Source organism: Solanum dulcamara, chromosome 8, assembly GCF_947179165.1.
Source record: "Solanum dulcamara chromosome 8, daSolDulc1.2, whole genome shotgun sequence".
Taxonomy (NCBI): Eukaryota; Viridiplantae; Streptophyta; class Magnoliopsida; order Solanales; family Solanaceae; genus Solanum; species Solanum dulcamara.
The window spans coordinates 71,499,236-71,750,067 of record NC_077244.1 but is presented as its reverse complement, the minus strand read 5'-3'; the positions used below and the strand labels follow the sequence as shown (position 1 = coordinate 71,750,067).

Below are 250,832 nucleotides of genomic sequence, written 5' to 3'. Positions count from 1 at the left end.
TTCTTACTTTTTAGAAGATGTATCAAATTAAATATGAATAAGTAAACGTTGAGAGAGTGATTATATGATATGTGAATCAATATATGTATTTGTTTTAGGACTACTAGGGTGAAAATCCCCCTCAATTTTGATTTAAAAACCAAACTCCACGTGAACTATTGAATAATAGACACACACATTTTTTTCTACGGTCGCTTGTTGGGCCCCGATCAGATGGATAATTATACTTAATGATATAGCATATAAGGCCATTGACTTCTAATTATACTAATTCGCTAGTCATTTAATAAAATATCGATTGATTGGATAAGGAATTAATATTTATCGTATGATTATTAGGCAGTGTATCGACTAAATTATTTTCTCTATGTTAAATGATTTGTGCTAAGTGTTTTTTATTGCAACTTACAGAAAAGAGGACTTCATTGTCATTTTTTGATAATCTCTGATTTTTGAACATATATGAATGAATTTTTCAATTGCAGCATGTCCAAAAGTACTGTAATTAATATAGTAGTTATTATTGAAGTTATTCAGTTGAAATATAGCAATGATTAATTTACATGGCTTATAAAATGGATCTCTTACTCTTTAAAATGTAAATGAAGGCCCTATATATTTAACTTGAAGGATTATGTTATCAGATCTCTTTAGGGTTAAATCATAATATAATATGTACCTTTTTTGAAATTATAATAGTAATCTTTTGATTTTAATTTTTTAAAATGATATATTTAATATCACAAAATTAAAGAATATTATATTTAGCATACTTTTAATTTAAGATCATAAAATTTAAAAAAAATTTAAATCAAATCAAAATAGAATAAATAAATTATGACGGTGAAAGTACATGTTATCCACAACCGCAACCCAAAAGCAATAACTTTCCTAGTGGATATCTACTCTGCATGATGTAGGCTGTTGTGTCTTGCAATAACACCATGACAAGAACTGCTGACTCCAACATAATAAAGTGTGCGCGAGCAAAAGCTTCAGTAACATAGAGTACCACATTAATTACCAACTTGAGTTGTGCTATGGTGGTGTAACTGCTTCATCTTTAATTAGAGTTCTCAAAGTTGCATTTTGAGGATGAAAAAAATCCTGTTAGAAATGTCCTCCGCCTCTCAAATGAATCCTGCATTGCGCGATCTGAATTTTATCGGAACTTCACTGATTTCGAATACTGAATAGGAAGCCGGAAAAGAAAAGCACCACGTTAATTAATGAACTACACACAGTTCATCCATTGGGATGAAACTGTTGAGAAATAGATTTGTGATTTTCTCTCAGGGGAAGGGGGAACTGGGAACGTTGTTACGATTTAGCCAAATTTAATAACTTTTATTATTATTTTAAATATACTTTGTATCTCATTGATTTCTTTTCTTGGTAGAGTTTAATCCACATGTAAATTTAAAATCAGGTTAAATACATGTGTAAAGTGTATTGACATTTCTCGCTACGAATTTATAAGAACACCAAAGGGGTTGATAAAAAATTTTAATTATCCAATACAAGTTATCTTAAATATTTTTTAAAATTAGTTTAGTGTACATGTTTTGCCTGTGTACACTACATACAAGAATAAATTACTATGTGTATATTATATTATTAGTACAAAATCTTAAAAAATAACGTAAGTTTTTTACGATAAAAAATGCACTTCAATAGAAATATTATAATTCACCACCATATCAATAATCAAGGAGTAAAATTAGATGTAGGAAAATATTTTCTATAAAAAATTTTGATCTCGAAATTCAAATCTAGATACAACCTCTACGATCGATTGGGATCCAACTTCGACACCCAACCTGAGACATGACTTCTGACTCCTTCACTCAGGACCCGACATTCAAATCTAGATTCGACATTTGAACCAGGACCCAATCTCAATACCCGATGTGGGACCCAACTTTCAAAGCGAGATCCGACCCAGACTTTTGACTCCCAACTCAAGGCCCGACTCTCGATCCAGGACCCAACTTCCAAATCGGACATGACCTGACTCCCAATCCAGGAGTCGACTTTCGAATCGGGACATGACCTCGACACTTGACACTAAAGACTGATTTGGGATCTAACCTCGGGATCCGACTTTCGAATTGAGATCCAACTCCGACACCCAATTCGAGACCCAACTTTTAAAGTAGAATCCAACCCCGACACCTGATGGGGACCCGACCCTAACTACCAATCCATGACTTGATTTTTGAATCGAGATCCGACCTCGATATTCGACCCCGACGATCGACTCGGGATCTAAATCTAATAGTTGACCTATGATCCAATCTCGATTTTTTATTCGAAACCCGATTTAAAACACCATTCTGACACCTGACTCAAGTCACGACCCCAACTCAGGATTCGACCTTGAATTTTACTTAGTTGGGTCTCAAATCGAGGTCGAGAGTCACCGGATTCGTACAGTTCCCCCTGTGATACTCCAATATTATACTGTTTGCGGATATTGTTCCAGTCCCGAATTGAGAATCAGGAATCGAATTTCGAATTAGTATCGAGAGAAAAAATTATTAATTTGTGCTGGCCAGCAACTTGCTGCATTTGTGCTTTAGCATTGTACATATTCTCATTCTTTTAAACTTCTAGTTTCATTCTTAACGGTCTCTTCCTTTTTTCTCCAGGTAGCAACATACTATGACTGGAAGCATGGAAGAAGGTTTGTTAGATGGGAGTAGTCTCAGAAAAGCAAGTTGGCGATTCCATGTTACTGCAAATATTGTTTTGAGCTCCTTAGTTGCTGCATGTGGTTACTTTGCCTATGGATTTGCTGTAAGTATTACTTGTCAAGTCACGACCCCAACACCCAACTCAGGATTCGACCTTGAAGCTTATTTAGGACCCTACATCGAAATCAAGATTCGATCTCTAGCCGATGTGGGACCTTAAGTTGGGTTTCAAATCGAGATCGAGAGTCAGTCTCGAATTGAAAATCAAGAGTCGAATTTTGAATTAGTATCAGGAGAAAAAATTATTAATTTACAGTGAAAGTTTTCTTATAAAGGACATCGACGGAAAGAAAAAAAGTGGACTCTTACAAAAATAAAAAGGGTAAGAAACTAAAAATGGTAAAGCCAAACACACGTTTAATATATACAAATTATTTTATTTTAAATTTCTAATGTAGAAAATTTAACATTAAAATTCCTAATAAACCTAGAAAACATAATACATAAACAATATGTTTAGGTTATAAAATAAAACTTAATGAAAAAAGTATTAATTCTAAAATATGATCATAATGAGTTAAAAGGGGTCCATGATACAAACATATTTAGTTCTAAACCTCTTCTTTTATAATTATAATTCATGAAATTTTTCATTATTTTAGGATAACTTAATAAACAAAATCATCTACCAAATATTTTGGAGTTGACCAATTATTTTAGGATAAATTATTTTAGGAGCTAATTAAATAATTAGTAAATAATTTAATTAAATAATATATTTATGATAGTGTCTTATTCTTTTGTAAGCAAATTATTTATGTTAATATTTAATTTTCTTACCAAGTCACGTAAGGCATGAAAAATTTACCCAAATAACAATTATGATTGATTTTCGTATTCAAAGTTTTTATCATAAACATGATACACTTACAATTTGGTTTGTTAGAGTTTGAGTTGGAAAATTCTTTTGGACCATAACTGTAATTAGAGTTCTTAAATAACTTGTTCTTCTTTTACCTTTTTTTGTCAAATCAAATTTATCTTTACTAAAAATAAATAGTTAAGTCATCCTAATTATTTTAGGATTCCTTTTTTTTGGATTTATTATGGCTATATTTTCTTGAAGGTTTTTTTGGACCTTTTTTGACTATATTTTTGGATCTTTTTTGCCTTATTTTTGGACATTTTTTTTAAAAAAATTGCCTATTATTTTGGAATTTTTTGACTATATATATATATTTTTTGGATCAACTCTATTTTAGTTGGAAATAAATTATCCATGTAGGAATCTAGCCATATAAGAAAAAAAAAATTATTTATTTTTATTATGTTTATTATAGTCAATATTAAATATCATTAAAATAATAATAAAATAATAATAAAAAGACGATTTTGTCTAAAACAAAATCTTTTAATAAAGAGCAAAAAATTTAAACAACATTTTAAAGGTCTTCATATTTTTAATATAGTATAAATGTTCAAATTATTTCACACACAATAAATAAATAATACCAATAAAGACAAATTCTATTGCTAAGCTAACAGGTCAAGGAAAGGGGGCCAACGATCAAAACTTCAGTGAACATCGATTGAAATTTTTGGTCGGATAAATTTCAATTCGCATAAAAGATGTATCGATCATGTCCCCAAGAAAAGCTTGGGAAACTGCTGGAGTATTTTTATTCTATAAGTAAAATTAGAACTACAAGGTGAGAAGAAAATATAAAAATTGACTTGGCTTTGAAGAAATAAAAAATAGAACTTTCAAGAAATGTTTTTTTTTGTTGAATTTTGACAGTTCTATTAGGAACTAGGAAGGTCCCTTCGCCTCTATTTTCTCTTGACTTTCTATGCATCTTTTTGGCTATATACTCCCTAACAAAAAAAAATAAAATTAAGACGATGAATTCCACTTGCATTTTTTTTTATTTGATATTTAGCATTAGGTTTGGAATTTGAATTTATGTAAAAAAAATCTCTATCTTAGGATGAAACGCTTTTTACACAATTCAATTCTCAAAATTTGAACACAAATTGTTTCATTAAAATGGACGAGTACTTACCATTTCCGTATAATTGTTATTGTTAATTTTTTATCCATTTGCCCTGCCTACTATCCAACGATCCTATTCTAGATACCTTCTCTTACTATTCTCTTTACCAATTTTAATGAAAGATATATCAAAAACACTTTCAAATTTAATGCAAATTATTGGTTTCGTCTTTAAATTATTAACGGGTTTAAAAATATCCCTCAACTTGACGAGCTAAGCTTAAATACATCTCTCCCATGCCACATGGCATATCAAGTGCTTACAATTTATTTAAGCACATGAAAGGGTTAAAAAAAAAGGCCACATCAATCCTTTTTAAAAAAAAAAAAAATTTCTTCAATTTTTAATTACCAAAGCTACTACCCTTCTTCTTCCTATTTAACTACTCCTTTTTTAACACAAACCTCCAAACAAGATTCATTTTTTTTCATTCTCTTTTTATTTGCTTAATTTCATAGCTATAATATTCTTTCTCCTCCTATTGTGTTCACGACTGTTTTTTTGTCAATGTGGACTTCTGAAAACATTCAGAATTTTATAGTCGGATGATAATTTCGGAAGAAAATTTTGGGGTTGTAAAAACATATACTTACCACTACTTGAACCAAGATTTTCTAGGTTAAAACCCTTTGATGGAAATCAAAGGATTATGTTGTGACATTGGAGAAAAGCTTTGGTAGAGAAGAGAGGTGGAAACTAAAAGATTGGTTGCTGAACTTTAGAATAACAAAATCCTTTCTTTTATTTCTTTATGTTAATTTATCTTTTTAATTAAAAAAATAACAAAATTTCTTTATGTTTTTTAATAATATATATACGCAACATCAGTTAAAAAAATCCTTGTGTAGCGCTTGAATAACACATTTTTGTGTATGAAATAGGAGGGGTGTATTTAAGCTTAGGTATCGTTTGATCCTAAATTCTCAAATATTCTTGGCAAATTATTTTTGAAAAATTTTTTGGTAAAATTTCACCATGCGTTTAACCCCAACTGGAATGATATATAAAATGTGGGGCACGGCTAAATCCTAATTATACATTAATTAAGTCTTGATGTTTTTTGAATTATAGTCTAACAGAATAATACTAACGACTTCCCCACCAGAAATTTATTTATTTATATAAAGGGGATTATTGCTAGATAGTGTATTTGTTTAATTGTTATTGTTAATTTTAGGTATCATTAGAAAACAAAAATTCATTCTCTTTTTCCGAGCAAAATGTTTTTATCAAAAATTTTAACTTTTACATTGTGAAAATTTTGAAATCTTATTTGTTTTCTGCTTTAAACATATGACCCTCAAACTGTTGAAAGTGGTACAAAAATATCCTCATTCATCTATCCACTTTTAAGTTCAAAAATAACATTTTCTTTAACAGAAAAGAGCATGAGGTACATTTTTATACTATTTTCAATAGTTCAAGTGCATTTTAAGCCCTGTTCTGCAATTAAAATTTTGTTAAATAATTTTAAATAATTAAATTGTAATCAATAGTTGGCCGTCACATGTTTTAAAAAAATATTCAAATTATTTAATTAAAATTCTGTTAAATAAATTCTAATTTATAATTAATTTTAAATAATTAAATTGTAACCAATAGATGACATCCACATGTTTAAAAAAATTATTTAAATTATTTAATTAAAATTATATTTAAAAAATATTATTTTTGAACCTAAAAGTGAATGGCAAGGACATTAATTTTGAACGTAAAGGTGGATTTTTGAGATTGGTGAAGTGGAGAACCCAATAGACCAATTTCAAGTTTTCCAAGCCAATGATTCTAAAAGAGAGAGAGATAAAAGAAAACAATATGAAAACTTATTCTTTCCCAATGTTTACATCAAATTATGCTACTTTATCACGGTTAAGTAATTAATTAAAATAAAAATGTGTATTACTTAATCATAATTAGCAATAAGAAAGTAAGTTAGGTTATTTGTCATTTATTTATAGATTATTATAAATATAAATATCAGATGCGAGTAAATTTTTGTCGAGAAATAGTTTTGGGGAAAAATGACTGCAAAGAAACTTTTTGGGGTTGGATTGTTTAATAATGTGGTAGTTGTAAGCACAGCTGTCTTTCTTGTCTGATTACTTCTCGTAAAGCCCATAAAATGCTGTTAAAAAAGGGTCAAGGAATTAAAATGATTTAACTGTTTGGAAGCATCTTTCACTTTCACCTAAGCCAAAAATAAGTAATTGCTTGCTTATCGTTATGTGATAGAAAATTACAAGTTTTGGGATTATATCCAACTAATTAACAAACGGGAATAACAATTATTAGTAGTGCAATGAGATTTAATAAAAAAGCAGAGTAGGTAATCTTTAAAAATTAGGATTGCTTTTTCTATTAGTTTAATTCTCACTAGATGAAATCAGACCGCTCAATTGTTACTTAATTATCTATGTCAGTTGCGTTAAGCTTTCAGTTAAGCATAAAGTGCAAGTGGCCGCCGCCCTTTTGAAAGCTTAGTAGTTGCGAATAAAATTTAAGATAAAGAATAACTAATCGTTTTAATTAAAAACCTAACCTATCAAATAACATAGCTTTATCTAACCATCTTATTTATAATAATTTTTTGTAGTTGTCAAAAAAAAAAACATTATTCCACAAAACTTATGTGTTACAATACCGATTCCTTTTAAATTTTTCAATCCAATTACCAGTAGATTGCAGAAATTAAAAGTGGAAAACAAGTTGGTTTAGACTGTGGTGGAGCTAAGTGTAGACTGTGGTGGAGCACAACTGAATTCTTGTAGCCTAAAGTGTACCTTTTGACATAAATTAATAATTAAATGAATATATTATGTGAACTGAAACATGTGTCATGTTGTGCTTTTTTGGGGGGCGGGGGAAGGGGGATAATTATTGTTACATCCAAAAAAATACTTCATTACTTTTATATTCTTTGTTTTTAATTATTTCGCGTATTTAATACCATAAAAGTATATTTTTGACGGCATCAAAGAGGAACAAGAAAAAGGGCACTAGCATAAATACACGTTTGATACCATGAGAGTATATATACTTTTATGGTATCAAGAAGGAAGAGACATTGCTTCAGCGAAATTGATTGATACAATCAGAGTATAATATACGAGCAATGATGCAGACGTTAGCATGACGTCATGCACGAAATTAAAAAGAGAGAAAATGGGGCAAGAGGGTAAATAATTTTGGTCATGAGTTTATTAAGGATAAATAATTTGGGTTGATCCAATTTAAGTAAATAGTTTCACAATTAATCTACTTTGTATAGTTTTTTCTTCTTTTTTTTTCCTAATTAGATGTCTAATATCCATTTTTGAATTTTACTAAATTTAGATTTACTTCGTATAAGGTGAGACTAAGGTGAGAATTTATTTTTTCTCTTTCCCAACTCTCATAAATAGGTTCGACTTTTATAAATATTGACTTTCAGTGACTATGACTACCATAACAAATTAACCCAAATTAAATGGCGCACTTCAATTAACAAATTCCTTGTTTAATTCATATGCAATTATAGACTTTTGACTTCTTTTCCTTGTCCACATTATTTTTACTCCTTTATATGATGACAGCTTCGAACGTGTCAAAATCTATAATCAAATTGCATACACACATTTATCGTAAAAATAATTTAGCTTAGTAGCGTAAAAAAATATCATTCTTATGAGTGGCAATACATGATTTAGATTTTATGAGTTTATTTTATTTTAATCATTAAATTCATTGTAACATATTGTATCGTTATAAATAGTAGATTAAGATGAACCTAATATTTAAAAGTGAAAAGCTATATTCACCTGATTAGTACACAAAAAATTTACCGTATCGCATTTCTTCTATCGGAGAATCACCAACTAAAATTGCCACTTAATAACTTTTTAATTTTTTTTTTAACCTAGATACACATTTTATTTTATCATAATTTCTAAAATTTTCTATCATTATTTTTTTTAAAAAAATCCCCTCTCGCTGATACATCTCTATCTCCTTCATAGATATATTTCTCCCCTCTCAGGCACATCCTTTCTCTTGGATACATCAATCCCCTATGTATTCGGATGTCATATCCCTTTCTGATACATCTCTATTTCCTATATGATACATTCCTTCCACTCAGATACATCCCTTCCATATGTATTTAGATGTCTATTGATGTATTCGAAAGTTGAGTGATATATCTGAAATTCATAAATTTTAAGGGACTATTTATAATTTGAAAATAAATAAAATAATAATATAATTAATTTTTAACGCTATAAGTTACACTTTTCTTTTCTAACAATCAAGGGGTGGAAAGGATGAGATAATTTTTTTCATCCTTAATTAAATATATCCATGTGAAAATGATTCTCTCCTATTTGCATTTCAGTAGTGTTTTTCAAGAAGATATGAATTGATTATTACACATTAAAAAGTTTCTTAACCAATATGTGAGTTATAGAAGAACAATTAACAATTTTAGCTATCAATAAAGTTAAATGGTAAATCGTTTACCAAAACAAGTCTTAACATGTAGAAATACCTCTTATTCAGTATTTTATATTTGAAACTACACTTAATTTTAACAGTCTTATAAATTTCTATTATTTACTTTGAAATTTATGTTCATCTTCTGCTTCTGGAAGTAATTAATTACTTGAAATGGTGACTTTCATTTTAGTTCTTTAACTAAGTGTATCATCCACTTTTGCTAGTTTCTACTAACATTGAAAATTAAATGATAATTTATTAGCTTCTAATATGTTGCCTTATTTAAGAACAAACATACAACTTCCCGACCATATTAGTTGTAAACACCGATATAAAATAAGCTAAGTACAATTGTAAGTAAAGTACAATTTATTAACTCATGCGTTGCCAAATTGGTAAATATACTATTTTAATAAAATTCAATATAATACACCTCTATTTAAATAAAATTCAATATATACAGAACAACTTGCACTCAAGAGTGTGAATCAATGATACGAAATGTGTTGAGAAATATAAAATCTCAAATTTAATTTAATAAAAATAAAAATATTAAGTAATTTTTTATTTATCCAAATTTTAATTGTCAGTGTCTTTCGATCCTTGCTGATGAAAGGTATGAAATACTTGATAAAATTCACCTGTCCAAATATCACAGTAATAAAATTTAACCATTATTTAGTTTATAGCTGAAAGAAAACAAGATATACTAGTCTATTTGATCAATCTTTGGAGGCCAAAAATAATTTTTTTTCTTTTCAAAAAATACTTTTTTTCCTAAAAAAAAAAGAGATATGTTTTATCAAATTTTTAGGAGAAAAATAAGTGCTTTCAAAAAGTAACAAAAATCTATTTTTCGGAATATAAAAAAAGTATCTTTTTCTCCATTTTTTTAGAACACTTTTGAGATAATACACTTGAACACTTATTAACTACTGTTCAAAAGTACTTTTCAAAAAACATAATTGTGTCAATCAACCAAATATATTCATTAAAATTAGCCAAACACAATCTACTTCAAAAAAATAATTTCAAATATAAAAATTTAGTTTCAACTAAGTTTTTTTTTAATTTTTTATTTGATATCCGATATTTATATTTGAATTTGATTAAATTTGAATTCACATCAAAACCACAATAAAACCCAACTAAATCTAAATTCACATTAAAAAATTAAATATTTTCTAATAAAAACAATTTCATATTTTAAAAGAATTGAAACTTAAAATCTGGAATTAAAAATAAAGAAGTAATTAGCATCCATCAACCTCACAGGTCACCACAACCCTGTTTGTCAATAAGTTTTCACTTTGACATAAGGAAATAAAAAACAAAAAGTGGAACACATTCCATCAAGATTCTTCCATCAACTTTTTGAAGTGTAAAGCTTTTCCCTATTCAAATTGAAAAAGATACCCACATTTCTCTCTTGTTCCGGGAAGTCCATCGACCCTGAACCTCCTTCATCTCTCTCTATATCTATACATTTTCTCTTCTATATGTATCTCTCTCTCTCTCTTAACTTGTTTGTGATCATGTTTTGATGACCTAACTCTCTCTATCTTTTCTTCTAACTATACTTTGCCCTTCTTTCATACAAAGTTTTTGTTTTTGTATAAAATTGTCGGTTTGGAATTTTTAGAGAAACCCCATTTTCTTTTTCTTTTTTCTCAGTATATTGTGTCTTTTGCATTTCTTCACGATCACTAGAAATTGAAAGAGCGTTTAAGCTCACAAGAGAAGAATTTTTTTTAAATTTATTATTTTTTAATATGAAAAGAGCAAAATTTGACTTGTTCATGTCACTGAGTAGGCAAAGATCGGTGCAAGTTTTGATTTTGTTAGGTCTTTTGTATGTATTTTTGGTGGGTCTTGAAGTTCCTTTTGTTTTCAGAAATGGGTTTAGTTTAGTTTCTCAAGACGGTTTTGGTACAGGGCAGTTTTCTTCTAAGTCTTTTGTGCTTGATAGTGAAGAGGAGTTAGAAGAAAAAGAAGCTCCAAATCGCCCTATTGACGTTTCACTTCTGGTTCCAAATCAATCAAAGTATGAAAGAAAGATTAGAGAAATCAAGAGTCCTTTGTCAAGTTTGTTTTTTGATGGTAATTATGTGAATATGACTAGTAATGATGGGTTTTCTGGGATTTTGAAATCAGCAAAAGAGGCCTTTGAGGTAGGTAAAAAGTTCTGGAAAGAGCTTGAATTGCATAAAAAAGAAGTGGGTATTGTAGAAAGTAACAAGACAGAAGAATGTCCTCATTCCATTTCAATGTCAGGGTCTGAGTTTTTGGGGAAAGGGAGAATGATGGTGTTGCCATGTGGGCTTACTCTTGGTTCACATATAACTGTTGTGGGGAGGCCAAAAAGGGCCCATCAGGAGAATGATCCAAAGATATCATTGCTGAGGGAAGGTCAATTCTTGATGGTTTCACAGTTTATGATGGAGTTACAAGGGCTGAAGACTGTTGATGGAGAGGACCCACCTAGGATTCTTCACTTCAATCCACGGTTGAATGGCGATTGGAGCGGGAAGCCGGTGATTGAGCAGAACACTTGTTATAGGATGCAGTGGGGGACGGCTCAAAGGTGTGATGGATGGAGGTCCAGGGATGATGAGGAGACTGGTGAGAATATAAATTTTGTTTCTTTATTTATTTAGTACTCTATAAGAAGTTATTCTGTTTTTTTAATGAACTAGTTTAATCAGTCAACTATGCGTATTGCCAAACTAGTTGGACTTTCCTATATGATCCTTTATATTCAAATGCTTAGAAGATTCATGTAGCTGTTAACATACTGCAATCCTCATCCTTTATCCAGACTTGTGTTAATGTGAACCTCACATAGGCAGAATTGCTACGAATAGTCAAATGTTTATTACTAGTTAAACCTAAAAGATTTGTTAGTTGGAGAAACTGTTTGATTTACTAATTGAGGTTAAAAGGTGATTCTTTTTTACTTTTTCTGTTTCAATTTGTCCGTCTTACTTTCCCTTTTAGTCAGTTTCGAAAAGAATGTCTCTTTCCTTTTTTGACAACTCTTTAATTCCAACTTTCCACATGACATGTGTAAGATCACAGGATTAAAGGACATTTTGGTACATTCTACATATTTTTAGTTTAAGACCACAAGATTCAAAAGCTTTCTTTAAGTCAAACTAGACAAACAAATTGAAACGGAGGTAGTATGTTTTTTGGGGGTTGGTAGCGGGTGGGGATGCTGCAGAAGTTTTTATAGTGAGTAATCGAGCAGCTGAATAAGTTTGATTATAGAGCTTATTGCTTGAAGAGGTGCTATTTCGTGATGGGTAGATTCCTTGGATTGTTCTCATGAGTTGGGGGTTGGAATTATTTTGAATAGCTTTTTTACATGGGTTTCTTGGCAATTGAATGGAGAAAAAAACAAGCAAAATGCACCATCAGTTACATTATTATCTGCATCTGTTTGTAGTCTGTGTTGCAGTAATCTATCATTTGTATGTGGTACGGCATTTTTGTTAACGTCTAGAATCTTTTGCAGTTGATGGCCAGGTAAAATGTGAAAAGTGGATCCGAGATAATGACACCAACCATTCTGAGCAATCAAAGGCATCGTGGTGGTTAAACCGGCTAGTAGGGCGAAAAAAGAAGGTCGACTTCGATTGGCCATTCCCATTTTCAGAGGGTAGGTTATTTGTGCTAACTCTCAGTGCCGGTTTTGAGGGTTATCATGTGAATGTTGATGGGAGGCATGTGACCTCATTTCCATATCGAATTGTGAGTAACATGCTACCACCTCTTCAATATCATGCTGAATTATTGAATTGAACTAAAGAAGGTTATCATTGATGCTTTTTAGGGATTTGCGCTAGAGGATGCCACTGGTTTGTCTTTGAATGGTGACATCGATGTCGATTCAGTCTTTGCTGCCTCCTTGCCCACATCACATCCTAGTTTTGCTCCTCAAAGGCATCTTGATATGTCAAACAGATGGAAGGCACCACCCCTCCTTGATCAGCCTGTGGATCTGTTTATTGGCATTCTGTCGGCAGGCAATCACTTTGCTGAGCGAATGGCTATAAGGAGGTCTTGGCTGCAGCATCAGCTAATCAAATCTTCAAATGTTGTGGCTCGATTCTTTGTCGCATTGGTAGGTTGATAGATGGTAGCGTATACAGCATTTTCCGAATATCAGTTTACTATTAACATTGGTGGTGCAGCTTGGTAATTTGAGTTTAACATGGATTGGTTTTTTGACAGCACGCTAGGAAGGATATAAACGTGGAGTTGAAGAAAGAGGCAGAATTCTTTGGTGACATTGTCATTGTTCCTTTCATGGACAATTATGATCTTGTTGTCTTGAAAACAGTTGCCATCTGCGAATATGGGGTAAGTCGTGGATTACCTATAAACATTGATGTTGGTTGTCCCCAGATTAACGTCATCCTAAAATTGATCTTTTCTTGATGCAGGTCCATGCAGCATTTGCAAAAAATATCATGAAGTGTGATGATGATACATTTGTTAGAGTGGATGCAGTTATCAAGGAAATAAATAAGATACCCAAGAATAGGAGCTTATATGTTGGAAATATCAATTACTATCATAAGCCCCTGCGTAATGGTAAATGGGCAGTGACATATGAGGTAATAGTTTCGAGTTCCTTTTTGAATTTTTCTTACTCCAATCTCTATGTGGCGAGAAGGCCTAATAGTGCTATTTTCTTTTGGCAAAGTATTTTCATATGCTTTATTGTCAAAGAAGAGACTTTGTGTTTACCGTTTAATAGTTTCTGACAAATATGCTTAGAATAGGCAAGGCTGTGATAGGGAGATGCTTTTCTAGGGGGAATACAGGAAGGCTGTTATAACTATTACTGGTTATCTGTATGGATTATCTCTGGATATTGTCTAGTTTTTTGTCTTTTAAATTTCCTTTAGTTTTAGTCACTCAGTATTCTGGCCTTCTAAAACCCCATGAAATCTGAGTTTCTCGTCTAATCTTCGTTCCCTGGGGTTTCTCAGGAATGGCCAGAAGAAGATTATCCACCTTATGCGAATGGACCGGGTTACATTATTTCATCAGCCATTGCAAACTTCATTGTCTCAGAGTTCGATAGACATAATCTAAAGGTAGATAAAATCCCTCTCACCTCTTTACATAAGTTAATACTCATGAAATAGCTAACTAGCTCCTCTAAGTGCAGTTGTTCAAGATGGAGGATGTCAGCATGGGAATGTGGGTCGAAAAATTTAATAGCTCATCAAGACCAGTACAATATGTACACAGCTTGAAGTTCTCCCAATCTGGATGCGTAGACGACTATTATACCGCTCATTATCAGTCCCCTAGACAGATGATTTGTATGTGGAACAAATTACAAGAGCTAGGCCAGCCTCAATGCTGTAACATGAGATGACAATTAGGATTTGAAGAAAGAATGGAATCTGAAAACTTCCCAGGAATTAGGATAGACAAGTTTTGCACTTTAATAGTACAATGATCTGTATATTCTCTAAAAGATACTTTCATATGATAGGGCTGCTTAGGTGCCTTGAAAATTCATTTTTGCTTTTTCTACCTTCCCCGTCTTTATAATTTGTTTATAACATACTTTTCAAAGTAGGTATATAAATGTGCATTTTTAGAATATCACTGCACACGTTTGGATGTAACTTACCATTACATCAACAGCAACAGAAAGAAACAAATTTGAGATTCCATGATGTTTCAAATATGATCTGTTCTAATTGTCTTGTGGTTTGTATGTATTCAACATGAAATTACTATGGTCAAAAATAAAGGGTGGCTGTGTGTGGAAGTTGACATGCTATGTGGGTAGACCAGCGTTGATTTTTGAAATATGAACAAACAGTTAACTTAGCAGCAGCAAAATGAATAGAAAAGGAGACTGTTGGTTATTGCCAAAGATATTAAGGGAAAACGACAGTTTAATTCTCTATTGACAAATTCCTGTTCCTAAATAGCATATAAAGGTTGACCATCAAAGATGTAATAACTGTATAATAGTCAAGTTGTCCACATAGTTTCTTGGTAGTTCCAAACCGTGAGTGTAGCAGGATTTTTCACAAGCAGTATCGATTTATTGTCACAATTTGTTTTGCAAGTCCACAAGCAGTGTTGGTCTATTGTCATAATTCGTCAAGCAGTATCGATTTATTGTCACAATTTGTTTTGCAAGTCCACAAGCAGTGTTGGTCTATTGTCATAATTCGTCTTGCAAGTGGGTCCGAATCAGGAATTGTCTATAAGTTGACATGTACTTTTGTATTTCTTTTTCCACGAGTGAATTTACAAGATATTAGTTACAAACACATATAAAGAATATTTTGATAGAGGATTCATTCCTTAAAGAATCCCCTTGGACTGGTGATGATTTAGAATTTATGTGATAAAACCAGGTTGATTTCTCAGATGGTCACTTACCAACTAATAGTTAGTATCTCACACATTTCTTCAACAGAGAGAGACTTTCTGAAAGTAATAACTATTAGTTGAGTTACTATATGAAAAATCAACTCTAATAAAGCCTCATTTCTACTTCTAGGAACAACAAAAGATGTTGATCATCATTTTTATGTTTTTACCGCATAAGGGGAGGATGAAGGGGAAAAGGAGAGGGAATTCTACGCGACTGATGAGGTTTGAACCCTTCACCTCGTCACCATAGAAAAATTGATATGTTGCATTTAATACAACTTCAAAAGAGAAAAGAATAACTTCATTGTACAAGACTTGTCAATTGAGAAGCCTATGTAACTCTCTATACATTTTACATTTTGTAGCAGCATACTAAAACCAACTCGTCAGCATCAATATAAAAAACACTATGAGTAGAAAGTTATTGTATGAACCTGTTAACATGATTGCTGCTGAAGGAGGGGAAGCATCAGGAGGACCAGATGGGATATCATCAACAACAGCAGAAGAATTTTCCTTTGCACAACTGTATTTACAACGACTCGGACGAACAACTCTGTAAACTCCACTACTTGCAAGAACATACATATTCTTCTTGTTATCCTCACCATATGAAAATATGTAGCCTAAAGCTGGAACTGAGCTTCCAGGAACAAAAGTACAATCTATTGGTGATTTCTGAGCACAGTTGAAAGAAATTTTAGAAGTGTTAAATGTTCCACTGTCCTCTGGATTTTCAGTGCCTGCCCACATGGAACCTGCATACAAATCTGCAAAAAGATACCTGCAAAACTTCACCTGTCATTACCATAGTTTAAGAAAATGATCTTTGGCCTAACTCAATCTCGAAAGATTTTAAGTTAGATACACCATCCGTGTGAAGATTTCTTTACATTATCAGGTCACTGAAATGATATCCACAGTTATGTCTCCTTAAAATGTGAGATTCGTAATAAATGTGACATGGTGGTATAAAAATTCCTTAGTTTCCTTAGACTTAGCGGTATATATAACTAGAACTGATAGCTAAAGCTAGCTCACCAATAAAGAGATAACAACCATTATATCAACCAGGGTGGGGCATTTTTATATCCTGCGCGCACAAGACTTGATATTTGGAGCGTTGACAATATAGCATGCAAGCCCAAATTGGATAAATCAAGAATAGGGATAGATCTAGCTCTGATATTATGTTAACAAAATGGACTTTGAGTCTAAATCTCAAGAGCTAGCTTACGAGGAGAGGATTGTTCAAAACCATATAAGGAGACGACAGCCTGTTTCCTCAACCAATGAGAGACATTCTAACACCACACAAGGATATATTCAAAAGGGCTCACCTTCCATGCATGCAGGGATCAGTCATGGACCTATAGAAGTATCCACCAGTAATTGATGCTGACCCTCCATTTTTGTTCACATCAGAATGATTATATCCCATGACTGGGAAAATGGGGTTTACGGAGCTCATAGATTTATTTCCTCCAGGTGATTTTGAAGGAGTGTAAAGGTAAGGACCCTCGTACTCGCTCCAGCCATAGTTACCACCCTTGCTGATTATATTCACCTCTTCAAATTTATCCTATGAAACAATCATAAAATGCTTAGGAGTACAATGTCAAAATACAGCTGTTTGAAAGCAGATTCAAAAGATTACATTCTTGGAGACTAGAGAGTAAAAGACATGTACTTTACCTGCCCTACATCAGCACACATGAAGTATGATGGTCTTGCAGAATCAAAACTACAGCGCCAAGGATTTCTCATTCCTAGTGCCCATATTTCAGGCTGCGACTCTTTATCTTCAGTGTAAGGATTATCCTTTGGTATAGAGTAGTTTCCCCATAAACCGAGCTTCGTGATCTCTTCTACACCTAAGGTAACAGGCACCAGATGCAAAGTAAGGGGCAAGAACTGGTAGATGAGTAGAATAAAATGGTGAAATCTAAAACATACAAAAAAGTTGGTCACTTCTCTATTTTTGGGAAAATGACTTTAGTTTAAATGAGAATGCCTGGAAAAAATGACTAATGCAGAGCAACTGAAAATGAGGAACAGTAAAAATTGTGAAGACAGAGTAAGAAGAAATTTCTGCGTCCTCAGAAAGCACATAGTTACCTTCTACTAAGTTCTACTCGTCTTACCAGTAGACAATTAAGCAGCCAATCTATTTGCCAAAGCAAGAAAAGGATAATGGATTTATTGTTCAAGAGCATGATAAACTTCTAACTTAGCTGAGATAATGAAGACAAGGATATTTCGCTTTCTGTTTGATATATAGCTGGAATTATGAAGATTCAGATTGATCTTTTAGTAGCTTTGTTTCCCTTAACATCCTGTTGAGGTAGCTTAGTAGTAGCACGATCATCGATAATAGCTTATATAGAACTGAGTAGTGACTTACTGGATGTGCTATCAATATCAATCCTGATAATCTTTCCCAGCAATGACTTCTTGTTTTGGGAAAATTTGTAAGGATCACCTATACTTCCACCATCGCCCATCATGAAGTACAAATATCCATCTCTCGGTCCAAAAAGTATCTGGCCTCCGTGATGACCTGTAAAGGGAAGGCCCATGGTGAATATCCTTCTGACTTCTTTTGGATTGGCAGTTTTTGCCTGGAAAATTGAGATTCATTTATTATCAGTCAGAGCTAAACAAAGTGAGAACAAAAATTCATTAGACTCTCAAAAGTACCTGTGTTGGCTGGGATCCACTAGCAGCAAATTCTGCTATCACAGCTTGATAGTGGCACGGTTGGGAACCACTATCACTAGGTAGTTTTGATGGATCACAGTCCACGTCTGAGTTACAAGAACATCTTCCTCCACATCCAGGCCATGCTTGCTTATCACAATTGAATGAAGCAAAGAATCGTCCATTTTGTGAGAACTTTGGATGAAATGCAATCCCCATCATCCCAAGTTCAGTGTCAAAATGAACTTCATCTGTTAGGTCCAAGAAAGGATTAGAGTCATCAAGCTCTAACAGCTTTCCCGAATCGACTTCTGGAATAGTAGCCAACCATATTTTCCCTTGCTGATTCGAGAAGAAAGCACGACTAGAGCCATCAGGATGAGCAACCATATTGAGGTAACTACCATTTCCAATTTTCTCAAGGCACAAACCGCCTGGAGGACTTATAGGCGTGGTGGTATTTAAGGTGACAGGTTCTCCAGAAAAGCATACTGATCCATCACCAGAAGCTCCACCAAATGCATTACAGAAATCAATTTGTGATTTCCATAGATCTGTCAACTTTGTGGAATTGGACTTGACAGAAGCAGCAAAAGGAGAACTTATGATAGACACATTTTGACATGTAGTCCATACTTTAGAGCAAAAGTCATTCTTAGCTTGGCTACTTTTGGTTGAATTTTCTGAAGTTGTGGAGTTGCACAAGATAGGAAGTTGTCGAGGAACAGAATCAGTTCTGAACAGCTCAGCCGAAAATTTATCACACTTCTGCAAGAGTCAATGAGAAGATAACTGCATATTGAAACTTAAATCCTTAACTTATACTATCTGGATACTAGTATACACATTTTTTACTCAACTAAGTAATTGAAAGCTTCCAAAATACTTATGTAGTTAGTACAGCTATCTAAAAGAGCTATCACGATGCAGATTATTAAGAGTAAATAGAGCATTTTGAGCTTCACAAACAAGAAAGAATTTAAAGGGGCATGACAGATTTTTGTTTAATCCAATAGAGGATGCTGAAAATAATTAGCAGTGGACTAAGTGTTGTGATAATATAGGTTCATTATACTAAAATGCTAGGGTTAAACCTCATAGTTACATCTTCATATAGCAAGAAAATAAAAATAGGAAATCAATTTGTTCAAAGCTCAAGTGTTTTCATTTTGGTAAGATAATTATAAGGAATCACAAAGATTATCTTGTTACTGCACAACAACAACATACCCAGTGTAATCCCACAAGTGGGATCTAGGGAGGGTAGTGTGTACATAGAACTTACTCCTACCTTAGGAGCTAGAGAGGTTGTTTCTGATAGACCCTTGGCTCAAGAAAATAAAAGGCAAAAAAACGAAACAAGGTATGACAAAGCATTTTGAAAAAAGAAACAGCAACTACAACAAAATATTAATAGATAATCGAATTACAAGGAACAATAAATAGGAGCAACAGAAATCGAAAGAGCAAGAAACTACAAGAGTATCTTCTTACCGCACAGATGACAGATTTTACAAGAGAAGCACATCCAGGATCAGAAATGCTCATAGCATTATACTGAGTCTCAAGTTGTTTATCATCAGTGGAATTGCAGCATGAGGTTCCATTGTAAGCACAAAATGCTAGAGGAGTTTTTTGCTGAAACGGAGCCCCTGTAACACATGAAGTAGCAACAATCAAATTGAAAAACAGAATAGATAAGAGTTAATGGTCAAAAACATGTCTGAAGTTTCCCAAGTTTTCGAGTTTCATACATGAACTATCAAGTGTATAAGTTTTCTACTTCAACTATCACCAAATGTTTATCAAAACACATATCAGTTGTTCCCTTTTCCTACCTAAAATATCACCATCTTCAAGTAGGAAAAGAAACAAGTGATAGTTGAGGTGTGTGTCGATAAACATTTAGTGATTATTTAGGTATAAAATTCGAAAAACCGGGATACATTAGGTGTGTTTTTGAACTTCAAAGAAAAACTTCTAATGGATTGAAGCCTACTTGAATCAGTACACAAGGGAAGTGAAAAAGAAGGACCAAGAATATGCAGAAAATTCAAAAGAATGATGAATATGGCAAAATGACTCCTTCCCATGACTCCTATTTGCTAAAAAGGAAGTTAATATTTGCAGGTACATCAGAGTCTTTTCAACATATGACACATCCTAAGTTCCCAATATTTGCTATCATGATTGACTGTAGAGACAAAAGTCAGATCATCTACATAAATGACAACTTTCTGTGCTTCAAACTTTTGAACACACCTACCAATTCTGTGTTATTGGTCCAATCTTTCCATCAATCCATTTGCAAATTTAAAAATACCACTAGTATATTAAAATACTTATTTCTCTTCCATATCAATCTGTCATTTTCTTTTAATCACAAGGGTCATTTGACAATATGTGTACATAGAAATGGGAAGTCCCATCTCCAAGCAGTTGACTTTACATGATAAAGCCTTTGTTATAATACTAGTAGAATAAAATATTGGATGGATTTTGCGACTAGAATAATATATTGGATGGTAGATCTGAAAACACTGAATTTGTTCAACAAAAGACAGGCTGGATGGATCTTGGTTTGTTTCTTGTCCCCCACTGATTGCATAAAATTGGCTATAAGGTCTAGTTCATAACTATATATAATCATGAGGGTAATTGACCATGATACAGAATAAGTATTTTTATTAAGGAAAATCAAAATATAAAAAAATAAACAATAAAAAGTCTAGGGAATATAACACAATTAGGGGTGCCAAAGGGCTATCAAATATAGGCAGGTCAAAAATAGGTTAAAACAAAAATGGATAAAATATCTAATCCGAAAATGACACATATTTGATCTTGGAGTTGAATTGACGTAAGAGCTGAAGTAAACATTCTTCTCCAAATTAATTTCATTTCTACACTGAGGCCATGTCAAAGTCAAACTAGTAATCTGACAGAAACAAGAAAGTCAAAAAGGAATATATTGATTTTTGTTCAGATTCGTTTTTTTCTTTAAATTTATTTATTTGGTACTTGTACAAATTAATTTGACCACCAAGGTCAGAAAACCATGGTTATTGTAAGTTAATATAATTGCCATAAAAAATCGGTTGACATTGTAGCACAGATCCACCGAACCATACTACAGTAATATAGTATTTCATGTTAGGGAACGGATTTAACCTCATTTCATTTGCATTAGTACATACTGAACAAATGTTTTTTTCACAGTAGAGGATTATGAGGAATCGAATCCTCACCAACAAAATAAAAGTTCAAATAACCAACAGAGTTACGAAGATTCCTCCTCTCTGCGGATGTTGATTATTAAAAAAGTGTGTTTTCCTTCACAATCAACATCTATTAGTTATATGATGGGAAGAAAAAAAACAATGGAAGCAGAGCCAAAAGAAAATTCCTTGCAGGAATCCATCTTAGAATATGTTTGTCCTACTTCCTCTTTGACTAATGCATATCAACTGCCCATTAGAGGCGAAAAAATGTTGAGGAAGATAAAATCAGAATACAGATGAACCAAAGATCATACACACGAAGAAAGAATGAGATGATCGATACATCAAAGCACCATAAAGATATGGACACTCAAGTAGCACGAAACATGGGCCATGGAGATATAAGACTCATCAGACTGTCCACAGATACTTGTTTCCTTCGTGTGCCATCCTCCTCTTCCTTTCTCCTATTTGATGTTACATCATTCGCCGAGGGCACCAAGAGCTTTCATGTCCTCCAAGAATGCCGTATATGAGTCATCAATGCTTTGAGGTTTTGGTGCAGGTGCGCTTGCAGATTCATGCTTAACAACAGGTGGGGTTACTGCAGGCTGGTTGATTGTAATCGCAGTAGATGACTTTGGCTTGGGTTTTGGGAGCGCAGATTCTCTCCTCACACGCACAGACGCAGGAACCTACAGGAAAGCAACAAGTGATGTGTTGAATCAAATGTGAACAAGTCCATATCCCAGTATAAAAGTGGTTTATATGTTTTCATAAAAATTCTCATCACTAGTCACTACTTTATTGTTTTGGATAGAAAAATAAGGTAAAAGGTTCAACAAGAAAATAATCATTTTAGGCCCACAGTAGATTATCAATGGGATGATTACTTAAATCCCATAGTGAAAAAATCCAATTACAATTTATCCCGACTTTTTTGGTAATTACCCGAATTCCCTTTTTTTTTCCAGATTTCTGATACATATGAATGACGCTGATACATTGCGATTTGATACATAAGTCTTTTTCATGATACATCGCTAGTTGATACAAACCAAACATTGTAATATCAATAAAACTAATGAATTAGCTTATAACACCTAATATATATCATGAACACAACAAAAATAGCAGTAAAACTTATGTTTTACTGATACATTGTGTGTTTGGTTTGTATCAACTAGCGATGTATCATGAAAAGGACTTATGTATCAAATCGCGATGTATCAAAAGAGGGATTTTTGAAATTTTTATAAATGGCAGGGAATAATTGAAAATATAGGAATATAAGGTGTGTAATTTGGTAATTTTTCCTAAAAAGTGCATAACCTGCAAAAAGTTTTATTCATCAACCAAACACCGGCACTAAGATAACGCTAGGAAGGTAAAAGAAGTGTATAGAGATATATCCTGTCTATTCCTGAAGAGTTGCAACTAAGAGGTCTAGCAAATACTATCTACTACTCTGCATGCATTCGTGAGGTTATACCACATAGCTAATTGATGCAAACACCTCTACTCAGATTATATACAGTTTCAGACTCTCAGCCTTTCCTTCAAAGCTTCTGTAGTTTCTTCAACAACTTTTTGATTTTAAATGAATAAAGTGGATGCATCCTCACCCCGAACCCTGATATGTCCTCCTTAGCCTCCTGATGACAACAGACAACCTCCATCCAATTCACTTTGGTTTTCATTTTTTGGCTGTATTCTTTTCGTGTTCTCCTTTGTCACTTTTTGTACTGTGGTGGTACAATTCTTTTTTTTTTAATTGTATTACTTTCTACTTCATAGTTCCATCTTTTGATTTATCTTTTTCTATTTTCTGATGTTTTTGTTGACTTTTGATGGTGAAAAAAATAATATCTTCAAGGCGTTGTTGGATGACAAAAAATTGCACTTTTAAAAAAAAATTACACCTACAAAATTTAAACTTGACCAAGGGTGTTTTGGTACAAACTTCTAGAAAATATTAGGCCAAACGATTAAAGTAATAACTAGCATGCTATACAGTGCTTAATCCTCCTAGCAAAGTTTGGACAAGGATTTAAACTTGCCCATAAGCCCCTTGATTTCATCCATTTGGATGGGGATAACACTCCAATCTAATATATTAGGTTTGCATTGAAATGACGCTAAAGAACACTTAACAGTTGATGTACATAAATGCAGGAGGATAACATTTAGGTGGTCAACATAAAGGAAGATCACTCACCATTGATGTAAGTTCTGGTGTATGCTGAGCTAGAGGCCTCTTAACAACTGTTGAAGCAGCTGATTTGACATATGATGGCTTTTGAGGAGCAAGCAGTCTTGCACTATCCTGTTGAAAAGGAGGGGGACCAGGTGGAAGCGGTGGTCTCATCATTAGTGGAGGTCCAAAAGGTGGTCTTGGCAAGAGAGGGACCATCATTCCAGGAGGAGCAGGCTGGATGGCAATTCCAGGTGGTGGCCGCATATCAGCTGGAGGCGGAGGTGGAGGGAACCGAGATATTCCAGGGGGTAATACATCAGGCTGAAAAGTTGGGACCATGGCAGGTCCGGGACCTGAAGGCTGTTGTCTTGAAGGTGGTGGAGGTAATTTAAGATGATCTTTTGTTTCCAAAACTTTAGCATCAGAGTCAGCAGGCATGCCATCTGACTTCAATGGAAACCCTGGTGGAGGAGGTGGTGAGGGAAGCATGGATGAGGCCTGAGAAGTTAACAAGATCGTGAATAACTTTAGGGCCAAGGATTAGAAACCACAAATAAATCACTTCTCCAAATGTCCCAGAAAAATATCTTATTAATAAGAAGTATACCTGATTTTGCTCTGTTGCGGACATCTCATCCAGTTCAGAAAGATTTTTATCCCTTCCATTTCCACCTATGCCAGAACGAGGAGGTTGAGCAGATTGAAGAAGAGGCCGGGGAGGAGGTGGAGGAAGTGGAAGATGACCAGAGATCTGTTCCCTTGGTGGTGGGCCAGGAGGTGGTGGGGGCAAAGGAGGTAATGGCAATGAAGCACCCATGTCTGTCAATGCAGGCTTTGGGGGCATGGGCGGTGGAGGAGGTAAAGGTAAAGATGCAGGAATCGCAGACCCATCTACAGAATCTGCATCACCAGTTGGGGGTAATGGAGGTGGCGGTGGCGGTGGCGGAAGAGCTGATAAAGTGCCATCTTCTGTATCTGACTTTGATGATGATGCAGCACCGCTAGACGATGCAGCTGATGATGGTATTCTAGGTCCTGCAGTTTGAAGCAGGAACTATCAGAGCTGGGGAGAGAGAGAGAGAGAACAATATGATATTTAGATGAGATAAACAACTATAGATACCTATTGATGACTTAAACATGGGAGGTTTTCCAGGAGGAGGAGCTCCAGTAGGATTCAGTGTAGGGTGATAATAAACGGAGTCCTGCATCAACATATGCCATGTTATTCATGGATCAGCAAAAGCAAACTTCCAAAAAAAAAAGAGTGAAGTAAGATCTTACTTCAGGTTTAGGGTCTTTGATCCTTTCTTCCTCTTCTGCAGCGGTCCGCCTTCGAGGGGGCCCCAAGTGACTGCAGAGAAAGTAGGAAAAAGAACATGTAATGAAGTATCAAGGAGAAAGGGCCATTTCTCACAGCATTAATGATAAACAAGAGGCCTTCTGTTACCTAAACATTACTGGCTCTTCACCTTTTTCTTTCATCTTCACTTCGTATTCCTAACAAAAAGCAATGACAGTGAGCAACAAAACATCCCAATCAAATATAAAATCAAAAGGAGAAGAAGCTGATAGAATTTCACTAGCTGAGTTCATCAATCGCAACCACGATAAAGAAAACATTAACATCACAACATGAGAAACAAATATAGCCAAGCAAAATAAATTTCACTTGAGAGTACAGTTAACTTCCTGTACAGGCCAAGTAAACTCTGAAGTCTACCAGCTAAACTATGACAGATATCATCACCAAACTTGCAGCAGGCCTACCATGATGTATTTTTTTTTGAAACAGTAACTTTACCATGATGTATCTTCTGTTACCAATTATTCGAAGACTCAAGCCTAGTGAAAATAATTACACTTTTTCGTCACAAGTTAGAAGTCCTTTCTACATTAGAATGACCAAGACTGTATCTACATTCTTGAATTGTAAATTTTACTAGTTAGTATACTGTAACATTGGGATATATTTGGAGAATTGAAATAAAAAGAGACCTGCTTACACTTCTAAAAACTTGCTCTAGAAAGTGAAGAGATTCGAAGAGCAAGTAGTGAATGACAGATTCCTCCTTTAAATATTTAAGATGATGTGATCAACTCTTGCATTCATTGGTTAAAACAAGACATTCAGTGAGAGGCAGAGTCTGGTTAATCTTCGACACACAGGGAACAAACAGTAATTTTCAGAAATCTTAGCTTTCAACTCATGTTGTCAATTTGGGGGGGGGGGGGGGTAAAATAAGGAGTTTCCAGAAGAATCCAGAACACTTGTTGACTCCATGAGACTTTGCTAACTTTATCAAGTAGCTTTAGTAGGAAAGACAAGTAGTACTGAAATCACCGGTATACTCCTTGGTGGAGGCAGAATTTTCATTAAGGGGGTTCAACATCTAATATATATACATAAAAAATTATTTTAACCATATATAAATAGTATAATTTTCCGTCGAAGGGGGTTCAGATGACCCCCCTAACTCAAGGTGGCTCCGTCCCTGCTTTCAAATGGCACATTTGATGTCTAAGCCTACTCCAGATCTCAATTATTATTGTACATATTTTTGTTTTTGTTTTTTAAAAGCAGCTAAACTGAATTTTATCATTAACCTGTACATAATAAAGGGAGAAGATAAGGAAAAACCAACACTGTCAAAATGGTGGTGATGGAGAATACAGCATCAGTCTAATAAATTGCCACACATCTTCAGCCCCTGCAAATTTTGAGACTTGTAGAAGAATATGATCTAATGCATCTTAGCTAGTTACAGCCTCTTTATCATCTAATGATCTCTTATTCTCTCTCCAAATCGACCTGAAAATTCGCCCGAGTAGTATTCCAACATTTACATTTTATGTCAGAAAATTAGAACCTTGCCATGCAGAAATGAGTTGCACCTATTATATTTAGATCAATAATGAATCCAGCTACTTATGAAAGAAAAAGATTTAGACATGACCAACCCAGTTGTAAGAAACTAGAAATGAACTCTATGTTTTCTCTTTTGGGTTACATTAGGTCTCAAATAACTTAAATGGAAGTACTTGCTAATCATGAAGATACCTTAAATATTGCATAGATGTACCTGAAATTTTTACATAGGAAACATTACCTTTCTTTTCTTGAGAACAAGATTAAGTGTATCCTCAAGTTGTCTTTTTTTATGTTTCCTTGCTTTATCCAGTGCACCCTCAGCCTCTGCATATGTTGATATCTTCATATTAAAATAAGGATAAGACAAACACAAAAAGTTCAATGAAAATACAAGCTCTAAGTACTTATCCTTTTTTTTCTTGATAGCCGGCCCTATAACTAATTCTAATGTCTTTTTATTCCCCGAGCATGAGAGCTTTTTGATAACCTACAACTAATTCTATTTTATACCATGAGCATGATGCATGCCCTTAAACTCTTCATAAGAGCTACCAAAACTCCACACTTCTTTCTTGGTGAGATGAGCTGGGCAAGAAAACTTTAAAATTTCACGTATAGCAACAATTACCATTTATCAAAAAGGTTGTCAACCTAGGAGTATTAGATAGAAGCTCTGCAATTGAAGTAACATTAAATAAGAGTACTACTTGTTGCTGGTAAGTCATTCTGTATAACCTAGGACTTTATGAAACATTAGAGCTCAGATATATGCACCACAATTCCATCAATCAATATCAATCCTAATACATTAGACTCAGCGAGACGAATTCCCTGTACTCATCCCACTCAATTCGAGTTCATTTCATTCAAATACTAGCAAAATCAACCTGAAAAACAAATTAAGAATTATCTAAAACTAGAGTTTCAAAATCATACACTATTCGACATGAAGTCTCTACTAAAAATCAAGGACTTTTAATAAGCACGGGACCTAATGTGAATGCACAAAACAAGTAAGTCTTAATCCCAATTAGTTGTAGTTGGTATTCTCTATATGAATCATATAAGTTCGCATTGATTTCGAAAGATCGAACATCTTTTTGTGATTTTTTCCAGTTCAATTTTAGATCTACCTCATCCCTCTTAATCACCTTCAGTAGTCAAATCGTCGCATCTAGAACAGGTGCATATGAAGATCAGAGTATAACATGGCCAAACCATCTCAAATGACCTCTGATTTTAGTTGGCCTATGTAAAATTTTATTTTGATATGATTCAAGTAAGTTTTGCATTAAGAACTGTCACTATCATACAATTGTTGCTACAACAATAATTTTAATTGCAATTTGATGTATAATTTTTTTATAGTGAAGAAATCTCCAAGAGCTATTGGTGTGAGGAAACTCGAGGGTGGTCGAGGCATAATGGACTCACCCCACTACTCTTCTCCCCTTAAGTACGAGACTTGTCTAAGTCAGGGATCTGAAGTCCTGAATACCTACTTCCTACCCTTCTTTTTGTTCTTTCTCTCCCCCATTACTCCCGTCCCCATCCCAGCTTCTATCTTTTTCTTCCTTCCCTTTAATTGACTGGTCTTCCTTAGACCATTCCTTTTTTTGTTGTTGGGTTGTTGATGGGTGAGGTGATTGGAGAGGATGAAAAGAATTAATAAAAGGGTAGTGGAGAAGAGGAGGTTTCGGTGATGGTTTCTTATAGGTAAACTGGTGGATTTTTTGGAGGTGAAGGACCGATTGGGTTTCTCTTAGTTACAAAGAGGTGATTTGAAGGTTGGGAAATTTAGGTGGAGGAGATTTGCCACTGGTGGTACAAAGGTGGTGTTGGTTTGGTGCCTTGGTGGTCGATGACAGCAAAGATGAGGTTAAAGTGAAATTGGTATTTTTTGAAGATGAAGGAGATAAACTTTACTGGTATTGGGAAGGTCGTTGATGGGTTGTTACTGTGAGTATAACAAGTGGACTTCTATAATTAGGGTAAACAAGTTTGAGGCTCATGGAAAATCCTTGATGTAAACTCTGATTAAGGGAAACTCCTGGTATATATCCTCTCACTATTCTCACACAACTACTTTTATACATATGATCACTTGATTTATACATTTAATATGAACTCCTTTCTTCTTAAACATCCATCAAATGACTTTTATTAGCATTGGATCTATGTTTTCTCTATGTCACTGAATATCATGTGATGGTCCTTCCTCTCTTTCGAAATCTTTATCAATCTCGTAAAATGTCCAACACCCAACTCACCTAGATAGATAAACAAGTGGTATACTACAAATTGTAAAATGTGCAGCAACTTACTCATCACTTCTAATTTATCAATCTGATCTTTTAGTTGCTCCGGGTCCTTCTTTAAGATGCCCACTTCTCTAACCTTCTTCCTTTCTTTCTTGTTCTGTGGAAGCATTAAAAAAAAACAAAGCATCAAGCATTATTAACAGCTATTAAAACCAAATTTAAAATAAACAGACTTTCCGTTAAAACTAATTAAATCATCTCATCTCTGGATTTTCCTTCATTTCGTAATAGAAAGCCAGTTGAGTGAGAAACTTAAAAGTAAGTTGAGTGCATCAATTCCATAAACCTCCCAGAAAGCATGAAAGGACGTAAATCCGCAGTAAAAGAACAGATAAAACTATAAGGAGCACAATGCCACTTAATCCCAGCAGATGACCAAAAAAAATGCTACGTAAATTATTTATTCACAATTGTCAAAATATTGGTGGACAAAGCTACCTAATTTTTATGCTCAAGATGGCCCGGACACTATGTTACAACCCAGGGAGAACCACACCCAAAAGCTAGCTATTGAGGTGGGAGAGCCCAAGGTTTTAAAAACCACACATTAGCACTTTGTAGTACCTATGGCTATGTGGGACTTTTGCAATGGACCCATAACAAACCACCATGCTACACATCTGTCATCCTCGAAGGCTGTGTGCTAGACATTACAAGCACCGAGCGAAAACTGTCATAATATTAAGTAAGTTGGAAGAGCCCACATTAACACTTTGTAGTACGGACTTGCAATTAACCATAACACACAAAAAAAGAGGGACGCGACGGGATTTTGCCATAATTATGAAGTTCGAAAACCCGGATTCATTTGCCAAATCGCAATAGGTCCAACTATTTTAATACTGAAGCGAAATGGATATAGAAAATTTTAGCAAACTCCAACTAGTTTAATTGAAGTGTAACTGAAGCTGATTGATTGATAATTTTATAAGAAGTGCATTTAGAAAAATTTACCCTTTTCAATTCACGCTTGCGAATCTCCTTGCGATAAGCATCGGTAGGGTTCATGACTTTGCCTCCTTTGGTTGTCTTCATCTTTTCGGTGGCTGCTTCTTTCTTTCCTCTGCTCTTTTCTCCTTTGATTCAGTAACCTCACTCTTCACTTCCCGATTATAGCAGGATCAACTGATGGAGAGAACGGAGATTTCTGGAGCAGGAACGAGGTTTTGGAGATGGCAGCAGCAAAACTTTCTTATTCGCAATATTTCTGTTTGCTTTAATTTTGGGGAAGATCAGATGGGTCGAAATCGGGTTTGGACCGACCCAATCCATTGGGCTTTAGAAAAATGAGAAATATCTGGACCGGGTTTCTGTTGGGGTGGACAACTTTCCTCTAAAACCGACCGATAAATCGAATAAAAAAAAATGTTATTGATTTATTATTATTGAGTTATTGGGTTAACAAATTTTTAATAGTTTCATAAAAATAATTATCGGGTTATCTGTTCGATATTAGTTTTTAATATTGAGTTATTGGGTAAACCGATAACCCATTAAAACTACAGTAATTTACTACATTATCCCTACATAAATATTAAATATTAATATCAGTACATTATGGGTTACTATTTTTTTACCCTTTAGCTTTTAATTCACATCATTGTCTTAGTTCTTTAGTTCGTGTTACACTTGCATGCTTTTTTTCATGTTAGTTACTATTGTTTCTATTTTATGAGCATAATATAAAGCTATATTGTTGTTCTATCACGCCAAATCATTTGAGAAATCATATATATTTTTTATGAGTATTTTTTTATTGGTTAAACTAAAAAACGAACCGTTAAGGACCAATAACCTATAAAACGAAAACCGATAAGAAATATCTTATTTGTTTGGTTATTGATTTAGCATATTTAAAAATTGAAAATCAATAAACCAAACCGATAATACATAAAATCGAATCGAACCGACAGATACACACCCCTACGTTAAAGGAAAACTACCTAATTACACAAACATTCTTACCATAAAATACAAATTCATTTTATAATTTAAAATAATTACATACACCACTCCTTCAGATTTTAAATCAAATACGTATATCAAAAATTATAGATACATGTATTTTTATACCAAATACATTCTAAAATATAAATACATATTTTATATTTTGTTTTGAAAATAAATTTACATTATATTTAACATGGTAGTAAAATTTTCACATTTAGATTGAATTGATAAAATTTATTTATAAAACTTTTTGATATTTATGTTAAAAGCTTCATGTTAGATAGATTTTGCATTATTTTGTGTATAAATATATTTTGATATGAAATATGTCATTTAGTTATATTTTATAAAATCCCTTAACAAATAAAACACTGCTAACCATTCTTGCATTACTTTCTCACAACTCCGAACAAAGCTTCTTTAACTTAATTTGATATTTTATTATTTTTGCTCATGAGGGCACGAATAAGTAGGGTGGCCATGGTACAATTTTTAAAACTTTAGTTTGGTAATTTTAATGTTTAAAAATATGGTATCATTATCATATAAAATTAAGGAAAAATAACATTTATATCCCAAAAAGAGAAAATATTTACTCTTAAATGCCCCATTACTTTCATACCCCTTTTTATTTTAAAATGACATAAATTTATTTTAAAATTCGTGTGCTGACGTTATGCTGAAAACAGTGCCCATCCTATATGATATCGATAGAGTATCAATATACTGACGGAGTATCACAAAAGATTAAGTGTAATCCTATATAATACCGACATGGTATCAAATACCGACGGAGTATCACAAAAAATATATTTTCCACTAATTTAGAATTTAATAAATAAGATTGTGATTTTAATAATTTTTCTCTTAATTGTTTTATTTTTATTTATTAAAAAAAGAGCTCAATCATATATGATATCGATAAGGTATCAATATATCGACGGAATATCATAGAGAATTAAATTCAATCCTATATGATACCGATATAGTATCATTTACCTATGGAGTATCACATAGGATTATTTCATAGTAGTGATGCTGACGTCAGCATGATGTCATTTGCGAAATTAAAAGGAGAAAGTATGGTAAAAGCGTAAATAGTTTGGGTCATGAGTCTATTAAGGATAAATAGTTTGGATTGAGTCCAATTTAGGTAAATAGTTTCACAATTAGGTCTATTTTGTATAATTTTTCCTAAAATTAATTTGATATGATTCAGCAATTTTAAGTTCGATTTCGACAATTTATTAGTATTATAATAATATATATGAATTATATATATAATTACAGATTTTAATACAGTATTCGGTATTTCAACATTTTTTTTAAACATACTGAATACCAAATAAATTTAAAATGCATATCAAATACTATAATTACAAAATAACAATATAAAAAATTTCAACAACATCAATTTTTTTATTAACAAACATATATACGTAACAAATAAACAAGGCATGACAAATAAACAAATAAATATTTGAAGTTTGAAGAGGCACGAAATAGGCCTCTTTGCAAGAAAAAGAAGAAAGCAAAGAGCCAAAAAGAAAGACACCAATTAATCTATTATTGAATCATTTTCAAATGATGAAATTACTACTACCAATTTGGTCTCACTTGTCATTCATGACAGGTGGTAGTAAATGGGTGGTAAGAAAGATGATGACGACACACTGGCCTTGTCATCTTCTTCTTCTTCTGCTGCTGCTATTGTTGATGATTTTGTGAAACTATTAGTTGAATCGCCAATTCTGTTTTTTGTTCTTTCTCATAAAGCTGTTGAAATTGAGCTTGCTCAAATTCGTCGTGTAGCACTTGAAGCATTGGATTGTGGTGGTGAAGTAGTTGATCAACTTTGCAGGCGATTACACTTTTTGAAGCTTGTTTATAAGTATCACTGTGCTGCTGAAGATGAGGTAAATATTGATGTGCAGAGATCACAACATTTTTTTTTTTGTTTAGAACTTATTTTATCGTGTTTGATTCTTATGCATTTGATTTTAACATTGTTAAATAATGATCATATACTAAATGATTACTACACGTAGTCATTCATAAGAAGAGTAATATTAGTTAACTGAAAAATAAGACAACCAATTATAGGGTGAAAATAAGTTATTTCTTCATTTTTCTTACTTCTTGTTACTTAATTGCTTTGTTTGTTTTTCTATTTTGCTGTCATTATTTTCCTTTATATCCTATTTTGATTGCACTTTTTGAGTGGAGGAACAATCGAAAACAGTTTCTCTATCCCACAAAAGATAGGGTATGGTTTGCCTACATCCTACCTCTAGATCCTACTTACACCAAAAACCATATTTTTCATTGAAAAGGGGGAAAACACGTCCTTGCTCTGTTGCTCTGATATCACGTTGGATTGACTCATGATATACGTACTGATGTTCACTCTATATTTTTTTTGTATCATATTGTGACTTTCTAGCTTAAGTTAGTTGTGTTTGACAAAAAGCAACAAACAAGTTGCACCTAAAATATTGGTATTATGACCAAAAAGAAAGATATTGGGGATAGTTGCACCAAGAAATGTTTCTCCTGCAGATCACCGAGGTCCTGACCCTAGATACGAAGATATGGAGGTCGAGAATTTGGGTAGAAGGTTGGTAGGTCGAGCATTGTCTAGTTTCCCTTTTCAGTAGTATTATTATTACTCTCCTACTATCTTATTCTTCGATTTTATACTACTTGTTTTCATTGCTTATCATATTATTTTTTCGCTGCTACTATTGTTTTCTTCATTGTTTTCAACATGGCTTCTTGACTACGTTTGCTTTGCAAACTTGATTTTTTTTATATGCCTTGCTTGAGTTGAAAGTCTATCGAAAAAACAGCGTCCTACCTTCATAAGGCAGAGGTAAGGTAGCGTACTCCCTAGTGGGATTACACTGGGTATGTTGTTGTTGTTGTATACTCAGCTCACTGAAAGTTCTGATAAAGTACTGGCATTTGTTAAGATATTACCTGTTGCAGATTTTGTTATCAATCTGAATATTAACATTGACAGGTCCTTTTTCAAGCACTAGATGCACAAGTGAAGAATGTGGTCTTCACATATTCACTTGAACACAATAGTATAGATGTTCTGTTCAGTTCCATCTTCGATTGCTTGGATCGCTTACAAAAGGAGAAAGAGGAGGTCTCCGTGTTGTTTAATGAACTTACATGTAGCATAGGTACCATCCAGACAACCATTTCTCAGCATATGCTGAAAGAAGAGGAGCAGGTAATCGCCAAATCTTCATTATCTATTTTTCATCTGAACAGTAATGAATATCTCGCTCGTAGGCCTCTATTAGTTCCGAAATGCCCTATCGCTTATTTGGATAAAATGAGTTCTAATTTCTCTATTGCAAACGTGGAGAAGGAGAGATGCGCAAGTGATGTGATATCTTTCTAATTTTATTGATGAAGTGTGCAAAAAATTAGAGTACAGCACTGCATGCGAAAAAAATTTAGGATTATCACCAACAACTGATAATCAAAGGCAATTCCTACCACAGATAACTTATAATGCGACATCTGATTCCTTTCTCCCTATAGAGGCACCTATTTGTTCTTTCCATTTTATCTTTAATCCTTTTTTCTCGATGGAAAGATATGGTACTGAACCAAATTGATGCTATCGCAGTTGAAGCTAGAGCATCACTTAATGAAGGGTGAAAGCACAGACTTCAATTTTTTTTGAAATACTTATATCACTTAATTATGCCTATAGGAATGTGTAGAGAGCTTATATTACTATAGAAACTAAGTTTTAATAATATTGCACTGAGACGGGCTTAAATAAGGCGACATGGACAGTGAGATTCATATATCTTACCTCGACTTTCTTAGGATTGACGCATAGTTGTTGCTATTGACTTGTATTACGAATCAATGTATAGTACATTAGCTATATATTTAGCTAAAAAGTTGAGATCAACCCAAATTTGTTGATAGACTTCATCTACTGAAAAAAGTTGAGTGCTCAAAGATGATGTTATTAATTCTAAAAAGAAGATTCCGTATTTTATTGTGGTACCTTTTTCCTGAAATCTCTATCAAATAAAATTTCCATGCAGATTTTTCCATTGATGATGCAGAAGTTCTCTTCCAAAGAGCAGGCTAGGCTTGTTTGGCAATACCTATGTAGTGTTCCTCTGATGATACTGGAGGATTTTATGCCATGGCTAATAGCTAGTCTTTCTTCACATGAAAAGGCGTACTTTCTGAATTTCATACATATAGTCTTACCTGAAGAAAAACTTATTCAAGAGGTAGAAAAACTCATTCAACATAAAGTAATTCTCCATCAGTATTGTTAAATTTAAAGTCCTGCGTCCTTGATCTAACTAGAAATTTTTTGAAGGTGTTCATCTCATGGCTTGATGATAACAAGGAAGCATCTTCCCAGTCCTGCAGAAAAGATGGAAAAGGCGCTAAATTTCATTATGGAAAAGCCAATATGAAGTACATATTTGAAATGGATGCGCTGATGGTTCAGTGCAAGGAAATACAGCAGCAGAAAACTTCAGAAGAACAGAATCCAATTGATGGTTTTCATATCTGGCATGCTGCTATTAAACGAGATCTAAGAGTAATTATGGAGGAACTATATCAACTACGAAGCTCGCTTTGCGTTTCAACCTTGCTGTCACTGATTACACAGTTGAAGTTTTTTGCAGATGTTTTCACATTCTACAGGTAGTAGGCCATGCTCATTCAGTAACTTCTCAGCTAAATTCTTGTACTTGACAAAAAGTCAATGTGATCTTATTCAGGGTCTATGAAGATTTCGCATAGTAATTTTAGCTTATCCGAAGCAACTACTATGATAATCTTTCATGAGATAAAGCGACCAACTTTCTTAATTGCTTCTGCTTTTTGTCAAATGCTCTGCGACTTATCAGAAAAGTGACAAATGCTGGATGAATAACCATTCAAATACTGGTTTATCGTTTCAAGATTCGGTAGACATAAGATAATTTCATGTTTATTATTTTTTTTCTGAGTGTTTCTTTAATATACAGCAATGCACTGGATCAAATATACTACCCCTTGGTAGATCAATTGAACATGGATGCCCCTTCTACTTTTCATGAACAATTTATTGAAAGAAGTCAAATTGAAGAGCTGCAGAGATTGCTATACTATAATCTGCATGAGGAGATACAATTAGGGGTTTTCATAGATATGCTTTGCCAGGAAGTGGAACTATTTGTTGGGAGGATGAACAAAAAGCTGCAGTTTCTAGAAACCGAGGTATGCTGCCTTTCTAGCTGTAGTTTTACCACAACATGATGATGCTCAAACATAGCAGGCAAATGGCATGCCTTTTGAATTTAAGGACTAATGAAATTTTCTTAATTTTATTTTAGACTTTATGTTTACTTTTGTTCTTCTGGTTTCTTTTAGGTTTTTGTGTTCATTAGAGAGACCTGTGGTCATGAATTGCAGCTTTGGTTATTGTACATGAGCCTGCATATGTTGCCACTTGGATTGCTCAAGTGCATGATTATATGGTTCTCTGCTCATTTATCCGAGGACGAATCCAAAATGATTTTGAACAATATAAAGTTAGGATCTTCTGTAGTTAACAAGTCCTTTGCTACTCTTTTATATGAGTGGGTTCGGATGGGTTATTCTGGCAAAATCTCTGTTGAGAAGTTTAGAAAAGATCTGGAAGAAATGTTCAGTAGCCGAAGCTATTTGTTTGAAAAGTGGAGTAAGAACTCTGGAAGTTCTTCCTCACACTTGGAAATGCTATCCCCTGCTAGACCTTATCACCCGTCAACACTTGACAACATTGGGAAGCATGATACACCTTATTCTAATGGGATCAATCTTCGTATATTTTTCTCGGATTCACTGAAAAACTTATGCTGCGTTCCTGAAACTGCTGTTGATGGTATGAGATATTCCAGTCTAGATGTAAAACCAATTGATTTTTTCCATTTCTTCCACAAAGCCCTGAAAAAAGATTTGCAGTATGTGCTTTCTCTGTCAGTTAAGTTGGCTGAAGATGTGGGACTTCTTGCTGAGTTTGAAAGACATTTCCATCGCGTACGATTTCTATATCAGCTGCATAGTAAGTCCGAAGATGAAACTGCCTTTCCTGCCTTGGAATCTAAGGGACAACTTCAAAATGTCAGTCATTCGTATGGCATTGACCATAAATTGGAGGTTGAGCAATTCGACAAAATTTCTATCATCTTGAATGAGATCACCAGTCTGCAAGGTTATGTGGACTTGGTTGACAGTGATAAGCTGAAATACAAAAAGTTGTGCTTAAATCTACATGATACATGCATATATATGCATAAAACACTCACTGACCACATCTACCGTGAAGAAGTTGAACTTTGGCCACTATTCAAAGAACATTTTTCTGTTGCAGAACAAGAAAAGATTATTGGAGACATGCTTGGACGAACCAAAGCAGAGAATCTACAAGAAATGATTCCCTGGTTGATGGCATCTCTAACACCAGAAGAACAACATGGCCTAATGTCAATCTGGCGCAAAGTCACAAAGAATACAAAGTTTTTCGAGTGGCTGGGAGAGTGGTGGGAAGGTATAAAAAGAGATGAGAGTGTAAATGCAGAAACGGGATCAAAGGTTTCTCTTGCATTGGCTATTGATCCTTTAGAAGTTGTGTCTACATATTTGTCAAGAGATGATTTCAGGAGTTCAAGAGTCTGCCACAAAAAAGGGGAGAACTTTTCACCGACAGAGTCTGCTGATCATGATTTAGATCAATCTGGATCTTTCACTGCAGATAAATCCCAGAATGCCAAGGGAAACAAAAATGTTGATCGATCCGTAGATATAACAAAGCATTCTACTGAGGTTGACATTGCTGATCAGAGAGAGACAACTTGTCAGGATATAAAATTATATGAGCAGTCAAGTCAAAAGGAGCACAAGGAGAACCATCTAATGCTGACTCAAGACAGGCTGGTTGACGTAATAAGAAGAGTATCAGGCGACTCCTCTTTGGATTCTGAAAAGAAATCACACCTCATGCAGAGCTTGCTAATGAGGCGAATACATTTTCAACTTCTAATTTGTTCATTTTCTTTCTTGGAAAGCAGCTATATATGGTTACATAATTACTAGTATCAGATAACTGCATAAGCATGAAGTATAATGCATAATACCTAAACAACATTAGTTTGACCTACATCTGCGTTTGTCAATTTTCCTCTGGATTATCGGAACATAATTAGTGAACAGCCTTTCAGTTTTACTACAACTGAAAAATGCAAAAGTACCTCTACTTTTCTTCTTTTCTCTAGATTTCAGTTTATTTCTTCTGCCTCTTTTATTTGACTTGACTTTACATTGATTTATTTCAGTCAATGGATATTGACACAGGAGAAGTCTCATTCAGATTTTGCTACTGCAAAGGATAAGGAGAAAATTACTGGTCAATGTCCATCATTTCGTGATAAAACAGAATCAGTTTTTGGTTGCAGGCATTACACGAGGAACTGCAAGCTACTTGCTCCATGTTGTAATGAGCTTTTTCCATGCATACGGTGTCATGATGAAATTTCTGATCATTGTCTGGACAGGTGTGAGTGGGATGCACTTGATCTCCATGCCTATTGGTAACTTCAAGACTTACTTTTTTTTCTGCTACTTAACATATCCCAACTCTGGTTATGACATGCTTGCAGAAAATCTATCACCCAGATGATGTGCATGAAATGCTTGAAGATACAACCTATCTGTCCCAATTGCTTGACTCTTACTTGCAACAATTTCTCCATGGCTAAATACTATTGCAGAATATGCAAAGTGTTTGATGACGACAGGTGAGAAAATCGGGTTGCATTCTTCTGATTGATCTTGTGGGGATTATGCTCCTTCATCGAATAATTGTATATCTCTGCTCAAGAGCTAGCTTTTGGGGTTAACCCCAAGGGTCATATCATCACAGGCTTAAAGTGAGAAATCTTTTCGTAGAATAAATGATCCTTATATTCAATATCTTAGTATACCAAGTAGCACGCTGAAGAGAACCATATCTATTTGAACGATTAAGAGAGAGACTCTCCATTCCTGTTTTTGGTGAAAAAGGAGAAATGTAGCTGGTGCTGTTAGTTTATCTAGCGATCAACTATATTTTTGTTCCTTTACTAGCCACAAAACTTTCTCCTCGTTTCAGAATGCATCCTTCAGTAGAACTGATTCAGAGGTCCATCGTGGGCGATATATTTCTTTCTAGTGTTTATTCAAATAAGTCCTATTTTAATTCCCTTATGTAGTGTTAGAGTATAAGAAATGAGGAAGAAAAAAAAGTGGAACTTTCTTAGAATGTTTAAGTAAGAAAGCTAGAGGCATGAACTACGGTCATACAGACGACGAGCTCTTTTTGGGGAAATTTTAGTAGCTCAATTAGTTGGTTGGCTACCTGAATTTTCACCTTGTTGGTGGGGGTTTGATTCCCCGCCTTGTAATCCCCTCTCCCATTTCCCCTTCATTAAAAAAAAGAAAAGAAAGGAGCTCTTTTTGTTTGTTATTGAGGACAAACGACAGTTATTTCTAACTTCATAGACTAGAATAATGTCTGTTCCAGCAAAGTGCTTCCTTCACTAATTCTGGCAGAATTTTTTGAACAGACAGATATATCACTGCCCTTTCTGCAATTTGTGCCGACTGGGGAAAGGATTAGGCATTGGATACTTTCATTGCATGACCTGCAACGCTTGCATGTCAAAGTCTCTCTCTATTCACACATGTCGAGAGAAATGCTTGGAGGATAATTGTCCAATCTGCCATGAGGACATTTTCACTTCAGCCTCTCCTGTTAAGGGACTTCCTTGTGGGCATTTGATGCACTCAACATGTTTTCAGGTATTAAACTCCTACAAAGTTCTTTACTTAACAAAAACTATAGGAACTTTCAGATTGTATTTTGCTGATCTTTTCTTCCTTTCTCTTTTACTCTAAATACACATGTTAGGACTACACTTTTACGCATTACACATGCCCAATCTGTAGCAAGACAATTGGGGACGTGAAGGTCAGCAAACTATTTAGCGCGAAAGCTCATTAAACTGGTTCATGGTTAGAAAATGTATTGACTATGCTGCACATTTGTTACTCAATTTCAGGTGCTCTTTGAGGTGTTAGATGCATTTTTGTCCGAGGAGAAAATTCCCGAGGAGTACGCTGGCCAGATTCAGGTTCATTTAAATCATACTCCCTCCATTTCAATTTGTTTGTCTTACTTTCCTTTTTATTCCCTTTTAAAAAGAATGTCTCTTTTTCTTTTTTTTAGCAACTCTTTAGTTTCGACTTTCCACATGACATGTTTAAAACCACAAGATTAAAGGACATTTTGATACATTTAACATATCTTTAATTTAAAACTACAAGATCCAAAAGTTTTCTTTACTTTCTTAAACTCCGAGCCAAGTCAAAACCAGACAAATAAATTGAAGCGGAGGGAGTATTTTGTTTCCATGTATGAATATTTTTTGAATTGGGTTAATGTGATATCAATCATCTTGACACTGAAAAGGTTACATACAGGTTATATTATGCAATGATTGTCAAAAGAGAGGAACTGCTTCCTTCCACTGGCACTATCATAAGTGCTCACATTGTGGTTCATACAATACAAGGCTTATATGATCTAAATCCAGAGCTCTAGGACCAGAGGAAGATCCAAGATTTTAAGTTTATGAGTTCTGAATTCTAAGATAGGATAACAAGTGGATTTGGGATGGTTTTTTAATACATATTAAGTGGATTTATTAACACGAATATAAGATGTGAGCCAAAACTACTGGCTTATGTCGAACCCCTAACTTCAATAATAGTCAACCCCGTCTCATACTGTAGAGGAAGTGTTGCGTTTATTCACGTTGAATGCTTGGGATGCATGAAACAGTTCTGTTTTTTTTCGTAGTCGATAAATAATGTATATGCTTCATTTTCTTCATTCATCCTATGTTATATATTATATTCCAAAGATAGTTGTTTTCTGCATTAGTAATAACTCCTAACATGGGCAGTTTTGAGTGAAAGAAAATAAAGAAAGAGACTGAAGCAAATGTCTTTATTCACTTTTGTCTAATGTATTCCAGACAGTTTTTGCATAATGGAGTAATGAAATTGTATCTGGCTTGATGTACATTAAACATGATTGATTCAAAAATCAAAATGTATAGAGATTATTCTGTCATATATACTGACCTTTTTTTTTTCGTTTAACCATTTGATATTTGGAACTCAATGGCCCGACTAATTCAGATTTACCACGCATAGATCCATTTATAAAAGTGTTCACTATCATTAGCTACACATGTTGTGGCTTGTTTGTTTGAACCTTTTGATTAGCCGCACAAACACAAATTCATTAACATTTCTATTACTGCATGTTGGGTTATGTTGTAACTGTAATTTTCACCAACAATGAACTATTGGTAAAACAGTAAAAAATAATAATCAGATTGTCAACAGCTCATGCAAGTTTTAGTAAAGCAAAGTTTACTCAAACACACAATATATATATATATATATATATATATATATATATATATATATATATATATATATATATATATATATAATGGAGTAATATATTTAAGGAGTTTGGCAAAAGAGGAAGTTTCATCGTTAGACACACTAACGGAGTCAGGATTTGCACTAAAGAGAAGTAGACGCACAAGAAGAGGAAGGACGTTCAACATTTACTATATATACATAAAAAATAATTTTAACTATATATAAACAATATAATTTTTCGTGGAAGGTTTTTTCCGAACCCCCTTGGCCCAATGCCACTACCAAAGGGCTTGATAGCTCAGTTATTTGAACTGAAAATGCGTTTTACTTTTTTTTTTTGTACTTTCCTAAACAAAGGAATGAAACTTTTGTATTAATTAGAATTAATTTTGCAAATAAAGTGCGCGTGAAAATAATCACAACCTTTGTAAAAAAAAAAATAATGCCTTCGAGTTAAAGAAATAAATTGTAGACTTTTTATTCTCCGTGTCTCAAATTATCAGTTGTGTTCTTTTCTTATATATTCCTTAAGAAAACATGGGGTTGATTAGTTTATCCTTATTTATATCTTAAGATATAATCTTTCTTCATTAAATATTTACTTTATTAAAGTGTTTGTAGTCTTCAAAAATAATTACTTACTCTATTCCATATTAACTGAATTTGTGAGGCAATACATACTTATTAATAAAAAAAGTTTAGAACATAAATTGAACATCACTTTCCGCTTTTACCCTTTGAGTAATTGTCAAGCTATTCTTGAAAATAGAAATAATTCAAAGTAAAATCATATGACAATTAACTAGAAAACTTATCACCTAGAAAATGTAAATGAAGGGAAAGAATGGATTAAAAATTCAAAAAATTATCTTGAACTTTGAATATTTCGCTTATTTTGAACTATGAAAAAAGCCTCCAAAATTCAATAAATATGAGAAATAGGGAGTATTACTAAGGATAAAATGAGAAAAAAATAATTAATGTGATGTTGTTTGACTTAGCACAAAGCTTAAGAAAAAAAGACTCTTAAAATTTATGATCTAAAATAACTTATTAAATGTTTATATGACTATAAATCATCTCATTAAAAGTAAAAAAATAGACATTTTAAAATTCAATTATTATTAGATATAAAAATGTGTCATTCTTTTTAGACGGAACAAAAAAGAAGAATGTCTGAGAACCGAACCGGAGTAGGAATATTTGCCCCTTATTTCATTTATTTTCTTCTATATAATATAACCAATTTCTAATCCAACTAAAATCCCGACACGATGGAAAAACAAAGCCGAACCAAATCCAAATTGTTTAATGGTTTAAGACTGAATATTTTAATTTAAATCTCATATAATTTTAAGATTTTACATGATTAGACAACTAGAACCAAAATAACGGTTCGCTTGAATAGGGAAAACTAAAAAAAATGGGGAATTAACAACTCTTGGCCACCTACAAATTGAATAGAAGAAAACGGCTTTCACATAATTCTAAATGAAACCTCTTATAAAAAGATCATAAAACTAAAAAATACTAAATTATAAGAAGCTTAAAAAACCAATTCCCCCATAAGTAAATACAATATGATTTACAAAAGTAACAAAGATAATTATCAGAAAAAGTTGCAAAGCATTAAAGAAAATACAATCAAAATACACAGCAATAAATTACCACATCCAAATGTATTATATTGCATCGTATCTTATTATATTATTTTAATGAATAAAGTGTTTGGATAGATTGTATCGTTTTCTGTCGCTACATAATGTCACACATCCATAATTTGAATTATAAAATATAAGAAAAATAGGGCACGAGGTAGAGCTACTATAAAAAGGTAGGGTAAAAAATAAAATATAATTACTAACTAATAAATAAAGACAAAATAAGAAGAAAATATTAAAATAACAATGCGATCACACATTACCTAACGATAGATTTAAACGATACAATACAATAACATTTAAATAACAATCAAAAAAAATATTGTATTTTATCTAACCATACAATACAACGGTTAACAATCGTCCAACCAAGGTGTAAGGGGAAAAAAAAACACCAGAGCCCTAGAAATAGGCGCAAGTTACAAGTCAAACGGCTTTTCTGCTTGACGAGCAAATATAGTCTTCCCTTTCATTAAATATTGTAGACATCCGTAATACAAAGTTCCCATAACTTCTGGGCACTCAAAATTCTTTCCTCCAAGAAGAAACAACAAAATGAATATAGAGTATAGAAGACTTTCTATTGACTGCATCACTAAGAGACTACAGACCAATTGCCAATCTATACAGACTTGCTTACATTGAAAGTGAAAGATAAGATGATTCATTACCTGTGTACAGAAGCAATATCTCAAAAATAAAACATCTACATGTTCCTCATGACAACGAAACTGGTGGCAACTACTACTTTCTTCAACCACGCCACCTTATTTGTAAGGATTCCAAAATTTTCAGATGACGCAAAACTTTGACTTCACCAATGCTTACCAAGTATCAACAGCAACCATAACTTACATTTTTCTTTCCAGTCCTCTGATAACTTCCACCATAATACACAAATTTGAAGTAGTTCTCTTGCTAGCAGGCCAATTACTCCTATTTTCTCTTCATCTCGTCGACAAATTTCTGATGGTATAGTACAGTTTCTTACACAATTTTGTAACTTCACAGATCATCAGTGCACAAATATCGTCACTGCACTTGGCGATTGAATGGAAAACAACTGTAGTACATCTTCATTCCAGTTTAGGGGGGTATATTTTCTAAGCTGAAATAGATTACAGCTTCAAAGAAACCAACGTTGATCCAGATCATCTTTTGACTATTAGAGAGGTACCATTTGCTGGCTGGACTAGTTTACAGCTTCGAAGAAAAGGACCTGCGGTTGCAAATGCCCTCTCTCACACATAACGAGAACATCATCCCAGCCACCAATTACCTGAATATAAAATATCCATAATAACAAAATCTTATATAAAAGATAACAAGGAAAAATAGAAAGAACCAGAATATTACCTTTACGGTTTTGTCATCATACATGATCCACTGTCCACGATCATGACTGTAGGCAAAACAGTGATAATGCTGTCCATAGTAACAAACCTGAAAGAAATGTCGAGCCACAAAATTATCCATCTTTAGACACATTTCACATCAGAATTAAATAGACACTTGTTAAAATACAGACTGAACTTGGTTCGACATCCAAAAGTACTACAAAGTGATTCTTATATTCAACTTAACAATAAGTTTTAAAAAAAAAACAGAACAAGCTCAAACATATTCATGATTAATAGAGAAAAATCTGCACATGGGAACAAAAAGAGAAAGCTATATTATTTGAGATATGTTTTTGACCCAAGCTCTGGCCGGAAAACAGTATATGTTGTTGACACAAACAAGGAAATACCGAAAAATGGGAATAAACCTGTGCTGACCAAATAGTCGCATTTACTCATCAATCATGAAAATATGGCTGTGTATAAAAAAGGACATAATATCACAAGTACTAATTTCATGAAAGATGAAAGAAAGTAATCCTCAATTAGTTGAAACCGTTAAAAAAAGAATGAACCAGCTGGCACGTACTATTTTTAGAAGCAAAAACCAATTGGCATGGTTCTAGGAATATATATAACATTGATAAGGAACATGTGAGATTTCTCAAAATAGGAGCAGGAATTATCTGAAATATGAATGGATTTGCATATTCAGTGTCAGTGACTTGATTATATTTTCTCTCGAGCTAGTTAAGGGATTACCACAGATAAAAGAAAAAGAAACATTACCACAGAAGTTAAGCAATGCTTGTTTTTCGGATCAAGACCGCGATAAAGGACACCGATGTCCACTTCAGTAGATAAAGCTGATAATGTCCCTTTTATGTCATCTACATCCTCACAAGTATTCTGCCAACCTAAAACTGCAGGAATGAAGAAACAAGTCACATTAGAAACAAATAGATTCTCTTAAAAAATTTACATTACCCATTGGCAAAAAAAAAAATAGAGAAGAGGGAAGGGGGAACATCAGAACTAGTTACCCGTTGTGAAAATATGTGGTGGAGCAGAGAGAATGTGATGAATATAGTTAAGTTTCTCACATCCACCAACCTCAGGATCGCAAGCCAACTGATGGTTCATCTCAACAAGATTCAGAAGCTCGTCAAACGAGCTTTCTGGACACATAACCTGAAAGGAAAAGCGAATACTCTGTAAAATGGTTCCCCCACTCCTCACGATAATGATAAAGAAAATTGCTCATTATCCAAACAATGTCTCTTGTTGAACTTGAAAAGATAAATTTACTGATTGGAAACTAAAGTGCCATCTCAAAATTGCCTCAAAGAACAGCAGAACATGCCTTCATTGTTCGGAGAGCGCTGGCATTAATATTATGAAAGAACGATGTGTACTTCAGATGTCTAGACTCCAATCCACAATTATAGCAGTTCATCCGTTCAAAAATATCCATCCCGAAAAGAGAATGCACAGTACAAGCACTACTTGAGCAATCCCAAGAGCCCATACAGCTGCTATCTGCAGATTCAGCATCTGAACCACCTAAAGTTGATGTAAATGATCGATGTAGGCAATCGAATATTACACCCAGTACTTCAGAAGCATCATTCATTTGAGCCTGTAAGTCAATATCTCGTTAATTGAATTCAAAGAAGCTGAGTCCTAGTAAAATATGAAGCACTCGATAGAGTTTCGCATTTACCTCCTGAAAGAAATTACTATCGGGGTAAAGGTTGCTGAGAGCAATTCTCAGAGAAGTAGGAGCAATAGCCTCTCTCTGCATCTCAGTTGAAGCCGTGTTCAAAGCAGTGAATATGTCATATAAAGCACATACCACACATGGATCACCCACATGATCATGTTCTGATGATGATCTTCGCAAAAAATCATCTCGAAATTGTCTTAGATGCCACAATGACTAAAATGTAGCAAGAAAACAAGAAAAATCAGAGAATGCACTTGAAAATTGAAATAGAAGAAAATTGGGAGCACGATAAACAAAGATAATTTTTCTATTATAAAAAAACGGATTAGCACTTGTAAACATTGCTAACCTGTATAATGACATTTAGAAAGCAATTGTATTCTCCAACTTCATTCTTTAGCCCAGTGCCATATACATCATCCATTTCTTTGACATTTCCAAAACTAATTTCATTACCCAAATCCCCTGTTTCAGAGATCATCCTCTGAGCCCCTGAACTTGCCATCAAGGGAAATTTCTGATGTGCATGGAATGCATCTGACATAAAAAGAGAGAATGAGGACAGACGTCACTTGAACAATCAGGACATGGAAAATATAAAGCAGTTAATTCTTCAAGCCAAGTTGAAGAACAAAAGTTGGCACCAGTTTTCAAGCTATAGCACGTCACTTTCCTTCAGAAACCATTAGAAAGGGTCTTAATTGACAGAAGATGGGAGAAACAGAGGGTTGATAAGTAGTGTTCTGATCATCAGGCTTGAGCAGTGAACTATATACAGATAGAGAACAACCTAGACTACTAATTCCCCAAAATATAAAGAAAACCCTAGGTTAAACAAACATTAAAACTATCTTGGGAACTTGTTCCCAGAAATGAAAGATAAATAAACATACCAAGACTTTGGCGTACAGCTCTCTTAAGGTCAGCTTGGAACCTTTCTTCATCATCCTCTTCCACATGTAGCTGTCTCAATGTCTTCGTTCCACTATCTCTGGTACCATTATTTTCTGGGGTTGAAATCAAATGGTAGTGAATTTAGTTCACTTCAACAGAAGCAGAGTGTAGAACAGTTTGTAGTTAAAATTTCAAGAAAAAATATTTGAAGAGCACCAATTTACACCCACCAGCTTGTTTTTTAAAAAACATGTCTACAGAGGATTGAGGGGGAGATCAAAAAGGGATAGGATCTCAATTTGGCCCAAAACTGAGTGCAACTCCTAAAGTTTCTTTTATAGAAAGTGACTCCACCAATTTTGTTCATAGAGTTGGTACTAAATTGTACTCTCACTGTTTAGCTACAGCATAACACACCAGCTTGAGTATGACGAAGTAATGCCACAATTACTATATCACTTATCTGAACCAAGATGACTTGCTACTTTAAAGTTTAACCAATGAAGAAATGGAAAGAGATGATTGAGTTAACCAATCACTGTTACTAACACAAAATTAGCTTGGGCATAGATTTGTTTGTTTCAAAGATTCAAATACAGGATGTGGTCTAACTTTAGAAGTGACAGTTTATAAGAACAAAATCGACCCAAAAGTACCCATACTAAAAGCCATCATAACATTTAAACCTAGTAATCTATCTTTGATCAATTGAATAAATGAACTCTTTGTTTCAATATTTAAAAGAAATGTTGTGTTTTAGTCATTGGGTTAACAAAACAACCCTCCTCCTTTCTCCGGGCTTGGGACCGGCTGTGTTATAGAGAAGACACTAACTACGACACAGGCGGAGTTATCACATGAATGTCATTCCTCAACAATCCCGAAGCTTTTACCAACGTTAGGCACTGACATTGATCCCATGTTCACCTTGCATATTTAGCAAACTACTGAACACCAAATGATAAAGAATCAAGAATGAATTTGAACTATAAAACAAACACTTCCTAAGAACAGTTAATCACGGGTTACATAACAGTCATCCACCATGTAAGAAATACCCTCCAACATGAAACTGTTCATTTTTTCTAAAACGAGGAAATGCCCTGTGATTTCTAACACTACCAACTTTCCTTTACAAGTAAAAATAAGACCAACTAGCATAAAATGCAAAAGCATCAACCACCCAATCAAGTTAGAGAAGCAAAGGAGAAGTCATCATTCAGAAAAGCAGAAGCAGCCAAATATATAAAAGTTAAGCAAACAACTGCAGCTCACCATGTGAAGAATCCAGAGCTTTTGATTCACTAATTTCAGTATTTTCCCTTTCAAAAGAACCAGGTTGATAATTCCCCTCACTAAGTTTAGACAAATCTTTCTGGCGCCTGCCTTTTCTTCCAGATCGCTTATCAGATATCAATATACCATCCTCTGGAGTTCCTTTGTTTGACAATCCTGAACAAGAGAAAAAATGATAGCATGTTCAGATGACATCATCCTAACCCTGGAACATTTGGTACAGATTATTTGGGAAGCATAAATTATTCCTGTAACAATCAAGGTAAATACCATCTCTTTGTGACATTTTTTCCGGAAAGTTCTTTGAAAGACCTTCTAAACTGTTTAATAGTACATTGTTCTGCATCAAGGAAAGTCACATGTTACAATCACTTCATAAGGCCAACAAAATTTTAGCAGCATCCTCGAAAATAACACCAAGGCATTTTAAGGCCTTAGTTTTAACTTCTAACGATATAAGAAATCCAGAATTTAAAACTTTCTAACAGAAAAAAGCCAATCAGAGTATTAACCTTCTCACTACTCTTCCATTGCTCTTTGATTTTCTGATCAATATCACAACCCTTCAAGTAAGTATCATGATTCATTTTTTGATATGGGTAAGAGTCGGGATTTGTAGCTGCATCCATATTCTCTTGAATTGTTCTTGCAGTTTTCTTATGTTGCTCAGCCAGATGTTTCAGCTTAGCCTCATTCTCAATTCTTCTTTGATACTCCAAAGTTTCTTCAAGCTTCCTTTCCTCGGCTTCAAGTTCAATCATACGTTTGTACTCCTCTTCCTGTAGATCTAAGGAATTACCAGTTTGAGGAATTTCACTCTCTTGATCATCTCCATCATGAGCAAGTGGAGAGGAGCTGCACCAAAACATACACTTGGAAATATTAAAGGCCGTAAATGATTTGCTCAGATGCATAACTAGAGAGTATGTAAATGGAGAAATATGCTGTTAGGAACTAGGAAGAGACATACACATGATCCACAGTCTCAAGGTGAAGCACATGCAATTCATTACCACTGTTAGGCTGCACAGGTAAGAGGAAACATCACCCAGCAATACACGTAAACAACTGCTTCAGAAATAAAAATCAGACCCACAGCTCAAACCTTTGAATCCTTTGCTTTTCGATACTCTTGTTTCTTTTTCTTGTCCTTTGTCTTTTCATGGGCATGCTTAGACTTCTCATTTCCCCCACTTGAACTCTTCTCGGAATCACGAGCAAGTTCAGCCAGAAAAGCTTCCCTTGCAGCATCAGATTTCTCAGTAGCATCCTTCTCGGCCAGGTCCTCCAAGTGTGCCTAAGAATAAGAAAAAGCAATCATTCTAATCATACGAAGAATGAGAAAGGCGAAACGACAAGAAGATAGGAGGACAAATAGCAGTAAAAGAATCTAAGAGCAACATAGGTACATCACAACAGCAGATACCCGCAGAAATGATTTCAATAGAGGCACTAAAATCCGACGGTAATCTTGGGCAGAAGCAGGCTCAAGCTTCGATTCCAACTGCTGCATCCCGGTAACCACCCGCATGATTCGTGCATCAATTTTGCTAAGCTGCGTCCATGAAATTGTAAGATCAAACAACGCAGAAAAAAGAAAAAGAACATTAGACTAAACTGATCAACCAACCTCAATGGAGATATGTTCCTTCTGTCTCTGTATTGCAACTTCCACACTAGAGTCCACCTGATGAAGGTAGTCCTTCGGTCTCCAATCATCCTCTTCGCCAGACTCCAAGTCACAAAATTGAGATGTTCCACCACCGTAAGTTTCGTCAAATCCGAATTGATTTACATTGAGAGATTCTGCTTCCTTCAGAACATTTGATATAGCATCCAACTCAGGCCTATTGCTGATACTTGTAGTGTCGTTGTCACTATCTATGAGTTCTTCTCGTCGCTTTCTCAAGACAGAATCGTATCTTTGTCGGACAAATTCCGTTTCATGTTCTCTTTTTTTACCCTCTTCTAAGCAAAGATCTTCCACTGCCTGCAGTGCTTCCTCGTAACTTAGGTGCTCACATTTTCTCTCACACAAACCCTGGAGGTCGTAATACTCCTTCTCAAGCAATCGGAGAATTTCCATACCTTGTTGACCTTTCTCTTCTCTTTCACGCATCCATGATGCCAAAGCTGCAACACTTGATGGACCAGTGAATAACCAGGACAATAATGTGTCTGGGTCAATTAAGACTCCATCTTGATACTGATTACCAGACAAAATTGCTGCATTTCTGTCATTAGAAACTGCATCAGGATATGAGCTGGGAGAAAGATTGCGCTGCAGGAAATGCTGATCAAACAGCAAACACGAGCTGTCCTCACTGAAAACTATTTTCTCTAGGTTGTCAATTCCATGACATCCATTGCTTGTTTCATCCACAGCACCAATTTTCTCAGGATACCTCCCTAAGCCACAAGAATGAGAAAGTTCTTGCAAGTATTTTAGTACCTTTTTCAGTTCTTCGGGACCCAAAAAGCATATGCACAGAGGGCTTTGATCAATATTGTAATTAAGAAGTTGAGAGCCAAAAGGAAGACCCTGAAGCTCTTCCACCACATAATGCATAACCTTGCTGAGGTGAGTTGAAGCAAGATATTTATTTTTAATAAGAGCCTCAAAAACAGCACGGATTCTTTCAAGAAGCTTTGCTCGCTCAAGGTCATCAGACAGTGGCAAGTCTTCAGGAAGTACACAAATCTTTGGACCACCATCTTCATCACAATCCATATCGTCAATATCTGAGATCTTATCATTTTTTCTGCTCTCAACCATATTTCCATCGAGTCGATCCCCTACTCTCTTCCTTCTGGGGGACGAGTCCCATTCGTCTTCATGGCAGAAAGCCTCCAAATAGCCATCCTTAGGCCCCTCCCCATCATCTCTTCCATAGGACTCATCTAGAAAACCATGGACTTGAGATCTTGATTGCTTATCAAGCATTTCCACTGCCGCGCTAATATCTAATGGTTTCCAAGAACAGTTCAGAAGCATCTCAGCCCACTCATTCTCAACATTTTGAGGCAAAACTGACTGCATTTTAGGCAGCAAAGCTCCCATGTGATCATGCACAACATGATGAACGTGTGATTGAGAATCAGCAAAATTTTCATTGCACCGACAACATCTCCAGAACTTCCATGTTTTATGGGTTTCGGCAAATGGAAGAGCATCAGATAGTACTTCAATAGCCAAACGATCCTTAGAAATACTAAAATGTGTCTTAAGATCTGAAATTCTAATTCTAAGCAATTCTTTCTTCACATCCAAACTTATGGAATTCCAATATGACTGCACCCAATTCCGTCTCTCCGTGGAAGAAGCATTCTTCTTTGCATTTCCACTCTTCCTCCTATCACCTGCTCTCTGACCCGATCCTGCTGTTGAATCCAAACCTTTATCTCCATCATTCTGTGATTTGACAGTTTCTGACTTCTGTTGCAACAGCCTAGCAGCAGCTACCCTAACCTCAATCTCCTTTCTCCTCTCTTCAGGTGTCTTAGTTGCCTTCTTAATTTCATTTGGCCTTCTTCCCTGAACCAATCTCAATTCCATTGGGTCCTCAGATACCCTCCTAATTGGAATTAACCTGAATTTCTCCTCCCCGGTACCTATATTCTTCATCCAAGTAGAAATGGAAGCAAAATTCGACTTCTGAATCAAGTTGTGAAGCTCACCATGTATATGAGATATTCGAGCTTCAGGTGAGGAGATCTTCTGTTGACTCTCATCCTGTAAGCTCTCTTTCGCGGGATCAATGGGGTTTTCAATTGCCAATGCTCTTTCACACTCCTGCACAACTTCTTCATACTCCTTCCCGTCATTTGCAGCTTCATACAACAGATTAGCATAGAAATGTGAAAACTCAATTGAGTAGGGAGACAGTGACACTGCTTTCCTAGCACTCTCAATTGCATTCCTCAGATGTCTCTGCTTCGTATTAGGATCATCAATAATAGAGGCCACCTTCACACAAACTGTGCCCTGGACGCGGTGAATCAGTGCAGAATGAGGGGAATTCTCATGCTTAGTAGACAAGTCCTTCATCAACCTTAGGGCTTTCGTATGGTTGCCACGCCTCAGTGAGGTTAGGGCACGCTCGCATTCAAGCTTAATTGAAGCATAAGAAGCTGACGACGATGAACTATTGTTCTCGAAATCAATTACCGCTAGAGCATCGTTTCTACTCAAGGATCCATTCGTAATTGAAGGAATCGTTGAAACTAGCTTTAGGTCAGCATCAATCGACGGCGGTGACCCGTCTTCGGAGACCGCCGCCGGTGAACTTGAGGGTTTGGAGCGAGGAGCGACGGTTCGCTTCTTGTGCCCCATCAAAATTTCGCCTACGTCGATTTAATCGAAGGCATATACAACCTATTCCATATCCATATACAAAATCTAGCAATTGCACAGATTAATTATCTAACTATACTTATATCGATACACAGCAGATAGAGATACTTACCGGCGAAGAAAGCAACGTCGGAATCGGAACTAACAATCGATTGGGGAGTATAAATTAAATATACGTATAGGTAACTACGTATGGATAGTGTCACTCTCGCGTGAGGGGGGGGGGGTATATAGAGGTTGAAGATATGCGGGGGGTGAGTAGGTGGGAAGGCGATGTTTGGGAAGATATGTACTATTACTGAGCTTTGGGGCTTTTTGGGGAGGGAAATGGACTTTAGTGGGGGAAAAAGGGACAAAATGCTGGGGTGGCAATTTTTAGGACATTTTTATATTTTTTGGACTTGTAATTATTACTATCATTTGTTTTGAGATTTTGTTACCTAGCCTTAAAATCAGGATTCATTCAATTCATTTAGGTTTTGGATGAATGAATGATTAGTTTATTTTTGTTGACTCTAACTTATTTTGATTTATTTAAAATTTGATTATATGTAAATCAGATTGATCAATGATAAACTTTTATAAATAATTTTAAAAGTATATGTTTTTAAAAAAAAATTAATTTAATATGTTGTATATAGTTGTAATATAATAGGGGTGATTTATTAGGTAAAAAAAATAAGGAAAAAAGGGTAAATATACTTTTCAACTTTGTAATTTAAAGTAGATGTAGAGCCAATTTGGATTGACTTATAAGCTGCTTATAAGATGTTTTCAGCTTTTTTGAGTCTTTGACTAGCCAACTTAAAATCATTTTGTGTTTAAAATAAGCTCCAATAAATAATTAGATTTGTTTAGATGGATTCATTTTAAGTAGTTTATAAATTGAAAATCGTTTATCAGTAAAAAAAAATAAGTTGGGTTGCACCTAATTAATTTTTTTATTTATTTATAAACAGTTTTCAACTAATATGTTGTTTAAAATAAATCCATCCAAACAAATCTAATAATTTATTGGAACTTGTTTTAAACACAAAATGACTTTAAGTTGGCTAGCCAAAAACTCAAAAAAAACTGAAAACATCTTATAAGCAGCTTATAAGTCAATTGCACCTAATTATTATTTTTTTTATTTTTTTTAAGCATACCAGGAGCGACAGGATTAGAAATGAGGCTATTCGGGATAAGGTAGAAGTGGCCTCAGTGGAAGACAAGATGCGGGAAATGCGACTTAGGTGGTTTGGGCATGTGAAGAGGAGAGACACAGATGCCCCAGTGAGGAAGTGTGAGAGGTTGGTCATGGATGGCTTCAGAAGAGGTATGGGTAGGCCGAAGAAATATTGGGGAGAGGTGATTAGACAAGACATGGCGCAGTTACAGCTTACCGAGGACATAACCTTAGATAGGAGTGTGTGGAGGACCCGCATTCGGATAGAAGGCTAGTACATAGTCGCGTTATCCTACCCTATTAGTAGGCGCATTAGCACACTATAATTTCCTTTGTGGAAGACTCAAATTAGGATTAAAGGCTAAGCGATTCATCTTTTGCACCATAGTAGTTGTAGTTCTGCTCATTGTTTATTGCCTTTTGATTTCTGCATTGTATTGCTGTTTATAGTTGTGGCGCCGTTGTACTTTGACTGTCTTATCTATCTTATCTTATCTTATTTATTTATTTATTTATTTATTGTAGTTATGCCTCTTTCTTCCCGTACCACTCTACCACGACTTTCCCTTGTGCTATTCCTATTTTCATCTTGTTTTCTATATGTTTGCCCCTATCTGACCTTTTATCTTGTCCTCTCTTAAAGCCAAGGGTCTTTCGGAAACAGTCGCCGTACCTTTCAAGGTGGGGGTTAGGTCTGCGTACACTCTACTCTCCCCAGACCCCATATTATGGGATTATACTGGGTTTGTTGTTGTTGTTGTTGTATTATTTTTTTAATTTATAAACAGTTTTCAACTAATAAGCTGTTTAAAATAAGTCCATCCTAACATACTTATATTCTCATTCAAAAAAGTGATGTATATATAATCATGTCATCTAACAAGTGGACTATATTTATCATTTTCATTAACATATTTATATTTACTTAATAGAAAAAATTATAATACTGATTTTCTAATTTCAAAAATGTCACGTGGCTTTTAAAGATTATCTCGCCCCTTTTTTTACACCTCTAGACCTGACTCAAATGGAAAAAAAATCAATTCCTCATTTACTCATATATAAAATGGTTTTGGATTCGATTTGAATAGATGAAGAATAGATTTTTTTAATTGAATCAGGTCTGGGGGCAAAAAAATAGATGAGGTAATTTTTTTAAGCCACATGACATTTTTGAAAATTTAAAAACCAGTATTAAGATTTATTTATTTTTAATTCGATTTGGTAACAAAAGGGTAAATCCACACTATATGTTAGCTCAATATGTTTCAGTTCAAATAATTTTCTAATGAATTAATAACCTACTTATTTATTAACCCAATTCATTTTGACACATTTAATTTTATGTTCAAGTAGTATAGTATTCAACTGATTAAAGAAGAAGTAGAAGAACGACAAAATAACTAAGATTGTGTGTGTTGATAGGGTATATGATTTTTATACTAACACTGTAGCTTGATCAATTCAGCAAAATAATCTCTTTTTTTACCTAATCAATTAATGATAATTATGACAAATTATCGATCGATAAGTATTATTTACTTTTAATATTAAAATTGTGAGTTCAAATTATCAAAGAGGCAAAAAAAATGAAGCACTTAAAGAAAAAAAAGACTTAGAATAATTTTTTTTAAGAGAGTTAAGAGGCCGTTTGGATTGGTTTTAAAAAATGACTTTTAAGTCAAAAAGGAAAAAATATAGGGGGCAACTTTTAACTTTTAATTTATCTTTTGTAAATTTTAAGCATTTTTTTGATTTGTCAAACATTTCTAAAAGTTAAAAAATAAACATTCAAACCAGCTCTTAGTTGTAATTTTTTTTTTAAAAATGATGAGCTAGGAAGCTAAGATTAAAATGCAACAAAGACGGCACTAAAAGAATTACTCCTTTGTTTTAAAATAAGTATCGTTTCAATTTTTTTACTCTTATTAAAAAAACAATAAATATAATATATCATTTACTAAGTTATTTCTATTTATCAGATTTTTTTTGAGAATTGAACACTATTAAAAAAAATAGTTATTTAATATAAAAAATGGAATGGTTAGAAATAAGATGTTGTCTTGAATTCTTAAATAGATAATTATTTTAAAATAATTTATTATTAAAATGATAAAACTTATTTTGAAACTAAGAGAGTATCAAAAACAACAATTATTACCAGGTAAATAAGTGGAATTTGAGTTCAAAAAATGTAACCTGGTAGATGAGCACAATTTCCCTTATTATGCATCGTTATATAGGTGAGTTTTCAAAATATAAATTGTTTTTTAAAAAAATTATGCGACAAGGAATTTAATTATATAACAAAGATAATTAGAAAAACTTTTTATGAATCCAAAAATTTGTTGTTGAAAAAGAAGTAAGGAGGAAGACATATGTCAAGGCAAACCTCAAATATATATTTTAATCTGACAATGCAAATGAGAGCTACACTATCGTTCAGATTTTAGAAAAAAAGTTGAAACTCGTATTCTTATTCGATTTTTAATTTTTTAAAAAGAGAAAGAGAAACATATTTTTTATTGTCAAAAGTGTACTTATAAAATACATAAATAGTTTGATTTATTTAATTTTTATAAAGTGAAGTGCATTAAAACTCCGAATAATAAGCCTTAGAATTTTGTCATAGCAAAAACGTTCCCTTCAGCTAAAGTCATGGGAAGAAATGAACAAAAATTGCTCAACACTTTGCTTTTTCATATATGTGATCTTAAGAACATGTGCAGTGAAGACTGAAATTAAGGATAAGTAATTAAAGTTTGAGAAGTAATATATAATATCTAAATGCAAAATTTTAAATCCTAAATTTAAGAATAGAAAATAAAGATAAAGGATCAAAAATAAGACATGAGATTGGAATTAATAGACAATAATGATTATATGAAAATCAAAATCCTTTATCCAAAAAAAATACCAAACAAGCATATAAGCTATACAGATACCCAAAGGAATGATTCATCTAGCGAGCGATCTCATCAACACTGTCAAGATTCAACTCTCTCGAGAGTTTCACTATTCAAGTGAATATTCATAATTTCCAAAATAATCTATCTAATAAAAATAATATAGGGTAGTATATATGCAAAACTAGGTTAAGGATGATTGTTTATAAAAATAGGCCAACCACATAAGGGCTTGTATTTTAAAAATAATTTCTTCAAGCGAGCTAGGCGCCTAAAAGACCTAAATTTCAACTCAATGAACCAAAAGGACACGTCCTTAAAAACACGCATCAAAACAGATTGTTCGCTCAACCTTGAGCGAATTGAAACTTTTTGTTAACGCTCTTCAACTTCCTCCATTTGCCAAGCAATTCTTTTCTCAATTTATAGGAGAACGTCGCATTACGTTGTCTCCTAATTCTTACTATAAGTTTTCTCTATTGTTTTTGTCAATCATGCAATATTATTTGATTCGTAATTTAATCCATCCAAACTTTCACTTATCTAAAGATTGATGAAATATCTTCCATTGTTCAAGAAGCTTCTAAGTAGCTTTTGAAAAAGATGAACAAAACACAAGAGTTTATGTTGACTCAAGTTCAACAATTTTTGGACCAAACACATTTGGGCTTCTGAACTTTACACATTATTGGGCTCATATTAAACTTGGTTCAAACTTGAGCCTCCGGTGCACACAAACTGAATTACTTTCTCTTCAGCCCAATAATGTGACACATAGTATAATTAACATACACTCTACATATAATATAAATTGACACTTGAATGAGACAAAGTTAGTTAGGATAATTTGCAGATTTATTTACATTTATTATACAGTATAGAATTTACATTTTCAGTCACTAGTTTAGTAGTATAAATAAATACAACAATGTATACAATAGTTTATAAAAATATACAAGAAAAAATTTTCAATCGAGTTTGTTTAGTTTCTCTTATTTTTCTCCTTCAAAGATTGGGTATGCCTAAAGGCAGGAAACATAAAATGTCATTTTTTTCTGTTTCAATTTACGTGGTACCTTTCGAATTTTGAGATCCAAATAAGTCTTTCTTTGATCGTATTTTTTTTTTTATATTTTCAAAATATTTTGATTTATCAATTATTGTAACTTAGTTTTCAATAGTGTAAATTTTATTTCAAAAAAAATAATTAGATTCTATGTCCGAATTCATGATCAAAATTAAATTGTTTGATTTTTAAAAATCAAATAGTGTCACATAAATTAGAATAAGTGAATTTCGTACTTGTCATTACTCTTTTTAGGTGCACTGTAGTCGTTAGCTTTTGTTGTAATTTCGTCCGTTACAATTCTGTTTCATATAATTGGAGTTAACTAATATTTTAAAATTTATCTACCAACCACAAATATTATAGGAATGTAAATAGCATTTCAACGCCTAAATGATTGAGATAATTAACTTGTAATATAAATTTTAACATTGGTATAGTTGTCCACTAAGTCGATGATAAGATGAAACATTTGTGTTGCTAAAAAGTGAAAAAAATTATATCTTTTTGTGATTGTCTAAACTTTTTCCTCTCCCTTCTCGTTCAATTTTTCATGTTTTGCCTTTAATGGTCCAAATAATATGGATTTGCAATAAATACCTAAGATTTTGAAATACGATGCTTTTATTTTTTCGAAAAAAATTGAGATTGTTAAGTATATGAGTAGCTTATAAAGTAAATTTTCTATTATTTATTTTTGAGCTTTGTATTTTTTTAAAACATGATATAAAGTCGTTTTTTTAAAATAAAAAAACTATATATATTTTTTCAGCTTGTCTACCAAATTCTCTAGTAGAACAGAATTGTTTAATTTGCATTTTTTATTTCTTCACAATTTAATAAGTCAAAATTTTATTTATTTCGCTTTCTACAGTTGTTTTTTTTATAAGAATAAGCAATGTTGGAGTGAATTAATAATTTAAATTTCACGTGTCAATCCTAAAATTACACGAAACAAGTCAATCTGTTTACCTAATCCTTTGTCACTTATAGTACTAGATTAGAACCCGATGTCGATCAGACTAACAACATATGACATGCATGACTTAAAATTTGAGGTGTTTTAACACATCAATTAAGTCCATGAGAATTACAAACATAAAAGTCAAAATAGAAAAAAATCAAAATGCCTAGCAACTTTTTTCTAACTCACATTTAAAATATTTTAAGATAATATTCACATTATCAATTGATCCAAAAAAGAACTAATCATATTAATTTAAAGTCATCAAAGTGAAATTGAATTGTGTTGTATGAAGATATTTTAGGTTCAATTTTCATTGTAAATGAACTCAGTTCAACACCTAAAAAAAAAAACACTCAGTTCAATATTTAAATGATAACCAATGTTGGCAAAAGTTAGACAAATATATTTTTTCGCCTTTTCTTCTTCTTCTTAGTTACTGTATTTCTATTATAATGTTTCAAATATATTATACACTAATTGAAGTAAAGCTTGTCAAAATCATAAATGAAATAATTTCAACAACTCCTTGAACAAGACTTTATGGAGTCAACTAGGACGCCATTTAAAATTTATCATAGTTACAAACTAGAAAAAATTAAATCTTGAATTTCAATTATGAAAAATGAATTTAATTCAAGTGAATGTAATTTAAATAGTTCAACAACATCAAGTATTAATGAAGATTATAATTTAAACTTTAGATATATAAGTTTAAAATCTGACCTTAAAATTAAATTTTAAACCATATATCGTAAGTTGGATCTTGACAAATCAAACTTTTAATGCGTACTTTAATATAAAGGGACTAAACTAGCAAAAATGTAGCATGTCCGGAAATTGGCTAACTGTGCACTTGCGCCAAGAAATTCCATCTCTCTTTTACTCTTTTCCACACGCCCTTTACCCTTCCAAATTCATCATTTTCTCCGAAGAAAGAGCAATAGCTACCGGAGAAAATGGGGGTCGATTACTATAACATACTCAAGGTTAATCGTAACGCCAGTGAAGAAGATTTGCGTAAAGCTTATCGCCGGTTAGCGATGATTTGGCATCCTGATAAGAACCTCGGCACCAATAAGTACGAGGCGGAGGCAAAATTCAAGCAAATTTCTGAAGCTTATGATGTTCTTAGCGATCCGCAGAAGCGTCAGATCTACGATCTCTACGGTGAGGAGGCGTTGAAATCTGGTCAGGTGCCACCTCCTCCGAGAGGTGGACCCCACAACATGCGGAATCCACATCCTAATCCTTCGTTCCGGTTTAATCCTAGAGATGCTGATGATATTTATGCGGAATTGTTTGGGTCGTCGTCGTCGGAGAATAATGGGAGGTCGAGGAAGACTCGAGATGGGTTTTTTAGGAGTACTACGAATGGAGGGGCTGAATTTTCTGGTGCTGGGAACTCCGGCACCGGAGGGTTAAGAAAGGCTGCGCCGGTGGAGAATGCATTGTTGTGCAGTTTGGAGGATTTGTATAAAGGGGCCAAGAAAAAGATGAAGATTTCTAGGACTGTTTTAGATGCTTCCGGGTATGTTCAATTTGTCTGCATTAATTTTCCCAATTTTCTTGCCTGATCGAGTGTAATTGTACTGCTATATGTTGCTGATGAATTAGGTTACTATTTGCTTTCTTTTAATTGCAAGATTATATTTTTATTGAGAAATTCTTTGTGCATTTTGTTAAAGATTGGATTTTTCTTGAGAGCAGTGCATGGGGATGTAATATGTTTCTAGGATTCTTTATCTGCTGCTAGAACTTAACGAGAGCATTTTCAAAGTTGAATGAGATTTGTGTGCGCATCATAATGAAGTTTCTTTTCATGCCTAGTTTGTTGGTTATTATCTGGTGCGGTTGACATGCATTAGTGAGATTAAGATGCTTAGTTGAGTGTCAAAACATTAGGTTCGTAGTGCAGTTATATCTTTAAACGACGGAGTATGTACTTGCTTAGGGAACATGACTACCCTTTTTGAGTTTAGAAGATGGCTAGATTGGTTGGATGCTGTGAAGTTGTTAGTTGGAAATTCGTGCATTTAGCACCAAGTGTATAAATTGCAAACGAATGAATGCTGTGAAGTTAGTTGGAAGTTGGTGCATTTAGGACGAAGTGTATGAATTGCAAAAGAATGTGTGTTATCTGGGAGATTCACTTCTAAGAGTGATTCTTAGGTCAAGAAAAAGGTTCACTTCCATGAGTGATACTTAGGTCTAGAATTAACGGTAAATGCATTAATATACAGTACTTTAGCATTTAAGCACCAAATGTTTGGTACCTATAGGTTAAGGTACCAAAATTGGATAAGTAAAATCCATTTCACCAATCATAGCATCAAAAAGGTGCTCAAAACAATGCACAGCAGCAAGTGATTTAGACTTTTTCTGCATACAGAGACTCTAAAGTAGTGTCAAAATCATATGCATTTGTCAATTTACACAAAAAGCTCAGCGATTTTCCTCGATAGTAAGTGAGCATTTATAAACAAAAAAGCACAAACATTGTGTCATGGTTACATCAGGTTCTAACAAGTGTATCAGTATCCATATCCACAAAAAGCTTAGTCATTGAAGACAACTAAATTATATGGCGCCTTGGTGCAGGGCTCAAACCTAGGGCTGGGTATAAAATACCAAATTCCAAATTGAAATTTTTGATAATTTGGTACTTGGTAATTTGATATTCGGTATGGTAGTCGGGAGTAAAATTTTAGAATTACGGTATTCGGGTTTGGGTTTGGTACGAGACATTAGTATCACCGAATTATTTACTTAATCAAGGTCATATATCAATAGGTCTATTACTCATTAGTACAAGTCCAAAGAGAAAAGTTAAAGACTAAACATAAACAACCCAAATACATGTCTTTTAGTTTTGTCAATTTGCTTTTCTTGATGCCTTCTTACTTGTTGATCTTCTATTATATCGTGCCTCCACATAGAAAAATAGAAATAATTGGAGCAACAGTATTAACTTTGTACTACAATCGGCTACAACTTCAATACGATATTACCAAATGCCGTACCAAACCAAAGTTTGATTTATCGATTACTGAATTATTGAGTGCAAGTTCAGTGAGACACCTCAGGAGGTTGGCGTTGAAGTTAGGCTTGGTGCTCAGGCCATCCAAAAGAGAAGTAGTTGCAAGTATCTTGGATTTATCATGCAAGGCAGCGGAGAGATTGACGATGATGTCACACATCGTATTGGGGTAGGGTGGATGAAATGGAGGCTCGCTTCCGGAGTGCTATGTGACAAGAATGTGCCACCAAAACTTAAGGGCAAGTTCTACAAAGTGGTGGTTAGACCGGCTATGCTGTATGGGGCGGAGTGTTGGCCAGTTAAGACTTCTCACATTCAAAAGATGAAAGTTGCTGAGATGAGAATGCTGAGATGGATGTGTGGGCACACCAGGAGCGACAAGATTAGAAATGAGGCTATTCGGGACAAGGTAGGAGTGGCCTCGGTGGAAGACAAGATGCGGGAAATGCGACTGAGATGGTATGGACATGTGAAGAGGAGAGACACAGATGCCCCAGTGCGGAGGTGTGAGAGGCTGGCCATGGATGGTTACAGAAGAGGTAGGGGTAGGCCGAAGAAGTATTGGGGAGAGGTGATTAGACAAGACATGACGCAGTTACAGCTTACGGAGAACATGACCTTAGATAGGAGGGTGTGGAGGACCCACATTAGGGTAGAAGACTAGTTCATAGTCTCGTTATTCTTCTCTATTCATAGGCATAGTAGTGCATTACGATCTCTTGCGCTTTGACTTCTGACTTCTTGACTTCTGATTTCTGTTATTTCTGTTATTATTTATTACTTTCTATGCTTTGATTACTCAATTTTACCTGTGACGCTTTCATTTATTTATTTAATCGTTATTTGTTATTTGTATTTATTTATTTGTATTTATTTGTTATCTATTCATTATTTGTTTGTTGTTTTTCTCATAAAGCTTTTAATTTTCTATTCTTATCTAACATTTTTTTATGCATTTATGCTTTTACTGAGCCGAGGGTCTCCAGAAAACAGCCGTCCTACCTTGGTAGGAGTAAGGTCTGCGTACATTCTATCCTCCCCAGACCCCATGTTGTGGGATTTCACTGGGTTGTTGTTGTTGTTGTTGTTGAATTATTGAACCGAAATTTAAAAATTAGATATTTAATATCTACTTTTAACTACCAATTTTCAAATTAACGAACCCGAAATTTGAAAATCCCGAACCGCATGCCGAACGGCCACCCCTACTCAAACTTGTGACCTAACACACAAGTTCCTCAAACTTTGCCAATCGAACTAATGCCTGGGGCAGAGAGGGAATAAATTTTATGTGAAATGTACTTCCCATTCTTGCATAACAAGAAATTTAATGATACAATAATGTAACGTTTTAGTTACCATGATGACATACAATACGATAAGGATACACAATCCAAATAACACTCTAACCTTGTCCTGTAAGAGATGTATGAGTCCTTTTACTTTTTGTCACAGTAGAGGACGCAATGTCATTGAGTTACAAGGTAAAGCACTCCACCAAGAGAGATACCATTCTATCTTGGTCTCTCTCTTAAATCAACACAAATAACTTGGTTTATTCAGACAGTCAAGGTTTAAATAGAAAATCCTTGGAAAAAGAGGATGGATCGAAATATAATTGCTACAACACTAAACAAATTTTTAAAGCATGTTGTTTCTCACATACAATTTATCCTGGTCACCCATGGGTATGGTTTACAGTGTTCATAACTATTCGTAATACATGACACGTATCTAGCCAACGCTAGTTTATGAAAGCGTGAAAAAGTGTTTTCCTTCTTGCTTTAATACAAAGTTTTCATCTTAATGCACACATTAATATATTCGGAGCTATTAAAGCGAGACAATAAAACTGGCTAAAGACATTTTTTTTAAAAAAATTTAGTTTGTTCCTCAATCGACATAAAAGGGAAGTGCCTTTTTTTCTGGGGATGGAAAAATTATGATCTGGATAGCAAACCAAAGCTATGGAACTTGCGCGTACTAAGATGTTGATCACCCAAGGTTCCCAACATCTAGGCTTCAACTTATAGGTTGAAAAATCCTCTTATTTGGCTTTAACTTCTGTTTCAAGGGGCTTTGTGAATTGGGATTTTGGGGGGAATTTAATGTCACATGATTACTTTGTGAAAGAAGGAGTTACGAGTGACATAGCTGATTACTCTAACTTAATAAATGATTTAGAATTGGTTGACCCCTCCCTCCCAAATAGGTGGAAAATCACTTGGGTAAGAGGCAATAATTATTCAATATCTTCTACGATTGATAGACCTCTCAAGAATAGGATGAAGAATTTAGTTGGGAATTCACTTCAGACGTTTATCTAGTTGATTAGGTAACCAAAATTGGACTTCAACTTTGACGAAATGTGGCTAGAAATTGAAGGGTTCTTTGTGTGGGTGAAAGGCTGGTGGGACTCCTTATATAGGGTAGGCATGGTAGGCCCGACTTCATACCAATAATGTTGCTTAAATGAAAACTAAAAGAATTGAATATTGTTTCTTTAGGACATCCACGAATCAGTACGATTATGATTCTGGTGTTAAACTGTAGAACATAGCCAAATATGCTAAAGAAAGGAATCTTTTGGTGAAAGTGCTGCTCCATAAAGCTTGATTGCAACTTGTAGTTGTAGTTGAAAGAAATTTCTAATTTTGAACAGAGATACTTGATTGACATACCAATGGCTTAAATAGAGGGATTAAAATACTCAATTCTTCTTGAAAAAAGAAATGCACATAAGAGATTTAGTTGTAGTTGCAAGCTGGATCTAAGCGGAGAGCTAATCACTGATGAGGAGATCATCAACAATGTAATATGATTATCTACAAATCTGTTAAGGTTCCTAATTTGGATTGAGTTGCTGGATGATTAATGGCCGCCATAATAAGAAGCAGGCGAAGCAGCTAGAAGTACTCGCTTCACGCCCTTGAATTATTATTCACGGATGGATTGGGAAAGCCAACAGAAAGATTCGATTCTGACTTCGTAGAGCCGGTGCTACTGTTGCCTGCGCGTAGGGCCGTCCCCCACTCCTGTCCCGGGGTGGCGGGAATAGCTTTTCTAGCATCAGCATGGATTGACCAGAGACGGGGAGTAGTCGTCCTCTTTTTCCATAGTAGTCATCCAGCAAGAGTCAGTCTCATCAGGCAAGTTTAAGCCTTTGTTCTTGTTCCTTGACTTGCCGATGATTGCTGAATTTGAAATTCATTTGGGGAAATGCAGACCTGGGAACTTGTTTTAGAAAGTTTCGGATCTCTGTAACTTGATGAATTTCATCCTGTTTTATTAATAAATGTCAAATACAGGGCTGCAGTAGCAGAGTCCCAACAAATGAGAAATAACAAGAATCCTATAAATAGGAAATAACGTAAGTCCAAATCCACTTCGGGAAGTTTTATTTGAAGCTAACAAAATAATTAAAATATCAATCATTATCTTTCCTCTATGCTGAATCTAAAGGATTGGAAACCTGTTTAGAATCCTGGTAACCTTGCTTCACCAACAATAGAGGAAAGTAACTTGCTTCAGTGACCCTTTGAGGAAGAAAGGGTTCTGAGAGTGATACACTGTTGCAGACAAAGTTCTTGATCTTGATGGTTCTTCTGTGGGTTTATATTAGAGATCTTGGTTTGTGGTATTTGACCTATTTCTGGCTATAAATCACTTCCATATGCATGAGCAACTTCAAAGGAGTTTCATTGCTTCCTATTAGTGTTAGTTTCTGTGTTATGTTTCTATGTAATCCTCTCAAAGCTGTTTACAGAAGGGTTGAAAGGTGATTGGCAAACTTGTGGAAGATTTCTCAATGTTTTTCAACCCAAGTAACTGATGCATCCCTTCTTCCAAATGAATGCCTAGAGGCTAAAAATGTCGAACCTGGTGTCCCTCGGATTCACTAAATTTGTTCCTATGCAATCATCTTCTTTGAGCTTTCCTGGCATCACGATTGTCTTGTACAGATGCCCGAAGTGATAAGTCCTGACCTTTTCATGCCTGATGTCTGTCTTGTTGTCATTCCCAAGTCCTTGACCGTCTCATGGATCAGCATTGTGAGTCTGTAGACCATCAATTACTAACCAAACAAAGGTTTAAGGACTTCGTAAATATGTGTGGAATAGCCCTTATGAGTACAACAACAACAACAACAACAACAACAACCCAGTGAAATCCCACATCGTAGGGTCTGGGGAGGGTAAAGTGTACGCAGACCTGACTCCTACCAATGTAGGACGGCTGTTTCCGAAAGACCCTCGGCTCAATAGAAGCATGGAAAAAGGTCAGACAAGAGTATTAAAAGTAGATAAGTAGATAACGAAATAATCAAAGCACAAAAAGCAGGAATAGCCCTTATGAGTTGAAACTTTTAAATAAACCAAAGTAAACCTTATCCAAAAAATATCCTAGTACTTAAGCAAATATTGAGGCTAACATTAAGGCAATCATTTTGTAATATTGTACAGATGCTATTTATAACTTTTTGACCTATTGAAATTTGTTACAATATATTATTGTACGATGGACAAAGAGACTATATAGACGTGTCCAACTAGTTGATATTAATGTTATCCACATGAAGAGTTTAAGGTTTAGGTAACTCCTGCTTTTGAATTACAAATTATTTAGTATTACAGCAAAATAAGTTTGAATGGAATGGAAGAGATTCAGAGGTTTCATGTGGTTGACTCAAACTGATTTGGTTGAGGTGTAGTTGATTGATCCGATTGAGGTTTCGGTTCCTAACTAGTCCAATGCCCAATCTCTAGTAGGAGGGAAGATCATTATAATTTGAGCACGACTGTTTAATGTATCAAAAATAAATATGATAGATCCTACCTTATCAAAAAAATAATAAATAAATATGAAGATCCTCCAATAAACTACGGTGGTAAAGCTTGTGGCTAAAGATATGGATAGCTTTTCAAGTACTGTTACATATATGCAGCCTAAATGTGGTGCCAATTCTTAACCATGCATTAGCATGTCAATAACAAAATAGGTACTATGTTAACAAGAACACTCTATGTTGTCCTGTTTTTAGTTTTAATAACTTTTTGTTGACCAGAAAGAAAGAACTAAGAAGGAAGTAGAGGGAATTGTGAAAAAAAAAAAAGAGTTTGGGGGTGGAAGTAAGAAGAGAGAGAGAAAGTCTGTGATGTTTATTCAAATATTAATGACAAATAATACTTCATCTCTAGCATTGTGTCACACACGCCTCCATAACTTCACCCCAAATACTTTCCTCCCCGTGGAGGTACTTTAATCACCCAATTTTGCAGTAAGATAATATGTTACTTCCTCAAATGCATTCACTATTCACATTATTCAGAAAAGATTGCATAGTTAATTGGGATTAAACTGAAAAGTAAATTAGGTTATCTTGTTTCCATTATCAGTTAGGTTTGCAGTGTTGTTAAAGGTAGGTGAGTCCCTTTTTCCTCTAGCTTAGGTGGTGCTTAAGTAGTACCACCAAGATGCGAAGACATGAGCTTCATTGCTCACGGGCTTCGTTTTTTAGGCAACATTTTAAAAAATGATCAACAACAACATACCCCGTGTGTTACCACAAGTGGGTCTGGGGGAGGGTGAGGTGTAGAGAGGCTATTTCCAATAGACTCTTGGCTCAAGAAAAACATTTTTACGAAACAGGTTTGAAAAAAATATACAAGAGTAAAGAAGCTGAGTTGAAAATATCAAAGAAACGAAATTTTTTGACAAAGGAAATAGCAAGGATAACCAATGTAAAAGAAACAGCAGTAGCTTAGATTTCCAGTGACTAGCTTAGCTCTCTCTCAGACTGAGGAAGATTGGCGAGAGGTGATTAGACACGACACGGTGCACCTTCAGCTCTAAACCTCTTTATGCTTCTAATCAGAGTGATGTTGATTTCTTATGGTTGCTACCCATGAGAGACCTGGTTATACGCTACATCCTTGCGGAAGTGGTTTTTTTTTTCTTTCTAAATTTCATTTCACTTTTGATTTTTCATTTTCATGCACACATCTCTTCTTTGTCTGTCTTTATCTCTGTCCTTTTATGGATTTCTCTAAAGTCAAAACTCAAAACTCTTTATGAACACACATGACACTGTTTAGCTGCAACTCTCATTCTTCACAATTGTATAAATATAATCACATATAAACATTTGAAAGTCTCTGCAATGTTTGGGTATTGTTTACATAACTGAGTATTCTAAACTTGTCTTTTGTACCTTTGATTTGTTCACATCCCTAGGTGAATTATGAGATTCCAATACTTTTGGAATTTCTTGGTTTAATTTTGTGGTGTGAACGGGCTACTTTGGCCTCCTGCTCCTTCTTTCCTTACTCAGCTGTGATATACATCTTTGTTTGCAATTATAAATTCTACTAAGTCGAAACTTTTCTGCTTGGATGTATTATTGTTCTTTTCAAATACTTAATATTTGCACTTTTTAGTCGCACAAATTCCTTCAGACTCCTAAAATAAACCTTATTTGAATTAAATAATTTCTTTCAGAATCTTGTATAATTATTCATTTATTCTCTATAACTTTGTCAGATGCACTCTTCCCTCGTACACTAAGGGGTCGTTTGGTTGCTGGATTAGAAACAAGTTATCCATGTATTTATTTTCATGTAACTTATACGACGTTTGATAGGTAGATAGGAAATAAGTTATTCATATATAACATTAATATGACATTTGGTTGACAATTTAGAAACCGGCATAACTAATACATGTATAAGTTATGAGGGAATCTATGTATTATTTTATGCAGGATAAAATGTGGAATAACTAATCCATGCATAACTAATACATGCCTAAAATAATACATAGATTCACTCATAACTAATCTCTATATTACTAATCCCTACATTATGTTGAGACTATTTCTTATCCTCTGTTTGGTTTGGTGTATTAAAAACAATTCTGTTTTTAACTTTGCCTATCCATGTATTAATAACCATTGTATTGCTAATACTATGATATTCTCTGTGTTAGTTTTACACCCTTATAATATTGAATAAGGTGTATAACTAATACATGTATTATTTATACATTGTAAATCCTACCAAACCAAGGATTAAATAATACCATGACCTAAGCTAGCTCAAGAGGTGGTGAGTATTGTCCGAAACCATATAAGATGACAACCCATTTCCTCCATCAACGTGGGACACTTAACACCCTCTCCCACACCTAGGACTAGACATCTGGAGCATGGACACGACAATATGGGGGCCAAGTATTGGCGTAATCTGTTGTTTTCAGTGGTGTTTTTACCTGAAGTCAGCAGAAGAAATTGAGATTATGAGATAAGAAATATATCATTATATGAGATGGTTTATGTTGCTTAGGATTTGGCTATGGTATCAGTATGAATATAAATTATTTGGTAAGTACTAAAATCACGGGTATCTAATCTTTGATTAGTTGCCAACATTTTTGGTGTGTAGATTAATGGTGACAGTCCATCAAGAAATGAACTTACCCTGTTGGAACATAATTTTTGTAATTCACCAACCCCTGTTTTTAGACATGAGCTGTGTGTATGTTATTTTTGTTCATGTCATATATAATTTAATTTATTTTGTATATCTTTCAACCTATAGAAAAGTTTGTTGACAACTTGTCTACTATGTGCTATGTGATGACAATTTGACCATACATTCTGTAATTTCATTTCCTTTAGGATGTTCATCAATATTATTGATTGTGATAGATTATCCAGATCATGTTTTACTTTGTTGTGATATGTATATACTTCTTTTTGCAGGAAGCTTCGAACTCTAGAGGAGATACTGACCATCGATATTAAACCTGGTTGGAAGAAAGGAACCAAGGTAACTTTTCCTGAAAAAGGAAATGAGGAACCTGGTATCATTCCAGCAGATCTGGTGTTTGTAATCGAGGAAAAACCTCATCATGTCTATGTGAGAGATGGTAATGACCTTACTGTCAATCAAGAGATTTCACTTCTTGAAGCTCTCACTGGGAAAACACTGGAGCTGACGACACTGGATGGGAGAATCCTCATTATCCCATTGACCGACATTGTCAAACCTGGGCATGAGATAATAGTACCAAATGAAGGGATGCCAATTTCAAAAGAGCCTCGGAAAAAAGGAAATCTGAGAATCAAGATGGATGTTAAGTATCCAACAAGGCTCACAGAAGCACAGAAATCTGACCTCAGGAGGGTTCTTGGCCAGGGGTGACCGACCATATGAACATACGTATTCAGATTACCAGGGGTGACCATATGAACACAGGTAGATAGTGCAAGATAGTGCAGATGTTGGATGTAAATATAGGACATGCTTATCGGTTGCAATTGGAACTGTGAATACTAGGAAGGTCTAGTAGTCTCAATGTTTTGGGGATAACGGAATTTTTTTTGTGGAGTTCGGGTGGTGGTGGGATTAATTTTTTCATTGGTCGGGATATATCCCTCCACATTATTTGGTCGATAAAATGTAGATGACGTTAATGCAAAGCTCTTCTCTTCTGTTGCTTGTGATTTTAGGTCTGATCAAGACACAAATGCACTAGGATCTTGCATTTAGTTGGTTCAATGTTGATTATGTTCATTATATGTTGACTAGGAGCAAGATTTATGCTTTTCTCCCTTTAGAAAATCCCTCCGTCTCTTTTCTTCTTTTCCCCGCATCATGTACTGAAAAGTGATAGCAGATTATAGACATTTTTAATTTATTACAAAATCCATTCTTCTTATGCAGCACTATTTTTTAGTTAATCTGTTTCCGTTTGTTTTCCTTTTATTGGGGGTATTACACTCAAACCTATCTATAGTTGTAGCGTTTGTCTAAAAGTTTTATGATTGTTGTATTGAGGTGGTGTTATATATGTATACCGACATTTGTTATTTAGATCTCATTTAGCTGAATGCAAAATTAGAAAGACTGAAAGAGTATTGAGTAGTGTTTTAAAAAACGTTTTCGGGGCGAGTTTCGGGGTGGGGCGTATCAAAAACGCTTCGGGATGCAAATAGAAGACGTAGATCCATAGGGCGTTAGTTCTAGAATCTGGAGCTTAAGCTCCAGGCACAAAAACGCAAGTCCTGGGCTTAAAAACATAAGCCTCGGGCGTTATTATTATTTTTTATTTTATTTTAATCAATTTTTGCTTTAAATCATATTTTTTTATTATTGGTGTAACGATATTTATATTTTATGTTATCATGTTTTCCAGGTTTTAGTGATTTATTCTAAAATGTATAAATTAACTCGTATAGAAAATGACATTACTATAAATAATTTTTTAGATAATCATGTGTGAAATTGATAGGATAGATCTTTTATAACATTATGTTTCTGAGACAACTTTATTTATTTTTTGTCATTACTCTTGCACTTTTTATCTCTGTTCTTCTTTTAAATATATAAAAAATAATTAATGCAAATATTAATTGAGGATGAGAAAAACTAGTAAATGTGAAGATGAATGATAATTTAATCTTAAAGATTATTTTGGCTATTTTTATAATAGTAATTATAATAGTTTTTTTGTATATTATTAATTATGAATACCTTTCTCAAATAACAATTATGATATTTTTTTTCTATATTATTGGTTATTTATTAAAATTTATTTGTAAAATCATTAAAAGTTTTGCTTTTACTTATTTCTAAGTAATAAAATTATAGAATTGAATATACATGAGAGGTACGCCCCGTAGATCCATGGACTTAAGTCTCATGTCTCGGGATTACGTCTCGCCCCATACTACATAAAACGACTCGTCTTACGCCCCCGCCTTTTAAAACACTGGTATTGAGTGTAAAAAAGACAAACATCGGTAATCTTTCTTCGTGAAGTTAGGGTCATAACTGATGGACACTATTTAAATATAATTTTTCTTTTAGATATTTGTACTTAAAATTTACTACGTACATGATGATAACCATAAATATTTTAATATTTTATTTTATACCTAATATTTCTTATAAAATATTATTATACAATATTTGAATATAACTGTTATAGAGGGGTAGTTTTACGAGAAGTAAACTACAATAATGATGCCATTATTGTTATATAAAATTAAAATATTATAATGAAATGTTATTAGAACGATGGCTATTATAATAAGATTGATTACTTATTGTGATTTAGTACCTGGTGTAGTAAAGGGCACCAGGGGAGCTAGATTGGATGTAAACCCGTATTTGTACGAGGTAGGGGGTGGTTTAAGGGAGGTTAATAAGGCCTTTGCTTTACGCGCCCAAAAATTGGAGTTTCCAAATTATTTAGTTAATGAACTTTATTATTTTATTTTTACTTAAATAATTTAAAATTTAGATTAAAAAAAAACTATATAATAAAATTGTTTAGTCTTTATATTAGATATAATATTTTAGAATTTTGAATTAAACTACTTACATTTTATACTATTGTAAATAAAATTTTGCATAACATTATCCAACATATTGAATTGAAAACAAATTATCAATATCTTATTAACTTGAATTAATAGTTGCTAGTATAAAGATTTAGTAATAATGTTACTATGTAAAGTTAAACACTTAATGTTTTTCAAGGATATTACGGTACATAAAAAATATGAAGAAGAAAAAAAAGAAAAGAAAATATAGACATCTTCTTAAAAAGTTGATTTTAGAGCGTATAAAATGAATATTCAGCAAATTTACTAGTAACTTTTTATAATCAAATCTGGAGGAAAACCTTTTATATATAATAGAAAAAAAATTAATACGACAGGAAATTTTGAATGTCGTACAATATCGAAAATGGAGGGAATTTTGAAATGAAGTATTTTTGACATGAATATCATGAAGTATTTGAGTGTGCAAGAACACAAAGAAAAAAGACAAGATTTTGACATAAAAATTGGGGTAGAACATGATTACCAAAGATCAAAGTAAACAGTTGTTTAACCAAGATATATCTTATTTTTATGGTTTAATTTTAATTTTTAAATTTTCATGGCCTTTCTTTAAGTTCTATTATTTTCACTTATTACATTGTTTTCGTAACTATTTTAAGATTCCTTAATTTATTCAACTTATTAACTAGATTAAAATGCATCACATTATATATATTTTTGAGATTTTTTTTTTCAATACTATAACAATAACAATCCAGTGAAATTTCATAACGTGGGATTTCATATAGACTTTCGTTAGTGCGATACTATTTTTTTTTTGGTAGTATGTCTGTTTATAATAGTGTCCCTCGATCCAATCATTTAATTCGTTCCAATAGACAAACATGATTAATAGTGTCAAAGCAGTTTTGTTATTTCGGGTACACATCGACGACAAGTTCCTTAGGACTTTACTTGGCATAGATTAATTGAACACAAAAAAAATTTATTCCCAAATCTTTTCCCCATAAAGAAAAACCACAAAAAAGTTAGAATAAAAATTAAGTTGAGTGTTGCATAGTTTCTCTCTGGAGAAAATATTTTCCATGATAAGAAAATCTTTATTCAACCTAAAGGCTTTTTCACTACAATTTTTTTCGAATTTTTTGCAATCTTAGCGGTGTTCTCGGATTCTTCCTACTCTTGTCAAATTGATATTAAGCGAGAAAGCTGTACTTTAGCTACCACGGTGTAGGAGAAGCTCACTGGACAAACTGGGTATTAGCCCTATTAAATTGTGATAAACCTTTAATTAGTATATGTAACACATATGATTATTGATACTTATATTATTTATCTCAAGTTTAAATAAATGAGGTTGTGATTTTCGGTTTTACTAGATAAAAATGCTTTCTAATAGAGTAATTTTAACGATAGTGAATCAAAAGTAAGTGACTTTATTGAGGGAAAATCAACTTCAATTGAATCTGTCTTTGCATAAATGATAGAACGAACTTCATTAATATTCCCACTCCCAATAAGGCAATATATATTGAATAGGTGATGGTTACGTTCCAAATGTACAATCAAATCTTGGAGATGTGAAAAGTAGACCGTCATATCTTTTTGTGACGTTCCACTAAACTAAATAGTCCCAAACCGTGTTTACGTGCATATTGAATAGTAATTAAGAACGTAGCCAACTTCTTTTACCTTAAGATGTTCAAATTTCATTTGGTATATTTCTAAGGTCCAGCAAAACAAATGTAAGGACAAAAAACAAAGGGGATCTAACTTGTCATTCCATTGCTTGTTGAAGTTGAAAAAGTATTTGAAAGAGTTGTGTCGGTCATGAACTTTTCGAATAAAATTAATTTTTTCACTTGAAATACTTGTCAAACTAACCTGCAAATAATGACTTCATTAATTATTTTCGTCTCATGGACATAGAACACTACTATTATTTTTTGAGTCTTTTAAAGGAGAGTGAAGCGAACTTCCTCATTGTTTCGCCAAGTTAGTATTTTTTTTTCCCTTCCAAAATTGCTAACTATGTATACATATGTTTTATATTTGAAAAATAAAAATTTACGTGTAATTTATATAATGCACAAACAAAATAGATGCTTTAGTTCTTATATCACTACACACAAAAAATAATCTTTAACGAAAATTAATTAACAACAATAACTTAATTGCCGCTAAACATGTATTTTTAGTGACACTTAACACTCTTTGTAAGTGTCCCTGAAGCCTATAGCAACATTAAATTAAATGACAATCTGCTTCATATTAGATGGACATCTTACTATAAATATTTGTCATATATTACTTGAGCACTTACTAAATCAGGATAGAATTAATTAATTTATTCCATTTTACCCTTACAATTAGTATGACCATTGAAAGTTTAACAAATTTTAAAGACCCAAAATTTCTTTTTTTCTAGAGACTAATAGATATGAACAAAGGAAAAAATAGTAAATCTAATCAATCTATTAATGATTTTTTAATCACCGTATAAAATAAAAAGTATCTATCTAATATAAGACGGAGGAAGTAACTAATGCCGATAAAGGTTTTTATTAATATGTATATTTATTGCCGCTAATTATTAGTTGTTTTTGTTATATTATATGTCGTTCGAAGCCCATCATTCTTAGACAATTGAAGTATATTGCCGATTATTTTCTCTCTTGAACATTTTTTTTAAAAAAAATTAAAGCTCAATTAATTCGGATTCATATTGCATAGGATCTATTAGAGAAGAGTGCTTCCCATTAAAAAAATTTCATTACCCAAAACTAAGAAATTAAAATATCCTATTAAGAGAGAAGCAACTCAACCTGGTTGTTGCACCACTCTGTTCTATAGCTTGAACATGAACTTAGTTTGGGAAGTAGAACCACTTATTGAGTTGTGAAATGATAATAAATGAATGAATAGTGGTCAGCTGTAATAAATAGAGTAGACATACTGTTGAGAACTTAAAAGCAATAGCATGTGTTTCTGATTCCAAGCAATTATTTCTATCTCCATGACCCCACTCCATGTGAATACATCCCCCAATCCAATCTTCTTTTAAATATTCTATAAGTTTTAGGTGTGATACCTTAAAAATACTTTCACAATTATTAGATTATTTATAAGTTAATTACAACTAAATTTTTATATAATAATTGTTAACCTGCTATATATATAAGTATATCACAAGTTCAACTATATATTCATAGTGTAAGAAAATCGTTTATGACAAAGCACTAACTTATAACTATCCGTTTGAAATTGTAACTAACTTGTATTATATTTAACTGTCATAATTTAACTAATCTTTTAAAGTTAAATAATCAACTCAATCTATTATAAGTAAAATTTATATATTACAAAATTATAAGAAAAATGCTATACAAGTTTTTTCTAACGAAAAGAATAGATTAATTTTAATATATTTGTCTAAGTTGTGCTATACCGCCGACTGGATATCACTAAGTAACAAATGAATAAAAAGACTCGTCCTGCTGGCCATTGCCCACAAAATAAAACAAATAAATGATAAAACTAGTGGCAAATCATAGCCCACTTGCATGATTGAAAATACATGAAAATTGAACAAATGAAATCATTCAGAACCATACAAGTTGTATGGTTTTTAGCTTTTGTTTTTATTTAATTTTAGGTAATTTTTGTTGAGATTCTACATGTGAATAATTATTTTTGATACCTATGAAAAACATATTTCCAAATAAATCAAAATCACATATGTTAGAGAAACTAATAACTAAAAATAAATCAATAAATGTATTGATAGTGAGTTGTAGAGAAACTAAGCAAAAAAATTAACTAAATTAACAAGAAAACAATTAACAGCAACTACCTTACCGCCAAAGAAAATAATTAACAAAAAAATGAGCAAAGACACTAAAAATAATTAAGGAATTAACAAGGCAAAAAATCCGAAGAAAAGCTGATAGTGATTTTTTTTTTTTTTTACATTTATTGATTATTTAATTTGTTGTAAATTAATATACATTTAAAAAGTAAATTGATAGGGGTAAAGGTGTAATTTATTATTTTAATACATATATAACGAATACCCACATAACTTATTCGACCTTTTATCCCACATAAAGTATACATAAATTTCTCCATAAATTATGTAAATATTACTAATATAAAATTACAAAAAATTCAATCAAACACCGTATAAAATTAATTCATTAACAACTTTTATCCTAATTACAAATTAAACATATTATAAAATGAATACATAAATAATAAAGTTATTTATATATTAAGTGCAACTTAAACTAGCTATCAAACAATCCGTTATATACTTTAAGGAGAATACAGTTGGTGGATAGCGGATCTCGATACCCATGATTTTTTTCCATCCAGAAATTATAGTAATAAAGATCAACTAGTGCAATCTACAGAGCAATTAACTTGAATAACAAATTCATTGTTTGTCATTTAATCATACATTGAGTTGTACTTCAAATTAACAATCTGATACAAGATGAATAATATGGATTATCGATTCTTCGCATCAATTTCAAATATATACAATAAAATTAATTAGTTTATAACAAATATATCCATGCTTTATTTACATAAAAAAATAGCCTAAAATCATAGAAAATATATCATGAATTATAAAATATAGGTTGCAAAAGTCATAAAAATATATATTGCCTATACAATATAGATTACTTATACACTGAATATATATTATGATACATTTTATACATTAAATATATACTAAATAATTATTTTTTTGATAATTAAAATGATTGAATGACCATCTACCGTAAGTATCCTTAATATATATGGAGTGACTCATATTTGATCCATTTTTAAAATGATCGGATATTCAATGCATTTAATTAAATGATGAGTTGCATCGGATGCGCACGCCTAGTAAATACAAAACCAAAATTAAACATGGTCCAACCTTTTCAATTTAACATACCCTAGCCAAATCAATAAGTCAAAGAATACGTCACCTTTTTATATCAGTTTGATTTAATTAATTTTAATTTGATTTGATTCAATTTTTTGATAGTTCATTTTAACACCCTGGCCATCACTTCTGTCTACTGCTAGTTGTAAAACAAACTGTTAGAAAGTTCAATCAAGAAAACATTGAAAGGTTGCAAGAACTCTTAAAAAAATATATTTTTTTGGCCATATATATGATTCTTAATTTATAAGTAATTGAAGTATATGAGGTGTTACGGTATAGTACGGATGGTACCATTTCTTGGAAAATGGGACAGTCATCATGTGATATGTTTTTTAATACCGAAGGTTTGATGTTTGAATTATGACCTTTTTGCTTCGATATTCACATTAAATTTAAGTTTTCATTCGAAAAAATTTATATTAAAAAATAAAATATGATCTATAACAAAGATGACTTCGAAAATGATAGAATTTAAATTTAAAATTTTTAATTAAAAATTAAAAAAATATTTATTATTCCGCCACAAACTCTTATTAGCTGAATTATGGCCTTTGGTTATCGAAAAAAGTCGGCCAAATAGCATAGTTTTGTCAATTGATTAGGTACATGTGCCACATCACATGTCCTATGTCTTCTTTCTTGTCCTTTAAACCCCATAAAGAACAACTTGGTCAAGAACTTGTTTAATTTTCGTTTTATGTAATTTAAGTTTTAGCCTTTTATCAATTCTTCAATTTAATTTGCATTCGTTTTCAATACTTTTCTTTTGTTGAAATTTCCTTCCTACTAACCTAATTATTCAAAGAACAAAGTAAATGAAAAGGTAGTTGGAGGCTTGACTTGATCTCCATATTAATAATACTATATAGTCTATAAGTAAGAATAAGTTTTTGTTTCATTAATTATATATGTTTAATTTGGTTAATACTTACCTTATGCGGTAGCTTTTAAATTTGAGTCGAGTTCAAAGCTTAATTTCTTTTGCGGAGAAGAGGGAGGAGGTGTTAAATGTCCCATTTGTTGGTTAAGGGAGGTTATTGTATATGATTTTGAAAAATTCTCACTTTACGATTTATCTTTGAATTAGCTAGACCTAATATTATTATTTTCCATACAAATTACCTTATTTGGTGGAATGGATGTAGTTATTTGATAGTGATTGCCAACATAATCTTTATTTTTTTGACTCAATATAATACTATGTACGTTCACATTTTGTTGTCACAAAATATTAGGTACTCTTATATTATTTATTTATCTTAATTTGATTGAACAAAAAAATTAAAAAAAAATTAAAAAAATATTTTTTTTGTTTCTTATAAATTAGAAGAAATATGTATAAAAGTACTAAAATGTCATTAAATATAGTGATTTTAAATATCTCAAATAAAATATCGAAGTTTAAAGAGTTACTACTAAATATTACTACATCTTTGATTCTTAGTAAAAAAGAATAATGGGATGAGGATACTACTACTAAGTAGTGCTACGTCTTCGATTCTTAGTAAAAAAGAATAATGGGATGGGGATACTATTTGGCCATGATTTTTTTTTACTTTTTTTCGGAGATGAACTTCCGAATTTTCAAAAATCATTTTTCACTTTAAAAATGAAAGCTATTTTTTTTTTCAAATTACACAATTAAACACAATCAAACACTCACTACTTGTATACATGTCCTAATTCAAATTAGTGCTAAAAATTGCTAGTTGGTGTCTGTCTAAATAAATCAAGAGTAATTGTTAATTATTAATTGTAGTTATCTGTACATCTATGGTGTAAGAAATAAAGACAAAGGCAAGGCCAAGTGAATAAGAATCAAATTAATAAATCCAAATCTCCTGTAAATTAGAATCTAATTATTAATGCTAACTTTATTCCCAGTTGCTTTTTTGTGTTAATGCTAGGGCTGACTACACATATATTCCAAGTTTCCAACAATAATACAGAATAATTAATGTAGGACTTTTACATTTTCAAGAGTTCAAATTTAAAATTTGATTAAGGAAAGAGAAATCTCAATAATCTAACCGCGAATTAATCCATATTGGTCATTGATCACATTACAGACCAACCTTTCCTTTTAATATTTTTACTTTTTTGACCCCATTTAGCATATACCAGCTCCAACCTTATTATATATTTCTATCTTTAGACTCTTCTTTGAAACTCCAATAAATGTATATTTCACGTAAGCTCACAAAAGACTTTTCTTACATATATGTATCAAAAAAAGGACCTTTTCTTGTTAATTCTTGTGGATGAAACTCCTCTCCCCATCCCCACCCCCACCCAACCTTAATTTAATTAGTTTTTAGATCCTTTGGAAATTCAAAACAATGATTTTTTTTGTCCCACTTGGTACCATGTAATAAACTTAAATAAAGAACTATTTCTAGTGCTAGTGTCTAAACTCTTCACTACAATCAATTTTTCGCCTTTACGAGATGATTTATAAATAACAAAAATTTAAATAATACATATGAAATATCAAAATATTATTTGATAGTTAGGTAAACAAACAGTAGAAGAGAATTAATGACTACATAAAAAGTATAATTATAGTGAACGACTTCTTCCTTCTTCATTTTTTCAAGTATTCCATCAGTTCTTCAGTATCTATTTTGGAGTCGATTAATTTAGATTCATGTCGAAAAATTTATTTTAGAATGTAAAGTGCTTCCTACCAATATCAAAGACGATTCTATATTTAGAATACGAACTATAAATCTATAATTAAGAATAAAAAAATACTTACTAGTACAATCTTTAATGATATAATAATAATAATGAAGGACCTAATTGACAACATATATAGAAAGTTCCATTGACTAACCTCTTATTCACTAATTTTTTACTACATCTCATATATATAATATTTTAAATATTACATATGAAATATCAAAAAAATATTTGATAGTTTACGTATAATCATAAAACCAAAGTTAGGTGAACATACTAATTGATTTGTAGCTCCCTTAAAATTGAGGGCAAAATACAAGATAACTTACTAAAAAGCAGAATAAGTAATGCTATTTTAAGCTCAATGAAAGGGCAAAATGTTCAAATTCTTTTTTTATTATTAAAAAATCACAATAAAATATGGTGTTTAATTTGATAGGAAAAGTTTTTCAAACATTTTGTCTTCATAACCGTTAAATTAGGCCGATGCATATTTTGTCCTTTCCATACATATATGGCTAGCAACTTTGAAGACTAATTCTAGGATTTGTTGTCACTAATATTGTGTCACATTATTTATATTTTGCTTTTTTTAATTAAACAAAGAACCAGATCTGTTTATTAAAAGCTTGGTATAGACCTAAAATAAATAAAATATATCTCGTCACTACCGATCCAAGATACACCAAAAATATTGATGGCCTACTTTGAAATTAAAAAAGTTAAATACTTTTTTTATTGTTGTTGTTGATAATTTTAATGTTCGGATCAGCATACTTGTATCTTAACCAATTCAATGTAACATATGTAACCTCCCACTGGAATTGTGTACCAGGTAGCTTTGTGTATTAAAGTTAGATCACATAAAAAGAAATCATCTAGTGTTTAGTGTTCTCGTGTATCCTTCAAAGTGACTCGAACCCTCATCTATTGGTTGATAGTGAAGGTGTTCAATCACTTAAGCAAGCCTCATTTGTCCGTCACACTCTTAAAAAATAATAAATAAAATAATAACTTTACTTTATCAACATTAATCATTATAAATCATTTAAATATTGAAAATGAATAATACTTAATGATTATAAGGATAAATAAGTTTAAAATAGTAATTATCTTTTAATTTTTTTTAAATTAAACAAGTAAAATTAGATATATATATTTTTAATACAATGAATAAATAAAAATAAACCAAAGAATTGTCAACGAAATTGGCTTAACATTAGTAACATAAGGTACAAACATAGATAATAATAACAATAGTACATGTCTACCACTAAAAATTGTCCTGAAATGACAAGTTCTTCGGCCTTCTTAATTAGAAATTTTGAGCGTAAATCTAAATAAAATTATAATTAATAAAAAATATTTTATTTCTAAAAGTAAAATTTTATAATTAATTTTTTTTAAAATTAATTGAATGCAAATACTGAATATTAAGGGTGTGTTTGGTATGAAGTAAAACGTTTTCCAAAATATATTTTTCAATTTTCTCATGTTTAGTTGACTTAAATATTTAGGAAAATGTTTTCTAAATTAATTTATTTTTCTCAAATTCAAGGAAAATGACTTTCCTTAAAAAAGTAAGGAAAACATTTTCCAAAACCATTTTAAACCTCATACCTCAACTTTCAATCCTAACTTAAGTATCAGATATCGAGTTACAATACTAACCTCAAGTTCCGAATTGATTTGGGGTCGGATATCAAGTTAGATTTAGAGGTCGTATTTTGGATTGAGAATCGGAGTCGAATCTCGGATTGGAGTCTTGGATCGAGAGTCAAGAATTAAAAGTTGAGTGTTGATGTCGGGCCTCGATCGAGGTCGAGGTTGGCAATCGGGATCAGGGTGGGGTCTCGAATCGAGGTCTAGTAGGGAGTCAAGATCAGGGTTGAGGTCTCAGGTCGAATTTCAAATCGGGTCTCGAATCGAGAGTCGAGGTCGAGGTCGGGGTGTTGAATCTTGGGTTAGCGTCAGGGTTGGGTATTGATCTCAGATTGGAGTAAGGGTTGGCGTCGGGTCTCGGATCGAAATTAGAGGTGGTGTCGAATCTCAAATATTGGGTCGGAGTCTTGGGTCGAGGTTGGGGTCGAGTCTCTGGTCAAGTGTTGGATGTTGGGTCGAGGTTTGGTGTTGGGGTCGGTGTCGAGGTCTCGGGTCGGGTATCGAATGTTGGGTTGAGGGTGGGTGTTAGGGTCGGGGTCTCAGGTGAGGATCGATGTCGAGATTTCGGATCAGGGTTGGGGTCAAGGTCGGGGTAAAGGTATCGGGTCAAGGTCTGAGATCGGGATAGGGTGTTAGAGTCGGGGTCGAGACTCGGGTTGGGGTCGAGGTCGGATCTCGAATGGGGTGTCAGGGTTAAGGACGAAGTCTCGAGTCAAGGTCAAAATTAGATCTCGGGTCAGGGTTGGAATTGGGGTCTCAGTGGGGTCGAATTAGAGTCAGGATTGAGGTTGGATCGGGTTAGATTGGGTTCAAGGTCGGAGTCGAGTGTCGAGTATCGGGTCTTGGGTTGAGATAGTGTGTTGGATCGGGAGTTAGAGTCGGGTGTCGAGATCGGAGTCTCGGGTTGAGGTCGGGGTCGAATTATATAAAAAGTATTTTTTATTTATGAATTGTAATTCAGAAAATATTTTCTGCTGACCAACCAAACATAAAAAAATATATTAAAAACCAACTTATTTTTCAGAAAAATATTTTTTGAAAAATATTTTCAAAAAATTCCCTCGTACCAAATACACCTTAAGCGAAAAAAGGCAAAAATCTTAAAGGCGATGTATGACTGTAAAAGGAGCCAAAAAGTAAGTTATAGATAGTGTACGGATAGTAGAAAAGTAGAAAAGTAGAAAAGAGGAAAAGGAAAAGTAAAGATAAAAGAAAGATGGAAATGTGGAAAGTTGAAGAAAAGAAAACTTCCGGGTTTGTAATGCATTAGTGACATTATTTTTTTTAGTTTTGAATTTGTGTTTTGACTATGAAAAAATTATGTTGAAAGCGATATTTTTAAATAAATTTTGCAGTGTATAATTTTAATTTAATCGAAATTTTAATCCAAACTTGACTACTTAATGAAAAAAAAAAAAGAAAGAGAGGGAGAGAGAGCTGAATATGGAGGAAAAGTAAAGGCATCACTAAGCTTTTCGCATGCCCCATGTTTAATCATTTTTTAACTCCAACTTTTTAACTTCTAAACAAATATTCATACGTCGAACTCTCGCTTTATTTTTTTAAATTATTTTTTTTTAGGTTTTTTAAAAGATAGATAAAATATTATTAAGTCATTCTTATTCCTAATTTTGTTTGGAAAAAGACATAAATTTCTCCTTAAACTAGTATCAAAAAATTAGTTACACATTTAAATTATCATGACGATCAATTACACATTTTTATAATTTAGAAGTGAACTTATTTCCATCCCAAAAATTGGTGTGGCGATCCATTACACACTTTTACAATTTTGATAATTGACAATGAAACTCATGTGATTTTGATGTGGATGCTGGAATTTGTGGTTATAACTATGATGAATTTTAATGGTGGCAGTGGTGATGATGAATTTAGTCAAATTTATTATGGTTGTTACCCTTTTTTTATGGTGGCAGCGGATGTGGAAAGATTAAATTGGTAAATTTGATTGTGGGTGGTGGAGAGGTGAATTTGTTGAAAATAACAATGGTGGTGGTTTAATGGTGTTTAGGAAAGAAGAAGTAATTGGGGTGACATGAATTATTATTTTTTTGAAATCTGACATAATTATTAATGTAGCATTGACATAGCGCGAGTGTGAAACACTTCTTATCATATGAGTGGTTGTATGTGCATCAGGATGAAATTAAATTCACTTTTAAGTAATTCAGGTGTGTAATAGATCGTTATAATAATTTAAGTGTGTAAATAATTTTTTGTGACAAATTCAAAAAAAAATTATGTCTTTTCCCAATTTTGTTTTGAAAATTAATCCATAATTATAAAGAAGTGTATCTTTAATGTTAGTCTTGAATTTTTAGGATGACAATTATTTTAAGCTGAAATGTCAGGTTGTTAAAAATTAAATCTTGTGCCTCAGGAATTCATGGGAAAAAAAAATAATCTTTCAAGAGAAAGAAAATGCTAATACATGTTTTGGTCAAAAATAACTGATCTTCTAGAAGGGAATTTTCTTACACTTTTTGGATTGGGTATATCCCAACAACATGTACAATTACTTGGAGAAAAAACATTCTATACAGTGTTGGATTAAGATTGAGGAGAAAAAGAATCCTGTACGTTTTTGGACTAGGATTTAATCCCAAAAATGTAATTGTATATATAAGGACCAGATATTCTTTCTGAACAGAAAATTGTAGATTTAGAAAGGTGCATTATGGATAAGTTATACAAAATTTCAAGAGGTTAGAACTCCTTTGATATTTATCTAATTTACATATAAGTTAATTGATGAATATTTAAGCATATAAATATTATTTACTTCTTTAATAGAAACACGAGTCGTCGTTAATTTTATGTTGAAATCTATATTTGGTTAAACAACTCATAAAAAATAGAAATATATCTATCTATGTTAGAAGTATAATATTTTATCTAATTATATAAGTTGATTGATGAATATTTAAGCATATAAGTATTATTTACTTCTTTGATAGAAACACGAGTCGTCGTTAATTTTATGTTGAAATCTATATTTGGTTAAACAACTCATAAGGAATAGAAGTATATCTATCTATGTTAGAAGTATAATATTTTATCTAATTTATATATAATTTATTTGATGAATATTTAAGCATATAAATTTTATTTACTTCTTTGATAGAAATATGAGTCGTCGTTAATTTTTTTGTTGAAATTTATATTTGATTAAAAAACTCGTAGGAGAATGAAGTATATATCTATCTTTGTTACGTTTGCATTTATTGCCACGAGAAGTATTGAGTGCATTAATATTACTCCTATATTTATGTTAACCGACTTTAAAATCTTATTTACGGATGTACGTACGTTTTAATATGGATATTATTAATCAAGAATGGCTTAATTAATGTTATTTACTTTAAATAAACTTTGTTAATAGTTGGATCTTGTTAGTTATTCGTCTGCCTCAAATTATCTTTGGTATTTCTATTTTTTCTGCACATTTCTTAGAAAAAACATTAATTAGAGATGATTTTAATTATTTTATTCTTATTTATATTTTAAAATATTATTTCTCTTTAATGCTAAATATTTATTTTGTTGAAGTACTTGTAATCTTTAAGAACAATTAATACTAAGGATAAAAGAATAATTAATTTTATTTTGAACTTTTAAAATAATGAGATATTTGAAGATAATTATTTTAAGTAAGGACAACAAATAATTTGAGGCACCGGAAGTAATAAAATATTCAAAAAGTTTGTACTTCCTTCCATTCCAAAATACTTGTCATAATTTCCTTTTTGAAAATCAACCGATATAAATATTGATTAATATTTTAAGATGTATTTTTTTTTATCATATATTCATATGAGTATTATAACTTTTAGTACTTTTTGTATAATTTTAAAATATTTATATAATAATTTTAAATATATTAAATTAAATTATTAATTTTTAAGAAATAATACGTAATAACTATTTTGAAACGGGAGTAACATAAAGCCAGCTAACAACAAAAGAAAAAAGAGAGAAGCCATGAAATGACAAATTTTAATAGGGGCCAGAAAAAAATCCTTGGAAAATGACATATTAAACGGTTAAAACTAATTCAAGTTACCTACTATTCTTTTCCAAAAAATATTAACGATTTGCTGATTGTTCGGTGGACACCACAAAAAGCTGTCCATTTTTATTTTATTTTATTTTTCTTATGTGAAAAGTTCCACTAAAAACAATTATTGTATCTTTTCAATTGAAAGAAGAAAAACTTAAATGAATTGGTCAATGATTTGCTAATTATATATATACAGATATTATTTTCATATGTTAAAATTTTGTTTAGGTGATGAATTGTCGATTGCCAAATGGCTAGTTTTTGTTGGAAGTAATTTAGAAGTGATAATCACGTCCTAATTATTATTATTAGTATATTTTGATGCCTTCAACTTTATTAATTAAGGATTTATGGAATCCCATGTGACTTTGTCAAAATTATAATTATGTGTAATGGCCAAGATCATGGATTTGTATTTCAATTATTGTTCTCAAACGTGGGTACATGAACATGACTAAACAAGCAAAAAAAAAAAACAACAACAAAGATTAGCTATATACCAACTTTATATTCATGTACATTTCAAGATATCACAATTCCCAATGGTCATTTCAAGATTAGCTAATAACGACTGAGTTTACAGTTAAATATTTGTATTTTTCTTATCTTAATTTATGCAATGACAATTTTTGGAGATAAAAATTTAAAAATAATAAAAAAAGACTTTTAAAATATATAATTTAAAATAAAATTCATAATCATTTCTCCAATTAACAATAAGTTTTCGATCGAAAAATTTATGCATAGAATTAGAGCATAGTTGAAATCGAATTAATATTAGTATTTATTTACTTGAATTTGTTAGTGTAAACAAAATGATTATATTATTAAGATGACGTAATAAACTATGATTTGTTTGTTGAAAAATAATTAAGAACAATACATGACCCTTATGCAGTCTAACAAACAATAAAATTGCTAAGGAAGGTGAAAATAAATTGACTAGGTCTACTGGTTGAAGGAATGTGTCAACTTGCAGGCTTAAAGTGTTTTTATTATATGCAAATATATCAGTCCACAACAAAATAATTAAAAATAAGATAATGTTGAAGAGATCCAACAAAAAATACTATTACTATTATTAGTTTAACTACCTTTTTTGTAAAAAATATTTTCTGGATCAATATAGACTGTGACCAGCTATACGTCAAAGAAGTTATGTAGTACAACTAAGTAACGTGCATTAAAAAAGTTGACTGTCTTTTTATTAAAAAAAGAAAATACTTTATTTTTGTGGACAAGAGTATATTTATTTGTCTTTCTTCTTATTCACAAATAAAACTACAAAAGTTTAATTAATTCAAAGCTATAAAAAAAAATAAAAGGGGAGGAAAAAGACTACTAAAAAAGAAGTATGGTACTGTGTGTGTGCGCCGGGGGGGGGGGGGGCACATGAGCATGTGCAGGCACACCTCTTTATTTTTACAATTTGCTTTCAAAATATATATGAATTTTTAAATACATATGTATTATAAATTATTATTTTAAAATATTTTTTACGAAATTTCTGACTTTGTTGTTGTTGGGTTTAAGCGAAGTGTGAATCAGAAATAATAATTGAGAAATGTGGGAAATCAAATATAGAAAAAATGAAAGGTCATTTCTCTCTCATTGGTAAAAGAAATGAAATGTTTTGTCTTATATAAGGAAACACTTCTTTTAACCCTTAAAGGGTTAAGTAGAGGATGCCGTCGTCGTCGTCGCTCAGCTCGGCTTCGACAACGCCAAATGAATTTATTTATTAATCTCATTAATTAATTTTATTTTTCTGAATATTAATTCGAAATTATAGAATAATTAATTAAATTAAATTAACTAATAAATAGAATTTAAATTTTGCAAAAATATTTCGGAAAGGACCTATTCCTTTCGAAAAGACATTTCTTTTCCAAAAGATACAATGCTTGTTCTGAACATATGAGACTATTCTGAACAAATATATTCACAACCTTTGTTGGCTATAAATAGAGAGGCCTCCTCTCATCTTTCGACATCGAAATTTCTCCCTCTTCTACATATATTTTCTTACAAACAAAGTTGTGTCCTTGTGTGATTTCGTTGCTGCTTTATGAGTTCGCTGAAATTATTGAAGTTTGAGATACTGCTACTTTTTTAATGTTCTATCCGTTTTATTCTATGAGAAAATAATCCATAACCTTAAATACAGTGAGCGAATTAAATTTCTTAAGAATACATAATAAATTCTGTAGACTTAGCTACTATTTTTTTCCATTTTTATTATTTCTGATTTACTTATTTTAAATACATGAGATAACAGCCGTTTAATAGTTCCCATTACTCCAAATGGTCACTCACTAACTGAGACAATAGAATCTCTTTATCTGGAAAGAAACTCTGTTACTCTTTTTAGTGATGAAAACACAAAAAGTAAAATAAAGCAGAGTTTATTTTAGTGAAAGAAAAAATAATGCAATATAAAGTTAAAAAAGGGTTAAAGTTGGTAGGAACTTTGACAAATTGTATATTAATATTATTATTCATTCTATATCAATTTATTTATCTGATTTTAAATTTAATATAAGACTTAAAAAATATAAAAACTTTTAAGTTTTATGATTTTAAACTTAAAATAGGTGGTCAAAATATTCTTTAATTTTATGATCTTAAGTATGTTATTTAAAAAGTTAGAATTAAAATGTTACTAAAAAATAGATATTGTTTTTTTTAAATGAACTAGAAAATAAAATAATTTTTTAAGAGTCATTTTGAATTTAATTAATTTTTAAAATTAGATTAGATTATTTGATATTTTAAAATACAAAAAATATTATAAGTTGGTAAATTCGTATTATTTTACTTTCAAACTTCAAAAAGAAAATTATAATAGTATTAGTCAAAAATTGTATTATTTAACTCTGGGCAAAAAAGGTGATAATATCAGTCAAAGTTGGTATAATTTGATTTAAAAAATAAATAAATTATGATAAGTATTTTGCAAGGGAGAGTAACAGGTAAGCAGTGTTTGGAGCCTGTTAGTATATTGGTCTCCACACTATTTTAGGATTTGGTGGGCGACTCACCAATCCTATTTCTGGACCCAAAAAAATCCTATCTTTCTTTCGTGGGTAGTTCTTGCTTCTCTTCCTACTCATAACTCAACTCAGTAATCTTGTTTTCCTTTGATGGGTGTTTTTTTAGTATCTTATTGATACAATAATAAATTTTTCTTGAATCTTGAAATAGGAAGAGAGGAAATTAAGCAAGATGGGGGAGAAACCTGAGGTGTTAGATGCTGTCTTAAAGGAAACTGTGGATTTGGTAATGGATCTGACTAAAAAGATCAGATTTTTTTGCTAAACCTTTTGTTAGTTTTAATGGGTTTGTTTCCTTTTTTGTTGCTGTTGTAATTGCAGGAGAATATACCCATTGAAGAAGTTTTTGAAAATTTGAGATGTACCAAAGAGGGTCTTACTGGTACGGCTGCCCAAGAAAGGTTGGCAATTTTTGGGTACAACAAACTTGAGGAGAAGAAGGTGTGGTGATGATTACTCTTTTTTTTTTAATTCTTTTTGCAGAGTTGTTCCTTTTCTTGTTTTTTGATTCCCCTGCTGGTCCACTTTGAACTGCATCTCCTGTATATTCTCTTCCTTTTTTTGATTTGATACTTTCATGGGTTAGTTTTCTTTTTGTTACTGAATTTTTTTCTCTTTTCTCTTTTTGTTTTCTTTTAGTATCTTGTCTGTCTTGTTTGGACTTTGAATTGACTCTTTCTAGCTGAAAATTACTTGACTTAAGTTGAACTAGCTGAATTAATGGAAAATTTGATGTTTAAGTTTTTGACTTAAAAATTAAAGTGAACTGTTATGATTGTTGAAGATTTACCGTTTGTGCTGTGTTATAGGAGAGCAAATTCTTGAAATTTTTGGGGTTTATGTGGAATCCTCTCTCATGGGTTATGGAAGCTGCTGCTATTATGGCAATTGCTCTGGCAAATGGAGGAGTAAGCACTGACATTCGGATTTACCTTTATATTCGATAATATGCTGGTTCTTCTGACTTAATTGAATATATGTTGAATTTTATAGGGAAAGCCTCCGGATTGGCAAGATTTTGTGGGTATCATTACCTTACTTGTGATTAACTCAACTATTAGTTTTATTGAGGAGAACAATGCTGGCAATGCAGCAGCTGCTCTCATGGCTCGGCTCGCTCCTAAAGCCAAGGTTCTAGAGTCACCAACCATAATCTGATATTCATTTTCTATTAGACGGCATGTGAAAGTTGTTAACTTTCATAACTATGATGGGAAGTATGAGGTTGAGAAGCTAATTGAAAGCTGTGCTCTTGTTGATATATGCAGGTTCTTCGAGATGGAAAATGGAATGAAGAAGATGCTGCTGTTCTAGTTCCTGGGGACATAATCAGTATTAAACTGGGAGATATTGTTCCTGCAGATGCTCGTCTTCTTGAAGGTGATCCGCTGAAAATTGACCAGGTGATTAAGTTTTTACGATTCAATAAGTGGCTGCTCTCTGCATTCAATATTTTGTCTTTAACTGTGGTACTAAAATTATCTATTACTTGCAGTCTGCTTTGACTGGTGAATCTCTTCCTGTAACAAAAGGTCCTGGAGATGGTGTCTACTCTGGTTCAACCTGTAAACAGGGAGAGATAGAAGCTGTAGTCATCGCCACTGGGGTTCATACCTTTTTTGGGAAGGCTGCGCACCTTGTGGACAGTACAAACCAAGTGGGACACTTCCAAAAGGCGAGTTGAACTTGTATTGTCTTATTTGTTTTGAATATTAGTTGATAATCTCATTCTTCTGAATCTGACATTCAATGTTGTTGATGTCTCTATCAGGTTTTGACTGCTATTGGAAACTTCTGCATCTGTTCTATTGCAGTGGGGATGATAATAGAGATTATTGTGATGTACCCTATCCAACACCGCAAATATCGTCCTGGGATTGACAATCTTCTTGTCCTTCTCATTGGTGGAATTCCAATTGCCATGCCAACGGTCCTTTCAGTCACAATGGCAATTGGTTCTCATCGCCTCGCTCAACAGGTTTGTTAGTTAGCATCGTTATCTTAGGATATAGTGTTTCAGCATGTCTTCAATCGTGAGTTATCGTTGTTCAGGAGTTCTGATATGTGATTGCATATTTCATCATTTTAACTATACAGGGTGCTATTACAAAAAGAATGACAGCTATTGAGGAAATGGCTGGTATGGACGTGCTTTGTAGTGACAAGACAGGGACCCTTACACTAAACAAACTTACTGTCGACAAAAACCTTGTTGAGGTGAGAATAAGGGTTTAGTCTTATTCCTTATTCCTTATTCCACACAGACTCTGATTTTCTTCTGTTTGTTCCTGCTAAATTTTCAGGTTTTTGCCAAAGGTGTCGATGCAGATACTGTTGTTCTGATGGCAGCTCGAGCGTCTCGAACAGAGAACCAGGATGCCATTGATACTGCTATTGTTGGGATGCTGTCTGATCCAAAGGAGGTAACTTTAGAACTTCATGACTCTGTGATTAGTGCATCCATTTTTGCTAGAGAACTGTTCTAATGCTGCCATTAATTCAGGCACGCGCTGGCATTCGTGAAATACACTTTCTTCCTTTCAATCCAACTGACAAGCGAACAGCACTTACTTATCTTGACGGTGAAGGAAAAATGCACAGGGTCAGCAAAGGGGCACCAGAGCAGGTATGACTGTTATCATCTAAGTAGTCCTTCTTTGCTTGCTTTTACTTACCATGATTACATTTTCTAACCAATCACTGCAATGTGGATTAGATCATAAATCTTGCACACAACAAGTCAGACATAGAACGTAGAGCTCATGCGGTGATTGATAAGTTTGCTGAGAGGGGCTTGCGCTCACTTGGTGTGGCATACCAGGTATTTTCCTTTCCTTTTATCATCTGTGGAACTCATCATGTTGTATATAAATTGAATGAATCAATTATCTTGCAGATTAAGCATATAACCTAATACTTTTATAGTGGAGAGGAGGGATTAGTTAGCTGTCTCCAAGTCCAATCATTATGTCAAAAAATAGAGGCTTAATTTGCTTAATCATGCACACCCTAAATTTCCATGCAGGAAGTTCCAGAGGGAAGGAAGGAGAGTTCCGGAGGACCATGGCAATTCATTGGTCTCTTGCCTTTGTTTGATCCACCAAGACATGACAGTGCTGAGACTATAAGGAGGGCTTTGAATCTTGGAGTGAATGTTAAAATGATCACAGGTACTTCCAGATTTTTTATTCTTATGTATTGTTTGCAAATGGACTGCATGCTAAACTTGATAGTAATGGCTACCTAACCCTTTAATAAAAGGAAGAGAAAGGAAAAATGTATCCAGTGAATAGAGGTTTTCAAAATTATCACCAACTTAAGATGGTAATGCACTCTGCTACTAATTCTCGGTATTCTGAGCTTGTTGCATCAAAGACTACTTTTGATTCGTTCCAAATTCTTAATTGGGCTGTGCCTTTTTGTTTTTGATTTTTGATGAGGACAATATGATAGTTGGACTGGTTTATGGTTCAGTTTAGAGGCACCACCTGGTCTTATTGGCGTGAGAGTGATGTCTATGCATGTCCCTTGACATTTCATTTATTGTGTTGATAAGGATTTCAGGCTTTCACTATTGAATTTTAAAGACTATACTTCTGTCAGTCAACTTGTGTATTACCAAGATATGGCTTTTTTCTGTAAAAAGCTCAGACGTAATTCGGACGGGTGTCGTCTTACTGGTTGTGCCTTTTTTGCTACATCGAAGTTTTGACATGTTTATGTGTTTACTTAAATTTCTTGATGTCTGTTCTCTTGACAGGGGATCAACTGGCTATAGGTAAAGAAACAGGGCGCCGCCTGGGAATGGGAACCAACATGTATCCTTCATCTGCTCTGTTGGGGCAGACTAAGGATGAATCAATTGCTTCTTTACCAATTGATGAACTGATAGAAAAGGCTGATGGTTTTGCTGGAGTATTCCCTGGTATATGTCTTTCCGAGAATTTCTGTACTTCTCTAATTTCGGGTATTCAATAGGGTACATTACTTGTTTATCAGAATGTATGTCTTTACTGATACCTTGTCTTGCTCATTGCTTTAGAGCACAAATATGAGATAGTAAAGCGCTTGCAAGCTAGGAAGCATATTTGTGGAATGACTGGTGATGGAGTCAATGACGCTCCTGCTTTAAAGAAGGCTGATATTGGGATAGCTGTTGATGATGCCACTGATGCTGCTCGTAGTGCTTCTGACATTGTTCTTACCGAACCTGGTCTCAGTGTCATCATTAGTGCTGTTCTGACTAGTCGAGCAATCTTTCAAAGGATGAAAAACTACACGGTATATATTTGTCTTGTTGGTTCTACTAGAGACGTAATATTTGGATCCTTATACATCCTAATTTTTTGCTATATCTTAGCGTCTGTTATTTTGAAGGTAGTGCCTGATTGTAGTCCTGAATGAGCTTAAATGCACTTACAATCCATCTCTGATTTTGATAACTTATCTGTCTTTTTTTTTTTGCATCGACAGATATATGCTGTTTCCATCACAATCCGTATTGTGGTATGTTTTTTGGCTGCTTCTTCTTTTCTCTGTAATCTTTATGATTCTTATATGATATTTTGACATTCTTCTTCTATTTTATGTCACAGCTTGGTTTTATGCTTCTGGCCCTTATCTGGAAGTTTGACTTTCCACCTTTCATGGTGCTTATCATTGCAATCCTCAATGATGGTTGGTCCTATTTCACTTATAGTAACATAGACAATGTTGAGTTTAAACATTCCGTCATTTTAAAAGACCCCTAATTTGTCTTTAAGATAAAATTTGAGAGTATTGAAATGAAACTTGCTTGTATTATTGTAGAAAAAATAAAAGTAAATAGGGCTAGAAGTTCTCTATATTTTCTAATGGCTTATAAATCTCTGACATGAATAAAAGATCATAGAGAGAATCGGACCTAAAGGAAACGTACTTACATGTGAAACATTTTTCCAATGAATTAATACCCCATCCGGTTCAAAATACCTCTCTTGCCTTTCAAATTTGGTCCAAATAAGTGTCATTTAAGAAAGCAAGAGATTAATTATTTTCAAATTTACTCTTGCTGTAATAAATGATCTCTACTTCTTTCTAAATGTCTTTGGATGCTTATTTACATTTACTAGGAAAGATAAGGGGGAATTTAGTCAATAACTCTTATAATTAATGCTATTAATTACTCCCTCTGTTCACTTTTACTTGTCACTTTTAATGTTGGAAGAAAAACAATTTTTTTTTCTTATTTTACCTTCAACATTAATTACTTATTTCCCAAAATCATTTCCCAAGACCTAAGACTATACAACAATTAATATAGGTATTGTGGTAAAATAATCATATTAATCATTGTTTCTTAGGGGGCATGCAGAGTCCAAAGCGGACAAGTAAAGTGAACAGAGGGAGTCGTTTTCTTAATGGGTGTACCAAAATTTGAAAAGATACTTACTTCGGGTTGATTGATAAAAATAGTGACTGGCAAAATTGGAGGATGTTGTATGTTTGTCATTATCGTTATATCAAAAGATAAGGTAGATTGATAAAAAATGTTATCAGGAGCTGTTATCGTGTCTTTCAAGTTCCATGTGTAGCCTCTAAGGTTTAATAACTTTTTCCTGTGACAAGGTGATAGTAATTTATTATTGTTGGGAACAATGCCTGCATTCATGTGGTATACTTAAGTAGAGAACCTACAAAAGAAAAAGAAGACGTCCAATCTTCAATTCAAATTGGATCCCCATGGATGCACCAAAGAGAAATAGGGATAAGAGGCTACTCCTCAAATGTACAAAATAATATTTTATTTCATCAAAAGCTCTCCTATAAAGTAGTATGTTTTGCCACTGCTGTGTTTGGTTAGTTCTCTTGTCGTTACAGTGTCTTTTCTACGTCTCACTTCTAATGTTTATAATCTCAGGTACCATTATGACAATATCAAAGGATAGGGTCAAACCATCTCCTCTGCCTGATAGTTGGAAGCTGGCTGAGATTTTCACTACTGGGGTTGTTCTTGGTGGCTACTTGGCAATGATGACAGTCATTTTCTTTTGGGCAGCATATGAGACAGATTTCTTCCCGGTGAGCATATGAGTTTCCTGTATAATATCAAAAAAAGATGTTCAGATTTGACATGACAACGAACAGTCACAATATTCACAAAAAGATGCAGGGAGTTTGAGATGTAGCTGTTATGTATTATATAATAGAACTAATGAAACAATGTTTGGCTTCACGGACTGGTCATCTTTTATCTATGAACAATGATGGAGGACTTTCATCTTACCTGTGCAGCAGCACTTTGATAATAGTATTGTTATGATGACTATCTGTATATTAAACTAAATGATCTGTTGACATTGCTGTTTGGAATGTTTAGATGTTGAACTGGTATTAAGTATGAACTGTTAATAGTTTGTAATCTCACTCAGTTTGGTGATTTTCCAGCGTGTTTTTGGGGTATCAACACTTCAGAAGACAGCAACTGATGACTTCAGGAAACTTGCATCAGCAATTTACCTTCAAGTGAGCACTATCAGTCAGGCCCTGATATTTGTCACAAGATCTCGAAGTTGGTCGTTTGTTGAGCGTCCTGGTTTGTTGCTTGTGGTTGCTTTTCTGATTGCTCAACTGGTAAGCCATCTGCTCATTGATTCTGACAAACTTTCTCCAGCTTCATCAATCTTATAATGTTTGGTTGCTAATTTGTAAACAGGTTGCCACTTTGATTGCTGTTTATGCAAGTTGGAGCTTTGCTGCAATCGAAGGAATTGGCTGGGGTTGGGCAGGAGTGATCTGGCTCTACAATTTAGTATTCTACTTTCCGCTTGATATCATCAAGTTTTTAATCAGATATGCTCTCAGTGGAAGGGCCTGGGATCTTGTTCTTGAGCAAAGGGTATGAGTTATGCAGTAGAGATATGCATATATGGTATATATTCATTCTCATGCTATTTTCATCCAACTTTATGTGATGGTTTTTCTTTGTATTGCAGATTGCTTTCACCAGGAAGAAGGATTTTGGAAAAGAACAACGTGAGCTTCAATGGGCCCATGCACAGAGGACCCTTCATGGGTTGCAAGTTCCTGACACCAAATTGTTTAGTGAGGCTACCAATTTCAATGAGCTTAATCAGCTGGCTGAGGAAGCAAAGAGGAGAGCTGAAATTGCTAGGTAAAGACTCTCATTTTGAGTTGATTTTTTGACAACAGAAGCATAGTGGATTCTGCTTATGTTTCTAGTTGAATGTGAAGTTGAACTTGCATTTGTGGGCATTTTACTCTGCTTGCTTTGCTTTATCTTTACTCTTAGTTCTCTTCTGCTAAACACATATTGACTTCTGGAACCTGAACGCTACATTTTTCATTGCAGGCAACGTGAGCTACACACACTTAAAGGTCACGTGGAATCAGTGGTGAAGTTGAAGGGTCTTGACATAGAAACAATTCAGCAATCATACACTGTTTGATGGAAAAGCATGCTTGACTAGTGTTACTTAACCGGTGAGTGGGTGATAGAATGAAGACATAATGAGTGTGTGAGTTACCTCTGGAGCGACAAGTTCATAGTAGTAACGTCTTCAGCGTTTAAAAGTGCCTTATATATTCTATACATTTTTTTCTTCGAATTCTTGGTTTTTCTTTTCCTGCTTTCATGTCCCGACTACATTATATATGTTACAATTGACCAAGAATCAATATTAAGCTATTACAGCATTCATTATCTATATTCTCAAGAGTTTTTTATTTCATAATTTAGCAGCATCTGATTTTTTTACTGCCTCTATCATTTCATTGATTAAAGAAGTTGGGTGTATAATGGTGACTTGGCAATATTTTTGTTTTTGTACTGAAGGATGTGTTTTTTCAGTAACCCTTTGAGACATTTAAATGTAGACATCACTTAGAAAAATCTTTATGAATCTAAGATAGAGAAAGGAGGTTGTGTAGTCTTAATATCGCAAGTATTTTCTATAATTTTCTTGTTATGATTAGTAGCAAGAGCACAAGAGGTTAGAAGGGTGATATTGAATTATTGGTAGTGGTTTCACTCTCTTCCTTCTATTCAATTTTTTGGTTCCCACTCGGTGGCGTGACCGTTTTAAGGCTTTGACTAAACTAGATTTCTATTTAATTTTTTAGTTTTCCACTTGGGGTCATTATTCATTTCAAGGCTCAACTAAACTAGTTTGGTACCGGGAAATCCTACCTTGAGGAGTAAAGCACTAACAGGACTCGTAACTTTGATGCTGGCAAGTAGAATTACCTAAACTGATCAGTGTAAGGAAGCATAGAACTCAAGGAATTGGAAGGCACATTGTTGAATAGGGAGTAACATGGTTGCTCTGGCAGCTGCAAGTGCCTTCTCTTGAATGCAGCCACTAATACCTGTGCCACACTTGATACAGAGCTACCTTTTGGCACAAGCCTGACATATATTCTAGTGCCCACAAAAAAAAGTGCACAAGAAAGGAACATCATAATTGTTGGGATGGCTAATCCCAATGACCAACTGACACTTGTTTGAACATACACAATGACAGTCAATGAGACCATCACAGCAAATATGTAAGTGAAATAGTACCAATTGAAGAAACTGCTGATTCCTCTTCTTCCTGATTCAGTTTTGGGATCAAATTGATCAGCACCAAATGCTAAGTTACATGGCCTTATGCCAGAAGCACCAATTACTAGCAAACAAAAGCCTACCAGTAAAAATGTCATTTGTCCTGGCGTTGGACCAACACATATTGGTGCAGTTTCTTGGTTTACACATTCTGGAGGATGCAACTTTGAGACTGCTGCTGTTAATGTCAGAACTAGCATTCCCTGTAGATATCAAATTGGAAAACAAAGATGAGATCTGGTAATTACAAGGACTTATAAATAATGGTTAGGTTAGTGTGTGTTTGGTACAACGGAAGTCATTTTCTAGACAAATTTTGTCCATGAAGAAGTCATTTTCTAGCGTTTGGTTACCAAAAAAGATTTTCAAGGAAAATGTTTTCTACCTAAAGAGGCAAAATGAGTTAACACTCAAAGGTGTTGCCTAGTGGTCATTAAATTTGAGAACCATGAGATATCACGTGCATTTTAAATTAATCGAGGTGCGAGCAAGCTAAGCCTAATGCCATGGTTATTAAAAAACAAAAAAAGAGTGAAAATGACTTCCAGTCACTTATGGCGGAAATCATTTTTCTTATAGCTATCTTTAACTTTTCACTTGATATTTCTTGATTCACTAACACTTAAACATTGCTCCTATTAATCTTTAGCACTAAAAAATTTCATCACAACACTCCTTGATTTGTTAGAGGGGTTATTACTAGTATTTAACTCTATAAATCTTTTCTAAAAAAATTATTCCATGACCAATATTTTTCATAGAAAATGACTTCTGTCCTACCAATAACTCTTAATCTAAAATCTTTTTTCAATATGAGTATTTCTTATACCAAGAAGGAAGACACTGAAGCAAATCCAAGGATGTTACAACGGCCAAAGTAAGTATCAGAAAGAAAAGCCCCAAGCAAGGTGCCAAAGTTGCAAGTGCCATTGAAGATGTTGACAATATTAGTAGCTGTTATGGTCTTCAAATGAAATATACTTGTCAAATAAACCAAGAGATTTGATGAGCTTCCAATTGTTCCTAGCTTCTCAAATGTCTCATTCCCTGCAGCTTTTAGAATACAACAAGTTGGAGTCGGGTATATGAATCCCAGTTTCATTTAACTCATTTCACATCATTGTCATACAAAACAGGTTTAACATACATTGAAAAGTATACAATCATTCAATAATCAGCAGTTTTTTTGTTTAGACACAAAAATTAAAATATATACCTATGACAAAGGGCATTGCTCTGATTCCTCTGTATTTGATTTCATCTTTAGTTGATTCTTTGTTAGTTTCCTCCATGGTTGCTAGTAATGTTGTGGTTCTTTTGTTATTACTAAGGAATAAGGCAAGGATGAGATGGTTCAATAAGAGGGAAATGTACATTTATTAATTGAAAATGTTATTCTTTTCTCATCAGGTTCACCAATAAAAGAATAATTTGACTTTTTCTTTCTATGCACTATATGTGGATGGATTTTATGAAAAATTTTCTTTTGGGTGTGGGGAGTTGGGGCATGTGGAGAATTGATTACTTTTAGAATTTTTTGGGGAATTTACTCCCACGCCACAAACAGTCAAATTTGAATTGGATTATGTCGCTCTTCTTTCTTTTATCGCGAGTAGGAAGCACATCAATCGCGTGCATTATGTGATTCTACTTTGTTAGTTGTACTTGACTGGGTGGACAGTTGATCGAAAGATAACTTCGATTCGTTCGACCAGCATGAAGGCGGCATGTTTATCTTGTGTGACAACACTATAGAGCGAGTTGCTCTTCTAGGTGGACAATTGTGTGACAACATAACAAAGAAGCGCCGCTTTCGTGTAACATTGAAATCATTGTGTCTAAAATTCAAGAAAATCTCTACTTATTCCGATAAAACTTAACTTATATGCACCGCCAATATAAAAACTTGCATGCTAATATTAACGTTTTTTTAACTTATTACACCAAGTTATTCTCTTTATTTTCTGAGTTACCAAATTAGGCTTATTATAATCAAATTACTATATTGTACATAAGTAATTCTCATTCCTGCAAATTACAATGTGTAGCTCTTTTCTTCTTTTTTTTTTTTTTGGGGTGGGGGTGGGTGGGGGGGGGGGGGGTTGTGAGACATGTTTTGCTTCCTAAAGTTTAATAGTAGGAGTAACAAGCACGGGAATTTTTGTTTTGATCAGTGTTAAAGTAATCAATAGTATTAAGAAAAAAAATTCAGGAGAAAACTTTTTAATAAATAATTACTGATTTTAGCGATATTTTTTATTTTTTATTATTTATTGTAATACATAGCAATATTATGATATATTTGTCATGTATTAAAAGTGAATTATGTATGCAATATAAAGATATTATGAGTGTTTTAAAATATATTATACTTGTTTGATAAGAATTGACACAATGTATTATAAGTGTATTAAAGCGTGATAAATATATTATTCATGAATAAAACTTGTATTATATGAGTTTTATAAATTATTTACGCTAATATGTATTAAAATTCTATTAAAACTATATTATAAGTGTCCAATAAAAAAATTATTACTATAAATATTAAATATTTTCTCAATATTGTATATTTATATAAGCTTTCATTCATATCCATGAAAAGACAAGTCGATGCTGCCGTGGAAAATGAGTTGTTTGCTCGCAACCATGTATTCTATGGAAAGGGAACATATAGAGATACAACCAAATTATCATAATTGTACAATTAATTCACTGTTAGTGTTTTGATTTTTTTAATTTTTTTTGTCTTTGGTAAATTTAATCTCTTTTAAAAAAAATTATCATTGTATGATAGCGTGACTTTAATTTATATTAATAAATAAAATGACAAATTGAGAGGAGTATAAGCTCGATCCACTGTTCCAAATCTCAACCAATAATTGCTTAGCAAAATTATGATTAAGATAAAAACTATACTAATTATGTACAAATATACAAATTCAAAAGGGAAGAAAATAGCTCAACATCTTAACTGGATTGATTCTATACAAAATAGTTTTTTTCTCTGTTATAACTTGGGGATTCCATTTGTATGAAATCAAGTTTGTAAGGTCCGATGACTAACAATGGGAGATGAGAATGTGCAAAAACAACCGGCTCCCCATTTATAATACTCCATAAGGTATCTCCTATTTGATTAGCTTCCCAATAACATTTTCCAGCTCATTATTAGTACTTGAAATATTTTAAATATGGGATATTGTAATTACCTTTGATCATTTCAATCACATTTCAAAGATTAGGTTGCAACTTACGAGTAATATTTGTTTTTATGAAAAAGGATCATAATTATCCACGAATTATTTAAAATAGCTCAAATATACTCTTTAACTATTTTTGAGATCAAATATACCCTCGCCGTTATCAAAAGAGACCATAAATATCCTTTCCCGTTAAAGCTGACATGACAGTGCCATATGAAACAAAATATCCACGTGGACGACTACATCAGCTTCTCTCTCTCTTCCTTTTTAGTTCAGGGATATTTTTGATCATTTTTTTATAATTTTATTTTTTAAAAAAAAATTTCTACACCGCCACATATCCCTCCTTCCACAGCCTCATCCATTTTTTTAATTATTAATTATTATTTTTTAAAATTTTTTACAACAACACATAACTCCCAAGACTCGTCCCTCAATTTTTTTTTGAATTTTCTACACTAGCACATATTCAGCCTCCCACGCCCTCACCTTAAGAAAATTTATTTAAAAAAGTACACTCAAACTTTTAATTTTTATAAAAAAAATTTATAAAAAATAAATTAAATATGAAGTAAATTAAATTTTCAAGCATATTTGAAGGGAAATGCCGAATAACTTTCCTTCAAATTTCAACTATAATATAAGTTTGAATATAGTCATATATTCAAAACAGGAAATACACAAGTCGAGCAAAAGAATCAAATGTAGCCACCATTGACACGAATAATCTGTCCATTCACCCATTCAGAAGCATCGCCGGCCAAAAACCCAACCACCGGAGCAACATCCTCCGGCTGTCCAAGCCTTCCATGTGGACACTCATTTATCGCCTTATTTATCATCTCCTCAGTTTTCCCCGCGTAAAACAATTCCGTCGCTATGGGTCCCGGCGCCACACAATTCGCCGTTATTCCTGTCCCTTTGAGTTCCTTCGCCAGTATCTTCACCATTGCTTCCACGGCCGCCTTTGAAGCGGTGTACGCTCCGAATCCAGGTCTAAACGCCGCTGCTAACGACGTCGATAAGCATATAATCCTCCCTCCTCTGCCGTGTTTGATTCTCTTAGCGCCTTCCTTGCAGCACAGGAAAGCTCCACGCGCGTTCACATCGAAAATCCTGTCGAAATCCTCGAGGGTTGTGTTTAGGATCGACGGGTATTTTCCGTCGAGTACGGCGGCGTTGTTGACGAGGATGTTGACCGGTGACTGAAAAGCTGATTCGGCAGCGTCAAAGAGGGATTTGACTTGATCTGGGTCGGAGACGTTGGCTTTGACGGCGATGGCGCGTGGGGAATCGGAGGTGGAATTGATCTGGGATACGACGTCGTTGGCTAGAGTTTCGTTGGAGGAGTAGTTGATGACGAGTTTAGCTCCAAGAGAGGCCAAGTGAAGGGCAATTGCTTTGCCGATTCCACGAGAAGAGCCGGTAATAATGGCTACACGATTTTCGAGGTTTTGGCCTTGGGTTGATTGGGCTACGTTTACTTCCGCCATTATCACTGAAGAAAAACACTGAAGTTGCTGGAGGAAATGGGATTTTGTAGATAAGATGCGGAAAATTGCTGGTGTGGTGCTAATTGTGTGATGATATTCTACCACACATATTCTGAGTATCATTATTAAATATAAGGGAAAAGGGTTATGTGGCTAAACTTTCTGAAAATATTTAGATATATTTTTCGGTTAAAGTTTGGCCCGTTCATATCTTTATCTTTATCGTTCAATTTTTCATATATATTTTTATATTCTTGTAAATATTAGTTGCTTTGTTGAAAATAATTTTAAAAAAATTAAAAAATAACAATTAAAATTGTCACATTCTCTTTTAATTGTGACATGACATTTATATTAAATATTGAATTCATCCCTTTTAATATTCAAGAATATGGCTAAGATAAAAACTATACTAATTTCGTACTAATATTTCATTTGTATGAAATCAAGTTTGTAAGGTTCGATGACTAACAATGGAGATGAAAATGTGCAAAAGCAACTCACTCTTTGTTTGAAATTCTCCATACACCATAAGGTATCTCTCATTTGATTAGCTTCCCTATAACATCGTCGAATCCATTAGTACTTGAAATATTTTAAATACAAGTAGTGATGTTCTTCATTTATTAAGGGATATTGTAATTACCTTTTGATCATCTCAATCACATTTCAAAATTACATTACAACTTACGAGTAATATTTGTTTTATCATTTGATCTTTATTATTTTTTGCTTAATCTTATTTCAAGTTAGAATTTTGATTTTCACAATATTTCAAGGGAAATAACAAATAACTTTCCTTCGAATTTCAACTATAATATAACTTGGAATATGACACCCAAAACAGGAAATACAGAAGTCAAGCAAAAGAATCAAACGTAGCCACCATTGACACGAATAATCTGTCCATTAACCCATTCAGAAGCATCGCCGGCCAAAAATCCAACCACCGGAACAACATCCTCCGGCTGTCCAAGCCTTCCATGTGGACACTCATTTATCGCCTTATTTATCATCTCCTCAGTTTTCCCTTCGTAAAACATATCCGTCGCTATGGGTCCCGGCGCCACACAATTCGCCGTTATTCCTGTCCCTTTCAGTTCCTTCGCCAGTATTTTCACCATTGCTTCCACGGCCGCCTTTGACGACGCGTACGCCCCGAAACCAGGCCTCAACGCCGCCGCCATCGACGACGATAAGCATACAATCCTCCCTCCTCCGCCGCGCTTGATTCTGTTAGCGCCTTCCTTGCAGCATATGAAAGCTCCACGAACATTCACATCGAAAGTCCTGTCGAAATCCTCTAGGGTTGTGTTTAAGATCGACGGGTATTTCCCGTCGAGTACGCCGGCGCAGTTGACGAGGATGTTGACCGGCGATTGAAAAGCCGATTCTGCAGCTTCGAAGAGGGATTTGACTTGATCTGGGTCGGAGACGTTGGCTTTGACGGCGATGGCGCGTGGAGAATCGGAGGTGGAATTGATCTGAGATACGACGTCGTCTGCTTGAGTGGAGTTGGAGGAATAGTTGATGACGAGTTTAGCTCCAAGAGAGGCCAAGTGAAAGGCAATTGCTTTGCCGATTCCACGAGAAGAGCCGGTAACAATGGCTACACGATTCCCGAGGTTTTGGCCTTGGGTTAATTGGGCTACGTTTGCTTCAGCCATGATCACTGAAGAAAAGCACTGAAATTGCTAGAGGAAATGGAATTTGGTGGATGAGAGACCGAAAATTGCTGGTGCGGTGCTAATTGTGTGATAATATTCTAAGTATCTACATATATGTGTATTATTATTAAATATAAAGAGAGTCAAAGTTGAAATTAAGTCAAATAAATCACTTGAACACTATTGGATAAAATATAAAAATAGGAAAAACTTATTACTCCCTCCATTTCAAAAAAAAATGGCATTATTTGATTTGATATAAATATTAAGAAAATAAAAAAAAATTATAGTTCTAAATTAAAATTATGTCAAATGTGTAAAAATATATTTTAATTTTGTGGTTTAAAATATATCATGTGGAAATGTGTTACAAAAAAACAGAAATCATTTTTTGAAACAGATTAAAAAAAAAAGAAGGTCATTTTTTTTAAACGGGAGAGAGTAAGAAATATCTACTATTTTATGGAAAGAAGATATTTTACCAAAAGGAAAAACATATTCTAATTTTTAAACAAATAATTAAAAGATAAAGTTAATCTTATCTCATATATATTTTTAACAAATCAATACAGAAATATAGAAAATCCTACATTGAGATCAGTTATACTACCTCTATTCCATATTAACTGAATTTGTGAGATAATGCATACAGATTAAAAAAATCATTCAATGACATAATTTAAACTATACTTTTCATTATTGTCTTTTGTAAAATCATAAATATAACTTTGGTGTGATTTAACTCCTAGAAAATATAAAACTTCAATAAATGAAAGGGCAAATATGAAAAAAGTTTCAAAATATTCATCTTGGACTTTGAACAATTCAATTATTTTGAACAATGAAAAATCTCTCAAAAATTCAATTAATATGAAATATAGGGAGTAGTTATTTATACTTTGAACTAAGTTAAAATGTAAACTAATATATAAGATATTAAGTAATATGATGACTTTGAAAATAGATAATAGCAACAGAATTAGATTTAAATATAATACAGAAATTATATATATTTATAATATAAAAGAAAACTATAAAAAGTTATAAATGGGGAATAATTTATGTGATTAAGCCTAAGGATAAGCTAATAGAAATCACTTGACAATCTTAGGATTACTCATATCATATTGCAAGAAAAAAAGTTTGAATTCATGGCAAAATATTTTGAATTTAAAAATGTGATTTCAAATGTAACAAGACAAGAATCAATACAAAATGTTAATTTGATTCACATCAAAGACTTGGAATGCGCAAAGGCAAACAAATTAAAAAAATATATAGATATGACAAGCTAAACTGCAGATTTAAACAAAACTCTTGCCAAATAAAATAAATTCAGATGAAACCGCCATTGACCCGAATGATCTGTCCATTAACCCATTCAGAAGCATCGCCGGCCAAAAAACCAACCACCGGCGCAATATCCTCCGGCAGGCCAAGTCTTCCATGTGGACAATCATCAATCACCTTCTTTATCATCGCCTCCGTTTTCCCATCGTAAAACAATTCCGTCGCTATGGGTCCCGGCGCCACACAATTCGCCGTTATTCCTGTCCCTTTGAGTTCCTTCGCCAGTATCTTCACCATTGCTTCCACAGCCGCCTTTGAAGCGATGTACGCTCCATACCCAGGTCTAAACGCCGCTGCTAACGACGTCGATAAGCATATAATCCTCCCTCCTCCGCCGTGTTTGATTCTCTTAGCGCCTTCCTTGCAGCACACGAAAGCTCCACGCGCGTTCACATCGAAAGTCCTGTCGAAATCCTCTAGAGTTGTGTTTAAGATCGACGGGTATTTTCCGTCGAGTACGCCGGCTGAGTTGACCAGGATGTTGACCGGCGATTGAAAAGCCGATTCTGCAGCGTCAAAGAGGGATTTGACTTGATCTGGGTCGGAGACGTTGGCTTTGACGGCGATGGCGCGTGGGGAAGCGGAGGTGGAATTGATCTGGGATACGACGTCGTCTGCTTGAGTGGAGTTGGAGGAATAGTTGATGACGAGTTTAGCACCAAGTGAGGCCAATTGAAGTGCAATAGTTTTACCGATTCCGCGAGAAGATCCGGTAACAATGGCTACTCGATCTTGGAGTTCTGTCGCCATGACTGAAGAAAAGCACTGAAATTGCTACGGTAAGGGGAAAAAGGAAATGGGATTTTGTGATAGACACTGAAGATTGCTGGAATATAAAATGTATATATGAAGTTTTGGCCACGGAAGCCATGGCGTTGCAGGAAGGAAAACTACGTCATTGCTCAAGTCACTGTGTAGTATATTAATAGAGCTCTTTACTTACTAGACAATGTCTTGGAAGTTAGAACAAGACTACTCCGTCCTCATTTTGAAATAAATATTAGTAATTGAACTATCCCTGGATGACTTGTGTATTAAAGTCTTTATTTTCATCAGCCTCATGCGTCATATTATTGAAGGAAATTGATCAAAATGTCACTCACTATAATAATAGGGGAATGGGGATAGATGAAATGACGGCTCGGGTCCAGAGAATGAAAGTGTGACCTAAAATTAAAGGCAAGTTTTATAGATGGTGATTAGACAAGCTATATTATATGGATCAAATTGTTGGTCAATCAAGAATTCTCACATTCAGAGGATAAAAGTGATGGAGATAAGAATGTTGCGATCGATATTGTCTTATTGCCCTATAACTAGTAGGCATAGTACTATTCTTTGTGGTTTCTTGTTTTTCGACGAATGTCACTATATGTTGTTTTGTGTAATTCGATTTTAATATTATTATTATAGTACTATTTTTCTATTATTTGTTGTTTTTATTATTTTCTATTGTCTCTTGTACTTCCATTACGTCTTTTTCTATACTATTTATGTCTTGAACCAAAGTCTATGACAAACAACCTCTCAATCTCACCTCTAAGATAGACTTAAAATCTACTTACACTCTATCTTCTCTGGACCCCATTCCGTGAAACTACATTCACTATGTTGATATTGTTGACAAATTTTTATACAGAATCCGTGCTAGCTCTATTTGGGATTTTGAGGGGACTCTTAATCATTTTGGCTTACCTCCTTGCATTGTTTGCCTATACCGTTGACAACTGATTTGTTAGGTACTCCAAATGACGAGAGCACTAGGAATCTTTCATTCACAAGCCAAGTATGTCCTACCTTATACAATATGACTCCAGTTAAAATGGATCTATGTGGATAGAAAAAGAATCTTACTGTTAATTTTAGGTTAAGTTAAAGGTTTTTTCTCTTGCGGAAACTGTATCTTTCATAACACTTGGTCGTGGAGAAACCATGAGTGATTCAGATATGGTGTATTGCACATATTGCTCGCCTGTATTAATCTGTCTGTTTTTTGTGTTTTGTTTTTGATATCCTTTAATTTTAGAGGTAGTTTACAATTTGCCAAGTCTGTAGGTGTCTGTTAGTGATAATAACAATTCTGCTCGAGTGATTAGCCAATTGCAGAAGTTGTTCTATGTGTTCTTTCCAAGCATTTTGTTGCACTCGGGGATCATAAGAACACTCAGAGCAGAACCATCTAGCAATAGCAAATACTGTATTTTTAATCTTTGATCTCATCTATAATGGGATACAACAAAAAATCATATCACAAAACCTAGAGATGATGCATGGTTGGCGTGTCCTAAAGAACTCATATGCTTCTAGAGGCTAAGATGTTAGAAAATATAAATGATTGTATGAACTTAATAAACTAATGATTGTTACAAGACTTCTTTTGTAGCAGTATTCTATACTAGTGTCAGAACTTAAGAAGTATATGTAAAATGTTTGTATAAACAAACCATCAAGTACCAGCAGAGTTAGGAGTATTCATAAAAGCTGGAAATCGAACCAAATCAAATAGAACATTAACTGAGTAGTACATAATAAAGCTATTCATGCAACAACAGTCAACAGTGAATCAGTGCATATACATCTGTTTGTATTATGATAAATGTATATAACCAGAAAATACTAACATGGGGATGTAGCTCAGATGGTAGAGCGCTCGCTTAGCATGCGAGAGGTACGGGGATCGATACCCCGCATCTCCATTTCTATTTTGGTTTTTCCAAAGATTTTGCAAATGGATTAGTTTCTCTTGTAAATCTCAATAATATAGTCTGCTTTTTCTGTACCTTTTTTTGTTTCGAAATATTTTATCAAATAGACTATGCTAATTTACAGTTATCCTTGAGCAATAATGAAATATCTATTAATATGTGTAATCATTCATTTGACATATTATTTTAAATTAAAATATAAATTCCAACATAAACAGTATTTTAATGTCTATCGTACATTAAGAATATCCTATTTTGGTTCCATCTTATGTACAATAGGATAAGTTGGTAAATGAAAGTTTAGTCATATTATTGGACGACGTCAAAGGCAGGTTATTAGAACTGACTAATTAAAATTAATAAGATTCTTTGATCCATGTTGCTTAATTACAAAAGCAAGAGGTTTGAAATTTTGGTAAAATTATGAGGAATTATAATTGGATTCTAAATTTTAATTTTTTTTAAATATTATTAAATTTTAAATTAAAAATATATATATATAATTTAAATCAAAGCTACTAAATTCGATCGAATCAATAATCGATACTCTAGATCCGCCCCTTCCTTAAAAGCAAACAAGGCCATTGTCAAATATTTATGTAGAGAGGCGAACCAATATGGAGACTTTCTCTGTATAAATATCACAAACGGGTAAAAGAATTAGCTAGTAACAAATAATTAATTAATATATGTCCTTTCATGTGCCTTTTTTAATGTTTCCATTTTAAATTTATTTTGGAGATATTTCCAATATGTACCTCCTATATTCCTCCAGATAAGAAGAATCAATTAAAAGTCAGCGGCTTTTGCACCTATCCATCATTAAAAGAACGTGTGGACTTTATACCATGTTCTTATTGACTTTATAATATTGAATATTAAATCAAATCTTTATTCGGACGGACCCTTCCTCAATCCTTCTAATACCAAAATAAGAAAGTATTAATTAATTACAAAGTTAACAGGCACAACTATAATGATACTTTTTAAAATAAGATCGTTCAAAAAAATAGGAAGTGACATTTACGGAATTTCTGACACGTCTATAATAAAAAATAAATTATAAGTGAATTGAATATTTTTGTAGAGAAATTATAAAATATATATTGAGTATTTTAAAAAAATATCACAAGTATTAAATCTTTTCATCTGAATTGAGAATATACTTTTTGTGATAGCTCACCTTTATGGGATCTCAATCCTTTATTTCGACCATTGTAGCACAGAACATAAATAACATGACTTAATATCAAATCGGTTTTACATTTGGCATATGACAAATTTATAGTAAAATATGAAATTGTCAAATGAACCCTTAATTTTTTATGGATCTTAATATTTGAGTATTTTCCATCCCAACTAGTATTACAAGTTGCCAATCAAATTAATTTTCCCAAGAAGTATCTTCTCCTTATTATTTACTCTATATTCCAATTTACACATACTTTGTTTCTTCCTCACCAAGTCTCCCCTCTCCTCCACAGGCACAGGTATGTAAACTTACCCACCCTAGCTAGCGAAAAACCCATTTCGATTCCTCTCTCATTGGTTAGCTCTTCCTTTGTAAGTATGTTTAAAGTAGATGCAGATACTTTATCAAAATCTATTTGTTCTTTTACTTCAATCGTTTGTGTGTTAGAGTTAATGCGTGAAGACTTGTTTGCTAGTTTAATCTAGGTCAACTCTGCAAGATTACTCTCTCTTTGTTTCAATTTATGTGATACTTTTTGCTTTCGGAGAGTCACTAGATATTACTAATCTTCGAAGCTAAATTAGATTAGATTAGATGATAGGTTTATTGTTGAGAAGCGAAAATTGTAGTGTAAATTGGAAGGAGTACTTATAAACAAAAAAAATTGCTACTCTAGTTTCTTTGATGTTATGGATTTTAGTTTCTTGCCTTGTTGGATTAAAAATTGAAAGTTGGTTTTGGGTTTGATAAAGTAAAGTTGGTTGAGAAGTTTCCTTCTTTAGAAGTTTGATAGGAAAATTCAACTTCCATGTCTGTTTGGTGAGATATGCCTTTTGTAGATGAATAAAGTAGCTGTAGAAAACAACAATTGAACTGCTGACATCGTGTTATTTAATCTTTTCTTGGTTAACTGGGAGTTTATTGCAAATTTGCAGTAACTTGTAAAAGAAACATACCCATTTTCTCCCAAAAGTTTGACTAACAGTTAATCTTTAGTCGCAGGGAAAAGTTTGAAAAATATTACTCCTTTTGGATTATGAACTTGAGATAGCCAAGTGTAATTTGTAAACTTACTATTGAGTTGTTTTCATTTGAGAAATTATTACTAGTTGATATTGCTCCTTGATAATGATAAGTTCTCTTGGTGTAATATCTTTTTGAGTATGTTTCATGGGTGAAATCTGTGGATCATCTTCCTTATCATGCAATCTTTACAGAGTATGGGCAAAATTTATTGGGCTGTATACAAGTTGATCAATTTTACAAATTACTTGTAAACTGAAAATGGCAACGCTGGTGTCTTTTGATGCCATGGATTTGAGTTTATTGCCTTCTGTAAAGTAGGTTGAGAAGTTTCCTTCTTAGAAGATTGGCAGTGAAATTCAACTTTCATGTCAATTTTGGTGGGATATGCCTTTTATAGATGCATATAGCTAGCTGTAGAAAACAGTAACTGGACTGCTGACATCGTGACAATGAATTTTTGATTCTTAGTTAATTTATTGATAATTTTGCTGTAAATTGTCACAAAGAACTGCTTCCACTCACAAAAGAAGAAAAATAAGCAAGCATACCTCTCCTTCCTAAAAATTCATAGAGCAGTTCCATCTTTAGTCCCCAGGAAAATATAGAATCACAGTTCGAAAGTGTTACCCCTTTGGATTGTGAGCTTGATGTTAAAGTGTAATTTGTTAACTTGGTACCATGTTGTTCAATTTTTCATTTGAGAAATTATTACTAGTCTAAGTTGGTGGTTAGTAATGATAAGTTCTATTGGTGTAATACCTTTTGAGCATGTTTCATGGGTGAATTCTGTGGATCATGTTCCTTTCATCCAATCTTTATAGAATATGGGCAATTTGTTGGGCTGTGTACAAGTTGATCAATCCACCGTCGCAATCAAGGAACAGTTTGGCAAGTATCAAGATGTGCTTGAGCCAGGTTGCCACTGTCTGCCTTGGTGCCTCGGATTCCAGCTAGCTGGCTATCTCTCCCTCAGGGTGCAACAACTGGATGTACGCTGCGAGACAAAGACAAAGGTCTATTCTTTGTTCTGAAATAGGAATTCCATTGTCTTTTGAAACAAACTGTGTTGGTTCATAGCCAAATCATCAAAGTCATCCACAATTTTCACTTTCACAAACATAAGTAGGTGATGGTTTTTCAATATTTGTGCATATTATGACTTGATATATTTATTTTAACAAATGTGCAGGATAATGTGTTTGTCAATGTTGTGGCATCAATTCAGTATCGTGCCCTGGCAGACAAAGCAAATGATGCTTTCTACAAACTAAGCAACACTAAGGGTCAGATTCAGGCCTATGTTTTTGATGGTAGGTATTTAACCCATCTGTTTATATATCTAATGATTCTCCCTTGGAATCTATTCTGAGAAAAAATTGATTTCAATAGATAATGCTAACTTACACAAATCTATGTTTATATTTTGTCAGTCATTAGAGCAAGTGTTCCAAAACTCAATCTTGATGATGTTTTCGAGCAGAAAAATGAAATTGCCAAGGCTGTGGAGGATGAACTTGAGAAGGTAAGCCAATTCTTTTTTTTAATTGATACAAGCAATTTGAATTGTTCATTGGATCTCATGTGAGTCATTATGATCCTTTACAGGCTATGTCGGCTTATGGATATGAAATTGTTCAGACACTTATCGTTGATATCGAACCAGATGAGCATGTGAAGAGAGCTATGAATGAAATCAATGCTGGTATGTCTAAAATCTTATCTCTCTAATTAAGCCTGATGCCTGCTGGTTCTCAACTGCTCCGACTAGTTAGTCCCAAGAGGACTATATACGTCAGCAGATGGAGTTCCCTGCAGTACCATGTGAATTATTTATGTAAAACAATTTCTTTTCATAAACGTATGATAGAAGCTTTAGGAGTTCTAGTGACATCCATGTCTGCCAAGCTCCTCAAGGACCAGTTTCTAATTCCTTTCCAGTTTCATATTTTTTTTGAGTGTAAGCAAGGATTTGAGGGTGAGGATATTGTTCTTTTTTCAGCTTTCCAAGTTGAAGGTTATTGTACTCTTACTCAGTTTGTCTTGCTATATTTCATGGCCTAATTATTTTCAACTCTTCAGCTGCTCGGATGAGGGTGGCTGCTAATGAGAAGGCAGAGGCAGAGAAGATTTTACAAATTAAAAGGGCTGAAGGAGAGGCAGAGTCAAAGTATCTCTCAGGGTTAGGTATTGCAAGACAACGCCAAGCTATTGTGGATGGTTTGAGAGACAGTGTGCTCGGATTCTCAGTGAACGTGCCTGGAACCTCAGCAAAGGATGTTATGGACATGGTCCTCTTAACCCAGTACTTTGACACCATGAAAGAAATTGGCGCTTCCAGCAAATCATCTGCCGTCTTCCTTCCTCATGGGCCTGGTGCTGTAAGAGATGTGGCTAGCCAGATTCGCGATGGACTCCTTCAAGCTTCTGTGGACCATTAAATGTTCTACTATATCAGAAATATCAAATGAGTTTCACTTGAAGTAGCCTTTTTCATTTTGTGTTTACCTTCTGACGTGTGGATATATTTGGTGAGTTTGAACTTTGGATTTGTGAATGTCACTATTACCTGTATATTGGAAAAAATTAAGATCTCCAGACCTTTGAAGAATTGTTAAGTACTGTTAATAGATTGATTTGATATTTCTCCTCGTTGATTGTACCTGTTAATTTTGTTCCTTTTACTCATCCTTCATCCTTGATGACTGATCTTCTGTTGTCTTATTAGTTATATTGCTCAGACTCTTCAAAAATGTCAATAAGTGCATATTAAATTTGCCAAAAGTGGTGTTTTTTTGAGAATCTGACACAATTTGCGGTATCGAAACTGAACAGACTGCCCAATTTAGCTTACTGGTATATAGTACAGGGTCATATTTTTGGTGTGTGCTATGATGTTAAAGGAAGATGATTTTTCTCTCAAACTAAAAAGGAAAAATTCCAAAGGGAGGTTGTATCAATATTCTTGCTTGTTTTTGCATATATCAATTGGGCATTTCACTTGCTTGTTTAAGCGAGTCAAAATGTTGATTAATATTTGTGACATGATTCTTGCTTTCCTCACTCACAGAGCTTCAACTTTTGTTTCAATTTTCAAGTGAAGTGCATGTTTCAACACAACTTTAACGTTCAAAATATGTATCCGTGAAATGTGACCACTGATGGTCAACTTTTATAAACGTGAAGGTTCATGACCATCAACACACCTTGAGGGAAGTTATAAACCTAAAAAAGCTCTAGGGTTGCGTATCGATCGGTTCGATTCGGTTCGATTTTGAAGTTTATTAGTTTGACTTATCAAATATTAGTTTGTATACATGCAAAATCGTTATAGAACTATTAAGATATTGACTTATCGGTTATTGGTTCGGTTCTTTAAGATTTGACACAAAAAAAATCATTGAAAATCATTTCAAAAACAAGGTGACAAACTAAATGAACCAGGCACATGAGTTGACAGATTGCATCTTGCTCAAAAGCAAACACTGGCACATTATAAAAAAACTGAGTGTTTGAGACAATCTAATATAGAAGTATAAAACTAAATCATAAGTCAAGAACTTTATATATCGAATGGTATAAATAAAATTTATTAATATACTAATTGGTTATCGGTTAACCCATTAAGAAAAACTCAAACTGTTAAGAAATGATAATCCGATAATAAAAAAATAATCAAAACTTTTATCAAAACTGCTAAACCAATAATTCATTACCAATAAATCAATAACCTTTTTCCGATTTGGTTTTGAACAACACTACTTTTTCCCATAGAGCCTTTCCCATTAACGACCTCTCATGTGCCTCTCTTATATGTGTGTGTATGCAATATATTGTGATCAGTGTTTTAAAAAATATTTTCGGGGCGAGTCCAAGGGCGGGGCATATCAAAAAGCTCCGGGGTGCAAATTGAAGGCGTAGATCCATAGGGCATTAGTCCTAGAATTTGCATAGGGCATTAGTCCTAGAATTTGGGGGTAAGCCCCGGGCATAAAACCATAAGTCCTGGGTGTAAAAACGTAAACCCCGGACATTAATTTTTTTTTTTGTTTTTAATCCATTTTTGCTTTAAATTATATTTTTTATTATTAGTGTAATAATATTTATATTTTATGTTGTCATATTTTTCAGGTTTTAAGAATTTATTCTAGAATGTATAAATTAACTCGTATAGAATATGACATTGCTATAAATAATTTTTTCGATAATTATGTGTGAAATTGATATGATAGATCTTTCATAGCACTATGTTCCTGAGACAACTTTATTCATTTTTTGTCATTACTCTTGCGCTTTTTATCTTTCTTCTTCTTTAAACTATATAAATAATAATTAATGCAGATATTAATTGAAGGTGAGAAGAACTAGTAAATGTAAAGATGAATGATAATTTTATCTTAAAGATTATATTGACTATTATCACAATAATAATTATAATACTTTTTTCGATATTATTAATTATGAAAATCTTTCTCAAATAATAATTATGAATTTTTTTTCTATATTATTGGTTATTTATTAAACTTTATTTGTAAAATTATTGAAAGTTTTACTTTTACTTATTTTCTAAGTAATAAAATTATAGAATTGAATATACATGAGAGGTAAGCCCCGTATATCTATGGGACTTACGTCTCGCCCCATACTACATAAAACGCCCACCTTACTCCCCCGTCTTTTAAAACACCGATTGTGATGCATATTGCAAAATGATTTGTGAAGGGGTAAAATAGTAAAAGGCCTCAATAAAAAAATTTAGCGATAATTTTAGAGACCTCCATTCAGATTTCGCTCTATAACACTCACATCTTTTGTGGTTTACGATATTACGTTTATCTCCCTTTTTTTGATTTTTTTGTAACCATTCTTTAAATCTATTTAAAATAAATATAGATTAATTATATTTTGATAAATTTACCCCTTTTGTATTAATTTCTTCATATTAATGCATATTATAAAAAATAACTTATTTGGTAAATACTTTAAAAATAAACCAATATAAATAAATATTATTACCAGCCTTCAGAATCGAAAATTCTCTTCAGTCCAAACTTTCACTCTTATGTTCAATTTCTCTTCATTTTCTTGATGAAAATGATGAGTTACGTGAATAAAATCGAATTATTTCACTTTACTTTGCAAATACCAATAATTTTTGTTTGGTAAAAAGAATACGTGTATCTATATATAATACTATAATAGTAGGAATTTATTTTGTGCTAATTTATTTTTAAAGTATTTATTAAATAAGTTATCTTTTTATGATATGCATTAGTATGAAGAAATTAATATAAAGGAGGGCAAACTTGTGAAATCAAAAAGAATGACACAAAAATTAAAATAAGGGAGAAAAGTGAAATATCATAAACCACTTGAGAGGTGAGTGTTATATAGATCTCTGAAATTATATTTAAAATATCAAAATATAGTTTTGGATAAATAATTCTCTCATGAAAAATCAAGTGACTAATTAACGAGAAAAGGTAATCAAAAAAAATAGTTGTATAGATCTTGTGAATACTAAAGCTACTAGCACCTAGGCGTGTGCATCGATTGATTCGATTCGATTTTATGTATCATTGATTCGATTTATCGGTTTTCAATTTTTATATATGCTAAACCAATAATCAAAGCAATAAGATATATTTTATCGATTTTCGATTTATCGGTTATTGGTCTTTAACAGTTCGATTTTTGATTTATTTAATAAGAAAAATACCCATAAAATAAATATATGATTTGTCCAATAATTTGGCGCAACAGAACAATAATACAGCTTTACATAATGCTCATAAAATAGAAACAATAGTAACTTACATGAAAAGAAGTATACAAGTGCAATACAAATTAAAAAACTAGGACAATAATGTGAAGTAAAAGCTAAAAAGCAAAAATAGTAACACATAAGGTAGTGATATTGATATTTAATATTTATGTAGAGATAATGTAGTAAATAACTATAGTTTTAATGAGTTGTCAATTTATCCAATAACCTAATATTAAAAGTTAATATCGAATCAATAATCTAATTTTTTTTTTTATGAAACTATTAAAATTCCGTTAATCCAATAACCCAATAATAATACCCAATTATTATGTAAAATAGTAGTAGATGTCAATTTTCATGGACCCACTAGGCAAGTTTGCTCAACTTGTTTTCTTATTTATGGCTACAAAAATGGTCATTCCTTGGCATTTAAGAAAACATAAAAAAATACGAAATACACCGCAAAAATTCTCTCATCTTCTTCTTTCTTTTTCTCTTACTCTCTCCTTATTATTTTGCTAAGTTAGTTTATTTTATAACACGTTATCAGCATGAGCCTCCATCACTTTGAGCTATTTTTAAGAAGGTACCAAAAAAGGGTAAGAATTTTATTTTTCTTAAAATGTCTAATACCTCCATCATGGGCACTAGATGCCGAAATACATCTAGAATTGATAGGTCTGACAGACACCATCAAAGCTGACAATACGACATCTTGTCAAGACCGTGTCAAAGCCATGATATTTCTCCGCCACCATCTTGACGAAGGGCTAAAATTACAATATCTCACATTAAAAGATCCCCTTAAATTGTGGAAGAATCTTAAAGAAAGATATGACTACCTAGAGTTGGTCATCCGTCTACAAACACGTCATGATTGGTTAAATCTGAGATTAATAGATTTTAAAAATATAACTGAATATAATTCTGTCTTGTTTAGAATTATAACTCAGTTAAATTTATGCAGAGAATAAATCACTGAGCAAAATAAACTTGAAAAAACATACTCCACATTTCCACCCGCGAATATGCTCCTGTAGTAGAAATATCGCGAAAAAGGGTTTTAAAAATATTCTGAATTACTTTCTCACCTTCTGACTGCTGAACGCCATAATAAACTGCTAAAGAAAAATCATAATAGTCGGCCCATTGGTTCTTTGCCACTCTCTGAAGTGAATCAGACAAATTATAACCAACGAAAAAGAGGTCATGACCCGAGTCGTATTTGTGATCGTGGTCATGATCGAAGAAGAAATTATAATAATGATGCTCGACTAGCACCGAGAAATGATCAGCAGTACAAAAAGAAGAGTGAAAAGTCAGAAGCTTTACCAAAAAAAATTCAGAAAGTATATGTCATATATGTGGAGGTATGGGGCACTGATCACGGACTTGCCGGTCATCAAAACGTCTGGTTAAGCTATATCAGGCATACTTGAAGAGGGCAGAAAATAATCCAGAGATAAATTTTATCTCTGAAGATAATATTGAGCCTATGCACCTGGATATAGCTGATTTTCTTAATTTTCCAAAAGTAAATATGAATATCGATAACTCAGATAATATTTAAATAATTTATTTTTTTATTTGTCTGTACTATATGATATATTTGTATTTTTCTAATCCATGTAAATAAATAAAATTTGTGTAATGAGCCATGTTTTAATTATAATATTTACTTTATTTCTTTTTGAAGAAAAATATGGATATGCCTCAAATTTTGTTTGGATCAATGATCAATCACAAGGATATTTGTGTAATTGATAGTGGAACAACTCATTCTATTTTTAAAGACGAGAAATATTTTTCCAACTTACTTAGAAGAAATGCAAATGTTACTACAATTTCTGGTAATTCAAAAATGATTGAAAACTCCGAAAGAGCTACTATATTTCTACCTAAGAGGACAAATATTGTTATAGACGATGCACTATTCTCTTCTAAATCCCCAAGAAACTTGTTAAGTTTTAAAAATATCGGCAGAAATAGATATCATGTTAAGACACTAAATGAAATGAATACTGAATATCTTGGTATAACCAAGAGTGTCTCAAGCCAGAAATATATTTTGGAAAAATTATCAACTTTGTCGTCTGGCCTATATTATGCAAAAATTAGTGCAATTGAAGCACATTTGATGTTAAACTTACTGATCTAAATATATTTGTGCTATGGTATGATCGAATAGGTCATCCTGGATCAATAATGATGAGATGAATTATTGAAAATTTAACTGGACATCCGTTAAAGAACTAGAAGATTATTACGAATGATGAATTTTCATGTGTTGCTTGTTATCAAGGCAAATTAATTGCTAGGCCAAAGACCCTAAAGGTTGACATCGAATATCTTGTTTTTTTAGAGCATATACGGGGAGATATATGTGGACCTATTCATCCACCTAGTGGATTGTTTAGATATTTTATAGTCCTAATAGATGCATCATCTAGATAGTCTCATGTGTGCCTTTTATCATCTCGCAACCTGGCATTTGCGAAGTTGTTAGCACAAATAATAAGATTAAGGACGCGATTCCCAGATTATCTAATTAAGGTCATTTGCCTTAATAATGCTGAAAAATTTACATCCCAAGCTTTTGATGATTATTGCTTATCAATTGGGATAAAAATTGAACATTACGTTCCTCATGTTCATACTCAAAATGGCATTGCAGAGTCATTTATTAAGCACCTACAATTGATAGCAAGACTTCTACTAATAAAAATAAATTTGTCAATTACTATTTGGGGTCATGCTATCTTACATGCAACAACACTTGTACGTCTCAGACCGACACATTGTAATAAAAAACTCTTCGTCACAATTAGTATTTGGTCATGAGCCAAATATAGTCCATCTACGAATTTTTGGTTGTGTAGTATATATGCTTGTAGCACCACCACAACGTACAAAAATGGGCCCTCAACAAAGGTTGGGCATCTATGTTGGGTTTGACTCACCCTCCATAATTCGATACCTTGAACCGTTGACTTGAGACTTATTAACTACTCAATTTGCAGATTGTCGATTTGATGAAACAACTTTCTCTCCATCAGGGGGAGAGAAAAATGAACCCGCAAGAGAAATTGCGTGGAAAGTTTTATCACTATTTCATGTTGATCCACGTAACCGTACATGTGAGCAGGAGGTTCAGAAGATCATCCACTTACAGAAAATAGCAAATCAAATGTCAGATGCATTTATTGATTTGAAATGGATAACTAAGTCACGCATCCCTGCAGTGAATATGCCTAAATGAATTGATGTCCCAAAAGGACCATCTACTAGTATCATAGCTTCTGAATTCCAAACACGCCTGAAGCGTGGTAGACCATTGGGTTTAAAAGATAAAAATCATAGAAAGAGAAACGTGAGGATTAATAAAGATGATACTACACAAGAACATCCTGAAGAAGGTTAAGATTTAAGTAATCCTGATATTTCTGAAGAAATCAGTGAACTCGAGACTCGAGTAAATGAAAAACTTTCAATAAGTTCGGCCGGTGATGAGATAAATTTAGATCGATAAAAAATTATGGTGAATAGTATTTTTGCATATAATGTTGCACTTAACCTCATGCAAGATGGTGAAAGTCTTGAGTCTAAATCCGTCGAAGAATGTCAACGTAGACGTGATTGGCCAGAATGGCAAAAGATAATTCAATCAGAATTAGACTCACTTCCAAAACGTGAGGTTTTTAGACTTGTAGTCCAAACCCCTGAAGGTGTAAAATCAGTTGGCTATAAATGGGTTTTTGTGCGAAAACGAAATGAGAGAAACAAAATTGTAAGATACAAGGCACGCCTTGTTGCATAAAGATTCTCTCAATGACCCGAGGTCAACTATGAAGAAACATATTCATCTGTTATGGATGGAATAACTTTTCGATATCTCATCTGTTTAGCTGTACATAAAAATCTTGAAATACATCTAATGTATGTAGTTACAACTTACCTTTATGGTTCACTTGATAATAAAATTTACATGAAAATCCAGAAGGATTAAAACTGCATGAAGCATGTAATAAGTCTTGGGAGATGTACTCAATGAAATTACAAAAATCATTATATAGTCTGAAATAACTAGGGCGTATGTGGTATAGTCGCCTTAATGAGTACTTAATAAATGAAGATTATATAAATGATGTCATTTGTCCATGTATTTTTATTAGAAAAATGGAATCAGAATTTGTTATACTCGTCATTTATGTTGATGACATAAATCTCATTGGAACCCCTAAAGAGGTACAAAAGATGATTGAATATCTAAAGAAAGAATTTGAGATGAAAGACCTTGGAAGATAAAACTTTGTCTAGGTCTGCAAATTGAACATTTAGCAGATGGGGTCTTTGTCCACCAATCTGTCTACACTGAAAAAATCTTAAAACGATTTACATGGACAAAGCACATCCATTAAGTACTTCAATGGTTGTTCGTTCACTTGAAGTGAATAAAGATCTATTTCGACCCCTAGAAAAGAATGAAGAACTTCTTGGTCCTGAAGCACCACATCTCAGTGCTATTGGTGCACTTATGTATCTTGCTAACGCAACCAGAACTGATATAATATTTTCTGTTAATTTGCCTGCAAGGTATAGCTCATCCCCAACGAGAAGGCATTGGAACTGTATCAAGCATATTTTGCGATACCTAAAGGGTACCATTGATATGAATTTGTTTTATACTAGCAAAGGTTGTGCATACCTTATTGGTTATGCAGATGCAAATTATTTATCAGACCCATATAAAGCTTGATCTCAGACAAGCTATCTATTTATATACGGAGGAACTGCTACATCATGGCGATCTACAAAGCAGTCTATTGTTGCTACTTCTTCAAATCATGCTGAAATAATAGCAATTCATGAAGCAAATAGAGAATGTGTGTGGTTGAGAGCAATGATACAGTTAATCAAAGAAAGATGCGGCCTAGAAAATGATGTCAAAGTACCCACAATTATATTCGAAGATAATGCCGCGTGCATAGCTCAATTGAAAGGTGACTCCATAAAAGGAGATAAAACGAAACATATTTCACCAAAATTATTCTTTACACATGATCTTTAGAAGAATGCTGATATTGATGTACAACAAGTTTGTTCAAGTGATAATCTTACAAATTTATTCACAAAGGCATCACCAACATCAACTTTTGAGAAGCTAAGATATAAGGTTGGAATGCGTCGTCTCCAAAATATCAAATGAAGTTTTCATCAAGGGAGTAAAATACGCTCTGTACTCTTTTTTCCTTAACCAAGGTTTTGTTCCACTGGGTTTTCCTGGTAAGGTTTTTAATAATACAACACTCAAAGCGTATTACCAGATGTGTGTACTCTTTTTCGTTCATTAAGTTTTTTCTCACTGATTTTTCCTAATAAGATTTTAACAATGCACAACATCTATAGATATTTGGGATAACTATATATATTTGTTGTTTCACTAGAATTTTTTTTTCAACGTGAACATCCAAGGAAGAGTATTATAAAAAATAGTAATGGATGTCCATTTTCATGGACCCACTAGGCAAGTTGCTCAACTTGCTGGCTATAAAAATGACCATTCTTTGGCACGTAAGAACACACAAAAAAAAACACGAAATACACTGCAAAAATTCTCTTATATTCTCATTTTTTTTCTCTTACTCTCTACTTATTTTGGTAAGCTAATTTATTTGGTAAAACCAATAACATTTTTTGGATTGATTTTATTCGTTGTTTTTCACATATAAGTACCTTTCTATAATACACCCCTTCACAATATTCCCTCTTCAGTCTTCCATTTTTCTCTTTGTCCTCTCTAAATAGTGTGTGCTTTTCTTGATTATCTGTAGTCGTCACTTCAAGATCGGAGATGGATCATTCATGGCGTCCTCATCTTCCTCCACCACCAATTCAAGGTAGAATCTGTCCATCTTGCTCAATCTCACACTTCCCTTTTTGCCCTCCTCCACCATCCCCTTTCCCTTCAAACCCTAGTTTCCAATATCCACCACCACATCCCCATCAACCCCTCCCCCGCCCTCCACTTCCTCCCCATGAGTCGGCTTACGACCCCTTTATCGATCATCGAGGTGGGCCCCCTATGCCCCCTACTCATCGTCCCACTATTGATGGATACGAACATCATCCGCGTCCCTCGGATGTCTATGGAAATATAAACCCTAGTTATGATTCACCGGGTCCATTTAATGTGGGAGTAAAGAGAATGAGAGTTGATGATTCACCCGGTCCGTTTATGAATGAAAAGTTGACGAATTTAGCTAGGTTTTCAACTGATGATGAGAGGAGATTGAAGCTGATTAGCGAGTTTGGTGCGTCGGATCACGAATTTGGTGGAGGATATGGAAATTTTGATGGATTTCTAGGTGGTAAAAATAGCACTAGCAGTTATGTAGATCAAGGTTATGGTAATTTGGATAGAAATCAAACATTTCATGACCAAGAGCGTTTTGAGAGACAGCAATATCCACCGAGGGAAGGGAATGTGCAGTTTAGACAATTAGGACATGATGAAGTTGACAAGAATTTGCCACCGAGAAATGGCTACAAGTATGGTGGTCCTCAAGCTGATAGTTACAACAATGTAGAGCACGACCAACAGAATCATGAAGGATCAAGGTACGGCTCAAAACTTGGAGATGGGTATCTTCCAAGACATGGAGTTTCAGGGATGAATAAACTGTACCATGAACAGACTAGTGGTTTGCCTGTGGATGGTCAGAGTTACAACCATCATTATTCGCAGGCTTATGCCATGCAGAATCACGTGGAGTCAAAATCAAATCACTATGTTTCGCCATTTGACCAGAGGGTTAATTCAGCGGACCGTAGTGGCATGAACTTGTATTCGGCACAGGGTTGTAAGGCATTTCCTAGCCAGCCGCCACTTCCAGCTTCTCCACCACCTCCTCTTCCAATGGAACCCCCTTTGCGTGAGCATCTTGTCTCATCTTCACCACCTGGAACATCTGCCTCATTATTTCCAGTTTCTGTTGGTTCTTCAGCTCCGATGTCATCATATTATCCTCCGCTTCCTGAAGAAAAGTCTATATCACCTTATCAGCCCAATTTACATTTGTCATCTCGCTCTGCTTTAGAGGTACTCCTTCAGTTTTTTTGGGGCTTTGTTTGTGTTCTTCACTTTGCAATCTATTATTGAGTGGCTCAGGAGCTGATGTTATATATGAATGTTGAAATATTATCTTATTATCAAATAAATATTGGACACTACCTATAAAAAGTTTCAAGAGCACACCTAAGGGTCTGACCTAGTGGGCAATGAAGTGAGTTGAGAACCACGAGTTCTCAGGTTCAAACCCCCCAACTGAGGTGAAAATACTAGGTGAACTTTTCCCTCTGTCTAAGCCATGGCGGATAGAGTTTCCCCGCATCTGTGTTAGTGAGAGGTAGCAGGTAACCCAGGGAATTAGTAGAGTGTGTCCAAGCTTGCCCAAACATTATGGTTATAATTTTTTTTTTCAAGATTAATATTTTAATGTCTTTAAATTTTGATCTATAATTTGTGATACCACATGTTTAAAACAACATCAAAAATTCCAATATCTTTTTTTCCAGTAGTTACTTGTAAGCAGCTCTTAAGAAGTTTATAAAGGACAACTAACATTCTAGTGTAATTCTTTTTTTGATGATTTTCACCGAATGATGTTTTGCTAGTTTGCCATTTCTTTTGATAAGGAATTTGCCTTTTATACCTATGCTGCGAGTAGTTATTACTCCCTCCGTCTCAATTTATGTGGCTAATTGTAGTGGTGTCATACTCTAGTAATTTGCCCTTTTCTGTATTATCTTGTTGATGTGGGATTTCTATGTATTTTTTAGTTATGTTCTAATTCTTTCAAGATGGATTACAATGAGGTGTACACTTCACATGATGTTTATTTGGATATGCTCCCAATTGATGACTATGAATCTTACATCACTCTATTCCATGTCTAATGAATAACTCCCAACACTTCTTTAAGCTAATATTGTGTGATATTGGGGGTATATAATCAAGCGTTGGTATCCTTTTTGTTTAAAAATAAATCCATCTGTTTTTGGCCTTAAAGATGTACATATGGGTGTCTTTAGCTTGCTTCCTGGCTTAACAAATTTGATATCCTTTTTATGTTGGAGATATGGTGAAACATGCCTACTATATCTGATTTTTGTGGTTTCACCAGGAAGTCCATATGCATCGTTATACTTCATCATCTATACGCTCCAGAGGAAGTGAACATCCGCTGTTAGAGGTACCTTCAGATAAGTCAAAAGTCATTGATGCTTCACACATACTAAAGCATCCATACCGAGCTACCCGTCCTGATCATCTTGTTGTAATTCTTCGGGGGCTTCCAGGTGCTTCTTTCTTTTCCAAGAGCTATCTCATTTAGTTATGTAGTTGTCCATTTGCTTTTAGTTGAGATCTGATTATGACTATAAGCTTGTGCTCTTTGAGTGAAAATTATTTACCCTTATATTACTTGATAAGGAGACTAAACATCTTCCCCACTTAAATTTAGACTCCTTTAGCTCCACCTACCCCCCAGGGAAAAAAAGGAAAGAAGAAGTGAACCCTTCTTGTTATTAACTATTAAGAAAAGAAAGTTGAATTGTTTATTGTGTTAGGTCTGCTGGAGACATATATAAGGTAATAGCTTTCTGATAAGGTATTTAAAATAATAGTTGAAAGGTATGGCACAACAATAAGAGAGTTCTATGAATTAGTAGCATTCATATCAGTTCAGCATTTTCGAGATGGAGACATTTATGACTTGGGTATTCCAGTGGCCCATGTAAAAAGATGAGATGGATGGTTTACTGCATATCACTTAGAAAACAAATAGGGGCACTTTGTTGTATTGACTTTTGTTAACTTCTTGCTTCTAAACTTCCACATATACTGTTATTCTTTGGATATTGAGGATAGGTTGTTTTGATGTGGGTATGTTTAGTTGGTGTTTGGACAATATTTGGCTGTAATTGAAAAACAAAAAAGAGAGGAGAATTTGAAGTAATTGGAATAAAATTTCATTTGGGAAAAAAGGTTAGAAGTTTTTGGGCATGGAAACCATTATTTCACTTGAAACTACTGAAACTAGTTTTCTACTATTGAAATAATGCCGTGTTGTGAAACAGATATTGATTTGCAAATATTATATCAAGATGAAGTTTAGATAATTAAATAGAACTTATGGCCAAAAGGGGAGAAATATCACTGGATCATGGCCAATATAATTCCACTTTTAGGTGTTTTTGATTTTTCCAGGCCAGTTGAAATTAAAGAGTACCTTTCTGCACAAGTACTAGCTAATTGTGATTGAACTCGTTTTTACGTGCGCACACACACACACACTCACTCTGTAGCTCTTTTTTTCCCTCTGTGTCTATCTCTTTCTCCCTCTGTTTTCCCCCTCTTTTTGTGGTTTCGTGGTTGTACATTCTTGCTTTGGCATAAAATGAAGTGTTGATCCTGGATCAGAAGTATCCTTTCTCCTGGATGTTGGGATCCATTGAGAAAATTCTTTCACTTTGTCCTTGCGTTGCATTTGCTGGCCTACTTTATTATTTCATCAAATACTGACTGAAATTAGTCTACGGGCTGGAAAAGTATGACCAGTTTGCTTTCCTCCTAAAGATAATGATTTGTGATAGATTCTTGGATGGTTGCCAGCATGGGATGATATGTAACTTTCTCTCTACGAACCACTTAATGGCAAGCTGTCATATCCTTTTGTGACTTAATTGCCTACATTCTTATATGAAAAAATGTTTTAAAAAATGAAAGCTTACTGTCCCCAAAGAATATGGATCTCTGTAAGTTTTCTTCATATATTTTCAGCTTTTTATTATCCTTTTCAGGGAGTGGAAAGAGCTATTTGGCAAAGATGTTACGTGACCTTGAGGTTGAAAACGGTGGCACTGCCCCTCGTATTCACTCAATGGATGATTACTTCATGACTGAAGTTGACAAGGTCTTATCTTGTTATCTCACTTGAAGTTCTTTTGATCGTCATATATTCAAGCCTCCTATTAATGACAGTTACTAGTTATTTCAAGTCCTCTCCCAAAAATATAAACAAGTTCTTTTGGACATGCAGGTTGAGGAGAGTGAGGTTTCGAAATCTTCTGGTTCTATGAGGGGCAAAAAGATGGTGACAAAGAAGGTTATGGAATACTGCTATGAACCTGAGATGGAGGAGGTAAAGCCATCTCTGCCTAAGCTTAAGAGATGACCAAACTTCCATAGATTTAAATTTGGAGTAACTGGTAAAGTTGCCTCCATGTGACCAGGAGGTCACGGGTTCAAGCCTTGGAAACAGCCTCTGGCAGAAATGCAAGGTAAGGCTGCGTACAATAGACCCTTGTGGTCGGGCCCTTCCCCGGACCCTGCGCATAGCGGGAGCTTAAGTGCACCGGGCTGTCCTTTTTATCTGCCTTTCTATTAGGTAGCTTTAAGCTATTTGTCTGCAGTGTAGTGAAATCCATATTTTGATTAGCAGATAGCTGTTAACTGAAGCAGTCCCCCCCCTCCCCCCCCCCCAAAAAAAAAAAAAAAAAAAGAGGAAGGAAATCTAGGATGCTTGCTTCTGCAATTTTCATTAAGAGTAGACCCAGTTTGAGTTATCTTATTAAAAGTAGTTGATAAGCATCAAGTGCTGGAAAACATTTTTAGGTGCTGAAACAGAAATTATAAATAATCAATTATGTGTTTGGATAGAAGTACTGTAGCTGATAATAAGAAGTTAATGTGTTCTGTAAAAAGGCGTTAAACTGCTGATAAGTATTTTTTGTGTTAAATTACCAAATGTCCTCAAAAGCTATTTACAAAAAATATAAATTTAAAAGTATTTTACATAATTAAAAAAATGACAAATGATAGAAATAGAATAGAGTGATTTTTAAAAGTTACGCTGGAAGTGTATTTCTTTTGGATAAGTTGTTTTAGGAAGTGTATATCAGAGATAACAAAGGATATTAGGGATAAAATCGTTAAAGGTTTGGTCAAACTAAAAGTGCTTAGAAGTTGTTAAACCATAAGCTAGGGGTGACCAACTTATGGCTTTTAGCTGTTTTTGGCTTATAAGAACTTGGCTTATAATCACTATTTGTGTTTACCAAATGGTGTAGATAAGCCAAAAAGTACCTATTAGATAGTTTGATCAACTTATATGCTTAGCCAAACAGCCTCATAGTGGTAGATTAGTTGTGCAGAAGTTCAATATTTTACTAGAGGAATGATATTTTATTGGTTACACAAGTTCCTCTTTGCCTAGTATTTGTAAGGCTAAGATGACTTTAGTATTAGAATTATGCAGTATTCAGGGGAAGCAGTTTATATTTTGAGTTCTCCTAGTCCAATTTTTCTAATTTATTAATGTTGCAATTTCTTTGTTTGCTACTATTAGATTCTTCAACTTCTTACTAATGCAATGCTAGGGGAAAGTGCAATTAGTCCTGGTTAAGTTTCCTCTTTTCTTTGTTTGGGGTGGGTGGGTGGGAGGTGCTTAAGGATTGGATTTAGTGTGTTATGGACATAATGCAAACAAGCAACAATAGTTTCTGATTTTCTCCTTTTTGTTTTTCACTGAGACAAGGGTGGTGGTGGTGGTGGTGGATAGTTGTAGTAGAAAAGGCTTTACCCCTTTAACCATGAGTTTGAGTGTTTTTTTTATTTTTATTTATTTGTTTATTTTTTAATTTTACAATTGGTAAGTAGTATTCTTCAGCATTAAGGAAATGCTGGCCACCATCAAAAAGGGTTACAACCATGACCCAAACAAAATTTACAAGCTTCCTATCAGTTCTATGATTTGATCTACATCATCTATACATAATTGTTTACAAGGTTGAGTGTTTGAGTCAGCAACGGAGAAAATTGGGAAAAGCCCCAGTTTTGTTACTGGGATGGGGGTTTGAGGGGGCCTAGTCCACCATATCAACAAAAATATTTTCATATTTGCACACCGAGGAAGTTTTTCTTGAAATTACGAGGTGACACTCTGTGCAGTGCCTTATTATACCTTTTGGTAACAGACACATAGCACTATCACCAGTTTGCGTGCCCATATGTGCATCTTCTGTTGGTTTAAGCATGGCTCTTCTATACTGTATGCGATTTCTGGAATCAATATATTTTAAAGAGGTCATTTTATGATAATTCCAGTTGATTCTTATGGGTTGGGATTCTACCAGTTTGTTTTTTTTCCAATTTTCTGCAATTTAGTGCCTCATATATATTATTATCTATTGATATTTTCTTTCCTCTTTAGGCTTATCGTTCAAGCATGTTGAAGGCTTTCAAAAAGACCCTGGATGAGGGGGCTTTCTCCTTCGTAATTGGTATGGTATTTTGGGGCAAGATGATAGCTCTTACTCTGTAATTCCACATTTCTTCTTTTTGTCCATAATCTAAGACTGACATGTGAAATGATTTGCATCACTGTTTCCTCTTACAGCTGGATGTCTGTTCTTTTGTTTATTGTGTTTGTGAGATTCACTGAAATTTGCTAGTGAAATGAATTACATGCTGCTGTCAGTTTTTTTGTTGTGTCATCTGTTGCTCTCATTGGAACATTTTTCTATTGAAAACCTCCATTTTTGTTGGATTTAGGAAACTTGAAGGTAGGTAGTATCCCATAGGTTTCTTGATAATAGTTAGCACATTGGTTCTTCAAGTCATGGTAGATTGTCTAGTTAAAAAGTTCAACCATAGTTTAATTATAGATTAAGTGGTGATGCAGTGCCTTGCACCGCCTTCAGTTTACTAACTACAGATGCAGTTTTGTTCGGCAATTGACCCATTTGTTGCTGGTATTTGTGCCTCATTTTAGTGGATGACCGCAATCTGCGGGTAGCTGATTTTGCTCAGTTTTGGGCAATTGCGAAGGTATACTCTCAGTTCTCTCTATTATGCAACCAGTTCAAGTGCTATACTCTTGTTCAATTGTTTTCTAGGATACTTTGAATGTCAAAAGTCTTAAACCTTTTGTGTTTGTGTATATGTAGTTTGTTACTACTTTATAGGTTGCCAGTTCTTTCAAGTTTTAAATAATATAACCTTAGTAGATTAAGAGAACTTCTGGCTGCAGCAGCTTTTCCGTTGGTTGTCCAATGTGTCTGGGTGGAAACACTGCGAGTTTGATAACTCACTTCATCAAGTCCTAATGTTTTGTTATAGCTGTATTGTATTATCAGTTTTTGTTAGTTGTAATCTATTTAATTCATAGTGGATTTTGCCTCAGTTTCTGTTTTTTGTTGGTCCACTTAACAGTACCGTTTCTTGATGACTTGTGGATGAACTGTTTATGAGTTAATTCTTTCTTAACTGCTGGTAATGATTTGATGTAGAACGCCTTCTCATGCATTGCTTTAGAGTTGATTTACTAAAGAAAAAAAAGCAATCACCCTGTCTTGCATTTTTGGTTATGTTAGGCTGAGTTGTCATCAATATTTTGGTGGTGATTTTCCTTGCAATTCCCCAAAGACATTATTGCCATGTCTTGTTTTGCTCACGCTAAGCTTCTAGTCTAGTATAACACAACAATGTGATAAGTATTGCCAAGGATATCTTTTTCATATCTCCATTTGATTGAATAGGCTCCTGGATTTTGGAAATTGTGAGTTTAATTCTAGTTGAAAGTTTGTTCAAGATTATTTGTGTGGGTGGGTGGGGGCTGGCCTATGGTTCAAGAAGTTATGATGTTACCAAAAAAAGTATATGGAGTAGTTTGGTTTGTGGTAGGATATTGAATTCTTCAGTTGTTTATGTTTTTAATCTGAAGATAATTGCTATTCGACAAGCATAAAGCTTAATGCATTGTCTTAGACAGCTTCTAGAACTTAACGTTTTTATTACTAAATGATAGGATAGAACTGGCGTATATCTTGACCTGCAGGTTCACCAACCTTGATGCTTCAAACTAAGTTTTACAAAGAACAATGCAGAATTGTAAACTTTCAGTAAGCAAGCTCAATTATCATTTAGGATTGGGACTGAAATCCCCAGCTAGAGCAACAGAAAACTAGGATAAAGTTGGATTTAGCATTTCTTCCAATTTACAACTTCTTAATAGAAACTATGGATCTGTTGACGGCAAATGACTCAAATATTTGAAGACTTTTCTAGAGTTACCTGCTGCAGAACTTGCCTTCCCGTCGATTTATTATGTTATCTATCAAAATACAGCTAAACAACTGTATTTATTTAGAGTGTACAAATATGTGGATGAAACTGCATATCTGTATGTATGTATCTCGCCAGATCAATCCTGTTAAAGAACTTTTAAGATCATGAAGTTTTATAGAAAGATCTCTGGTTGACAGATCATATAAGTGGAAGTTTGTCTTTTTACTGTACCAAATTTTCCTTCTTTTGGGTTTAGGTTTGGTTGTTTGGGTGAGGGTTGAGGTGTTAAAAGAACTTGATTTGATGTAAGTGGTTGAATATGTGAAGAAGCCAAACAACAAATACAACCATACAATTGAAGTGGGTTTATGTTTTAGATTTGTAGCCAAGGAGACTCGAGTCAGTTTGTCCTCTAGTAATTTGTTTTTATAGTATATTCAGTTTTTAGTCTGATAATTCTTAGCCAAGGAGACTCAAAGTTCTGAAATGGATCGAGGTAGATAACTGTGCTGGTGAGAGGTAAAAGTACTCGGTAGAATTGTCGAGGTGCGTGCAAGTTGGACTGGACACCACTGTTATCAAAAGAAAAAATAAATAATTATCTGTCAGAGTTCTTACTTTTTGGATGGGAATGGTGCCCCTTGCTTTGTAGATTTAATTGCTTGTCGCATCCCTGCAGTGACGCATGCTGCTTCTGTTACTTCTGCACTATTATCGCTTCTCCAAATGCTGATTATCTGCTTCTATTGTTACCATCACATCCATTTAAGAAAGCTGATTGCTGCCTTTCTCTTTGCCATGGTTGTTTTCTTTGCTTATTTCTGTTGCTTATTATTTCAGAGATCTGGTTATGAAGTGTACTTGCTAGAAGCAACTTATAAGGACCCAGCGGTAAGTTAGCTCATGTATTTCTTTGTTAGCCATGATCTAATTGTATGTTATGTATGGGTTTTCTTTTATTGCTTGTATGTATATATGTCTCTACATTATCTGATCCACTGAATGCACTTTTTAAACTCATGTCCTTGTGGATTTCAGGGATGTGCAGCAAGGAATGTGCACGGTTTCACGCGGGATGGCGTGCAAAAGATGGCTGGCCAATGGGAGGAAGCTCCATCCATGTACTTGAAACTTGATGTTAAGGTACTTTCTCCTTAAAACTATCTTGTTGCATAGTTAGTTGGGTTCTACACTCCTGGACTTTGAAGTATACTTATGCCATATTACTTATTCCAGTAAATTAGTTGTTAATGTAGCCAGTTAGACCTTATGTGAGAAGTTAGTTTTATCAGCTTTTATGAGTTGGATGCTAATATGTCATCTGTTCATACGGTTTATGTTTTATTTCAACAATGTTGCAGTCATTACTTCATGGAGATGCTCTGGAGGAAGGTGGAATCCAAGAGGTAAATTTTGTTAAAACCTTACCCTAGGTTCAGCGGATGCATAACCATGACCATATGAGCACATAGCCACTTGCATATATTCAGAGTAAGGGGTTGTTTGGTATGGGGATGGGATAGATTAGTGGCATGGACTTCCCCTCCTTTAGATGTGTTCTGGAGTATCTGGAAGGAGAGGGTCTGGGCTTTTAGATATAAAAAGATAAAAGGAACAGACTAGCCCTATGATTGTGTTAGAAATGCTACTTGGAAAGTCCTACATTGTCTTTTGTATAGTTTTGGCATAAAGGATTCTCATAGCTTATAAAGTTCCCCCCCAAAAATATGAAAATCCCCTGGCTTGTAAATTTGTCATCATATAGCTTTTGAAAATATTTTCTCTGTTGTCCCCTAGCTTATTCATTTTATAAAGTGGCTTTCATTTATAAAACAAAAAATCAATATATGAATGGACAAAGTCAGGTTGCATTGTCTTGGATGGTTTTAGTTCCTACATGACAATGACACAATGAACAGTCAACAGTGTTCCAAATGCAAGGAAGGAAAGAAAAGAGATGTTGGCTGATAATGTTCTGAACACCTTATTTCTGAAAATAAACAAATGAACAATAAATAAGTTACAATAGTAATAATGTACTAGGAATATCACGTGAGGTCCACCAACTTGTAATGTCTTCATTCACATCTTTTTCAGGTAGTAGTACCAAAACATGTACAGCTTGTGTTACTGAGAGGTAGAAACTTCTAAATCATGAGTCTTTATTTTGGATCTGCAGGTGGACATGGATATGGAAGATGATGACTCATTGGGAGTGCCTTCCACTTTAGATGAAGAGAATATTGAGAAGTTTAAAGTACCTCCCCAAGAGGATATTCCGGCTTATGGTATGTCATGGATTATCCAAGGGTCATTTGTATTTATTATGTTGCTCCTGTCTTCTCTCTTGTTGTATGTCCTCAGTTCTAGTTAGTAAACATTGTTGCAATTAGCAAAGCTGGAATCAGTTCTGGGTGGTTCTCCCAAAATCAATTTGTGATAATTCTGGTGTAGATGACATCGTTTCTTACCTTAGTAACAGAGATTGGCCCCCTTCTTTAAAATTTACATTTGATGTAGTCACAGTAGGTCATATGTTTGTTTTTAGGATTAAAACAAGGTCGAGCTGATATTATAGTGTAATAACACAAATGCCCCGGCTTTTGTGGTGGTTGAACTTGGCTGATTCCGAATTTCAGCCGCCAACCCTTTAGCTTTGACCACTGGGTGGAACCTATACTCTTTTTCAATGCCGATTGCTTCTCACATCAGTTGGACTCTATCTAACGTAATCGTTGGATCTCTTCAACTTTTTGCATACCATTCTGGAGCAGATACAAACAAATCTGTCCTTTCTTCATTGTCTTGGCTGCAAAAAGCATCTAATCATACTTATTATTTAATTTGATATTAGGCGATGTAAAGGATGATCAGGATTCAGACCATGAAGAGGACCATCGAATAACTGAAGTAAAAGAATTGGCAAAGAGTAAATGGTCATCTGATTTAGATGAAGATGATACTCGAAGAAATAAAGACGCCACTAAAAACTTAAATGCTCTCTCTGGGTTGATACAATCTTACAGCAAGGAAGGAAAGTCAGTACGTTGGGCTGATCAGGTAACTTTTACGTGTTACGGACGATAGCTATTCCTAGTTCTATATTGATGTGTCTTCTTTTACTGAGGGATGATTGGTGAAATTTATGTCCGCTCTCTGTTCTCTGTCTGCTTTCCCCTTTCTGCTTTTATTGATGGGTTTACTAGCAAAGGCTGACCTTTTTTCCATCGTCATTTCTTTACTTCTCTTGTCCTGTCATCTCCTGACACTTCATATTAGCAAAGGTCTGGTAGATGAATTGTTGGGAAGACTCTCCCCTTCCACCCTCTATACTGTTCTTCGAAAAAGAGAATTTTCTAAAGAATGTAAACAAGAAGTCCCTACATCTTTTTAGAAAGGGAATAGGAGTCGTTATTTTATTTTTAAAGAAAGGATAAGTCTCTCGACATTATAGGTTGTTTCGGTGCCTATATTCTCTTGTATCATAAATGTAAATTGATTAAAAAAACTAGGAAATGTGCAGATATTTATTCATTGGATTGGACATGTGGTATTTTAACAGCTCTCCCCTTGACAATATTATTGTGAGTTTGGGGTGCAGGTATCTTCATGGGTTTTTTGTGTATCTACATGCTTTATATCAGTGGGTTTTGTTGCTATTCTAGATAGCTTATAGTTCCTAGATAGTTGATATTGACAACTATGAGATGTTTAAAAACCTTGCAGCAAAGGCTTGTTTATTTTCCAAGGGGATGGAAGACTTGTAGGAATTGAATTAAGTGGCTCCGTGTCATTGAAAGGCTAAATTGTTTTATGGGGCAGAATTATTTTTTATCAAAGTACATTAGCAAAAGGGGAGGGAAGAATCATTGGAGTTAGTTAAGTTGCGTTGTAGAGAGGAAGTAGAGAGTACATGCATCTACGAATCTGATTATTGTTTTTTCACCATCTGTTCTACTGTTCTAAAAAGAGGCACTAGCTCAATTTTTTTGTGCTAAGTGTTATGACCCGCCACTTGATCTTGAAGAAGGTAGAAATTTTCCATGTTCGGCTAGTCAGAAATTTTGGAGAACATTTTCTCTAGGAAAATAAGTTCTACAATTGGCATTCCACATTAATTGTGTCCTCTTCCCACCCTCCAACACACCTCATCTTTACCTTACCCCCCCCCCCCCCCCCCCCTAGCCCCCATCCCCAGGCCCCACCCTCATAGTATTTTCTAGATTATATACAAATACTTTTAGAATAATATTTTTTGTCTTCCAGAAAAATAAGTAGGTTTCTTACTTATTTTCTTGTGTTCATACCAAACACACCCTAAACTTCTATTACTTATCTCAGGTAGCCAAAAGAGGCTTTTCTATAGGGGCAGCAAAAGCAACCAATGTATCTTTAATAATTGGTCCTGGTGCAGGATACAACTTGGTGAGATTCCTCATGCAACTATTGTTTAATTTGTTCGGCTCATCATCATCTCCATCTTGGTGCTTATTTGGCAATAATATGCTTGTAACCACACTGGTTAACTTTCTTGAGTTTTTGTTCTTGTAATACAACATTTGGTTGGTAAACACAGATTTTCCGTGTGCTTGGAACCCATATGATAAGCTGGCCTTATTGTTTTGTCATTTTCAGAAGTCGAACCCCTTGCCTGATGAAGAGAAGTTTACGTCAACTCGACATAATGGTGAACCAAAGAGGCAGAACATATTTCAAGAGAGATTACGAGCTGAGCACGAGTCGTTTAGAGCTGTCTTTGAGTCCTTTAGAACTGGTTCTGACAAGAGGCGGCAGCGGATATTTGGACTTAATGCTGAAGATGAATAGTACATCTGTAGATAGGGGTTTTAAATTGCATTTTGTATGTTTTCACTACTCCTTGCCATAGAGGAAGAGACCTGCCCAGTTTTTTCTGCTGGGGGGGAGGGTTTAACTATTTGTATTGTAACTTAGTGTAATTCGTGTAGCAAAATAGATAGTTGGTGGCCCTGAATGGAAGGGGGGTCCATTGAGTCTGTACTAGAAATTTTGGTAACGAAGGTTATCAATGGCAAGAAGTGGTTCATTGAAAATAAAAGATGTCATTTCTCTATTTGGGTTGCAGTTGATTTTTGCAACATTTATATGAATTTTCTTCAGGGATCGCATGAGCCTACTGGAATTTGTAAGTCTTTCGTCTAACAGTAAAACCTTATAGGTCTGTATTTACACCAAAACTAAATAATTTGATCGTAGCAGTTAATATTTGAAGTGACGGTATATCATTTTTAATCAATAAATGGAGGTATGAAAGACAACTATGTTGTATTCATTTGTCTGGCTCAAGTTATTTATGGCTTTGTGCGTGCATATAAATTAGAGAAGATTCTGCGACGCCACTTTTCTAAATAGAAACAATTTTGATACGGAGCCTTAAAAAGATGGCAGCTAAATACTCTCTGATTTTTTAAATTGGATAAATAAAAATGAACAAAATATAAAATATAGGAAAAGGTGAGTTGGTACAAGACGACGAGAGAGTTTCCACTCCTTCCATCTACTTGTGGTCTTGGCAATAACTTTATAGCGGCTAAGATGTTTAGTTGTGGCCCATTTCTTACATCATCCGTGGCCAATAATAAACGTTTGTGTATATTAACACTAGTTGTTTAATTTTCTGTATGCAATTCAAAATAAAAGAATATCAATTCCCAAGCCCCATCTTAATGGCTGTAGGAGTAAGGAACTGCACCATAAGATTCATGGAAGTTGAATCATCATCACCCATGAAATGCTCGCTCTCCTATAGAAAACAATCTGTTCATTTCTCTAACTCTTCTAACCAAGTAAGATACAATGTATCAATTCTACAGTTTGTGTGCTCTGTTTTTACTTTATCCTGACTTTCTGCATATTTTCTTTACTTAAACTATAGCAGAGGTATAATCAGTGTTGCTCATTGTCTATGAATGGATGCCAAGGCGATCCAAGAGCTCCTATTGGAACCGTAGAAACTCGAACGTTGCCTGCGGTTTCTAGCCCTGCATTGGCCATGGAACATCTCAATTCCGCCATCTCTGATATGATTATGTCCCAGCCTCCTCCTTACAATTCCGGAATCATTCGCCTCGAGGTAAATCCCTAAATTCATGTGTATTCTATCAATATACATTTACAATATTTTAAAATGACACGCATGTATACGTAATGTAATTTGCATCCATCATCACAAGCCAGTAGAGGGGAGCCAAGTTATCTATCGTATGTATATGACACGTGGTTGGCTCAGATTAGCCTATAAAATTCCTTATCTTCCTCCAAAAACTGTTTCCCAAGTCCCAATTGTTTAATTGTTCCCACTCTACCAATAATAGCCCGTTTGCCGATATTTCATAAAATTCACAACTATGTATTTCGCACATTACAAAATAAGTGGTGTTTTAGTTTCACTTAGGAGATTAAACAATTAAAAAAATATAGTGATTGAAATTTAAATTTAAAATCTCAAAATGAATTTTGAAATCTATATATATATACACACTAAATTTTTTTATAAAAAATATTTTATATATGAAGTGTAATTTTTTATGGATGGAGTTCAAGTGAATACCCTCACCCCCTCCTAGATCCACCCCGATCAAGAAGGCATTAACAATGTATTTAAATAAAGAGAGCTATATCAGACTTCAGACCGTCCAAATCAGTAGCTGTAAAACTAGGTTGCAGCGTTGAAAAATCAGCTCTAATGCTTGCAACTTGTAAAATTGATTCTAGAATTTGTCAACTCAAACACAATTTCCATCATTTTAAATGCATCTTTTCTACAAGGAAAAGATCAATAGGGGGTAGTAGGCTGGTGGTTCAAAATGAAATAGAGTAAATTTCACTCAACTTCTAAATTGGTTGAAGGTTAGAAAATAGTATCCTAACACCATTTGAACAGGACTCCAATTAAGGGAGGAAGGGAGGAGCAACCATGCATTCGTTCGTGGTGACATTTTTCTCTTGGCAAATACCCCCACTTTTCTTGATTTTGTAGTAAGAGTCCATGCTCCGAATAGAGTTTGAGACCATTTATTATGTCATATTGCAAGATTGGGGGTGTATCTAAATTCAGTTAATCAAGTAAAATGATATTTTTAAGGTTGTGATAAAATTAATAATTCACACCAAATTTAAGGGTATTTTCTATTGGGTGTTTGTCGTGACTTTCCTAGTATAATTGAGTTTTTCTTTTCCTAAAAGGAAAACACAAAGTTTCCACATATTTGGTTAGTCATTTTTCTTTTTTCTTGTAGGAAAATGTTTATGACTCTATAAATAGCGGTTCATTCTTTCTAACATGATAGCATTCATAATTACTTTGAGAATTTTAGATAGGGGGAGAAACGGTGAGACACAAGTGTTATGTTAATACTTATGTGAACCTCTTTTTATTTCGAATGAATTGTGTGAAGTTATTCCTCTTTATATTTTGTATTTTCATATTTACAGTGGATTGCTCATCATAGGTCAATTGACCAAACCACGTTAAATGTTGTATCTCTTTTATATATTTCTCGTTTGTCTTCTTACTAATGGTCTTTCGAGATTTACTTTGCTAGCTTACGCATGATACTTAATTATTTCGCTCCTAACATTTTCAATATTTTTTTTCTTCTCAAAACTTTGGAAAATTTTACAATTATGTTTATCCACCTGTAAATTATTTTGACATTTAACAATATTTTTTATTTTACACTCTAAAGTAGTAATAATCAATGACATATTTGGGATATAATTATTATAACAAGAAATATGTTAAATGACATAAAAATTAACACTCTTTTCACAATTTTGATATCTCAAATATTTTGATGATGTTGAGAAGGTGCCAATTGAAGAGCAGATTGAAGCACTTCAGTGGCTTCATGCGCAGAACCATCTCCTCCTCCCTCGCTGCTTCTTCTCCGGTCGAAGAGTTGCTTCTGAAATGTGCATTAATGGAACCTCTTCTCATTCTAAATTGGTCAGTGTAGCTGGTGTCGGCTCTGCTGTCTTCTTTACTCATTTACGTCCTTTCTCATTAGACGATTGGCGTGCTATAAGAAGGTAATTTCATGCCTGCCCCCACTTTCTCAACTATGCACTATTTCTTTTCATGTTTGCATCGTTTTACGATTTGTGCTCCCCAATGCATGCACAATTTGTTTTGTTTGTATCGTAGCTATTCTTTGTGAAGAAAGGGCATACTAGAGTCCCGCAATGGTTGGGGAATGGATTGGTAGTTTGCTTAGACTTGGGCAATACCCCCTTGTGGTTAGCTTTTGGGTTGAGTTAGACCCAAATATCGTATCTTTTACATGGTATCAGAGCCAGAGTCAGGAACATCTCTATTTTGGCTCTCACTCCACGCTTCAGTTGGGTCTGGGTGTGATGGAGTGTTAGAGTCGCTTAGAATTCCACATTGATTTGGGAATGTACGGGTAGTTTGCTTATATGAAGTTGGACAATCCTGCACTCATAAGCTAGATTTCAGGGTTGAGTTAGGCCCAAGTGTTGTATCTCTACAGGGCAAAATACAGGGTTGAGTTTGGCCCAAATGTCGTATCTTTACAAGGGCAAAATACGAACAATGCTATAAGGGCACTGGATGAAAAAGATAAAGAAGTACAAGGCACTGTGACACTGTAACAGTTACCGAACTATAGCTATTAGCAAATATGTTTCATATCTCTATTTTTTCCCAGCCTCGGTGTAAATAAAAAGTTGATGCATATATAATAGCTATTAGAAAATATGTTTAATATATTTTTTTCACGTGTCATGGTCCCAAATGTGGGCAGTGGTAATACATGGATCTCAAAAGGTATCATTTTAATTTTTACTTTGTGTTGTCATATGATTTGAGTTAGTGATTTCACTAGGGCTAAGTTCATATTTGCTTAGCTTTTTTTTTTTTATAGGCATTTCGGGACATGGTTAATGATGTTTCATATCATGCAATGTCAGTTTTACTAATTACAATTGAAAATTTGGAGCTGCTAAACTTCACAAATAATTATAAACTGGACTTGAAATGTAGTTTAATGTAGTATCATAATCAGATTGTTGGAGCTTAACTTCAGAAAAATTTCAACAAAAAGAAAACCAAGAATGCTTAAGGATTTTTTAGCTAGCAAGAATTGGATCACCTGGATCTATAGTTAGCTGAAGACTTAGTTGAACTCATTGTTTATGTTCTGAAATCTAGCATCGTTTTACCTCTGCTAAAGGTTCCTCTCCAAGAAATGTCCACTAATTCGTGCTTATGGGGCAATCCGATTTGATGCAACAGCCAATATAGCTTCTGAATGGAGTGCTTTTGGCTCATTTTATTTCATGGTTCCTCAGGTAAATGAATTGACTTTCATCTCTTCATTGCTAAGGGTCTTTTTGTTAGATATGTTGCCTCTTGAATATAATCCATCCATTGCTAGATGCTAAATGACAGGTTGAGTTTGATGAACTTGAAGGAAGTTCGATTATTGCTGCAACTATTGCATGGGACAATGCTGCCTCATGGACATACCAGAGGGCAATAGATGCACTTCAGGCCACAATATGGCAGGTCTCCCTTTCTTGCTTCATTAAATCATTTTAATTTGGTTGTTTTATTTTATTCTAATTTTTCTCCTTTCTTCATTAACTTTCTTTTTAATCCTATGTTTATGAATGCAGCTTTCCTCAGTTCTTATGACAGTGCAGAAAACAATTCCTCATTCTCATATACTCGCCAATACACATGTGCCGGGTAAAGCATCTTGGGACCATGCTGTTAAGCGTGCTTTGCAAATAATAAGCAGAAATGACTCCGTACTGATCAAGGTTGTCAATCACTTGTGTCTTCTAATCACTTATGGCCTTCAGCTTTGATATTATATTATACTAAAATATTGTTGTTTTACTCTAAAATAAAGTATACCTATTTATTATGAAGGACTATAGAAGTAGCCGAACAAAAATGAGATAATCTGATGCACACATTAATAGATGATTCATAATAAGTGTAGGTGGTTTTGAAGTGCATACCTTTTCTTGGAACAGGTGGTACTTGCTCGTAGCACCAGAGTTGTGACAGCTGCAGATATTGATCCGCTAACATGGCTGGCTCGCTTAAAGGTGTTCATTACCCACCTTAATTTTTTGAATAATTCCCTGGCATATTATCTTACTTTTGCTCAAATATAGAGGGTTAAGTCTTGCAGGTTGAAGGAGAAAATGCATATCAGTTCTGTTTGCAACCCCCCCATTCGCCGGCATTCATTGGAAACACTGTAAGTCAGAACTCTTTCTCAATAACTAAATGGTGTCATGTTAAAGGTGACATTCATGTAGTCAGTTTTATGTTCTTCAATTGATAGAACACATCAATTCTTTGATGTGCATCCTATGGAAGTAGTTGCTACCATAGATTATGGTGCATCAACCAGGTGAAATGACATAATTTCACATGAAGAAAAATACTTTTGAATTGCTCTATATTGCAGCTTGCGTTATATCATCTAATGTACAAAGAGTCAATGAGACAAACAATATTAATCTCTGTGTTGGTGTGTATCTGGTAAATCAAAAAAGAAATATGTTATTTATGCTTAAATTTCGAAAATTTTCTAGTATGAAATCCTGAAACCATCGCCTTCAATGTTGAAAGAATATGAAGCTATTTTTCGATCAGTGACCACAACCATTCTTAAGCTTGATCACAACCATTCTTAATCGCTCAAGAATTTCAGAATAGAATCTTATTTAATTTCTAACTGCTGAGTTTTCTAAAATATTTGCTTTGACTACGATACTAGTAAATACACAATTTGCTGATGGCAAGTCTAGCTGATTAGCAAGACATTTATACTGGTGACAACTGGATTCCTGTGACGAATTTCTTGCTCCATCTATTAAAAGTTCTAGTAATGAGAACCCATACCCAGCACCTTCTATTGATCCGAAGCATCAAGCTCACTTTTGAATCTTTCAAGTGCCAATTATTAGCCTTTGTAGCAAAATAACTGGACTATGTACACTTGTTAGAAACGTTGAGGATATAGAATAGTTTTATTTATTACTTATGCTCTTTTGAATAGCCAGAGCAGCTATTTCATCGGGACCGCCTCAGCATTTGTAGTGAGGCTTTAGCTGGAACACGGGCTAGGGGTGGATCAGAGCTTCTGGATCTTAAGATAGAACAGGATTTACTATCCAGGTGCATCTTTAGAAAACAAACTATGTCATTATCATACCTTTTTTTTTCATTGGCGTGTTATTGACTTTATTCTTATATTCTTCCACAGTGCTAAGGACCATAATGAGTTTGCTATAGTACGGGAGTGCATAAGAAGAAGATTGGAGGTAAGCTTGGTTAAATGGTTTCTGAAAGGAATCTTTGGAACATTTCATATGGGAAATAGAACTTTTGAGATTTCTAATTGTGGGATTGCGCTTTTTCATTTTAGTTCGGTGAATTTTGTATGTCAAACTTGAACTATTCCGGCATTGGAATTTCTGTAGGTCACAATCCACTTTTAGGACATCTCAGGAACCATTCATGTTGTATAAAACTAGCTGGAGTCTCTCTTAACATTATTTTGTTTCATAGGCTGTGTGTTCAAGCGTTCTAATTGAACCAAAGAAAGCCATAAGAAAATTTCCAAGAGTTCAGCATCTTTACGCTCGATTGAGGGGGAGACTCCAGGCTGAAGATGATGAGGTAAGTCTTAACATCTTCTATTCCATCCATTTCTTACTGAGTTGTAGTTGACGTAGCGCCTTATGAGACTCTTTAGTGTAGACAGGGCAAGTTTACATGAGAGCCTTGTTTATGGTTTCTTCAAACTTTTGTTATTCCCCTTGACTGGGAGAGGTGGGGTGGGTTTTCATTGTTCTTGAGGTGGATCGTATGTTTTATGAGAACTAAAACTGAATGAAGCATCTATTGGCATTTCATCAAACATTCTTCCTGAATTAGTGCATAACCACTCCCCCTATTGGCAAAAACTATAATTTTGAATTTCTAGTTATCCATAAAGATGTGCCGATGATATGTACAGATCAATTTATTGCTTCCTTGTTCCTTTTATAAAGAACTACACTAAGCATCTACAGTTTTCCAGTTTAAGATTTTGTCGTCTGTGCACCCTACTCCAGCAGTTTGTGGGTATCCTACAGAAGATGCACGGGCTTTTATTTCAGAAACTGGTATGTGCTAGTTGGTATACCATTGCATGTTTGATGTCTCTTTTCTTGAACTAGCTTTTTTTGCACCCCAAAATGATAGATATCTACTTATCTTGGTTGATAGAATAGAAAGATAGCATAATGGAAAATTGTAGGCTTGTAGTTAAAGGATCACATTGTCCACTTATGGAAAGCCAGATTCTTCTTGCTGAAAAATGCTTATCTGTATCAACCTTAGGCTTCTATATGAGGTGTGGATGCTGGTGCTTACAATAAGCCTTTAATTGATGCGTAACTGTGAGAGTATATTATCATTTTATGCAATGTCTTAATACAAACAGAGGAATTTAGCAATTCTATTATCTTTTTTCGTAAAAAGAATTTAACAATTCTTTGAGAATCAACTCAATGGCTTCTTAAACCTTGCGTTTCTGGTATATGAGTTCTAACCAGCTGGTGTTTCCCAGAAATGTTTGACCGAGGAATGTATGCTGGTCCTGTTGGTTGGTTTGGAGGGGAAGAGAGTGAATTTGCTGTTGGAATAAGGTCAGCTTTAGTTGAAAAGGTGAGGTTAATACTTCATAGCGCTACACCTTCATTCTGGAGTACATCTCCTGCAACTTTTTTTTTTTGAGCTTGGTAACTTACATCTCCTGCAACTTTGCAAAACTTATTTGCATGCATGTGCTCCATACATAATAAGAATTTGCTTTCGGAATTAAAAAAATAAGAATTTAATAGCACATGATATATTTTTTATGAGAGGCTAATTATTTAAGACTTAAAATCTACTGATTAAAAAAAAAGAGACTAATCTACATAAGAACTTGTATGATAATTTAGTTTTCTGTTCAAATTTATTTTGTTACTCCATAATAATAATAGATTAGTTCCATATTTTTAGATACCTTTACCAACAATAAACATGTTTATTGTTTCATATGTTACGAAAAAAACAAGTTTATGTTATGAATAATTTCTAATCCATATTTTTATGTCATACATATTTTATTTATTCAAAATCATATAATATTTTAGTTGGTGTTCCATTGGGAACGTAATCTTTTGGTTTTCAAAAACATTGAATGGATTAAAATGTTATGTCAAATTAAAACAACCTTTTTTGTGGACTCTGACATAAGAAACTTTATGTTTATGCTTGTTAGGAATGTTTTCTTGGATTATTTTTACTTGATTTTGATTTTTGACTAAACTAACTTTAATTTAATTAATAATTGAAAAACTTGTATTTCCAATTAATTATCAAATAATCATCATTTAGTAAACATAGTTCAAAGCAAACAAGCCCTGAAAAAACATTTATTTTATTCAGGAGAGTGTTTTGAGAAAAATATAGAGGTTTTGATCAATTTTCTTTGTGCAATCTAATGGAAAAAAAGAGAATGAATGTTTTCTTTTTAAAAAAGGATATACTATTTTATATAACGTGCTGCAGATATAGATCCTTCAAATTATAAAAATTATCTTTGGGGTTACTCTGAAATTAGTTTGGTATGAATTCTCTATATTCTACGTGCATCAAATATAATGCACCACTCCGTATTATGTAAAGCTTCTGGTGAAAATTAAGTCAACTAAAATTATATGACAAATTATGGTCTTTGTATTGTTGCTTTTCACTTAATAATGTAATTCAAATTTCAACTTTTAAAATTGACTTGTCCTTTTGTTGTGTATGATGTTCTTTATAATTTTCTTATATTTGGTATCAATACAAGATAGTTTTCTCATTGAATAACAATTTACCTATTCTATAGCGCTTATAAATCAAGTTTAAAAGCAAACTGATTAGGTTTTAGTTATATCTTTGTGTTCTTTGATTAGATTCCAACTAGAATGCATTTTGTGTTCTTTGATTAGCTTCCAACATCTATTACTTATTCCATATGTTCTTTTACTTAATTTTATCTTCTAATATATATTATAGTTGATTTATCTTATAATTACGTCTATGCTACATTAATGTGAATTATTAGTATTTAGTGGATCTAACAGTCGAGTTTTAGTATCTTTCATTTACCCTCAAATCAATTTAGCTCTTACATTTAAACACCACTGTAATGCATGCATGACATTAAGTCTCTAGATTTTCAGTAAGCAACTTGTCTTGATTTTTGTTTTTTCCTTTAGGTTGTAGGATTATATATATATATTCATCCCCATTTAACTCTCTAACATTCTAGAATTTTTATGACTTCTATCAATACTGTTACAATTTATTTTTTTAACATTTATGGAATCAATTTTAAATGCTTCTGACTTCATTTTTATAGGAATTCAGTCCTACTTGACTTTAGCACTTACAACAGATCTAAGATTGGATATAGGCGTAAAATGCATCATTTTGTTTACTTTCTGCATAAGGGTTTCCAGTGATACATTTTTTTTTATGGCACGCTGATGAAATGTAATAACTAGGGTCTTGGTGCATTAATTTATGCTGGAACTGGGATAGTGGAAGGAAGTGATTCATCTCTAGAATGGGAAGAGCTAGAGCTAAAGACTTCACAGGTATCCTTATTCCTTAATAATTCTTTCCTATGCTATTAGACATGTCTTTTATTAGCTAGAGTGTGAAGAGCTCCTCTACACTCTGACAGAAATAACAACATAATCTTTTTTCTGCTGCATTTTTCTATCGTCTCCTGCAGTTCACCAAATTGATGAAACTTGAGGCACCTCTTTTGACTAGAGGACAAAGTAGGATTATCAATCAGAATCAGAAAGGTGTGTTTTAGTTTGTCTACATCTCTCTTTCTGAAAGCAATTGTGGTTTCTGAAATTAGTTTGGGGGGGGGGGGGGGGGGGGGAGGGAATTATATTGGCATCTTTTCACATTCTTTGTATGCAAATAGGGTGGTAATCAATTTCTGTTTGAACTGTTTTTTCCTGAATAATTATTTTGCGTAAGTAGACTAATACAAAAGATGAAAAGAACCTCTATATCTGAGGTATTTTTGAAAAGGAGATTATCATATGTTGGTATCTAATCTCCCTCCAGTCATGTTATAAGATGGTGTTAAATTAGAGACAGTTTTAAATACTTATAACATGCCAAAAGTACCTTGGGTTATTTATTTTTATTAAGATTAAGACTTTGAATCTGAATATACAAATAATTATTAAGATGTTATCTTTATATCTGAACATTAAATAATTAAGACCGTTTGTTTTTAACATCTAAATGAGCATAATTTAATTTTATTTCAAAATTAATTAATGAACATGATAGGAAAGAACTGGAATTTTAATTTTGAGCCTTAGGCTCCAAGATGATGATATAGAATCATAGGCTGCCCGCTGTTGTAACCCTTGTATATCCCCCAGCAAATTTAAACTTTCAAATCTCCATTGAAATCCTTTCCTAACCCCAAAACTCAAATTTCGTAGAAGAAAAATAGGAAATTGATTCTTTAGGATTCTGCTGCAGAAGGCCTTTAGTGATTAGGGTTCATGATTTTTTTCTTTTGTTTGTTTTCTGGTTAGGGTTCAGAAAGTTGTAAAGTTTCAGTCTTTCTGACGCTGCTTCTGCAGCATATGGTCGCTGCCAGAAAAGATTTGAAATCGAGTTCTTCAGAATAGAGATAAGATAATATTAGAAATTGGGAACGGCTGGTTGTGGCCATTTCATTTGTCAGATATATAAACAGTTTCTTGCTTTCTTTGTTTTAGATGATTGATTCGACAATGTAGGAGAGAGGAGAGATGAAGATAGAAATCTTTCGCCATTGATGATAAGATCGGAGAAGAACGGGAAATTTAATACCATAATAATTAGAAAAATAACATTTAAAAAATAAAAGAGCAAGAAAAGGGTCTGAAGGAGAGATGAAGATGGAAATCTTTCGCCATTGATGATAAGATCGGAGAAGAACGGGAAGTTTAATACCATAATAATTAGAAAAATAACATTTAAAAAATAAAAGAGCAAGAAAAGGGTCTGAATGATTTTCATTTGTATCAGATCTATATAGATCTATTAAGTGACTGAATCTTAATAAAAACAAATACACTTAAGTGACTGAATCTTAATAAAAACAAATGCACTTAATAGGCTGAGATCTTAACCATTCAAATTTAGACCTCATTAAGTGCAAACAAATGAGGCCGATATACAATGGTTAACAGTGCACTACAAGAGCATATAACTAAAGCAATATGGGAATGTCAAAAATTTAACATTTTCATAATATAGAAAGCTGCAATCTGTTTGGAACAGACCAAAAAGGAAAGGGTGCAACTTAAAATGGAACCAAGGAAGCAGATGGAATATGAGATAACACCCAAGTACTCAACAACTAACTTTTGATCCAATAAAGCTGGCTGATATTAATGATCGCAATAGAATCCGGCTGTTGCTATCTCAATTTCAACAAATGTTCTTGACATCATCTGTACCATTCAGTAAAAGCAGAATGTGACTATTTATATGAGGAAATCTAATGTTAATGTTATGAGATTGCATACTTTGACACTATGTGTTGCCTATTTTGGATGTAATTTTGGGGATGCAAAAATAATCCAAATATTTATGATTTTACTAATTCTTTGGATAATTCATTTGTTGGATCACTTTGATTTTGCAACTTACAAGCAACTCCTCTAATTTTGTTTTGTGTGAGCAAATCTTTACAGATCTTATACTGATTGATTAACATTTTCGGCAATTTAGTGAGATGACATTTTCTTGGAGGAGAGATGGCATAAGTCAATCATATGATATAACACCGTTATCTTCAGCTTTTGAAAGCAAACCAGATACGCGATTTAGCTTCCAGCTTTAGTTACCCAAATGCAAGAGAAATCAACACCCAAATTTTCAGTCTTAATTTTCGTTCAATATTTATGTAATTAGTTGTTGCCTTAGCATGCAATTATGCCCTTCCATTAATATAACACAAGAAGTAGAAAATTTGTATAAATGATTAACTTGTACAGATGTATATACTTTTTTGGTATGTGCTCCATCTGATTCCAAAACTAGGGTTATTGGTGACCGAATACAGAAAACCTTCACGTTTGTGCTGCAGAAATGAGTAATTTCTATCTTTTACAAGAGCACCTTGTTGTTTCAGTGGCAACAGCATCCAAATGTGTGAATGTCCAAGTATTATGAAAAATAGCTTTATCAATTTAAATTGCAGTTTTATTTGATTTGTCACTTTTACATTGATAGAAGGTAAAAGGACATCGTATCAAGAATTTACAGAAGCACAGAGCATCAAAAACCTAAAAGTTTTTCCTTCTTAGCTCACACTCATTCTCCCCTTCTACTTACCAGCTTTGCATGTGAAAGGAGAAAGGGAGCAAACTGACTTCTATTGTTTCAAGTCTTATTTCTATTAGTAACTTGGTACAGACAAGCTCTAACAAGGCTTCCCCTCAATGCAGTTCAAAGAGCCTGAAAATCTTGTTAGCCTGCCCGCGTCTGATCCTTCCCTGGGGTGGATCATATCAGGACCCTTCATGAATTTATGATTGTGATTTCCAGATTCCACGAAGAAGGCTCCGTTCATCATCAGATCTCCCTGTGATCTCCACACCCAATCCTTCCACACACTCTCAGGTGCATCATCCCTTTTGGTCACCTACAAGAAAAGGTAAATGAGAATGAGCATGTATCTTCAATAAGAGCTAAGTCACATGTAGTATTCTTGATTTGTTCATTCTTTTCATACACAAGATAGTGATGCAACCTTGTTGGTTATGGATATTGTTGATCTTGTTTACCTCTTTGGCATTAGGGTTAGGCGGGGCGATGAAACGATTGCCCTGGCTGAGGATGGTGGGATGTTGACTTCCACCAATGGCATACATTAGCCAGTGAGTATAGTCATTGTTGACAGCATGAACAAATCCCCATCTCACTCTTGGCATCCTCTGGATCAGCCCTTGGCCAAAGTGATTAAAAGCAAGTGTTATTTGTAGAATTGAGTCCTGTGAGTAGCTGTCACTTGCTCCAAACAACATAACCTAAACAAAAACATATTGCAGATATTAAAACATTCTGGTTGTTCACATTCTCCGGTAGAAAATGTTATAAGTATATCGAATTTAAGCATTAATCCGTTTTTGGAGCTAATTTACGTCATTATGGTGGGTGAAATGGCAGTTGGAAATGGTAATAGCAGTTGAAGCCTGCACAGCATCAATGAGTCCATCATCACAATTAGACATGGAAACATGATCAATCCAAATGTTTGTTGATCCAAAGATTGAAATACCATCACCATCACTTCTTGTTCGAAAACCATAATGATTGATCGAGTCTCTAATTAGTCCACCATTTCCAGCCTTTATATCATGGATATGAAGACCATGAATAATCACATTGTTTATGTACTGTAACATCAAACTAGCACCACCAGTAATATGCACTTGCTGCCCTCTGGCATCAATTGTCTTGTTGCTTGTCATGATAAGTTCCTGATTAAGCTTAATGATCATGTGATGTGCAAATATGATCCATAGTGGCCCTGGCTGAATGACTGCATGACGCAGTGTCCCTGGCTTAGGATTCACCATATCGTTGTCCCCAGGGTCAGTTACTACATAGATTTTGCCACCTTTGCCACCAGTCGTATGGTGGCCAAATCCAAGAACACAATCTGCTAGCTTCTGGCGATTTTTAGCCCAATGTGGGTCACATCTCCAGCAACGATCAATAGGGTTAGTAGCCATACATGGACCATTGTACTTGTGCAAGTCCCTTCTTTTGCTATTGCTACCTTCTTCTGACCTTAAAAACAAAAAAAAAGATGAAAATGTGAGGGTTGATTGTACCATGAACCTTCTTGTTATTTTTAATAAATAAATTAAAAAAATCTTGTTTGTTTTCCGTGTTAGGAAAAAATAATCTCTAACACAAAACATCATCGATACCATAGCTAGTAGCAGAGCTACATTTATCCAAGAGTGGTTCAATTGAGTCCTCCTTCGTCGGAAATTTACACTGGTGCTTAGGTGAATCCTTTTATGTATATATATTGATTATTGAATCTCATCAACGTAATAAAAGCTTCTAGCGTAACTCGTGGTAAAAGGGGTTCAAAAAATGTGAGAAATACCTGTGAACATGTTTGTTGAGATTATCTGCAACTTTTTCAGGATGAGGATCATAGTATTCTTTAGCATTTTTATTTGCTTGGTTGGCTCGAGTCCTCCATACCTCATCAAACTCTCCAATATTTGCCTCAATGCTAAAAACTAGTGTGCCCAAAATTACAAAGAAACTCAACCTATTTTTGAGAGTTCCCATTTTTCAATTATAGGTAGCTATATTTGTAAACAACTTCTTCACTCTTAAAATATATTCTTTCCTTTTTTTTTCTTTTTTGTCTTCTGATAAAGATGGATGATTTTGCATTATTATTTTTTGTTTATATGAGAAGGGAGAAGAGTTTGTTTAAATAAAAGTAAAAGGGAGAGGACAGGGAATGAGAAATAGAGAGGGAAAAGTGGGCAACCGTTTTCCCTCTTAACGGTGGTGTTTCCATAATTTTCATGTAATTTTAATGGATAAAGTATGAACAAGTGGAAGAACACAAAAATTTACAATGTAAACTACTTACTAGTCTTATTTTATTCTTGTTTTAGCGCATCTTTTTCACCGCAATCTCCGCTACTATATCCAAATATTCGAAAGAGGACATTTAGGGGAGCCATTATTATTGCGAGATTTTTCTGGGAAGAATTAACAACAAAAATTTAGGTAAAAAGAGAACATAAAAAAGAACAAATTGTCACCAGTAATCCTTCCCAATGTCAAAACTGCGAGATATGCATTCCGAAACGACAAATTGGAAGCAAACGTCTGTCTGTTCTGATGAGTTTTTTCAACGCTGTTTTTAAACTAATCAAAACAATATCCAATGATCCTAATCTAATAGTGATAGTGATTTACTTGCCAGAGGCTTAACTAGCTTAGTACAGAAAACATGTACTTGGACACAAGCCCAGCAAATAATATAATCTTTGTGTATACCATAAATAAATGAAGACAAGTCTGCATTCTTTCTCTGTGTCTCATGTTGTAAAGCCAAGAGAACGGAAGCTCTAAATCAGTTGACTCTTAACGAATGCAATCAACACGATAGTTCTCATTCACCCATTAGTCCAGTAGAATGTGACGCCATTGATCTTGTCAGACTCTCCAAATGCATGCTCAGCATAACTGAAAAACAGGACATATCAACCTCATGCTGCATGGCCAACTATCCTGCAACATAATCAAGTATCAAAGAACTGCATTCTATCTATTGAACTTCCAAGTTCCAAGAGCTTGCAAACCAAAAGCCATATCATATACAGAATTGAGCAATAGAGAGTTATGCTTCTTAATTTTAATAGAGTGCAGATCTTCACACAGATAAGGAATCTCTCTAATATGAATATAATAGTACACACAAGTTCATACACCACCAATCATGTACTTCACTGTTTGTCAGCATCCTTCACCCCTGGTAGGATGATAGGGTGAAATAAGATAATGAAAGGAAAAGATTCTCTTATTCATATATTAACAAGAGTCGCAAACGAATAGATCTTTAGAATGACCACAAAGACAGGATAACTATTTGCATAAATAGGGGATCTTGATTATGTCAAAACATTACTTATACAACTAGTTGATACTTGATAGAATTGTCAAAAGAGTTCAGCTTCAGTGCTTTTGAGAACTTCAAAACTGAATTTAATTTGAAATAATGAATAAAAATTGTCAAGAGGAAAAAGAAAAGAAATCTACCCAAGCACATGACCTACAATAGCCATGAAAACACTAAACAGTCACTTTCCTATCACCTATAAACTTACTATAGAATAATAACGTGAATAGTCATTCCCACGGAGGGAAAAGAGACTAAACCAACAGTAGCCAAATTACCAACCCAAATGCAAAAGCACAAGTCTGTTTCATCTTCCATTTGACCACCTTTCATCAATATTACTCGTTTAGACTCAGGGTATAAATACATACGGAGACACACAGGAGGAAATTTTACCAGGTGGTGGCCAAAAATAAATATTGGTGGTACTAGCAAGCAGCACTGGCAAAACAGAGTTAGCACAGAGGGAGGAAGAGGAGATGGTGGTATTTGATAAGAGGAATGTCGACAGCCGCAACAATGGCTGTAATACAAGATGTAAGCAGGCATATCTAAGTTGCCAGCAATAGTGGTTTCAGATTATATTTGACGATTTCTATCTCATTCTTGGTTGTCTTGAAAATACGATTGCATAAAGTGATTGATTGTTGTCAAACATTGCTGAATGGGGCTCTCTGGCATAGGCAATTCCCCTCCATGAATTGAAAAGGAATAAAGTTGGAATTTCAAGGTACTCTAGTATGCTATATAATTAGATGGATAATTTATCTGTACATCCTATAATTCATCAAATAACTTCATTTTTTATAACCAAGAAATCCACGAGTGCTAGTGGCACACAGCTCCAAACTCAGCAGATAGTGGGCCCGCCCCTGTACCCTTTTCCACTTGAATACCATACTTTTGCCAGTAAAAGGGCTCACACCTGTGACATGCACCTAATCCCCACATAACTTATTGCGCTCTCACCACTAGACCAAAGCCCTAGGGCTTCATCAAATCACTTAATAAAGATATTAAACATGAATAATCCTGAGGCGCAAGTAGATTACATACCATTGTGGTTCTATTTACTTTGGGTTGCATTTGAATAGCACACATGCTCTATCTCTACCATACTGACTAATCTGTGATTCAACATGACTACGGAAGGTTCCAGATTCAAGTTCACATCATCCAAAGATTAGCAATTTTGCCACCGTTCTAAGCTATTCAATATCTTTGAATGGTCAAGTTCTCATCATCCAAAGATTAGCAATTTTACCACCTTTCCGACCAATTCAATATCTAAGAATGGTTAAGTTCACATCATCCAGAGATAGCAAATTTACCACCTTTCCAAGCTATTCAACATCTATGAATGGACCACAATCGACATCCAATATTTACCATGATATCTTTTTTGATTAATAAAGTGAAACAGATGTTTATAGGGATATCAGCAGCAACAACTATAAGTGTGTTACCATCTTCAATATTAACACTACGTAATGTGTGCTCTGCTATACAAATTTATGTACTGAAAAACATGTATACAGACCATTGGACATCCTCCTGAAAAATGAACTTAGGGATATGTTTAATTCATACACCTACCTTAGGACATTCCTGAAAATGAACTTCGGGACAGATCAAATTTAAGAATTAATTCCACAAAGAACTTAGAACAAGAAAAATTAGTAATAATACAAGAAGTTTCAAGTTCAATCACAAACCTTTGTGTTTGCTTTTCAATGCCTCGGTCAAATTTGACAAGATGCCACATATTTTTGCTTCTGCAGTTAAAGAATTGACAACTTCATCTAGAGATTTCAATTCCTCATGAAACTCTCGATGTAAAACCAAAGAAGAGAAATGCTCATCTACAACCAAACCAAGACACTTGACTATGTCTTCAAGTGAAGGAACCCATTCACAAGCCTTCAACCCTAATTCAAATGGTGCCTTTGGACAAGGACACACCTGAGGAAATCTCTCATATTTATTCAACCACTTTTGCAAGTAGCGAATCAAAACCATTATTTCTGAACCAGTTAATTTGCTAATGCAAGCACCCAAAATAACTTCATCAACATTCCTTGATGCAAGCAAATAATGCAAACACATTTCAGAAACTGAGAACCCATCATGTGCTAGCATAAGCAATAATGAAGCATCCTTAGCTATATCCATCCTGACCGGACCAAGGCTTATATCCATCGCCTTCTCAATTGCAGACATTGCTTGACTCTCCCATTCCCTCCTCACATTAATCAAACTACTATCCCCATTTTTTGAAAGGGAAAGAAAATACTTCAACACACACATCATATCATAAGTCTGAATATCTAGTACATGTTTTACACACAAAACAACCAACCAAGATTGCTTCTTTTCAATTAGGTTATTTATCAAACTTGATATGCCTGAATGATCAACAAGCCCATTAACAATCATACTCTCCAAGATCTCCCAAGTCTCTAAATTAACACAAGCCTCCAAAACCAAACCCTTGACATCTCTACTCATAAAACTACCCAGCTTTTCGATCATTTTTACAATATTACCCTCATCCACCCTATCAGGAGTAACTGAAATCCCAAATATATCCCAGATTCCCGTCATATAGGAAACCAATACCTCAAAGAAGTCGTCTTTATTGAATGTGTTAGGGTTTTTCATCATCTTCTTCAATTTTTTGAAGAAATTTTGTCCTGACTCGATTACTTCAACATCAGTTGATAAAAGTCTCCAATCAGTTCCTCGCTTGAGTAGCGAAACGTCGTCGTTCTCCTCCTTTTCAGGTTTCAGCTGAAGCAGAACTGGTTCCGAGTTAAGAACAATAGAGAAATTACCATCGGACGTGACTGGAGAATTTTCAGACGAAGCTTTGGTGATAACTTCCAGCAAAGACATTGTGAAAAAAATGGAACTGGCTTTGATTGTAGAGAGGAAATAGCTGACGAGAAAAAAGACAAGAGAAGGTTGTTGGGCGGGAGGACAACGGAGAGAGGCAACGGCGGCTCTAGGGTAAGGCAGGTGAAGCCCTTCACAACATGAGAAGTACTATTTGTGTTATGGGAAAAAGGAGCAAACAAACTTGTGTTAAAAAGTGGTATATATATATCCTGAGGAAATTTCACATAATATAAGGGTCATTTGACATAGTGTGTTAGCGAAAATAATACTTGCACTAATTAGATGTAAATAATGCATGCATTAATTAAGTATATTAGTAGTATCTTGTTTGATATACTTTTTCATGGCATGTATAACTAACACTTTATTTTGTATTAAGGCTTGCATTACTAATACCATAAATTTCTAGATATTAGTATGCTAGGTTCTTCGTCTCAGTGCTCTCTCAACGTCCAACTCGTCAAAGTACCAAATCCTGGCTTTCTACCTTGAACATTGGGTATCTTCTTCTGGCCCCTTGGGGGCAAGTGAGAGCACTAAATTGAATACACAGAATTGTCCATGTTTTTTGAATCCCCCTTCTTCCACTCCGCCCAAAAGACTGACTAGGATCAATTTAGTCATGATTTTATGTTCCAATTGAACACTGTCCATTTTTTATTATTCTTAAAGGATAAGATTATTCTCTTTACCAAATATATGTGGATCCAATCACGATCTTATAAATGCAAGGGGATTTAACGATTGCATTATTATGGTTAAAGACCCAATTACCCCTCAAAATTCCTTTTACATCTTTTTCATCATAATTGTTGAGGATATTTTTGTAACTAAATATTTTTATGCAATACATGTTATTTTTTAATACACTAAATCAAATAATGCATAAGAAATATTCTATGTATAATTAATGCAAATATAACTAATACAAACATTACTAATACACTTTATTTAACATTTAATATACTCTACCAAACGACCCTAAGTGTCTTAATTATGTTCCTAAGTTATATTTTATCTAATTACGCTTTATAGCTATAGTTTTGTTTGCTATGATATTTCCATTTGATAATTTTTTTTGTCATCGTTTTATTTGCTATGGTATTTTCATTGGTATATTTTGCTGGTCAATATTCCAACCCAAATGAAAAAAAAAAACAATTTTAACTTGTTTTTTAAAAATCAATCTATTAAATGAAAATGGTAAATATACTTTTTTGGACGAGGGTATATATTCTGTAAATCACAAATATATTTGCCTCTTTTAATATATTTGTCTTCTCATCAATTCTATTATTTTCTTCCTTATAATCCTTTTCATTTTTCTCATGATTTTACCTTGTAATTTCAACTCAGATTCTTTAAAGTAGCTATTCATTTTGAACATTTATGTGAACAAAATAGAGAAACAAGTGTTAGTGATTCTTACGGATCTACAATCAATGAAAGACCATCCATTTCCCTTTCCCGTAGTTACTGGCATCATTTTTTATGTTGAGTTTTTGAATGGAAAGAGCTGGAACTAGAGGAGGACTGAACAAGATTCGAATGGGAGCAGACTCTCCAAAACGTGAAATTAACTCGCTTATTTATTAAGATATAAACTGCTCGCTCATATGTTTGCGCAAACATTAACATTCCGATTGATTTCATGTAACCAAACCATTTCTTCCATTATCCTCAACTGGATTCTAAGGAATTCTAATGTTAGGCTCTTTGAAAGCGATCCTCAAGTGCTTTGAGTGGTAGCAGTTTGTTCCTCAAGTAGATGCAGGAACTTTCCATCCTAGTGGCATGGGACCAACATCATAGATGATTTCTCTGTGGCAAGACCATACAAGTTTTATAGCTTCTGGAGTACCTATTCCAGCTCCTCTGGGGTCCCCGGCAGGACCAAACCTACATTAGGGGCATCGTTTAGCACAGTTAATCAACTAAATAGGTGTATTACAATCACAAACAAAAGATGATGAAGAAGAAGTTGCTGACCAGTGATTCTGTGGAGCCCCTGTTGTTCTTGCTCTCAATCCAGCATAAGTGGTTCCATTAACTGAATTTCCAATTACTTTCTGAAAAGGGGATTGACAATTTTACTCAATTCATTTCTGATCCAATACCAGCAGTACATTGCTGAAATAACTACATAATAACGTACATATAGGTATAGCTAATGAAGCTTTTCAACTCTCGAGTCTTTCTTCTCTCAGCTTTTTCTTTTTTCATGGCACAAATGCCAGCCATCTTTACAATAAAGCATAACAACTTTTCTCAAGCACAATATCATTCTCACTCAATGCTAAATTCTAAGCTCCAAATGATGCAAACAATTCAACAAGTCAAAATGTCTTATAAAGGCTTAAGTTCCCAAATCTGTGAATCCAAACTTCTTTTGTTCAACGTGCCTTAATGTTAAATGTAGAAACTAATCTATACATGGGAAGCATATTAGACAAAATTGATGGAGGTCATTCAGCCCTGAACCCCTGGTTGGTATAACGTATAGCAATGTAGTTCAATTTTCTCTAGTACTGTCCTGGCCCTTTTTAGGACTATCCAAACTTTTTTATCTTCCTGAACTTTAAGGTATATAATTTGAAACTAGCAAAATTTCATCTCTTTCCCTCCTCCATGGCTCTTTAATTCTACAGTATAAGGTAATATAGCATTACTACAAATACTTCATGTAAGTTAACAGTGAACGCTACACCTCTCTTCTCAACTTCCTTCCCTTCCTCCCTCCTTCTACACTGACTTTTGGGACATAATAGAAAATTCAACAGTTTTAATCTATAATTTTTCCTGGGTAGGGAATGACATCTTCCGTGCTGTTATTGCCTTTTCTATTCTAGATTCATCCGATCAAGGATAAAAATTAAGTTCATCTAGGAATTCTGGATGCTTTCTAGAGAATGACTTCGAGATATTTTCTGCTAGTTGCATATGAATCATTCCAAGTTGTATATAGAGCAACAGATATTTCAATCTTGTTGCTCCCAGTTTTTCTCACATCTGAACAAGAGTAACAGGAACATTTACTTACTTGCAGGAACAATATGTCATTTGAAACCACAGCAGCTGTTAAATGTGCATGCATCTTTTCAAGGGCAGTTAGGACCAATGGAAGCTGATTATCTTTGTACTCGGTGACAACCTAGAAGGAAAAAAAAAAACACCAGCAAGATTTGATGATCAGCAAGAAAATTACCCAACTTGACATTTAGTTCAGAATATTCAATTACCTGGAATGGTCCAAAAATCTCTTTGGTCACGAGATGGTAATGTTCATCTTTGAGTATTTCTTCAAGTGGTACGAAAATAGCAGTGGGTTTAATGGCTCCATAAATTGTTGGGATCGAATGGTTTTGTAAGGCTTCACCACCGAAGAGCAGTCTCGATCCAGGTATCTGAAGTAATTTCTTCGCATGGTCTAGCATTGTTTCAGTTGTAACCTGCAGAAGCAATGCATATCAATTATGGCCAGGAAGTTCTGACAAGATTGTTGGCATTACTTCACAATGTACTACTAAGAATGGTTAATTCATCAAAAAATATAAAGGAGAATGTCTAACAAAAGGTGAGCAAGAATCCAATAAGATAAATATTTTGTTTGTATCTCAGAGTCACAGATTTAACATATTCAGACAGACCCCTGAGGAAACTTCTACACTTGTTTGAGTGAATAATGAACACAAAATCTCCAAATTAAAGCTTAAAGCATTAGGTATTATTACCGTAAGGACAGGACCAACAGTTAAATCATCCAACTTTCTTCTTGCAGCAAGCTCGGTCATTTTGTCTACGAGAGAACTTTTACCCCAGTTCTGCACCAAAATAAAAATGGTTAGAAGAAGTTATTTGAACGAAATTTCATGAAATCATATTACTCCAAAGCTTATATAAACCACATAGAATTTTTATCTCTTAACATTTAATTCCCATGAAGAAATTAGAAGGACTAAGCCTACCTCATGCATGAACAATATTGATTCAGCTGAACACTTCTGACCACTACATGCATATGCATCTTGGTCACAAACCCATGCAACGTAATCCACCTGTCAAAAGCAAATAATCATAACGAGTAAATAAAGATTGAAATGAAGCCTTTCCAAAATGCAATGAAGCCTGTCGATAACAGATTCTGTAAACCTCATTGACATCGGGACCAAGGATCTTCCAGTCGAATCCAGCATCTTCTAGTTTGACTCGACCGCTTAGGTCATCAGCTAACTTCTCTGCTACTCTTGAGCTACCTGTGAAGAGAGTCATGCGTGGTTTTGCCTAACAAAACAATTCGAAAGAGAACTGTTAGGAATATTTTGGTATATCCTGATTCAAGCTCGTGAAATGAAGCAACTTAGAAACAAGAGAATCCCCCTAGTAAAGGTACTTTGGAGGAACCATTCGGGGAAAGAAGCCACCTGGGAGCGAGAATAAGACATGAGGATATCCATACTTGTTCCGGGACTAACACAAGGTAAATTTCGAGACGAAATTTCTTAAGGGGGAGAGAGATGTAACTCCCCTAATTATATAAGCTAGTATTCACACTTTGATGGAAGATTCCTTAACAACTAGAGTGTGTGTTACTCACGGTTTAGGAACTTGAAATTTTACGATATTTAAAAACTTGCTTATCATAAATTGCGATTGTAATTTAAGGGATTGTATTGGGGTATTTACGTAAAATACTAATTAACATTACCTTTAATTTAATAAAAGGGGCTTATATATATATGTATATATTTATACATTTTGGGCAGCCACGTTATACTTTTTGGGCAGCCCCTTCTAGTAGCTTATAGTGATAGAAGGCCATATTTTCCACCTCCTCTCCAAATTTCGGTTCCTTAAAGATAAGGAAACCCCTGAATACTCTCTACATCATAATCCCTCACAAAATCACCAAGGAAACTTGTCCTTTCAGCTAGAACACAAAGCAACCCCTCACTTGTGGTAAGTAAACCAAATTCGGTTTTTGAAACTGTATAGCTATTAGTAATTTTAGCATATCTCGTTGTGTAGAGCTTTGCTTTTAGTAAATAAATATGTTTTGGAAAGATAACTCACACACCTACAACTCTTATGTTTGTATTAGAGCCTATTTATGCTGTTATTGAGTCGAAAAAGTGGACGCAATGTAGGAAAAGTTCTGTCCAGATTCTTGATTTAAAAATTCCATATGTGCAACTGTTAGTGTTTTGATTATATCTTTTTATACAAAACTTCTTTTGCGGTGATTCTTGATTTTTTGAAAACTTAAGACATATATCTACAACTTTCATGAAGGACATAAAGTCCAGTTTTGCCGTTTACATTTTCAAAATTTAGTTACGACATGAGGTACTGGGCTGGCCAGATTTACTGCTTTGGTAGCATAGTCTTGTTTACACATTCTAGGCTTACTTTTGATGATAAATATTGTTTTATGTTAATATTATGGAGATGCTGGAAATTAAAGAGAGTATTTAATTGTATTTTCAAGGTGGTTTATACTCGTGTACAAGTTGAGGAACTTGAAACACTGGTGGACTGTTTGTATACTAAAAGGCTGAGGTTTGTGTATAAACTTGTACTTGTACTCTTATTATCTGCTGGTATATTTGAAAGCCTATCTTGGGACATAAGTTATTTCTTGTTACTTTTTATTGTTGTGTTGGTATCTTGGAGACTTGCAAGACACTTGTTTAACTAGTCCACTTGTATGGGTTGCTCGATCACTTGACATTCTTGTGAACTTTGTCCTTCTTGTGGCTGTGACTTTGTCACTATTGGCATGCCTCTTGGTTCAGACCTTTAGCCATCTTGATTCTGGATTTTTGGTTCGCCTTAAGTATGAAAGTTGTCCATTTTAAACACGAACTAGAAGTCATTTTTAATATGGTTCCTGATTCTCTTGATTATTGGGTCTTTACCCTTCTTGATACAGGGCTCCGATCCTTCTTAATACTTGATTTTGTTTGGTGTGATGGCATGACGTAAATATTTGACGAAACTTGTTATTAAATCTCTTGTAAAGGTGGTTCTATGAATTCTTGACACTTAAACCTTTAAATATCGAACTTGATACTGTTGATATATTTGCTTATTTGACTTATTTATTATGTTTCAATTGGGTTACTCATGACCTGAGAAGAGTAATTGGAGAATTTAAAGGCTTCAAACTTTTAGTTTTTACACCACTAAGCTTTATGCTTAGCGACAGTTGTTTCTATCGTAGGAAATGTCTGAGGGGATGCTTGAAGTTGGCCATTGCAGATAAAGTTTTTGGGAGCTTTAAGGAAGATCACATTTGCATATAGACATTTATATTTTGTAGTAGTTTTAGGACATGTATATGATCCATGGGGTGCTTGTGTATTTATATTTATGTATTTATTTTTTAGAGCTGATCCATTCATGACACCATGGGTTGTAACTTAAATTTGGTTGCATGTTTTGTTGTTTAGGGGCGTATAAATTTAAGTCTTGTAATGAATTAAATTTACTGTTTGAGTTGGAATATTTGTATGAAGCATGAACCAATTAACTTTGGTACTCATAAGTTGGTAATAGTTTATAACGTGATCTATAGTAATATGGAATGATACATGGATGTATCGTAAGGTCTTTTCTTAAATTATTTTGAAAAGTCGCCCCGTCATAAATTGGAGCTTTTATTTCATTAAATTGAGATCAAATGAATTTTAAAATGGCAAAATCTTACACGTTTAACTATTTTGAATGGGGCAAATTTCACTACTAGATTATATAAATATGTCTTACGTTAAGCTCTTTAAATGTCGCAAGTATTCTCTTTTTAAATAGTAGCATCCCCAAAGAAAGAAAAGTTGGTTCGAAAGAATCCTATAATTATTAGAGACTCTAGGAAGCTAATTACTCCCTATTAGTATGGGAATGCCAATAATTCAACAAAGAAAATAGAATAAATTATTCTTGGGATTCCTGAATCCGTTTAAGTTGGTTGAAATTAAGGTTGATTCACATAACATGAGGACAGTAAAATTTTAATAGGATGGGAAGTTTTTGGACGAAAATTTGCAATTTTCATTTTCCAATTCTTGTTCATAAGTGGCCCACAGGAGTATAATTTCAGAAACTAACCTCCACGAGTAGCTTGTTCATTGTCTTTCCATCTGAGTTTATGAAATCCACGTCATCCACAGGTAACCCACAATCATGAAGTAGTCGAAGCATTTGTTCCATAACAATGCATACCTAACCAACAATGCAATTCAAACTATAAAAGCACATTGGAATTTTTTTTAGAATTACTAACAGAAAGAAAACTAAAATAGCTATTTCTGCACATTTTGTTAATTTGACAAAAAAGAAAGGAGTATATAAAAGTCAATTTTCAATTTTTGGTTCTTTGATAGATGAGAGTCAAGTTTGTTTCTTAGCTGGGGCAGGGGCCTTGTCCAATAAGTGAATTGCATGCGAAAGAGTATAAAAATTTGCACTATCTTACCTTGCTATCAACTTTAAGTACCGGCTTATTTCCCATATACAATGCTCCCATCAGCTGAAGCAAAGGAATCTCCAAAGGGAAATTAAAGGGAGCGATAACCGCCACCTACAAAATAAAGATTAAAATTGGGCAGTGTGAGAAATTTCAATGATTGAATTACAAAATATCGTTCAATCACAGAAAAAAGTCACAACTGGGGAACGTAAGAAGCAACTTATTTGCTGTTAATGTTACCACTGTGAGCACTATGGCCAAAAGCAAGATAGATCCATTCACAAAAAATGATTGTCACTAATGTATAACACAGAATCCCCTCCCCCCCTCGTAAGTTTAGTGATTTTAGTTACAAAACTACACCTTTAGATCTCAGTTTCAAAGTGAAAGATTGCAATATAAGAATTTTATGTTGACACTTCCATTAAATATAGTCAACAATGGACAGAACGGTGCCTTACAGGTCCATAAGGCCATCGAAAACCATGGCTCTGCTGCCCCAGATGATTTCCTGGTACTGCAAAAGACCTAGCTAGAAAGCGAACCTGCCAAATAAATCAAGAGTTCAGCATGAATTGGATAGTTATGTTAAAGAAAATGAAGAAATGATTATCATGTGAAATAAAAAGTCCTGTTCCTGAACCTGAATTCTGTTGAGCTTTCAAATATTTCAGTATCAAATTAGCTACTAACAGTTAACAGAACAGCAAAAATAAAAAGAAACAACCAACGAGTAGACACAAAATTGTTGAAATAACATAAAGCAGCAACATAAGCACATGGATGTGAAAGCTACCCAGCTGAATTGTTGCGGCACGATTGAAAATATTTGTTTTTCTTAGATAGTCCCAGAATAGCGTAGAACATACAAGGTTATAGTTTTAGAATCTACCTGATCACCACAGAAATTTTCCAGAAATTTCTGCGTGACAAGAACTTCAAAGAGAGCTTGTTGGTAACTCTTAGGTGACACCCGTTGTATTAGCTTAGCAAAGAAATCAGAAACCTGTAAGACATTAAAAAAAAAACATTAAGAGGATATGAATTAATTATGAATATCATAAACTATACGTCAAAAAGGCTAAGAGAACACCAGCATCCTTGCTTGAATATATATTACCTCAGGTAAGCCAAGTGCATGAGCTGCTTTTGTAGATACGTCCCCTAACATTAAGTACCTGTGAAAAATGGTGTGACGTGATACATTTTCTAAAGTCATCATTTTCATAAAACATTAAATGCCCGTCCTATACACGGTTCAGCTAGACAACTTCACAAAAAAAAAAAAACCAAAAATTAAAAACAAACCTTTCAGGTGCTTTGAATGGATTATGTAGACCATGTTTTGGGCACTTGGACAAGCTCTCCACAAACGGCTGCACACCCAACAAGAGGACTTATAGAACCATGACAATCTTTGATGTTAAAGATGTCGTACTAGAAGGGAAAAATCTTTTGTGACAGAGTTAGAGTTGGCCATAAACTAACAAGGTAATTGAACAGAATAACAGACTCCACGGGTTGAAAGACTCATCTGGAAAGATGCAGTGCAAAGAACTATGATGCATCCAAATTATGTACCTGCAATTCTGATTCATTTACTTCTGCAACTTTAATGAATGGCTGCCCATTCAAGGGATCCAATAGAGTATTCCAACTAGAAGATTTTGTCCATTTGCCCTGCACTGGATGGATGAAAACACCAGTCAACTAGATGCAGTGGGTAAATTAGAACCATGACCAGCGCTTGCTATTTCTATATCTCTTGAACACACTGGAAACTTGGTCGGGAAAAAAAAAAGAAAAAAAGTTGTACGGAAGTGATGTATTACTTCAATTATCAATTGCTATATGGTATACAGGGAGACTAAAAGAATTCAAACTTTCTAAATTCGCTATACAGTATACCACATCTATTCCTAGGCAAACGTTGGACAACTGCATATCAATGACCATTTTCAGCAGCTAGTTGGTATGTACATTTACATACCCAAGTTGTGGACTTCAGCAGGTTGAGAACCTGATACTTCTTCAGCTTTTACCGTAGCAAAGGACAAAGTATGGTTTGATCTGCATTATGAAAGACAAAATCACAAGAATGTACTACGTGAAATGCATAAGGAACTAGAATGTCAAGGAAGCCAAATCAAATGGAATAATTAATGCCAAGAAAAATTACAATAATGTCATATCGGCGTGCATTACAAGTTCAATGTGACAATGACTCAAAACAACACCATACATGCTTGGTCCATAAAAGTAATTGATTAGCTCAAAACAAGTTGAGAATATCCAGAGCCGTACTGTAGTAGAAAACAAAATCTTTGCTAAGCATCATTTACAAGTCCATATCATGATAATGTAAATGCACAAAAAGAAAGAATCAGATACAAGAACTCATCCATCCATAGTGTTGGGCATTTGTCCTGACTTTCCTAGTATAATTGGGTTTTCCTTTTCCTAAAAGATTTCTAAAAGGAAAATACAAAGTCTTCATATTTGGTTAGTCCTTTTTTTGTAGGAAAATGTTTAAGACTCTATAAATAGAGGTTCATTCCTTCTAACATGGTAACATTTACAATGTAGTCTAGGGGCTTTAAGAATTTTGTGTAGGGGGGAGAATTTGTGAGACGTAACACTTGTGTGAACCTCTTTGTATTCCAAGTGAATTGTGTGAGGTTATTTATCTTGATATTTTGTACTCTCATATTTATATAGTAAATTGCCCATCTCTCTTGTGGATGTAAATAGGTTGACCAAACCACGTTAAATATCTGTGTATCTTTTGCTATATGTCTCATTTGTCTTCTTACTCATAGTCTTTTGAAGTTTGCTTTACTAACTTCCGCATACAACAACAACAACAACAACCCAGTGAAATCCTACAACGTGGGGTCTAAGGAGGATAAATTGTACGCAGACCTTACTCCTATCAAGGTAGGACGGTTGTTTCCGGGAGACCCTCGGCTCAATAAAGCATAAAAAGATGTTAGATAAGGCTAAGAAGTGAAGAGGTCAATAAGTTCAAAGCGATATGATAAGACAAATAACGGGGGCGCTACAAATAAAATAGAGTAATCAAAGTATGGAAAGTACGGGAAGTACGAAAAGTAATAGATAATAGCAGACATCAGAGAACAAGAAATTATAGTGTGCTAAAGCGTCTACTAATACGATAGACTAGTAGTGACTATGTACTAGCCTTCTACCTTAATGTGGTCCTCCACACCCTCCTATTTAAGATCATGTCCTCGGTCAGCTGCAGCTGCGCCATGTCCTGTCTAATCACCTCTCTCCAATATTTCTTCGGCCTACCCCTACCTCTTCTGAAACCATCCACGGCCAACCTCTCACACCTCCGTACTGGGGCATCTGGGTCTCTCCTCTTCACATGCCCAAACCATCTCAGTCATATTTTCCGCATCTTGTCTTCCATCGAGGTCACTCCTACCTTGTCCCGAATAGCCTCATTCTTAATTTTGTCGCTCCTAGTATGCCCACACATCCATCTCAACATTCTCATCTCGGCAACTTTCATCTTTTGAACGTGGGAGACCTTAACTAGCCAACACTCCGCCCCATATAACATAGCCGGTCTAACCACCACTTTGTAGAACTTGCCCTTAAGTTGTGGTGGCACCCTCTTGTCACATAGCACACCGAAAGCGAGCCTCCATTTCATCCACCCTGCCCCAATACGGTGTGTGACATCCTCGTCAATCTCCCTGTTGCCTTGCATGATAGACCCAAGGTACTTGAAACTACTTTTCTTTTGGATGGCCTGGTCTCCAAGCCTAACTTCCGCGCCAACCTCCTGAAGTGTCTCACTAAACTTGCACTCTAAGTACTCTGTCTTGGTCCTACTCAGCTTAAACCCTTTAGACTCCAAGGTATGTCTCCAATCCTCCAGCTTAGCGTTAACTCCACTAAGAATCTCATCGATCAGGACTATGTCGTCCGCAAAAAGCATACACCATGGCACCTAACCTTGAATTTGTCGTGTCAATCTATCCATCACCAAGGCAAATAAAAACGGACTGAGAGCTGATCCTTGATGCAACCCCATCACAACTGGGAAGTGCTCTGAGTCCCCTCCTACTGTCCTTACCCTTGAATTTGTCGTGTCAATCCATCCATCACCAAGGCAAATAAAAACGGACTGAGAGCTGATCCTTGATGCAACCCCATCACAATTGGGAAATGCTCTGAGTCCCCTCCTATTGTCCTTACCCTGGTTTTGGCACCCTCATACATGTCCTTGATCACCCTAATGTACGCCACCGGTACATCTTTAGCCTCCAGACATCTCCACAGTATCTCTCATGGAACTTTATCGTAAGCCTTTTCTAGGTCAATGAATACCATATGCAAGTCCCTCTTGCTCTCCCTATACTGCTCCACCAGTCTCCTCATAAGATGGATGGCTTCTGTAGTTGAGCATCCCGATATAAATCTGAACTGGTTCTCTGAAATAGACACTCCTCTCCTCACCCTCATCTGTACCACTCTTTCCCACACTTTCATAGTATGGCTTAGAAGCTTGATACCTCTATAGTTGTCGCAGTTCTGGATATCCCCTTGTTCTTATATAGGGGGATCATTACACTCGACCTCCATTCTTCGAGCATCGTTATCATCTTAAGGATGACATTAAATAGCCTAGTCAGCCACTTCAAACCTACCGAGCTCGCGCTCTTCCAAAATTCCACAGGAACCTCGTCAGGTCCGGTCGCTCTTCCCCAGCGCATCCTACGAACAGCACCCTTAACCTCCTCGACCGTAATACTCCTGCAACATCCAAAATCGCGACGCCTCAATGTATGTTCCAAATTTCCTAACTTCCGCATGACACCCAATTATTTCTGTCATAACACACAGCATCAAAAAACATCTCCAAAAAGAAAGAGCGATAAAAACCAACATTATTTGTTGTGAATTCTTAGGAATAAAATCTTAACACTGCAATAAAAAGTTGCATTATTAACCAAAAGAAATTGGAATGGAGTTGAGGTTCTATCAAAACAATTGGTCTAGAAAAGAAAAAAGGTAGTAGTCACAGTTCACACATTGCTAGCCTCATGCCCGGATAAAGGACAACATTTGTAGATAGGTCCATAGCTTGTAAAACTAATCAAATATTAATGAATCCTTGCAACAAGCGAATGGATTGGAACGTACTCTCGTAATTAAGTGGAGAGTGGAATGAACATAATTAAAAATAATAATTTCCAAAATAGTATGTCTAATAGACTAAGCACAGGTTCTATGGAAAACAGCATCTCTATCCCCAGAGAAGTCTGCATACGGCCTATACTCCTACCCTGCTCACAAAATTTAATAATGATTACAATAATCAAATTGCAAGCGTTTCTCAGCATCGAACATATAATAATGCAGATATTAGTCCAACTCCTCAATCTTCAAAGAAGAGAACAGCGCATATAATCGATGCATCTCTTAATTGTTCTAAAGGATAACAAATTTTAACCAAGAAAAAAATCATTGCTCATTAAAGAGGAAAAAATACCTTGTAGAATTGATCCAATTGGAAGAAGCTGTATTCTTCAATTGCCTGTATGCGGAAAGTCGATACATAATGTGTGTGAAACTTTGGACGGCACTGCAATTTAACTAGGTTAAAACAATTTTATTTTATAGAGAGGAAGCATAGAGAAATGGTACAAGTAAAAAAAAATACTCTCTACTCTGGTAAAGCTGAGCTGTGAGTGACTCAGTTTTGGTTTGTTTTGTTTTGTTTTGTTTTGTTTGCGTGCGCTGTTTTTATTTATTTCCAATTAATAAACAACCACGTGAGGTGCTTGCGTGAATCACCATCTAACCTCGTACAGCCGTTGAATTTGTCTTTAGTTTTTTCTTTTTTAGTTTATTACCTTTAAAGTGTTGATTTTGAAGAAATGTTAGCTACTTTCTTGATATTTTTACTCGTTCACTTTAAATTTTATACATCTTAAGAAGAATAATAAGTAATATAAATATTTTATTACGATATTCATATATCAAACAGGCCAGTCAGAGTGACACTAAAGTGATGCATTTAGGCACTCAAATGTTTTCATTCAATATCATTACAGTTATTGAGACATGCAAAATTGATTAAAGAAAAAAGTATTTTCTAAGAAAAAAATATATTCTGAGGCAGACTTTGTAAAGGGAGGATGAAGCTCAATTTATACCTAATTAATTTATAGGTTAATTTTTTAAAAAAAAAATATCAAACAGAAAAAATAAAATCTTCGATAAAAATTGACTTTAGGTTATCAATTTTATTGAGGCCTCCCTCAATATGAGTGTGATCTTTAGGCGTTCTTGTTTATAAACAAGTTTAAGATACTTGTTAAGTTTTCTTTCCATTGTACAAAAAAAAAGGGTTAAAAACTTTAATTAACTTCACCATTATAGAGTTTCAAAGTTGACTTGCAGTAAAACCAGACATTATGAACCAATTGTGTACACAACCTTATATTAAGGGTAAGACTATTTGTGTAAAAGGCACATATATCTCGACCTTGATATTAAAATATTTTAATTTTCTAAAGATAATCAAATAAGAAAAACAGTTTGTCAAGAAAATGGACTAATAAAAGTTTGCTAGTATACATCAACTTTTAAAATTGTGCTAGAAAATGCAACGAAGTCACTTGTGAAATTTTTTAACTAACAAGATGATTTGATATAACTACTTCACTTTGGGTGAACTATAGGAGTATAAATAAAAAATGGAAAATCGGACAAAAGATAAATAAGATAATAAGAAATTAAAGAAAAACAAAGTGGTAAATAGGATAAAAGACAAGGTAAAATAATTTTATGACGTAAGATTAAGTAAACTTCACGAATGAGTGAATTTGATTTTACATTATTGGGCTTGTGGGCTTGAACAGAGTTGGGCCCTTAAAACTACATCATAGGAAAAAGGAAAAAATTACTTGATTGAGTGCTTTTTAAAAATTAATTACTGATTTTAGCGATATTTTTTATTTATTACCATTTATAGCAATATATAGCAATATTATGATAAATCTATACTTGTATTAAAAGTGAATTATGCATACAATATAAATGTATTATAAGTGTTTTAAAATATATATTATGTTTGTGTAGTAAGAAACTAACATAATGTATTATAAGTCTATTAAAATATGTGATAAATGTATTATCCATTTATAAAACTTGTATTATATATGTTTTATAAATAGTTCTCTGCAATATGTATTAAAACTGTATTATAAATGTATTATAAGTGTTCAGTGAAATTATTTTTTTATTGCTATAAATGGTAAATATTTTCTTAATATTGTATATTTATGTGAGTTTCCCTAGGAAAAATTACTTAACTACGCACTCCTTTTTATCATAATTTTTTATTTTCTCTACCGTTTTAAAAAATATCAAAAATCCCTTCTTTTGCTCCTATCATCCCCTTTTTAAGATACATCAATTCAAAATGTCATACTCACGATTTCCTTCCTTTTTCACTCCACAAATCTCTCCACAGTTACATCCATTAATCTAGTTTTGAATTTCAAATTATTTTCTCTTTTCAATTAATGATTCCAAGTTATTCAAGAGGTAGATTTCTTTCCATCACTTAAGTCTTTTTTTTATTGTTTTTTTTTTTAGTTTTTTCATCTTAAAAAATTGTTGATACATATGAATGAAAGTCGATTTTTGTTGTGCATCTTTTTATGATACATATAGGTTTACATTTTTGATGTATCTAACTGTTTTTGTTTCTTAAATTAATGTATAATGCATTCGTTTCAACATTATGATACATTACATTTGCATTGTATTTTCGAGATAGATAGACTTATAATGATACATTACTATTTATGTACCTTGTTGAATTGTTCAGTACATTATTTCTGCTAGATACATTAAATAAGTAATTGTTGCGCATAAGATGTTATATTTGAGATAGATACATTACTGGTAGTCCTTATATATCACATACATTTATTATAAATCCAAACATATGTATCATGTCCAGAACTCATATGTATCAGAAAAAGATTAACAATAAAATATCAAAAAAAAAATCAATCAGTTGTTCTATCAATGTTGTGTCATATACATAACTATGAATATGATACAAACTGATATTGTTATAAAAAAACATTAGTTTTATATATTAACAATTATGTTTGATAATGTCTACAGATACATATTCTTCTAGTTGAATAAGTTAAGGTGTATGTATTTGGTAGTAAAAAATAATGAAATTTGTAATAGTTATGCATCAAATAAATAACCGTGAACATGATATATACTAATTTGTGTTTTAATAAATTAAGGTTATGTATCAAAACCAATATTTGAACACAATATATTATGCATGATAAAAATGTAATGTATCATTATTGAAACAAATGCATGATACATTAATTTAAGAAAGAAAAACAACTAGATACATTAAAAATCTGAACCTATATGTATCACAAAAAGATAAATAACAAAGAATAGAAAAAAAATCACCAATCTGATTTGTTGAAAACAAAAAAACGTGATGACGAAATCGTTCTACACATTATTTTTTGCTCTGTATCAACTCCCATAACTTTTTTCACTTTCAACAATGCCGCCATCAATGGATCTCGACTCAAAGCCCTTACCGGAGCGACCACCAACTCCCGTATTTTGACCAACAACAATTCCATCACTTTTGTATCATTCATACCTCACCTCACTTTTTTAGATTTTGGAATGTCTCAACAAGATCAATAGGTTCATGTTGTATCAGTACAATTTGTAGACAATTTTGATTCAAAAATTGAGAGTTTTTTTTTTAAGAATGGAAAGAAGAATTTTGAATTGTAAGAGCATGTTTCAATTTGTCAGGGTTTGAATCCCATTGCCAATAAATTTCTCCATAATTTATGATTTCTTTATTTACTTTTTTCCTTTTTAAACGTAACAAAATATTCAATTAACAGATTTTTCATTAATTTTCTTTTTTTACTGCAACAGCATTAAAGGCATCACTATGTATCAGGAAAGATGACTTATGTATATGAATTTTTCAAAAAATAAGGAATTTTTGTAAATTTTTTTAAAAAAATAGGGATAGAATGTAATTAACTCTTAACACTATGAAATTTACGTAAGTTATACTAAATCATATGGATTTCCCTAAGCAGTACTACTATTTACGCGAGCACTCAATAATTACAATTTTTTTGCTAGTTATCCCCTTTTAGAATTACTGTTTAGTAATTCTTATTATAATATAACTTACAAACTTTTTACACCACAATTTAAAGATCATTTTGAGCATACTGAAAATTTTAGGAGAAAATGTTTAGATTGTCTAAAAGTTCGTAAGTTATTACAATCATTAGATGACATTTTTGTTTTGGTTGTAATATTGAGTAATACATGAACAAATATCTGAGCTAGAAAGAGTAATTTTCATAAGACTTATGTTTGCGCAACTTTATAAATAGAGATAAATCTAAATAATGGCGTGAAGAATGGACAATTGCGTAAATCAAACCAGTAATTAAGCTTTAAGACATTGTAGTCAACTGATCAGTGTGTAATTAAGAGCAAGCAGGCATAAAAAAAAAGTAGCATATGTTGTAACCACGCCAATATTAGAAGGTGAAGTTCAACACCTAGAGCCCGTTTGGATGGACTTAAAAAAAGTAACTTTTATGTATGAAGTGTTTTTAGAACTTTGAAGTGCTGAAAGTTATTTTTATAAATAAGCAGTTGAATGTTTGGATAAAAGTGCTTATGTTGAAAATAAGTGTTTGAATTTTAGGGTTAAAAGAATAAAAAGGGTACTTTGGGAATTTAGTTAAAATATAAGGGATATAAAAGTAATTTTTATGGTCAAACAAAATGACTTTAAGTAAAAAAAAAAGGCAGCCCGGTGTACTAAAGCTCCCGCTATGCGCAGGATCCGGGGAAGGGCCCGACCACAAGGGTCTATTGTACGCAGCCTTACCTTGCATTTCTGCCAGAGGATCATCCTAACTTTTCATTTTTGACTGACTTTAAGAACTTTATGGCTTAAAGTTAGCATTAGACAAACACGTCCAAAAACTAAAAAGGGGCTTTAAGTTGATTTGACCAACTTAAAGCCCATCCAAACGGGCTCCTAGTAGATTATATGAATTTTGTTTGAGGATATATTTAAACAAAAACGGTATTATTATGAAGTCCAAGTTGTAGATATTATACATTTAAAGTCCATTGACTATTTGAGAAGCTGGCTGCGTCATCAATTTTTCTATCATTTGAGTCTTTCTCATAATATTCTGACCTATATATATCACTGATTAATTATGGGTTGTATTCATGTGCAAATCCGTGGCATTCACTTTGTTTTTGTTTATGTCATGACCTTGTTAATGAATGAGCTACAAACCTACTTAGTCTCTCTGTCTATTTTTATTTATCACATTTGGATTTGGCAAGTTTATTAAAAATAATAATTGACATATCTATTTTATCACACTACTGACTATCTTTAATTAATTAATATTTAGCCTTAAATCTTAAAAAATAATTTAGAGAATAAGTAAGTAATGCTATAAGTTATCTTTTTTTGATATATTGAAAATAAATAAGAATAAAAAATTATTTTTGAAATTGTGGACAAATAAAGCGGATTGAGGGAGTAATAAACAAACCTCGTGGCTCTTCGTTGCTTTTTAAAGCTCAACAAATTGTATACCCTCCAGCTCATCGGGACTTTTATAAATGAAAAAGAAGTCGTTGGTAAATGGTAATTAATTAATCATATTATTTAAGCTTTTCTTCAAATATTATTAATTATTTAAGATTTTTCTCTAAATTTAATGACTAATAATTTGCAGCTATATTGCTTGGATTTTTTTAAAATATTGATAGGTGTGCGTTGAATAGTCCAAAAATAGTATTTGTTAAAGAATTTGACACACAAATACGAAAATAATTTTATAAGTCCAAACAATATATATCTACAGTATACATATCTGTAAGTTGTGCTTTGGACTTGGCTCTTTCACAAAAATGTCTTTATACATGCACAATGACTAAGAAGGTGTGTACATGTATTGAGTTGGTTTGGATTTTTTAAATATTAAATTAAATTATTTGTGTTGGATTTTCAATTTATAAACTAAACAAACTCATAGAACTCGGAGTTTTTTGGATTTTTGGTTTTTTAAAATTATTTTTGATAAAGTATTCATACAAACATATAATTAATTTATGCTTCAAATATTTCTTTAGTCTTTACCAAAATACAACTATTTAAGTTGTTTATTAAGAAAATAACACAAAATATGAGATGAGTAATGACACAAAATATTCAACAAAAAATACTAATGAAATTGCATAAAACAAATATTGCAAATTAATAAGTCATAATGAAAATAATCATAATTTAAAAGTACTAATTCATGCTATAATAAGTCTAATAAGTACAATATTAATTACATGACTAAACATTAAAGAAAAAACTAAAATTAGGTTATGTATTTTAATTATCTAAACCAATGTAAAACTAAAGAATAAATATTTAACTTTATTGTCATTCCTAGTGTTGAATTGATTTTTTTTTGTTAGCATTAGTATTGATTTGATTTTAATTTGAGCTTTATTAGAGTTACTAATATCTATGGATTATAACCTTTACTGGACCATTAAAAATTCTATGTCTCAAACATGAAATAATATGTTGAAAGATAAAAATTATGAAAAAGTATAAGAAATATTTATAAATTATATCAAAATAAATATTGTTATGCATAAAATAAATTTTAAAAGTTTTTTATATAATGTAGTGTTGATTTGATTTCGGGTTGACTTTTTTAGTTTAAACGAAACCAATCCAAATATAGTCGGATTTTTTTTTTCAATATCAAATCAAATCAAATCAAATTAAACCAAACTACTAATCAACTTTTTTTTCTTTCTTATTTAACTCGATTTATAATTTGGTTTGATTTTCGATTTGATTTTATACGAAGTAAAGAACTTATTGTGTTTTAGAAAGGTAAAACATATATGTATACCGTATATATTTTGCTTTAATATACCGTATACATGTTAGCATAGATACATGGCAATGACATATACAGTCTTTCGTTCCTTTAGCAAGTGGCTACTATTCTACTAAATGAGTTGTGGTGCAGTGGTAAAACTGATTCATCCTTAATCAAATATTTCGAATTCGAATCCTGAATATAGAAAAAATTCTGTTGAAAGCATCACTTCCAAATGGACCTGCAATCTGAATTTAATCGAAGCTACGTGTAGGGAAAAAAAAGTGGCTACTATTCTGAAACCATTCTGTAACTTGTATATCCATAAAACATATTCCAAACTCAAAAAATAAAATGGCAAAAGGTCAAATCTCATATAGCTAATAATATACCAAGTATTTCTTCCCCTAATCTTTCAAAACTTTTGTCAATTGGACCAATATAGATTATCATTAATCTCATCAATATTAGAGAAATTGGACCAATAAAGATCTTCAGTATAACAATAAGCTGTACTTAGAGAACATCTCAAAGCATGGATTAGAAAATCAAATCTCAGTCATTAATTAAAAAAATCTCACTTAATTAAGTATAGTTGGCGTTTAAATTAATTAGATGCCAACAAATACCGCTGACCTTAATTATAAATACATACCACCTCTCAACTTAAATAGCCAAGAATCTAGCAAAAAAGTCTTAGTGCTGTGATTTTCTTTAATTATAATTTATTCCCTGTTAATCCATTATACATGGCTGACACAATACATTACTTAATTTATTAATTTGTTTCTTTATTATTTTAATCTGTTTGTATGACTGGTGAGAAACCAAGTCCTAAGACCTCTAGTATATATTTATTTAGTTTTATTATTATTAGTTCTTAGATCATGTTTGAAGAATTATGAAAAGCAAATTGATAAAATATCTGCATGATGGAACGGATGTCATGAAGGCTACAAAGTGTCAAAACAATACAATAATAATAATAAAGAAAAAAAAATCATTGACCTAATTAGCATGTTAATTAGTACTCTAACATTGAGGCATTGTTGTTTACATGTTTGGTGTAACAACTCCCCCCCCCCTCCCCTCCTCTACACACAATCCAATTGAGATAAAAAATAATAAAATATTGATGTTATTTTATACTACGTATATGTATTTATATCCAACAAAAAACAAATCAAATTCATTTACTTATGAACCATAAATATGTCTTTCATGAGTTAAATTTTTATATATGGATAATATATAAAATTTCATAGTCAATCAAATCACAAGGTTATAGCTAATTATCCAAGAATAAATTTGTAATTTAGAGAGGGGAAATTACTGACTTATTTTGATGTTTGAATTATTTGAAATGGAATAACTTTATCGTCAATTTTATTTTTTATCCAAAAATTCTCCTTAGCCAAGTAGCTCAACAATGACCTCCCCATTAAAAGTTATTCCGATTTGAATGAAAAAGGGCCCAGAAGCTATTATCCCAAACAAATTGGAGTCAATGAAATTAGATGTCTAGTAATTTTAACGGATTATATAAAAATCACCCCTAACAATTTCTTTCATTAACTTTACCGAGTAATGAATATTGAACTAGCACTAAATTTTTGCTCTTTTGATGGCAAAAAATAAAATGAAAAACTATACAAAATAGATCAATTGTGAAATTATTTATCCAAATTGAATTCAACTCAAACTATTTACCTTAATAGACTCATGGTCCAAATTATTTACCCTCTTACCTCACCTTTTTTTCTTTTAATTTCGTGCATGACGTCATGCTGACATCATCATCACTACACCTCTTTGATACCATCAGAGCATATTATATTTTGATGATATTAAACAATTTCTTCTTAATACCATCAGAGTAAGCAGTTTCGCTGAAGCATTGTCTCTTTCTTCTTGATACGATCAAAGCATGTTGTAACGACCCTTAATAGTCGTTTTAAATACTAGGGCTTTTTATTTCATAAAACACTCATCCTGTAAATTTTTAATGGGTACTTTGGACTAATTGATAACTAAGGTTATTTAATGGAGGGGTAACTTTAGATATTTAATTTAATTAGTGGGCTAAATTTATAATTTATTTAATACTCTATACCATTTGTTCAATACTTATAAAAATATATTAGTAGGGTTGTAACCTTTAATACCTAATTAATTAGAAAAGTAAAGAAAAAGAAAGAGGAACTTACGTGCAGCGGAGGAGGGAAAACGGAGAAGAATGATTAGGTAAGAATTACCTCTACCTCGCAATTGGTTAGCACTAATTATGTATGTATATGGGATAAGACGTAGTAGCATGTTAATACAAATTAAAAAGTGTAGGATGAGTTTGGAACGTGACAGTAGTTAATGTTAAGGTTTTAGGTTTTGTAGGGACAAAGTCTTGAAGTTTTCTTTACTAACTAATGATTATTAAATGATAAAAAGGTATAAGTAGGTAATGATGTGCTAGTGCTGCATACTTTTAACTTATAAATGGATACCATTGGTTTCTGATTATGGCTCCGATGTCCGAAATTCATCTTAGGTTATCATATTATAATTCAAGTTCCGATATATTGAAATAGATAATTAAATAATAGGTATTATACTACATAAATACCATTAGAGTTATGATTTTAGAGGAATTAAGGCTTAATCCTAGGCTTGAATTTTTAGTGAATTGATTATAGAGTTGGTGATTTGTTGGGTCTAGGATAGTTATATAGTAATATGGGTGTCTACAGACTCGTGTACTTATGAATATTATATATTTGATAGATTGGAAACGTTCTGAGGCTTCAAAGAAAGGAAAGATATTGGTGGATTAGCTTGCTTGACTTCAGTTCTTCGATTGAGGTAGGTTATGGTTTTTATTCTATATCATAGATAGACTCTTAATAGTGATTGATATTTATTGAGTAATGTGTGAAATTTACTACGCATTTAATTGTTGTGGTTTGGATGATTGTTATGTTGTTGTGATTGGTCTGAAATCCCAAGGCCATGAAATCCATAATCTTGAACTTGCCCTATCAAAAATGGTGCTTTGAATAAAGAAGGCTTGATGAAATATTGTTAATGAAGTGAAATGTAATCATGAAGAATGATAAATGAATTATATTTGGATCGGGTGTCACGTTCCGACACAATATATTTGGATCGGGTGTCACGTTCCGATATGGTATATTTGGATCGGGTGTCACGTTCCGACACAGTATATTTGGATCGGGTGTCACGCTCCGACACGGTATATTTGGATCGGGTGTCACGTTCTGGCACGGTAATATTAAAGGAAAATAAATTAAAATGACTTAATACTACCCAATCTCCAATAACTCATTTTCCAAAAGGATGTGATATGGAGGCTTGAATCCTCATGTGTGATCTTAATATTGTTGATTGGTTATGAAATGGTTCATTGCGTTGTCACTTGATCTTGATCTTATTGGTTGCCACCTGTTAAGTGTTACGGTTGATTTTCCGCTATTACTTATTGCATATTGATTCCTATTTTGAGTCGGCCGATGATACCTACTCAGTACATGTTGTCCTCTATTGACCCCTACTTGTATATTTTCTTGTTTTATTTTGTGGGGTGCAGCGAGTGTTCCATCGGCTTCGACTCGACCTCAATTCTAGTCAGTGTCCAGTTCATCGGATTACAGGGTGAGCTATCCTTCTAGCTGGCGATGGAATCTCTTGTTATGGCATGACGTCCTTAGTTTTCAGACACGTTATGTTATTTATTTGATGTTTGATAATTCGAGACTTAGTTTTAGAATTTAGATGTCCTCTATGTGATGACTTTCAGATTTTGGGAAAAATATATTTATTTGAGCTTCCGCATTATTATCATAAATATAAGTTGGGATTTGTATCGTTGGTTCTCCCACCTAGGAGGTTAAGTGTGGGTGCCACTCACGACCCAGTTTGGGTCGTGACACATATATATACTCTCATGGTATCAAATGTGTATTTATGCCAGTGTTCCTTCCCTTGTTCTTCTTTGATACCATCAGAGTATATTATACTTTGATGGTATCAAACAATTTATCAAACAATTTCTTTTTGATACTATCAGAGTATAATATACTATGATGACATCAAGAAGGAAAAGACAGTGCTTCAGCAAAAAATTGCTTGGTATCAAATACGCGAGATAGTTAAAAATACGGGGTATGAAAATAATGTAGTATCCCGTGGTAAATAATTTCTTTTTTTTGGGTATAACAATAATTATCCCAAATAAAATCAACTTCATGTACTAATTAATATAATTATTCGGGGCCAATGTATGACATAAATTACGGGTTGGAACCCATCCATTTGTGTTTCTTAATGTAATTATACGATTTGAGGTAATTAAGGTATAACTCATTAAAAAACATTAGATTTTCATGTAGCTGACCTTCTCCGCTATCTGCACCATCTACCAAATTGTACAAAATAATGATTAGACTATATTACTTCCACGGTTATTTCTAACTAATTATAACAGAGCAATATATAATTATATATAGCTGATATTAAATAATTAGTATCTTGAGAAAGAGGTTAATAGTCTTAAGCAAGCTTATGGAAAACTAAAAGTATGTTTATTTTTATTATTTTTATTTTTAAAAACAACTTATTTTAACTTTGCTTTGACCGCAACTTAAATTGTTTGGTCTTCCTCTTTGCTTTGGATTGAGGTGTTTGACCAAACTTTTCGAGAAATAATTTTAAAAATTTTGATTAATCACAAATTATTATTTTAGTATCGACAAAAGTGTTTTTCAAATAAATAAGTCAAATTCAAACGGTTACTTTCCAAATATAAGCAAATTTTGAAAATTTGATCAAATAAATTATATAAAGTCCCTTTAACATCCTCCTAGCTTCACCTCGTGCGGCTGCGTATAAGACTGCTTCATATTTTTTGACGTACTAGTCGAGTTGAGTTCTTTGTTTTGACTTTTGACAAGAAATGAAATGAATAGTTGAATACAATGTATTTAAATGCTAATAACCTCATCGACGAAGACTCTGAAACAATTTGCACTTAATTAGGAAAGATGTACTTATAAATTAAACATGAAAGTGTTAAAGAGAAATAAATTCAGTAAATAAAAAAAAAATCCTGCAAGGTAGAAGTATGGCTCATTCCGTGTCTTTTAATTTAGTTGAAAGAATGGTTTTAATTTGATCAAAGTATAACAAAAAATGTCCATAAGTTCCCCACACAAGAATAATGTTAACCTATGTATACATCGAGAAAATCTAATTTTAATTTTTTGTTTAAAGGTTCTAAGCCAATCATAGAATTCAAAAGTTTTAAATCCAAAATAGAGTGGCATTCCTGCCAGTGAACCATCAATCTTAACAATTGGTTATGCAAATTTTACTATAGCTTCGATCAAAAGTAATTATTTCTTCAACAAGCTGCAACTTTGCTATTCATATAGTGCATTTTACATTCGAATGCGCTATAATTTATAACATCTGTTAGATTAGCAACATGTAGAAGCATGTAAAAAAGGAATGTTGCGTTAAATTAAAGGAATTCATCTTGGATCAAATTCAATCTCAAAAGATAAAGATTACCAAAGCCATATAAAGAAATTATGCATATCATAATTGAAGGATATGGAACTTCTTCAACACCACCCTTCACATTTAGGGCTGAGCATCTGAAGCGTGAGCAATTTTAATACAAGGGTCCAACATCATGAAGGAGAATTGAGGTGTTTTGCTTTGATACCATGTAAAAAAATAACTCATGGCCTAATTCAACCTAAAAACTAATTTAAGAGGCAAGGATTCTTCAAGTCTTATAAAAAAGACCACTCGATATTTCATAATTGACCGATATGGGACTTTCTCAATTGCTACTCTATTAGTAATAAGAAAAAATGTTTTGGTAGGGAGAAAAATATTTTTCGGTGTTTTCTTATTTTCTTATGTTTGATTGGACAAATGTTTTAGAAAACATTTTCTTTGAGAAAACAAGTTCTTTGAAAATGAGTAAAATGACTTTGTTCCTTAGTGGAAGTAGGAAAAATAAGTTTTATAATTGACATTCTATATGTTTTTCGTATCCTCCTCCCACTCACCCAATGCCCCCAACTTTATCTCTTGACCATTCCATCCCCTCTCACCCCTATAGTTTTTTACTAGGTTACGTGTAAATGCTCTGGAGATAATATTTTTTGCTTATTTACAAAACACAAAAAATAAATAAGAAATCAACTTATTTTTCATAGAAAATAGTCTCCTTATTCATGCTAAACATTCAAATTGTGAAAATCTAACTTTACACTTTATCAAAAGTTTGACTCATTCATATCATTATCGTTATACCGTTGTGGCTCAAAATTATCCTCAGGTCACTCACAGAATAGACCAAATTTCTTTGCTCACTGTCCCACACTCGTTCTTTTAATTCATAGAGTAATTAAGAAAAGAGAACTGAAAACTGGTGCATTGCTACAGTGGAGTATTTTTTTTAATCAACTAATAATAATTAGTGAGCTCCACTGTCAAATTAAACAACTTGCAATTAGAAAAATGGGGTGGGGGTGGGGGTGGGGGGGGGAGAGGGGCCTCGAATCTCTTATTATCAAATGATAGGTTAACTTCCCCAACATTTGGTGGTCCATTTGAGAGGACCAATCCAACTTGATGATTTGATCGATCGATGGACCCTTCATATTTATTTTTGTAAAGAATCTAACTTCACTAAAATACAAATTCTCTTTAAAACGAAAAAGATATTTAGGTGAACTTTTAATTTTGTTTTCATTTCATTTACAACAGTCAAATAAACATTATTTCAGCAGCGCCATAATTACTATCAAGAATTTCACATTTCAAAGGTCGACTGGTAGACTCATTAGTTTTTTTAATTATTGTAAGAACCAAAAAGAATATTTGACTTGTAATTAAAAGAGGAAGGATAATTAAAATCTTAACTATTCCATATGATGACCTTAAAGTTTTGTTCGTTGACATTATATATAATTTTTATATGCCACTAGACTTAGTTAACCTACGAAAATAGGTAACACTTCATAGCAGACAACCTAATATATATATATTAACATGAAAATTAAACTATGCTCCATCTATTTCATTTTATGTGACGCAATTGATTCAGATTACGATGGTTAAACTATCAAAAAAATTGTGTAAATTTAAACATATAATTTCCAAGATTTTTGAAATAAAATATACATAGAATTTAGGGATAGTATTTATTACATGAAAAATATGATAAATAACAATAATTAATAATTTAAAATATTTAAAAAGAATATATATATGAAGGAAAAAAAATTGAGCGCATTGAAAGAAAAAGAACTCCTAGATCTCTCTCCAAATAATTAATATATCATGTCACATAAAGCGGTAACAATAATGAATTACCATAAACGTGTGTATATTAGGGTTCGTTTGATTTGACTGCATCGAATTAGTTATGATGAAATTAGTTATGATGGGATAAGTTATGTCGAGATTATTTTTTATTGAGTATTTAGTTTATTGTATTAAAAATAATATGCATTGCTAATATAAAATTTTTAAGAATAGGTTGTTTGTTTACAAAACTACCCTTCGCTTTATTTAGATTTTTATATTTTCTTTTTAAGCTTTAATTATTCAATATTCATTCTTAAAATAAAACTTTCATTTTCTTTAGCTCAAATATTTTTATGTGTGCATTTCCATGATGTTCGTGTGTATTTAGAAATAAAACTTTCTCCTTGTTTAATTTAAAAATAATTTCCATTTTAAGTTTGTTAAAAGTAAAAAAAGATTTATGAGAAATCAAAAGAAAATAAACATAAGAATTAGTCAAATAAATTTATAAATAAAAATTATATTAGATAGTGTAATTTTTTAATAGAAAAAATATTAAAAAATCATTATAAAAATAAGGGTGTAGGTTGTGAATGTTGTTATAATGATATTAAAAATATCGTAAATATATATGAATGTGAAAAGTGGGGTATAATAAGGATTTAAAGGGATATCTTTGTCATTTACCTATTTTATCCCGGAAGAAGTTATCTCGGAATTAGTATACCATCTAAGAGGAGAGATAACTTAACCCAGTACTATTTATTAATCTCGAAATAAGTTATCCAAACTTGTCAACTAAACAACAAATTAAATAACACTATAATTTAATCCGAAGACTATTTGGTGATATCCTTCGCACCAAACGACCTTAAGGATAGTTGGACTCCCTACACCTTTAATCTGACTTTTTGGGTCGGTTCTTAAGGATTGAAAACTTATTCATGGAATGTTTTGCCGGCCCCTTATTTTCGACATATGCATCGCGAACAGTAAGTCGGAGTTCGGATAATGGATTGTATTTCAATACGATGGTTCACCAGAAGTTATCACGTTACCCGTTTGACTGGCTAATAATGTGGCCATGTGACTTAGGAAACTTCAACAATAGCTGTGGCAACTTGTACAAAGAAAGAAAATTAAGAGAAGTACAATTAATTAAAAACCCAGAGATGAAGAGACACCGAACATTGTGGAGTACGATCGGTTCGTTTCGATTTTATATATTATCGGTTTTTGATTTTTAAATATGTTAAATCAATAATTAAAGCAATAAAATATTTTTAATCAGTTTTTGATTTATCGATTTTGGTCTCTAACAATTCGGTTTTCGATTTAACAAATAAAAAAATGCTCATAAACTAATTATATGACTTCTGCAACAATTTGACGCGACAAGACAATAACGTAACTTTACAAAATGCTCATAAAATAGATTTAGTAGTAACTAACATTAAAAAGAACTATAGAAGTGCAACACAAAAAAAGAACTAAGACAATAATGTGATTTGAAGTTAACGGGCAAAGGTAGTACGTAACCAATAAAGTATTGATATTAATATTTAATATTTATATTTTTGTAAGTTAAATATGCCTTAATGGATTAGCGATTTACCCAATAATCCAATATTAAAAAACCAATATCAAACCAATAATTCAATAATTTTTTTTATTTTAAAATCTCATTAACCCAATAAGCAATAGCAATAACACAATATCATTTTTTTCAGTTCAATTTATTGATCGGTTCGATTTTTGCACAACACTAGTCTAGGAGTACTAAAACTCTCTTTCTTTCTCACATTTTATTAATCCTATCTAAAACCAAAAGGGCTCAAACGTTGACGTTGAATATTTCTTCTTCTATAGCCGCTTTTTTAATATCCATTTTTTCCAACTAAGACAATATATAATACCATAAAAATTAATCTTAGTATATTTATTACTACTTAAAGTTGTGTGCAATTGGTGCATTGACATTTTTGTTTAATTAAGCCACTGAGTTTGAATCATTTTAAAAGAAGTCAAACCCAGCTAGCTCCTCTTTATAAAGAAGACTATATTGCTAAAGTGAGACAATTGAAAGAAAGATAGATCTAGCCAGAGAAATTAAAAGGAGATAATTGGTGTATATATGGAGAACAAGAACAAATATGAATATTATAGTCCTGATGATGAAGGTTGTGATGATCAAGAAAATATTGTCCATCAGGTATAAACTGTAACCCTACTCCATTAACTTTTAGATTAAATTTATGAACATGTTTATAACCTACAAGCTTAAATTTTTGGATCGAACTTCTGAAACTATTAATTAATTACTTGGAAAAAAGAAAAAAAATATCACAACGATCGATTTGCAGACTCATGATTATAAAGATTGAACAGAATTCTCAATTCATCGGAGCTAGCATTTCAAATCTCAATTCAGAATAATCTCTATATATATTATATATGAGTCTACAAAATTAAGATGATGATTCACATACTAATGAACCAATAATTAAGCAAACTAATTAACGTGAGTTTGTTAATTAGTTAATGAATATAATACACTTCATCTACTATATATATTATTTAGTTCCTCACAAGAATAGTTATGTGTTGTGCTTAATTTAGTTAGGAAAGGGAAGAAAAGAGCATGAGGATGATGCATATGATAAGTCAAACCCATCCCCTCACCACAAGGATTTCATGAGCATTGACAATATTGAGGTAATTAATTATAATGAAACAAATTAAACTCATTCTAATTTCTCTTATTTATTTCTTCTGTAATTGATATAATCTAGGTAAACTTGTACACAATTTATTATTTTTCCCCAGAAAAGAGAAAAATAACAGTTGCATACAATAAGAAGAGTAGTGGTTAGGTTGATCTCGTCACACTTATGAATTTGTCAAATCTCAGAAGTAATAAATTGTATAATATATAACTAATGCTGAATGAATTTATATATAATGAGATTGTAAATCAGGAATAAGTAAATTAGTACTTCCTCCGTCTCAAAATATTTGTTGCTTTAGCAAGGAAAAAAATATTGTCTCAAAATAAGTATCGTTTTAGAACTTCAAGATAAAAAATAGTGGTAATTGTTTTTTAGGGAAAAGGAACATCGAACTTTGAGAAACTGCTCATTTATGCAATCCGTTAAAAGTTTAGCTCATCTATGTTATTGCCGTTTGAGAAAAGACTTATCTATGTCATTATTTTTAAACTCCGATTTTGCAAAACCACCAAACAACTTTAATTTTAACACTTTTCTATTGGAGTTTTGAATCAAATGTAATTTTTTTACTCCTTCTTCTTCCAGAAAAGTGTTAAAGGTTGTTTGGGTGGTTTTGCAAAAATTGAGTTAAAAAATGATGACTTAGATAGACCTTTTCTCAAATGATAATGACATAGATGAGTCAAACTTTTAACTGATGACATAAATAAGTCTTTTCTGAAAGTTTGATGACATATTTAAATTTTTCCCTTATTTTTAATTATACCTTATACTAAAGAACCATTTTTTCTTAATAGTGCTAAATCTCAAGAAATATTAATAAATAAGAGTAACTTAATAAATAATATTTTTCAATGAAGGTGAAATATGCCAAAACATCACTTATTTTGGAAGGAGGAAAACTGTATAATGAAAAATGTGAGATACCTAATTAATTTCATGATTGGAGGCACCACAGACGAGATAAAGCAACTTGTTTGAGTGGAAAAAGTCGTCTTGACGAGCACATTTGTCAAATAAATTTTAGTCTTTTTCAAAACCGTTGACCGTTGACTTGGTGTATATATATGTGTGTCATCCTTAATTAACGATCAGATGCGACTTTTCATGACCTTTAATTTGACAAACTATTTTAGGGTAAAGATATACAGATTTGTTTCTATATATGTATTATTATTCCTTCACATTAATAAGTGTCTAATTTTAATGCTTTCCAATAGGGAGGTGCTGTTAATGTTATGGTAAAGAGAGAAAGATCCCCACCAGAACACGACTCAATGGCTTCTTCATCTACTCACAAAGAACAGGTTTGGTTTAATATATACTTTTACAAGTTGAATTTTATAAATGATTTGTCTATCATATGATCGGATCCGAAACAGATTCTTATATTTTAAGTAATTAAAACACAAAAAGATTCATTTTCTTTTGTGATGGCCCAATATTTCCACTACTAGAGGTGAAAAAATTGTGTTATATATAAAACATGATTTTCCAACTAAACTAGCTCTACACATGATGGGAATATGGTTCACATTGAAATACTGGGGTACTTTCTATTTTTATGTATGAAAACATATACACTACATTATTTTTTTCTTTTTTCACCGATATAATCAAAATATCCATGGAAATAGCTACTAAATATTTGTCAGTGGGATATTTCAATGGAAAATAGTCATTTTCTTAGTAGTGTCCTCTGTATATTTGAGGAGTAAATATAATATTCTTTCATACCTAATTCATCTATTTCATTTTATATGACACTATTTTCTTATTAATTGAAAAAAAAAAGAATCTTTCTAAATTTAGAAACAATTTAACTTAATTTTTCATTCTTAGAGCCCGTTAGGATGCGTTTATAAGTTGCTATAAGCTATTTTCAGTTTTTTGAGTGTTTAACTGATCAACTTAAAAATATTTTGTGATTAAATAAGTCCAAAGATATAATTGGATCTGTTTGACTTAGCTTATCTAAAACAAAAAATAATCCAACTTATTTTTTTCCTGTTTAAAATAAGTTAAGCCAAACAGACACTTAGTACCCCTAGTTCATGAACCCTTCTGACAAGCTTTTATAACCATATAAAATATTATACATATCTAAGATTACATTTTTCAAAAACATTCTAGTCACACAAATGTACTACATATTTAAGATCACAAATTTCAAATATCTCCCCTTTCTTTCTTAAAAAATTGTAGGACGATCAGCTTGCATCAGCCAAAGTTGAAATGCGAGAAGTAATGGAAGAAAATCAAAGGCTTCGAATGCACTTAGATAGCATCATGAAGGAATATCGTAATCTCCAGAATCAATTCCACGATATCGTTCAAAAAGAAGCTGATAAAAAATCAAGCAGTACAGTGAACACTACTCATCATGAATCTGATCAACTTGTGTCCCTCAGCTTAGGAAGAACAACTAGTGATATGAAAAAAGACGAATTATCTAAAATCTTTAAGAAAGATAAGCCTCGTCATGATGATGAAGGAGCTGTGAATAAAAGTCTTAATTTAGGATTGGATTGCAAATTCGAAACAACTCCAACAGATTGTTCACCGGTGAATCTCAGTCCGGAGAATAGCTTAGAAGATCAAACTAATAAGGATGAAAATGGAGAGACGTCTACGTGGCCTTCAAACAAAAATCCCAAAACGATGAGAAATAATGGAGAGGGCGATGATGTTTCGCAGCAAAACCCTACTAAAAGAGCTAGGGTTTCTGTTAGAGTCAGATGTGATGCCCCTACGGTAAGGAAAAATATATACATGCATGCATTTTGTGACATTAATTATAATTGTGACAATCTAATCTATGTATTAAATTGTGTTAATAATGATTTCTCTTTAATTTCCCCCCTTTTTTTTTGTTGTAATATAATTGATCAGATGAATGATGGATGTCAATGGAGAAAATATGGTCAAAAAATTGCAAAAGGAAATCCATGTCCTCGAGCTTACTATCGTTGCACCGTAGCACCAAATTGCCCAGTTAGAAAGCAGGTAATAAATGTGAATGTCATGTTACACTGGGTACACTGAATCTAAACAATTAATTATGAGAATGTCATGTTACATTGGGTACACTGAATCTAAAACAAAAAATTATGAATTGACCAATATATATAGTATTAATAATATATAGTTTCTCAAAAAGTAATCAATATGAATTGTGGTGGAGGATTGAAATTTATTCATCCTTAATAAGAAGTTTCGGGTTTGAAACCAATCTTATTAGAAGCGCCACCTAAAAAATAAGCCATACACTGCATAAATCCGAATTTAGTAAAACTTTAATACAAATACCAGATATCAAATTAGAAATCAAAAAGAAAAAGTTTCTCAAAAAATTGAATTAGTGGCAATTGTAATTCTGAAAGCTTATAATTTAATCCTTATAGATTTAACTTATATATATATGGAGAGAATATTATTCTGCTTATATAGTGATCTAACTTACTCCATTTTATTTGTCATATATAATTTAACTTGATACAAAATTTAATAGAGAATAAATAACTTTTATAACTTGTGATCTTAAATATGTCATAGTATTTGTATAAATATAATTTTCTGAAACTTGCGCTCTTAAATTTGAAAGTTTAATATAGAAATATATCACTCTTTGTTTATGGACTAACAAGAAAGTGATATAAAAAGGTGGAAGGGAGTATTGTAAGTTGTTAGACTTATTTTCCAAGTTCATTATTTATTTATAGGTAACTTGATAGTTTGAATTTTATTTGTATATATATAAAAGGTAAATTCATTATTTATTTTCATCCAATTTAGTACTAGTACATTATAGTCATCAGGTAATGAAATTGCATTGCTACACTTTAGCTAATGACCACAATTGTTAATTCTTGGTTTTGCAGGTTCAAAGATGTGCCGAAGACATGTCAATATTGATCACCACGTATGAAGGAACACACAACCATACACTTCCTCTTTCAGCCACCTCAATGGCTTCCACCACCTCAGCCGCCGCTAGCATGTTGTTATCCGGTTCGTCGAGTTCATCAGATCCAAGTCTACAAGTAACCGCCACCACCAGCAACACCAGCAACACCACTACTACTGCCAATATCAACGGACTCAACTTCTATCTCTCTGATACCACAAAGCATAAATCGCCATATTACTTTCCTAATTCATCCATCTCAGCATCCACACCTAATTCCCTCCCTACAATAACACTCGATTTGACTTCCACCTCGTCCTCATCCTCGTCCTCGTCCTCCTCCTTATCTCATCTAAACAGAATGAATCACAGTTTTCCTCCTAGATACAATTATAATAATAATAATAATTCCTCTACAAACCTCAATTTTAGTTCAGTACTAGAATCCAATTCCCTTCCCATTTCTTGGACCAATTATCCAAATCAAACATATAACAAAAACAACCAAAATTTTGGTTCACTTACATTTTCATCAAGACCAAATTATGAAAACATTTTCCAATCTTATTTACAAAAAAACAACAATATTCCTACACAATCTTCTTTACCACCAGACACAATTGCAGCTGCGACCAAAGCGATAACATCTGACCCAAATTTTCACTCCGCATTAGCTGCAGCTCTCACATCAATCATTGGAAATACTGGAATTGAAAACAAATCTGGCCATAATTTAAATGTTACTGAGCCATTTCCAGTTTTGTCCAGTCTCCCATCAAGCTCAAATCCGAATAAATGTTCATCAAGTTTTTTAAATAAACCTACCTCTTCTGCTTCCGCGAATAATAATAATACACAACAGCCTGGAAATAACAACTTGGGGTTTTTCGCGCAATCTTCTTCTTCATTGCCATTTTCAACATCCAGTAAGGGTAAATCTACCTCTCCTAGTGGTAGTAAGTTTGATTGAGTTTTTTTTTTTTTCATGTGTTACCTCTCTATTGGACTTTGTAGTAATTAGCAGCATTAATCGTCTGTATAGTCTGTAGATAAGTTGTAGATTGTATTTTGTTGTTGTTAACTTGAATATGGTATGTAAGATTCTTGTACAAATGTAGATCTTTTTAAGTAGATGGATTGTTTGCTACGTTATTTTTTTTGGTATACAAGAGATGACTGGGATATTATTACAAGCATGTCATGAAGATTTAGCGGGAAAAAAAATGACACGAAATTTTCATTTATTGATAAATTTATCAACGTTACACTTCTTTTGAATAGAGGATATATCCGTAGTTTGAAACAGTATTCGATTAAACTATTAAATGTTTGTGTTAGTGGATTACTAAGTCTAAATTGTTTATCTTTTGTCGAATATAATAGGTAACGCAATAATTTAAAATTGTGTCCTACAAACACATACGAATACGCCACAAACTCTGTTCAAAGCACTAATAATTTGCAAAAGTCTCTTGAGGGGTAAATTCCATAAATGATCATGTAAATATAAATGACTTTTTGAAAAAACTAAAATAGCATAATTATGTTTTCTAATAGATAAATTATAAAATTTTCACCCTATTAACACAAAAATCACAACCTTGTGCCGAGCTCCTGTTTGGCTATAGATTTTGTAGTTAAAACCTGAAAATTTGAGTTTTCGAAGTTTGTGATATTTGAAATTTGTAATTGTGTTTGGACATGCATTTTATTTGAAAAATTTCAAGTTTTGTGAGTGGAGAGTCCAAAAAAAAAAAAACTTGAAAAATATTTGAAGATCAAATTTTCAAAATGTGATTAAATTTCATGATCAAATAGATATTTAAAGATAATTTTTCAAAATCTATGTACTCCTAAAAAATTATGGCCAAAATGCTACCTGAATGATATTTTTTTTTACTCATTAACCCTTTTTGAATTTAATCTTATAAATAAAAAACTAATTAAGAGGGGATTGTCTCCACCAAACTTTTGAACAAAATGTAGTTAATATAGTGTATATATATTGAAAAGCGTCACATTTTGTTGGATGGGTTATGAAATTGAATTTAATGGAATAATAGTTATTACTACCAGGCTACCAGCTATAGTTATCAGTGCATTAGAAGTAATAATCTTGTGATATTTTTTTTTTCAATTTATTGACTCAATCTTTGAGTTATTTTTATTGATTTGAGTTATTTTCTTTAAAGTATTTTGTATCAGATTTTGAAAAGAAAATAAGGAAAAGGAAAGAGAGGATAATTAGGAGATAGATAAACAAAAATAAGAGAACTCTTAACATAATAATCACTATCAATTTGAATGAAAATCTTCATCTCCTTCATCCCTTGGTTAGGTGATGGTTTGAGTAGGGTGGTCAAATCAAATCAATTCCTTCAAGTTTGTAATAAATAAAGAAAATTAAAACTTAGTAAGAAATGGACGGATTGAATTATAATCCGCATTTTAGTTCATTTAAGTCCAATTCATTTCAATCAAAATAATTTTTGAACGTGTTAATAACCCTATTCATTACTAACTCAACACATTTTGATCCGCTCAAATTCGGCCCTATTTGACACCTCTAAATTTGAGAATCGCATTGCAAAATCACAAATTGCAGGCTTCGTTCCTCAACTAGTCAACAACAAATCTTTTTCATGTTGGAATATATTCTATTTCTTGTTTTGTCAGGCTAATGTCTTACGCGTCATGAAACTTTTTTTTATTTTCGTCAATCATATATTACTATTTGTTGTGTTGTTGATGTCAATGTTGTCATATTCCTTTTTGGTCTGTTTGTTGGGTATTAATTGATTGATGGACTACAAATCTTTTTAAGATTGATGAATCACGTTCCACAAATAAACATTGCTAATATTGTCAGTGTGGTTAGCATCAATATGAATGTTAATTGTCATAATTTTACTATTCACTCTTTAGCTTTTACGGTAATGTAAAAGTTAAGTGGAGTTTCTACACAATCCTTCCCGACTTAAAAGCTGAAACAAAACAAAAATAATTCAAAAGAGAATAATTACATCACGTAAATAGATTTATGATCGATAATTGAATTGCAATTTTTGGTAAGAAAATGAAATATGAAATTGTAACCACGTTAGTGTGCGCGCATTAACTTTTATTACTTAATACTTGCTAATTAATATATATTCTATTATCTCATTTTATGTATCACCTCTTTTTCAATTTGTATTAAAAAATACCAATTTTTTATTTTTTTAAAACAGAATTAACTATAATTTTTTTATTATTCTTAATGAGATAATTTATAACATATTTCAAAATTCTTTCTTTATATCCTAAATTTTGTGCTTAGAATATATATATATATATATATATATATATATATATATATATATATATATATATATATGATGTTAAATCTGTCTTTATTTATAGTTAGTCAAATATATCTCATAAATGAGACTACTTTTGTCTAATCAAACATCGTTCAGTAAAATAATGTGAAGTATAAGTTAGCTTAAACAATGGATCATTTGCCCCTAATTTATGTTGGTCTGTAATTTTTGTCCTACAAGATAAATATTTTTTTTCGTGGGACATATATATTATATTTTAATATCATATAAGTTATATTCTAGATAATCAATATTCTTTTAGATATAAATTTAATTATTATGGACAAAATTAAAAATCAATCTTTATAATGGCTGAGATTAGAGCTGTATAGGGCAAATCGATAAACCGAAAAATCGAACCAAACCAGAAAAAAAAACCAATTAGTGGTTTGATTTGACTTGGTTGGTGTTTGGAAAAAAAATCCGATCATTATAGGGTTGGTTTGATTTTAACTAAAAAAGGTCAAATCGAACCCAAACCGACCCGATTATAGATATACTATTTTTAAATTATGTTATACATAAAAATATTTATTAAAATGTAATTTATAAATATTTTTTAAATTTTTTTCATGATTTTTGTTTTCTTTCTTACATTTAGATTTGGACTTGAGAAACCCATCTAAATAATATGCAAAAAAAGTCTAATCTTATAAAGTTATATTATAAAGTTAAAATTTCAAATAGTGTTCTGTCTCCATTTTATATGTTGATATTTTGTACTAGAACTCTTTTTAAGAAGCATTGTTCTGTGCTTTTTATTAGATACTATGAAAAATCCAAAAAACCCGAGAAAAATTGATATAAAAAAAATCTGATTTTTATTAGTTTGATTTGATTTATAAATTTAATAATCCAATACAAATAATTTGATTTAATTTATAAAAAATGAGAACCAACCCATAGTAGACGTAGGGCCGGGTAAATTGGGACCAACTCAAAGCTCATCACGCACCCACATCTTCTCAATACACTATATATTATTCCTCTCTGTCTTTTCGTTCTCTCTCCTTCTCCCGGGGCAGCTCCGAGAGAACACAAAACACAGGACCTTGGCTCTGAACCCTACCTCACCACCTTTTTTCCTCGGCATCGGTAAGTCCTTTGATTTTCTTCCTACAATTTCCGGTGGATCGGTTGAGTTCAACGAAACTGGAAAGGAACTGATTTCTTTTATTTTTTTTGTTTGTTAAAACATATACCGCTAAAACTGGATAATTCTAATTTAGTTTGGAGAGCGTAAAAGAATATATATGTGATCGGGATTTTATGTCAATTAGAGAGAAGTCTTTGATCTTCAGTAAATAGTGTTATGTTATATAAGGGGAATTCTATGTGTGAGCCCTAATTTCCGTGTGCTACAGTTGGTTATTGTTATTTGTTGTGCTGGAATTTGAGCTTTGTAGCTTAATTGAGCTGACTAGAATTGGATCATTAGTTAAACGAACTGAATTTATACCTTTGGATGACTTTGTGTTGAGTGATATAAGCAACTTTTACTTACTTTTTGTTAAGAAGTCTCGCATGGTAGTGGGATGGATAATTGGGCTCCTTATATGGACTTAGACAAACCTCCGTCATGAGTTAGTCTTTGGGTTGAGTTAGGTGGTATTAGAGCCAGACCCATCTCAATTTGTTGTTCACTGATGTTGTGCCCCGACCCCATTTATAAGTGTTCATGCTCCGACTGAGGTCTGGGCGTGCTGGAGTGTTAAGAAGTCCCACATCAGTAAAGGGATGGGAAATTGGTTTCCTTATATGGATTTGGACAAACCTTCCATCATGAGTTAGCTTTTGGGGGTGAGTTAGATCCAGGTGCCATATCTTTACACTTTTGACAATGACGTGGTGTTTAGAAATGAATTTTTTGACTTATGTCACGAGTTCGAACCCTACGCCAAGCGAATTAAAGTGCAGTATTTAAGTGGAGGAGGGTAGATGGTAGAGGGTAGAGGGCTGGGCTCATCATCCCCAAGTTTCAAAGTGTGTGGCTGTCCCAATGGGTTGGCTCTAGACAGATTTTCTCAGTCATTAAAATAAATGGCAAACAGAGAAAGCTCAATAGTAGTTCTCTTTTGTTGGATTTGTTAGCTAGATTATTACTCCTTTTCCCTCCTTTTTTTATTAGTTAATTTGACCACGTGAATTTGCAGTTGGTTACAATGTCGACTCCAGCTAGAAAGAGGTTGATGAGGGATTTCAAGAGGTTGCAGCAGGACCCTCCTGCTGGTATTAGTGGTGCACCTCAAGACAACAACATTATGCTTTGGAATGCTGTGATATTTGGGTGAGTTGTGTAATTAAAATATGCCAAACATGTTTTTGATGTCTGTTTGGGGCAGTTGTTTTCGTATGGTTTGAATAATCTATTTTCTGGTTTCTCTTCGTTTTGGTGTAACCTGCAGTCCTGATGACACTCCTTGGGATGGTGGTGAGTTATCCTTGCATTTGGTCATTAGTGCAGTGTGGCAGAAGAATGTTAAAGGCTTAAAGCGTAGTAGTTGGTGCACATCCATTGTTTATGCTTTGTTTTCTATACAATTCAATGCCGTTTTAATCATCTCAGTCTATTTTTTCTGCGATCTGAAATTCTGGATAATAATTTTGGAGATTCTCCCCCCTCCCCCCCGACATTCCTGCCTAACGAAAAGTAGTGATGAATGTTATGAATCATCAGAAGAGGTGATGCATATTCTAGTGATGTAAATACTTGAATCCCTTCTTTGATCTGCCCAGTGTTGTGAAAGTGGTTTGCCTCGTTGCCAATGGTGAGGGGCGAGGCGACCCTTCATCGCCTATTAGCTTTGTGGCGAGACAACCTTCAAAAGGCGACACCAAGGCGACAAAGGCGAGATTCTACAAAAGCAAGAAAGGCGTCATCTTTTGTATTTCTTAAAAAAAGCCGATCAATTTAGAGTTTTAAAAGCTAAAAGGTAATTTTAGGGTTTTCTTTCCAAATTTGCATTGTTGCACTCTTAGACTGTGACTGCGACTCCGACTCCAACCAGTCGACTCGACTAGATTTATTCGGCGACCAGCTAGACTTTTTCAGCAACTTCAAAGTCCAACCAATACGTATTTTGTTCTTTTCTTCGTCTTTTCCTCTTTAGATTTCTTCTTCCACTTCCTTTGTTACTTTTTCCTTCTTTTTCTTCGGACTTCTTCTTCTTCTTTAGACTTCAAAGTTATTTCTACCTCTGTTTTTTTATCTCACTGTTTTGACTTTTGTTTTATTTTTTTTTCTCATTCAAGCTCTAGACTTTTAGTATGTACTATCTATTTTCAGTTTTTTAATTGAAATATTTTCTAATATTTTATTGCTATTGAGATTTTGATTATTTATATATGCAATTAAATATTTTAATTTTTTGGTATTAATTGGTGCTACACTTCAAAAAGGCGAGTGCCTCGCCACTCACTTCGCCTTGTGGGAAGGCAGACCCTTGTCGCCTTTCGCCGTCCAAAGCACTGGATCTCCCAGTCCAAGCATTTCCAGTCATTGCTTTTCCATGTCATATCTTGTCAATGTATTATTCTACGCCAAAAGTTTAGATTGTTGGTGTTATCAAGTGCTTCCTGTAGCTTTTGTTACTTTTGCCATTTTTGACATAATATGATTTTTTTTTTCCTTTTCAAATTGCCTTAGTTTTGATATGAATTAACTAGTTTGGCTGTATACTATTTGAGAACATCAGGTACGTTCAAGTTGACTCTTCAATTCTCTGAGGATTACCCCAATAAGCCACCAACTGTGCGGTTTGTTTCTCGCATGTTTCATCCTAATAGTAAGTCGGAGTGTAAGATTTAATTTTTATTTGTTAAGTCTTAGAATAGGAAAAGTCAATTTTCAGTCTGGAGTTTTCCTTTTGTTTTTTCCAGTTTATGCTGATGGAAGTATATGTTTGGATATTCTTCAAAATCAATGGAGTCCAATATATGATGTTGCAGCTATACTTACATCCATTCAGGTACAGAGCTATAATTCATTTTTAGATGTCACATTCTTTCAGTTATCCATGTCTTTGTCCTGAGCTTTACTATTAAATCCAATGGTTGAAAGCATCACTAAATAAAAATTATGTGTTGCAAATTAGTAGCTTCTTGTTCTTCATTCTATGGAGTTAGAGATATCATCCTTGTGACAGCTTGAATTCCCCATTTTTTAGTTTTGAGCTACATAGTTACATTTCCATTTCGTATTGCGCATTTGCCCTCTGGATCTGTTTATCTATGATGATGAAGCAATTGTTAAGAAATCACATCGAGTGATTCCAAAAGAAAGCTTTGGTCGGGGAATCTTTGAGAAAATTGTTGTTTCTCAAGCATTTTTGCCTAGATCATTGTTTCTAATTCTAGATTGTCTAGCAAGGTTAGGTCATGGTCCAAAGACTCAATCAGATAAAATATTATCTCATGTTTTATCAATTTGAGTGTGGGCTCTCCATGTATTGATAATTGGCATTGCGGAGATAGAATGAGAGAGCTGTTCCGTTGTCTACATTGGAGTGTATCAGTCTCTCTATTGAGCTGACAAGTGGCATGAAGTGATGGAAGGTCAGAAGTGCTCCATGGAGTATGGGAGTTTGTTGATTTGTCTTTAACTTTTAAACTTAGTGATTATAAATAGACATTTAAAACCAAAGGAGACTTTGAAGAGAAACACCGACCGCTACATGGAACGGTTAGTTTTTCGAAACTTTTTCCCAAAAAGGAGTGTTTTCCATGGAAAAACTTCTTCTCTTGTTCCATCAAGGGACAACATTTGGAACACTGGGGTAACATAACTTTTCTTGGTGGAACTTTTACGAAATGAGGATTTTAAGGAAGCGGGTAAACACATCACGAGTGCAAACTTAACAAATCAGTATGGAGTTTAAACCAGCCCCTTCATGTTATTGATGGCTATCACAAGTAAAGTCATCATGAGTGTAAATATGTTGAACATCTTGGAGCCTCTTAATGTGAGAGACATGCAGAAGGGGATGATATAATCATTGATCATATTTTACATTGATGTTATTGATTGCTAGTCCTTTGGATAAAGAGAGTTAAGCTACTCCATGTGTCCCATTTTATGTAACACGCTTTCTTTTTTATACTGTCGAATAAAGAATGATACATATTTCTTCTTGGAAACTATTTAATCTTAGCATCCTTGTATTACTCTTGATGACATGACTTTTTGGAGCCCACTTGATGTAAATGTTCATTCTTTTATAAGGAGAGAAACTGAAAAGATGTAGAAGTATCATTTAAATATGGCTGCATATTGTTGTTTTATTGCATATTACCTTCCTGATGTTCAAGCTTGTGGTGATTGATGTTTGTCATGTGTTTACTCACTGTAATGCTTCGTTATTGTCTCTGATTAAATATTGTTCAAACTCATGATAATGTCGAGTCGTGTGGCTGCGACTCTGATTATCTTGGATAAGGCACAACAGAAATTTCATGAGGTGATATGTTTTTTAAGTCACTGGGAGAATAAAAGCCTTCTAGGGGTATTCACCCTGATTAGAAAGGATAATATTCTTAGTGGACATGTTTGATACATGTCGGACCCATGTTGATGGGAATTGTAATATCTGAGATCATAGATAGAATTCATACCTTGAAAATAGTGTTTCTTATGGGTCAGTGTTAGTATTTTTCATTGGAACTTGATGGATTGTTATGCAAGAGCCATTCAATACCTGACTATGTTAGTAATGTGGTCACTTTCACTGTTTCCCTGTTGCTATATTTTCTTCCTTGTTTCCTTCTTCTTTGTACCTAGTTTTGCTGCACTTGAGCTGAGGATCTTTAGGAAACAACCTCTCTACCTCCACGAGGTAGTAGTGAGGTCTGTGTACATCCTACCCTCCCCAGACCTCACTTGTGGAATTTCATGGGGTATGTTGTTGTTGGTAATGTGGTCACTATAGAGTCTTGTGTCTTTTCTAAAATGATTTTTCAATAAAACTCTTCTTTTTCAAATATATTTTTCATACTTTATATTAACGACATCTGAGTGAAAAATGTTGGAGTTGGACTTCACATTGATTGTTTGTTGACTGAAAGGATGGTGGCTTGACCCAAGTCATAAATATAATGTATAAAGCCTAATCAGCTAATTGAATTGGGTGAGAGAGACCCAATTAATTATTGGCCGAAGCTTCTCAATAAACAGAGACCAACTTTCTTTCCATTAGCTATTGTAAGAAAAACCTTAAGCATAGTTTACTTCCTTTAATACATAGTTAAGGGGGTGTGACAACTCATCTGTGTTAGTTCTCCCAGTACTGAGAGAGCATGGTAGTTAGCAGTTGTGCAAGTTCCGGCTTACTTGTCGATTGCTACAGCTGCTGGATCATGGAGAGCAACGGTATGTTTGTTTAACCTTAACTCAAGATTATGCTCGTATATGTGTCAATCGCTCATATGATCTTAAATAAATTTCGTACCAGTTATGATCAGGTGCAAGTAATATTCTGCATGAAGATGTTTACTCAATCCCTAACTACTGGTGCTTGACTTAACAAGATTCCCTCGCACCACCCACCATCCACCCAAAAAAGAAGAGAAAAAACATAGAATTGTGTATGATGTTGGTGCTTGAATATAGATTGTTGTATGACAAGTACATCCAATAATGAGATGATCTATCCTTGTGTAGATTAGGATGTTGACTACTTTGAAGTTGCACTTGGCTGAGTAAAAAGGGTATTAGACCTATGTCTTGATGTATGCAATTCAAGACATAGATCTCCAAGCAGAAGTAGAAATTGTTATTACATGGAAGATACGCTTAAGACTGCTTTGCCGGGTTCTTGATGGAAGCTTTATGTCAAGCAATTATTGCTTATTAACCTTTAGTGAGGATTATGACTTAAGGTTTTCCGCTCCTTAGTTTTAAGCATGTTAACTCTGCTGTACTGCAGCAAGAAAATGGTGCTGTTGGTAGACCTAAATTTACCCATAAAGATCCTACTTGGAATTTGTTGATTAATTTGGACTCTTCTTTGCTGGGTAAATGGAGAGGAGACGGGACGATAGTGGCCCTGGATTATCCCTAAAGTGTGTCTAGAGAGTTAAACTGAGTTGTTTACTATATCCTAATGGGGACATGTACATGCAGAGGAATTGCGCGAATGAAACTATGGCATTTTTGTACTTATCCGCTAGTAAAAGTATTATAAAAAAAAGAAAACTATGGGTTTCTTGTTAGCGAATGATTTTGACGCTCTTTACTATTGCAGTCATTGCTGTGTGATCCAAACCCCAATTCACCTGCAAATTCTGAAGCAGCTCGGATGTTCAGTGAGAATAAAAGGGAGTACAATCGCAGAGTGAGAGAAATTGTGGAGCAGAGCTGGACTGCAGACTGATTGTATGGACAAAAGATGTCCTTGCAGACCTCAGATCAATAGCACCATGGCTCATCTCTGTTATATTTATGGATTGAAACCTCCTCTTTGGAATTTTATTTTAATGGAACTCATTTGTTTGGTCCTAGTATTCTGGTTAGGTTTTATTGCTTAATTGCCATTTGCTGCATTGCATTGACAAGCTCCTGTAAAATATGGATGTGCGTTTTGGTTTAGAAATGCAAGAAACTTCCCATATACTTTGCTTTACCTTGAATTTTGAGTAGTTCAAAGCGAGCGACATTGGTGGATCGGGATGTTTAACAATTTTAGGGGGGCGGGGGGTTAGAAATAACTTGTATAAATCACATAATGTAAAGGGCTAATTATCATATTTTCGTATCCTTTTTTAATTTACAGTAATCCCTTTAAAATATGGTAATTCGAATACATTAATGCAGTAATTTGGATACATTAATTCAGTAATTTGGATACATTAATTAGGATTTTATGTATCAGCAAGTAACATTTAAAGCATTATATATTAAACGAAGAGATAATTTATGAATTAAAATTAATGTATCTGTATTACTGAATTAATGTATTCGGATGGAAAGAAGGATTTTTGAAATTTTTTAAAATGGATGGAAGTAACAAAAAATATGGTAAATAAATGAGTGTAATTAAGTAATTTTTCCTACAAAAAAGTAAGGCTCTCCTAGCCGTAGCCGTTTGTAGCCATCACTGGTGTATAACTATATATCAATGATTATACTGGCTAAAATTTTAAAAAAGAATTAGACTTATTTTTGGTTGTGGACTTAATTGGGCTATTTTGTATTGTGGAAATCTTTGATCATAGGCAGTAATTATCATAGTACTATAACAACATACTATACCCAGTATAAATCCACTATCTACCTGTGTGATCTTCTCAAAAGAGAAGTTAATTTAAGAAAAGATGACAAGGAAAGAATCATTGTCATAGTACTCTTCAGTCTTTATAATAGCAATGATAAAAAGATTTATGCATTAACGAGCCTATATCACCACACTCGAGGATGTTTGGGTAGTAGGAAAACAAATTCAAACAACCTTTTCGTTGATTTCATGCTAATTGTTACAAAGATGAAAACCACTTAATTTGGAGGGAAAAAATTTCAAACTATAGAAGTAAAAGATGCACAGGATATCACTTAAATGTTGAATCAAAAGCTAATTCAATACACTGTAATCCAAATGACAATATCACAATGTATACCGCAGGTATCAATAACTTCCTAAGAAATATTCAACAGCAAGAGCATAGAAGCTGTTTGAGTAAAAAAGAACACTGTACGTCTTGCATGAACTCCAATACGAAGAGACTAGACGACTGTATAATTGCTTCGGTAAATTTTCTTTTAGAAAATAAGAATAAACAAATAAAACAACACCAAATCCAATATTGGAATGCACTCTTCAGATTCAAACACTTCCACGTTGGCCTCTGATATGGTTTAAAAAGAAAAGCTTCCTGCCAAAAACTTCAGGTGCTAGTCACTTCTGTCTGTGCAGTATCCTGCATAATTGTTTTATAGCAGTCAGTACAAGTAAATGCAATAGAAAAAGGTAAAAATATACAACTGGGAATAATCAATTTATGAGACGAGGCTTCTGTAGCTCGATCACTGGAAATATAACTTATCAAAATCGAAAAAAACATATTTTGTCCCTTACCACATTTTCTTTGTCTTCTTCAAGGACAGTCTCTGAAGTGCAGGCATTAGCAGGCCCTGTTAAAACAAAAATTAAGTAACTAAATTTTAGCTCAAACAGCTAAATGGTTTTTAAACAAGTTACACTCATAACTACCTTCTCCTCCTTGAGCAGACTTCTTTCCCTGTCTTTTCACCTTATCCTTATTTGGTTCTAGCTTAACAGGTTTTTGAAGTTTCTCTTTTGTGACACGACCTCCTGCCTTTTGTGATGCAGATTTCACAGTTGCAGCAATTTTGTTTACAGAATTCCTGGTCCTAGGAGTGCTTCCGATCTTTGAAGACTTCTCCTTGGTTGGTACTTTCACTTGCTTTGTTTCAGTAGTTTCTTTGTTCAAGACTTTGGGATGCAGTCTCTCAGTGCTTGCAACAGAGGAAGAGCTGCGTACATCATCATCAGATGAACGTGATCCATCTTTAGGCACATGAGAGCAAGTCTCGGAAACTTGCAACTGCTCAGAACTTTGGAGGATATTATAGCTATCAAACAATTGTTTCACAGGCTCCTCAAGTTCAACAAGGGCATGTCGTTGCACATAAGATTTCAGCTCATCTCTCAGACGTTGAAGAGGCTGAAATGAAAACAAAAAAGAGGGAAATACTTTCAATCATATCGGTTCAATTAACCAGCTACAAGAGCCAAATTGTTTCTGAAAACTGAGATTTTGTAAACCGCAGTGCAATGCAAGGAAGGCAAACAGTGAGCTTATTAACTGAAATCAACAATTTGATTTTAAACAAAGGAAATGAGGGAACTAATAGAATATAGAAATCTGTAGCATTCAGTCACTACCAAATCTTTAGAGTTTGTACTGTGGTTGAAAGGCAGATCAACTAAAGGTGTCATAGTAATATTTCAAAGATCTCACTATTTCTTCAATGAAGTGATAAATTCATGTGGGAGAAGATACAGTATCATCATACCTCAGAGCCAGCCTCCAAAGCAAGTTTGAAAAAGCCAAGGGAAATTGAATGCTTAGCTGCAGATTCAAAAAGCTTAATCTGTGATAGCCAATAGGAAGCTGAGGATATAAGGTCATATTTCTTTCTATTTGAGGACTTTGAAACATTTGATTGTGGTGTATCTGATTTTCCTTGATTACTAGAAGATCTCTTTGCTCTAGTCTCGGAAATGAGTTCGCCTATTTTCCTTGGTTCCTTGGTTATAATGCCAAGTGGTCTAGAAGCCGGGTTCGCAATTGACTTGGAGGGAACAGACAGCCTTCTTGGAGGCTTCACCGATTTTTCCTTACCAGAGAGGGGAAGAGCAACAACACTCTTACTGACACTTGATGCAGGTCTTACCCTGAAAGATAAATGAAGCAGAGAATAATGTTAGTGCAGAATCAGGGGGCAACTAGTAAGACTTAGCAATTGAAATAAAATAAGAAGACTTGGATGAAGTTGCATCTTTGACAACCTTCGTCTGATGTAGTTCTCATTAGTTCACTTTGTTTAGAAGTCATTTGCCGTGTCTCTTATAAATTAAGACTTCTGTATTGTTACAAGTACCAAAAATGGATACAAGAAGCTAAACTCTTTATGTTCAAGTCCCTAAAATGAAATGCGGAAACTTCACAACTAAAAGGGAAGGCGAGCTAATACATCACAACCAGCCAAATGAAAGGTAAGCAGACAGTAGTAGGTATCAATATAAACAGAAAACTAAAAATTTCAACCACGAACTGTCATTCAAATTTTGCTCAGAGATGAACCATCTACTGATTCTATAGGCCAGATACAGGCCAGAAAAATTCCCTCCAGTAACATAAAATCGGAAACTTCACAAAACAGGTGATCAAGGTAGAAAACTCTTCACTGAATAATATAATTAGCCAATCAGCCAACAACGATCATTGGATCAATAAGATTTCACCTCATTTTACATGGAAGAAGGTTCCGTCTGCAACTTCATTGAGTTTTTTTTTCCTATTTCCAATCAGTACCATATAATAAGTGATATCCTAATTGTTAAACTCGACAGAAACAGTAAAAGACCACAAAAAAAGATATCCACTAAATTCAAATATTTGCATACAGCCGAATTTCAATCCGAAATTCATCTTACGTATGATCTAATCAGTATATACGAATATCAGATATCTAAATTAAGAAAATACAGTTTGACGGAGATAAAAAGAGATCAAAAACCTCGCAGAAGCAGAAGAGTTGGAGGAAGCAGTCAGAGGCGGCTTCTCCTCCTTTGATTTTGAGGCCGATCGCAACGGATAACGCAGAAGCTTTGATGATGACTGCTTAGCTTTTGCTGCAAATGAAAAATTCAAACACATATATACATATAGAAATACAGATACATGTAATCAATTATACATTTTTCCATAAAAAGCACAGAAAGATTAACAGAGCCATACCAGAAACAGAGGATTGATCTTTAGCGGAATCGTCCATGATGGATTCTAGGGTTTCAATAGAGGAGAAAATTGGTAAGTGAAGATGGATGATTGCGAAAGTGAGGAAATTGTTGCTTATATACAGCGTCTGAGCGGGAAATGTGACAAGTGCTTCAAAATCAAATCAAAAGTCGGGAATAATGAAGAAAAAGAAGTTTAGGAATATTGGAACGGCTCTTTGGGTTGGGCCCGTCTTGTGGGCCCAATACAGGCTTTCCATTTGGATTTTCAAATTTTGAACAATTCCTTACCGTTGATGTACATTGCTGACGGGCTGAGTTGGCGAATTCGACGCTCTTTAGGTCAAAATTCACAAACCTAATACTTCATTCGTTTTAATTTGTTTGGTTAATCTTGATTTGATATGAAACATAAAATAGTAAAGATAGATTTTTTGAATTTTATGATTTAAAATTAAAGATATGTGAAGTGTATCGAAATGTATTTTAATCTTACGGTCTTAAACATGTCATGTAAAAAGTTAGAATTAAAAGATTGTTAAAAAGAAAATAAATAATTTTTTTAAGCGAAGCAAAAAAGAAAGTTAAGTCAAACAAAATTGAAGCAATTGGAGCACTATAAAAGTAGATTACATAAACATAAGTATATAAGTATATAACCATGATTATTTAACGTGTATGTCTTATCATGATCCTGGCATATTATTATATGTTGCTTCGTTTTTTTTTTCCTTCTTGTTTTTGGGCACATTTGTTTGACTTGATTTGCAAATAATAGTATTGCAACTTGCAATCGGGGTCTGTTTGTGAAATTGAAAACAATATTAGAACTTTTATTTCAAACAGAAGTTGTGATGTGAAGATGTATTGTACTATTCCTTCATTTCCAAACTATATTTACATTTTTTTTTGTTGTTATATTTTCCATTTATTTTCTTTGGATTGCTAAAATGATCAAGGGTTGGAAAAAATTATAAATTGGTTATGTACAAATATTTCTTTCAAAACATTAAAATGGTCGAAAGGAATATTGTTGACATTGAAATGCTCAAGTAAAAGTAAACCAACATGTTATGACGAGAGGACAAAACACACCTTGCATTAGTGATTAGAAGTTTAGAACAATGATCTACAACACTCCATTTTAGACGTCTTAGAAATTGCATGTTCTTTTGTAGAACATAACACCTATGCTACATAATAGAGTCAAAAATACTGAATTTTGCCGACTGTAATAATGGCACTGTCCTAGCTTACACTTGCTCTATATCGTCATCAGTGATGGTAAAACTCAAACACAAAATTTCTCGCTATGATATCACATTGAATTATGAATACCATTATACAACAACAACAACCCAGTGAAATCCCACAATGTGGGGTCTGGAGAAGATAAAGTGTACGTAGATCTTACTTCTACCAAGGTAGGACAACAATACCATTATATTTCATTCATTTTAAAAGGAGAGCCCGCGTGATTACTATGTAAAATTATAAAAATACATTTAAAATATTCATCTACAACAGTTTCTGTTGGAATAAAGAGAAGAGAAGACAAAGAGAAACAACTTGCTAAAAATTATGCAAACTAGTATGGGTTTATTGTTAATATAACTAGTATGAGTCTTTATTGTTGTTTATCTTTTATGGATTTTATTGTTATTTTAAGTAGTATGGGCTTTTATTGTTGTTTATCTTTTATATTTGTATATATAGACATGGAGATTGTAGAGAGTAGATCATCAAAGAAAAAATTCAAAAATCTGTCTTCATTTTATACTTTCTTTCATGGTATCAGAGCAGCTGTAAGATCCAAATCTTTTCTTTATTTTTGTCCTTTCAATCCAAATGGAAACCACATCACAATCATCTGAGGGAAACTCTTCTTCATCTGCAGTAATGGATTGTAGCAGTCCATATTACCTTCATCCCTCAGATTCTCCATGAATGAATCTTGTGAATTTTGTTTTCGATGGAACTGGTTTTGCTGCGTGGAGAAGGTCCATCATTATTTCTCTATCAGCTAAGAACAAGATGAGTTTTATTGATGGTTCTGCTGAAATACCATCTGCTGATACACCTGAGTTCAAGTTTTGGACTAGGTGTAGTAACATGGTGATTTCTTGGTTGCTTAACTCTCTTTCTAAAGAAATTGCTGGGAGTGTGATATACTCTAAATCTGCTAAAGATTTCTGGACTGATCTTCATGACAGGTTTGGTCAGTCCAATGGAGCTCAACTCTATCACCTTCAAAAAGGCCTCACAAATCTGATGCAAGGAACAACTGATGTAGCAGGATATTTCACAAGAATCAAGAGGATTTGGGATGAGCTGGATGCTCTCTCCAGCAGAGAAATATGTTCTTGCAACTGCACCTGTGGAGGAAAGAAGAAAGTAGTCAAATCCAAGCAGGACGAAAGATTGATCCAATTTCTAATGGGACTTAATGATGTTTATGCAGCAGTAAGAAGCAACATACTCATGATGTCACCTCTCCCAAATGTGAATCATGCGTACTCTCTCCTCATTCAAGATGAGAAACAGAGAGAGGCATATGTTAATCCTAACTTTCCAGGTGACACATCTTCATTTCTTGCAACACATCAGAATTTCTCAGGTCAGAGGTACAACAATACTGATTTTAGAGCAAGAAACTACAACAACAATCTGTATTGCACAAATTGTAAGAAATTAGGGCACTCAATTGCAAAATGCTACAGAATAATAGGTTATCCACCTGATTTTAAGTTCACCAAGGGGTCAAAATCACAACCAAACAACAAAGGGAACTCTATGGCTAATGCAGTGACAACAGTTGGATACTCAGGTTACGCAACAAATGGGAAACAAGCAAATGGACCTGTTGCACAGGAGAACTATGGTGGTTTGGAAGAAAAGTTTCAGAATGCACATATTGGAGATGTGCCATTTGCAGAAAGTGAGGTTTCAGCTAACATGGTGCACTGTTTTTCTGGTAACACTTTCAGTGATCCAAGACTATATCAAACTCATGCTAACTCCAACTACTGGATATTAGATTCAGGAGCTTCTGCTCATATGTCTTTTGACCCTTCTTTCTTTACTACTCTTACACTTCTGTCTTCTCCTATTTATGTCAAGCTCCCAAATTCTTTCAGGGTAAGGGTGACACATGGAGGAACTGTCACTCTCCCTCATAATTTGCTACTAAAGAATGTTTTGCTTGTCCCTTCTTTTAAAATCAATTTGATATCAGTTCATCAATTCTGCAAACAATTCTATTGCACTCTAAATTTTTCTTCCATTTGTTGTGTTATGCAGGGCCATTCAATGAGGACCCCTCTGGTTATTGGTGAAGCAAATGATGGGATCTATATCATGAACACTACTTCAGGTCTACAAAGTCTTGCCAAGTCTAGTTCTAAATCTGATGTTTTACTCTCCAGTTGTAGTTCTTTTCCTAGCTCTTTTTCTATTCCAGTAAATAATAGGGATGATGTAAAATTATGGCACATTAGATTGGGCCACATGCCTTTTGATTCAATGAAAAACATCAGTTTCCTCTTCTTCCTTTTCTCATTTTGATCACAAATGTGATATATGCCCTGTAGCTAGACAAACTAAACTGCCATTCCCTTCTAGTTGCATCAAAACTAAGGCAATTTTTGAGTTAATTCATGTGGACACTTGGGGACCCTATAAATCATCTACCTACAATGGATACAAGTATTTTCTTACTATTGTAGATGATTTTAGTAGAGCAACTTGGACTTACCTCTTGAGTACTAAAAGCAATGCTTTTCCAACACTAAAGAACTACCTAACTTACACTGAAAGACAATTTGGGGCTAATATAAAAATGATAAGGTCAGATAATGCTCTTGAGTTAGGCAGTGGAGTGATTCTTTCAGAATATTTTCTCTCAAGAGGAATCATCCACCAAACTTCTTGCACTGCCTCTCCACAACAGAATGAAGTTGTGGAAAGGAAACACAGACATCTTTTGGAGACTTCTAGAGCTTTATTACACCAATCTAAAGTGCCTATTTGCTACTGGGGTGATTGTTTATTGACCGCAACTTTTCTAATAAATAGGTTTCCCTCATCTGTGCTCAAAGGAAAAACACCTTTTGAATTGATTTTTGGAACTTCTCCTTCATACAAGTCTTTGAGAAGTTTTGGATGTTTGTGTTTTGTTTCAACCCCTTCACATAACAGACCCAAATTTGCTCCTAGGGCAGTCCCTTGTATATTTCTTGGATATCCTGCAGGGAAGAAAGGGTATAAAGTCATGGAAATGAATTCTAAGAAAATCATCATTTCAAGGGATGTAGTTTTTCATGAAACTACATTTCCTTTTCACACTCAAACTCCTTCTCCTCCTATTTTCACTACAACCACAACTGATTTAGGACCATCTATTTCTTCTTCTCATACCCTATCTCCATTGGTTTCTACCACTGATGAATCTGATTCCTTAGGGTCCATTCCTAGTGATTCTAGCTCACTTCCTTCATCTAGCTCATCTATTGATGTTCCTCCACCTTCCCCAAGTCTATCTTCCTCATCTAATAGTCTTCCAACTCATGATGTGGATCCCGTCTCTGTTGCACCTGAAAGAAGATCAGAGAGGGTTCCTAAAAGGCCTGTGTATCTAGATGAGTATGTTTGCAACTCAGTTTATCTCACTAATCTTTCCACTTCATGTTTTACTGATCCCATTGATCCTCCTATTTTCTCCTTTGCTGCTTTATCTATCTCTAATCAACAGGTCTTGAATGCAATTTCAAGTATAAGTGAGCCAAAGAATTATTCCCAGGCAGCTATGGATCCTGGTTGGTTAAAAGCTATGGACACTGAATTTGAGGCATTAAATTCCAACAACACTTGGGAAATTGTGAGTCTACCTCCAAATAAGAAAGCTTTACCCTGTAAATGGGTTTACAAAGTAAAGCACAAAGCAGATGGGTCTATAGAGAGATTAAAGGCAAGATTGGTGGTAAGGGGAGACATCCAAAGAGAAGGCATCGACTTCAATGAAACGTATTCTCCTGTTGTCAAAATGACAACAATAAGATGCTTACTTGCAGTAGCAGTCAAGAGAGGTTGGAATATATCTCAACTAGATGTCAATAATGCCTTTTCGCATGATGAATTGCAAGAAGAGGTGTATATGAAATTTCCTCCAGGTATGAAATCTTCTAATCCTAACGTAGTTTGCAAACTAAACAAATCTTTGTATGGATTGAGACAAGCCTCAAGACAATGGTATGCAAAATTAGGGGCTGCTCTTAATTTCAAAGGCTATGTTTCATCTCTAAATGATTACTCTTTATTCTACAAGCATTTAGGTCACTCAGTTTCTTTAGTTGCAGTCTATGTCGACGATATAATTATTACTGGGAATGATTCTATAGAGTTGTCTAACCTCAAGCAATTTTTGGACACTGAATTTAAGATAAAAGACCTAGGAAGCTTACATTATTTCCTTGGATTGGAGGTGGTACGAGAAGACCATGGTCTGATAGTGAATCAGAGGAAATTCACTCTTGAACTTCTGTCTGAGTACAACTGTGATGACTTAGCTGAAGTACCTTCTCCACTTGATCCTTCGCAAAAACTCTCTGCTGATGAAGGGACACCACTCACAGATCCTTTTTCCTATCGAAGATTGATCGGAAAACTCAACTATTTATCACACTCGTCCAGATTTAGCCTTTGTGGTTCAGCATTTGTCACAGTATATGCAGTCCCCAAGGTTACCTCATTACGATGCTGCAATTCGTGTTCTTCGATATCTTCGAAAATCTCCAGGTCAAGGATTGTTCTTCAGTAACAATCCTTCTTTTTCCATTCTTGCTTTCTGCGATGCCGATTGGGCCTCATGTATGGATACAAGAAGATCTGTCAGCGGGTATTTTATAAGCATGGATGGCTCTCCGATTTCTTGGAAATCCAAGAAACAAATTTCAGTATCACTTTCATCTGCGGAAGCAGAATATAGATCAATGCGACGAGTTGTTGCTGAAGTCACATGGTTGAATCGTCTTCTTCGAGATCTATCAGCTCCGCCTAAGCTACCAATCCCAGTCCATTCTGATAGTCAATCGGCACTCCACATTGCTAGAAACCCTGTGTTTCATGAACGCACAAAGCACGTCGAACTTGACTGCCACTTTGTGCGCCAACAGTTCACTGCAGGTCTCATTTCTCTAAATTTCGTTCCATCTGCATCTCAAGTTGCAGATATCTTCACAAAGCCTTTATCAAGACCAGCTCACAATACCATTCTTCGCAAGTTGGGGGTTAATTCTCTCCCCTCCAACTTGAGGGGGATGTTGGAATAAAGAGAAGAGAAGACAAAGAGAAACAACTTGCTGAAAATTATGCAAACTAGTATGGATTTATTGTTAATATAACTAGTATGGGTCTTTATTGTTGTTTATCTTTTATGGGTTTTATTGTTATTTTAAGTAGTATGGGCTTTTATTGTTGTTTATCTTTTATATTTGTATATATAGACATGAAGATTGTAGAGAGTAGATCATCAAAGAAAAAATTCAAAAATCTGTCTTCATTTTATACTTTCTTTCAGTTTCCTGAGAAAAAAGAAAAGAAAAGCAGAAACAAATACTTTAAAAACTGGTCACTGTTCTCAATCTTACACTCTTGGCTTGGTAGTAACTAAACTAGAAGTTGATATTTAAGTATTAGGTGGAACTGGAGTTTCATCTGAATGGCCTGAAATGCAGAGATTGCCATGATCATCCTGCTCCCAATAAACCTCGACCATAAGGCCTCGAGGGTTCTCTTGGGAAATTGTGCCAGGGATCTCCACGTACTTTGATCCTATAGGTACCTATATTGCAAATGTAATGCAAATCAAATAGAGTTTGTTTTTCATCTTTCTTGTTTACTGGATAAGTGAAAACTTCTGATAGTGTAAAAAGAAATTTATATTGTCAGTGTATATGAGTTAAATCCGTAACATAAATATAATTCCAAAGTGGTGCACCTACTTGAAGAGTAGTTCCTGATGGTAAAATCAGTGTCTTGATAGTTTCCTCTGATGCAGCCACTTCTAGCTCTGCCTTCTTTGCAATGCTCAAGAACACTTCTTCAAGCGTTGTAAGACCGATTTGGATATTTAATATGCCAAACTCCGTTTTCCTTTTGTCTAGCTCTGCAAAGAAATTCTGATACAAATGTGCAAATAAAATCAGGACACACAGTATTGAGTGGTTGAAATACGTGTTACGTTTGTCTTGAGCAACCTTGTAGAGGTACTTACTTCGAGTAGCTTCTCCTTCTCATGAGGGATAATGAAAGTCAAAAAGGATTTATCTTCATCTTTTGGTGTGACATCTATATGCTGTAAACTAAATAATTCAGTCAAGAACACTTGTTTATTCATTGAATATAATCTTTAAAAGCTTCATTACTAAAAAGCACCTGTATGAAGAATTCTTTGACTGCCTCGCGATGCTTGCTGTGTATCGTATTTTCCATGCCATTTACATCATTAGAAACTTTACTGAAGCTAATTTTAGCGATAAATCCAGCTCCAAATCGAGACTTCAGCAAGGTTGACGTTCCAATGCAACGAAGTCTACCCCTTGCCATAATTCCAATGCGATCTGATAAAATATCAGCTTCCTCCATAGAATGTGTCGTCAGAACAATAGAACGCCCTTGCTTTGCAGCCTCAATTACACTCCAGATATGCCTCCGAGTTACAGGATCCATACCTGTTGTCTACAAGTTGCATGGAATTAGATCATGATTGACGAAACAACACATTGATTATACTAGATTAAAACTTCTAAAAATTGCATACTGGTTCATCTAAAAAGAGAAGTTTTGGATCTCCAATCAATGCTATTCCTAAACTGAGCCGACGTTTCATTCCACCACTGTAGTTTCCTGCTCTCACTTTGGCAACATCATCAAGTTTCACATCAGCCAACAATTTTCTAGCTTCCTGCCATTCAAGTAAATCACAAAGTTTTTACTGAGAAGTCATATGCAATAGCCAGTTCTTCAATCAAAGAGTTGATGAATAATTGTGGCAATCTTTTTAGGATGCAAACATATATGACTTATGAATATAGACCAGTGAAGTCACAACTATTTTGATAATTTAATCGCTTCGCATTCTTTTACCCTGAGAAGGAGTAAGTATGCCTTCAGATACTTACTGATCTTTTTGAAGTTCGGGATAAGCCTTTGATGGTGGCGAAAAGTTCAAGGTGCTCTTGTCCAGATAATGCATCCCAAAGTGTGTCAAACTGCAGTATGGCCACACAAAGTCAATGGAAGAAAAACCAAGCAAAGAAGGAGTGCAGAACTTGTTAGCAGACTCAAATTGCTACCTGTGAGCAGACTCCAATCAGCTTTCTTATGTTGGAGATACCAACCGAACTTCGAACAGAGTTTCCATAGATTAGTGCTGTCAGAAATCAACATATATAAGTTAAGCAATTCATGCTCAATCAAAAGAGAACATGGTCTAACTTGGAACTCTTAAAAGAGAAGCTATTACCATTTCCCCGCGTGACTGGAATTATACCAGTCAAGCAACTAATTACAGTTGTTTTTCCAGCTCCATTTGGCCCAAGAAGACAGAACAATTGATCCTTCTCAAGATTTAACCAGAGTCCCTGAATAAAAAGTACCCTTTCGTTGCAACACATATCATTAAATGCTATGATGAAAATCAAGAAATTTGCAAATGTTTATGCTGTCTTAATAATGTAGTCTACAGGGAAACAGTCTGCAGAAATGCTTGATGAGAACCATGTGGATGATGCCTTCACTTATTTCAAGTACAGATGCTAAATGATAAAACTCGAAGAATATGCATCTTATATCACGTTAAGGGTCAAGCCATCTTACTAGAAAGAGACGCACAAAAATCAACTATCAATCAACTAAGTCAACTGTGGAAGTCCAATATCTGATGATTTATTGCTAAGATAAAGAAATACTATTTTTCTCATTAGTTCAGCCAAATACTACAAACAAGAAAAGGAGCATAGGTATATTCACCTGGACAGCCTTATATGGTTTCTTAATCTTGCATCTACAGTAGCAACAGAGAAGGCAACAAGAATGACAACTAAAGTTTATTGACCGAGAATACATCTTATAAAGGTCTTGTAGTTGCACAGCAACATTAGGATCAGCATTGCCTTCCTTCGCTTGTTGTTTCACCCTATTTTCCTCATCAAGAACATCTTCATCATCTTGCGTAAAACTGTCATTCGGAGGTGCAGAACCAGAACCGCAACATGGGGCATTTTCTGAATTTCAAAAGAATATGAAGCCTGGTTACTGAAGGATGTCAATAGAAATACTGAGAAAACAAGACTAATAAGTCAAAATTTCTATAGTACCTTTAAACTTTTCTTCACCTCTTCCTGTCCAATATCCAGGTTTCAGAAAATAATAAAAGGGTTTCCTTACACCTGCTGAGTTCGGTAGGATATTGTCAAGGTAGATAGCCAAAATAAGCCACAGGAAGAACGTTGCGATGAGCCATCGATAGTAATGGAGCTAGCAAGACAAAATAGTTCAGGAAATGGTCAAACAACTTGATTATAGAAAGAAGAAAGAGGGTGATAAGTTTTAACATGCATACACGAGATAAATCAGAGAAACAATCTTTAAGGATCTCTTATCATCTTGGATACATGGAGAACTAGATTTCGGAAAAGACCAAAAAATGAAAGAAAGAAAATTATTTTCCTAAAAACTAAAAAGAGAAATTAAAATTAAAATTCTAACATACAATTGAATAGCATGGGTCATCATTGTCACATGGGGATAGCCTACTCCAGCTGATCCCGCCATGTTCTGCAGCAACTAATAACAGATTCAGACCTCCTGAAAAGGGATTCGGCGGAAAAAAGGACCAAAGTGTTCTTCTATATCTGGTTTTATGGCTTGTGTCACTATAGAGAGCCTCTGAAAATGCCTGCAAGAGAATAAAACAAATGCGTTACAAGAATCATTTACGAGTTTTGGAAGTTTAGCTCTGAGAATTGACTTGCCTGAGTTCCACAACCAATTACAAATATGGCAAAGCTAGCAGAGGTAGTCGAAGCGGACTTGCGGATGAAGTTTGATATTAAGAAGGCAAAACCAACCTAGCACATCAAGATGAAAAAGGCTTTCAGTTCTGACATACTGCAACGGTGGCTAAACTAGTCATAGATGGTATTTCGGCAATCCAATGGAACTCACCATGTTTAATTGGAAAAGAAAGAACAAAAGTAGAACAATCAAAAAGCTGTTTTTCAAGAAAAGCTGAAGCTGAAACATCATTCCAAAAAGAACTATGAGGAGTGATGAGAGCAATGTCATAATTCCCTCCCATATAAGCCACGAGCACCAATAAGCAGAATCAAAAAGTCCCATCACAGTCATTGCCTGTATAGTAAATTGGAAATCAGAAAAAGAGTTGAATATAAAATCCAAGAATCTCACAAATACGGGTTAATTACCTGGCGAAGTTTGAGCTCCTTCTCTAGAACCATTGTGCTTATCTGGAATACGAAACCAAACATAGAGATTGCATAGAAGAATATTGGACTGAAAATAGAACGAAAAGCAAAATCTTGAAATGAGTCTTCAGCTTCGGGGTCTTCTATTGCAGGATGCGCAAATTCCTTGAGACCAACATTCCAGCTGAACTTTGAATCTGTGAAGGCAGGATGCAATGTTTTATTTCGAGAAAAATGTTTCCGGAATTTATTAATGATCATTATAAAGGAAAACTGCTATCTTATAGTACCTCCAAGCAATGACCTCGCAATTTCTCTAGATGCAGCTAGTTGAAGGGGAAGTTGGAATTTGAATGTTGGATCTTCAGATACCCTTGGAACTTGAATATATGTAGAAGTATTTGTTACTACACCATAACTTATAACTGTGGCATTTCGTTCCACGAAATGCAAAGCTCCAGGGGTACGCATTGGATCACTGAGAAGCCAATTGTTCAAATCATCTTTTGTGCCAAATGACTTGACCTGAAGAATAAAAACATTAGTGGCTGCATACCCAATGAACAACTTGAAGATCAAAGAGCTACCAACTTGTATCTCATTCTTAAATTGATAAAGCAAAAGAACAATGATTTGGCTTCATTCTTTCCAAGACCGTGAATGCCCTATATCCTAAATCAAATTCTACACTGTCCATGTTTGTATTTAAATTGAAAATAGATTGTCTTGATGAACTGCAACGCCTGCCACAATATCTTTTATGATAGCAAAAAAAAAAAGAATCTTCACTGAGATGGAAATAACACTTACATTGTGCTCCACTACATAAGGAAGAAGGATTATAAAATAGGGTCGACATAGAGACTTTGTCGGTTAAAAGAGTGTAATGAGAAAACATTTGTTCACTTTCCTAGTTGCAATAAGTTTTCTTATTTTTAATTGATATTGGCTTGGTCTTTGGTCCGCCTTAATGAGATCGACGAAGACAGAATTATAGGTAGACAACAGTAAGTAAAAAAAAGAAAACAACACAATGGTAGAGTTTCTCCTTCGGTGATCTCTAGATCACGTGCATGATAATAACCTCTTTGCAGAAATACAGTTTGAAGGTTGACTACATATATGACCACTCTCCCCGTTCCTCCGTCCACTCGCACACACTAGCTGGAAGTACTTTGATAAGAAATGGACCTTGGGCCTAAACTCAACCCCAAAAGCTAGCTCATGAGGTAAACATTGTCTAAAAATACCCATCCCACAATTGAGGTGGGACAAACTTAAAACCCAGCCACTCCCAGCATACCCAAGCCTGCCAACGGGAGCATGGACAATAACTTTATGGCCACCAACATTCGGTCAAATAGGGATGGGCCTGACTCTAATACAATCATAAGAAATAGACCTTGAGCCTAACTCATTCCCAAAAACTAGCTTATGAGGTGAGGATTGTCCAAGACCATATACAGAGACTAAATTCCCATCTCACAACAATGTGATTATAAACTCAACAGAATTCATGTTTGGTGTAAATTGTTTTCTTTTATATCAAATTTGACTGTATATTAATTGATGAACGGATAAAGTGATCATTGGAATAAAAACAAGCAAATACATCCTTATCTAAGCCACAACTCTATTCCCGCTAGAAATCTATAAAGGCTTTATAGGAGGCGAGTGTTCTTGGAGAGAATATCCTAATGTTAAAAAGCCTGAGGAGAATATTAAACTTGAGATGTTAGAAACTGCAAAATCAACGGGTGCAGGACCTGCTACAATTGCTTCAATGCAAAATGTTGCGGAAGCCGAATATATAGAGTGATGAAATCACAACTACTATATCTAAAGACAGCTAATAAATAGTAAATGAGACAACAACAAAAAGAATACCAGAAATTTACGAGGTTGGGCAAAAGTTTATTTTCTTTTGCTTAATCCTCGGACACAACCAACGAATATTTATTTCACTCCAAAAAAATACAAGTGAAATACTACAAGAGAGAAAGAAGATCAAATGCCTTAGAAGATGAGAAGGCAAATGAGAGATGTGTTACAAATGAACCAAAAGCTACCTATTTATAGAAATGAAATCTTCCTCTTGATATCATCCATGACATCACTATGGATTAAAATGTCAAGGTTTATCTTGTGAAACCATTTAATGGTTTACCAATATTTCAACTACAAATTTCCTACCTTGACTTTTTATACCAAAGAAGAATTATCTTCCAACCAAAACATCATATTAGTTCAACTAGAATCTTGTCAATTTTAACAAATCTCCACCTTGGCAAGATTCTCCATTTTCAACTTTCTCTCAACAACTTTTGATTGTGTCTTCAACCTCAATCTTCAATGTTCAACAATGTTGATCAATTTCAAACAATGTTGAAACTTGATCGCAGTCACCACTTTTGTCAGCATATCGGCAGGGTTATCTGTAGTCCGAATTTTCTGCACTATGACTCCACCTTCTTCTATGATTTCTCGCACAAAATGATATCAGACGTCAATGTGCTTCGTCCTTGCATGATAAACTTGGTTCTTTGCTAAATAAATAGCACTTTGACTATCACAAAATATTGTGATACCTTCTTGTTCAATACCAAGCTCTCTAAGCAACCCTTGAAGCCAAATCGCCTCCTTTGCAACCTCTGTAATCACCATGTACTCTGCCTCAGTGGTAGACAAAGCAACTGTTGACTCCAAAGTAGACTTCCAACTAACTAGTGCGTTTGCAAAAGTGAAAACATAGCCAGAATGTGATCTTCTTTGTCTAAATCACCTGCATAATCTGAGTCACAATATCCAATAAGATATTAACTATCTTCCTGCTCGAAAACTAAACCAACATCTACAGTATTATGAGTATACCATAGAATCCATTTTACAGCTTGCCAATATTCTTTTCCAGAATTATGCATATACCAGCTTACAACTACCACAACATGTGAAATATCTGGTCTTGTACAAACCATTGCATACATCAAGCTACCAACAACATTTGCATATGGTACTCTTGACATATACTCTTGTTCAACTTCAGTTTTTGGCGACATAGCATCACTAGGATTAAAGTGAGGAGCAAGTGGAGTGCTAACCGACTTCGTTTTGTCATTCATACCAAATCGATTTAGTACCCTCTTCAAGTATTCCTTTTGAGATTAAAAGAGTTTCTTTGAATGTCTATCTCTTTTAATCTCCATGCCAAGAATTTTCTTTGCCTCACCTAAATCCTGCATCTCGAACTCTTTCTTAGTTGATTTTTCACCTTTCCAATTTCCTCTTCCTCTTGACTTTTAGGAGCTATCAACATATCATCAATATATAGGAGGTGATATATAAAGGATCCGTCTTCACGCTTGCACAAATACACACAATGATCGTATTTGCTTCTTCTGTACTTTTGCTGCAACATAAACTTGTCAAATCATTTGTACCATTGCCTAGATGATTGTTTTAATCCATGCAATGATTTTTCAAGTTTGCACACCATATTTTATTTTCCATCAACTTTGAATCCTTCTGGCTGAGTCATGTGATTTCCTCTTCAAAGTCTCCATGTAAAAACACAGTTTTTACATCAAAATGAACTAGTTCCAAATTCAACTGTGCTACCAAAGCCAACAAATCTCTAATGGAGGAGTGTTTCACGACTGGAGAAAATACCTCATTATAATCAATTCCCTCCTTTTGAGCATATCCTTTGGCCATTAATCTTGCTTTGTAGCAAACATCTTCTTGGTTAGGAAATCCTTCTTTCTTTGCATATACCCATTTGCACCCAATTGCTTTCTTGCCCTCTGAGAGATTGGCCAATTTCCATGTGTGATTCTTATGGAGGGACTACATTTCTTCATTCATGGCTATCCTCCACTTATCTTCTTCTGAACTTTGGACTGCGTCTTTATAAGTGGTAGGAATGTCATCAGTTGCAATTGAGTCTGCACAAGCCACCATATCTATGAGTCGAACATGTTTTCTTATTGTTCTTTTTGGCTTGTTAGTTGCTATTGATTCAAGTTGTGGTTAAGGTTCTTGAGATGGAATCTTCCCCTCAACTGGCTCTTCTTTCAGAGGAAAATCTTTTGTTGTTTCCTCGTTTTTTCTTCTTGTTGGGAAAATTATTTTTCTCTCAAACTCCACCTGCTTTGAAGCATCATTAATTTGTTTGACATATTCAATCATTACCTTATTTGTCAAGGCAGATTCATCAAAGGTAACATCTCTGCTGAAAATAATTTTTCTTGTTTTTGGACACGACACCATAAACGATATCCCTTGACTCCAAAAGTAATTCCCATAAATAGAGCTTTTTTTGATCTTGGGTCCAATTTTGACTCTTTTACATGATAATATGCAGTTGAGCCAAATACATATAAAGATCCATAATCTTCAGCAGGTTTTCCATACCATTTTTCCAATGGTGTCTTGCCACCAATAGCAGCAGATGGTAGACGATTAATGAGGTGGCATGCATATGTTATTGCCTCAGCCCAAAATTCTTTGCACAAGCCAGTATTGGACAACATACACCGAACTTTCTCCAGTAAAGTCCGATTGATGCGTTCTGCGACTCCATTCTGTTGTGGTGTGTTTCTGAAAGTGAAATGTCTGACGATGCCATTATCTATACAAACCTTCTGGAAAAGATCATTTTTGTATTCTCCATCATTGTCTGTACGAAGACACTTGATCTTTCTGCCACTTTGAGTCTCTATCATCGTCTTCCATTTGAGAAAAATTCCCAATACTTCATTTTTTGTTTTCATTGTATACACCCACAGACTTCAGGAAAAGTCATCAACAAAGGTTACAAAATAGTGTTTCCCACCAAATGAAGGTGTTTTGGAAGCACCCAAACATCAGAGTGACCATAATCCCAAAATACCTTTAGTATTATAGATAGTTGTTCCAAATTTAACCCTTATCTGTTATCCCTTGATACAATGCTCACAAAACTCCAAGTTGCAAGCTTTTACTCCTTTCAACTATCCTTGATCTGATAACGTTTTCAAGGATTTTCCTCCAGCATGTCCTAAGCGCATATGCCATAGCCTGGTCATTTTTGTCTCCTTAGCGTCACTGGATGTTGTTGCCACTGTTCCAATAATTGTACTATCTTGATGGTGGTACATATTATTGTTTCTTCGAATCGCCTTCATTACCACTAGTGCACCGGAGCATATTCTCATCATCCCATTATCTACAACGATTTTGAACCCCTTTGACTCTAGGGCTCCTACAGAAATGGGATTTTTCTTCAAATATGGTATGTATTGAACATCTATTAATGTTCTGCTCAATCCATTATGATTTCTTAATCGGATTGAACCAACACCATATGCGGTAAGAGGATTATTGTTTGCGGTGTGAATAACTCCACATTCTCCTTCTTGTAAATCAACAAACCAATCTCGATTGGGACACATATGATAGCTATAAGCTGAGTCCATCAACTATACATCAAATGATTTGGATGGCTCTGTTTTAACAAGCGAGACTTCATAGTCATCACAATCAGCTACATTTGAATCCATGACAGCCTTCCCATTGTTTGGTTTGGCCTTGCTTTTCAACTTTGGATAGTCTTTCTTCCAGTGCCCCTTTTCTCGGCAAAAGGCACATTCATCTTTGCTGTTTCTGGATCTTGACTTGGATCTTCCTTTCATCTTCCTTTCATCGTTCTCGTCTGATTCTGAGAACGATTTCTCACGAACAGTGCTTTTGCATCTCCACCTTTTTGTTTTTCTCTTCCTATGTTCATAACTATATAAGGTAGAACAAACTTCTTTGAGAGATACTTCATCATTCCCATGAGGTAGAGTAGTTTGAAGGTGCTCAAACTCGTCGGCAAGTGAACTTAACAACATTAAGGCAATATCTCCATCAGTAAAAGTTACATCCATATTCTGAAAATCTGTCGCCAACTTATTAAAGATGGTGATATCATCTATCATTGTGCTACCGGGGATATATGTGAAGCGTAACAGTCTCTTTTTCATGTAAAGTTTATTTTGACTGTTTTTCTTCAAAAATTTCTCCTCCAGTGCATTCCATAATTTACTTGCAGAATTTTCCTTTGTGCATGGATAGTTTTGTTCTCTTGCAAGGTAAGATCGAATGGTACCGCAAGCAACACGATTGATAATCTTCCAATCTTCTTCTCCTACACTGTCTAGCTTCTTTTCTTCTATGACAATGTCTAGTCCTTGTTCAAAAAGGACATCAAGGACCTCACCCTGCCACATTCCAAAATGTCCTGACCCATCAAAAATTTCAATTGCAAACTTCGCATTTGACACAATTCTTGTCATAAGTGAAATGCCAACGATGACGTATTATTGACATTCGATGTGGACTTATCATTTTTCTTATCTCCCATTTTTGATGCAAATATTATTTATTAGCTAACAGTTGCAAAAGGCCAAAATAAATCTTTCTTGATGTGGAAGTTCAAACTGTGCTGCAACCACATAGCATACTCAGATAAAAACTTGGCTCTAATACTAATTGTTGCGAAGGCCGAATATATAGAGAGTGATGAAATCACAACTACTATATCTAAAGACAGCTAATAAATAGTAAATGAGATAATAATAAAAAGAACACCAGAAATTTACGAGGTTGGGCAAAAGTTTATTTTCTTCTGCTTAATCCTCGGACACAACCAACCAATATTTATTTCAATCCAAAAGAATACAAGTAAAATACTACAAGAGAGAAAGAAGATCAAATGCCTTAGAAGATGAGAAGACAAATGAGAGGTGTGTTACAAATAAACCAACAGCTACCTATTTATAGGAATGAAATCTTACTCGGCAAGGTTTATCTTGTGATTGTGAAACCATTTAATGGTTTATTAATATTTCAACTACAAATTCGGCAAGGTTTATCTTGTGAAACTATTTAATGGTTTATCAATATTTCAACTACAAATTTCCTACCTTCGACTTTTTATACCAAAGAAGAATTATTTTCCTACCAAATCTTCACATTAATTCAACTAGAATCCTGTCAATTTTAACACAAAAAAGTAGAATGGTAAACGGAAAACCTCGACACAAAGAGTAAATTAAAAATTATACCTTGGTAGAAGGAATAGGTCGACCTGGATTATTAGCTAAAATTCCAAAAACAATAGATTCAATTCTTTTGTTGCCACTGCCACTCCACACAAAGTCATAACACGGATGTTTAATAAAGAACTTGTGCTCACACGGCGGTATCGTAGGATTCGTAAGAGGCTGAGGATCATTGACTGCACGGATGGCGGAAGGATGTCTAGAGCGAAAATTCATACCTTTTTGGATTCCAAATAAGAGACCTAAAAAGAGCAACGAAGAGAATAACTGAAGAAATGTTGATCTTTTGCTTCTAATTGACAGCAAAAAATTCTTCTTCAGTAAAGCAATTGTTTGTTGCCAAAACAGAGAAAATCCTCTTTGCTGCAACTCCATTGCCAGATCACTCTGTTTTTACACTAAGGAATTCGAGAACTAAGAGTATTTTTTAGGGTTAAAAAATGTAAAAGTTGATGGTGTATTGGTGAAGCTAATAATGAAGGCAAATGGCGATTGTTTTGTTCATATTCTTTTACGGGGAAGCCAAAGTCCCTTTTGCATAACCGTTTTAAATACTTCCGCCATTTTCACATACGGAAAGACTATTCTGCCCTTTAATCTATAATAGTTTGCCCTCTCTGAATCCACTAGAATACCACGTTTCCAGAACAAATTACGCCTAATTTAATTTTATGTATAAGGAGATATATGTATCTGGACGTATTTGAATGTATCTGGATGCATAAAAATATTATAAGACATGTAATATTGCAAACTAGAGTGTATCTAAGTAATTAGTTTTAAAACTAGTGAGATTTATGTAAAGATTCCCAATAATTTACTCATATCCGTATTTATTTGTCCATATTTAATTTGACATATCATTTATGAATAATTAATAAAATAATAAATTTACTATATTTGTCACTCTTTAATTATAGTAAGTTTAATATTTTGAAAAATGATTATAATAGTTACTAATAAAAAAAAATAGGAACTAAGTGATAAATTATTTATTAACTTTCTAAAAATAGACAAGTAAAAGGGAATATTTATTTTTAATGCAGTGAACAAGTAAAAATAAACGGAGTAAGTAACTTGGAGATTTTCGATTTATAGTCTCACAAATATCTAAAATTTGTATTCGACCACAAATTTTAAAAGAAAATAATCATTTTTGTATGCCAAATTAAATGGTACAACATAAATTGAAATGAAAAGTACTTTAATATTTTTTTTGATTTTTTATTCGATATTTGATATCTATATTAAAGTTGGATTAATCAGAATTTATACTGTATTGAATCCATTAAGAGAAGCGCTTCCTTCCAAAAAAAAAAAAATCTGTATTGAAAACTTAAAATTAAAACCTTTAATTAAGAGAGAATCAACCCCATACGCTACCTCATTCTTTAGCCGCGGAGAGAGTACTCAATAACAATTCAATACATTTGCTATTCAAGGTTATTGTAAACTTGTCACTAGTGAAGAAAAAAAGAAGAGACAGGAAGAAATTCCAAAGAGAAAAGGACATAAGCAAAACGATGAGTTGACGTACGGTTGACTTGGAAAACCATTGAGGACGTCAAGAAACAGATTGCATTTATTTGTAATGAATTTGCATTTTCCCTTTGCTTTGATCAACTTAATTTGAAAAGTATTTTATTGAAAATAATTTAAGAGAGTAATAATTTTTGGATAATATTTTTAATTTTTCATGAAAATATATTTCATATATAAAGAAGCAAACTTATGAAGAAGTCAAGAAAAAACAATATAATTTTCTAACGAAGAAATAAAATTTGGCCGAACAACTGTTACTTCGATAGAAGAAAATTGTAACTGATGGTCAGCATTTGTTAGTTTCCACGAAATAGTGTTTATTTGTGATATTGAGTGTGACCCATTGTTCTAAAAAAAATTCCACAGGGAATTGACTCTTCAACCTAACTTAATTTGGACTGGAACTTTAAGAAACATTAATGGCATCGCTGAATTATGCGTACATTTAGTGGATGAAAAACAAAATGTACATTTCACTGTCCGTTGTTTTAATTACAGAAAATTCACAACTAAAACGAAAAAAAGATTTTCTCCAAAAAAAAATAAAAGAAATTGCCCTCTTTATGGGAAACTGCAAGAAGAAGAATTGCTCTCTTTATGGGAATTTAAAAGGACAATATCAGAAAATTGCTCTCTTTGTGGGAATTTAATAGGCCAATATCAGAGAATTATTCTTCCTTAATTAATTATCTCTCCTTTTCCAACAAAAGCTCGTAGATTGGAATTGACCAAATAGGAGAATGGAATTCAAATTGAATGTTAGGTGACTTTTTTTTTCTTCATATATCAGAATTACTATTAGACGTGCTGGTAGGTCATGAATATTATTACTTATTTTTTAAAATATCCTAATATGGTTCAAGATAAAAAAAATTTAAATCAACATGAATATCGACATAAACACCTAAACTGTACAACTCAAAGTTGGAAAATTGCTGGAATCATCACTGATGAATGCTGACAATTATTAGGTAGAGAATAACACGAAAACTTAGTTAACTATGAAATTTTAATTGTCTTATATATTTATCTCCAACTTTAATAAGACAGAAAAATATGAGACAAGAATCATGATAAGGGTAGTTTAGACTTTCAAATAAAGATAGTTTTGATTAAAAGAAATAAATTAAAATATCCTAAGTGAAAGTCCAAAAATTCAAAAACTAATATGAGTCACTTTTTAAAAATTTGAAAATATTTAAAGATTAGATTTAAATTTCACAGTCAAACATACTTTTAAAGGTTTATATCCAAAAATATGTGATAATGCCAGCTAAGAATCATGACGGGGGCATTTTAGACTTTCAAACAAGAGTATTTTTGGTATTAGGAAAACTTGTTAAAGAACCTTACAAATGGCTTCAGTTCATAGTCATCGGTAAAGTCGAAACTCAAAAATGTACTTAGTTGCACCTATGTACAATTGTTTTTCTTGTTTTTAAGGACCGACTGAAAAAAAAAAACGTAAACGTTGTTTCATCAATGGCTCATTTTTGGAACCAAGTTAATGCTTTGTTCCGCAAAAATCTAGTATATCATGTGAGTTCAACAATTCTGAATATCATCAATTTAATTATGTATCTGTTTTCAATCTTTTTTTTGTTGTTGTTTTTTTCATTAGTTTGATTTTGAAGTTTTGGAAATTTTGCAGAAGCGGCATTTGATGTCACACTTGAAGGTGATTTTGTTCCCAGCAATTCTGTTTATACTGCTAGGGGCTTTGCAAAGTTACAGCAACAAGATTAAAAGAGACAAACTGGGCCCTTCCTTTAAAGTTGAATTTCCTCCGTTATTGCAAATCCCTTCTCCACAATTTCGTGCGGTGATGACTGATTCAATGCCCTTTTCTGGACTGCCTGATGCATCTTGCAGAAGAAATGGTTCATGTCCTGCAACTGTACTTATCACAGGGAACAACAGAACCATTGGAGAAAGTACAAGTTTTTTTTATATGTTTTTTTAATACATGACATTGCTACTTTTAGTACATTAAGCTAGTGTTTGATGGTAGATTTTGAAAATTTATCTTCAAATATCAGTTTGGCTGTCAAATTTAATTAGATCGTCAAATATGAGTTTGGCCATGGAATTTAATCAATCTGGTCTTCATATATTTTCAAGTTCTCAAAACTTTCACTCCAAATATTCGAGCAGACCAGTTTTTGTTTTTTTGGGGATTTCGACTCAAAAAAGTTCAGTTTTTATCCCCCAGTAGATACATGTTCAAACACAACTTCAAATCCCAAAAATCACAACTTTAGAAACTCAAATTTTCAAGTTTCAACTTTAAAATCTATGGTCAAACGGGAGCTAAAGGAAGATATTTAGGGTTACCTAATATTGGTGCTGGTGGGAGTTAGTAGGTGCCCTGCGGAATGAGTCTCGGTGTGCACAAGCTGGTCTGGACATTACATTTATTTAAAAAAATTAGGAAGATAGGACTGGGACTTCTCTTTTTCTAAATTTAATTGGGTTACCTAATATTGGTGCTGGTGGGAGTTAGTAGGTGCCCTGCGGAATGAGTCTCGGTGTGCACAAGCTGGTCTGGACATTACATTTATTTTAAAAAAAATAGGAAGATAGGACTGGGACTTCTCTTTTTCTAAATTTAATTGGTGAATTTTGGTAGGTGTGGCTGGGAAGATGTTCATAGATTCTCCAGAACCAAATTCAAAAACTGATTTCCGAACTATTGCCGATGGCATTTTCGTGAGTTCCTTTCATTTTTGATTCTGATTATTGCCTCATTTTCTTTCTTGTTTTTTTGTTTCTTATCCTTGTATCTTGGTCTTGGTTGTGAGATCAGGACATCAGGTTGTAGCAATTTTGAAGTCTTTATTTCTGCTTATTCTGTTTTCTTATTACCACTGTGTATTATGTGATTTTGGAAATATTCCAGGGGACAGACCAAAGCGATTATACGACAGATATCAGCGAACTCTTTCATGTTCGACCTCAATGTTCTGCAGCAATACCTTCAAGCTTCAGAAACTCGATAGCAACAACTGGTAATGTCCTTCAATACTATCTATTGGTGCTAATGTCTTTAGAGCATAGCTGGATCTATCCGGTGTCCACCGATTTCTCTGGTTAATTTTTTATATTTTGCAATGCCATCAAATTTGTGCGTTCAAAAATAATTTAAATGTGAAGCCAGTGAAGTTCAATCCTTTAACTTTTAGTTGAGTTTTATTTGCTCATTCCCTGTCCATCAGGCTTTCGTTTTGCTTGTGTATAATGTATCCTTTCTCCTTGTGAGACTGTTTAAACACCAGAAGTATGTAACGTGCACTAATTTTACTTCTATGCCAGCTTTTGACGTAATATGCGTGGAAGGTTTAAATTTGTGGCGCAACAGCTCTGCTGAGATTAATGATGAGCTATTCAAAGGATTCAGAGAAGGAAACACAGAGGGGAAACTAAACGAAGTTTTGGCAGGTTATTCTCTTAGACGTATGGACTTTATAGTTTCATATCTTTACATTCCTCCTATTGATACTTTTCTCGTCTCCCACAGCTTATGATTTCTTGGATACAAATGGAGAGAATTTCAATGTCAACATTCAATTTAATTCTTCTTCTAAGTACATTCATCTACGTGATGATGAGCCTCAATTATTGAGAATACAGCGTGCTGAGAACATGGTATATCCTTGTATCCTTTTTTATGCAGAGAGTATAAGATTTACCAATAAAGGAAAAGGCTCTACATAGCTTAGATGTCTTAATTTCTTTTCAGTCCATTGTTAGATTGTACTTAGAAGGTGTAGCTTGCTGCTTATAACTGAATCTGTATTCTTCATCTTCAGTATCAAAATTGTGTTTCTCCTTACGGCAAGCTTTTGGGAAAAAAAGAAGCCTTGTCCTCACTATAGTGTGAGAACATATATTAAATGGAAGTAGTATTGTAAAATTGAATCAACAAGCCATATTAGGGATCGTGAGAAATTCTGTGGATAAAAGAGAAAAAATATGTACCCAAATGCTTGAAATTTATAAGTAATAATTGTTAGAATGACTCTGTAGTGAATAAATTAAAGATGGAGCACACAACCTAGTTGCTTAGTGAATATGTGCTGGCAAATAATAACTTGATCTAAGTTCTAATGCTTGGTGCCAGAATTTAAAGGCCTTCTGCTTGATGAAATGTATTGCACCTTCTAATGTTTAAAAATCTCGTAATATAAAATAAGTTATTTCCTTAAGTCTACTATAATCTTTGAATGCTGTTCACAGCATATAAAATAATGAGATTTTATGCTTTTTATGTAGGTAACGAATGCCTATCTCCAATTTTTACGTGGTTCCTCTACAAAGATGGTTCTAGATTTTGTTGCTGAGATGCCAATTCCTGGAGGCTTCTATAGGATACGCGACATATCTACCTTTCTCAATATTATCTTCTTTACATGGGTCATTCTACAAGTATTTCCGGTAAATATTTGTTTAGTTTGTGAAAAGTTGCATGGTTGTGGCATAGATGCTTTTCTGGTGGATATTTTTTTTTGAATCATTTATTAGAAGTTTCTGGTGTCTTGATCATTTACTTTCTTTCCAGTTGAAGTCATTTTAGTGGTCCATATCTTTAGTTTATGAGCTTCAGTTGTCGTAAAAAATTGAGTTTGTCTACTCATGCTATTATTCTTTTCATTTGTGGCATTAGATTTCTGATCCAGCATTTGAAATCCTCTTTTGGTGTTTAAGAGAAAGATATTAGTTACTTTCTTTGTAAGAGTTAAAGACATATGTGACTACAGAGCTGCTAAAATCTTTTTTTCCATCTTGATATAAGACAAAAGTGATTTTAATGTAGGTTATATTATCATCTCTGGTTTATGAGAAGCAACGGAAGTTAAGGATCATGATGAAGATGCATGGCCTTGGGGATGTTCCTTATTGGATGATTACTTATGCGTATTTTCTTCTCATTTCTTTAATCTACATGTGCTGTTACTTTGGATTTGGTGTATTGACAGGTAATGCAGTGTACAGTTCAGCTGCTTCTTTCACATTTATACGAGCTGGTTCAATATTTTTTCTTCTTTTACAGGGTTAACAATTTTCAAGCTGAATTCATATGGTGTCCAGTGCATCTTTTACTTTGTCTTCACAAACTTGCAAATATCTATGGCCTTTCTATTAGCTGCAGTATTTTCAAATCTTAAAACTGCCGCAGGTTAGTGCCAGTGCGGAACTCTATAGAAGTCATTTACAGTACATGAGTAATTAACTCAAAATGGAACTGATATTCATGAATAATAACTGTAACACTGGATATTGCAGTTGTTGCCTATACAATTGTCTTTGGGACGGGTATCCTGGGTTTTCTCCTGTTTCAGCCCCTAGTTGATGATGCATCATTTCCTCGTAAGTAGATTATCCTACCTTGAACTGTGGTAAACAATTGTTATGTGATAAATGTGGGCACTAATCTTTGCCAATCCACTAATCTTTACAAGACTCTTTAGTTATCAAGAAGTGATCTTACACTTTTTCTCTTTGAAAAGGTAAGGATTGTATTAATAGAAACAACATGACTAGTGCTGAGAATACTGTACATGTGAGCAAAAGCGTAATCTTTTTTTTTACCAAATGTATGGCCCTCTAGTCTTTACGATCTTTAAGGGATTCTATGAATTCTAAGAGTGTTTCTACCTCGTTTACACCAAGAATGAAACAACACAAGGCAATCAAATTTGATTCTTTCTATTGATTTGTACTTCTGTTCAAAGCATCTAGAATTCATTTCTCTCTAAACGACCCTCCAGACACTCCACTTATTTGAACTGTTATCCTTTATATAACATGCTAAAGACTGCTTAATACCTTTTGGGTTAGGTGCGAAGCTGGGCCAGGGGAAATTAGCATCGGAAACTTAATCTTAATCCTCTGACTTAAATTAGAGAGATAAAAAATATTTTCTGTATCTTAATCATTGTTTCAGTCCATATGAACAAATGTACTATCTATTTGGAGGTGGAAACTCTAGATGTAGCCCTTGACATTATTTTGCCTTCTCTACCGAGTAATTTTAGAGGATGAAAATAGAAAAATACTGAGATCAGCTCAAGGTGAAGGAAACGGGGCATGTCCACACGTTGAAGGCCTAAAATTGGCTCTGCAAATTAGGCATGCAACCAGTTTGCTTCTCTTTGAGATCATTTGGATCTTTGTACCTATGATTAATGAAGCACAGCTATCCTTTCATATTTTGACATCCTATCTTAAATAGATTATGTTTGCAGCGGTAAAAATCCCAGAAATTTGAGAATTATGTATTACTTGATGTTCCATATTCACTTCCAAAGACACTTCTTACAAATACTTCGGAAAAGAATGGGGTAATTATGATCCGTCATACCTGTCACCATTATTTATTTGGGACAACCAATGTGGTATAATTCCGCAACTAATTTGATGGTTTGGACAATTCTGGCTGTTTTTCTGTTCTGATTGTGTTTCAGTAGCATTAGATATTCCTGGTGGATCACTTCAAGCAATTTTCTTTTCAGGATAATTATTTTTTCATTGATTGATTATATTTGGTATGTTGATCACATGAGTTGAGCTTAAATGAGGAGACCTAGTCAATGAGGATTTGTATAGCCAACCCTTACTTGTTTAAGATTGAGACGTAATTGTTTTTGTAATCACTCTATTTGGATTCTACTTTTATCTCTCGTGTTCACCGAGTTTAACATGTCTTTTTTTTGGGAATAGGTGGTTGGCTAATTTTCATGGAACTATACCCTGGCTTTTCTCTATATCGTGGGTTATATGAGCTGTCCCAGTATGCCCGAGGGGGATATATGGCAGGGACTTCAGGGATGTTCTGGGAGTATCTTAGTAACAGCAATAATGGCATGAGAGAAGTTCTGATTATCATGTCAATTGAATGGGTGGTATTTCTTCTTGTTTCCTATTACTTGGATCAAGTTATATCATCTGGAAGTGGAAACCGTCGTAGTCTTTTGTTCTTCTTGCCAAATTCTCAAAGGAAGCATTTAACATCAATGGAGAAAGCTACTTTTCAGAGTGCAGAATCAAGTGTTCAAATTGAAAATGATGATATTTCCGAAGAGGTAATTAATCTTGCTAACTTATGATTTTCATGAAGGATTTGAAGCGCTTCATGCACTCATGGACCATAAATGCTAGCGGAATATATTGAACTTAGATGTTCAGTTATGGACATGCAATAGAGTGTTAAGTTTGCAACATAAGTTGAGGGAATAGGTTGGTTGTCTCCTTATATGATCTTGGACAATCCTCACCCTCATGAGCTAGTTTTTTTGCTGAGTTAGGCCCAAAGTCTATTTTCTTTGCGTGGTTTCGAAATTAAATGTATCCTTACTCTTGGTTTAACCAATGTTAAGCCTTCGCATTATGTTTTTTCATGCTCTTGTTGTTTGACCCTAGGGAGGAGTGGTAGAGTCCGACTTAGATGATAGAATGTATTGTTAAATCCTTATGGTCCTTGACAATCTTTATCTTATCAGCTAAATTATACAATTGAGTTAGGCCCAATGTTAATTTCTTTAACATGGTATCAAAGGTAGTCAGGTAGACTCATCTCATTTCTTGGTTTATCCAATCTTAGGTCCCACATTATATTGTTTGCGCTCCAAATGCCCATCCTTGGGTGTGTGGAGGGTGTTAAGTGTTCCACATTGGTTGAAGGAAGGAGATGTAATCTCCTTTTATGGTTTCGACTGATTCTCACCTTATGAGCTAGTTTTATGGGTTGAGTTAGACCTAAGGTCTATTTTCGTAACAAGGTTTAATCCAGATTTCCGGTCCTTGGAAGAGTGGAGTGCATCAGGCAGAGTGGGGAAGAAGGTCCTACCTTGGTTGAGGGAATGAGTTTTTATCTCCTCATATTTGGGCAATCCTCACCTCATGAGCTAACTTTTGGGGTTGAGTTAGACCCAAAGTTTAGCTTCTTTCATGGTATCATAGCCAAACCCATCCTTATTCTTTGTTTATCCAATATTGCACCCCATATTATATTATCCACGCTCCAAATATCTAGGCCTTGGCGTGCATTGGTGTTAATTTATCTCATGTTGGTTAAGGGAATCAGTTGTTGTCTCCATACATGGTCTTGGATAAATCTTATTTCACGAGCTACCTTTTGGGGTTTAAGTGGACTTCTCAAAATTCTCATTAAGTATATTCTAGTTTCTATTATGGTTATTTGGATACTTTCTGTGTTCTAATCACAGTCACTTGAATCGTCCTGCAGTATGCCTACAGTAGAGAAATCTCATTGTAGTCTTTTGACTTTCTTTTACAGAGAGAGAAGGTTGAACAGTTGCTAGAAAAGCCACATTCGAATTATTCTGCCATTTGCTACAACCTCAAAAAGATGTATCCAGGAAAGGATGGGAACCCAGATAAATTTGCAGTTAAAGGAGTAACTCTCGCCTTCCCACGCGGGGAATGCTTTGCCATGCTTGGTCCAAATGGTGCAGGCAAAACTACTTTTATTAGCATGGTTAGTGAAAGTTATCTAAAGTAACTGGGAATAAATTTTAGTTACCACATAGACCATGTTTTCTTGGGGTAAATAAAGACCTGCTTGAATTATGTACATTGCACTTCTTCCCTAGCATTTTCGAAGTGTTGGAACTTATTAAGCTGTGGTACTAATGACAGATGACTGGACTCTTGGAGCCAAGCTCTGGGAGTGCGTATGTTGAGGGTCTAAATCTGCGGACTCAAATGAACGAAATATATGGTAGCATGGGTGTGTGTCCACAACATGAGTAAGTTTATTTGTTTTCATCATGTCCATGAACACTTGCGGCATCATATTTGTTCTTGTTTCGCATTTCAAAGTGTTGACGTATTAAACTTTCTCTGTTTCTCCAATCCTTGTTAGCTTGCTCTGGGATACCCTAACAGGAAGGGAACACTTACTCTTTTATGGAAGGCTGAAAAATCTCAAGGGTGCTGCTTTAAGTGAAGTACGTAAATATAACCATCAACTGCATTTCAACATCTGCTTAAATGAAACCAAAACTAAAGTGTGGTTAGGATGGTTTTCTTATATATATTTTATTTTCTTAGAGATATTATACTTGAAAGAAGATTAGCCTAGTCTCTTGCTGTTGCATATGCATGTGTAAATAGACAAAAAGTTTCATAGTGAATAAAATGTTCCTAACTGGTCAATGTTGCTGTGGAAGAATTTGTACATCTGATCATTAGCAGAATCCAAAAAATTGGAAATGAGTCACCTTTGTATCCTTACAATGTCGCATTACGTGAAGAATTTAGTCATTGTGGCCTTTAATTTCCTTTGGGATTCTATTAACTACAAGTATCTTTTACAAGCTCAGGAGCAAATCGCTAAGATGGAGATACACTTCAAATTTTTATTCTGAGAGCCCTTTATCATGACGGAGATTTGTTTAATGCATTTATTTCCTATTTTTGATTCTATCCTATTGAGACAGGCAGTGGAGAGCTCTCTTAAAAGTTTTAATCTTTTCCAAGGAGGAGTTGCTGACAGATTAGCAAAAAAATATAGTGGAGGTATGAGGAGAAGACTCAGTGTAGCCATTTCATTGATTGGGGACCCAAAAGTATGTACTCCTCTTATATTATGACTTGAAATTGTGCTGAAGTTTTGGGTTCCAATTGGCTAATACTAACAGAATTCAAAATTTTCAAGGTTGTCTATATGGATGAGCCCAGCACTGGACTTGATCCTGCTTCGCGAAAAATGTTGTGGGATGTCGTGAAGCATGCAAAGCAAGATAGAGCAATCATTCTCACCAGTAATCTGCTCTACACTTAGTTTTTATATAATACAAGCATTTCTGTTTTGGGTTGTTATTTTGTAGTTATGAAGTTTTTCCTGTAATTGCCATGCGATCTCAAACTTAGGCTCAATGTTTGCTTCTTCTCTCATTCGGGGTAACATCAGTAATGTCATTCTTTTTCTTCCTCTCAGCACACTCGATGGATGAGGCAGAATATCTTTGTGATAGGATAGGTATCTTTGTGGACGGAAACTTCCAGTGCTTGGGAACCTCAGATGAGGTAACTTCTATGACCTTACCAACTAGTGTACAACTAAAATTTCGGAACATGACTATAACATTGAGGCCTGCATCTGTTTCTGTGAATTGCTGAGAAAGTTAATATTCTAGATTTGATTTCCTACTCAATTAGCTAGGATAACATTGCGAAGGAATGACCGTGCTTAGAGTTGGGAGAGTGGTGATGGGAGCTTGGATTTTTAAATTCTTGTTTATTGGTGAACCATTAATCCATTATCTAAACCAGTATATGATTACTAAATTAATCTCATCAAAGATTATCTTGTGTGATCAAATTCTGTTGATTCTCGTCCTCGTGTGATGCCCACTACATTGGTCCGTAAGAATATCATAATATGGGAAACTTCTATAGGACTCCATAATTCTCTGTTGAGGAAAAAGAAAGGCTCTGATACAAGTTAAGGATCAATGAACTTGTGTAAAACATGGATTCTGGAAATAATTCCGAAGTGATTATTTAAGTATAAAATATATGAGATAAGTGTACTTCTGGTAAGTTCATGAAATTCAAAGCTGTAATGTGTCACTTTAGTGTACATCGACGTATAGATACGTGTGTTTATACATATGTATTGCGGTATAGGTTGCCCATGCTGGAAATTCCTTTTTTTAAATTCTTTTTTGCATATTGTATCTGGAAAGTGGAACAAATTTGATTATGTTTTATGACAATTTGTTTATTTTTTATCGGATGTAACCTAACGGACTATTTATGACTATTCAGACCTCATTCAGAAATATGTATTTGAATTATGTTAACTTTGAATGACAGTTAAAAGCTAGGTATGGGGGGTCCTACATGTTCACCATGACTACATCACCAGAAAATGGGAGTGAAATTGAAAACTTAGTGAAACGTCTATCCCCAAATGCGAAGAAAACATACCATTTATATGGAACTCAGAAATTTGAGCTTCCAAAAGATGAGGTGAAACTTTCAGATGTGTTCCTAACGGTTAGAAAAGCGAAGGAGAGATTTTCAGTTCAGTCTTGGGGTTTGGCTGACACAACGCTGGAGGACGTCTTCATCAAGGTGGCAACTGAGCACAGTGAATCACTTATTTACTAATATTCTAGTGTATGTTGTTAGACAGTAGCTAGGATTCATCTGGTTGTTGAATCCTTCATTTTCTTGTGAATTAAAGTTCTTCATTTTATAGACAAGAATGATTGTTGATTTATTGCTCATATGTAGGTCAATTGACCTGTTCAATTATCTCTCTTTTGGTATATTACTTCTTTTTTTTTGTAAATTTTTAATCGTCCAAGATTTGCTTTTGTTAGCTTCTACATCACATCTTCCAACACTTTTAACCTACCATAATTTCTTTCTTCAGACTTAGAATTGGTACAAGCTCACGGTTGAGACCGGCTTCGGAATTAGCTATGAGTTAATAGGTGGAGTTAGCAAAATCAATTAGACTTTACAAAAAGAAGCATATTTATACAGTTTGGTCCTCACTATTATTGTAGAGAAATAATCTATATTATGGGAATGCGACTTACTAACAAAAAATGAATATCACAAGGATACTATGCTGATTCCTTGGACAAAAATGAAGTAATAAAGGAGAAATACTTGTGACATAAGAAAATCGCAACATTTATATGTTAATTACATATGGTACTCTATACACAAAAAATGATATCAATATGCAAAGCCTTTGAACCGGATCAAAAGATGAAAAGCTCCTATTGAAAATTTTTCGTCAAATTAACTAAGATCTAGAATTTCACCTTTTGAAGCGCCAGTGGCTTATGGTAAAACTCAGACTGATAGTATAAGACTACTATTCACGGTGGACCCTAACCTTACGATCTCTTACTTTATCTGAGTTTACGTACCTCAGTCCCTATATTTCCTAGTAATATTGTCATGACAAGTGCATTTTGAGTTGTGAAGGGTCAATTACAATTCCTTGGTTTGTAGGTGATTTGCTGTTTGTTGGAGGATCTTTCAGTTGAATATGAGGTGGTATTGGCATTTCTTCTGAGAGGCCAGAAATGCAAGGACTACCTGTTTCATCTGGCTCCCAATATACTTCCACCATATATTTTGTTCCTGGAATTCCCACGAATTGTGCTCCCACAGGTACCTATTGACATATGTATGTATTAGAAGAAATTTCCGACTGAAGTTTATCTTGTACTAGACTAGTACTTATTATATAAACGAAGATTCTGTCAATTGACTTACTTCATTAGAGTTCCCTGAGCTCAATGTAAGAGTTTTAAATCTTCCTTCGGCTATTGCAGTTTCCACATCTGCCTGTTTAGCTATGTTCATGAAAACTTCTTCAAAAGTTGTCAGACCTAGCTGGATGTCTTTTATACCAAACTCGCTTTGTCTAGCTTGAAGCTCAGCAAAGAATTCCTGATAGGTGTAAAAGCCAATATTGGAATGTGAGAAGCTAAACATCGTTAAGTGTTTATAAGTAAAATCCTTGAGTTATTGTAGATATTACCGTCAACAACTTCTCCCTGTCATGAGGAATAACATAGGTAAGGAAGGACTTATTTTCATCTTTAGGCACCACATCCAAGTGCTGTCAGCAAAGTTATATATCAGAATTAAACAGTCCTTAAAACTTAAAAAAGAGAAAATTGAAAAGAAAATAAAAAAGTAAAGAGGAAGTAACTTTTGACATACACTTTTAAAGAAGTGTTTCACAGCTTCAGGTTCAGATGTTGTTTCACTAGATAAGCCCACATTAGCAATGAAACCAGTTCCAAATTTTGCTTTCAACCTTATGGAAGTTCCAATGCAACGAAGCTTTCCCTTTGCCATGATACCAATGCGGTCACTTAAGACATCAGCTTCTTTCATTGAATGAGTTGTCAAGATAATGGCATGCCCTTTTTGGCTCTCTCAATTATGTCCCAAATGTGCCTTCGAGTGATTGGATCCATACCAGTAGTCTATGAAGGTATCAGGGAAAGAAAATGTTGAAACAGAACTATTATAAAAGCTAAAAAAATATCATATGGGAAGAATTTTTAACTACCAGTACCTACTGGTTCATCCAAAATAACCAACTTTGGATCTCCAATAAGGGCTATAGCAACACTAAGTCGTCGTTTCATTCCTCCACTGTAACTGCAAGATCTCATCTTGGCTGACACCTTTGTGATTTTTGACTGGGATAATAGTTGAGCTACCACCTGTTTTCGATTGAAGAATTCACTTGGTAAGATTTAAAACAGCTAATTCATAAAATCTTTATAAAGGTATAGAAGGATCGATATAGTTAGGCTTATTTGCAATACCGTGTCTACTGAAGCAGGGGGTAGACCTTTAATGTTGGCAAAAATCTGAAGGTTCTCTTGTCCAGATAATGCATCCCAAAGAATATCAAACTATAAAATGAAACAATGATTTAATTTCAACAATATAAAAGGCAGTATGCTATCAGCTGGTTCCATTGAAGTCTTGAAAACAGTAAATTACAACAAGAAGATAAGACAAGAAAAGAAAGTGTTACCTGGGGGCAAACTCCCATCATCCTTCGAATGTTTGTCATGCCCATAGAGCTTCGTATGGACTGATCATATACCAATGCTGTTGAAAAATGCTTCATGTTACACATGCGCAACTTTAATGAACGTATAATATGAGGAAAAAAATTAGGATCAAAGCTATTACCATCTCCTGCTGTAACAGGATTAATCCCAGTCAAACAACTTATAGTAATAGTTTTCCCAGCTCCATTGGGCCCAAGCATACAAAGTAGCTCATCCTTTTCGACGTTCAACCATAAGCCCTATGGTCATGATTTAAGAAATGTGAGGCCATAATTCTCAGCTGTCTACTGCTAAAATGATAGTCGTTCGAAAGAGGAGGACTCTAAATGGCAAGATGCAGATATAGATTGGTTGAAAGTTTGGATGGTTAAACAAAGAGTAAACTTTAATACTTCTTTGCAAATTCAGAGGTGGATCCAGAATTTGAAGTTTAGGAGTTTCTACAACTACCTTAGGTAAATATTACAAACAATAATTGGGTTCACAGTCAAATATTTATAAATATTTTGTAGATTTCTTAATATATATAGAGGGTCGGGATAAAAACTACTGGATGAACCCGTAACTGACCCTCTTTGATCCGTCCCTATTTGCAACTTGGACTTATTTTCCTCCAAGTGCTGATTTGTGTTGCTTTATGGTTGGTTACATGTAAAATAAGTGCATTTCTGATTGAGAAAATACTCTCAATGGCACCCGAAAAAGGTTGCCACGGAAATGAAAACCTTCAAAATTTTGGGATGATTTACTGTCGAAGTGGCAGATCCATGCTCAATGGATCCGAAATACGGGTAAGTTTTTCTCCTATTTTTGTCTAATGATGGATTAGAATTGCACCATCAACATAGATACTACTACTACTATTATCTTCATATGGACCATAGATAAAGTACCTTGACACTATGGAAAGGAGGACTCCTTTTTCTACAGCAGCAGCATCCTGTTATCTTTCCAGGATATGTCTTAACAAGACCGCGTATTTGAACTGCATTGTTGGAATTTTCACCTTCCATTGCTTGCTTTTTAACAGTGTTTTCTTCTGTAAGAACGTCTTCGTCATCTGGTGTAATAGGTTCCAGCCGTGGCAATGAGCCTGAACAGAAGCTAGAGTTTCCTCCCTCTAACATAAGAAGGAACAGAATAATTAGATTTTTACAGCTTACATAAGACTAGATAGTACAGTACAGTGGGAGTGTGCGTAGTGTTTACCTTTCACACTACTTCCACCATTTCCAGTCCAGTAGTCAGGATATAGGAAGTAGAGTTTTGATTTTCTCACACCAGATATATTTGGAATTATGTTGTCGAAGTATATGGCCAGAACGAGCCAGGAAAAAAATGTTTTCAAATGTAGTATATACACATCATGCTGTTAACAGAAGGGGAAATATATTAGTTGCAAGAAGAAAACAGATCAGCAAAGACCGTAGGTGTCGATAGACGTACCATGGTAGTTACACAGTCTGGTTCTTTAGGTAAACACTTTGCCCTATTACTCCAGCTAATACCAGGATCTGTAGGATTTTCAGTTGCTTGATTAAGTAACTGAAGACCTATAGTAAGAAGATTTGGTGGGAACAATGACCAATAAGCCCCATGGCCATTGGAATAGATGTTATTCCACAGATGATCAGTAATAAACAATAAAACTACATTTCAAGTTAAGGACGGACTTACCAAAGTAATGAAACCAACAAAAAAGATGACGAAAGCCACATTTGTCGCTGAAGCTGCTTTGGTAAGGAAAGCAGACAGCCAATATCCAAAGGAAACCTTGCAAAAGGAGCATAAACATTTATCAAACAAGTTAAGCATTACCAAAACTCTGTATTTGGTAAAAGGTTTTAGAGGGATGATTGAGCCGTACCATAGTAAGTTGGAAGAGGAAAAACAGAAGGAACACAACCATTACGTTATTGCGCAAGAAAAAATCAAATTGAAACATCATTCCAAAGATCACAGTGAGCGTTGAAGAGAAAAATATGAGGAGTCCTTCCCAAGAGATCCATGACAACCAATAGGCTGTATCATAAAGACCCATCATAGTCATTGCCTGCAAGGGCAAATATGGTATTTAGAAAATGAACCAATTAGCCCCAAGTTATCTTCATGATTTTTTACTTATGTCCGCAACATTAATAAACTATTTACCTTACAAAAAATAAAATAAAATAATTTAATGGTTAAACCTATCAAGTTTACATTCTGGATCCTTATCAAAATGGCGATACCTGTCGAAGCTTGAGTTCCTTTTCAGTGATCAAAGCACTCACTTGGAAGACAAAACCAAATATAGCAACTGCCATGAAAAAGACCATTGCTGATAAAGTCACTTCATTTATTGAATGACCAGGAGGATGTGGAAATTCTTTAAAACTGACTTCCCAGGGGAAATTTGGATCTGAAAATGCATATAAAAAATTAGTAAATAAAACACAGAGCAAAGGTGTCATGTGCTTAAGAAAAGTATATGTACCTCCAATCAGATTCCTAGCGATTTCTCGTTCTGCTGCTATTTGAAGTGGGATTTGGAACTTAAAAGTTGGATCTTCAGTTTCTCCTCGTTTCACTACTTCCGTGGAGTTAGTCTGAATACCATAACTGATTTTATTCCCCTTCACTATTGTAAAGTGCACAGCTGCAGGACAACACACAGGATTATCGAAAAGCCATTTATCCACGTCCTTAAATGCTAGAACCTGACACAACAAACGCGCACATTTTAACTATCAATCCATCAAATCAAAGGAATCATGGCACAATAGGCGTAATTGGTCCAGCATACCTTGTTGGCAGGAATAGGCCTACCAGGATTATTTGCCATAATTCCCTTAACAACATCCCCAATAGTTTTACTATGTTTTCCACTCCAAATGAAATCATAACATGGAGTCTTAATGAAAAACTTGTCCTCACAGGGTGGGATAGGTGGCACCAGGATAGGCTTTGGATCACACAATTCCTTAGCAAAGGTGTTATCAGTATTGCCCTCTTCATCAGATATTTTAATGCAGAATAGAAGGAAGATGAAGAAGAAGGACGAGAAGAGCTGTAGGAATGTGGCGGGCTTGTTACGCAAAGCAAGTAACACATTTTTCTTAAATAATGCTTTGTACTGTTGCATTAGCAGAGGGATTCCCCCCTGCAATTCCATTGCCCTTCTCTCTTCTTCTTCTTTTTCTTCAAATTCAAATTCTCACTTTTAATTTTTTTTTAAAACTTTTTTCTTAAACTTGCAACGTCTCAATTTATAAAATATAAATAAAACTACTGATCTCAACTAGTGACAAACAGATTTATGTGCAACCAAATAAGCTACTTTTATTTTTACTCCAAGTATTTTTTTAAAAAAAATTAATTGTGTGGTTAATTAACTTGTTAGTCAATTTTAAGACATTAATTTACCGCCAGGTTTAAAGGCAAAAGAAAGGGCAGTTCACTGTTACCCTTAAACAACTCTTATTTAAGAGATATTTACTTTTCCTAAACGAACTCATTTGTAGTAAGTTCAACAAAAAAAAAAAAAAAAGAGGATTGTTTTTCTACTTTAGTTACTGGGGCTGAAACAGAGGTCCTTCAATGGCAGACTCGGTGACAGCTCCAGCGACTTATGGGACTCAAGCCGATGCTTTGCTTAGGAAGAATTTGACGTTTCAGGTACATCTTTTTCCGAATTTAGGATTTCTAGAAAATGGGTGAAAGAAAAAATGTATAAAGTGGAAATATATATACATTTAAAAATATTTTCAATGGATATATAACAAATATTGAATTTTCTAATTCTTTCTCCGCGCCAGTGACAATGGCAAGTTTTTCTCTCTGTGATACAAAAATGAATGGCTTACCGGGGCCTAAAATGTTTCTTAATTAAGGATGGCAAGCTGTGTGGGTAGTGCATTTGCATGATAAAACCACATAAATCCATACAAAAATAAAGTTTTTTTGTTTTTCTTCCTATTGTGGATATATGATATTAAATCGTGATATTTTAAAAAGAAATATTTCCTAAGTATAATTAATTTAATATTAACTTTTCTTTATTATCATCTTCCTTGCTTCTCAATTTCTCTTTCAAATTAAAGGTCCTATTTTTTTCCTTGTAGTTTCAATTATTCAATAACCAATATAGGAAACTGGACAAATTCATTGCCAATTAAAATTATGATAACTGAATAAAAACATAACCGAGAAGGGAGTTTTTTATCCCTTAATTTGGGTGATAAGAAACAATAAAGGAATTTTAGTTTCAGGAATATACTGCAATAAGGATTTCAAGTCAGAAAAAGTGAAGATATGGTTTGGATACATATTTTGTGTAAGGAAAATAAGATTTTTCAACTCTAGGTGACTACTTTTGAGAAGATATTCGTAATAGTAATTAATGATTGGAGTTGGAGATGCTCAAGATTAAAGAATCTGATGATCCAGCTTTGACAATAGGTGAAGTAACTCAGGATCACAATACAAAAAAATGCATGTAATAAATATTCTTAGAAAGGGGTCGGTATACATAGTAGAGATTGATCATTGACGAAAATGAAAATTAGGAATTATGGCAACCTAATACTGTCATTACAATCTCAAGAGTACAATCATTTCTTTTGTGTATTGAACAGGATTTGTACACGATCCATATTGTGATAATTTCCATGTAGTATCATTTTTTGCTTCTAGACTGAAGTGGTTTGTTGTCAATTATATTTGTTTCAGAAACGAAATCTCAAGACAAATATTCGCCTCATCTTGGTCCCTATTTTCCTTGTTCTTTTTATAAGGTCCATTGAAATTATGAGTAACTCAATGACGTACAAAGACAGTAAATGTGGCTGCAAATGTATCGAGAAAAATGGTACAGGAAAATGCGAAGACGTATGTGGTTTGGAATACTCAAATTCGTTACAAGCACCAGGTTGTGAAGTTAAAGAACCAGATGAACGCACAAATTTTATGGCATTGCAAAATATGAAAATTAACTGATTTGGCCAGGAGTACCGAGTCTGTTTCTCCAATAACCTGCTTGATTCCTCTTTGTATGCACAGTTCCAGTCCTTGGAGCATAGTCATTGCTTCAGCCCAGTTGCTTGATCCCTCTCCGAGGTTTAATGCGAAAGCCATAATAATTATCTCCATCTAGTCTCTTAGTACACCACCTCCACCACACCTGCCACTCAAACATGAACCATCAGTGTTTAGTTTAAAAACCATGGGGGGTGGTTTCATCCATTTAACTCGACTAGCAATTTTGTGACTGATAGTAACATCAAAATCTTGCTGATTTTTTCCCAGGAGTTCTCCAATTTGATTCTGCCAAAGTGTGTCTGCAAAATAAGATGGAGAGTGTTAGTAATATATTTTTTTGATCTTCAGTTAGAAGGTTTGACTAAATCATATTTGCATTTGCATCTGCTTCTCCATAGTTCCCAAAAGATTAGTGGGGTAGCACTCTGATGATCTATGCCGCTACTGGGTTGAGCAATTTTTTGTCCGCCACTTTTGTATCAGATTTTCTCAACAGATTAGAGGGGGTTTCACCTCTCTCTTTAACATCAAGATATACGTAGTCAAAATAATGTTTGCATTTTGACCAATTGTGGACATCAGAACAAAACTGATAGATTTATCTTTAGGGATGGCAACGGGGAGGGTTTAGAACTATGCGGGGCGGGTTGAAGTAATTATTTTTAAAATTAATGCGGGGTGGGGTGGGGTGGGTTGCGTGTTTAAGGTACTAAATAATAACCTAAAGAAGATTAAATTTTTGTAATTACTAAAAATAAAAAATATAACTTTGATATTAAACTTTGACTTTAGTTTTAACTTTTAAAAAAAATAATTAAATTAGACGTGTTTAGTGAATTGTTAGTTGTTGAAATGTTAATTAGAAACAGTTAATTAGTGATTAAAAAATAATTGTTCAAATGTTAACAAGAAACAATTAATTAGTTGTTGATGTTGATTAGCGAAAAATGAAAAAAAAAAGTTATGAATTTTATTTTTCATATTAAACTCAATAAAAAAAGAAAAAAACTTAAAAATTTATGCGATGCGGAATTTTGCGGGGTGGGTCTATGCGGGGCGGTTTAAAAAAATTGCGGGTTGAGCTCAACCCAACCTGCCCCATTGCCATCCCTATTTATCTTTTTATTGTTTCGATTCAACATTTCCTCCCATTAATTTCTATGTTTGAACAGAGGGAAAAGGTTGAACATATGGTAGCTGGATCAACATCAGGTTATCCCATCGTCGTTGACAACCTGAAAAATGTTTATCCAGGGATAGATGGAAACCCCGATAAATATGCAATTAGAGGACTGTCACATGCTGTGCCTGAAGGATAATGCCTTGGTATGCTTGGCCCCAATGGTGCTGGAAAAACATCTTTTATTAGTATGGTCAGTTCAGCAATATCCTTAAGACATTAGTTTTTGTTTGTTTTTCGTTTACTTAGAAACAAAGTTTTGCTAACAGATGATTGGGCTCACAAAGCCAAGCTCCGGTGCTGCATTTGTTGACGGCCTGAATATAAATACAGATATGGACAAAATATACACCGTTATGGGTGTATGCCCTCAGCGTGAGTATGAAAAAACAAAGTCAAGTAGACAATTCATACTTCCTACTCAATGATCTACAAATACTAATTAATGAAATTGTATACAGCTTGCTTTGGGATACATTAACAGGAAGGGAGCACTTACTTTTCTATGGACGGCTTAAAAATCTTAAAGGAGAGGTTTTACATAGAGAAAGTTATGGTCCCGTTCCTAAGTTTGATTCCCCCTCTTAGGAGGGAGGGCTCGTCAATGGATCTTAATTACATCCAAAAGTTGCTACTACGTGCCTACAGGCAGTTGAAGACTCTCTTAAGAGTCTCAACTTGTTTAACGGAGGCGTTGCTGACAAGCAATCTGGGAGATATAGTGGTGGAACGAAGAGAAGACTAAGTGTTGCTATTTCAATCATTGGAAATCCCAAGGTACGTTTTTCCTAATATGTTGTTTTCATTTTCTCCTCCTTAATTGAGAAATTGTATATATGTAAATTCACCAGGTTGTCTACCTGGATGAGCCGAGTACTGGACTTGATCCAGCTTCAAGAGATACCTTGTGGACTGTTGTGGAGAATGCACGGAAAGGAAGAGCGATAATTCTCACTAGTAAATTCTACTTTCCATCTCTAGTTTCCTTGTTTTTCCATTTTGATATGAATAAACACTACTGCATCGGCTTGCTCATCGAAATGCATAATCTTGAAAGTAATTATTTAGCAAAATTCCACAAGTACTGATTTTTTTTCCTTCCTAATTTCTATTTTGAGGAAATTGTATGATTATTGATAATCACTTGGTGGTGGGATTGCACTAAATATGTTGTTTTCGTGGTATGATTACTAATAAAGATACTAATTTCAGCCCATTCAATGGAAGAAGCGGATTATTTATGTGATCGCTTAGGAATCTTCGTTGATGGAAGCTTGCAATGCATAGCAAATTCATCAGCGGTAATTTCAAGCTTTTACACAAACAATGATAATTCCAATTTTGAACTCAGGGATTTTTATGACTTGCAACAATTGAAACTATGTAAACAATGTTAGACTTACCTAGTTTTTTTATGACTAGAAGTGCTGAATAAGTTTTTTTTTCCCCCTCATAATGATCCACAGTTGAAGGCAAGATATGGAGGTTCTTACGTGCTCGCGATAACTACATCAGCTGATAATGAGGTGGAAGTGGAGAACATGGTGCGACGCATATGCCCAAATGCCAACAAAGTGTATCATTTATCGGGGACACAGAAGTTCGAGTTGCCAAAGCATGAAGCGAAAATTGCAGATGTATTTCAACTAGTTGAGAATGCAAAGAGTAGATTTCCAATTTATGCTTGGGGTATGGCTGATACAACTTTAGAAGATGTTTTTATCAAGGTTGCTTCTAGTGCTCAATCCTTTAATGAAGCATGATCATAGCATCAACCAACCACAAATTAGAAAAAGAAAAAGAAGGATCATAATGTTTTTTTTTTTGCCTTAATTAGGAAATATTTAGGTTCATGTAGATACATCAAGTACAGAGCATATGTGACTCTCTTTTTGTCATGTAAATGTGTACAAGGATGCCAATCTCTGGCGTTTTGTTCGTGAAATAAAAAGAGTTTGTTGTATCAACAAAGTAAAGTCAAAGCATTTAATTTAAACCTTCAAACTGCTAATGAAGATGAATGATAATATCATAGTGATTTTGTGGGAGTTTGGTAATCATAACAGAAGTCTGATATATTTTAGGGATAAGTACAGTCCAATCGTTCGGTGATTTAGTTTACAAAATAGCCGGCAAGAGTAACGAACGCGTATGTTATTTACCAAGTGAACAATTTAGTACAAAACTCTGTGGGTAACATGAGCTACAAGCCTCATTTTGCCCCAATTAAACAAAATCAACTATCTCCTATACATAGCAAGGCAATGATGGTGATTTGCCATTACTTTCAAAGCCCATTTGATTTAAACTTACTTTTTATATTTGAAAATTTTAAAGTATTATATTTCAATTGATATAAATTCGAATATACTATCGTACAATAACACTAGGAAGAAGAAGCGGAAAAGAAACACAATTTTATCTGAAATCACCTAATACTGGGTACCAGCATATTTTTAAAAAAATGGATATAGATTAAACATGAGCATGGTCAGAGATCATTAACATTGTCTCTTTCAGAGCATTGAATATGTAAAATGGTGATCAGACAGAATATGACGTAGTCGCAGCTTTTCGAGTACATGGCCTTAGATAGAAAGTAGTAGAGGACACAACTTAGAGTAGAAGATTAGTAGATAATAAAGTGTTTGTCACGCCCCGGGAGGGTACCCTAGACGTAACCGGCACTCAGAAACCATTTCTGGCTCCCAAGCGAACCACATAGCCTGATCACACATCCGTTCATTCATTCAATCAGCGGAAGACAAAAGAATAAGGAGAATATTCGGTAGGCAACTCAAACATCAGTCTAACTCAAAGAATAAAGGCCATGGGCCAACAAATCAACTCTAATATTTGTCATTTTAAATAGTTTGACAAGAATAATTTAAGGAAAGAAATACTCAACCGACGCATCACTATCTAGTCTATGAAGCCTCTATCACTACTATCTAATTGGTGTCAATGACATGTTCATGGCTACCTCAACTCAAAATGAAAAGGGCTAATTCGACGCAAGAATACACAAATGGTGTCCTCCGAATGTAGGGGAGGACTCACCAATATGCTGAGTGCAAATAGATCCCCAATGATGCTCCTATTATCGATCTCTTAAACCTGTCTCTGCATCATGAAACGATGCAGGCCAAATGGCGTCAGTACGTGGAATGTACTGGTATGTAAAATGGCAGAATGAAACATACCTCAAGGAAGAGTAACACTGGTTCAAATATCTCAACTCAGGAAGATAAGAGGGACTCAAATAAAGCGTCATCAGTCTAAAGTAAGGATACAGTTTAGACAGAGACCAATCATATACCATACAATCCAATCCAATTATGTATAATACAGTTCGATCAAATCATTTACAATTCGATCCCTTTCAATCATGTACAATCCGATTATATACACTCAACTCAACAATCAACTCAATAATCAAATCCAATCTAGTCACATACCATTCTATTCAATCCAATCACAATCCATCTACTCCAATCTGACCGTATACAATCTACTCAACATTCAACTCAATAATCAGCTCAAAGGACTCAACTCAGTAAATATGCAAATTAAATTATGCAACGTTTCACAATTCAACTCAAAGGACTCAACTCAATAAATATGTAACAACTCACTCAAGTGTCCTAAGTCTAACAAGAAATAGTTTAGACGGGACTAACTCATAAGCGTATAGCAACTCACTCAACTCAACTGACTCAGAGTACTATTAAGACCTAAATGGGAGTTTCTCTTATCTGACAACCATCACTTATGAGCCAGTGATAGTACAACAATCAGACGTCGTTGCCACATCCGTCCATACCTTGCCAGGGCATGAACGCCTCCCTAATCATGGATACCATCGATTAGTCAAGTCCTATCATTTCAGGACAATAAAAATGGGAAACATCCGACTTTAACGGTTCGATCCCACGGGAAGCATCCGACTTTAACGGTTCCATCCCTACCTACGTTGGCGGCGTAGTTTTCTGGGGTTCGAGTATGGACTGTACTCTCACCCGCCTCGGTGCTCGATACTCCTCCCATGACTCCATGCTCATAGAACTCATCCAATCATCTCAAACAAGCCCTCACGGCTAGTTTCATGTGGAACATTGCCACCTCATCAACTCTGTTCTCATTTCAACTCAATTAACTCATAATGACAAGTCTCATTGGACCTTCTTTCAAATCGACTCATCTCAAATCATCAAACTCTTCTCTTTAAAAATTTATACAATCTCAACTCAATGAATGCAGAAAATATTATGTACATTAAAATGTAATTTCAACTCCTCAACTCAAACTCAAAATAGATACTTTAATGTAAAAATACTCAACTCATTTAAAGGCTCCTCATACTCAACTCATACTTAAACTCCTTTCTAAATCAAAGATGAAACTAATAGTTCTTTAGACTCAAAGTAGTGTATAAATAGTTTATGCAAAAAGGTTCATAAATAATTTATTTAAAGCTCCTCCTCAAAAGATTATTTATTTTCAAAATATTCCTAAGACTCCAATCAACTCAAATTATACACATCATATACCACAAAATCACATTAGACTCCAATCCACTTCATCACACAACATCCTCATCAACATAACCTCTTCATTCACATCATTGTCAAGTATCATCATTCACATCGTCATCAAACATCATCATCACATCATCATCATATATCATCATTCACATCATCATCAAACATTATCATCACATCATTGTCAAACATCCACTCCGAAATCCTTATTTTAGTCCTATGTTCATTTTATAGAAGCAAAGGGACATTCTTAACTAACCAATTCATTCTTTTCATTCCAATCAATACATATATACACACAACTATCCATATCCACCTCAAGACATTTATGACAAGAAATCTCATCTTGGGTTCATGTGAATGAAACATGAACCCATACTCTCAACAAAACTCAACTCAAGAATCTCGTCAATACCTATAAATCTATATACAAAGATACATTTGTAGTTAATAATATGAAAAATAACTATTTAGTAATTCAAGTCATTAAAATCATCAATCAACCATTTGTATCTAAAAACATTCCATAGTTTAGGGAAAACTTTCAAGAAAACCTTTCTAGAAGGTGCAACTCTTTCACAACTCCTAACCAACACATCTATGGGCATATGGAAGAACTCAATCCATATTTTAGGTTAGCCTTACATACCTTGTTTGAAGACTTTGAAGAAACCTTGATATTGGATCTTCAATGGAGGACTCAAATCTTGAAGGCACCCTTTGTTGGAGATGGATTTGGGGAAGAAGAAGAAGAAGAAGAAAGAGGAACTCCTAGAGTTTTTCTAGAGAGAGAGTGAGGTTGAGAAATGTGTTCCCAAAAGACCAAAGGCAATACATATATAATTTGGGTAAGTTTCCAAATTGCCCCTCTTCAAAAGTTCTGAAAATAGGCTAAAAATGCACCTGGCGCGATAGTGGCGCGTCGCGCCATTGCAGCGCCAGGCCAATTACGCCTAAAACCTGCATACCTCGCAGTGGCGCGCCGCGCCAGAGACCAAACTACTGAGGCATGTTTCTGGCGCGATAGTGGCGCGTCGCGCCCTTATAGCGCCAATGCCATATTTTCTGGGTTCTGGAAATTTGGCCTGAAAACCCTGCACAACTTTTAGCGGCGCGTCGCGCCAGGGGCCAAACTACTGAGGCATGTTCCTGGCGCCGCAGTGGCGCGACATAAAAGTGGCGTGTCGCGCCACTGCGGCGCCAAGCCCAATTTTCCAGCAATTGCAACCTAGGCCAAAAATGAAATTCCTGTCGTGCTAGCTCATTTTAGGATCATCATATCTCTCAACCCCGAACTCCAAAATTCACATTCTTGGTGGCGTTGGAAAGAAGACTCGACGACCTTTAATTTAATAGGTCGTGGGCTACCCAGATCGTCATATATCAAAAGATAGGGTCGTTAGAAGTCAACCCCTCATGCTAACTCCTCCTCAAACTTAGCCACGACGAACCTTTTGGCTTGATTTGGTCCTAGGGGTCCTTCATGACCCCACATCACCTCTAACGCTCTTTAATTACTTAGGAACTCATCCTAACTCATGTGAAAAATTTCAAGTCCTCCGGTCTGAGTCTACACTCACGTGAAGAAATGTTCGAATCTTAGAGAAAAAAAATTCCGGGGTGTCACAGTGTTGTCTTGCTTATCCTTTCATATCAGTATCCGTAGTATTTCTCAATGTTACTGTTCCTTTTTTTCCAGAATTTTTTTTCATGCTTTCTATAATATTTTTTTCATGATTTAATTTTCACTTTCATTATTTCATTTTCGATATGCTTTTATGCATTTTTCCTTAGTCTAGGATCTATCGAAAATTTGGGTACACTCTACCCTCAAACTTCACTTATGAAATTACAGGATATATTGTTGTTATCGTACACAATTAATCTTAAACTAAACAAACACTTTCCGGTACTTCCTTGTGTTGGTGCATTTTTCTTGTTACTGTTCCAATATTTAGACAACGAATGTTACTAAACGAGTGCAAAATATATGGTGCATTTTTCTCTTTACTGTTCTAATATTTAGACGAGGAATGCTGCTAAACGAGTGAAAAATATATTATCTAAAGATGGAATTGAAACAAACACTGTGGATATATAGAGCCCGAAAAGCTTTAAATTAAAGGTAAGATCAAATCGAAAACATCAGCGAAAACTCTCTTTTCTAGCAGTCAATAATTAAATGGAAAGTCTAAATTAAGGAAAACCCAAAAAAACAAAAAATGGTAACTGCTGAATCAAGTAGGAAAGAAATAAAAGAAAAAAAAAGTACAAGATTAAAGACTATTGCATAAGTAGGCTTCTAATTAGAGCTGCTTGGGTAGTGTCTGATGATTCCAATAGTTCTGATAATCTATCACTCAAATCATCAACTTCTCTATGCAAGCTTTTTATGTAATTGCATGTATCTTGCAACACCCTACTTGCTGAAACCTGCTCCAAATTAAACAAAAATAAATTTATTAGGAGTAATTCAAATTATTTTTTGGAAAAAAAAAGAAGATAAAAATATTGGACCATTTCTAGATTTGTACATGTCATCCTTGACCAAGGGTCATCATGCTAATATATTAATTAATGGAATCTTCACACAAATAACTGGACAGATTTACTGTTTACTTTTTCTAATCAGTTAATATGTTTTAAGCAAATAAATATAAATATATTACTCATATCAGACAATTAACTTTAGTAAGTTCACAAATCAAGGGACAAATTAAAAAGAATCCAGTGTTGGAATTTTTGTCAAACTATATATTTAATGTATTTTCACTTTTTTTTTTGCTAGATAATATTTACAGGAAGATGCTTCCACACATTTTAGGTTCTTCCCACAATGCATACCTTCACCTTTAAAAACGAAAAAAAAAGTAGGTGGGAGGTGGGAGGGGCAAACGTATAAGTTAGTATAATTTAGTGTAAACATTCGATGCAGGTAAATTTTCACCTACATTGTTACTAGCTAGGGAGTTAAATAGAATATAATCCTAATAAAATACTACTACATATGTATGTATGTATAGATACATTACATACAATTAGTAATTTCCTCGACACAGAGAATGTCTCTAGGGTTTTCAAGATTTTATATGATCAGGTCTTGTGTTCTCTGATTCTGGATTCTTGAACTTTCTTAGTGAAAATTTTGTGTCGTGATTCAATTTGAGTAGAGGAGAAAAATGAAATCAATTACCTTGTCAGAGGACCTATTCCTGAGCTCAGGAAGAAGTTGTTGCAACTTGGAAACAAGATCATTGATTTGATCCTCACTTATCCTTGATCCTCCAGAATGTCTTGATGATCTTGACCTTCTGCTAGACATCTTTCAAATACTTTTACTACTCTATATTATGTTTGTTGATGAACTAATTAGAGACAAAATTATATATAATGGACAAATCTAGAAGAGTGTTGCTATGGAGTGAAATTTTAAAGAAAAAAGGGGAAAAGAGAGAGAAAAGTAATAGTAAGTGCACAAAAACACAAGTAGTGGTGAAGACAATTACATGGAAGAAAGGAATGTGTCTAGCTTGTCTTTAAATAGGGTTTTGGGAGAGAGAATAAACAAGTTAATTTCTAAAGATTTAATTTGCCTTTCTATGCTATGATCCTTCTTATTGTTAATTTTTTTTTTTTTTTGAGGTTGAACTAAGAAAATTAGTAATTTCTATATGCATGTGTTCTCCCTTAATGTGTGTGAGTGTGTCAGTGAATACACGTAAATACCATGTTATTTTATTTAAATATACGTATGTACTACTATTGAGTATTTTAGAAATATTGTATATATCAAGCTAAGTCATGAATCATGATATCGTCACTCTCTCTCTATTCTCTAGAAGTGGAAAATAGCTTCATGACATATGGTATGTCTTTTCCAAGAAAATAATTACTCAATATTATTACAAGTAATATTATATCCATCGAATCAATATATGCATGACATGCAACTTTATATATACTGTATATATGATCCTTTCTATTTTTTAATTAATCTTGCAAATATGTGAGTAATTCAATAGAATACAATATATATCTATATATAATCTGTAGAAGAATCGATGTAATTTCATATATAAAATCATTTGATCTAAATGCTACATGAGGAATATAAGTTAAACGCTCTGACTTAAATATTACGGGACATATAAAATCATGTGTGACTCAGCAAGGACCATTTTACAAAACTAAATAGTACTAATTCTTGGATGACTGACAATGAAACATAGTATCGTGAGGGAAGGGTGAAATAATTACTGCATATTTTCACTTCAATTTATGACTTTAAATCTGTTTGAATGTACTTATAAACAAAATAAATCATAAGTTAAAATCAATTCAAATAGGCTCTTAAGCATAAGAGGGGGGCCAGGGTTGACTGGTCAAGATTCATATTTCAGGCAAACATGTTATTTTTCCTCAAATAGAACGTACACATGAGGCAACACGTAGAACGCAAATATAAGCGTTACACATCGATCACCGACCTTATTAACGTGATTTTTTTTGTTTGTTTATTTTATGGTTGTTTATACATGTTTTTTTGTTTTTTTATATTGGTGTAGTGAGGTCACTCATGAGGCTATAAGCTAGCTAGATGAATAAATGTATATACCTGATATATCTTCAGTATCAGTTTATTATCTACTTGACAGATCAAGTGTAATTTCTAGTATCAGTACCAAAGCTAGTTCTTTTTCCCTATAAACTGACCAAATGCACTTTCCAGATTCTGCTATGGCCATTAATATCCGCATCTTTGAATATTTTCTTGTATTTTTCAATTGATTTGGCAACTGTATACTGTATAGTAGTACTAACTATAGTATTAGTCATATTGTGTCTTTATGTATATCCCATCTATCTTATGTATTGTTCACATCAAATTGAACTGGTGTCAAGATTGACTGGCGGACCTATATATAGAGAGAGAGACACGTTACTAGGTGCTCAACCACTAATTATTTTTGACAAACTTATTATACTTTAATATAGGAAATTAACGACTACTAACTTAGCATTAGCCATGTCACCAACATGGCTAGTTGTAGTAGTGGAACTGTTTCACCCTTAATCAGAGGTTTTGGGTTCGAGCCCTAGTATGAATTTTTTTTTGTTGGAAGCGTCACCCCTGAATGGGCGCCACAGTGCGCGATTCGAATTTAGTCATGGCTCCACGAGCTCCGGTCACCGGGTGGTAAACAAAAAAAAGCTTACTCCCTCCGTCCCATTTTAGTTGTCATGATTTCCTTTTTGAGAGTCAAACTATATGAACTTTGACTAACATTTTAAAATATAATTTTTTTTATCATATTGATATGAAAAAAATTGTAAATTATAGTACTTTTCGTATAGTTTTTGAATATCTAATTTTTTACTTCATTAATATTGAGTTAAAGTAATATAATTTAACTTTAAAAATTAGTCAAATTGATTTTCGAAAAGCACAAAATGACAACTAAAATGAAACGAAGAGAATAACATTCAATTTCAGGAATTAGCAACTCTAGATTAAAAATCCTTCTTCGGCCGCACCTTGATGAGATTGATTTATATGGTTACGATTCTACCATATATGTCTTTTTTATTCCGTCGAAAATCAATTTACGGTATAGAAGCTTATGAACTCATCTAGTAACCATGTGTGTAGGGGGATAATGGGCGATTTGACAGCAAAAGCAATAAAA

At 33.8% G+C, this 250,832-nt stretch overlaps 22 protein-coding genes, 1 non-coding gene and 2 pseudogenes across 30 annotated transcripts; 12 read left to right on the top strand and 13 right to left on the bottom strand.

Moving 5' to 3' along the window:
* Positions 1 to 10,615: 10,615 nt before the first annotated feature.
* On the top strand, positions 10,616 to 14,933 carry LOC129900358 (hydroxyproline O-galactosyltransferase GALT6). Its single transcript, XM_055975313.1, has 7 exons — positions 10,616 to 11,842; positions 12,738 to 12,973; positions 13,056 to 13,346; positions 13,457 to 13,585; positions 13,669 to 13,842; positions 14,221 to 14,328; positions 14,403 to 14,933. The coding sequence occupies exons 1-7, from the start codon at positions 10,993 to 10,995 to the stop codon at positions 14,613 to 14,615; spliced, it is 2,001 nt and encodes a 666-aa protein (XP_055831288.1). The 5' UTR covers positions 10,616 to 10,992; the 3' UTR covers positions 14,616 to 14,933.
* Positions 14,934 to 15,807: 874 nt separating this feature from the next.
* LOC129899712 (HIPL1 protein) lies at positions 15,808 to 20,562 on the bottom strand. The gene is made up of 7 exons (XM_055974742.1): positions 20,337 to 20,562; positions 19,832 to 19,989; positions 18,338 to 19,105; positions 18,042 to 18,258; positions 17,333 to 17,511; positions 16,978 to 17,219; positions 15,808 to 16,421 (listed from the first exon to the last, which is right to left on the bottom strand). The coding sequence occupies exons 1-7, from the start codon at positions 20,428 to 20,430 to the stop codon at positions 16,010 to 16,012; spliced, it is 2,070 nt and encodes a 689-aa protein (XP_055830717.1). The 5' UTR covers positions 20,431 to 20,562; the 3' UTR covers positions 15,808 to 16,009.
* A 1,162-nt stretch (positions 20,563 to 21,724) lies between these two features.
* Positions 21,725 to 30,154, bottom strand: LOC129899125 (protein EARLY FLOWERING 5). Its single transcript, XM_055973947.1, has 9 exons — positions 29,903 to 30,154; positions 28,952 to 29,045; positions 26,866 to 26,951; positions 25,206 to 25,255; positions 25,040 to 25,109; positions 24,879 to 24,960; positions 24,363 to 24,790; positions 23,777 to 24,253; positions 21,725 to 22,253 (listed from the first exon to the last, which is right to left on the bottom strand). The coding sequence occupies exons 1-9, from the start codon at positions 29,981 to 29,983 to the stop codon at positions 22,041 to 22,043; spliced, it is 1,581 nt and encodes a 526-aa protein (XP_055829922.1). The 5' UTR covers positions 29,984 to 30,154; the 3' UTR covers positions 21,725 to 22,040.
* Positions 30,155 to 32,404: 2,250 nt separating this feature from the next.
* On the top strand, positions 32,405 to 40,852 carry LOC129901520 (zinc finger protein BRUTUS-like At1g74770). 3 transcript variants are annotated; one of them, XM_055976723.1, is made up of 12 exons: positions 32,407 to 32,814; positions 33,921 to 34,139; positions 34,978 to 35,172; positions 35,265 to 35,599; positions 35,926 to 36,157; positions 36,311 to 37,938; positions 38,254 to 38,472; positions 38,578 to 38,715; positions 39,523 to 39,757; positions 39,867 to 39,926; positions 40,018 to 40,089; positions 40,439 to 40,852. In XM_055976723.1, exons 1-12 carry the CDS (start codon positions 32,542 to 32,544, stop codon positions 40,538 to 40,540), a joined length of 3,708 nt encoding a protein of 1,235 aa, XP_055832698.1. In that variant the 5' UTR covers positions 32,407 to 32,541; the 3' UTR covers positions 40,541 to 40,852. The 3 variants fall into 3 exon arrangements, with proteins under 3 accessions (XP_055832699.1, XP_055832700.1, XP_055832698.1); XM_055976724.1 differs by lacking the exons at positions 39,523 to 39,757; positions 39,867 to 39,926; positions 40,018 to 40,089; positions 40,439 to 40,852 and having other exon boundaries at positions 32,405 to 32,814; positions 38,254 to 38,508; positions 38,594 to 38,673; XM_055976725.1 differs by lacking the exons at positions 39,523 to 39,757; positions 39,867 to 39,926; positions 40,018 to 40,089; positions 40,439 to 40,852 and having other exon boundaries at positions 32,406 to 32,814; positions 38,254 to 38,474; positions 38,578 to 38,646.
* A 2,660-nt stretch (positions 40,853 to 43,512) lies between these two features.
* On the bottom strand, positions 43,513 to 53,030 carry LOC129900819 (uncharacterized). The gene is made up of 15 exons (XM_055975884.1): positions 49,964 to 53,030; positions 49,760 to 49,888; positions 49,439 to 49,630; positions 49,304 to 49,356; positions 48,846 to 49,188; positions 48,604 to 48,673; positions 48,313 to 48,489; positions 47,037 to 47,150; positions 46,493 to 46,680; positions 46,141 to 46,356; positions 45,781 to 46,056; positions 45,461 to 45,608; positions 45,207 to 45,340; positions 44,434 to 44,520; positions 43,513 to 44,356 (listed from the first exon to the last, which is right to left on the bottom strand). Exons 1-15 carry the CDS (start codon positions 52,664 to 52,666, stop codon positions 44,270 to 44,272), a joined length of 4,917 nt encoding a protein of 1,638 aa, XP_055831859.1. The 5' UTR covers positions 52,667 to 53,030; the 3' UTR covers positions 43,513 to 44,269.
* A 6,585-nt stretch (positions 53,031 to 59,615) lies between these two features.
* Positions 59,616 to 70,452, top strand: LOC129900392 (uncharacterized). Its single transcript, XM_055975353.1, has 2 exons — positions 59,616 to 60,322; positions 69,591 to 70,452. Exons 1-2 carry the CDS (start codon positions 59,751 to 59,753, stop codon positions 70,030 to 70,032), a joined length of 1,014 nt encoding a protein of 337 aa, XP_055831328.1. The 5' UTR covers positions 59,616 to 59,750; the 3' UTR covers positions 70,033 to 70,452.
* Positions 70,453 to 88,530: 18,078 nt separating this feature from the next.
* On the top strand, positions 88,531 to 96,308 carry LOC129900546 (plasma membrane ATPase 2). The gene is made up of 22 exons (XM_055975542.1): positions 88,531 to 88,631; positions 88,754 to 88,828; positions 88,924 to 89,043; positions 89,412 to 89,510; positions 89,596 to 89,733; positions 89,871 to 90,005; positions 90,098 to 90,277; positions 90,374 to 90,580; positions 90,700 to 90,819; positions 90,906 to 91,025; positions 91,106 to 91,228; positions 91,319 to 91,423; positions 91,628 to 91,772; positions 92,363 to 92,527; positions 92,645 to 92,883; positions 93,076 to 93,108; positions 93,198 to 93,279; positions 94,502 to 94,662; positions 95,029 to 95,214; positions 95,297 to 95,479; positions 95,577 to 95,755; positions 95,954 to 96,308. Exons 2-22 carry the CDS (start codon positions 88,775 to 88,777, stop codon positions 96,048 to 96,050), a joined length of 2,871 nt encoding a protein of 956 aa, XP_055831517.1. The 5' UTR covers positions 88,531 to 88,631; positions 88,754 to 88,774; the 3' UTR covers positions 96,051 to 96,308.
* A 4,712-nt stretch (positions 96,309 to 101,020) lies between these two features.
* LOC129899322 (NADPH-dependent aldehyde reductase-like protein, chloroplastic) lies at positions 101,021 to 102,083 on the bottom strand. Its single transcript, XM_055974250.1, has one exon. It carries the CDS (start codon positions 102,027 to 102,029, stop codon positions 101,112 to 101,114), a length of 918 nt encoding a protein of 305 aa, XP_055830225.1. The 5' UTR covers positions 102,030 to 102,083; the 3' UTR covers positions 101,021 to 101,111.
* Positions 102,084 to 102,593: 510 nt separating this feature from the next.
* LOC129899314 (NADPH-dependent aldehyde reductase-like protein, chloroplastic) lies at positions 102,594 to 103,682 on the bottom strand. Its single transcript, XM_055974239.1, has one exon. The coding sequence runs from the start codon at positions 103,571 to 103,573 to the stop codon at positions 102,779 to 102,781; it is 795 nt and encodes a 264-aa protein (XP_055830214.1). The 5' UTR covers positions 103,574 to 103,682; the 3' UTR covers positions 102,594 to 102,778.
* A 1,053-nt stretch (positions 103,683 to 104,735) lies between these two features.
* On the bottom strand, positions 104,736 to 105,710 carry LOC129899399 (NADPH-dependent aldehyde reductase-like protein, chloroplastic). The gene has a single exon (XM_055974352.1). It carries the CDS (start codon positions 105,671 to 105,673, stop codon positions 104,909 to 104,911), a length of 765 nt encoding a protein of 254 aa, XP_055830327.1. The 5' UTR covers positions 105,674 to 105,710; the 3' UTR covers positions 104,736 to 104,908.
* Positions 105,711 to 107,546: 1,836 nt separating this feature from the next.
* TRNAA-AGC (transfer RNA alanine (anticodon AGC)) lies at positions 107,547 to 107,619 on the top strand. The gene has a single exon. It is a non-coding gene; the product is annotated as a tRNA-Ala (tRNA).
* A 1,370-nt stretch (positions 107,620 to 108,989) lies between these two features.
* LOC129900894 (hypersensitive-induced reaction 1 protein-like) lies at positions 108,990 to 112,500 on the top strand. 2 transcript variants are annotated; one of them, XM_055975978.1, is made up of 6 exons: positions 108,990 to 109,118; positions 110,668 to 110,859; positions 111,036 to 111,156; positions 111,277 to 111,368; positions 111,452 to 111,548; positions 111,926 to 112,500. In XM_055975978.1, exons 2-6 carry the CDS (start codon positions 110,671 to 110,673, stop codon positions 112,282 to 112,284), a joined length of 858 nt encoding a protein of 285 aa, XP_055831953.1. In that variant the 5' UTR covers positions 108,990 to 109,118; positions 110,668 to 110,670; the 3' UTR covers positions 112,285 to 112,500. The 2 variants fall into 2 exon arrangements, with proteins under 2 accessions (XP_055831953.1, XP_055831954.1); XM_055975979.1 differs by having other exon boundaries at positions 108,996 to 109,191.
* An 8,850-nt stretch (positions 112,501 to 121,350) lies between these two features.
* LOC129900856 (uncharacterized) lies at positions 121,351 to 134,861 on the top strand. The gene is made up of 13 exons (XM_055975935.1): positions 121,351 to 122,709; positions 123,794 to 123,968; positions 125,472 to 125,584; positions 125,711 to 125,812; positions 127,883 to 127,952; positions 128,444 to 128,499; positions 130,579 to 130,629; positions 130,777 to 130,881; positions 131,100 to 131,144; positions 131,918 to 132,026; positions 132,593 to 132,798; positions 134,080 to 134,163; positions 134,374 to 134,861. Exons 1-13 carry the CDS (start codon positions 121,462 to 121,464, stop codon positions 134,563 to 134,565), a joined length of 2,556 nt encoding a protein of 851 aa, XP_055831910.1. The 5' UTR covers positions 121,351 to 121,461; the 3' UTR covers positions 134,566 to 134,861.
* Positions 134,862 to 135,390: 529 nt separating this feature from the next.
* LOC129900270 (isochorismate synthase, chloroplastic) lies at positions 135,391 to 147,659 on the top strand. Of its 4 annotated transcripts, none has more exons than XM_055975201.1 (16): positions 135,391 to 135,563; positions 135,656 to 135,850; positions 137,588 to 137,808; positions 138,972 to 139,089; positions 139,190 to 139,306; positions 139,417 to 139,563; positions 139,783 to 139,857; positions 139,944 to 140,012; positions 140,820 to 140,938; positions 141,027 to 141,084; positions 141,332 to 141,442; positions 141,846 to 141,930; positions 142,377 to 142,474; positions 144,349 to 144,441; positions 144,582 to 144,657; positions 146,566 to 146,895. In XM_055975201.1, exons 1-16 carry the CDS (start codon positions 135,399 to 135,401, stop codon positions 146,583 to 146,585), a joined length of 1,767 nt encoding a protein of 588 aa, XP_055831176.1. In that variant the 5' UTR covers positions 135,391 to 135,398; the 3' UTR covers positions 146,586 to 146,895. The 4 variants fall into 4 exon arrangements, with proteins under 4 accessions (XP_055831176.1, XP_055831178.1, XP_055831175.1 ...); XM_055975203.1 differs by having other exon boundaries at positions 135,653 to 135,850; positions 146,603 to 146,895; XM_055975200.1 differs by having other exon boundaries at positions 135,653 to 135,850.
* LOC129900272 (pectate lyase-like) lies at positions 146,984 to 149,188 on the bottom strand. Its single transcript, XM_055975204.1, has 4 exons — positions 148,998 to 149,188; positions 148,018 to 148,669; positions 147,661 to 147,903; positions 146,984 to 147,518 (listed from the first exon to the last, which is right to left on the bottom strand). The coding sequence occupies exons 1-4, from the start codon at positions 149,186 to 149,188 to the stop codon at positions 147,297 to 147,299; spliced, it is 1,308 nt and encodes a 435-aa protein (XP_055831179.1). The 3' UTR covers positions 146,984 to 147,296.
* A 471-nt stretch (positions 149,189 to 149,659) lies between these two features.
* Positions 149,660 to 153,627, bottom strand: LOC129900851 (uncharacterized). Its single transcript, XM_055975930.1, has 2 exons — positions 152,252 to 153,627; positions 149,660 to 150,148 (listed from the first exon to the last, which is right to left on the bottom strand). The coding sequence occupies exons 1-2, from the start codon at positions 153,429 to 153,431 to the stop codon at positions 150,144 to 150,146; spliced, it is 1,185 nt and encodes a 394-aa protein (XP_055831905.1). The 5' UTR covers positions 153,432 to 153,627; the 3' UTR covers positions 149,660 to 150,143.
* A 1,378-nt stretch (positions 153,628 to 155,005) lies between these two features.
* Positions 155,006 to 166,639, bottom strand: LOC129898691 (delta-1-pyrroline-5-carboxylate dehydrogenase 12A1, mitochondrial). 2 transcript variants are annotated; one of them, XM_055973320.1, is made up of 16 exons: positions 166,427 to 166,639; positions 162,890 to 162,969; positions 162,481 to 162,584; positions 162,208 to 162,275; positions 162,020 to 162,077; positions 161,792 to 161,905; positions 161,361 to 161,444; positions 160,906 to 161,010; positions 160,539 to 160,652; positions 157,584 to 157,715; positions 157,400 to 157,489; positions 157,166 to 157,255; positions 156,674 to 156,883; positions 156,475 to 156,585; positions 155,424 to 155,503; positions 155,006 to 155,333 (listed from the first exon to the last, which is right to left on the bottom strand). In XM_055973320.1, exons 1-16 carry the CDS (start codon positions 166,492 to 166,494, stop codon positions 155,195 to 155,197), a joined length of 1,647 nt encoding a protein of 548 aa, XP_055829295.1. In that variant the 5' UTR covers positions 166,495 to 166,639; the 3' UTR covers positions 155,006 to 155,194. The 2 variants fall into 2 exon arrangements, with proteins under 2 accessions (XP_055829295.1, XP_055829296.1); XM_055973321.1 differs by lacking the exon at positions 166,427 to 166,639 and adding an exon at positions 164,109 to 164,307.
* Positions 166,640 to 182,332: 15,693 nt separating this feature from the next.
* Positions 182,333 to 187,929, top strand: LOC129900498 (WRKY transcription factor 72B-like). The gene is made up of 6 exons (XM_055975483.1): positions 182,333 to 182,445; positions 182,853 to 182,948; positions 184,183 to 184,269; positions 185,168 to 185,716; positions 185,855 to 185,968; positions 186,844 to 187,929. Exons 1-6 carry the CDS (start codon positions 182,368 to 182,370, stop codon positions 187,837 to 187,839), a joined length of 1,920 nt encoding a protein of 639 aa, XP_055831458.1. The 5' UTR covers positions 182,333 to 182,367; the 3' UTR covers positions 187,840 to 187,929.
* Positions 187,930 to 191,195: 3,266 nt separating this feature from the next.
* Positions 191,196 to 197,835, top strand: LOC129899202 (ubiquitin-conjugating enzyme E2 2). Its single transcript, XM_055974066.1, has 6 exons — positions 191,196 to 191,326; positions 192,385 to 192,518; positions 192,637 to 192,662; positions 193,927 to 194,016; positions 194,111 to 194,199; positions 197,470 to 197,835. The coding sequence occupies exons 2-6, from the start codon at positions 192,394 to 192,396 to the stop codon at positions 197,596 to 197,598; spliced, it is 459 nt and encodes a 152-aa protein (XP_055830041.1). The 5' UTR covers positions 191,196 to 191,326; positions 192,385 to 192,393; the 3' UTR covers positions 197,599 to 197,835.
* Positions 197,836 to 198,769: 934 nt separating this feature from the next.
* Positions 198,770 to 201,858, bottom strand: LOC129899201 (uncharacterized). The gene is made up of 6 exons (XM_055974065.1): positions 201,707 to 201,858; positions 201,486 to 201,600; positions 200,259 to 200,640; positions 199,432 to 199,906; positions 199,297 to 199,352; positions 198,770 to 199,138 (listed from the first exon to the last, which is right to left on the bottom strand). Exons 1-6 carry the CDS (start codon positions 201,741 to 201,743, stop codon positions 199,106 to 199,108), a joined length of 1,098 nt encoding a protein of 365 aa, XP_055830040.1. The 5' UTR covers positions 201,744 to 201,858; the 3' UTR covers positions 198,770 to 199,105.
* Positions 201,859 to 208,231: 6,373 nt separating this feature from the next.
* On the bottom strand, positions 208,232 to 219,801 carry LOC129900969 (ABC transporter A family member 2-like). Its single transcript, XM_055976072.1, has 16 exons — positions 219,275 to 219,801; positions 212,480 to 212,714; positions 212,190 to 212,386; positions 211,930 to 212,115; positions 211,737 to 211,832; positions 211,475 to 211,660; positions 211,080 to 211,239; positions 210,733 to 210,986; positions 210,227 to 210,344; positions 210,057 to 210,133; positions 209,883 to 209,972; positions 209,522 to 209,665; positions 209,137 to 209,439; positions 208,976 to 209,056; positions 208,704 to 208,880; positions 208,232 to 208,543 (listed from the first exon to the last, which is right to left on the bottom strand). Exons 1-16 carry the CDS (start codon positions 219,644 to 219,646, stop codon positions 208,388 to 208,390), a joined length of 2,832 nt encoding a protein of 943 aa, XP_055832047.1. The 5' UTR covers positions 219,647 to 219,801; the 3' UTR covers positions 208,232 to 208,387.
* A 2,389-nt stretch (positions 219,802 to 222,190) lies between these two features.
* Positions 222,191 to 232,096, top strand: LOC129899438 (ABC transporter A family member 7-like). The gene is made up of 18 exons (XM_055974405.1): positions 222,191 to 222,352; positions 222,465 to 222,747; positions 223,443 to 223,522; positions 223,713 to 223,821; positions 224,126 to 224,251; positions 224,331 to 224,458; positions 225,086 to 225,247; positions 225,627 to 225,789; positions 225,864 to 225,989; positions 226,097 to 226,180; positions 227,534 to 227,895; positions 229,110 to 229,310; positions 229,472 to 229,581; positions 229,698 to 229,782; positions 230,275 to 230,403; positions 230,493 to 230,598; positions 230,775 to 230,863; positions 231,656 to 232,096. Exons 1-18 carry the CDS (start codon positions 222,296 to 222,298, stop codon positions 231,950 to 231,952), a joined length of 2,697 nt encoding a protein of 898 aa, XP_055830380.1. The 5' UTR covers positions 222,191 to 222,295; the 3' UTR covers positions 231,953 to 232,096.
* A 388-nt stretch (positions 232,097 to 232,484) lies between these two features.
* LOC129899437 (ABC transporter A family member 2-like) lies at positions 232,485 to 237,603 on the bottom strand (annotated as a pseudogene).
* A 381-nt stretch (positions 237,604 to 237,984) lies between these two features.
* On the top strand, positions 237,985 to 242,378 carry LOC129900145 (ABC transporter A family member 7-like; annotated as a pseudogene).
* Positions 242,379 to 247,250: 4,872 nt separating this feature from the next.
* On the bottom strand, positions 247,251 to 248,688 carry LOC129900685 (transcription factor PRE3-like). The gene is made up of 2 exons (XM_055975699.1): positions 248,339 to 248,688; positions 247,251 to 247,578 (listed from the first exon to the last, which is right to left on the bottom strand). Exons 1-2 carry the CDS (start codon positions 248,465 to 248,467, stop codon positions 247,429 to 247,431), a joined length of 279 nt encoding a protein of 92 aa, XP_055831674.1. The 5' UTR covers positions 248,468 to 248,688; the 3' UTR covers positions 247,251 to 247,428.
* Positions 248,689 to 250,832: the final 2,144 nt, after the last annotated feature.

Bases quoted from the DNA above. Each gene is read 5' to 3' on its own strand.
- LOC129899712 (XM_055974742.1), bottom strand. From the start codon at position 20,430: ATGGGAAGGAGTCATTTTGCCATATTCATCATTCTTTTGAATTTTCTG. The intron at 18,259-18,337 runs GTACTTTTGAGA...TCAATTTTCCAG, and splicing joins GTGGATCCCAGCCAACACAG to GCAAAAACTGCCAATCCAAA. The intron at 17,512-18,041 runs GTAAGTCACTAC...CTGTTACCTTAG, and splicing joins TGATATTGATAGCACATCCA to GTGTAGAAGAGATCACGAAG.
- LOC129900851 (XM_055975930.1), bottom strand. From the start codon at position 153,431: ATGTCTTTGCTGGAAGTTATCACCAAAGCTTCGTCTGAAAATTCTCCA.
- LOC129900358 (XM_055975313.1), top strand. From the start codon at position 10,993: ATGAAAAGAGCAAAATTTGACTTGTTCATGTCACTGAGTAGGCAAAGA. The intron at 13,586-13,668 runs GTAAGTCGTGGA...TTCTTGATGCAG, and splicing joins TTGCCATCTGCGAATATGGG to GTCCATGCAGCATTTGCAAA. The intron at 13,843-14,220 runs GTAATAGTTTCG...GGGGTTTCTCAG, and splicing joins AATGGGCAGTGACATATGAG to GAATGGCCAGAAGAAGATTA.
- LOC129899201 (XM_055974065.1), bottom strand. From the start codon at position 201,743: ATGGACGATTCCGCTAAAGATCAATCCTCTGTTTCTG. The intron at 201,601-201,706 runs GTATGGCTCTGT...TTTCATTTGCAG, and splicing joins AGATCAATCCTCTGTTTCTG to CAAAAGCTAAGCAGTCATCA. The intron at 199,353-199,431 runs GTAGTTATGAGT...TTGTTTTAACAG, and splicing joins GTCTGCTCAAGGAGGAGAAG to GGCCTGCTAATGCCTGCACT.
- LOC129900546 (XM_055975542.1), top strand. From the start codon at position 88,775: ATGGGGGAGAAACCTGAGGTGTTAGATGCTGTCTTAAAGGAAACTGTG. The intron at 89,044-89,411 runs GTGTGGTGATGA...GCTGTGTTATAG, and splicing joins ACAAACTTGAGGAGAAGAAG to GAGAGCAAATTCTTGAAATT. The intron at 89,734-89,870 runs GTTCTAGAGTCA...TGATATATGCAG, and splicing joins GGCTCGCTCCTAAAGCCAAG to GTTCTTCGAGATGGAAAATG.
- LOC129899438 (XM_055974405.1), top strand. From the start codon at position 222,296: ATGGCTCATTTTTGGAACCAAGTTAATGCTTTGTTCCGCAAAAATCTA. The intron at 229,311-229,471 runs GTTAGTGAAAGT...TACTAATGACAG, and splicing joins AAACTACTTTTATTAGCATG to ATGACTGGACTCTTGGAGCC. The intron at 230,599-230,774 runs GTAATCTGCTCT...TCTTCCTCTCAG, and splicing joins TAGAGCAATCATTCTCACCA to CACACTCGATGGATGAGGCA.
- LOC129899322 (XM_055974250.1), bottom strand. From the start codon at position 102,029: ATGATACTCAGAATATGTGTGGTAGAATATCATCACACAATTAGCACC.
- LOC129901520 (XM_055976723.1), top strand. From the start codon at position 32,542: ATGGGTGGTAAGAAAGATGATGACGACACACTGGCCTTGTCATCTTCT. The intron at 35,600-35,925 runs GTAGTAGGCCAT...TTTAATATACAG, and splicing joins GATGTTTTCACATTCTACAG to CAATGCACTGGATCAAATAT. The intron at 37,939-38,253 runs GCGAATACATTT...GATTTATTTCAG, and splicing joins ATGCAGAGCTTGCTAATGAG to TCAATGGATATTGACACAGG.
- LOC129900392 (XM_055975353.1), top strand. From the start codon at position 59,751: ATGGGGGTCGATTACTATAACATACTCAAGGTTAATCGTAACGCCAGT. The intron at 60,323-69,590 runs GTATGTTCAATT...TTCTTTTTGCAG, and splicing joins ACTGTTTTAGATGCTTCCGG to GAAGCTTCGAACTCTAGAGG.
- LOC129900272 (XM_055975204.1), bottom strand. From the start codon at position 149,188: ATGGGAACTCTCAAAAATAGGTTGAGTTTCTTTGTAATTTTGGGCACA. The intron at 147,904-148,017 runs GTAAATTAGCTC...GTTTTTGTTTAG, and splicing joins ATTTCACCCACCATAATGAC to GTTATGTTGTTTGGAGCAAG. The intron at 147,519-147,660 runs GTAAACAAGATC...CTTTTCTTGTAG, and splicing joins CTAACCCTAATGCCAAAGAG to GTGACCAAAAGGGATGATGC.
- LOC129900685 (XM_055975699.1), bottom strand. From the start codon at position 248,467: ATGTCTAGCAGAAGGTCAAGATCATCAAGACATTCTGGAGGATCAAGG. The intron at 247,579-248,338 runs GTAATTGATTTC...AATTTGGAGCAG, and splicing joins GGAATAGGTCCTCTGACAAG to GTTTCAGCAAGTAGGGTGTT.
- LOC129900498 (XM_055975483.1), top strand. From the start codon at position 182,368: ATGGAGAACAAGAACAAATATGAATATTATAGTCCTGATGATGAAGGT. The intron at 182,446-182,852 runs GTATAAACTGTA...TGCTTAATTTAG, and splicing joins AAGAAAATATTGTCCATCAG to TTAGGAAAGGGAAGAAAAGA. The intron at 185,717-185,854 runs GTAAGGAAAAAT...ATAATTGATCAG, and splicing joins TCAGATGTGATGCCCCTACG to ATGAATGATGGATGTCAATG.
- LOC129900270 (XM_055975200.1), top strand. From the start codon at position 135,399: ATGCAATTCAAAATAAAAGAATATCAATTCCCAAGCCCCATCTTAATG. The intron at 139,090-139,189 runs GTAAATGAATTG...GCTAAATGACAG, and splicing joins TTTATTTCATGGTTCCTCAG to GTTGAGTTTGATGAACTTGA. The intron at 140,013-140,819 runs GTAAGTCAGAAC...TCTTTTGAATAG, and splicing joins CGGCATTCATTGGAAACACT to CCAGAGCAGCTATTTCATCG.
- LOC129899399 (XM_055974352.1), bottom strand. From the start codon at position 105,673: ATGGCGACAGAACTCCAAGATCGAGTAGCCATTGTTACCGGATCTTCT.
- LOC129900856 (XM_055975935.1), top strand. From the start codon at position 121,462: ATGGATCATTCATGGCGTCCTCATCTTCCTCCACCACCAATTCAAGGT. The intron at 127,953-128,443 runs GTATGGTATTTT...GCCTCATTTTAG, and splicing joins GGCTTTCTCCTTCGTAATTG to TGGATGACCGCAATCTGCGG. The intron at 132,027-132,592 runs GTATGTCATGGA...ATTTGATATTAG, and splicing joins AGAGGATATTCCGGCTTATG to GCGATGTAAAGGATGATCAG.
- LOC129898691 (XM_055973320.1), bottom strand. From the start codon at position 166,494: ATGTATCGACTTTCCGCATACAGGCAATTGAAGAATACAGCTTCTTCC. The intron at 162,078-162,207 runs GTTTGTTTTTAA...CATTTTTCACAG, and splicing joins CCATTCAAAGCACCTGAAAG to GTACTTAATGTTAGGGGACG. The intron at 161,906-162,019 runs GTAATATATATT...AATGTCTTACAG, and splicing joins ATGCACTTGGCTTACCTGAG to GTTTCTGATTTCTTTGCTAA.
- LOC129900894 (XM_055975978.1), top strand. From the start codon at position 110,671: ATGGGCAATTTGTTGGGCTGTGTACAAGTTGATCAATCCACCGTCGCA. The intron at 110,860-111,035 runs GTCTATTCTTTG...ACAAATGTGCAG, and splicing joins GCTGCGAGACAAAGACAAAG to GATAATGTGTTTGTCAATGT. The intron at 111,369-111,451 runs GTAAGCCAATTC...GATCCTTTACAG, and splicing joins TGGAGGATGAACTTGAGAAG to GCTATGTCGGCTTATGGATA.
- LOC129899202 (XM_055974066.1), top strand. From the start codon at position 192,394: ATGTCGACTCCAGCTAGAAAGAGGTTGATGAGGGATTTCAAGAGGTTG. The intron at 192,519-192,636 runs GTGAGTTGTGTA...TGTAACCTGCAG, and splicing joins TGGAATGCTGTGATATTTGG to TCCTGATGACACTCCTTGGG. The intron at 194,200-197,469 runs GTACAGAGCTAT...TTACTATTGCAG, and splicing joins CTATACTTACATCCATTCAG to TCATTGCTGTGTGATCCAAA.
- LOC129899314 (XM_055974239.1), bottom strand. From the start codon at position 103,573: ATGGCTGAAGCAAACGTAGCCCAATTAACCCAAGGCCAAAACCTCGGG.
- LOC129900819 (XM_055975884.1), bottom strand. From the start codon at position 52,666: ATGGGGCACAAGAAGCGAACCGTCGCTCCTCGCTCCAAACCCTCAAGT. The intron at 48,674-48,845 runs GTTAATACTCTG...TCCTTGATGCAG, and splicing joins AATGGAAGAGTAGTGAGAAG to AACAATGTACTATTAAACAG. The intron at 47,151-48,312 runs GTGAGCTGCAGT...TTTCAACCCCAG, and splicing joins AGCTCTGGATTCTTCACATG to AAAATAATGGTACCAGAGAT.
- LOC129900969 (XM_055976072.1), bottom strand. From the start codon at position 219,646: ATGGAGTTGCAGCAAAGAGGATTTTCTCTGTTTTGGCAACAAACAATT. The intron at 210,134-210,226 runs GTAATAGCTTCT...GATTTCTGACAG, and splicing joins TCCAGTCACGCGGGGAAATG to CACTAATCTATGGAAACTCT. The intron at 209,440-209,521 runs GTATGCAATTTT...TGCAACTTGTAG, and splicing joins TTCTCTTTTTAGATGAACCA to ACAACAGGTATGGATCCTGT.
- LOC129899125 (XM_055973947.1), bottom strand. From the start codon at position 29,983: ATGAAGACAACCAAAGGAGGCAAAGTCATGAACCCTACCGATGCTTAT. The intron at 24,254-24,362 runs GTATACTTCTTA...TTAACTTCTCAG, and splicing joins CCGCAACAGAGCAAAATCAG to GCCTCATCCATGCTTCCCTC. The intron at 22,254-23,776 runs GTGAGTGATCTT...GCTTTCCTGTAG, and splicing joins CACCAGAACTTACATCAATG to GTTCCTGCGTCTGTGCGTGT.